The following is a 229390-nucleotide window of genomic DNA, read 5'->3' as shown; positions in this document are numbered from 1 at the left end:
CTGTCCTCTGTCCCCTGCCTCCCTCCCCCTGCTCCCTTCCCCTGCCTCCTGCCCTCTGCCCACCGCCCCCGCCCCCTGCCCTCTGCTCCCCGCCCCCTGCTCCCTTCCCCAGGCCCCTGCCCACCTCCCCCTGCTCCCTTCTCCTGCCCCTGCCCTCTGCTCACCGCCCCCCGCCCTATGCCCCCCTCCCCCTGCTCCCTTCCCCTGGCCCCTGCCCACCTCCCCCTGCTCCCTTCTCCTGCCCCTGCCCTCTGCTCACCGCCCCCCGCCCTATGCCCCCTCCCCCTGCTCCCTTCCCCTGCCCCCTGCCCCCCTCCCCCTGCTCCCTTCTCCTGCCCCTGCCCTCTGCTCCCCGCCCCCCGCCCCCTGCTCCCATCCCCGGCCCCCTGCCCTCTGCCCACCGCCCCCTGCTCTCTGCCCCCTGCTCCCTTCCCCTGCCCTCTGCCCACCGCCCCCTGCCCTCTGCTCACCGTCCCCTGCTCCCTTCTCCTGCCCACTGCCCCCCGCTCCCTTCCCCTGCTCCCTTCCCCTGCCCTCTGCCCACCTTCTCCTGCCCACCGCCCCCTGCTCCCTTCTCCTGCCCTCTGCCCACCTTCTCCTGCCCACCGCCCCCTGCTCCCTTCTCCTGCCCTCTGCCCACCTTCTCCTGCCCACCGCCCACCGCCCCTGCCCCCTTCCCCCTTCCCTCTTCCTCCTGCCCCCCACCCTCTGCCCCCTTCCCCTGCCCCCCCCCCCCCCCACCAGCCCTTCTCTGGGCCGCAGGGACCTCACCGCTAAAATGGGGTTCAACACCGGGAGCCCCGTCAGGGGCGGGGAGGGGGGGGGAGCCATCGGATTCTCTGATAATAATACTAATAATAATGATGATGGCATTTGTTAAGCGCTTACTATGTTCCGCGCACTGTCCTGAGCCCCGGGGGAGATACAAGGTGATCAGGTTGTCCCCCGTGGGGCTCCCAGTTTCCATCCCCATTTTACAGCTGATGTCACTGAGCCATAGAGAAATCAAGTGACTTACCCCAGGTCAAACAGCTGATACGAGGCGGAGCGGGATTAGAACCCACGACCTCTGACTCCCAAGCCCGGGCTCCTTCCACTGAGCCACGCTGCTTCTCTGTATCTTATATCCACCCCAGCGCTTAGAACAGTGCTTGGCACATAGTAAGCGCTTAATAAATACCATTATTATTATTATTATTACCCCAGAGCTTAGAACAGTGCTTGGCACATAGTAAGGGCTTAACAAATACCATTATTATTATTATTATTATCATTATTATTATTATTACTATTATTACCCCAGAGCTTAGAACAGTGTTTGGCACACAGGAAGCACTTAACAAATACCATTATTATCATCACAGCTCAGCACATAGTAAGCGCTTAACTAATACCATCATCATTATTATTAATATAGTGAGCGCTTAACAAACACCATCATCATCATTATTATTAACATAGTAAGCACTTAACAAATACCATCATCATCATTATTATTAACATAGTAAGCACTTAAATACCATCATTATCATTATTAGTATTAACATGGTAAGCGCTTAACAAATACCATCATCATCATTATTATTAACATAGTAAGCGCTTAACAAATACCATCATCATCATTATCATTATTAATATAGTAAGCGCTTAACAAATACCATCATCATCATTATTATTATTAACATGGTAAGCGCTTAACAAATACCATCATCATTATTATTATTAATATAGTAAGCGCTTAGATACCGTCATCATCATTATTATTATTAACATGGTAAGCGCTTAACAAATACCATCATCATCATCATTATTATTATTAACATGGTAAGCGCTTAACAAATACCATCATCATCATTATTCTTAACATAGTAAGCGCTTAACAAATACCATCGTTATTTTTATTAATAATAATCCCCCCCAGGGCTCTAGACTCTGAGCCCGTTGTGGGCAGGGATTGTCTCTCTTTGTTGCTGAACTGCACTTTCCAAGGGCTTAGTACAGTGCTCTGCACACAGTAAGCGCTCAATAAATACGATGGAGCGAATGAATGAGGGCCAAAGAGGCCGCTGCTCGCCCGCCCCCGCCTCAATGTGTGTGTGTGTGTGTGTGTGTGTGTTGTGTGTGTGTATGTGGTGTGTGTGTGTCAGGGTGTGTGTGTGTATCCCCTCCCCGGTCCCTCCCGACTCCATCAAAGGTGTCTCTGTGGTAGAAATATGAAGGCCGCTTCCTCTCCAAAAAAAACCTTGGGTTACTCAGGGCGGGAATCAATGGACCTATATTCTCTCGCCCGAGTTATAAATACCGGTCTGTTTGTTCTGGGGCAGGGACGGGTCCCTCGGTGTCCCACCGTCTTCTCCAGGGTTATTTCTCGGGGAGGAGGGAGTGGGAGAGTGTGTGTGTGTGTGTGTGTGTGTGTGTGTGTGTGTGTGTGTGTGTGTGTGTGTTGGGGGGTGGGGGATCGGTGGGTGTCCCCATCTAGTTCCAATATCAGACTCCAGAGCACTCCAACCCAATCAATCAATCAATCAATCGTATTTATTGAGCGCTTAAATGTCCTCCCTCTGCCCATCCGCCAAGCTAGCTCTCTTCCTCCCTTCAAGGCCCTACTGAGAGCTCACCTCCTCCAGGAGGCCTTCCCAGACTGAGTCCCTTACTCCCTCTCCCCCCATCCCCCTCTCCATCCCCCCATCTTACCTCCTTCCCTTCCCCACAGCACCTGCATATATGTATATATGTCTGTACATATTTATTACTCTATTTATTTTACTTGTACATATCTATTCTATTTATTTTATTTTGTTAGTATGTTTGGTTTTGTTCTCTGTCTCCCCCTTTTAGACCGTGAGCCCACTATTGGGTAGGGACTGTCTCTACATGTTGCCAACTTGTACTTCCCAAGAGTTTAGTACAGTGCTCTGCACACAGTAAGCGCTCAATAAATACGATTGATTGATTGATTGATTGCAGAGCACTGTACTAAGCGCTTGGGAAGTACAAGTTGGCAACATATAGAGATGGTCCCTACACAACAGTGGGCTCACAGTCTCCCCCACGCATTCCTCGCCCTAGAAATACACCCAGGTTGTCCATGCTCCCCGAAGGAGGACAGTCCCACTGAGTTTGGACATTGCTTATAATAATGTTGGCATTTATTAAGCGCTTACTATGTTCAATGCATTGTTCTAAGCGCTGGAGCACTGTTCTAAGAGCAGGAGCGTCTGGTCCTTTAAAAAAACAGCAACATGGAGATTCACCCAAAACAACAAACATTTCCACTGAACCTGATTAACCAGAAGAGAAATTCATTCATTCATTCAATCGTATTTATTGAGCGCTTACTGTGGGCAGAGCACTGTACTAGGCGCTTGGGAAGTACAAGTTGGCAACATATAGAGATCCCATTTCCACTGAACCTGATTAACCAGAAGAGAAATTCATTCATTCATTCATTCAATCGTATTTTTTGAGCGCTTACTGTGGGCAGAGCACTGTACTAAGCGCTTGGGAAGTACAAGTTGGCAACTATATATAGAGATCCCATTTCCACTGAACCTGGTTACCCAGAAGAGAAATCCCGCGTCTTTCCTTTTCGCTGGACGCCCCCACTCGTCTTCAGAGACTTTGTCCTGCAGTAGTTGTCTCCCCGCGGGTCCTGGGGAGAAGGGAGCGGGGGAAAAAGGGAGGGAGGAGGGACAAGGGAATCTCCCCATCCTCGCCCTCCTCTTAACGAGGGTCAGTTAATCCATTCAATCGTATTTATTGAGCGCTTACTGTGTGCAGAGCGCTGTAATAATAATAATAATAATGGCACTTGTTAAGCGCTTACTATGTGCGAAGCACTGTTCTAAGCGCGGGGGGATACAAGGTGATCAGGTTGTCCCATGTTGGGGGTCACAGTCTTAATCCCCATTTTACAGATGGGGGAACTGAGGCTCAGAGAAGTTACGTGACTTGCCCAAGGTCACACAGCAGACGTGGCGGAGTGGGATTAGAACCCGCAACCTCTGACTCCCAAAGCCACGCTGCTTCTCCTGCTGTACTAAGCGCTTATGTCCTGCCTCTGTGCCTGACAGGCTTCCCTTCCCAGGAGAACCGCTTCTAACTTTCCCTAGCTTTGCGGTAGGGTTATGGCTGGGTGGTTTCTGCTTTTTTTTTCTTTTTTTTTAATCCAAGGACACATCTCCGGGACAGGGAACTGAAGCAGAGCAGACAGATGTGAAACACTGCTGCTTTTAACAAGTTCTGGACGCTGCTTCCCTTCCATCCTTCCCAATCCCCCACCCCACCGCCCCCCCTTCTCCCTGGAGTTAGCATGGACTGGACTGACTGCACGTTGGGTTGTAATTAAGGGATCTTGGAGGCGTATTCACTTATGACGCGTTGCTTTTCTTTTGCTCTCGGTGAGAAAGTGGTTCCTTCTTCTTCCCTGGATCAGGACCTCTGCCACTCTACAAAGAGACATCCTGGAACACAGCCTCTCTCGCACCCACGCCCACAGACACACTTAAGGTGAGAGAGAAGTGCTCAGCCTCCACTTTATCTCCGGTTTCCAACTTTTGCACTGCTTGAGAGCATCTTGACTTCTGGAGCTCAGGACAAGGTAAACTTTTGGAAGCAATTTTGGTTTGTTCCCCCCGGGTATTCTTTCAACAAGCACTCGTGTAGTGCTGTCTTTAAGATTTCAGATCATGGGGATTTATTGATTTCTCTTTCAGAAGAGTGTCTTCTGAAGTTATCAGAGGTATCAAAGTGGGGATTGGGGAGAGTGTGGCTTGATTTCGCCTCTGGAATGTGACTCTTAGCAGTGGAGAAGTATTACCGCCTGCAGGGTCAATCCACACTGAGAACTGTATATTTCATTCAGTTCGCTGCCTCACTCCTGTGAATTTCCTAGATTCATGGTTGGCAAGTGTGACTTCTCCATCTGTATTCCAGTCGGAGTCTGCGGCACCTGGAGAAAGAAAAAAGGCTCAGTGCAGGTTGACTTGAGAAGGAAGGAGACTGCTTTTCCAGGTTTTCCAGGCTTTGTTTGTTTTACGGAAAAAGTGGTCCTGCAGAATGTAACCAATTTTAGTTAGATGTAATCCTCAAATGATTAACCTTTGAATAATTGTTTTCCTTTTGGCACAGGCTTCTGGCTCCCACTGGGAAATTAAAACACTGACAGTTCTAAGATATGAGATTGTAGATGGATAAATACCTAAAGTGATGTCGTATACTATCTACATGATCAAAAATATTGCTTTAAGTAAATGACAAAAAAACTCAAAACCGAACTAAAAATAGATAGAACTTTTTCTTAGTTGAATTCACTCATTGTGTGAAGAGTTAATTAGGGTTTTATGTTCAAAATAAGTTGTACTTTCCTTTATCCCTGGAAAAACATACAAAGTGGCCAGGACATGGAAGAGTTTTTAGGGTGGAAAGTGTGCCTGTTCATGTTCCAGTGTGATGTCATAAAATCAAACAGTCCGGTTTCTTGGAGGCTAACGGTTCTTGAGAAATGAAGCCTATGACTGAGTTTTAAAAGTGAAATGCAGTATTCACTTACCCCAGATAAAGACCCTGGTAATCATTTCTAATTTGATTAGGTCTAGGTAAAGTGCTCAATTTACAATATCAAGCATGTTTCAAACAGATACAAAAATAAAGAACTTTGAAGATGAGCCTACTGAATTACTCTAGAGTAGATATGACTATAGCCTCTCTTTGAATGACTCCTTGAAAAATGTATAATCCATAAGGCCATATTTTTATTTGGGGCTAAATCCTTTAATAGTCTTCTTACTAACTTCCTGGTCAAAGAATTCACTGCTACAACTTTCTCATCATGTTTGTGGGTGGGTGGGTGGGGGAAGGAGTTAACATTGCTGCCAATGAAATTAGAAACAAAACATTAAAAATGTATCTGAAAGTAATACTAAGTCTCTGTGGTACATCTCTGTTTTAAAAATGTCAGGTTTTCCTCATTACAGCATTATTTTTGAATAAAGAATGGGTTGAGAAATGTTTGGCTTAACTGTTACCAAATTGACGGTTGTTTAAGAACGTGAAAGCTTGAGTTCAGGGCCGCTTTCTTGAGTTAATAACCGAAACAAAAATCCACAAAAGGGGTAATCAAGAAGTCACTGATCTGCAATGAAAATGTGTCCTAAATTAAAGGCCGTCCTTCCTAATAAAAGCTTCAAATATCTGAAAATTTTCTAATGAGAGACAAGGATGAAGGAACTCCATGTTCCTGTGAAGTGAACCATTTATTTGCTGCGAGGCCCTGTCTTTCAGAGAAATGACTGACAGTATAATTCAGAAGTTACACTGCAGAGAAAAGAATCATTTCATTCTAACCCCAGTGGTTTAGTTTTCCTTCCCTTCCCTTGGGAGCTGGTAACACATCCAGAATTTGTATAAATGCATACCGGAGTATATAGTAGCATACTATATGGAGTAATGGCTTGGAAACTGTAGTGCAGTCTTTTAGCCCACTGGGTGTGGTGTATTTGGGACTTCCTGACAAACTATGAAGGCTTTAGATCCTCATGGAGAGTGGCAACTAGTTTTCATCGTCCAGATTATATTGGTTTCTTTCAATAGCCTTTCTCCTAAAGCAGAGCTTTTTGCCATTTTAACCTGATAGAATGCTAACCCACCGGTTGCGGATCCTAGAAAATTTGAAAAATAACGTTCCTTATTACAGTTGCTGCCGATTCATCACTAGACGTTTTGGCAAACGTAATACCTAGTCTTATAAAATAGAGGATTTGCAATTTAGAGGTGACAAAATCTTCTTTGGGATAAAGCATTCCAAATGTTTTAGGAGGATTTCAATCAATAGCATTTAAGGAGGATTGGAGGAAACAGCTGGTTAAACAAGCATTAGGTAGATGCAATGGTATAAATTAATAATGTGGTTCTTTATACGATGAATGGGAGGTTTTGTGAAAGTTAAAAGTTAAACACAGTCACTGGGTGCCACCTAGTGGATCATTCAAGTACATGTTTCACGATGTTCCAAAGAAAGTTGCAAATCCCGGGACTATAATTATTTATCTGGCTTTAGCATCCATTCATTCAGTCCTATTTACTGAGCGCTGACTGTGTGCAGAGCACTCTACTAAACGCTCGAGAAGTACAAATCGGCAACGTATAGAGACGGTCCCTACCCAACAACGGGCTCACCGTCTAGAACGAAAACCCTTCCCTAAATGAGCACCCGTTAATTCCAATTAAAATCACTTTAGTTTAATAATAATAATGATGGTATTTGTTAAGCGCTTACTATGTGCAAAGTACTGTTCTAAGCTCTGGGGGTGGGGGTGGGGGGGCATTTTTGTCACTAATGGACTGGCTTTCAGAAAGATCCCGAATCATACAGTTAAATAGCTACCCTCACACCCAATTCAAAAGTTTATTTTTAGTAACAGTGTATAACTTAGTTGAAGGATGGAGAGACTTGGATGTTATGAATCACTTCCAAAAGGTAAATAAGTGTTCTGCAAAACTGAGCATGGAACTGGGCAATTTGTAGCTCTAGACCGTAAAGCTCGTCTTCTACATTGTAAGCTCGTTGTGGGCAGGGAATGTATCTGCTTGTTGTTATATTGTGTTCACTCATTTATTCATTCATTCAATCATATTTATTGAGCACTGACCGTGTGCAGACCACTAGTCCCCCAAGTGCTTAGTACAATGCTCTGCACACAGTAAGCACTCAATAAATATGACAATGAATGGTTTTTGTTAAGCACTCACTGTGTGTCAAACACTTTCTTAGGGAGAGTTGAGCAGATGGTGTTTCAAAAGTTACTAGTGATTCTTATCAGTTTCCATCATTAGTTGTAGAGATGTGTTGGGGATAGCAAAATATTGCCATCAGAGTTTGAAATGTAAATAAAAAAGTAAGGTTATCGGTGTGCTGAACAACCCCTAAATTCATCCCCCTTACTTACAGAGCTTCCACCCAGAGTTCTTGTTTCCTTCCAGTTAATAATACAGAGCGGAAAATTCTGGACATGATTGATTGTACGGGAAACAACCATTTAAATAGAGAGATACTGATGCAATAAAAGTAATCTATCTGAAGATTGCAGGGGATGTTTTCCAAATTTTTCTCAGGAGATATATGAATGATTACTCTAAAAGACTCATCATGATATGAGTTATTGGCTATATTCATACTAAAGCAAGAGGGAAATTTTGCCTTGCATTAATTAAGAAAATTCTAAAATTTGAATCAGGCAAGGTAAAGTGTCTCAGCTGTAAAGAAATAATTGACTTATGAGATCACAGACTCCAAAGATGTAGTTTGGTTCCCTCCTGCTAACTAAAATCGAATTTATATAGGGGAGCAAACTTTAGGTTAGCAGGACTTCCCTATTGTGTGCATTTTCATTTATCCCACACAGATAACTGCCTCACTAAGACAAGGATCTCTCCTTGTAAACAATTTTGAAGACTATGCCCTTCCACATCAGTCCTTTGAGCCATGCTTTCATGGCTTGCATGCATAGACAAGATCATAGTGCCATCTTCAAAACTGAAGGACAGCACTCTCTCTCTCTCTCTCCTTCTCTCTCTCTCTCTCTCTCTCTCTCTCTCTCATCCTATATCAAGGACCGTACTAAGCATTGGGTAGATGAAAGAAAATCAGAACACAATGTTGTTAGAAAATTGATCCAAGTTGAGAGAAGTATGCTGAGAACAAGTAGAACACAAGTAAACAATTAAGAGTTTGAAATAATTAATTCACTGGATGAATATCAACTCTGCCCTTTCTTACCTAAAGACAACTATCATTGCACAAGACTTGTTATGGCACTTACATTTTTAAAAGATTCTCTAATCTACTGTTATGTAATGACATGTATACATCTATAATTCTATTTATTTATATTGCTACTATTGATGCCTGTTAACTTATTTTGATGTCTGTCTCCCCCCTTCTAGACTGTGGGCCCATTGTTGGGTAGGGATTGTCTCTCTTTATTGCTGAATTGTACTTTCCAAGCATTTAATACAGTGCTCTGCACACAGTAAGTGCTCAATAAATACAATTGAATGAATGAATGAATGAATGAATGAATGAATACAGTTTCTTCTCTCTCCACAATGTGAATTTCAAATCCTGAACTACTGTCCAGTTTCCAACAGGCTATTCAGCATGTGTGTGTATTCATTTGACACAAGATTATGGAGGTAAATGAGATCATCAGCCACCTACTATGGAAAATGGTCCATGGAAGAAATTTATTCCATTGCCACAGATGCCACCCCTACCCTAGGTACCTGGCATTCACTACATTCTATTAGTTCCAAGAAAACTGGACAAGAGATGGTGCATAGGATAATGACTCCTTCACCACTTCGGTAAAAAAAAAAGTTCAGGGTTTTTTTTCAGGTTCAGGTTACCCGTTGACTAGGGGATCATAAAAGGAGCAATTTGATTCAATGCCTAAAAGCTGATGGTAAAGAGTTTCTGGTAGATGTGGAAATGTATGGGCAACCACTGGAGAGTATTCAGGGTTGAGGAGACATGGGCATAACAGTTTTGTAGAAAACTGATACGGGCTGGAGAAGGTGGAGTTTGGAAGCAGGGAGGTCAGTGAGGAGGCTGAAGCAATATAACAAGTGCTTGGATAAGCATGGTAGCAGTTTGCATGGAGATCAATCACTGAAGATCAATCATCAGTATGTTGGTCAGAGACAGTGGGATTTTGTGATGGACTAAATGTGTGAGTTGAAGGAGAAACATAAGTCAAAGATAATGCCAAAGTTCCAAGCTTGTGTGATTAGGAGGATGGTGATGTTGTCAACAGTGATAGGAAAGTAGGGAAGAGGAGAGGGTTTGAATGGGGACTTGAGGACTTCACTTTTGGATATGGTGAGTTTGAAGTGATGGGTGGAGGCAGGAGGGAATGCAAGATTGCAGAGAAGGACAAAAGTCAGGACTGGAGATGTAGATTTGAGAGTCATCGACTTAGGGATGGCAGTAGAATCCATGGGAGTGAATGAGCTCCTCAAGGGGGTGGGTGTAAATGGAGAATAGAAAGGGCCCTAGATATGAATCTTGAGGGACTCCCCTAGTTAAGGGGTGGGGGGCAGAGGAGGAACCAGTGAAGACGGTCCCAGAAGGAGCTGTCAGAGAAGTAGGAGGAGAACCTTGAGAGGACATTTTGAAAGTGTTTCCAGGTTTGAGGTTTGATAGTGTTTCCAGGAGACAGGAGTGGTTCACAGTATCAAAGCCTACTGAGAAGTCAAGAATTAGGATGGAATAGAATCCATTAGATTTGGCAAGGAAGAGGTTATTTGTGACTTTGGAGAGAGTAATTTCAGTGGAGGGAAGGGGGCAGAAGCCTGATAATAATAATAATAATAATAACAATAATAATAATAATAATGGCATTTATTAAGTGCTTACTATGTGTAAAGCACTGTTCTAAGCACTGGGGAGGTAACAAGGTGATCAGGTTGTCCCACCGGGGGCTCACAGTCTTAATCCCCATTTTACAGATGAGGTAACTGAGGCACAGAGAAGTTAAGTGACTTGCCCAAAGTCACACAGCTGACAATTGGTGGAGCCGGGATTTGAACCCATGACCTCTGACTCCAGAGCCCTGGCTCTTTCCACTGAGTCACGCTGCTTCTCCTGATGGCAGGGGGTTGAGGAGGGAATTGGTCCAGATAATGTGGAGTGAACAACTCATTCAAAGATTTTGCATAAGAATGGGAGGAGGGAGATGGGGTGACAACTAGAGGTGCTATGAGACTGAGGGAGGGTTTTTTAGGATAAGAGTTATGAGGGCTTGTTTGAAAGCAGAGAGGAAGGAGCCACTGGAGAGAGAGTGGTTAAAGATGGTGGTCAGGAAGGGGAAAAGGATGGACATAGGTATTTTAGTAAGCTGTGTAGGAATGGGGTCAGAGGCATCAGGGGATGTGGTGGATTTCAAAAGATGGTGAGACATCTCTTGAAACAGTTGGGAAGGATGAGAGAATGCATGGGAGAATAGAGGTAAGGCTGAGGAGGTGAAGGGAAAACTTGAGGAAGATCATACCAGATGGTGTCAGTTTGGTCACTGAAGCAGTTGGCAAGGTTATCAGGCCTATGGAAATTCAGAAAATGAAGGAATCCAAGAACTTCAAAAGGGCAAAAATGTCATTATATATACTTAGTGCAGTAAAAACTAGCAGTGATACATAAGTCCACCATATGTGTTATGCGTTGTCAGTAGATTGCACACTAATTCTAGTGTACTCTAGTGTACAGAGAAGCAGCGTGGCTCAGTGGAAAAGAGCACGGGCTTTGGAGTCAGAGGTCATGGGTTCAAATCCCGGTTCTGCCAATTGTCAGCTGTGTGACTTTGGGCAAGTCACTTCACTTCTCTGGGCCTCAGTTCCCTCATCTGTAAAATGGGGATGAAGACTGTAAGCCCCCCGTGGGACAATCTGATCACCTTGTAACCTCCCCAGCACTTAGAACAGTGCTTTGCACATAGTAAGTGCTTAATAAATGCCATTATTATTATTATTATTGTTATTGTTATTACTCTCCCAAGTGCTCAGTACAATGATCTGCATAGAGAAGCAGCATGGCTAAGTGGAAAGAGTACGGGCTTGGGAGTCAGAGGTCATGGGTTCTAATCCTGGCTCCCTCACTTGTCAGCTATGTGACTTTGGGCAAGTCACTTAACTTCTCTGGCCTCAGTTACCTCATCTGTAAAACGGGGATGAAGTCCGTGAGCTCCAAGTGAGACAACCTGATCACCTTGTATCCCCCCAGCGCTTACAACAGTGCTTGGCACATAGTAAGTGCTGAACAAATGCCATCATTATTATACAGTAGCTGCTCAGTACATAATACTGATTGACCTATAGTGTCCTTTGCCAACAAAAACCTGTTTCTATTTAGTGCATATTGTCCAACGTTCCTTGCCTTCCCAAGCCTTTTTCTCTATTAACCGTGACTTGATTTTCTGCTGAAGCATAAGAAGGCATGGCAATATTGGACTAGACACTTGCTACAAACTTGAGTTAGCAGTATTTCCACTGTGTCAAGAAGGGGCATCCACAAAGAGAGCTCATTGTCTAGCTCCTATAGAGTAAGGACATCTATAAGTCCTCTGGGACACTATAGAAGTCCTAATGCAATAAGGAGCCCATACTGAAAATACCTGCCTGGACAGTCCTCATCAACCTGGATAATGCCACTGTACTTGAGGATAAAATAATGGAACTGAAAGAGATGTCATCATTCTCTCCTGCTCACCAAGAAACTTTTCTAATTCAGCAGGCTATTTAGTGCTATCAAAAGTTTTTCAAGAACCATCATCCGAGAACTGCTATCTGTTGATGACTGTGTTGTTGAGGCAAATAGAGACACATGAAGATATGATCATTAATCATTTGCAGAGTCCTCATAAACCTGAAGAAAATGAGTGTAATGTTCCATCCCAGGAAATGCTAGGCACAGCCAGAGATTTTAATCAGGAACACACTCCTCTAGGCAGTGTTCCCTTATGGGCAGGGAACTTGTCTACCAAATCCATTCAGTTGTACTTTCCCAAAAGTACACTGTGTACACAGTAAGTGCTCAATAAATACAACTGATTGGTTAATGTTGTCACTAAATTCTGCTACCTAAGTAGGCCCTCATTCAGCTGCACAAAGAGAAAATCAAGCTTCCAAGCACTGCCATGTGGAGATTGACAGGTAGAATTTGGTGACCATGGGGTATCAACCTACTTATCAAATTGAAGATCATGAAAGTTGCGGTAGTGTCCAATCCTTTAAATGACTGTGAGGAAGGCATATCCAGTTTTCTCAGCAATTTCCAGAGCATCATCTTCAAAATATATTCAACATCAAATGACAGGACAGAATGAAGAGCAGTGAGGTTCGGGAAGACATCAGCTAATCAGCATTGAGCCTGCAGAAGAACCAAACCAAATGTGCAGTAAATAAGAATGATTTATATTGTCACTTTCTTAATGGGACTTAGAGAGAGGGGGGAAGAGGAAAAAAAGAGAGAAAATAGGAGAGAAAAAGAAAAGAGGACGAGGAAGAAGAAGGGGAGGAAAGAAAAAGGGTGAAAGAAGAGAGCGAGAAAAAGTAAGAACAAATGTATTCCTGGTCCTTTTCATGAGGGAAGTGGGGAAAAACTATGTGAAGTGATTCCCTGTTCCAGACAGATTTTTCTCCTTTTTGGATGTGAAGATTGCATCCCATTAGTGCTTTCCTTCATTAAAAAGTAATAGTCTCTGGCCATTTATTTGTAAAATGGGCATTGAGTACTTGAGTGGAACTGTGCTATTTAAACCTGAGATAATTTTATTTATCCTGATTCCTTCCTTAGAAGCCCCCTAAGGTCTCAGCACCCCAGCCCCAGGAATTGTGTAGAGAAACGCATTCTAGTTACGTTCTCCTGCCATGATTCTGTGCTCCATCTCCTCCTTTGCCCCTTCCTGGCTAAACTCCTTGCTCCTTAGGCTAATGCCTGAGGAAATCTAGCATTTGAAGGTGATGAAGAAAGAGACACTCTCATGGTGAAAATCCAGTTTCTTCCCTATAGGAAATCAATCAACTATTCATATTTATTGAACACTTACTGTGTGCAGAGCACTGTACTAAGAGCTTGGGAGAGTTCACATCCGCAGCGTGGCTCAGTGGAAAGAGCATTGGCTTGGGAGTCAGAGGTCATGGGTTCTAATCCCTACTCTGCCACTTGTCTGCTGTGTGACTTTGGGCAAGTCACTTAACTTCTCTGTGCCTCAGTTATCTCCTCTGTAAAATGGGGATTAAGACTGTGAGCCCTGCCTCAGTTATCTCCTCTGTAAAATGGGGATTAAGACCGTGAGCCCTACGTGGGACAACCTTATCACCTTGTATCCCCATCAGCACTTAGAACAGCACTTTGCACATAGTAAGCTTTTAACAAATGCCATCATTATTATTATTATAATTAACAGAAAGTAAAGACATAGTCCCTATGTCTCTGAGGAGTTTACTCTATAATCTAACGGAGGAGACAAGTGAATGGAAAGTGTCCAGTATCCAACAAATAAAACATTTGAACTTAATAATGTGCACACAGTAAGGCAGCCAGTAAGTGTTAGTGTTGATAAGAGTGGAAAAAATGAAATCCTTACTATAGGGTGAAACCAGGCCTTTTTTTTAATGATTTTTTTAAGTGTTTACTATGTGCCAGACACTGTACTAAGCATTGGAATAGGTACAAGCTAATCAAGTTGGACACAGTTCCTGTCCCACGTGGGATTCATAGTCTTAATCCCCATTTTACAGATGAGGTAACTGAGGCCCAGAGAAGTTAAGTGACTTGCTCAAGGTCACACAGCAGACAAGTGGCAGAGCCTGAATTAGAACCCCAGGCCAGGGTGCTATCCACTGGGCAACACTGCTTCTTCTGTTTTGAAGCCCTTAATCCAAACTTTTCCCTCGTAGTTTTGGCAGGCTACGAAGTTAGCAGTAGCGGTGCATTCTGGCACGGAAAGCAAAATCACCTTCTCTCCTTCCCATGCACATGTGATTTCTCTCCATATAGTTCTCTCTCTCTCCCTCTACTCTCTGTGAAAAGTCTCTACAGTAAGTTGGCAGTAGAGAAGTACCGAGCCCAAGCGCTTAGTACAGTGCTCTGCACACAGTAAGCGCTCAATAAATAGGATTGAATGAATGACTCCCCACAGCACATATGCATCTATCTGTAATTTATTGTTTTATCTATTTGTATTAATGTCTGTCTCCCCCTCTAGACCGTGAGCTCGTTGTTGGGTAGGGACCGTCTCTATATGTTGCCAACTTGTACTTCCCAAGCGCTTAGTACAGTGCTCTGCACACAGTAGGTGCTCAATAAGTACGATTGAATGAATGAATGAATGAATGAATGGAAAGAGTTCAGGCCTGAGAGTCACAGGACCTGGGTTCTAATCCTGCTCCACCACTCGCCTGCTGTGACATCTTCCCCCTTCTAGACTGTGAGCCCACTGTTGGGTAGGGACCATCTCTATATGTTGCCAACTTGTACTTCCCAAGAGCTTAGTACAGTGCTCTGCACACAGTAAGCGCTCAATAAATATGATTGATTGAATGAATGAATGAATCTTGGGCAAATCACTTAACTTCTCTATGCCTCAGTTCTTACATCTGCAAAAAGGGGATCTAATACCCATTCTCTCTCCTACCTAGACTGTAAGCCCTATGTGAAACCTGATTATCTGTACCCCATCACTTAGTACAGTGCTTGGCACATAATAAGCTCTTAACAAATATCACTGTTATTATCATCAGAACTGATTTTGTTTTCAGTTGTATGATTAAAATACGTGAAAATGTGATTCTGGAGTAGTATTGGTTAAAGAATAATGAGAATTTTATAAGGGAAATATTGGAAGGGTGAATTTAGGTAGAGAATTCAACATATTTTGCTTCATTTCTAATTACTGCAGGTTCTGCCTCAAGGAATAAATAGATTTTGTTTCACTTTAAGAGTCTACTATTCTGCCACCTTCTGACAATTAGGTTTAATGCTGATTTAGCTAATTAGGAATTTTGATCTCAAGGAAATTTCTTCCCCATACTATAACAAGTGAATATGTATTTTAAGATGAAATGTATTAATAAAACAGCTAATAATCCTAAATCTATAAATCAAATATGTTCCAAAATGGAATTCACATTTTATCTTGAGCAAATTAGATTATCTTCTGAATATAAAAAAATTATCCTATTGATTACTTAATGTGTTATAGCGAATTAAGTGTTTATGGAAGCAAAACATTATTGGACATTCATAAAAAAAAGTAATGTCAACTTCAAGGAAATATTTCTTCCAATGCATGTTTGACCCACCATATTCCTTGGCTCAAATATAGACTGCAAATCGTGGCTAGCTAAATTGTGGTTATATTTTGTCAGTAAAGTTAGAATCGAGAGCTCTTTTTTCAAATTAAATTGATACTGAACCCAATTATCCGTAAGGTAGAGGCTTGAATCGTTCCTGTATTTAATCAATATTCTTATTTACTTTTGGGGTTAAGTTAATTTTTATTATGTTTAAGCTTCCATATTCATCATACTATTTCATATTCCATGGTAGCAATAGCATGTTTATCTAAGGAAGGGAATCTTATGTAATGACAGTACAGTGGTTTTTGAAAATTCAAACGCTTTTGTATAAAATTCAGGTAACAAATATTGATTTAAGCATCCTATAAAATTCTGATTAATTCCTAGCATTCCTTCATATAAACCCTTCAGCCATCTCTAGCACTTGGCATTTTAACACCCAGCCTCAGCACTTTTGTAGGTTCCTCTATTCAAGTGTTCACTCTATGATTTTTCTCGGCAACTCTGTAAATACTTTTTATGTCAATCTTTTTATGAACGGGACTTGGTTTACCACCCAACTTCTGAGGCCTAGTGGATAGAGCACAGGCCTGGGACTCTAAAGGTGGGTTCTGATCCTGGCTCTGCCATTTATCTGCTGTGTGACCTTGGACAAGTCACTTCACTTCTCTGAGCCTCAGTGACCTCATCTGCATAATGGGGATTAAGACCGTGAGCTCTAAGCGGGACAGGGAGTATGCCCAACCTGATAAACTTGTGTATACCCCAGTGCTTAGTACAGTGTCTAGCACATAGTAAAGTGCTTAACAAATACTATTTTAAAACAATACCATTAAAAACCATTAAAAACACATTTCATACCACCATTAGCAGCTGGGTTTCCCTGCTCCAATAGGGCTGCTGTAATGGTGTCCCAAAACACCTTGCAGGTTTCTTTATAATCCAATAATACTTAAATATTAATTATCAAGTACATAACTGACAATTTAGAGTTCAGTTAATGTCAGCAACAATTTTTAAACCGTAAGATTTTCTACATTATTACCAAAAGGTCCTTTACAAAGTCAAATGGAAGTGCCAGCGTTGAAAGTTCTTTAATAAAAATATCAACTATCACAAGAGGTCATAGGAAAATTGAATATGCCTTAGGGTATTTAGGAATGCAAAATTAATTTAGACAAAATAAAAAATGTTTGGGGAGTTATGATAGATTCTGTAGACCAAATTAACTCTACTTTCTAAGTCATTTCTAGATAAAGGTAGGAAAGAGTTTAAATTTATGTCTTGATGTGGCAGAAGAGAATAAACAATGAGTATCGTATATTTTTTCAGAACAGGCTGAAGACAATTTGACACCCTAGGCAATTGGAAAGGAAGCATAAAACTGGAAAGAGAAGAGGGAGAGAACTTAGCCTATTGGAAAAAACCCGGGACTGGGAGTTAGTAGTCTCATATTCTAATCCCAGCTCTGCCACCGGCCTGCTTTGTGACTTTGAGCAAGTCATTTAACCTCTCTGTGTCCCACTTTCCTCTTCTGTAAAATAGGGATCGCATATCTACTCTTCCTACCTCTTAGACTGTTGGCCCCCTGTGAGTAGGGAGTTCATCTGATCTGATTACCTTGTATCTATCCCAGCACTTAGCACAAAATATGGCACAAAATAAATGCTTCACTAATTCCATAATTATTAGACTCCCCTACCTAAGTTGAGCCCTAAGTGATTGTCTAGCTGTCTGTATGGTGAATGGGTCTACCAACTCTGTTATATCGTACTCTGGTGCTTGAAACAGTGCTTGGCACATAGTAAGCACTTAAAAATACCATTACTATTATTATTACTCTTCCAAATGCTTAGTTCAGTATTCTGCACACAGTAAATGCTCAGTTAATACCATTGATGGATTGATGGTAGAGCCACATAGAGACATTTGGTGAAGAGATTTGTGCAATCTCTGAGCAAAGTGAGGTGAGGAAGAAAAAAACAAGAACAGAAGAGACAGAGAGGAGCATAAGTAAGCCAGACAGATGTACGTACACACTCTCACATTCGCTCTCACACACCAACATATGCACACAACCCCTCTTTTGTGGTTTGGCAGTTTGAGAAACACAATGCCCCCATTCCCTGTTCAATCTCATTTGAGCATTCTGAATTAAGTCCCAAGGCTGTTGAAGTGCGTAAGAATAATTTCTTTTCAAGGAAATCCAAATAAACACTAGTTGAATGATTGCTAATGTATAAAGGACGATTAAACTGATTCTTAATGACTGGGAAGAGACATTTTTACGTGAATACTGATGAGCTGAATACAGAATGAGGCCATGTTTTGAAATTGGATATGGACCAATAATATATGTGATTCAGTATCTTGGAAAATATTTTAAAATTGACAGCCAGGAGAGGTTGAGACTGCAACAAGCAAAGAGATTAGATAAGGATAGAATCTGCTGCTAAGAACCACTATTGAAAGTATATTGCTGTATTGCTGTATTTTCACCTTTATCCTTCTTTATTCAGGTAACTTTATATCACTCATAATGCATACACATTTCTAATATACACTCACTAATAACAGACTGGATCTTGATTTTCCCTGTTTCATAGTCTGTCTAGCAAAGTCTATGCTGCTTTTCCTGATCCTCATCATTTGTGGACTAATGGAATTGTGTGACAATTCAGCAAGACTGGTATTTATTTTACAAAAGATCTTTCATTAACTGACAAAATTGGTTTTGTGTCACAACTGGGAGAGTACCATAGATTATCTAGTGGAAGTTTATTGTGATGGCATTTTTAGATTCAACACTAATGTTACTTATTTAAATTTTAGTTGTGAAAATGTGGACTGTTTGGCAACTGAATTATGATTTTGTACAACTCTAATTCTCAAAACAATGTTTCATTAACTTAATGCTTTTTGAAGACTATTTAACTATGAAGGTTCATGAGTCACATTGGTGGAACTATTTTTTCACTATACAGTGTTCTTCAAAACATTCCTATGCAAAAATTTGTGCTACATATCATGTTATGATTTGCATCAAATTAGTGGCATTTGTATAAGTTAAATATCAGCATGGCTTTAAAAACAGAAGTAACCATCCTTTTAAAATAGTAAAAGACTGATATATTGTTACTATTTTTATTCATCTTAGTGCTTTGGGATATGTTGGGCATTTTGGGATAATGCGCTTTAGTGTGTGAAACAGCAACAAAATGAAAAGATTCATTTTATTTTCGTATTTCTTTAAGTAGCTCTTGTATTCCGGGCTTCATAGGTTCTGCCATATTTTTTCAGAGTGTTCAGTAAAATGAAATCTACCCTGTTTTGTTCTGTTATTATAGGTTTGTTATGTTCATTGCCCCCTTTACAGTAGAAGAGTTTCAAACCGCACTTGAATTGCTCTTCCTTTGGGAAGAAGATTTTCCTGTCTCCATAGAGCTACAAGTTTTCCTTGTCAGGACTCAAAAAAATGCTTGGTTTTTTAAAAATTGTTACCAACAACAAGAACAGTTGTTTCATTTCACATTTCATGAGCAGCATTTTGAAAGGGGCTAATTTTATTATTTTTGGACATATTGTCTATGTACCAAGCATTCTACAGAATTGAGTGACTGGCATGTAGTTCATGCGAAATTTTGTGTTCAGCATAATGGTTTTTGAGAAAGGAAACAATACAACTTATTGAAGAGAAAAACTCATCTTTTGTTTAAGAAACTTTTTTTATATTAAACTGCCTTTTAAAACAGAAGACAAAAAAAGTTGATGATAATTGAATCATTTGTGAGAGGCTAAATTATCAACACACTCAGAATTATTATTATTCAGCTTCTCCATAACAAGTTTCCCTAGCAACATCAGCTATATAATTTGATCATTTTGTAATCCCAGTTTGGCATGTCAAGATTTGGCATATTAAATTCAAAAAAGACATTTCTTTGTCTGAGAGATAATGGAGATATTCATTTGGAGTCTTGTAGTCTTTTGCCATTTTTCAGAAAATGCTCATTTCAAAATTTAGTTTTAGTAATGACTCAATATTCTTCAATAATGATGAGTTTATTTTCTTATGTCCTTTTCTACATATATTTAATTATAATGCTATTTAGATTGTTTCATTCAAGTTGTGCCAAAAACACTTGGGCAATATTGGGGTAATAATATGATAAATGTGAAAGTGATAAAAGTTGGGGTAATTATTCAAAGATTAGCCAGAGGAGGAAGGAAAATTAAAATGATTCTTTTTCATGTGACCAACAGCACTAATATTTTTATTTGTCTGTCTATCCCTCTAGACTGTAGGCTGATCATGAGCAGGGAACATGTGTACCAACTCTTATGCTGTACTCTCCCAAGTGCTTAGTACAGTGTTCAATAAATATATTTGACTGATTGAATGATTGATTTGTAAAGCCCAATTCTCCGCTACATCCCACTCCTTCCCCATTGTTTTCCCAGGAAGAAAGGGGAGAATCACCTAATGCAAAATGCAGAATTGCAGAGAAGGAGAAGAGTTTGTAGACAAGGGGTTTGGGTTTGGGTTAGAGATTTGGGAGTCATCTGCCTAGAGATGGAAGTTGAGGGCCTAGGAGTGGATGAGCACCCCAAAAGAGTAGGTGCAAATAGAGAATAGATGGAATACTTCTAAGAGGCTAAACAGCCTCCACCTAACCCCAACTCACAAGCATGTTTTAGGAAATATGGCTAGGAAGCATGGCTTGGAAAAGGAATTGGGCACATGCATAAAACAAGAATCTGCCACTTCCCTAATTATGCATTTCCCAACAAGAGTTTAGTGTGATTGCCTTTGAAGTAGAAAAACCACATTCTTTTGCAACTAGTCATTGGACAACAGCCAAGAGTTGATCAACAGTCCAAGGTGTTAGGCTATAGGAGGGAACTGTAGCTGCGAAATTGGCTTTGAAGTCAGTGCTTACTTGGTATTGAGAGAGATATTCGACCTTTCCCAGTGCTGAGGGAAACTGACCGATACATCTGAAATCAGGGAGGTGAAGGAGGAGGGAAGGTGAGGAACAAGGATTCCTCTGTTGCAGCTCTGATGTTGCCCTGTCCACATCTCTTGAATTTGGACCAATTCTGCTGAAAAATATTGGTCTCTTCTTATAGACTGAGGGACCCCGAAACAGGTCCCAGGGCTCTCTCTTCAGGCTGTGATTCAGACCTCCAGTGAGCTCACCTGTTCTAGTACTTGCCTTAGGGCTGGCTTCAGGCATTTGGCCACACTGAGGCTGGGAAAAATTTTCTGGCCCCTGCCCTCACCTTCCTCATGATATCATGATGTTGTCCTGTGCATGAGTGCTGTGTGACATAATATCATATCCCTATATTCTTTATGATACCATCATTACTCTGTGCCTGCATGCTGTGTGACATAATTATATTGTACCCTACAATCCTTATATCATTATGTTTGCTCTGCAAGCATGCAGTGTGATATAAAAACACTGCACTGAAGCCTATTGAAGCTTTCAAGCCTAGCACATTTCTCTGGAGCATTTTTTTAAAATTGGTATTTGTTAAGCACTTATTATGTGCCAGGGACTATACCAAGCTCCGGGTAAATACATGGGACTTTCAGTCTTAATCCCCATTTTATAGATAGGTAAATGAGGCCCAGAGAAGTAAAGTGAGTTGCCCAAGGTTACACAGCAGACAAGTGACAGATCTGGGATTGGACCCTAATCCTTCTGACTCCCAGTGACTTTGAGTGTACAAATCAGATCCAGGCAAACAAGAGGCCAATAAGCAGGTAATCAATCAATCAATGGTATTTACTAAGAACTACTGAGTGCTTATCAAAGTACTAAACTCTTGAGAATACAGTAGAAGCAACACCCACAATTCCTGCCTTCAGGGAGTTTACAGTCAATCAATCAGTTGTTGTTACTGAGCACTCACTGTGTGCAGAGCAGTGTACTAAGAGCATGGGAGAGTACCATCCAATAGAGTTGGTAAGACATGATCCCTGCTCCCAAGAAGCTTACGATCTAGTGAGGGAGACAAGACATTAAAAGAAAGTACAGATAGGGGAAGCAGCCAAGGATAAGGAAATGCACATAAATGCTGTAGGGATGAGGTGGATAAGTACCTAAGTACTACCGGGGTTAGAGAAGTGGCATGGCCTAGTGGAAAGAGCACGGGCTAGGGAGTCAGAGGTTGTGGGTTCTAATCCTGGCTCCATCACGTGTCTGCTGTGTGACTTTGGGCAAGTCACTTATCTTCTCTGTGCCTCATTTAACCTCATCTGTCAAATGGTGATTAAGACTGTGAGCCTCATGGGGGACAACCTGATTACCTTTCCCCCTTCTAGACTGTGAGCTTGTTGTTGGGTAGGGACCATCTCTATATGTTGCTGATTTGTACTTACCAAGTGCTTAGTAAAGTGCTCTGCACATAGTAAGCTCTCAATAAATACAATTGGATGAATGAATGAATGAATGAAAGTGTGTACCCTCAAGTGCTTGTATCCATCCCAGCATTTAGTACAGTGCCTGGAACATAGTAAGCACTTAACAAATAACGTATATGCACAGCAGCATGGTTCAGTGGAAAGAGCACGGGCTTGGAAGTCAGAGGTTCAAATCCCAACTCTGCCAGTTGTCAGCTGTGTGACCTTGGGCAAGTCACTTCACTGTGCCTCAGTTCCCTCATCTGTAAAATGGGGATGGACTGTGAGCCCCACATGGGACAACCTGATCACCTTGTATCCTCCCCAGTGCTTAGAACAGTGCTTTGCACATAGCAAGAGCTTAACAAATACCATCATTATTATATACAGTACATATAGATGTATTTGCTTAGGAGTCAGAAGGTCATGGGTTTTAATCCCGGCTCCATCACTTGTCTGCTGTGTGACCCTGGGCAAGTCACTTCACTTCTCTCTATCTCAGTTACCTCATTTGTAAAATGGGGATTAAGACTGTGAGCCCCACATAGTACAGGGACTATGTCACACTTGATTTGCTTGTATCCACCCCAGTGCTTAGTACAGTGCCTGGCACATAGTAAGTGCTTAACAAATACTATCATTGTTATTATTATTATTATAGGTGATGTAGAAGGAAGAGGCAATAAGGAGGGGAGATGAGAGGTTAGTCAGAGAAGACTTCCTAGAGGAGATTCAATTTTGGTAGGGCTTAGAAGATGGAAAGAGTAGTGGTCTGTCAGATATGAAAGGGGAGGAAGTTCCAGACAGACGTGAGTGTGTGAACAAGGGATCCAAAGCAAGAAAGATAATAATAATAATAATGTTGGCATTTATTAAGCACTTACGATGTGCAAAGCACTGTTCTAAGTGCTGGAGAGGTTACAAGGTGATCAGGTTGTCCCACTGGGGGCTCAGAGTCTTTAATCCCCATTTTACCGATGAGGTAACTGAGGCACAGAGAAGTTAAGTGACTTGCCCAAAGTCACACAGCTGACAATTGGCAGAGCTGGGATTTGAACCCATGACCTTCGGCTCCAAAGCCCGTGCTCTTTCCACTGAGTGAGATGAGAGTGAGGCACAGGTTGGTGTTAGAGAAGTGAAGTGTATGGAATGGGTTGTAGTGGAAGAGAAACAAGGGTAGGTAATAGGGAAAACTGATGGTGAGGAGTTTCTACGTGGTACATGGATAAGACAACAACCATTGGAGGGTTTTGCAGAGTGGGGAGATGTGTGTAGAATAATTTTTTTAGAAAAATGTTCTGGGCAACAGGTTGTAATGTGGACTGGAAAGGACAGAGACTAGAGGTAGAGAGGTCATCGAGGAGGCTGATAGAGTAGCTGAGACAGGATAAGTGCTTGGACCAGAATGCAGTTTGGATTGAAAGGAAAGGGAAGATTCTGGAGATATTGTGAAGATAGAACTGACAGGATTTGGTGAGTGAATATACAAATTCAAGAAGGGAGATAAGGTATGGATAATGCCGAGGTTGTGGGCATTTGAAACCTATAGGATGGTGATGTTGTCTACAGTAATGGGAAAGTCTCAGGGAATACAGGGTTAGGGTGGAAAGAGGAGGATGTCAGTTTTGGACATGTTGAGTTTGAATAGTGGCACATGAGGGTGGAGATGTTCTAAAGTCAGGAGGAAATTCAAGATTGCAGGGAAGGAGAGAGGTTGGGGTTTGGGATGTAGATTTGGGAGTCATCTGCCTAGAGATGGAAGTGGGGGGCCTGGGAGTGGATGAGAACCCCAAAGGATTGGGTGCAAATGGAGAATAGAAGGGGACCCAGAACTGAGCTTTAAGTATCTCCCACAGATAGGGGATGGGAGGCAGAGGAGGAGCCAGCAAAAGGGACTGAGAAGGAGAGGGAAGTGAGATAGGAAGAGAATCAGGCAAACATAATGTTAAGAGAAATCAAGGTTTATTAGAGTTTCCAGGAGAAGGAGACAAAGGCTGCTGAAAGGTCAAAGGATAATTAGAATGAAGTAGAGTCTGCAAGATTTGGCAAGGAGGATGTCATTGGTAACTTTGGAGAGAACAGCTTGAGTGGAGAGGAACAGACAGAAGCCGGATCACAGTTGGTCAAGGAGGGAATTGGAGGAGAGGAAGTGGAGGCAGCAGGAGTTGACACCTTGTTTAAGGAAGTTGCACAGAAATGGTAGCAGGGTGCAGTGGGGTCAAGGTAGAGGGTTTTTTATGATACGAAATATGTGGGCATGTTTGAAGCAGAGGGGAAGGAACCATCGGAGAACAAGCTGGTAAAGATGGGCATCTGGGAGGAAAAAGGATGGCTGCAGGTATTTTAATAAGATGCAAAGGGATGGGATGGGGTCAGAGGTGCAGTGGGAGGGGATAGATTTCAAAAGGAGGCTGGACAGCTCCTCGAGAGATGGCTGGGAAGGATGAGAAAGTGGGTTGGGTGATTTAGAAGGGGCAGGGACTGTGGAGGTCAGGGGAGATTGCACTTGATGGTTGAAATTTTGTTGATCAGTAATAGGCAAGGTCGCCAGGAGTGAGAAATGGGAAAGATGTGGACATTAGAGAGAGGTGAAAGTCATAAATAGATGGCACTGGCAATGCCCGTACAACCGTAAGGGAGGAGAAGTGCTCCTGCATATCAGAGAGACAAGCAAAAATGTATTACAAATAGTGGGAAAGGATGTAACTGGAGGTAGTACAAATAAACTAGGAAGTAATTGAAGAATGAATAATTTGATATGCAAATAAGAAAAACATACACATCTGGATAAGTGCTGAGGATAGGAATAAAATGTTCAAGTGCTGAGGGTAGGTGTGTTGGGTAGCTGCAACTTGCAATGGAGTATTGTGAATTGATCAGAGAAAGCTTTCTGTACACGGTGGAATTATAGAAGGGTGTTACAGGTGGGGATAACTTTCTGGCCCCAATTTGGGAGGAAAGAAGTTCCAGCTTCTGGGGATATTGGGAGCACAGGGTCAGAGGTGGGCAAGATGAGGGTGGGCAGGGTTTTGTCAGGAGGTGGCTTGGGAGGAGAAAGTGTGTGAACAGGTGAGTAGTGAGTGAAGAGGGACGATATGTAAGATGGGGAGGGCTGGAGCAGTGCCATGAAGTCAGTTGAGAGAAGTTTTTGCCTTTACATGCAGGGAGATGGGCAGCCATTGGAGTTTTCTAAAGATTATAGGGAAGTACACCAAATCAATCAATACAATATGACTTCACTACAACAGAGTGGTAGACATATTCTCTGCTTTCAGTGAACTTATAGTCTAAAGGAATGATATTTCAACAAGCCGATCTGTTCAGTAGTGCGTGCTGTAGAGTGGAAGGAGAAGCTGGAGGGAAAGAGGTCAATGAGAAGGCTGATTCCATAGTCTAAACATGATATGACAAGACTTGAACTTGAAAGTTGGCTATTTTGGGGAGAGGCAGAGACGGGTTGGGGAAATTTTTTTAAGGAAGAATTGGTAGGATTTAGCAGATGATTGAATCAGAGTTAAATGGAGAGTAGTCAAGGGTAACACTGAGGTTACGAGCTTTGATGAGAATGGTGGTGTTCTCGACAGAGATGGGAAAGTTAGGAGGAGGAATGGATTTAGGAAGGAAAATGAGAAGCTTAGTTTCTGATATATTTGAGGTGTCAACAGGACAGGAAAGTGAGCTTCTTAGGAAACTTGGTTCCCCTACTCCTGAATTCCTGGCTGGTAAGTGGAGAGGTGGGCTTTTATCTTTTTTAAGTTTGCAACTTTTTTTATCCCACTCCGCTTATCTACAAGTGACACTTTTTTATGGTATTTGTTAAATGCTTACTATGTGCCTGGCACTGTACTAAGCACTGAGATAGATACATGGTACACAGGTAGGACAGAGTCCATCTTCCATATGGGGCTCAGTGTCTTAATCCCCATTTTACAGAAGAGGTAACTGAGGCACAGAGAAGTGAAGTGACTTGCCCAAGTTTACGCAGCAGACTTGTGGTGAAGCTGGGATAAGAACCCGGGTCCTTTCAACAGCCAGGCCCGTGCTCCATCCACTAGGCCACACTGCTTCTCTTCATACCTACCACTCGGGGTTGGGCATTGGTTAGTAATGAGATGATTCATTACCCAAGAAGACTGGCATCACTTGTGGTGCATGTGTTGGCCAGGTGACATGCCACTGGCTTACAGAGTGAGGTCCTGGATGCACCTTATTTAGGCCTCCTAGGATTGGAGTAGTGGCTGTTAGGAAGTGGTTTTGCAAGCAGACAGTTGCCGGAATCATTTCTTCTAAATGTGCCCAGAAGCAGAAGTATTACTTGCTGACACTGTTCCACCCCCACTATACTGCCCTTGCCTACAGAAGCCCTTTTCTTATGCTCCTATGTGTCCTGGGTCTAGTCTGTCGGAGAAAAACTATATGCTTTCATTGTTCTGCGTCTTGATTTTCATTTTTCATCTTTGCATTTTCACTGGTTTTCCCGGGAGAGTGAAAAATACTCCCATGAACTTAACCGAGTATCGTACTAAAAGATGGCTTACCGGTGGGTTGGTGAACAGAGATGACAGCTGCTGTTGAATTCTAAGAGATAGTCCATTCTGGGAGCATAGATTGCCCCTGTTCTCCCATCCAACTTACTGTTAATGGCTGCCTCTGGCTACAGGGGGACTGAGCAAAAGCGTATGGATGGCTGAGCAGAAACCATCAACTTGCTGGCAACAAGTCATATAAACTTTCTCCCTTAACCATTGGTGTCTGTCAGTGCTCACCCCAAATGATGAAGGGACAGAAGAGGTCGCGAAGGAGAGTGGCTTAGTGGAACGAACATGGGCTTGGGAGTCAGAGGTCATAGGTTCTAATCCTGGTTCGACCACTTGTCAGCTGTGTGACTTTGGGCAAGTCACTTAACTTCTCTGTGCCTCAGTTACTTCATCTGTAAAACAGAGATTACGATTGTGAGCCCCACATTGAGCCCGCTGTTGGGTAGGGACCATCTCTATATATTGCCAACTTGTACTTCCCAAGTGCTTAGTACAGTGCTCTGCACACAGTAAGCGCTCAATAAATACGATTGAATGAATGAATGAATTGGACAAATACATTGTATCTACCCCAGTGCTTAGAACAGTTCTTGGCACATAGTAAGTGCTTAACAAATACCATCACCATTATTATTATTATTACACTATCATCATTCCTATGCACAATCAATGAATGGTATTTATTGAATGCCTACTGTATGCAGAGCACTACTCTAAGCACTTGGGAGCATACAATACGAGCTGGTAGACACATTCCCTGCCTGCAGTATTTAAATGTGCAAGAGATTCTAAGTGTAATACATTCATAGATATGATTATCCCCATCAGGAAGGTCATCTTTGAACCACAGGACATTGCTATCTTTCCTTGTGTGGCTATTTTTTAAAGCCAACAGGGAGCAGGGCTATTTGGAATTATTTAAAGTGTTTTCAAGGATAGTTCGTTGTTTTAATCATCATTTCCTCTCTTCTTCTCATCTTTCACAACATCTTATCAATTTGCATTGCTGTCACTATGCAACAGTAAAAAGTTTAGCTTGCACACCCATTATCAGCATGTTCAAATAATGGCACAATAGGGTGTTATTTATTTTTTGTTTGTTAACTTCTTTTAAATATATTTAGCACCAGAAATACCTATTGGATGTAGTTACAGGAATATTCAGAGTTTCAGTATAATAGAAGGTAAAAGTTACAGGAAATTAGGCTTTTCCCTCTACTCTCCCTTCCCCCTTTTATTCTGATTTTGGTTCTAACCCAGTGGCTGGGAATGTGAAAGTAGTTTTAGAATAGCAACTTTTTTTAAAAGTGTAAAATGTCCTGTTACCCCTCCCTGTCGGCTGTTTTTTGTTTTTAAAGCTTGTTACTAATTCTGAAGACTCATTTCCTTTCCTGAATAAAACTAATATCAGGAGAGAACAGTCCAGCCAAAAGCTATCCCTTTCTTTCCTACCCTATTCTCTTTGTTCGCAACAGATACAATGCATCACAGAATCATAAGGCACAATTAAAATATAAACAAAAAAAACCACTGAAATTTTGATCAGCTTTGAATCTATTCAAAGGGTTAGTCAGGTGCAAGGATATGGAGGTCAAAAAAACCCAAATGCAACAAAATTGCTACTATGTCTCCACAAAGCCAGCCTGCCATCATCAACATGGACCAAGCTGAATTGCATCCCTAAGCATCCTACTTACTCTTCTCCATACGTTAGACTGAAAACCAGACTAGAATCATGTTAAACAGAATGGGGAATCTTCCCAGATTTTTTTTTTCACTCTTTTCAAATTGCCACCCTGTTTTTAGCATTACCTATTCTTCTGAACAGCTCCACATTTTATCCAACACCCTTATTTGTGTGAGTTTACAAACTGGTGTTATTTTCACATACTCCACGCAAGATTGATGTTTCAAGTAAGCCACAGAGTAACTGCGATAAGGACTTGAATATCTACAAGGAAATGGGTGTCAGACAAATTCGCATCTCTCATGAAGAAACACCATAAAAGAGATTGTTTCAACATATATATCAAAGACATTAATTCTGTAGTAATTGATTAATTATATTGAAAGTAGCCCTGAAAGAGGTAACTCTAAAACTGAGGGAAAACACATCCAATTCATATACATTCAATTCATACTGCAATCAATAGGTGCTGAGTTTGTATGGGTAATTTTGGACAATGATCACATAAGAAATCTGAACATGAATAATGCTACTGTTGATGTAGAATGCTCTTCATCAATGAAGATTTAGGGATTTCACACACTGTATTTCATTCATTCATTCAATTGTATTTATTGAGCACTTACTGTGTGCACAGCACTGTACTGTCGACAACGTATAGAGATGGTCCCTTCCCAATAACGGGCTCACGGTCTAGAAGGGGGAGACAGGCAACAAAACAAAACATGTGGACAGGTGTCAAAATTGTCAGAACAAATAGAATTGAAGCTATATGCACATCATTAACAAAATAAATACAATAGTAAATATGTACAAGTAAAATAAATAGAGTAATAAATCTGTACAAATATATATAAGTTCTGTGGGGAGGGGAAGGAGGTAGGGCAGGGGGGATGGGGAGGAGGAGAGGAAAAAGTGGGCTCAGTCTAGGAATGCTTCCGGGAGGAGGTGAGCTCTCAGTAGGGCTTTGAAGGGAGGAAGAGCTAGTTTGGCAGATGTGTGGAGGAGGGCATTCCAGGCCAGGGGAAGGACGTGGGTCGGGGGCCAACAGTAGGATGGGCCAGAACAAGGCACAGTGAGGAGGTTAGCAGCAGAGGAGCGGAGGGTGTGGGCTGGGCTGGAGAAGGAGAGAAGGAAGGTGAGGTAGGAAGAGGCGAGGTGATGGACAGCCTTGAAGCTGAGAGTGAGGAGTTTTTGCTTGATGCATAGGTTAACAGGCAGCCACTGGAGATTTCTGAGGAGGGGAGTAACATGCCCAGAACGTTTCTGTACAAAGATGATCCGGACAGCAGCGTGAAGTATAGACTGAAGTGGGGAGAGACAGGAGGATGGGAGATCAGAAGAGGAGGCTGATGCAGTAATCCAGTTGGGATAGGATGAGAGATTGAACCAGCAAGGTAGCGGTTTGGATGGAAAGGGCAGATCTTGGCGATGTTGTGCAGGTGATTTCATCTTGACTTTTCTATCTATCAATCAATCAATGATATTTATTGAGCACTTGCTGTGTGCAGAGCACTGTACTAAGCACCTGAGAGAGTATAATCGAACAGAGTTGGCAGACAAGTTCCCAACCCACATCAAGCTCACAGTCAGCCAAGAGGGAGCTTAGAGTCTAGAATATACACTCTATCAATTTATCTGTCACTGTATGATTTAGATATAACAGATATTCCCATTTCTTGGATACTAACTTTCTGCAGTCACAGAGCTAGTCATATCAGGGCAAAGGAAGTTCATATTTGGCCACACCTGTCAATCCAGTGCTCTAGATGTTCAGCTGTACTCTGTATCATAATCTCTCAAAAATGAGAGATCTTGTGTCCTTTCCCCCTCTTCGTGCCAAATCTAAGCAGGTCCTGGCAGCAGTGGAATGGGCAGGAGCTGGGGCAGAGGCAGGGGCGGGTGTGAGTAGATAAACCATTGCAGTAGGCTTGGAAGAAAAGAGGCAGGAGGGCTATTTCTCCCCACTTCTCCCCAAACTTCTCCCGATCCACCCATTCCTCAGCCCTTCTAACCCCAGATGTTAACTGTCCTATGCAGGCATTTTTTGGCAACCAACAAACATCCTGGCTGCATTAATAAAGTAGATCCTTCCTGAGAACTTCAAAATGAGACTCCATTCATAGAAAGCCTTGTACAAGAACTGGAGTGGTTTAAAAATAGCACTGGGACCAATGTGCCTATTTACAAGAAGCAGAGGGTTAGCAATGAACAATGCATCCTTAGTACATCTCAACACATAACAAAATCAAACATAGGAAAATATAAACTAGGAAGTTCAACCTACATAAAACTGTGTTTTAATTCCAGCTCCACTACTTGTTTGCTGTGTGACCTGAGTCACTAAAATTTTCTGTACCTTAATTTCCTTATCTGTAAAATGGGAATTAAATACCTGTTTTCCATCCGACTTAGACTGTGAGCCTCATGTGGACATGGACTGTGTCCATACTGATTATCTTGTATTTACCTCAATCCTAAGTGCTTAACAAATACCACAATTATTATTATTACTAGTAGTAGTAGTAGTAGTAGTAGTAGTAGTAATAGTAATAGTAGCAGTAGTGGTAGTAGTAATAATAGTAATAAAAACTAGGATTCTCTGAAGTTGTTGGACCCAATCCTATGGAAAAACATTTTTCCTTCTCCAGCCCCCTTGCTGAGAGGGCATCACACAATAAAAGAAAGAAAAGATAAAAATAATTGCAGACAATATCAAAGGGAACTGAATTTGCTGCAAGAAAAAAAGTTATCATGAACATCAGCAGCTTTTGAATGTCTATTATGTACAGGGCACTCTATTAGAAACTTGGGAGCATACAATAAAAGTAAACACGTGGTCTCTGCCCTCAAAAAATTTATGATTGAAATTTTATCTCTAGTGGAGAGATAAAAGATGCTACCTTCCAGAAACTGAAAAGCACCTTGCCCTAGCGGAAAGAGCAGGGACCTGAGAATCAGAGAACCTGGGCTCTATTCCTAGCTCCTCCACTTGCAGCTCTATGACTTTGGGCAACTTAACTTACTTAACTTCTTGTGCCTCAGCTTACTGAACAGTAAAATGGAGGGTCAATACCTGTTCTCCCTCGTACAATCAAGCTTTTGTGAGACATCCCTGATAAACTTTAATCTATCCCAGTATTTAGAATATCCAGTCATTCATTCATATTTATTGAACGCTTACTGTGTGCAGAGCACTGTACTAAGTGCTTGGGAAGTACAAGTTTGCAACTTATAGAGACGGTCCCTACCCAGCAATGGGCTCACAGTCTAGAAGGGGGAGACAGACAACAAAACAAAACATATTAACAAAATAAAATAAATAGAATAGTAAATATGTACAAGTTAAATAGAGTAATAAATCTGTGCAAACATATATACAGGTGCTTTATACATAGTAAGTGCTTAGCAAATCTACTTGGATGCCTCTCCGACACCTCAAATTAAACATGTCTAAAACTGAACTCCTCATCTTACCACCCAAACCCTATCCTCTCCCTGTCTTTTCCATCACTATAGAAAACACCACTCTCCTCCCTACCTCCCAAACCTGGCATTGTCTTCAACTCATTTCTCTCATTCCACCCACATATTCAATCTGTCACCGAATCCAGACAGTTCTACCTACATAACTTTGATCAAATCCCCCCTTTCCTCTCCATCTACACTGCTACCATGCTGATCCAAGCATTTATCTCATCCCCTTCTTGATTACTGCATCTGCCTCCTCACTGACTTTCTGGCCTCTGGTCTCTGCCTACTAATCCAAACTTCACTCTTCTGCATGAATCATTTATCCAAAAGAGTTCAGTTCATGTCTCCCCACTCCTCAAGAATCTCCAATGGTTCCCCATACCCTCAGCGTCAAACAGAGACTCCTTAATATTGGCTTTAAATCACTCAATCTACTACCTCACCTCACTAATCTCCTATTGTAGCCCAGCCTACCCATTCCACTCTAGCACCAGTTGGTTCACTGTGCCCTGCTCTTGTCTCTCTCAACACCGAGCCCATTCCCGCGTCATTCCCATAGTCTGGAACTCCCTCCTGGTCCTTATACACCAGTCCACCACTCTCTCCACCTTCAAAGCATTGCTAAGATCACATCTCCTCCCAGAGGCCTTCCCTGATTAAACCCTGCTTTCTCCAGCTCTCTCTCCCTTCTCTGTCACCTATGTACTTCAATCTGTGACCTTTGGACACTTGATATATGCCCCACCGCCAACCCCACAGCACTTATGTACATGCCTTTAAACTATACATTAGAAATTACTTATTCATTCATATTAATATCTGTCTCCCCCTCTAGACCCTAGGATCATTATGAGCAGGGAACATGTCTGATGATTCTGTTGTATTGTATTCCCACAACCACTTAGTACAGTGCTCTGTGCATAATAAGGACTCAATGAATATGATTGATTGACAGAGTAAGTTCCATAAAAAATACAGTAAACAAGAGAGAGAGCGCATCGATACATATTACAAAAACAAAAATAGCCAAAGTGCCAGATACATTTTTGTAGGATAATGGTTTCCAAAAATGAAAATTGTAGCCATAGGCTACTTATGTGCAAATTCTGCTCTAAAGCATTTGCAGGCTCCACAAATATTTGTGTATTTCTACTTTTAAAATCAACAAAAATGAAGTTAAACTGTGCCTCTAAAGGTTGCAAGATTCCTAAAGCTACTGTCATTTGCAGGGATTGCTTTCCAGTAAAGGTTTGTATTAGCTGGCCAAGTTTTCTGAAGTTAGTCATTTTTATTTAGAGAATCATGTGTCATAGGAAGGATGTGATGATAAAGCACCTGTCCCTTCTGCACACAAGCTCTTGTATGTTCTAGCTCTTTGTCTATTTCAGGTCTTCATTTGCCTAATTACTACTGTGAGGTTGGCAGAGATTTGCCCTGCAGCACACAGCTCTGCTGACTGCAGAGACCTTACCTGACACTTGAAGTTAGTGCGTCAGCATTCTAGGTAGAAGTGAATGAAAAATCAATCAGGGCAGCTGCAGTGGGTTGTGGGCCCAACTCTAACCTAGTTTGGGCTGATTTTCCACAGTTCACTGTGTACTGGATCATTCTGTAAGATGGTAAGTGGATTTGTAATCAAAGATGCAGCTCATCAACCCAGCCCTCACTGTCCTCCTTTCTATTCAAATAAAGCAAACTTAGCAACTCAGCTAACTTAGCAACTTATAGTATTGCCTCCAGTTGCAAAAGGATGGCAAATATGGTTTATTTGCTCAGGCTTAATATAAATTGCTTTATTAGACTAGGTGGTAAACCGCAAACATATTCATGGTCACACATACACACCAGATAGTGATGGCATTTGTTAGTGATGGCATTTGTTATGCGCTTACTATGTGTGAAGCACTGTTCTAAGCACTGGAGGGGATACAAGGTGATCAGGTTGTCCCAAGTGGGGCTCACAGTCTCAATCCCCATTTTACAGATGAGGTAACTGAGGCCCAGAGAAGTTAAGCGACTTGCCCAAAGCTACACAGCTGACAAATGGCGGAGCCGGATTTAGAACTCATGACCTCTGGCTTCCAAGCCCGTGCTCTTTCCACTGAGCCACGCTGCTTCTCTTATAGCATGTCAAACCTAGAGCAGATAACAAACCCAAAATACAGCAAGCATTTTTATTAGCACAGTCATACTTTACCCTGGACTTAGCCAGCTGGATGCCCTGTGCAAATCTGAATATAAACTGTGGTATTTTATGGATCCCGATTTTCACTTCTGCAAAGATAGAGTTAAACACTGTTTGTTTTCTGGCTTCTTTCACTGGATATGGGAGAGCCGAAGTTGTTAAAAGCTGCAGTCTCCAGCTCTAAAAAGACAGCTACTCTAACTTTCTGAGCAGATTGGGTTAAATTTTTTGGAGACCCATTATACGATGATAAGGCTGTAATAAGTTGTGCAGTGCAACACTATAAACGTTTCCAAATTTCATAAGCCTCTTTGTATGTGATGTTCTCACAGGGAAGAAGATTATTTTGCCTCTAAAGATGAAGAGTCTACTTTTTCTGGTGCTGATATCTATCTGCTGGGCTGAACATAGCACCGGCAATTCCTCTGAGAATCACGACCGAATCATTCACATCCAAGGTAAGTAAATAAAAGTATATGCAAGATAAACTATGCTTAAATTCCTTAGAGAGCTGTGATGTGCTTAGTATTTCTTAATTTTCAGATCTGCTGCATTGACTTTTTCCCCACACTGTTCGTATGACAGACTCCCCTCCCCCTTCTCCTCTTCAGTTACATTTCAGCAGTGTTGAGAAATTTGAACAATTAAAGTTGTACCGCCTATGCATTTTCAACTGCTCTTAGTGGACACCGACTGCAAAGCTTTAAAATATAGCCAGTACATCTTAAAAATTATTACTTAGAGTATGGAAGACCTGCTTTGAATACATTGAACTATGAGTCAGATATGATGTAAGACTTAAGAACCGTATATAAGATTTTTCTATCAGGGAACTGAGGTAATGGCTGTTTGATGGTTTGAAACAAAACATATAAACAAATTCAAAATCGAGCAAATTCAGGGTCAGAAAAAGTAGCTTACCGAAATGTGCATATGCTCTCCATCATAGTAATCACTCCAATAAACATCATAGAAACCAGCATCTTATAACTGGGTTCATTTGAATTCTAAAGCTTCCAGCTATATCAGGATTTGAAGCTGCAGTACAATGCAGCTATTTTCTCAGTCTCAGCTTCAGTAGTACATGAGGGTCATCCTGTATGAGAAAAGCTAAGACAGTTATGCAATAGGAACAGGGGGAACTAGAAGAGCTATAGCTGCTTTTTATCAAAGCCCTGACTAATTAAAACAAAAATAACTGGACTGGAAGGGTAGAAACATTTTGGATTATCTGTTATGTAAATTCAACCTGGGTACCAATTTACCTAAATATAACTGAAACAATGAGTTTTCCAACAAACACAAAACACCAAGTTGCATTGTCAAGGTCAAATCAATATCTCAGGAAAGCATTCACTTTTCAGAAATGGATGCTGTGAAGGTCAAAGGATAGGGTAACTATACCTGAGAGTATACTATTGTGGTTTCATTGTATTTTGTGACCATTTATGTGAAATTATTCAATTAGCATTTAAAATATTTAAAACATCCCCCTTTCCTCATGATACTCCAATACTATTTGTTCTGGGTAGTTTTTGTTGTTCCTCTGATGGACACTGGAAAATAAAGATGCATAAATTTAATTCCAAAAATTGCTGAATCAGCCATATCTTCAGTTAATGAGTGCAGTGTCATACCTGTTTTCCCTATGTGATCATAAAGACTAAGACAAAGGAGTTTATAATGTAATGTGGAAAATTTTACCATTGACTTTCGATTTCTGGTTCAAATCGACTGTAGTTGGTACGACCCAGAATCCCTTCCCTTAATAATAGTTTCAGTTTGGATATGATTTCTAGATGACAGGGACTCACAGTATAATGTACTGACAGCAGAACTTTCATGAAATTTCTACCATATTTGAAATTTCATTACAAATTGCAGCAGTTTGCTTCAGGTTCAGCTGCCCCAGGAAGCTCATCAGGTCAAAATTGATATACCTCAGTAGGCAAAACTCCTATTACCGTAGGCTGTGTTTTTAGGTGCCTTCTGAGCAAAAAATATTGGCAAAGTTTTTTCCCTTATTAATTACGCAATTATGAAATTCGTTACTGAAAATAAATGGTGAGGGATAAAACCAACGTTCTGATAAATAAACTTCTTATGCTTGAAGGATAGTCTGGTACAAAATAAATCTTAGAAGTCTTGTTTTGCTTTTTGGTTCTTATCTTTGTGGGTTATAAAGGACAACTAAAGTGAAGAAAGGTCACTGAAACCAGTTTCAATGAAAGACTGGCCAGCATGGAAGCTTTTTCGGAATCCAAACAAAAGAAAAAAATGTATTGTATTCCATTGCAAAAATAGTGGAACAAATAAATTATTAAAATATTTTTCAGCTAGCTCCTTTTTTGTCACAAGGCATAATTATTTGAACCAAATATCATAAAATTTTCAATATGTGTATTTCCATGAAAACTCTCTTTTTTCTCTTTTCTGCCCTTTCAGCTCATGTTTACACCACAAAATCCAAGTGGCGGGTGAAAAACTATCTTCTGGTGAATTGGGGCAATGGAGATAGCCAATCTGTATTATTTTGCCGATTTATCTGCTTCAAATTGGACTCAGATATCTTTAAATAGTTTATGTTTGCTCTCCACATTATCTAAATTTACTAGCAAATTGCTTTGTATTCCCTTTAGCTTTACCTGGGTAGGCTGATTTTAGTTACCCAGGGGTGGAGAGGAATGACAACATTCATCTTTTTTTCATTTTGCTGGTGTTTTTTTTCAGGAGTTTTTTAATGGCCACCTTAGGTCATTACTGAATGTGTCCCAGAATTCTCTATGGCAGTTTCAACAGTCTTTTTTTTTTTAATCAGGAGAAATCAATTCCTCTACTTCAGCCTAAAGGTTATATTGTTACTCAGAATTTGGGGGAGATTAACAAGACACCTTGAGGGTCTCTCTGGATCAAATTGAAGAATATTTATAAACAATTTTTAAGTTTATAGTTGAAAAGCAGTATGGCCAAGTAGAAAGAGCATAGGCCTAGGAGCCAGAGGACCATGGTTCTAATCCAGGCTCTGCCATTTCCCTTCTGTGCAACCTAGGGCAAGTCACATAAATTCTAAGTGCCTCAGTTTCCTCATCTGTAAGCTAGAGATGAAATTCCTGTTCTCTCTCCCCCTTAGACCGTGAGCCTCATGTGACACAGGGGCTATGTCCAAACTGCTAATCTTGTATCTGTCCCAGTACTTAGCACCAAGCTTAACAAATATCATGTATTATTAGTATTATAAGCACTAGAAAATACTTTACAAGGAAAGTGTCATGAAAAATGAATTCAAAATGTTTGTAGATAAATGCTCTTCATATTGGAAAAATTAAATTTTCCTCGCAACCTTACTTTTTTCAGTACTCCCTCTCCCAACCATATTCTCACCCTAGGTAAAACTGGCAGCTTTATCCTTAGGAAGATTTTCATTTTTGTGGGTAGTGGTAGATAAGTTAGCAAGAAGTTGGATGTTTTCCAATGTGTGGGTTGTTCAGTTGATGATTTATACTTTCTGCTAAATTAGTTGGATGTAAATTGACTACTAAATGCCTGAAATTCATGTAGCTCTCACTGCTCACACTGATCACTTAAGTGAGGACAAAAGATTTGGTTCTCAAATTTGGATTTGGATTATATTCGGATTTATTTATTTATTTTACTTGTACATATCTATTCTATTTATTTTATTTTGTTAATATGTTTGGTTTTGTTCTCTGTCTCCCCCTTCTAGACTTTGTGCCCACTGTTGGGTAGGGACTCTCTCTATATGTTGCCAACTTGTACTTCCCAAGCACTTAATACAGTGCTTTGCACACAGTAAGCGCTCAATAAATACGATTGATTGATTGATTCTCAATCTTATTTTTGACTATGAATTTAAATGAAATTTTACTAAATATATTGTGTCCCATATTTTCCACTTTGGAAAAGGTACAAGGTTCCTCTTAGGATAACATTTGCCTTAAGGGAATGCCCAGTTTTGTCAAGTGGATTAACAGGGGAAGCACTTGTGTTTCTCTGGTGAAGTAAATGTGGTGATTTTTCTTTAAACACCCAGATAATCTCTAGTATTCTCAAAGGATATTTTTTCATAGATCTGGGACATTTATATTCATTCATAATTACCTGACAGGGCCTTGCGAGCTTCCTTGTCTACTTGGATTCTTGTGGGAGGGGTAAATGCTTTAATGGTAAAAAAAAAATCCAAATGCAGCATTGCAAATTTCACTACTGCTCTGAAAACCCTATGAAGTAAGGTCTCCTTTCTTAGAAAAGGACAGGTTCAATGTATGTCTCTCAGTGCTTTAACAGGAAACAGCCCCTGCCCCACCATGGAACTAATAATAGTAATAATAATAGTGGTATTTGTTCAGCACTTACTATGTGTCAAGCAATGTACTAAACACTGGAGTAGATACAAAATAACCAGGGCCCACAAGGGGCTCACAGTCTAAGTAGGAGGGAGAACAGGTATTGAATCCCCATTTTGCAGAGGAGGGAACTGAGAAACAGAGAAGTTAAGTGACTTGCCCAAGGTCACCCAGCAAATAAATAGTGGAGCTGGGATTGGAATCCAGGTCCTCTGGCTCCCGGGCCCATGCTCTTTCCATTAGTCATGCTCCTGCTCTGTGACTGGGCTTAACGACTCTATTTCATCTTTGATGATTTGTTATGGAAACTTTATTCCTCCTACTGGCACTTGCTCTGTATGATCATCAGCAACCTACCTCTCAAGTTCTGGTGCTGATGGGAAAACCAATATTAGAAATGAAAAAGTTTTTCCTCTCTGCTTGTGTGGCGACGGTGAGCTCCTTGTTGTCAGGGATCGTGTCTATCATCTTTATTGTGTTGTACTTTCCCAAGTGCTTAGTAGAGTGTCCTGCACACCATAAGCACTCAATAAATACCTTTGATTGATTAATACCTACCCATTGGACTGATCCATTTTCACCCATTTTAAAAGCATAGAAAGTCACATTTCTTTCTAAAACAAGAGTCAAAGTATTTATCGACAAAATTACTTTAAAATCTTGCACTGAGACTCCTTCAGATCACCTCCTTAATCAAGGAACATTTTCTGAGTGCTACATGGCTCTTGTCACAAAGAATGTGTATGTATCCCAAAGTCCTTCCCGTATTACAGAGCAGTACAGATCCTGGGAAGAACACTGACAGCAGTCAGGGACAAAGGGAAGCATGAGTCACTCAATTTAAGGGACTTTGGGTCATATTTGCTACCAGGATCCCCTGTACTGAGAGACACGTGCTTTCAAAATGCCTCATAGAAGTGAATGGCAAACAGAGAGAGGTTGTCTTAACCAAATAGTAATGCAACCCTTTCAAAAATTACACGTGCCTATTAGAATGTTTGCTATTCCCAACTGTGTGAGTGACTTGTGTGGGAATAGGGACAATTTATTCAAAGAATCTACATGGCTCTCTGCTAAATATGAGAACCCTTTCTTTGTTTTCTCTCACCAAAACCCCCTCAACATAGATTCAGAAAAATCCTAAAGCAAATAGGTTCACATTTCTTTTGTTGGTTCAGCTATTTAACTTTAAATATGCAGAGAAGAGTTATTACTATACATAGAATATAATTTTTGGCTCTACCTTGATGTATTATATATAATAATGGGCCAAGATGTTAAATTTTTAAATTGGTAGACTGCCAAATTAATGTACAGTCATTATAAAAATTATAAGTTATGTCACTTTATCTTTTCACTTAAATTTCACTTAGAAACCTAGGGCGAGAGGCTTAAAATCCAGGAAAAACCTCATCTGAGGAAGGTATTTTGCAGGATCTTTGTATTGTGTGCGTATTGTATGTAATCTGGAATAGTTTCCCAAACCCCTGTGCCCTCAAACGAGGGCAGGGATGCATGGCATAATGGATAGAGCACAGGCCCTGGAGTCAGAAGGTCATGGGTTCTAATCCTGACTCTTCCACCTGTCTGCTGCGTGGTCTTGGGAGAGTCACTTCACTAATCTGGGCCTCAGTTACCTCATTTGTAAAATGGGGATCAAGACTGCAAGCCCCATGTGGGACAGGGACTGCATCCAACCTGATTTGCTTGTATCTACCCCAGCACTTAGGGCAGTGCCTGACACATAATTAAGCACTTAAATACCATAACAATTATTATTATTTTCTACAATTATTGTAGTAGCGATAATAGTAATCGTTGTATTTGGTAAGTGCTTTCAGTGTGCCAAACAATCATCATCAATTGTATTTATTGAGCGCTTACTATGTGCAGAGCACTGTACTAAGCGCTTGGGAAGTACAAATTGGCAACATATAGAGACAGTCCCTACCCAACAGTGGGCTCACGTGTTAAGCACTGGGGTTGATCCAGGATAATCAGATGATACACAGTCCCTGTCCCAACCCAAGGGCTACGTAAGGTGTTCTGCACATCAGGGTCTCAATAAATATTAATGTGGTCAGCGGCAATAATTAACCCTTAATCCTTTGCTAATAATAATGATCTTTTATAAGTGTCTTGGTTAATATTAAATACTATAAAATCATCATCACAATATAGCATTCATTAGTCTAAGGTAAAATACAGTTGGTGCTGGCAAGGAAAGCACGTTTGGGATGAGAAGGAAGGGAGCTGGAGAGCCTTCTCTAGACTGTAAGTTCCTCAAGGTCAGGGAACATGTCTTTACACTAATCTGTGCAGAGAAGCAGCATGGTTTAGGGGAAAGAGCACCGGCTTGGGAGTCAGGGGACCTGGGTTTTAATCCTGACTGCCACTTGTCTGCTGTAGGACCTTGGACAAGTCACAACTTCTCTGTGCCTCAGTTACCTGTAAAATGGGGATAAAAGCAGTGAGCCCCATGTGGGACATGGACTGTGTCCTTCCTGGTACATAGTACACACTTAACAAATTCCATCAAAATCAATCAATCAATTGTATTTATTGAGCGCTTACTGTGTGCAGAGCACTGTACTAAGTGCTTGGGAAGTACAAGTTGGCAACATATACAGACAGTCCCTACCCAGCATGGGCTCACAGTCTAAAAACAAACAAACAAATCAATCAATTGTATTTATTGAGCACTTGCTGTGAACAGGACACTGTACTAGTCAGCCAATAGTACTTATTGAGCACTTACTGTGTGCAAAGCACTGTACTAAGCACTTGGGAGAGTACAACAATAAACAGACACATTCCCTGCCCACAAGGAGCTTACATTTTAGAGGGGAAGAAAAACATGAAAAAGCTCTGTGGTACTGTACTCTCCCAAGTGTTTAGTACTATGCTTAGCACCCGGTAAGCAATCAATCATATCATCAGTGGTATTTACTGTCAATCATATTTATCAATAACAATAATAATATTTTTTGAACACTTACCATGTGCCAGGCACTTTACTAAGCGCTTGGGTGGATAGAAGTAAATTGCGTTGGACACATTCCCTGTCCCACATGGAGCTCACATTCTCAATCCACCTTTGACAGATGAGGTCGAGAAAAGTTAAGTGACTTGCCCAAGGTCAGCCTTCCCAGCAGAAAAGCAGTGGAGTCAGGATGAGAACCCATGAACTTCTGATTCCCAGGCCCATATTCTATCCACTATGCCACGCTGCTTCTCATTTACTGAGTGCTTACTATGTGCAGCACACTATAGTAAGCACTTGGGAAAGTAAAATATAAGCTTGGGAGGGTACAGTATAAATAGCACTCAATAAATAGCATTGATTGGAAAGGCCCAGTCCAAGAGCTACAGGGAGGAGAAGAAAAAGTCAAGGGAGAACACTAACCATAGAGATATGATTCTGCCCGCATCTCCCAACTTCTTTCCTGCTCCTTCCTGAATGCCTTGTTCTCTCTGGCCCTTCTGCCACATGATTGCTTAGAAACTCTCAGTGATTTACAGAGAAATCTCTGGTAACCAACCCCCACCTTTGTTGAGTTAAATAAACTTAGCCCAGCTGTTGAGGCGATACTATGCTGTGTGATGAAACAGCTTTTTGAAGCAGGGATTGCCAGGTGATCATTCAAACAAAAAGAGCAATAAATTAAAAAAAGAAATAGTTACAGCCAACAAGAGCATCCTTTTTACCTTACCTGGTTCCTGGAAAGCAGTGGGAATAGTACAGTCAATTTATAGTGTAGGAGACAATGTGAGCTGGATGTCAGAGTAAGACAAACAGGCTGGGGAAGGAAGGATGCCAGTGGAATTTTAAAATAGATGATACAGATTTAAAATGAATGCCATAAAGAAGATGCCCTTTATGGAAAGAGGAGTCATACTTCCGGATGATTCATTATTGAATTTTCATTCTTCACCTTTCCCGATTCCTGGAATGCAGTGGAAACTATTCATTCCTTTTAAGAGAAACCAAAGAACAAACTTAAGCATTCATGGCTAGTAGGAAACAGTTTTCATGAAAGAGTTAATAAGAGAATGAATATGTTAGTATAAGGAATATTAAAAAATTGTTATTGCTATGTTCCCCAAGAAGCAGCGTGGCTCAGTGGAAAGAGCCCGGGCTTTGGAGTCAGAGGTCATGGGTTCAAATCCTGCCTCCATCAATTGTCAGCTGTGTGACTTTGGGCAAGTCACTTAACTTCTCTGTGCCTCAGTTACCTTATCTGTAAAATGGGGATTAAGACTGTGAGCCTCCCGTGGGACAACCTGATCACCTTGTAACCTCTCCAGTGCTTAGAACAGTGCTTTGCACCTAGTAAGTGCTTAATAAATGCTAGCATTATTATTATTGTTATTATTAAATCCAAAACTCAACTTCATTAAGTGAAACAAAAGCCCATTCTCCCTCTCTCTTAGACTGTGAGTTCTGTATGGGACAGACACTGTGTCCAATCTGCTTATACTTTATCTATCCCAACACTTAGTAAGTGCTTAACAGATACCACAGTTATTAAAATTAACCTTATTATTATTTAAAATACTCCTAACAAGGTGCTCTCTGCCAACATCTGTAGCTTATCTACTTGTTTGTTGTTTGAATGCCTTGTATCAATACCTTATGCCTCCGGCTACTCAGTTTGCTAATTATACAGTGGATTACCTATTCCCCTGCCTTGAATTTTTTTACACAATACTGACAGGAAGATTAATGCATTTACTGAGTTCTGTCATAAAGCAGTGCCATTTTAAGTTACACAGCCATGCTACCCTTTAAGAGAAATCCAAATATTTTCTTGGAGAATTTTTGGAATTCAGATTGTATTACTTTGGAAACCTCTAAGTGTACAGTTGTAACACTGCTTGGCACATAGTAAGTGCTTAACAAATACCATAATTATTATTATTACTGGAGTCCTATATAATTTTGTATGACCCGACTTGGGGTCATTCTCCTGTTTAGGGAAGCCTTGGAAAGTGACTGGAAGACTACTAAAATGGAGAACTGGCAGCGTCAGGATAGAAAGCCCTTGGAGTGAGGAACTGCACGACTCCTTAGGCAGGACCAGGACGCTGAAAGATCTCCACCCTCCAGGCCCGATGCCCCATTCGAGCACATCTCAAGAGTTAGACATGAAAGGGGTCACTCTGATTGTTAGACACTATCACCCCCAGTTTATACCGGTCAACCGCCCATTAGCCCTGTCTTCAAATGACATTGCACATCATCAGAGAAGCAGTGTGGCTTAGTGGCAAGAGCAACCTGATTACCTTGTATCTACCCCAGCGCTTAGAACAGTTTGGGCACATAGTATGCTCTTAACAAATACCGTTATTATTATTATCAAGCTCACAAGGTGAGAAGAGAGAAGATAATATTGTCTTATTGTACTCTCTCAAGCACTTAGTACAGTGCTCCACACACGGTAAGCACTCAATAAATAGCGACTGAATGAAGGAATGAATCTCTCTGGACATAGCTCAAGGGACAGAGTGCAAACCTGCAGTATGGCCTAGAGGAAAGAGCACGGGCCTGGGAGTGACAGGTTGAGGGTTCTAATCCCGGCTCTGTCACATGTCTGCTGTGTGACCCTGGGCAAGTCACTTAACTTCTCTGTGCCTCAGATACCTCATCTGTGAAATGGGGATCAAGATTGTGAGCCCCAGGAGGGACAAGGACCATGTCCAACCTGATTCCTTTGTATCCACCTCAGACCTTAGAACAGTGCTTGGGACATGGTAAGCACTTAACAAATGCCACAATTATAAGCGCTTAGGACAGTGCTTTGCAAACAGTAAGCACTCGATAAATATGATTGAATTGAATATAATAATGATGGTATTTGTTAAGTGCTTACTATGTGCAAAGCACTGTTCTAAGCGCTGGGGGGATACAAGGTGATCAGGTTGTCCTGCGTGGGGCTCACAGTCTTAATCCCCATTTTACAGGTGAAGTCACTGAAACATAGAGAAGTTAAGTGGCTTGCCCAAGGTCACACAGTTGACAAGTGGCAGAGCCGGGATTCGAACCCATGATCTCTGATTCCCAAGCCCACGCTCTTTCCACTGAGCCATGAAAGAAATGAATGTAGGGCACCATCCACAGGATAACATATTCTATTATTCCACCCATAAGGATGGAGGAATTGAGATCAAAGCAAACTCTAAAATGAACTTCCCTCTGTTGGTCTTCATTTAGCTCAGGGACCATGTATCTTGCACTTCATTTCTCTGAACTAGATTTCGATTTCTTTGTCTTCAGTTTAATTGTGGCAGAGAATTTAACCTCATGGCTAAATCAATAAGAAGAATGTTATTTAGACATAGCTCTTCATATGCCGGGGCAACTGATGAAAATGTAATCTAGTGCTATGTTGAAACTTGTCTTGTCTTAAGCTCTCTCTCCCAGAACTCCTCACCTCTATCTGCAATCGTTCTGGTAGTGTATCCACAGAATTTTCTTGGTAAAAAATATGGAAGTGGCTTACCATTGTCTTCTTCCACGCAATAAACTTGAGTCTTGGCCCTCGACCCTCTCCCCCGCTGCTGCTGCCCAGCACTGGTGAGTTTTGACTTGCAGGGGTTTGCCTTCCACTCTCTAGCCACTGGCCAAGCTAGGAATGGAATGGGTAGGCCTCTGTTTGACTCTCCTACCCATAGCCGAGACTGTTAGAGTACTGGAAACTCTCCAGGTGCAATCCTGAGAGGGGATGTTGTGACTACTCTCATAAAAAGAGAAGGCCTGAACAACCTTATCTCTCAATCACCACTTGGCTGGCCTTGCTGCTGCTTCATCCTTCATTCATCAATCGTATTTATTGAGCACTTACTGTGTGCAGAGCACTGTACTAAGTGCTTGGAAAGTATAATTCAGCAATAAAGAGAGACAATCCTTGCCCACACCAGACATAGGGAAAGTGGCTTCCCCTACACCACATGAAGGAACACATTCGATGACTAAGGGAGTGAAGAGTTCATTTTTTCCTCATAAGGAAGGATAACACATCATACAGTTGGATTTTCTTCGAACTCTTTGATACACACATACTTACAGTTTCAAGCGTTAGTGCTAATGGAGATTGCAGGCTGGACCCTCAACAGCATTGTTTATCCCAAAGATTTAGCTTACCATCACTGTGAAATTATCATTTTGCTTTCCGCTTCAGCTTGCCCCAGAGGTATGGTTCTGTAATCTGCCAACAACTGGAAGACCACTTTTTCTCGTCTCCCCTGAGTTCCTACACAAGCAGGACAAAAGGGGCAAGAAAGGCCTTTGAGGCTATCAAAATGTGACACAGATAGGCGGCTCTGGCAGCTCTTAAGTAGTGTCCAATGTACAACAGTCCAATGATACCCTTTGCTTACCCACTGACATGTTTAGAGTGGATCAATCTTGGGCTTCTTGTGTACTTTCCCAAGTATTTAGTATGAGCATCACAGTCCAAAGGTGGTCAGTAAATACCATTAGTTCAAATAGATAATAATAATAATGGCATTTATTAAGCACTTATTATGTGCAAAGCACTGTTCTAAGCACTGGGGAGGTTACAAGGTGATCATGTTGTCCCACGGGGTCGGGGAGGGTGCTCACAGTCTTAATCCCCATTTTACAGATGAGGTAACTGAGGCACAGAGAAGTGAAGTGACTTGCCCAAAGTCACACAACTGACAATTGGCAGAGCCGGAATTTGAACCCATGACCTCTGACTCCAAAGCCTGGGCTCTTTCCACTGAGCCAGGCTGCTTCTCATCATCAGATCATCATCATCAGTAGATCATCTCCCAATCTCCCAATAGATCATCATCAGTGTTTGTCATCAATGGTATTTATGAGTACAGGGCACTGTATTTAGAGCTTGGGAGAGTACCAGTTGATACAGTATAACAGAGTTGAGAAATAGTGGTTTAGTGGGTAGAGCATGGGCCTGGGAGAATTAGAAGGATGTGGGTTCTAATGCCGGCTCCACCGCTAATCTTCTACATAACTTCTTTGTACCTCAGTTATCTCGTCTATAAAATGGGTTTAGGACTGTGAGCCCCATATGGGACAGGGACTGTGTCCAGTCTAATTAGCTTGTACCTCCCCCAGCACTAAATACAGCTTTTGGCTCATAATAAGTGCTTAACAAATACTATTAATAAAAAAACAAAGAGTTGGCAGATATGATCCTTGCCCACAGTGAGTTTACAATCTAGAGGGATAGACAGAAATTAATATAAATAATGTGTAATATATTATTTATAGAAACATACATAAGTGCTGTGGGGCAAATATCAAATGCCCAAAGGTCACAGATCCAAGGGGATAGACGATGCAGAAGGGAGCCCCCTTTTCCCAGACTGAGCCCCCTTTTTCCTCTCCTCCTCCCCATCCCCCCTGCCCTACCTCCTTCCTGTATATGTTGGTGCAGATTTATTACTCTGTTTTACTTGTACATATTTACTATACTATTTATTTTGTTAATGATGTGCATCTAGCTTTATTTCTATTTATTCTGATGACTTGACACCTGTCCACATGTTTTGTTTTGTTGTCTGTCTCCCCCTACTAGACTATGAGCCCGTTGTTGTGTAGGAATCATCTCTACATGTTGCCAACTTGTACTTCCCAAACGCTTAGTACAGTGCTCTGTACACAGTAAGGGCTCAATAAATACGATTGACTGAGTGAATGAATGAGAGGGAACTGGGGAAAAGAAGGCTTAATCGGAGAAGGGCTTCTTTCTGATTCAAACCTCAGCAACCTTCATCCCCAACAGAATGAATCAGAGCTGTGTATTAGATCTAGCTTTATTCTTTTATGATTGAAGATACAAGAGGCCAAGAAGTTTATGTAAAACTACATTTCTGATCCTCCAGGAAATCCTTTCAGTTTTAACAGGCTTTGAACATCACGAAACCTTGAGACTGCCCTTCAGCTGGGAACTAATGAATGCTTATATGTGGCTCAGCTTCATTTTCTAAGATGATTCAGCTGAAGATGAGCCTGTACATGCATGCAAGAGTGGCTTAAAAAAATCAATGTGAGACTGATAAGTGTCAGATAGAGGTTTGTATGCAAACAGGAATTCTTGTGGGGCTATCTGGGGTGCCCCATATAGGCCTGTCTCTGTTTAAATGCCTCCCTCTTGGACTCATGATCTTTGCAAAGCCTTTGCTCAAAGAGAGCAAATCCCTGCTTTATCAATTATCAGCTGTGTGACCTTGGGCCAGATACTTAACCTCTCTGTGCCTCAATCACCTCATCTGTAAACTGGGGATTAAGATTGTGGACCTCATGTGGAACAGGGACTGTATCAAATCTGATTACCTTGTATCTACCTCAGTGTTTAGTATAGTGCCTGGCACACAGTAAGTGCTTAACAAATACCACAACTGTTATTATTATTACTACTCAACTTCTCTTTGCCTCAGTTACCTCCTCTGCAGGACAGGGACTACATCCAGTCTGATTATCTTGTATCTACCCAGTGCTTAGTACAGTGCCTGGCACATAGTAAGTGCTTAACAAATACCATAAAAAAGGGAGAGCAACTCCACAGGCAATTGCCACGCACCAGTCTGTTGCATTCATCTCCCAAAAATTCACTGCTCTGTCACACCGTTAGAACCAGTGTTTTATTCTGTCTTAAAAGTGTTTTGTCTTCCCTCCACAGACTGTGAGCTTGTTGTGGGCAGGGATTGCCACTCTTTATTGCTTTACTGTACTTTTCCAACCACTTAGTACAGTGCCATGCACACAGTAAGTGCTTAATAAATATGATTGAATAAATACTAAATATGATTGAATGAATGCTAAGACACTCTGTAATAGCTGTATAGGCATCCTGCTGTCATCCCATTGTCCTCGCATGTCCCACCCAGGGGTTGCTGTATTACTTGAGCATAATTTTGATATCTATTACACATCAAACATCATACTGACTTGAAAGTAGAGAAGCAGCTTGGCTCAGTGGAAAGAGCACAGGCTTTTGAGTCAGAGGTCATGGGTTCAAATCCCAGCTCCGCCAATTGTCAGCTGTGTGACTTTGGGCAAGTCACTTCACTTCTCTGTGCCTCAGTTACCTCATCTGTAAAATGAGGATTAAGACTGTGAGCCCCCCGTGGGACAACCTGATCACCTTGTAACCTCCCCAGCGCTTAGAACAGTGCTTTGCACATAGTAAGTGCTTAATAAATGCCATAAAAAGTCTATAAAACTGAAAGGGCAACCAGCCTTGTATTGTCTGGAAGGCCTATGTCTTTCACAAAACTCAATCCATCCAACAATCAATTGTGTTTATTGAGCACTTACTTTATGCAGAGCACTGTACAAAGCACTTGGGAGAGTAAAATAGAACAGAGTTGTTACACACATTCCCTTTCATCAGTACTCATCAGAGAAGCAGCGTGACTCAGTGGAAAGAGCATGGGCTTTGGAATCAGAGGTCAGGGGTTCAAATCCCGGCTCAGCCAATTGTCAGCTGTGTGACTTTGGGCAAGTCACTTCACTTCTCCGGGCCTCAGTTACCTCATCTGTAAAACAGGGATTAAGACTGTGAGCCCCCGTGGGACAACCGGATCATCTTGTAACCTCCCCAGTGCTTAGAACAGTGCTTTGCACATAGTAAGCACTTAATAAATGCCATAAAAAGTCTATAAAACTGAAAGGGTAACCTGTCTGGCATTGTCTGGAAGGCCTATGTCTTTCACAAAACTCAATCAATCAATCTAACAATCAGTTGTGTTTATTGAGCACTTACTGTATGCAGAGCACTGTACAAAGCACTTGGGAGAGTAAAATATAGCAGAGTTGTTACACACATTCCCTTTCATCGGTACTCCATTCCAAGTATCACAACATCAAATGTCAGGCAAAATAATCCACACTAAAGGCCTCATGAGCATTAAGGCCGAGTTCATTGCAACACAGATTTCCTGGAGAGGACACATGAATGACATCAGGGTATATCCAAGCAGCTGATGTGCCCAAGAGCAGACTGCGAGTCAGAAGGTCATGGGTTCTAATGCCGGCTTCACCACATAATAATAATAATAATAAAAATAATAATAATAATAATAATAATAATAATAATGGCATTTATTAAATGCTTACTATGTGCAAAGCACTGTTTTAAGCACTGGGAAGGTTACATGGTGATCAGGTTGTCCCACAGGGGGCTCACAGTCTTAATCCCCATTTTACAGATTAGGTAACTGAGGCTCAGAGAAGTTAAGTGACTTGCCCAAAGTGACTTGCCCAAAGTCACACAGCTGACAATCGACAGAGCTGGGTTTTGAACCCATGACCTCTGACTCCAAAGCCCGGGCTCTTTTCCACTGAGCCACACTGCTTCTCTGTGTGACCTTGGGTAAGTCACTGACCTTCTCAGGGCCTCAGTTACCTCATCAATAAAATGGGGATTAAGAGTGTGAGTCCCAAGTGGGACAGGAATTGTGTCCAACCTGATTAACTTGTATCTCTCCCAGTGCTTAGAACAGTGCTCGACACATAGTAAGTGCTTAACAAATACCGTAATTATTATTACATCCAAGCAAAGAAAGGGGAAAAAATAATTTAAAGATATAATGAAACACAGTCTCAAACAATGCAACAATGGAGGACTATTAGACTGACAGAACAACCTGGCAGTCAGCAGGCAGAAGAGGAAAGGATTGCTCTCATCCTTCAGCAGAGATTTTGTGAATATTGCAACGCCAAGACACAGTGTCAAAAACAGACAGGTCCTGCATAGGAGAAATGCATTAACCAACCGCAGAAATATCTTTTCGCTATGGATTTGGATTGGATTGCAAGTTGTCCATTTGTCTTTGAGTCACATCCACACACGTGGATAGGATTTCCTTGACAAAAGCATCATCTTCCAAATAAAAGATAGTTATATTTTCCCCTGCTGGGAAACTTCATGATCAAATAGAAGATCCAAACCAACAGGCACTGACAATTTTCAAAAGAAATATGACGACAAGTGCCCAAACATCAGTGTGAAGATTTCATCCAGTTCCACTCTGGAAATTTTGAATTCCATAGGGTAGTACTTTGAAACATGCATTATTTGAAGTTGCTGTTATCATCTATTGTAAATGAAATTTGTCCTTTTGAAATGCTTTGGAAGAATTTGAAATATTGTCATGTACCTGGTTTTGCACAAAATTCACCATTTTAAAAAGGGAAGGAAAAACTTGTCCAGTCACTCTTGTAGTTTAAAAAGGTTCAATTTCTCTCTTTCATGCTTCAGATGTTTTTCAGCTGTCATATTGATCACACCACTTTTACCTGAAAGCTCGAATTGATCGGACATCTCTAGTTCCAAATGACGAGATACTCTATTGTCCTCACTGGCACCAATGCTTAGAAAATTATTGGGAAGGAACTATTTTTGTTTTCAAGTTTCCAACAGAAGATTTGCAAATGTGCTAAATTATTATTTTTTTCTTTCTCATGGCATATGAGGTGCACAATCAGTTCCCAAGAAAGACAAGAGCAATGTACTTCCATTTTCATGACAACTTACCTCAGAAGAATTAGAAGTTCCTTGCCTAATATACCCTCGTATTTGTTTTGAGTTAAAAACATATCATTTGTTTTGAGTTAAATACATATCATTGCCCTTTGATTCATTAACTTAATCATTGAAACTTATTACTACCTTTCAATTGGGCAGGCTCCCTCTGATAACTCTTTCTTCCACAGTAGTTGCCAAATCTCCAGCTCTTAGAACAGTGCTTTGCACATAGTAAGCGCTTAATAAATGCCATCATTATTATAAGTAGCATGTTCCCTTTGTTCATTAGGTTAATATTTAGAAAGTCTCTTTAGAATGCACAGCGCAGTCCAGGGCCACCTGATGAGCTATCTAAGGTTGGATTCAATTTATAAAGCAACATATGTATCCAAAGTCAGGTAGCACTTTACTACTGAGAAAAATATTCACTGCTAATTAGAGGCTGTGAGAAACTGTTTCCGTTCTTTTGCTCTCAAAACCTAAAAGTCAAAATACAACCACATATACATACATCTGCTTTAGAACGCAGAATATGGATAGAGCACTTTTCTAAAAAAACCACACATTTGGTGGAAGATTCTAGTTCTTCCCTCAGTGGTCTTCAAGTTTTGATTTGGTTATGTCATAGTTGAATGTTACATTTTTTATATTTATGGTATTTGATAAGCGCTTACTAATCAGGTTGGACCCAATCCATGTCCCACATGAGGCTCACATTCTAAATCCCCATTTTACAAATGGGTTTACTGAGGCACAGAGAAGTGAAGTGACTGGCCCAAGGTCACACAGCTGACAAGTGGCGGAGATGAGATTAGAACTCAGGTCCTTCAGACTTCTAGGTTAATGCTCTGTTCACTAGGCCATGCTGCTTCTCTAGGTACATATTTACTTGGCTAGGTACATAAAGAAGACTAAGGTAATCATCACACTGTGATCTACTTTACCTAGGAGGTTCATTATCATACGTAAAATGTCCCACCAACTCTTAAGCAGAGGGCATAAGAAATAACTTTTTGAATAGAGGAAAAAGGAGCAGAAGAATGAGCAGGAAGAGGAGAATGGGAAAAGAGGATGAAAAAAATGAAATTAAAGGCATCTGGAGAAAATTGATACATAACTGATGGCAGAAACTAGGTCTCTCTAGTGCTGGGCTCCTGTCTTGATACGAACCCCAACTCGAGAGAACCAGCCCACAAAAAAAGACCTAATTCCATACTGCTCAGACAGGACTAAAAAAATCACAGCACTATATCTCAAGACTTTAGAGCAACTTTAAGTAGGAACTCTGACTATATACCAACGGCGCAAAATAACGGTAACGTTTCCCTCTTAGACACACATATATGATCCTCATCACTCCCTCTCTTGCCCCTACCCCATTTTAGCAGGCCCCCTCATTCTTTCCCCATCCATTTCTCACCCTCCTCATCCTCTTCCTGCTCTTTCCCAACTGCTCCAGGACAACAAATGGGAACTTTACAGCATCTTTTGACCTTCTGCCCAGAACTTGCAGTTAACTGTCCCTGTCTACTTCTCTTAGCTATTTCCCTATTGATTTCACCAAATCTTATCTATAACTATTAGGCTATCCCTGTTACTCCATGCCTGTTCCCATACTGATTGGTTCATTAAACTATATCTGTGGTGACTGCACTATTCCCCAATACTGGTCGGTTGCCCAGGCAACAGAAATAACATGCAGCTGTAGCCAGAGGAACCTAGCTCTTTTCTACAGAAGGTGTTTAATCTTCCAGGGCTCCATCCATTAAGTAGGGATTATAATGGTTTTGTAAAGCACTTGAGAATTCAGGTAGGTCATATGTGAAAAATGAAAAACTTTCATCCTGCAATTTATACTGCCCGTGATGATAGCCAATTGACGGAGCCCCATTCTCCCCATTCTTCCACCTGGAGGGGTGGAAAACAGCCTAGCCTTGTGTTCTATCTGCCAGTTCTGCCCTGGAAGCCCACCCACACCTGCCCAATACATGCTTCAGCAGAAGAATTACCCAGGAGTGTGAGCACTCTTCGCTCATTCATTTGTTCAATCATATTTATTGAGCGCTTACTGTGTGCAGAGCACTGTGCTAAGTGCTTGGGAAGTACAAATTGGCAACATATAGAGACGGTCCCTACTTAACGACGGGCTCACAGTCTAGAAGATGGGCTCTTGCTGCACCCCTGGAAGCACAACCACCCGATCTGGATAGCCCAAAGCCCCAACAGGCTGAAGGAATCTAAAACGCAAGTTGCACCCTGTCCAAAAACTAAGAAGGTGGTGAAAAAAAATCCACAAAAGTTCTCCTAAGCTAAGGCTACTTTATGGATGAAAGAAATCACCTTCTCCCTCAACTTGCTCATTTCTAAAACCTCCTCCAATTGGAGTAAAATCTTTACTTGTTTATATTAATGTCTGTCTCCCACTGTGGACTGTAAGCTCACTGTGGGTAGGAAATGTGTCTGTTTATTGTTATGCTGTACTCTCCTGAGTGCTAATACAGTGTTTTGCACACAGTAAGTTCTCGATAAAAATGAATGAATAAATGAATGAATCCTCTCAGGGTAGCAACTGGAGAGTTTCCAGTACTCTACCAGTCTCGACTACAGGAGGGAGAGTCAGGCAGAGGTATACCCATTCCATTCCTAGCTTGGGCAGTGGCTAGTGAGTGGAAGGCAATCTGCTACAACTCAAAACTCACCTGTGCTGGGCAGCAGCGGCTTGGGAGAGAGTCGAGGGCAGAGACTCGTTTACTGCAAGGAAGGAGACAATGGTAAACCGCTCCCATATTTTTATCAAGAAAACGCTATGGATACACTACCACAATGATTGCAGATGGGAGTGGGATGCTCTGGGAGAGATGGGTCCACGGCCTCACTATGGCTCAGACACGAACCGACAGCATAAGACAACAAATGAATGAATAAATCACGAGAAAACTTTAGACTTACATGACTTTGGGTCTCTTCAGACCCAGGGACATAAGTTTTGCTTCTGTTGTCCTTTCTACAATGTTTTACACTCAGTAGAAAGGTTCAATAAATACCACTGATTGATTGCAGGGAATGTGTCTACCAATTCTGTTATGTTGTTATATTGCAGTCTCCTAAGCGCAGCTGGTAGACTGCTCCTCTCTGCACCCCGTAGTAAGCGCTCAATAAATATGACTGATTGATTGATTGATTTCAGGGAGGAGGCAGGGTAAACATGTGCCAGAAATGTTTTTCCACCATGCTTAGTCCCAGTACAAAATCCCAAGATGGATTGTGACCAAAGGGATTGTTGGGACAGGACTAAGAGAATGCACCTTTTAGTGATTCTACAAGATGCACCGGGTAAATGGTGCCTCTCTTGTTCACTGTGAAACAATGGAGAGAACCCAGGGTCTGGTGGAAAGATTATGGGTAGGAGACAAAAAAACTATGTTACTCTTCTAGATTGTAAGCTCCTTGTGGGCAGGGAACGTGTCTGCCTACTCCGTTGTGTTGTACTCTCCCAACCACTTAGTACAGTGCTCAAACACATTTGAGAACTCAAATATCATTGATTTATGGATTGTACTTATAAATATAGATATTTATTTATATTAATGTCTGTATCCCCCTCTAGACTCTAAGCTCACTGCGGGCAGGGAATGTGTCTGCTTACTGTTATATTGTACTCTCCCAATTGCTTAGTACAATGCTCTGCACATAGTAAGCACTCAATAAATACTATTGATCGATTGATTGACTGAACGATGTCTGCTAACCTTCTACCAAGTCAATTAACTACTCTGGGCCTTGATTTTCCCATTAAAAAATAGAGATGATGTTCATACTTCCACACAAGAATTGTGTATGGTCAGATAAAATAATTGATGTCAAACACTTTAGGCTTCATTGAATGTATTCAAGGTAGTATTAAAAGAATGGAGTAGGATGTGGTCACCAATTCATTCACTAGGCATAAATGGGGTACTATTTAACAATAATAATAATAATAATAAAAAGGTATGCAAGGCCTGGACGCTAGGCAGGGCAGGCTCAGAACAAATCACCAGGTGGAGGGCCGTCAGTCTGAAGAGGGTGTAGTATTCCCTTAAATCTCTCCTTCCCTCCCTTCCTCCCCAGATCAAGTCTTTGGAGCTGATGTGTGCAGGGTCACATTCATTATCTTGCCAGATTCCAAAAATGGTGGGGCCTGGGACAAGTGACCAGTCCTGCCCTTCAATGGCCCCAACTCCGTGCTTAGATTAGAGCATAGCTAGAGCTTTCCTTCACCTGAAGGGGAGAATCAGTCAAAATAGGACAAAAGCCTTGTGGGGAACATCAGTGCACAAGTTCCTCAGAATCACTCTGCCTGGAACAACATGGAAAATGTTACTAATAGCCAATGTCACTTAAAACAAGTGATTTATTTCCTCTAGCCTTAAAAAATGCAAACATTAGGAAACAGGATTGGCATTGTTTAGCACTCTTTCCCTGAAATGCACCCAAATGAGAGCACTCTTCGTCACAAAGTATTAATTTGAGAGACGGATTGTGTAAAGTTAATCTCACTGGTTTTTTACCATGTCACATGTTATAATTTGTATATAGTGTGTATTGATGTTGTTTCCATTTTTCTTTCAATGCAGCAGGAAATGGACCCCGTCTCCTGGTGGAAGCAGAACAGGCTAAAGTCCTCTCCCACAGGGGTGGGAATGTCACATTGCCATGTAAATTTTACCGTGACCCTTCAGCACTTGGCTCAGGAACCCACAAAATCCGGGTTAAGTGGACCAAGCTTACTTCAGATTACCTCAAGGAAGTGGATGTTTTTGTTTCCATGGGATACCACAAGAAGAGTTATGGCAGCTATCAGGGCAGAGTGTACCTGCAGCAAGAGAGCGACAACGATGCTTCCCTCGTAATACTAGGCCTCACACTAGAGGATTACGGGAAATATAAATGTGAGGTGATTGAAGGATTAGAAGATGACACAGCAGTTGTAGCACTGGATTTACAAGGTAGGTCACATCATTCATGTAAAAACTGGGAATGTTAGTCTTTCCCTCATAAGAATAATACTGTAGAATAATACTGTCTGTAACAGTAACCATACAAATATATGAAACCCTGAAAGTCTTGCTTAGTGTCCTGTTCTGTTCCCATTTATTTTGATAAATTCCTTGCAGTATTGGTTGCATTCCAGTTTTAAATGTGCACGCAACTGATGTCAACATAATTGAAGTTATTTGTAAGCATCAAAGAAGTCCATCGAAACAGAATTAACTGTGTTTAGAAAGTACTTCATGTTATTTTTAAATTTATATCCCATTTCAGAGTTATTAAACAATTAGATTGGGCACTCTTTAGCGGAGCTTCTTAAATAAGGCTGAAAGTATTTGGCAGGTTTATTAGAGAACATCTGCTACAAGGAATGCTTGGTAATTTTTTTCAGTGAAATTGTTGTCAAAGTTACTTTGAGTAACTTCAAGATTTTGAAAATGAGGTAACCTGAAACACTGGACTGGATTTTTTTTGCAATGAAAAGCAGGATCTTGAAGCAAATTGTACCCATTTCAGCAGTAAATTTATTTTCCTCCTCATACCCAAAAACCACCACATGTGTTTCTAGAGAAGCATTTTGCATATACCACTGCAAGTAAATGTTCATTTTGCCCATGGACAACACTGAAGATTTTGATTCCTAGTTCCCTCAAAACTCTATCATCATCAATTATATTTGTTGAGCACTTTCTGTGTTGAAGTCCTGTACATACTTGAGCATTTATTTTAAGCATTTATTCCATGATACTGGACACATATTAAAGTGTCATTGTAAGTTCCTTGAGGACAGGAGACATATTTCTTAGCTCAATTCTATTCTCCCAAGTGCTTCGTACAGTGCTCTGCACACAACAGACTAAGTTCCTTAGGGTATGGATCTGTCTGCTAGCTAATTTTCACTCTCCAAAGTTCTTTGTACAGTGCTTTGTACAAAGTAAGATTAAGTATGGATGTGCTATCACTCAACCTTACCTTTACAGGCTGCATTCTTGGTAATAATAATAATAATAATGGCATTTGTTAGGCGCTATGTGCAGAGCACTTTTCTAAGCACTGGGGGAATACAAGGTAATCAGGTTGTCCCACGTGGGCTCACAGTCTTAATCCCCATTTTACAGATGAGGTAACTGAGGCCCAGAGAAGCGAAGTGACTTGCCCAAAGTCACACAGCTGACAAGAGGCAGAGCTGGGATTTGAACCCATCACCTCTGACTCCCAAGCCCGTGCTCTTTCCACGGAGCCACGCTGCTTCTCTTCTTATCAATCAATCAATTAATCATATTTATTGAGTCCTTACTGTGTGCAGAGGCACGTACTAAGCGCTTGGAAGAGTACAATACAACAGAGTTGGTACAGTTCCTTAGCTCCTGAGTGCATGCTACCTGCATTCCACTTTTTCTGATTCTAAAAAAGGCCCCTCACAGTCAAGCTATTGTAGAAGGAAATACAAATTTAACTTAGATCAGCCATGAAAATAAGATCTGGCCTGAAAGCATCGGTGAGGCCTAGCACACCCACCTGTATATATGTATATATGCTTGTACATATTTATTATTCTATTTATTTATTTATTTATTTAACTTACTTGTACATATCTATTCTAATTATTTTATTTTGTTAGTATGTTTGGTTTTGTTCTCTGTCTCCCCCTTCTAGACTGTGAGCCCGCTGTTGGGTAGGGACTGTCTCTATATGTTGCCAACTTGTACTTCCCAAGCGCTTAGTACAGTGCTCTGCACACAGTAAGCGCTCAATAAATACGATTGATTGATTGATTGATCTAACCTCCTGCCTAAAGATCTGTGGAATTTGTACCCCTCCTAATCGATTAATGATATTTACTGACCATTTACCATGTGCAGAGCACTGTATTAAGCACTTAGGAGAGTACAATGTAATGGAATTGGTAGACTTTCTCCTTGCCCACAAAGAACTTTCAGTCTGGAGGGAGGCAGACATACAAATAAATTACAGATGAGGGATATGATGGGATATGAGGATATATACATAAGTACTGTGGGGCGAGGGTTGGGTGAATATCTAGTGCTTAGGGGGTACAGCCCCTCTCAGGATCACACCTGGAGAGTTTCCAATACTCTACAAGTCTCGGCTATGGGAGGGAGAGTGAAGCAGAGGCATACCCATTCCATTCCTAACTTGGACAGTGGCTAGCGAGTGGAAAGCAATCTACTACAAGTCAAAACTCACTGGGCAGCAGCAGCTTGGGAGAGAGTCAAGGGCAGAGATTCAAGTTTACTTTGTGGAAGAAGGCAATGGTAAATGACTTCCCTATTTTTACCAAGAAAACTCTATGGATACACTACCACAATGATTACAAAATGGAGGTGGAGCATTTCATAGGTCTGAAACAACTCGACGGCATAAGACAAAACAAGACGGGGATACAGATCCAAGTGCTTAGGAGACACAGAAGGGAGGGCAAGTATGGTATAGAGGGCTCACTCATGGAAGACCTCTTGGAGGAGTGTTGAACCAGCATTTTGAGGTTCTCACTTTGGAACTGTGTAGTATCTGGCCCAGGCTCAGAGAAAGGTTCTCTAGAGTAGTCCGAAAGAGTTAGCAGAGTTACCAGTGTCATTGCAAAGTATGCTTTGCCCAACATTCCTTCTATCAAAGTAAGTCAGGTCTGCCTTCATTCTCACCTTGCCAAGTCCTGCCCCTACCCTCTCTTAGAGCTGTTAACCCAGTTCACCTGCCCAAACTATCCAAACTCTTCCTTCTTACCTGTACTCCAGAACAGAGTAAAATGAGGTTGTATCAGAGGTCTAGATGTAGTCCACTTATTCCACATAATCACATCAGAGGCTGAGTGGAATAGAAGCAGCATGGTCTAGTGGGAAGAGCACATGCCTGGGAGTCAGAGGACCTGAGTTCTAATCCCAGATCTGCCACTTCCCTGCTGTGCCAATCAATCAATCAATCATATATATTGAGCACTTACTGTGTGCAGACTACTGTACTAAGCATTTGGTAGAGTACATTATCACAGGGTTGGTAGGCACGTTCTCTACTCACGACAAGCTTAGGGTCAACTTGGGCAAGTAACTTAACTTCTCTGTGCTTCAGTTTTCTCATCTGCAAAATGGGATATCAGTACCCTTTCTCCCTCCTTCTTAGACAGTGAGCCCCATATGGAACAAGGACTGTGCCCAACCTGATTATCTTGTATCCTAGTACAATGCTTGGCACAGAATAAATGCTTAACAAATACCACAATTAGTAGTAGAGCACAGATGTCATAATAGTGTCAAACCATTTTTAAAGTCCACAAATGAGGTATTGAGCTTTTTTTATGGTATTTGTTAAACACTTACTATGTTCCAGGTACAGTACTAAGCACTGGAGTTGATAGAAGCTGATCAGTTTGGACATAGTCCCTATCCCACATGGGGCTCACAGCCTTAATCCCCATTTTACAGATGAGGTAACTGAGGCACAAAGAAATTCAGGGACTGGCCCAAGGTCACACAGCAGACAAGTGGGCAGAGCCAGATTAGAACCAAGATCTTTCAGACTCCCAGGACTGTAATCTATCTACTAGAGAGGCAGCGTTGTTCATTGGAAAGAGCACGGGCTTGGGAGTTGGAGGTCATGGGTTCTAATCCCACTCTGCCACTTAGCTGTGTGACTTTGGACAAGTCACTTAACTTCTCTGTACCTCAGTTCCCTCATCTGTAAAATGGGGATTAAGACTGTGAGCCCCCCGTGGGACAACTTTGATTACCTTTATCCCCCCATCGCTTTGAACAGTGCTGGGCACATAGAAAGCGCTTAACAAATACCAACATTATTATTACTAGGCCACGGGGCTTCCCTACTCCCCTCCTCTACTCTTCTTCTTTATCTGGAATGAAGCAGCATGCATGTCACGCATGTACCCACTGCTGGATGGGGGGGCAGTTGCTTTCATTTACTGTGTTACAAGTTTAAAGCTATACTGTACTGTGCTGCTATTCTATGAATTCATGGCCATTACTGCTCTTCTGGAGTCAGTCCAGAAGAACCCTGGCTTGGACCTTAGCAAAAGTGGAGAGTAGTAGATACCATGACAATTTTTGCAGTCTATTTTCTCACTTTTCTTCTTGAAGAAATGATGCCTGAAATGTTTTCTGAGAAACTGTCCATGTTGGTGTCTAATTACTGACTCTTCATGCTTTAGTTCTTGGCGAGGATGGCAAATCCGGAATTATAACCATTCTACAGGGTTCTGATTGTAGTTGAAAAGTCCTCAAAAGTTGGAGTTAAAGTTCATCATTTCAAATATGGGCAGATTCTCTCTTTTTCAAAAGATCTTTGTTGCTATAGTGAAAGCCATTGTGCTATTGTGAAAGATTTCTTTTTTTGTGTGTGATTACTGTAGAGTCAGCTTCACTTTTCAGGAAGGCTACCACCATGTGTTTGAGACCATACGGCTTTTCAGAAATATATAAAAGTTCTTAATGCACCACTCACTCACCTCCTTAAACTCATTTATACCAATGAAAATGGAATTTTTATGTAGTTTCCTGATCAGTAGAAAAAGGACTCAAAGGCTATTGGCAAATAATTGCACATTAAGAAATTTTGTTTGGCATATTATTACAACCAGTTGAAAGAAACTGTTTGCACCTAATTCAGCTGTGGGGTCTTAGAAGATTTCCCTCGAATTCTGGAAGTTTTGACTTCAGTATCTTTTGTAGCATTAACTAGAGAATATTAACGAGCAGAGAATCAAAAACATTTATTTCCTGGAATGTGTCTTCAGAACAAAGTAACTTGACCACTCAAATGTGTGTTTTGTTTTAAGGGTAAAAGTTCGTCTGACTGGAAACACGCCTCTAGACTGTAAGCTTGTTGTGGGAAGGGAATTTGTCTACCAACTCTGTTATACTCTCCAAAACACTTAGTACAGTGCTCTGCACACAGTAAGTGCTCAGTAAATACAATTGATTGCTTGATGCCATCCATCTAGACTCTAAGTTCCTCGTGGGCAGGGAATATATCTGCCAACTCTGTTGTATTTGAACTTTGCAGGCATTTTGTACAATGCTCTACACACAGTAGACATTCACTACATACCATTGCTTGATAAGAGCACTAGATTGTTAGTTTTTTGAGGGCAGGGATCTTGTACTCTCTCAAGCGCTTAGTACAGTGCCCTGCGCACAGTAATCACTCATTAAACGCAATTAATTGACTTACTGATCATCCTGGCAGTTTGTATATAATCATGGCATTTGTTAAGCACTTACCATGTGCAAAGCACTGTTCTAAGCGCTGGAGAGGATACAAGATGATCAGGTTGTCCCACATGGGGGTCACATGTTGAGCTGGGCTTCCATGTTCCCCTTCCCTTCAGTGTTATCTTCATGTCTCTTGGAAAATAAGTTAATAAATAGCCTCATTATAAACTGAACAACTAAGTACTCCAGATTTTGAGAAAATGCTGACTCTAACACTGTTATATGAGATGAGGTTAATTGCTGTAGGACTCATATACTGAAAGTGGTCTGAGCTAGATAGTGATCTGTTGGATATGTAGTTCAATATTCAGGATAATGTTTCATCAAAGCCAAATGACTGAAGTATTTTTTCCCTAAACAACATCAGCTATATGTAGCCGCAAAATCTCAATAACTATCAGCAAAAAATATTTCCAACCTCCTCTACATTTGTGGCAATTTGAAAATGAAGGTTACTCAACAATCTATTTCCAGGCTGATAAAGGTGAAATCAGTCAATTTCTTATTTTGCCTCTCCTAATTAACCCAAGAAAAGATAATTGGAGAGTCTCCTTTAGGCCGATATCCATTTATAAAAGAATATTTCTATGTTTATGACAGTAAGGTGCTGAGCTTCTGTTAAAATTTAAGGTTATAGAGCAGGATTGAACCAGTCTTAATCACGAATATCAAAAAGCATGGGGCAGGGAGAGGAGCTTGGCTCCAAGCAGCTCCAAGCAGCTCCATATTCTACTATCAATCAATCAATCGTATTTATTGAGCACTTACTATGTGCAGAGCACTGTACTAAGCGCTTGGGAAGTACAAATTGGCATCACATAGAGACAGTCCCTACCCAACAGTGGGCTCACAGTCTAAAAGGGGGAGACAGAGAACAGAACCAAACATACCAACAAAATAAAATAAGTAGGATAGAAATGTACAAGTAAAATAAATAAATAAATAAATAAATAGAGTAATAAATATGTACAACCATATATACATATATACAGGTGCTGTGGGGAAGGGAAGGAGGTAAGACGGGGGGATGGAGAGGGGGACAAGGGGGAGAGGAAAGATGTCCAGGAGCTTATAAACTAGAAGAGCAGAATAGTGGCTAAAAGCTAAAGACATCCTGGATGCTGGTCAGAGTCATATGTGGTCCACAAGGCCCCATCTGGCCACTGGCCTATTAGAATTTTCCTAGAATTCCAGTGAGCCAGTCTGGCTGCCTCTGAGAGAAGGAAAGAAAGTTTATAGTCCTATACCAACAAGCCAGATCGTGCCCCTCTCTTCCTTCCCTGAGGGTCCAGCCTCCCAGATCAGCAGAGCCCCGACTCATCCCTCCCCCAGGGTTCCTGAGAGCTTCACTTTTCAGCAGAGGCTTCTCACCAATACTGGAGTCTATCTGCAGGCCTCGCACCTGTGCAGGACTATCTCCATCCATCATCAATTGTATTTATTGAGCGCTTACTGTGTGCAGAGCACTGTACTAAGTGCTTGGGAAGTACAATTTGGCAACATATAGAGACAGTCCCTACCCAATAGTGGGCTCACAGTCTAAAAGGGGGAGACAGAGAACAAAACCAAACATACGAACAAAATAAAATAAATAGAATAGATATGTACAAGTAAAATAAATAGATAAATAGAGTAATAAATATGTACAAACATATATACATATATACAGGTGCTGTGGGGAAGGGAAGGAGGTAAGATGGGGGGATGGAGAGGGGGAAGAGGGGGAGAGGAAGGAAGGGGCTCAGTCTGGGAAGGCCTCCTGGAGGAGGTGAGCTCTCATAGGTCCAAACATCTATGAGGTCAGCTCTATGACTCCCTGAGTCTTGGGGGCCAGAGTCACCCCTTCCACACTGCTCCTCCAGGATAAGTCTCCCTTTCACCAGTGGGATTCTACTCAGGCCTCCCTCAACTCTAGTTGCATCACCAAAACATTTACTGAGTACCTTTTGTACTAGGCACTAAAGAATGTAGACTGAAAGACATGCCATGAACCCTGCCTCAAGGAGATTCTCCAGGCCTCTGTAACTATCTTTCCCTTAATAGAGCTGGATAATAATAATAATAATTAATAATAATGATGGCATTTGTTAAGGACTTACTACGTGCAAAGCACTGTCCTAAGTGCTGGGAAGGATACAAGGTGATCAGGTTGTCCCATGTGGGGCTCACAGTCTTAATCCCCATTTTACAGCCGAGGTAACTGAAGCACGAAGTTAAGTGACTTGCCCAAAGTCACACAGCTGATGGGTGGCAGAGCCTGGATTAGAACTCATGACCCCTGGCTCTCAAGCCTGTGCTCTTTCCACTGAGCCACACTGATTTCATTATCCTATATCTACCCTAGTGCTTAGGAAAGTGTTTGACACATAGTAAGTGGTTAAAAAGTACCACAGTTATTGTTTTTCATTGTTGTTGTCGTTGTTGTTGTTGCAATTGGAAAGGGCATATTAAGGTTTTAGTAAAAGAAAGTGGCTTCTCTGGTGTTCCCCCAGAGTTGCACACTGAGTTGCCTTGCACATTCAAGCTAGGGCCGTAGATTACAGTGGAACACAGGAACAGCTGTGTATATGAGTGACAAACCCTTCTCCCTCCCAGCTTGTTGCCTGTCTCCCTCCTCTAGAGTCACCATCATCATAATCATCATGATCAATGGCATTTATTGAGCACTTACTGTGTGCAGAGCACTGTACTAAGTGCTTGGGAGAATTCAAGTCAGGTTGAGTCTCACCAGAGCCATTCAATAGAGAAACTGTGTAGGTCTGTGATGAGTCTTTGGCTCCACAAGTTTGGGTCAGGTTAGCTCTGGTGGCCCAGAGATGTCAGGCCCCTGCAGAGTCCTCCAGAAAGAAGAGATCTATCGCTAGCCAAAGCCAGCGAAGAGCGAATGGTGTGATCCTGGAGGTTCTGTGGATGAGGAATATTGCCAGCTTTAAAGCAAGAAACGCTTACTGCTCTGGAGTTTGACATCAGTCTACTGAAAAGAAAGCACATCTCTAAAGACCTCAGACAAAATAGTTAATTTATAACCAAACCATTTGCCAGCGAAGAAAGCCTTACACAACTATTGCAAGCAAGCACGTTTACCACTTAATCTGTTCATTTTCATAATCAGTGGACTGGGAATTTGGAGGCTGTTACTGAGCATCTTATCATTAAGGATCATTCTCTCCCTCTCTGGAACAGGTGTGGTGTTCCCTTACTTTCCACGCCTGGGTCGCTACAATCTCAATTTCCATGATGCTCGCCAAGCTTGCCTGGACCAAGATTCTGTGATTGCTTCCTTTGATCAGCTGTACGACGCGTGGCGTTCGGGACTGGACTGGTGCAATGCAGGCTGGCTCAGTGATGGATCCGTGCAGTATCCCATCACCAAGCCCAGAGAACCATGTGGTGGCAGGAATGCCGTGCCAGGGGTCCGGAACTACGGATTTTGGGATAAAGAAAAAAGCAGATATGATGTTTTCTGTTTCACCTCCAACTTCAATGGTAAGCTAGAAGTCTAGAAAAGACATTTAATTGTTCTAAACAGAATAATAATTCAAGATCATCAACCATTATTTACTTATCACATGTAATAATAATAATAATAATGATGGTATTTGTTAAGCACTTATTATATGTCATTTATGTTAAGCACTGTTCTAAGCACTGGGGTAGATACAAAGACATGGATGGGGCTCACAGTCTTAATCACTTAAAACATTATCTGAATTGGTGCTGTGATATTACCAACTGCATTGTTAAACTGTGGCCTGAAATTTTGAAATGTAGATTGCATTTAGGTGTTGAAAAGGTTTTAGAAAAGATGTGGTTTCTCCCACCCCCACCCTACCCCGCCTTACTGAATATCTGGATTACGCTGGGGCAAAAAAAGACATTTCATTATCCCAATGATTTTCAGACCTAAATTGATTTTCTAACTACATCTCTACTCCAATAGATTCAAACAACCAATTGTAAACCATCAGCCTGTGTGTATATATATTTGGTGATTGTCATTAATCCATCCATCATCCATCAATCGTATTTATTGAGCGCATACTGTGTGCAGAGCACTGTACTAAGCGCTTGGGAAGTACAAGTTGGCAACATATAGAGACAGTCCCTACCCAACAGTGGGCTCACAGTCTAAAAGGGGGAGACAGAGAACAAAACCAAACATACTAACAAAATAAAATAAATAAATTAAATAAATAAAATAAAATAAAATAAATAAAAAATAAAATAAAATAATAAAATGAATAAATAAATAAATAAAATAAAATAAATAGAATAGCTATTAATCACCTAAGAGAGTTCTATGTGAGTAAACAACTCAAGTGGGTTGACTTTGTTCCACCACATCAACACTCTCACTCACTTGTTGCCCAGCAGTTAGCCCAAAGGGGCTCGAAGATGAAAGAAAAAAGAGCCGAAAGAGTGGCAGCAAAGAAAAAGAGGAGAAAGAAATTAAATTAGAGACAGGGGCAGGGCACAAAGTGGAGATTTGGATGTTCAGATTGGGTTCGATAGATGATTGAGTTCACTCTCTTTAACTCCATTGATCCCACTTTTCCTGGTTTTATCCAGGATATTGACAGCCCATTTTAAAAGGGATGAGGAAGGGAAGGAAGGGGAAGCAATGTTGGCAGGGATTGGGGAAGCACATGACACCACCCTTCCAGATTTCATTACTTAGACTGAGTGAATTCCATGGCTGCAACCTCCTTTCTCCTTATCTGGTCCATCGTTATTATATTTTTATAGTATTTGTTAAGTGTTTCCTATGTGTCAAACACTGTTCAAAGCACTGGGATAGAGCAAGTTAATTAGGCTGGGCACAGTCCCTGTCAAACACATGGCTCACATTCTAAGAAGGAGGGAAAACAGGAGAATTGAGGCACAGAGAAGTGAAGTGGCCTGCCTAACGTCACACAATAAGCAATTGGCAGAGCTGGGATTAGAACCCAGCTCCTCTAACTTCCAGGCCTGTTCTCTTTCCACTAGTCCATGCTGCTTCTCATATTTGGCCCCTTCCAAATTTTTGTGTTATCCCCAAACCAGAATCAACAGGTCAAACATGAACTCACACCTCATTGTTCTTTAAATAGATAGAATATTAATCATAAGGTAGGAAAAACTATTCAAAAATGTGTGTTTTACCATCTCCTAAATGAAACTGAGGATTCCAGAGAATTTTTTTTATTTGTATGAATTCTAGAATTGCATGAAATTCTAGAATTGTATAATATTTTATACATGGTAATATTTTTGGTATTTCACTCACCCAACAAATACCTAGCCAATAAATATGTGACAATCTCTACCATTACTCTAATCAAAATATAATTAGCTGATTCTCAGAACTTTAGCAATGAACCTCAGCCACATTGGAAGAGAGGAAAAAGTGATTCAAGGTCTGATGCGTGACAAGTCAAGAACTCACCTTCAGGATGCTTTTTACTTAATACAAATTGTTTTATGTTTTTGCACTTTCTTACCTCGTTCATGAAATCCTATTTCTGCCTATTCTTTTAAGGTCATAATAATATCTTTTTGAAGCACATAATAAAAGAAATTAGGGCTTGAGGGCTTTTGTTTTTTTCATGAACACTCATGACTTTTCATCTATTTCACATTCAAGATTTTCCTCTTAGAAGTTATGCCACAATTTAGTCATGTTACATCTTAGAATTAAAATGATTCTTGCCCTCAGCGTGGAACCCAGCCTCGCTAATGCAAAAGAATCCTTCATTTTTGTTACTAATTAGCTTTCTGAAATGGCATCTGTCATTTCCCTTCCCACTTACAAACTGTGACAGGACAACATCCTGAGGAGGGGGCTTACATAGGCCAGGGGAAACAGAGCGAAGGAAGGAAGTTTATTTATGGGAGGCTGATTTGGACTAGGATGACCTTTAATTCACTGCACCATATTCCAGAACTGTTATGGGGGCTGCAGTTTTCTCCTCCTTCCTCAAAAAGACAGAGTCCCCCGTGGAAATTCTGCCTGGTAACTGAGCTTTTCTGGTCCTTTTTCTCCTCAGGGCGTTTTTACTACCTAATCCACCCCACCAAGCTCACCTATGATGAAGCAGTCCAGGCTTGCCTCAACGATGGATCGCAGATCGCCAAAGTAGGCCAGATATTTGCCGCGTGGAAACTGCTAGGATACGACCGCTGCGATGCCGGCTGGCTGGCTGACGGCAGCGTCCGCTATCCCATATCAAAACCCAGAAGACGCTGCAGTCCGACAGAAGCTGCAGTCCGCTTTGTGGGCTTTCCAGACAAAAAACACAAGCTGTACGGTGTCTACTGCTTCAGAGCCTACAACTGAGACTCCCCTTCCCGGCACAGCAGTTTTAAATTCATTAAGAACATGTGAAAGATTTCTTTTCAATATGAACTCATGCAAGTTACCAAAACTGTGATAATCCTTTTTTACTTATTGTAAAAAGTCATTTTCATAAAAGCCAATACATGAATTTCTTTTTGTAAGACTATCATTCAATATATATTATAAATTAATATAATTTTAAGGGAAGCTTTAGAGCCCAACTGTTTAAGCTTCGTCATCTCATCAAATATACTTTCGTGACTGGGGCATGTAATAGCTTGACAATTGCTAGGACTAAATTAAGGAATGTAAAGCTACTCAAAGCAGCAGCCTACACAAGCACAAATTTTCACATTTGTACAATTTTGAGGTGCACTACAAGAAACAAATTAGACCTGCAGATTTGAGATACAACCATCTTTTCATAACTAAACTCTCTCCAGGGAACAATATATATTTTTCTAAATGTCGGTATTTATGAGGCTCCAATAAACAGCGTTTCTTATACTGTTTAAAATCTTGCCTTCTGATAAAAATGAAATCTCATAGTGAATCCCAGGCATCACAACAAGCACACTTTGATCTTGTTACATTTGCGTGTAGAATATGGGAGAGCAGATGATTGCAAATTAAGGAGTGAACCCTGCTTTCTGCTGAATAAAATTTAAAATGCCTAAGAAGTGTCATATTACTTTTGAGTAGCTTTACTGAGTTATTTTTAAACTCTAAGGGCCATTTGCTAAGCCGCATTTAGCATCTTCTCAGGGCAGTTATATAAGTGAACTGCTGGACAGAAAAACTAAGATTTAGCAGCTTGACTTTACATTAGCTTATGAAATGTTATTGTCTTACAAGAGATCTTTAAATTAATGTTTCTTTCATAGTTACATTTCACACAAAAATATATTTGAAAACCTGGAAAAAAAAAGACTACACTTAGACTGAAAGAGAAAAGGACTACAACATCCCAGAAAGCACAAAGTGATTTCAAATTATCAATCAGTCAATCAATCAGTGGGATTTATTGAATGCTTACCATATGCAGAGCTCTGTACTAAGCACTTGGGAGAGTACAACAGAGTTGGTAGAAATGTTCCCTGCCCACAATGAGCTTACAGTTGAAAAGCCGATTTGATTAAGGAGCCCAAAAAGGAGCCTACTTATAAATCCTTAAGGAGAAAAAGAAAATGTGGTGAGTTGCTTGATCATTACTAGGCTTGGAAATACTCCAATAATTATCTAACATTAAAATCTGCAGGATTTCAATGAAGACCTTAGTTCAGAGAAGGCATTTACACTTAGCCTCGCTCTTAAAATAAAAACACTAGCTCTGTTTTCATATAGTCAATTAATAATGACTCTGGAGACTCCCCAAGGGACCAATATTTGTACTTAAATCAAATTTGATAAAATTTCACAAATTTCCATCATTAATTTGAACAAATGGTATTTAGCAGATTGATCCAAGTATGACACAGCTGGTTTGCTTTCATGAATGTTTCTGTGTAGAATTTTTTTTTCCCCATGGACATGAGTAAATAAATCTGTTTCCTGAACTGATTGTGGTTGCATTTTAAAGCTCTGTAAGAATTCTAATAAATTTATTATTGAATGTAGTGTTCGTGTGTGGAGGGTATAGAATTGCCATTGGAGTCCACAGTATTATGACTAAATTCATATATTACCTATTGTAAATAAAGTGTATCATTTCTCTCATCAGGAGCCAGGATTTCTGGATATCATCAGATGCTGTAGTCTTAAAAGATGACAATTGTATGCATGCATAATTTTAAAGACTCTAGTTTATATACAGTATATATAAATATATATATATATATATATACATATATAACAAATGTAAAAGATGTATAGATCCAAAGAGTTTGTGAGTTGTAATCCTAACCACAGTGGTTAAATTAAGAACAAAACTCATACTCAAAAGGTAAGGAGATTTAATGGGCTAGGATAAGATAAATATATTATTTTTTAAAAAGGCAGGACCTGGGGATCTTATCCTGGCCCATGCATTCTCTCCCTACAGGGAGGAAAAATCACCTGTATCATTCAATGTTTTAGCGAATAGGTTAACTCATTGGCATGAGCCAGTGAGAATTGTCAGCTATATTTTAAGCACTTTATGAAGTATGAAAGTGTGAAATAAATTACAAGTGAAATAGTCAGAGAAAGGACACATTTTCACAGCTGTTGCTAGAAAACTCCACTCCGCCTTTGTAACATTAAGACAGAGTAGCATTTCTTAACTTTTGAATAAACTTACTAGTATACAGGAATTGGTGCTGTTATAAGCCTCTGAAGAGGACTGTTTCAATTCTATACCAAGATATCACCATTTTTCATTCTGGTAAAAAGAACACCTGTACATTAGAATGCAGTACTGTGGGACCACATTTTCCCTTTCTGATCCCTCAGAGAATCAGAATTCCTGTGCCTTTGGGGTTCTGACTTCAGCAGTGAGATCTTGGGATCTCAATTTGCTTTGTTCTGGCCAAATGCCCTTTAACTTCTTTATCTGAAGTGACTCACCACCTAGAGGACTGAGAAAGAGAACATAGAAAACTCTTAGCAAAATGTTCATACAGCTTGGCCAAAAAAAAACAAAACCCTCAGAAGCGCTCCTTAGCAGGGCTCTAAGAAGAGTTGGGTGGAAAGGTGAGGGTGGGTTTGGGAAATCCTAATTTTACCATTATATCCAGAATGAAATATTGTGGTTCGTACTGGGAACAAAGTATATAAATATATATATTTTGCTCTTCTTACAATTTTGTCAACAAACTTAGTCATGTAAAAAAAAAGGGGGGGTTTGGGAGTGAAGCCACATTATGCCGACCAACACTGGTGCCATGTTTAAATGACTGCTGCATAGTTTACCACAGTAATTTTTAGTCCAAAATGGAATTTGTAAATTTAAATTTTCTCTCATAGGAAAGGGGCCGGTACCTGTTGAAGTTTTATTTTATGCCGTTTAGTAGCCTATTATGTTGGGACCTAGACCCTGGTTCAAAGGAGACTCCAATTTGGTTGCTGGCAGCCAAACTGAGTTTCTTGATTTCAGTGCTCCAGAGAAGATAGTGGTCTCATGGAGTAGATCACCACTACAGATGGGAAGAAGAAAGGGATTTGCTAATCATTTTTCAGCCTGGAACACCCAGAGAGGAATCAATGAATTGTAGACAGACAGCTTTCTGTTGGGAAGTTTACTGTATCATAGCTCACTACTGCCAGAGTAGCAATGGTGTACAACAGCCAGTCTAAATGAAATGAAAAAGACAGAAGCCACGAAAAGTATTTTAGAAGAAAATCTACATGTGAGGCAATTTAATGTGCACTATCGTAAAGATTTCTGAGCTCAAGAACCAATCTGTATAACCAAAAAACAAAAAAACCCCAAAAAATAACCTTGTTTTCATTATTCTGTAATAGACTATGAACTGGTAAACAAAGATTAAAAGTGAATGTTGTATTACTGCAGTATTCCTTTTGCTTCTTCTGAATGTCACGTCCTAGTATTTCTTTTCTTTCAAACTGGGTTACACTATTATTTGGAGGCCTGGCATACCCACCTTGGAAAATGCAGTTTCTTTGCAGAAGCTACAGAGAAAGTATCAAAAATGTATCCAACTGCAGCAACCTCTCTCTAAGTTGTACAACAGCTTGTAGTAAAAAAAGCAAAATTTACCTGCCCTGCTATGAGTCTGAACAAAACCAATATGTCTTGGACACTTGGCACTTTGTAAAGCTAAAGACCAAAGAGGATGCACGGGGATGATTTATGATTTTTGCTTAATTTTCTAGCTGTCCATCTTCATTTTTATTCAACTTTAACTGGGTGGCAGTCCCAAGGAGATGTTAAATCTAATTCCTTCTAGTCTAAGGTACTTTATGTCCTGCATTGACATTAATTATGCAGAACTTGACATTCCCCTAATGAATGAACTGAAATGTTCCATATTTTTAGGTTCTCATCATCATAATAATCATTTATCATGCAAACTACAATGTGTCAGGCATCATAGTAGGTGCTGGGGAAATTATAATGGCTTCTCATATTTTACTTCCTAAAACGTTGTGTGGAAATGGTCGAACTACTATCTAATAACAGTTGAATAAAAAGTAGTAAACAGCAACAAAGGGCATGCAGCCTGCCTGGGGTGCCCGATATATCCAATAGGAAGGTCTGATGCTCCTCCGCTCCCCCCAGATAGGTAGTGGTAAGAGAGTAAAAAAAAAATGCTAGGCTTTGCTCCCCCCTGCTCAGAATCTCTGACGTTGGGAAGGTCCCTGGCTGTGCCAGTGGCTCCTCATTATGAAATGAATTTTTCCCTATTTTCTTTTAAGCCTCAGAACACAAGTTCTGTAATTTCATGATTATATGCACATAGATTCTTGTGTACTGCAGTGTGGGACTAGGGCAGGAGCGTCAAGGGAAAGTCCATTACTATCCTTCCGCGAGTTTGAATTCCAGGCACGCCCATTGATACAGATACCATCGAACTGATCCAAAACTCATTTGGGACGCATGACTATGATTTGCTGGTAATAAGGGAAATGAAATCTTATTGATTTCATGTTTGTGTTTTGCTCAGCTGAAAAGTGTAGGGAGCTGGGGAGCATTTTTTCAAATGAGGCAAACAAGTCTTTCCAAAGCGAAATTTTCAGAAGCGACTTCCAGAGGTGCCAGTTTTTCATTTTGAGCCCAGGGAACAAAATGGGGCTGGAATTATAGAGACAACGAGGTCTGGGTGTGGGCGGGCTTCCAAGAGCAAGCAGACCAGAAATCCACCATTTGGGATCTTTTCAAGCCGGATTGGAAACTCTCAGGTCTGTCAGAGACAGAGACTTACAACTTCCCTGCCTTATAGCCTTTAATGATAAAAGCAATAAAAATAATGGCATTTGCTACGCACTTACTATGTGCCAAACATTGTACTAAGAGCTGGGATAGACACAATACAATCAGATCCACTAGGCCATCCTTCCACCACTGTGACCTAGTGGAAAGAGCTTGGGCCTGGGATGACCTGGGTGCTAATACCAGTTCTGTCACTTGCCTGCTTTGGGACCCTAAATAAGTGGCTTAACTTCTCCATGCCTGTAAAATGGGGTTAAAACACCGGTATTCCCTCTCTTTTAGACTGTGAGCCCCATGTGGGACTTGCTTATCTTGTGTCAATCCCAGTGCTTAGGATAGTGCTTGGCACATAATAATCACTTAGCAAATACCATTATCATTATTATTATTGTTATTATTCCAGGACTACCAAAGCCATGGGGCAGTTACACGAGCTTTGCTTCTCAAGCTTCCCCCTCAGTCACATCCTATATGGTCCCTTTGGGACCGGAAAGGCAAGACAGCTTCCAAAGATGCCAAACTCATTTTCAGGAGTAAAATCTAGCTTTTTTATGCACCATGATCATATGGAAAAAAAAATATTTACTCTGGAATCTGCAGAATGGCCTTCTTTCCTTTTGTTATTATTAGTCAGCGTTGAGACATTATCTAAATCACCCTCCCCTGGAATAAATTTGACTTCCTGTGCCAGTAACTTCCCAATCCTGAATTGAACTCCCATCCCCTTTGCTTCACCCAATAAGGGGAGCCCTCCATCTTACTCAACCTCATAATAATAACAATAACGGCGGTATTTGTTAAGGGCTTACTATGTGCTAAACCCTGTACTAAGCACTGAGGCAGATACATGACAATCAGACTTAACACAGTCCCTGCCCTACAAGGGACTCACAGTCTAAGAGGGAGGGAAGATAGGTATTGAGTCCCCATTTTCCAGATGAGGAAGCTGAAGAGAAGTTAAGTAACTTGCACAAGGTCACAGAGCTTCCTTCGGGCTCGACTGTGCAGGAGAGAGGCTGCCCCATCACAAGCCACTGGGGTTCCCATTGGCCCTTGCTCCAGCCTGGGTAGAACTCCTATAAGGGCTACATGAGGTCTTTATGCTTTAAAAACTTTGCCATATCAATAGTTGTGACTTCTGTGGCTGCTGCTCTGAGCCAGGAGAAGTCTCTAATCCAGCTACTCCTTTTCTATTCATTGTCAAGGCCCTTGACTTCTCTGTGCCTCCGTATCCTCATCTGTAAAATGGGGATTAAATCCCTCCCCCTTAGATGGTGAGTCCCATGTGAGACAAGGACTCTGTCTGATCTATTTTCTATCTACCACAGCACTTAGCTCAGTGCTTGTCACAGAGTAAGAATTGAACAAATACCCATAATTCTTATTACCTGATAGGCAATGGAGAATGAACCTGACAGGGTATACCCCCAGCTCTGACTCTGCCCTTCTTGTCTGTGGAGAAGGTAGAGCCACCTTCACTCCTTATACGTCCTTTGAGTTTGAACGATATCACAAAGCTACCACAAGAAGCAGCGGAGCCTAGATGATAGGACACGGGCCTGAGAGTCAAATGGATTTGGGTTCTAATCCTGACACTGCCACTTGACTACCATGTGGCCTTGGACAAGTCATTTAACTTCTCTGCGCCTCAGTTACCTCATCTGTAAAATGGGGACTAAGACTGTGGGACATGGACTCTTTCCAACCTGATTAATTTGTATCTACTGTATTAGTACAGTACTTGGCACGTGGTAAGTGCCTAACAAATACCATAACTTTTTTTTTAATTGAAAAGGCTGCTTCTTTACTGATGCCTAGGTTTAGTGTCAATATCCTTTTAGTCAATCAAACTCTGTGCAGAACACTGTACTAAGCACTTGAGAGAATACATTACTATTCCACCTATTTTGCAGTAGAAAGGAGCTGTTTCTTTTAGCCTTCACCTGCACCCCCACAGCCGCACGGGTGAAGGGAAGTCAGTGATCGTAAGCGCTTTGAGAGCAAGGTTCAATGTCTCACTTCCATTGTGCTGCCCTCAGTGCTTAGGTGTGCCACACACAGCAGGCTGTCAGAGGTTTTTGTGGATACAGAATCCCTGCCACCTGGCTGCATTCTTCAGCCTAAGGCCCCAGCTCCCTGCTAAAGTTTAATAGTATCATAGCCCATCTCAACTCCTACATCAGCCTGCTCACTCAGCTCCTTGCCTCCAGCATCTGTACTTTCCGGCCTACACTCTACTCTGCTGTCTGAGTCATTTTTCTAAACATGGTTCCACGGACATCTTTCCAGACTTCCAAATAATAATAATAATGGCATTTATTAAGCACTTACTATGTGCAAAGCACTGTTCTAAGTGCTGGGGAGGTTACAAGGTGATCAGATTGTCCCTCGGGAGACTCACAGTTGGCAGAGCTGGGGTTTGAACCCATGACCTCTGACTCCAAAGCCTGTGCTCTTTCCTCTGAGCCACGCTCCAAAACCGTGGATTGTTGATTCCCGTTGATTCTGCTCCCTGGATGGAGCAGAAATTCCTTCACTTGGCTTTAAGGCCCTCCATTAGCTTATCGGCTCTCTGTTACCCGTCAGCTCTCTTTTCCCATCAAGCTCCGGCTTGCTCACAGTTTTCATTCCTCTCACAGTAACCTACACTTGGTGCCTCGTCAATTCTCCTGCTTCCAATCCCTTACTCGTGTCCCTCCTCCAGCCTGGAACTCTCTTTCCCTTCACATCTGCCAGACCACGGCTCTCCCCATTTTCCAAACCCTCCAGGAATCTCAATCTCACTCCCGCTGTGGAATCTCCCATCAGGAATGACAGCTTTAGCCCTCAGACTGAGAATAATAACTGTGGCATTTGTTAAGTGCAATCTGCACAGAGGAAGTGATTATAGAGCTACGGGCTTGTGCGGCCACTTGCCCTCGCTCATCCCTGTTAGTCATGTTCCTGCTGGGAAATGGAGTGCAACAAGGGGTTAAGCCGGAAGGGATGCTTCACATTGTAAATTGCATGTGTGGTCTTCTCCTACATTAGCCAGCACAGGCAGAAAGGGGACTAGAAGACGGTAGGAATGCACTAGACAAGACTAGGACAAAAGAGATCTGACCAGTTCTGTTTCCCAGAGCAGTGCTCTTCACCACTCACAGAGGGGCTTACAGTGTTTTCTACTGAAAAATGTCACTCTGTCAAAATAGTGACTGATGAAAGACACAGTAACTTGTTAAATAAGTAGTGCCAGGGTGAATCAGACTCATGTAGTAGTTCCCATCTTACTGATGCACTCCTACGTTTTTCCTCTAACAACCTCCTCTGGTTCTCTCTCTTGTACATTTAACTTAAACCCTTCCCCAGGCTCCTCACTTCCACCCCCCAGCCTGCCATCCATACATCCCTCAAATCCACTTGTCCCTACAATTCCCTGTGGAAATCCAACAGTGATTGGATTGCAATGGTGTTCCACAGATATGAACTTGGCTGTATATCCCTTAAGCACTTTATTACTTATCCCAACCCTATAATGCTTTGGTAAATATTCTTATGCTCTACTATTTCCCCTACTCCTAATCTATTTTAATACCTGCCTCCCCCAGTAGACAGTAAACTCCTTGTGGGCAGATATTGTACCTACCAACTCTGTTGCACTTCCCCAAGCACTCAATACAGTGCTCTGCACACAATAAGCACTTAGTAAATACCATTGATTGATTGATTAATTGAGATACGATTTCAATCCTCTTCACATCCATGGAATTTATTCAACAATTACCAAGCGCTGAGAATTATGTTAAGGACTGGGATTAGTACAAGATAAAGTATTGATCATTCAGAGCTCTTGTAATCGAGGAGTGATTCCAATAATAATAATACTTATGGTGTTTGTTAAGGGCTTACTATGTGCCAGGCACTCTACTAAGCACTGGGCTGGATACAGGCTAATCAGGTTGGAAACAGTCCTTGTCCTATATGGGGCTCACAGTTTCAATCCCCATTTTACAGATGAGGTAACTGAGGCCCAGAGAAGAGAAGTGACTTGCCCAAGATCAAACAGAAGACAAGTAGTGGAGCCAGGATTATGACCCATTACCTTCTGATTCCCAGGCCCATGCTCAATCCACTAGACCATGCTGCTTTGCTTAGCTAGTCTAAAGGCAGTGGGAAAATTGGTAGAGAAGGTGGTGGCTATGTTCCCTAAAATTGTCCAATGTTATTCCAAAAGCAAAATTGGAGTGAAATGTTTGGAGTCAGGTTGGCAGGCAATTTTTAACTTTCAAATTAGCCTTTGTTTCATTCCTAATGAGCACCTCATTCATCCCTTTGGCTGTGCCATGAGCTGGAGAAATAGTTTAGGGTCTCAGGCTCACAATAAGCTTCTCCTTTTCTCTGGGCAAAATGCCTAAGAGCTCAATTTTGCACAGTTTTATTTTTCCCCGATTGAAGATTTATTCAAGTTCAAGTTATTTTTGTTCTCAATGCTGGAAAGCTCCCCTGGGAGATTGGGACACCACCAGATGGCTGACAAATGTTGAGAATTCCACCTAACCTGACGTTTCATTTGAAAATCATTGAGTTTCTCATCTCCATTTAGCCTCCTGAAGAATTACAAATCATGAAAGCCTTGGGGAACTGCAATGTGGAGAGTTTAGCATTTACAATGAGATAGCATAGTTGAATTGGAGTATAGTCTGCAGTGATATGCATGTGTGTGTCTGTGTTTATATATATATGAACACATTCTCATTGAGATTTGTAACTATGATAGTTCTGCACATGCTCTATCTCAGAGCACTATTCCAATAGCTTTTGATTAATTTACATTTTCTCTTTAGGAGAAATAAAAAGCATATTGGACAAAGCTGTGCCTCGTTTATACAAAATGCATGAAAGAATTGATCTCTGAGACAACAGGTCCTCCCAGAATCCTTTGTCACCACTGATGGAGACAGAATATTGGGTTGGATGGGCCACTGGTCTAACCCAGGGCTATTTTAGACTAAACCCTATTTCCCACCTTTTCTCCAAGCAAAGCTCTCAGGCTAGCCCATGGCATCTGACTTCTGTTCATTAAATCACCAGCTTGACCTTGACAGTTTGGAACCTCAGTGGCTTTAACTATCACCTTGCAAACTTTGATTGTAGTATTTTTTAATGTGATCTTTTTCCAATTTGTGCTAGTAATTAAATCACAAGTTTGATGTTGTCTTGTTTGTGTATTTGGTTCAGCCATCGCCACTGGGGCCTATCCAGTCCTAGCCATTGAATCTGGGAAAGCGTTCCTAATTCTGTATCTCACTTCAAGAGCACTAAATACAAGATGACTGAGTTTGAACTATTCTTGTGGTTAAAGAGCAAAGTGGCCCCAATTTCAATCTCTTGGGGAAAAAGTCTCTCTAAAGACAAATAGACTGTAAGCTCATTGTGGGCAGGGAACATGTCTGCCAACTCTGTTGTACTGTACTCTCCCAAATACTTAGCTCATTGCTCTGCACACAGTGAGTACTCAATAAATACCACTGATAGACTGATTGATTGCCCATATCCAACACAAACAAACAGTAGCAGTTACTGAGCACCTATAGCATACTGAGGAAGCATTTAGGAGATTACACAAAAAGCATCATATCCAGTCACTATCCTCAGGAGTTTACAATCTAATGGGAGTGATAGATATTAATCAGTTAAAACTAAAGGGAGCAAAAGGAATAGCAACACTACAACAGGTAGGACAAGGATTAAAATAGCTGAACAAATTGTTGTATAGCTAATTGTGTGTATATATATATATATATATATATACACATACATAAGTATATATATACAATCAGTTGTAATATTCATCATATTCACATAAGTGTGTGTGTGAATATGAGTGTATATACTATATATTTATATATAGATGAGATGAATGGTGAGGCTGGGTGTAAAGACTTTTGAGTTGAGGTTGCAGGGTTGTAGAGAGTTCATCAGGGAAAGCTTCTTAGAGGAGGAGGGATTTTAGGAGGGCTTGGAAGATAGGCAGAACTGTGGTCTGGTGGATTTGAAGAGCAAGGGAGTTTTAACATGGGAGAACAGTGTGAGCAAACAGCTTCTAAAAAAAATCAGTTCATGTCTCCCCACTCACTCAATTAATTAACAATAATAATAATAATGGAATTTGTTAAGCACTTACTATGTGCAAAACACTGTTCTAAGCGCTGGGGGATACAAGGTGATCAGGTTGTCCCATGTGGGGCTCACAGTCTTAATTCCTATTTTACACATGAGGTAACTGAGGCCCAGAGAAGTTAAGTGACTTGCCCAAAGTCACCCACCTGACAAATGGCAGAGCCAGGATTAGAACCCATGATCTCTGGCTCCCAAGCCCGGGCTCTTTCCTCTGAGCCACACTGCTTCTCTAGTCAATTAGTCAATCAGTGGTGGACAAGTAATGTGTCTACCAACTCTGTTAATAATAATAATAATAATGGCATTTATTAAGTGCTTACTATGTGCAAAGCACTGTTCTAAGCGCTGGGGAGGTTACAAGGTGATTAGGTTGTCCCACGGGGGGCTCACAGTCTTAATCCCCATTTTACAGATGAGGTAACTGAGGCCCAGAGAAGTTAAGTGACTTGTCCAAAGTCACACAGCTGACAATTGGCGGAGCTGGGATTTGAACCCATGACCTCTGACTCCAAAGCCCGTGCTCATTCCACTGAGCCACGCTACTTCTCCTGTTATCTTGTACTCTCCCAAGCACTTAGTACACACTCTGTACAGAGTAAGTGCTCAGAAAATACAGAGTTGAGAGCAAAGGACAGTTTGAAGGTGAGCTTGGGAGGTACCGAGAGGGCACTGGAATGGAGTGGGTCAGGAGAACTGGTAACAGACCATCTTCTTCACCAGTGACGAATCAGACCTCCTGGGAGAAGCAGGTTCATTTCAGAACTTAATCAATCAATAGTATTTATTGAGTGCTTACTGTGTGCCGAGCACTGTACTAAGCACTTGGGGGAGTCAACATGACAATATAACACATTCACTGCCCACAGTGATCTTACAGTCTAGGGGAGGAGACAGACTTTCGGAAGTAAAGGAAATTCCGCAAAGCAGTGAATTGTTGTTGGAGCTGCAAGAAAAACAAATCTATATTGCTCCATCAATCCAAATTTCTGGGTGGAGAGTTCCCAACAGAGAAATCCAATTTGCTTTATAAGACATCTGGATCAACTAGGACTATGAGGGAAGGGAAGGATGGAAAGAAAGGAAAGGGGTTGAGAGGCACGAAGATCTTTTTGCTTAAATCACTGTGGTCCTGTTTCCTTTTAATTTTCTCGTGTGACACTGCAGCTCTGTCCCAGCACATCGTTCTCAACATTATCTAAACAATGTCCACCAAGTTGGGGGCAGGCCGAGGTGGGAGCACAAGGAAAATGCCACAGTAGTCTTTCTTTGGGACCAGGTCCCAAATGCAGGGGTGGAAACAGAACCGATAAAGGGGGAGAGAGAATCTGTGTCACTGACAGACACCAGGAGCATAAAGAAATGCAGAGATTAAGCTTGGATAATAATTAATGATGATATCTAGAAGGTGCTTACTGTGTGCCATGTCCTGTGAAAAGAACAGGGTTGAACACAGCATAATTAGATCTGACACAGTCTCTGTAACCGCTGTGGGTTGGGGTGGGGGAGGTTACACAACTTAAGAACTGGTTTCTCATACTTCATCTACCAGCTGATATTGATTTTTAAGGACCAAAAGGCAGGTTATCAAGTTGCTGACTCATGTCAACAGGGCTATCAGTGAGTTTAAGTGTTTAACAATCCCCTCTTTACTCTCTTTTTCAAACAATAATTTAAAACTATCAGGTTGCTTAAATGGCTTAAAGGCATTCATGGCTGGTCATTGATTTAAAAAGTAATTACTGGATATTAATAATAATAATAATAATAATAATGGCATTTGTTAAGCTCTTACTATGTGCAAAGCACTGTTCTAAGCGCTGGGGAGGATACAAGGTGATTAAGTTGTCCCATGTGGGGCTCACAGTCTTTGTCCCCATTTTACAGATGAGGGAACTGAGGCCCAGAGAAGTGAAATGACCTGCCCAAAGTCACATAGCTGACAAGTGGCGGAGCTGGGATTTGAACCCATGACCTGTGACTCCCAAGCCCGGGCTCTTTCCACTGAGCCATGCTGCTTCTCTGTTCAGTTGTTCAGTGATTTTCTTTGCAACATCAAAGACTGTGAGCACATACTCTAGACTGTGAGCTCCTTGTGGGTAGGGAATGTCACTGTTTATTTGTTGTATTGTACTTTCCTAAGCACTTAGTACAGTGCTCTGCACACAGTAAGTGCTCAATAAATTTGATTGAATGAATGAATGAATGAGCTACAATCACATCCCCTGCCCTTTATGAAGGTTTTGAATCCTCTAGTGCAGGAAACCATAGAAAGGGCAGCTTCAGGCAGGTATGGAATGAATCCTAAAATTGTGATCGGGTTTACATTTCAACAATACAGAAGAAATAAACGTGGGAAAATTCTGCATCCGATTCCATGTAAGAGGGAGTCAAGGAGGACCAGAGACTAGTAGATAGAGAAATCTAATTCCCTTCCACTATGGGAGAAGTATAGGAGAGCTGGTGGAAGGAGGAGAAGCTCTAAAGGTGGCACTGACAATTTATTTACTTTTATTAATTTCTGTCTCCCCTTCTAGACTGTAAGCTCATTGTGGGTGGGAAATGTATCTGCTTATTGTTTTATTGTACTCTCCCAAGCGCTTAGTACAGTGGTTTGCATGGAGTAAGCTCTCAATAAATAAGATTGAATGAATTAATTGACTAAAGTTCAGCATGGATGCATTGGGGTTGTCACCATCTTACCACCTGGGACTCTGTAATTTTCTCCCTTGTTGCTGTCAGAGTTTGGCAAACTCTATAGGGTCCAGGCGGTGGTGTCGGGAGGAATAGAGAAGGGCCAGGAAGGAGGAAGAGGAAAAGCAAGATGGAAGGAGCTGGAAAGGAACCGGAGCTTTCAGTTAAATTTTGAAAAATTCAATTTGTTTTATGTTTTCCCTTTGGATTTTCCATAACAATAATAATAATTCTTATTAAGTGCTTACTATGTGCCTAGCACTGGGGTAGGTACCAGTTAATCTGGTTAGACAGAGTCCCTGTCTCACATGGGGCTTACACTCTTAATCCCCATGTTACAGATGAGGGAACTGAGGCCCAGAGAAGTTAAGTGATTTACCCAAGGTCACACAGCTGACATGTGGTGGAACCGGGATTAGAACCCAGGTCCTTCTGATTCCCAGGCCCATGCTCTATCCACTAAGCCACTAAACTGCTTCTCACAGCTGCTTCACATGTAATAATGATGTGCTAAGTGCTGGGATGAATACAAAATCAGAAGGTCTGACACAGTCCCTGCCTCTAATGGGGCTCACTGTCTAAGAGGCAAGCCTGTATTTTATCTCCATTTTACAGATGGGCCCAGAGAACTTAGTAGATAGAGCATGGCCTGGGAGCCAGAAGGACCTGGGTTCTAATCCTCCTATTCCACCACTTGCCTGCTGTGTGATCTGGGACAAGCCACTTAACTTCTCTGTGCCTCAGTTACCTCAACTGTAAAATGGGAATTAAGACTGTGAGCCCCATGTAGATTAGCTTGTCTCTACCCCAGCATTTAGAACAGTGTTTGACAGATAGAAAGCATTTAATAAGACACAATGCTAGGAAAAGTCCAGGGAAAACATGGAAGAGGCAGACCTGCAGCTAGATGGATAGAGACCATAACAGTGATAACAGAAGAATCATTTAAAAAGTTGTGGATTATGGCAGAGGACAGGACACTCTAGAGAAAGTATATCCATGGAGTCGCTATGAATTGGAAACAACTAGACAGCTCATAATAATAATAATAATAAAAGTGCTTAGCAAATAACGTTAACAAAAGTTATAATATCCTGCCCAAGATCACACAGCAGGCAAGTGGCATTCAGGTCTCCTGACTCCCAGTTCTGTGCTCCTTCTATTAGGCCGCACTGCCTCTCCCTCTTCAGTAGAAATAGAAAAATATCCCAAAAAACAACAGTACCAGAACCTGGTACAAGCTGCCCTAAGGGTATCTCTGCTCCTCGTAGGGTGTTATAATTAGACCTGTGCTACCCGCTTACTTCCCAGGAAACCTCTATAGCTGTAGATATTGGTGTTTGAAAATTACGAAAAAAAGAAAGAAAAAGTCTGCCCATCTCAGCAGCTTTTTACCTGGAACAATACAGCAAGTAACAGTCTTCCTATTACCTCTGGGGACTCACCTAATTCTTTGTTGTTCATTACATTCATAATCAGTCAGTCAGTCTTCTACCTGCTGCAATTGATCCTAGAAATCTGGATTATTTATGAATTTCCTTCATGCATGCAATTCCCCTCAGCCACTAGCGTGGGTCTTTGAGAGTTAACGGAAGGAAGTGTACCAGGAGCATCAGGTGTTCAAAGGGAGAGGACATCTCTTGGTGGGGACAATTTGCGACTCCAGTGACTAATGACATTGGAACATTTCTGAAACAGATGGCTCCCTGCAGGTGGAATTAACCACCTGGTCTTTTTTTAAGGTCCCACATCCTGATAGAATTCACTTTAATTGAAAGCTGACTCACTGACTCTGTGGATTTTTCACATCAAATAAACTAAGGCTTAAAATTCTGGGTGCCCACTGGGGATCTCTCTGGCCCTCTGGCCCATCACTATTTTACAGTACTTCCTTAATTATAGCCATGCATTGTTCTAAGCACAGGGGAAGGTACAAATTAATGAGGTTGGACACAGTTCATATCCTAAACGGGGCTCACACTCTAAGCAGGAAGGAGTAGGATTTAATCCCCATTTTATAGATGCGGTAATGTGGCACGCAGAAGTTAAGTGACTTACCCAAGGTCACACAGCAGACCAGTGGAGGAGCTGGGACTAGAACCATGTCCTTCCGACTCCCAAGCCCACATTCTATCCACTAGGCCATGCTGCTTCTCTATTTCAATCAATCAATCATATTTATTGAGCGCTTACTGTGTGCAGAGCATTGTACTAAGCGCTTGGGAAGTACAAGTTATTTCACACCTATTTGTCCAGGTGGCATGAATAGTGAAAGCCCAGAAATTTCCAGTGTGCTGGGTCATACTCCATTTTCTTCAGCTCTGTCCCCTACAGAGTCTTGTTGCAGAGATTCTTTAGTTTGGAATCCGAATTCAGAGGTGAACCGACCCCTTTAACTCTGAAAGTCTAAGTCAGCTCTCTGCACCATCTACTTCCCAGCTGCTTGAAACTTTATCCCTGTGTCCTGAATTATTTTTTTTATTAAATGGCTATTTAATAAACTTATTTGACAGATAAACCGCTCTTAAGAAGCCTCAGGCACAGGATATAAGCGTCTGGTTCTTTCCAAAAGAGCCATAACTTACAAACAACCTTTACGATGTTTAGTCTTGCGTCCTCTGGCCCATAGCCCGGAATAATGTATTTGTTGGTGAGATTGGTTTGCTTCTTTGTTTTATAGCTGCATTTGTGTCTGTATGTCGAGCTCTGAAGATTCACTGGAACAGGGGGGAATACTCACATTTCAATTATTGCCACTTTGAAATCATGGATGTGAGAGAGGCATGCCCTTTGGATCTGACCTTTGCCAGTGGACAGTAACAGTGCCTCATTCTGAACTCATTTCAGTACCATAACTAGCTCTATTCTGCATCCTTCCAGCATGTCATGCAATGTTTTGTTCAATACTTGCTGCAGGACACCCAGAATCTGGGTGAGTAAAACTAAGTTTAAAGGATTCCTGTTGCTCTGAGAGCAAAATGACAAAGTGTCTGTGCTTTCATATCCACCGGGAGCCAGTTCAAACAAAGATCATGGGAATCACAGGATTGAAATTGAAATTGAAATTAGGACTTCCCAGGCTGAGCCCCCTTTTTCCTCTCCTCCTCCCCAGCCCCCCCAACCTCCTTCCCCTCCCCACAGCACCAGTTTATATATTTGTACCGCAATAAAGAGAGAGAATCTCTGCTCACAACAGGCTCACAGTGGGTGTGTAACACATAAATGGATTCCTCCCAAGTGGGAAGTGCTAATGGGTGGGAGCTAGCCACCTCACCACGTACGAACAAACCATAAATGAATTCATCCTGGGTAGGACCTGGGTGTTTTTCCATGCATGAGTAACACATAAGTGTATTCCTCCCAATAGGGAAGCTCTAATATCATTAAATAATTATATTCCTTCTGATAGGGAGGTTCAATTTGCCACATCCAAAATAATCAAATAATTCAATCTGCTGCATCAAAAATAAACAAATAATTCAATTTGCAACACGGAATAAATTTTATATAAAACTCAGCCTTTCTATTCCTGGTTTCTCTCTCTCTCGCCATGCCGATACCCAAACGTACCTATCCCCAGGTGATGGGTGACACCCTCCTGTGCTCTTGACTTCACTCTCTAAACATTTGGGAGAGTACAGTACAACTGAGTTGGTAGACCCATTCCCTGCCCACAATGAGCTTACAGTCTAGAAGGGGAGATAAGCATTAATATAAGTGAATGATTTGCAGATACGTACATAGGTGCCTTACTATTCCATATCTCCAGTGGTTGCCTATCAACCTTCGCATGAAGCAAAAACTTCTCACTCTCGGCTTCAAGGCTGTCCATCCCCTCGCCCCCTCCTACCTCACCTTCGTTCTCTCCTTCTACAGCCCAGCCCATGCACTCCACTCCTCTGCTGCTAACCTCCTCACTGTGCCTTGTTCTCTCCTGTTCCATTGTTGATGATGTGTATATAGCTAGAATTCTATTTATCTATTTTGATGCTATTGATGCCTGACTACTTGTTTTGTCTAGTCCTTCTAGACTGTGAGCCCATTCATTCATTCAATTGTATTTATTGAGCGCTTACTGTGTGCAGAGCACTGTACTAAGCACTTGGGAAGTACAAGTTGGCAACAGATAGAGATGGTCCCTACCCAACAACAGCCTCACGGTATAGAAGGGGGAGACAGACAACAAAACAAAACATGTGGTCAGGAGTCAAGTCATCAGACTGAATAGAAGTAAAGCTAGATGCACATCATTGACAAAATAAATAGAATAGTAAATATGTACAAGTAAAATAAATAGAGTAATAAATCTGTACAAACATAAATGCAGGTGCTGTGGGAAGGGGAAGGAGGTAGGACCAGGGGATGGAAAAAGGGGGCTCAGTTTGGGAAGGCCTCCTGGAGGAGGTGAGCTCTCAGTAGGGCTTTGAAGGGAGGAAGAGAGCTAGCTTGGCGGATGTGCAGAGGGAGGGCATTCCAGGCCAGGGGGAGGACGTGGGCCGGGGGTCGACGGCGGGACAGGCGAGAATGAGGCCCAGTGAGGAGGTTAGCGGCAGAGGAGGCGGGCTGGGCTGTAGAAGGAGAGAAGGTAGGTGAGGTAGGAGGGGGCAACGTGATGGAGAGCCTTGAAGCCGTTGTTGAGCAGGGATTGTCTCTATCTGTTGCCAAACTGTACTTTCCAAGCGCTTAGTACAGGGCTCTGCACACAGTAAGTGCTCAATAAATATGATTGAATGAATGAATGAATAAATTTGATTCAAGCAGCATGGCCTAGTAGACTGGGAGTCAGGAGAGTCTCAGCTCTCCCACTGACCTGCTGTGTAACCTTGGACAAATCACTTAACCTCTCTGGGCCTCTTTTGCTTCATCTGTAAAACAGAGATAAGAGCCCTCTTAGCCTATGAACCCTATCTGGGACAGACTGAGTACAGTCTGATTATCTTGAATCCTCCCCAGTGCTTAATAAATGCCTTAATTAATTACATAGCATGGGTGAGGATGAAATCTCTAGGCAATCCGCATGGTTCCAAACAAATGGCTTTCAGTTTATCCATAAAAATTGTGATAAAAATGAAAAGTTGCCAATCTCACTTTGATTCACTAAAAACAGGAGGTGGAGGTTCTTTGCTTTTACTGATTTTTGGTGTTTTTTTGGTGCAACCTGCATTGGTCTTGCCCTTGCAGACATGGGGAGTGCTTAGAGAATGAAACGGTTTTCTCCCAGAAATCACCATCCCCAGACTCAATGGGGGAAAGGAGCAGAAGTTGGAAAGAAAGGGTAAAAAAAGACCTGAGTTTGGTAAAATTAATGTTTGGATTTGGAAATCACTGGAATGACTCCGAGAGCCAATTTCCACAGCAATTCCAAACCAAGGGTTTCTAGGAGTGAGGCAATTTACGATTTATATTCTAGATGGCAAGCAAGAACTGGTAATAATAATAATAATGGCATTTATTAAGCGCTTACTATGTGCAAAGCACTGTTCTAAGCGCTGAGGAGGTTATAAGGTGATCAGGTTGTCTCACGGGGGGCTCACAGTGTTAATTCCCATTTTCCGGATGAGGGAACTGAGGCGCAGAGAAGTGAAGTGACTTGCCCAAAGTCACACAGCTGACAATTGGCGGAGTCGGGGTTTGAACCCATGACCTCTGACTCCAAAGCCCGGGCTCTTTCCACTGAGCCACGCTGCTTCTCTGGTAGTCAGTCTTTGAATGATGCAAACCCAGAGTTTACAATCCAGCTTTCTACAGGATGAGAAATCTATGCCCAAATGTGACGAATTCCAAGAGTAAATGTGCGGATTGGAAAAGGAGATAAAAGGTCATGAGGGCAAGCGAGGCAGGAGCCAGCAACAGCTCTTTGCTGATTACATCCACAACACCCTGCTGATAAAGAATGCCTGCAGCACAAACACAGGGGAAAGAACACAAGGGAAGGAGAAAATGAACATTATACCACACGGGAGCATGTGAAGCAGTCTCTCCACAAACTGCTCTTCACTTCTCTCTAAAATATGTTCATATATTTCTCAGTTGTGTTCTTATGTTGCTGTAAGCTCCTTGTGGGCAGGGACTATTTCTACCAACTCTGCTATGCTGTAGTCTCCCACATGCTCAGTACAGGACTCTGCACCCAGTTAGCGCCCAATAAATACCACTGATTGGTGGATTGTTGGGTTGAATTCTATCAGTATTGTGCTTTTGAATATTTGGATTTTCTATCTTCCTAACTCTTGGAGGTTGAAATGATATTTTCTCGGGAGGTAGCAAGATGTTTGGCATACAGGGTGACCTTGGGCAAGTCACTCAATTTCTCTGTATTTTATTTTGTTAGTATGTTTGGTTTTGTTCTCTGTCTCCCCTTCTAGACTGTGAGCCCGCTGTTGGGTAGGGACTGTCTCTATGTGTTGCCGACTTGTACTTCCCAAGCGCTTAGTACAGTGCTCTGCACACAGTAAACACTCAATAAATACGATTGATTGATTGATTGTACCTCAGTTCCGTCATCAACAAAATGGGGATCCAACACCTACTCTCCCTCCTATTTAGACTGTGAGCCCCATGTGGGACCTGATCATCTTGTAACTACCTCATTGTTATTAATATAGTGCTTGGCACATAGTAAGCACTTAACAAATGCCACAATTATTGTATAGTTAATAATAATGATGGCATTTGTTAAGCGCTATGTGTCAAGCACTGTTCTGTAATCAGGTTGTCCCAAGTGGGGCTCACAGTCTTAATACCCATTTTAAAGATGAGGTAGCTGAGGCTTAGAGAAGTTAAGTAATTTGCCCAAAGTCACACAGCAAAGTGGAGGAGTCAGGATTAGAAACCACAACCTCTGACTCCCAAATCCATTCTCTTTCCACTAAGCCACATTGCTTCTCACAGTTGGTGCCACAGAGCTGCTAATTATGATAGATAAACAATTGTCTCTCATCAACAGTGCTACCTTTGATGGTGACCAGAGTGGCTCAGCGGAAAGAGCCCGGGCTTTGGAGTCAGAGGTCATGGGTTCAAACCCCGGCTCCGCCAATTGTCAGCTGTGAGACTTTGGGCAAGTCACTTAACTTCTCTGGGCCTCAGTTACCTCATCTGTAAAATGGGGATTAAGATTATGAGCCCCCCATGGGACAACCTGATCACTTTGTAACCTCCCCAGCGCTTAGAATAGTGCTTTGCACATGGTAAGCGCTTAATAAATGCCACCATTATTATTATTACCTATGACTGCAGGTGCAGCCACAAAGTCTGTTATTTGATCTACAGTCCCTTCCACACTGCACAGAAAGGAGGGGGCATATTGCTGCTTGTGAATCCCGCACATTTTAACAATGTGTTAACTGACAAGGTTCAAAATCATTTTAACCCCAATAAATGTTGATCAACCGATCAATCAATAATATTACCTGATCGCCTACTGTGAACAGAGCACTCTGGAGTACTCAAGTACTTGGGAGAATACAATAAGATTAGAACACACTATCACGACACTCAAGAAGTTTACATAGTTGAGGAGTAGGCCAGAAGAAGATAAAGGAGATAAATGAAGGAAAATGGGGTACAGGACTCACTGAAATTCCAGGAGTTTTTTGAAGGGAAGCAAAAATTCAAAAAGAAGTTAGAGGAAAGAGAGAAGAAAATAAAGCTATGAAAAGCCAAAGGGTATCTTTGCCTAGAGTTTGCAAAATACTTGTTGGTTACCTCATTTTCTATTAAATTAGGTATGATTCCCACCAGGTGAACACATGGCATCTCAGTTGAATTCACTTTTACTTCCTACAAGGAATGTTTAGGTCCATACGATTAAGGCAATTACTGCATTCAACCTCCAGTGGGAGAGGGAAAGGAAAATTTACAAACTCATAGCCTCCTTCAAACCTTGAATGAATAAAGGTGGAGGGCAGGGAGGAGAAAGAGTAAAATAGAAAGTTCTGAGTCTCCATTTCCCTACTTGGAGTTGTGGTGGGAGAGGTCAAGCTACTCTGGGAAGTAAAGAAAAAGAGCTTGACTGAAGAGGAACAGGATATGAAGGAGAAATTAAAAAAGAAGCTTGGCAGATAATAATAATGATAATATTGATGGTATTTGTTAAGCGCTTACTATGTGCCAAGCACTGTCCTGAGCGCTGGGGTAGATATAAGATAATCAGGTTGTCCCATGTGGGGCTTACAGTCTTAATGCCCACTTTACAGATGGAGTAACTGAGGGCAGCTGAGATGAAGCCAGTGGTGACCCATGAAGAGGAAGGGAGCTAAATGTGAAAAATAAAGAAAGACATCCTGCAGGGAAAAGATGCCAAGCAGACTTGAAGGAAATGAGGAAATTGAAGAGAAGCACTCTGAGAAATGTTAAGCTCATGAAATTCCCAGAGAGGAGAAGGGTAAAAAGTGCTTCGTCGACATGGAGCCAATGCTGTATTTTGGCCCAGATTCAACCTCAAAATGCCAAAAGAAACAGAAGTTTAGAAAATGGAGGTCAAAACATACCCTAAGGCCAAGGGGAAAGAAGAGATACAAGAATTCCTGATGCTCCGATAAGGAATCCCAGAGGCCTCCAGGCTAAAGTTAAAGAAAAAAATCGTGTGAATAAAGGAAGTCCCGAGAGGAGGGAGTGACATCTGAGCACATCTGATCGGCGAGACAAGCCAGTCAATTGTTCTAGGCAGAGCTGCAGTCCTAAAGGCCTGATGGATCAGGATAAAAAGAAGAATCCGATACATTACGAATGGTGGAGAAGTGGACAGTAACCAGAGAACCTGAAGAGGTGGAACTACTATGATTCTAGGTTTGGAACTAACTGCATCATTCCAGCATTTGTTTAAAATACCTGCACACACACAAAAAATCTAAATCTATTTCCTTGTAAGGTGAACTTTGAGTAACAATGTAGCTCTTCGGACATCTAGTGGTCATTTCCGTGAATAGCAGCTTCCCAAAAACGACAAAATAAAATTCACACCAAATAATAATTTAAAAAATGAAGCCCTGATGAGATTAACATTCCCCCAGAGTCGAACAAAGATAGACCGAGTCTTAAAGAGTTAACATCCGGAGGCATCAGCCCAGGAGTCAGGAGACCAGGGTTCTAATCCCAGCTCTGCCACTGGCCTGCTGTGTGACCTTGGGACAGTCATTTAACCACTCTGGTTCTCAGGTTCCTCATCTGTAAAAGGAGCGTAATAATACCTACCTCACAGGGATATTGTGAGGCTACCATGAGGTAATTGATGGGAAAGATATGGGAAAACAAAAGCATTATTCCCATACAAGGTAATCAGCTTTCCAAGAACCATTAGGATGGTCTCACAGTTCCTGGTTTAATTGCAAGAGCCAAAAACAGCAAGTAGATTGGTTTTGAAAAGTACATTTCGTACCCTCTGGCTGGTCTTTACTAGAAACTGATGATACTCAGTGAAGTGTTCTGGTCTTCCTGAGTAATAATAATAATAATAATGGCATTTGTTAGGCATTTACTATGTAGAAAGCACTGTTCTAAGTGCTGGGGGGATACAAGGTGATCAGGCTGTCCCGCGTGGGGCTCACGGTCATCACCCTCATTTTACAGATGAGGTAACTGAGGCTCCGAGAAGTTAAGTGACTTGCCCAAGGTCACACAGCAGACATGTGGCAGAGCCATGATTTGAACCCACGACCTCTGACTCCAAAGCTCGGGCTCTTTCCACTGAACCACGCTGCTTCTCACATCTTGAGCTGCCTTGGGAAGTCTCTTCAAGGTTCACGTTTCCCCTCTGCACTGTAAACTTGTTGTGGATAGGAAATGTGTCTACTAATTCTGCTGTATTGTACTCTCCAAGTCTAGTACTCCGCACACAGTAAGCTCTCAATAAATACGGCTGATCGATTGATTGATGTTCCCTCTAAACAGTATTTCTTGTTGCTACTGCAGAGAGGAACTTCTAGTGCAATCTCACAATGTGCTATCTATGGCAATGGCTGCCAGTTGATGGCTTCTCCTTACCTCCTTGCCAAAGGAAAATTCCATATGGTGTTTCATGCCATAGAACTTAGGCCCAGCAGGGATTCCGGATGAATGTTTGTTTTCTCAGCCCAGTCATTATGCTGAGGAGAAAATTGAGGCACAGGCATGCTAGATGACAGCACTTTACCTCAGAAGGAAGGGATAAAGAGAAAAAGTTGAAGAAAAAACTAAGTCTCCAATACCTGAAATGCCTAGGGTCTGATCAGAATTTTCCGTTTGAAAATTAATGACTCTTTCCCTTATGGTTGCTACACCTTCATTTTTCTCCTTTATTTAGTCCTTCTCTTCAACTCCTTATTACCCAGAGGCCTTATACCAGAAAATGTGCAATGGATTAGCGGGAGAAATGTAGAGGCAGGATAAGGGCTACCAATCAACCAATCAGTCAGTATTGTTCACAGAGCAACTGTTGTTAATAGTCTACATTAAGTGCTGGGAGAAAACAATATAGATAGATGTGATGGGTTTTTATTTTCATATGGTGTTTGTAAAGCGCTTACTGTGTGTCAAATACTGTTCTAAGTGCTGGGGCAGGTACAAGTTAATTAGGTTGAACATAGTCCCTGAACAGCATGAGGCTCACAATCTAAGTAGGAGGGAGATCAGGAGAACTGAGGCCCAGAGAAATAAAGTGACTTGCCCATGGTCACACAGAAAGCATTTGGCAAAGTTGGGATTAGAACCCAGGTCCTCTGACTCCCATTCCCATGCTCTTTCCACTAGGGCATGCTCTTTCCAACCACTTGACTCTCCTCTAGGAATTTAGAGTATACTGAGGAAGACATAACAGTAATAATAATAATAATGGCATTTAAGTGCTTACTATGTGCAAAGCACTGTTCTAAGCACTGGGGGGGATATAAGGTGATCAGGCTGTCCCATGTGGGGCTCCCAGTCTTAATCCCTATTTTACAGATGAGGGAACTGAGGCACAGAGAAGTCAAGTGACTTGCCCAAAGTCATATAGCTGACAAGTGACAAAGCGGGATTAGAACCCATTACCCCTGACTCTCAAGCCCGGGCTCTTGCCACTGAGCCACGCTGCACTTAAGAAATAATTTACAAGTAGGAAGAAAAGGAGGATGGAAGCTGCATGGCCTAGTAGAGCCTGGGCCTGAGAGTCAAAGGACCTGGGTTCTAATCACAGCTCCACCATTTTTCTGCTGTGTGACCTTGGGCCAATCATTTAACTGCTCTGTACCTCAGTTTTCTCTTCTGTAAAATAGGGATTAAGTCCTACTTCCTCCTACTTAGATTGCAAACCCCAGGTGGGATAATAATGTTGGTATTTGTTAAGCACTTTCTACATGCCAGGCACTGTACTAAGTGCTGACACTCTCTTAAGGTAGGGACTGTGTCCAACCTGATTATTTTGTATCTACTCCAGAGCTTAGTTCAGTGCTGGGCACATAGTAAGTGCTTAACAAGTTCCATAAAAAATGGGAATGGTGCAAAATTAAATTTCAAGGTTTCAATAGAAGAGTATGTAGTCGTTAGGTACAGAAGTTACTTATGTGAGTGTATGAGTATGCTGCGATTTAAGAAGAAAAATTAATCAGAGAAATCTGGGTAAGCTCCCAGAGCCCTTTGCTTTGGTCATTGATTGTACATGAGTGGCCAGCATTTGGGAAACACTGTCCTCACAGATATCGAGAGACACTTTTTTTGGTTTTCAGCAGTGTGGGATTTCAGCAAGCAGAAACTGTAGGATCTGGACTGAGATACAACAGCAGTGCAAAGCTGGAGCAGTCTGGTTTTCTAATTTTTTGACTGATGAAATACACTTTGGGACTGTCAAGCTGTCATACTGGTCACCCTGTCACTTACTTGTTATGTCTCACTGCTGAAGCTGCCAGGGAAAATTTAACATTTTGAGGCTTAAAATTAGAAAACAGCTGGCCTTAGTCACAGTCACAAATACTGTAGCGCACCATAAAACCCATATATCACACACGCGAATGCGTGATGGGTTAGAGCACTCCGCAGAGAAAAGAGAAAACATCATGTGGATAAATGATTAAGGTGACCCGATTCTTCTTTTTTAATGTTCTGCCCAAGGTCTCAGCATTCAATCCCCTTCAGCTAAGAAACACACTTAGGGCTGGTCTGTTCTATTGACAGGGTGAGGGAAGGAAAGCAGCTGATTTAGCGGAGAAGTGTCTTCTGCACAAAAAGGGGAGAGGGTCAAACTGGGAGACAAAGGATTGCTGGATTTCCTAGAAGCCCAATCACATCATTTCTTCCTTGATAATGAAATTCAGTCACTGGTATTCACTGAACACTTACTATGCACAGAGCATTATACTAAGAACTTGGGAGAATACAATAGGGTTTTTAGGCACACAGCTGCCCTTGAGGGGCTTACAGTCTAGTAAACAGTAAAATCACCAGGTTTAATATCCATTTGCATCCAATACTACCATCTGCTCATGAAATGCTTTCTTTTAGTGTCACCAGAGATGGGGGGACACCAACTGACCCATCTGCAATCTATCAACAGGATTTATTGAGTATCGAGGGTAGATGAAGCATTGTGTTAGGTATGTATGGCGTTATAAAGAATTACAAGGCACAGTATGTGTCTGAAAAATGTTATCTATGAGGGAGACAGGAAAAACATAACTATTCTACAAATTCAAATGATTGAAAGAAAAATAATTAGAGAAGCAGAAACAAAAAACATCCATTAGAGAAGCAGTGTGGCCTATGTGGAAAGAGCACAAGTGTCAGAGGATCTGGGCTCCAATCGGGATCCACCACTTGCTTGCTATGTGGGCTTGGCCAAGTCATGTCACTTCTCTGTGCCTCAGTTTCCTTATCTTTAAATATGGGGAGAAGATACCTGTTCTCCCTCCCCTTGTATTTGAGCCCAGTGTGGGACGGGGATTGTGACTTGGCAGCTTATATTGTATCTAACCCTGTGCTTAGTACAGTGCATGGCACATAACCAATGGTAATTACCACAGCTGTTATAATTATTAATAATTATTAATTAATATTATTTACTATTAATAATCACAACTACACCCGTATAGTTTATGAGAAGGAAACCGGGAGGAAAGGATGGTATGAGACAGAGAGGTAGAACACTCTCAGTTGAATTTGAAAATGATGCTTCTGACAGTGAGCTACATCCATGAATGAAAGTCTGGCTGATCTTCTTTGATTAACTTCTCTAGTGCCAGTGTCAGAAAACATATTGAGACGTGTAATTTTAACACCATTTTAAAATCAATTGCTTTTCATTATTTCAACTGAGGGAGAGATTGAGATTATGTTTGCGATCCAAGCAGGCCCAAAGGATATTGGCATTCATTGCACTTAGCCCAGAGCTCAATATATAGTAAGTGCTTAATAAAAGCCATCACTAATTTAAAGTTCTCTGGTGAACTGAAATAGGGAACCATGATTGAGGTGGACAGAGAAATGCTTTAATCACAATGAAGCCAAACCTCAAACAGTATAGCAGAGCAGAGTTCTTTTGGAAGACAACACTGGAAGATAGATGAACATGCTGCATGAATATTGTCAGATTATCGTTGCTGTTATAACATCTTCAGGGTTGGGAGGATTGTGGTTGCCAACCAAAAATGGAACGCTTCTCCTTTGTAAAATGAAGGGTAAACACAGCTCCTGGGATCTGCTCTAAATGAATTAATTTCTGCTTTCTTTTGGAAAAGGGAGATAGTCAAACTTAAAAACAACCTGTTCTTCCAGTGATTGCATCCAAAATCCAATGGAAGACTCTTTAAGAGAGTCTCTACTTCCAGTGGTGCTTGGGTTGTCCACTTCTGCATACTAATTCAGAAAGTAAGATTAAATATTAAAGCAAGTGAGGAAAGGATGATTTTCTTTCTCATTCTTGGGAATAGATTAAAATGTTCCACTTGCAGTTGTGAATACCGGATGAGGCTTTGCAGAGGTACTAGATTAGAATGCATCCATTTTAATGTAACATAATAAATACTGAGGGAATCATCACATTTGGCAAACTTAGAGAAACAGCGTGGCTTTCATGGGTAGAGCATGGGACTGGGATTCAGAAGTACCTCGGTTCTAGTCCTGGCTCTGGCACTTGTCTGCTGTGGGAACTTGGGCAAGTCACTTACCTTCTCTGTGCCTCAGTTACTTCATCCGTAAATTGGGAATTAGGACTGATTCTCCCGTGGGACATGGATTATGTCCGACATGATTATCTTGTAACCATCCCTGTACTTAGTACAGTGCCTGGCACATAGTAAGTGCTTAACAAACACCACTAAAAAATGACTAAGATAAAAGAGTTTTCTTTGGGTTTATGTTAATGAAAATACCAATGTCAATTTGACTGTTAACCACAGTATTTCATTACTGATTTAAACAACTGGTGTTCCATAATGCATCACACATTAAGAGAAAATGCATAGAGGATCTCCAAGTCCCTTCACTTCAAACTGTGAGTAAATGTTACCTTTCAATAATTAAGAATATAACAGTTGAAGAAATTCCATTACTTCGCCATACAATGGTGCATGCTCTCCATGCCATCTATCTTAATATTTAGTATTCTAGGTGCAGGAGTTTTGTGATGTAAATTATTATTATTATTGGTTTTGCTGTTGTTATTGGATTTTTTAAGTGCTTACTATGCATCAAAGACTGTTCTAAGCACTGGAGCAGATGCAAGTTAATCAGAATGGGCACAGTGACAAGACTGTCCTTTGTTTGCTTTTCTATCCTCCTGATACCCAACATTAAATTGGCCTTTATGGCTGCTGACCCAAATAGGACCAATGAATTCAAAAAAGTCAACAACAACTCGGAGATTTCCCTTCTGAGTCCAAACAGCTTCAGAGCCATAATCGTGTAGTTACAATCTGGATTTATTTTACCTACTTGTATTTCCATGCACTTACACTCAAGCTCACCTGGCACTTTTCAGTCCATTCACTCAGCTCCCTTTGCCAGCAATTTCAGGCCAGAGAGCTAAGAGATCTGAGCAGTAGATGGGAAGCTGAGGTGCCCATTTCTAGCACGGAAGGACATTAGCAGTAATCCAACACATCTTTGCAAAGTTTAGGAAGACCACATCCACATGGGCCAAATGAGGGCTAAGCAATTCTTCAGTGAATTCAGGCAGTGGTGGTAATCAATCAGCCTAATTGGCTCCAACTGGACTGGCCAATATTCCCAAAGAGCAGATTTTTTTAAAAAAATCTCTCCTTCACTTGTCTATCCAGATAATCCAATTGTGAGAGCAAGATCACATGAGACCACCTGACCAGTGAGGAGACATGCTTCAAGATAATTATCTAGACATTGAGACATTTTCAACTGATGCAGTTTTGGACTCAAAGCCACATGCTGCTTTCATCTGCCCACATTACATGCAGTGATACAGAACAGGAAACATTTTAAGGAATACCTCAGCTAGGTATTTGCTGCTAGGGGGTGGCTTTCTGAGTCACATATGAAAGCTGTTTATAAAATATGAACCCCAGGTGGGCAGGGACTGTGTCTAATCTGCTTAGATCGTATCTACCCCAGTGCTCAGTACATAGTAAGCACTTAATAAACACCATGTAAAAATGAGCTGGAGAGGAGTTTCAAACATTCTGGGAACTTCCATAGTATCCCCAGGGATCCTTAGAAGGCAGCACAGCCAAATGGAAATACCATGGACTGGGGCGGGGGGGGGGGGGTCAGGAAACCTAGGTTCTAGTCCCAGTTCTGCCACTGTCTTGCTGTGTGACCTTGGGAAAGTCAATTTACCTCTCAGTGCCTGTTTCTCATCTTTCCCCTGGGGATAAAATATATCCTCTCCCTCCTCTTAGTTTGAGAGTCCTATGTGTGTCTGATCTAAATTTCTGGAATCTACTCCAGTGCTTAGCAATAACAAGGCCTCTTGTAGAGTCTCTTGTTCTGAAGATTCTTGGAAAATGAGGAAACAGCTGTGGTTTCCTTTCAGTGTTGTTCGGAGGCTGGGGGCTTGACTTTCTGACCTGTGCTAGAAGCCCTTTCCATACTAAACCAAGTCTAAAACAGTTGCTTATGAAAATGCAGGCATCAGGAAAGCAGGGCTAAGGTATCTAGTTCCTCATGTATTCTGCAGAGGTAGATAACTTAATTAATCTTTAATTCTGTAGTAACACTAACATTTCAAGAGCAGACAATGATTACCAAAATGCCTAGTATTGGGTGTTCCCATGAACCATCCCATTTTAATTGGCTGGGAATTCTCCTGGGCAGTATAGATTTGTACAAGTACCCCGCAGACCTGGGAAGTTGCTGATAGGATTAGATGTGTGAGTGCCACATTCCTGTGTCCATATTTTGCTCAGAGCCAGCCAGGCAGCTTTCCCCACTTCCAGGCACCAGACTACAGTGGGTGAGTGCTTTCCTTGGGTAAGTCATGACCTCCTTTATCTGGATGTTAAACCCGAATGATGAAGTCATAGTGGAATAACATTTTTTCAACCGACCTATCTTTTCCACAAATGAAACATAATAATAATAATCACAATGGCATTTGTTAAGCACTTTCTATGTAATAATAATAATAATAATGGCATTTATTAAGCGCTTACTATGTGCAAAGCACTGTTCTAAGCACTGGGGAGGTTACAAGGTGATCAGGTTGTCCTACGGCAGGCTCACAGTCAATCTCCATTTTATAGATGAGGTAACTGAGGCACAGAGAAGTGAAGTGACTTGCCCAAAGCCACACAGCTGACAATTGGCGGAGCCGGGATTTGGACCCACGACAACTGACTCCAAAGCCCGTGCTCTTTCCTCTGAGCCACGATGTGTCAAACACTGTTCTGAGCACTGGAGTAGATACAAGCTAATCAGGTTGGACACAGTCCCTGTCCCACATGGTGCTCACAGTCTAAAGCTCCATTTTGCAGATGAGGTAACTGAGGCATAGAGAAGTGACTTGCCCAGGGTCACACAGCAGACAAGTGGCAGCACTAGGATTAGAATCCAGTTCCTTCTGACTCTCAGGCCTGTGCTGTATCCACTAGGCCCACGTTGTTTCCCTTAAACAGCTCTAATACTAAGCCTGTTGTGGACAGACTTCTCCATGACACGGACTCAGTGCTGCCTGGATGGGCTGTGATGTCACACAACTGTGTGACATCATCCAGAGGGGGATTTGACTGATGGCTCGGTATTCTCCTTTCTGCTATTTCTCCATGATGTCACAGCCAACTGGCTCTTGGGGAAGAGACCTGGGGCTCCCCAGATTAGAGTGGTCGCTGAGGGACAGAGGGGAGGCAAGACAAGCACTGTGGAACACTCAGTGATACTGCTTTGAAAGTAGATCCCCAAGTAAATCTTTCACTCTAAACCCATTGTTTACTGAATAATAGAAGCAATAGCTGTGAATTAGAAAAGAAGTCAAATAGAAATACTGATTAGTACTCCTTGGTCAGATAAGTGTGCCTATCAGCCAATCAGGTGCCAGTGGAAATTGGAAATGGGAAGAATTATCAGACAAACCAGTCCATACTTATATACAGATGGAATAAAGATGCATAATGTATTCTTTCTAGGGCAAAGGCCTGATTATCAATTAATGGTATTTACAGAGCATCACCTGGATCACTTACCTTCTTTGTGCCTCAGTTTCAGCATGGCCTAGTGGATAGAGCTTGTGCCTGGGAGTAAGAAGGACTTGGGTTTTAATCCTGGCTCTGCCACTTGTCTGCTGTACTACCTTGGGTGAGTCACGTTACTTCTCTGAGCCTCATTTACCTCATCTTATAAAATGAGGATTAAGACTGTGAGCTCCGCATGAGACAAGGACTGTGTCCAACCTGATTAGCTTTATATACCCCAGTACTTAGAACAGGTGCTTGACACATAGTAAATGCTTAACAAATACCGCCATCATCGTCATCATCATCAAATACCCGTTTTCCCTTCCACTTAAACTGTGAGCCCCATATAGGATAGATATGGTGTCTGACCTGATTCTCTTGTATTTACCCTGGTATTTGTAAATTGTTTGTAAGCCTAAACAATTATCAAAATTATCCTTACTCTTTTGTGTCCAGAGCACTGTAGTAAGAATTTGGGCAAGTAAAACAGAATAAGTAGACATGAACTCTGCCCTCAAGAAACTTACAATCTAGCATGGAAGGCAGATGGTATAATAAATTACAGGTAAGATGAACAAATAGAGTATGAAAATAACGTACCCAACTGCTATGGGATGGAGTGGGGAAGCATGTGAATATTGATATGCTATGGTGACTCAGAAGTGCTGAAATGGACATTGGGTGGGATTGGGGGAGGAGAGATAAAGGGTGGGGACAAGAGATTCTTTCCTCATCTGTATACCCAAATGTTTTTGGAGAGCCTAATAGAGAGCTATTGATCCAGCAGTCACTAAGTAAGCAGTGTACCCTAGTAGAAAGAGCACAGGGCTGGTAATCAGAGAACCTGTAGTCTAAACCCAGCTCTGCCACTTAACTGTTGCATGACACTGGGCAAGTCACTTAACTTCTCTGTCTTTCGGTTACCTCATCTGTAAAATAGGGATTCAATCCTGTTCTCCCTCCTAATTAGACTGTGAGCCCCATGAAGGATAGGGGCTGAGTCTGACCTGGTTATATTATATTTATCCCAGCACTTAGTACAATGTTTTTTGCTGTGTGCCAAACACTGTACTAAGCACTGGAATAAATACAAGTTAACCAGGTCTGGTTATAACCTGGCTATAACCCTTAACAAATACCACCAAATGATCAATAGAGGATGATGTTCTTACCCAGAAAAATCAGGGCACCTTTGGTCCTTTGGAGAAGGATGGCCAGTGGCCTAAGCTTCCACTCGAAGAATGACTGAAAGAAATGTCTCAATCAGAGGTTGGACAGGTGACCTACCTGGAGTGTGAGCCCATTCTAGACTGTGAGCCCATTGTTGGGTAGGGACCATCTCTATATTTTGCCAATTTGTACTTCTCAAGTGCTTAGTACAGTGCTCTGCACACAGTAAGCGCTCAATAAATATGAATGAATGAATGGAGTGCCTAAGCAGGGAGCTCCAATCCCCTCCTCCTTCCACTAAGCCTGCTAACCATCTGGGGGAGAAAACCAGTTAAAGGGATTGGTCCACACAATTCTAGAAGGAATAATTCTACAGGAGAGGAAGCAGCATAGCCAAGTGGCTAGAAAGCAGGCCTGGGAATCAGAAGGACCTGGGTTCTAATTCTGGCTCCACCACTTGGCTGCTGAGTGACCTTGGGCAAGTTACTTAAGTTCTCTGTGCCTCAGTTCCCTCAGTTCCCTAATCTGTAAAATGGGAATTAGGGCTGTGATCCCCATGTGGGACAGGGACTGTGTCCAACCTGATTAACTCATATCTACCCCAGCACTTATAGACAGTGCCTGGCACTTAGTAAGTGCTGAAAAAATACTATTTTAAAGAAAGGAGGGTTAGCAGAGTCCATTGTTAATGGGAAGACCACTCCAAAACATCTTTCTTCAGTTGGACTTTTCAAGGGCTGTTGGCACCAACCTGACACAGCTTCCAATTTGGACTGCGGGTAACATAGTTCCTGAAACTGCTGTTTGCAGCTCAAGGTATGGTATCTTTTCCAAGTGACTCAAACTTATACTAATAATAATAATAATAATGGCATTTATTAAGCGCTTACTATGTGCAGTGCACTGTTCTAAGCACTGGGGAGAATACAAGGTGATCAGGTTGTCCCACAGGGGGCTCACAGTCTTAATCCCCATTTTACAGATGAGGTAACTGAGGCACAAAGAAGTGAAGTGACTTGCCCAAAGTCACACAGCTGACAATTGGCGGAGCCGGGGTTTGAACCCATGACCTCTGACTCCAAAGCCCGTGCTCTTTCCACTGAGCCACGCTGCTTCTGCTGAACTAGAACTGGTTCAGCTACTTGCTGAACTAGAGGTCAGTGCCTGAGACAGAGCAGCCAAATCCTTGAGTGGGAATAGAAAATATCTGCCAATATATCTCTCCAGTAGGATACCTGGCTGAGGCCTTGGCAAAAACTTAGGATGACAATTTGGTCTTCTGGCTCAGTGTAAACAGTTTCAGCTTGTTTCCCAGTAATGTAGGAGGACCGTGAATGAACTTGGAATTTTTGAATCACAAATGGATGGTGAGCCAGGCCATAAGGTTCTCACATTTGGATTCTCCTGGGAATAAAGGGCTCCCCTGAGAGTTTGGTCATGTTTTTTGGCTCTGCTTATACTGGAAACACCTCAACAACAACCAGTCTTATGCTATTATAAGGTGCTTAGTCTTCTCAGTCCGGCGGCATCCCAAGATACACAAAGATGAGTAATCATGGGATGATTATCCAAATGACTCGTTTAAGGTCCTTAAAAAAGATTCAGTTTGGTTTTGTTTGTTTATTAAAGAAAAATGGGCTTCTTTTCAGTGAATTTTGATTCTCTTCCCTCCACCCTGCAAACTAGATAGTACCTAAGCAGAGATGATCCTTAGATGAGTTTTTCTTCTTAAAGATGAAAATGGCTGTGTTCTCAACTAGGAGGGCCAATTAAAAGCCAAAGGTCAGGCAACTCATGATGTACCTTATGACTCTTGGAGATACCATTTTCAATGCAGGTAAAGCTCATTTCCCCTTCTGCTATCTTAATTCCTCAACTCCCAGATCCCAAGGCAATCCCAGCAAGAGAAACAGGAGAACTAACTTTGAAACTAACTTTGAATGCAGCAAACTAATGCAAAAATTACTCGGCAGAAAGGCAGTTTGATGGTTCCCTATGTTAACACCCTTGTTCCCTGGATCTGCCTGGTTCTTCCTCTGAGAACAGTCACTCTCGGGAGATCAGTTACATTTCCCGCTGCCGAACCACAATAAAAGCTGAGATTGACTGTCAAGACTAAATTCAGAGTTGCTCAGCCATCAATTAGCAAAGCCAATTGATGTAATAATAATAATAGTAATAATGATGGTATTTGTTAAGTGCTTACTATGTGCAAAGCACTGTTCTGGTCTCACCTGCAACATTGCCAAGATCTGCCCTTTCCTCTCCATCCAAACCACTTCCCTGCTCGTTCAAGCTCTCATCCTATCCCGTCTGGATTATCGTATCAGCCTCCTCTCTGATCTCCCATCCTCGTGTCTCTCCCCACTTCAATCCATACTTCACGCTGCTGCCCGGATTGTCTTTGTCCAGAAACACTCTGGGCAAGTTACTCCCTTCCTCAAAAATCTCCAGTGGCTACCAATCAACCTATGCATCAGGCAAAAACTCCTCACCCTCGGCTTCAAGGCTGTCCATCACCTTGCCCCCTCCTACCTCACCTCCCTTCTCTCCTTCTCCAGCCCAGCCTGCACCTTCCGCTCCTCTGCCGCTAATCTCCTCACTGGGCCTCGATCTCGCCTGTCCCGCCGGTGACCCCCGGCCCACGTCATCCCCCTGGCCTGGAATGCCCTCCCTCCGCACATCTGATGCCAAGCTAGCTCTCTTCCTCCCTTCAAAGCCCTACTGAGAGCTCAAGTCCTCCAGGAGGCCTTCCCAGACTGAGCCCCCTCCTTCCTCTCCCCCTCCTCCCCCTCCCCATCCCCCCCGCCTTACCTCCTTCCCCTCCCCACAGCACCTGTATATATGTTTGTACGTATTTATTACTCTATTTTATTTGTACATATTTATTCTATTTATTTTATTTTTTTAATATGTTGTGTTTTGTTCTCTGTCTCCCCCTTCTAGACTGTGAGCCCACTGTTGGGTAGGGACCGTCTCTATATGTTGCCAACTTGTACTTGCCTAGCGCTTAGTACAGTGCTCTGCACACAGTAAGTGCTCAATTAATACGATTGAATGAGTGAATGAATGAACTGGATAATAATGATGGCATTTGTTAAGCGTTTACTATGTGCAAAGCACTGTTCTAAGTGCTGGAGGGGGATACAAGGTGATCACGTTGTCCCACATGGGGCTCACAGTCTTAATCCCCATTTTACAGATGAGGTACCTGAGGCACAGAGAAGTTAAGTGACTTGCCCAAGGTCACACAGCTGACAACTGGTGGAGCCGGGGTTTGAACCCATGACCTCTGACTCCCAAGCCCGTGCTCTTTCCATTGAGCCAAGCTGCTGGGGATACCGAGCTTGTGTAATGGGTCACCATCCCCTGGGGACAGGGCGTTTGTTATGGGCAGGGAACATTTCTGCTAATTCTGTTGTGTTGTACTCTCCCAAGTGCTTAAAACCGATGCTCTGCACATAGTAAGCACTCAATAAATACAATTGATAAAAAAATGAGGAAAGGACAGGTCTACCAATTCTGTTATACCGTACTCTCTCAAGTGCTTAATACAGTGCTCTACTCAGAGTAAGAGCTCAGTACCATTGATTGATGAAGGGGCATGGCCCAACACATCCTTCTCAAGGCTGTGATTCTCCAAGTCCAGCGGTCAATTCTGCTTGGGACCAGTGTAGCTTATTTAAGGGGACTTGGCTGCTTTGAGGTCACTCACTATAGCAGCTGAATCCTGTCCAGTCCGGCAATCATCAATCGTATTTATTGAGCGATTACTGTGTGCAGAGCACTGTACTAAGCGCTTGGGAAGTACAAATTGGCAACATATATGCTCACATCTTTGGTCCCAGGCTGGAGGCTGGCTGAATCAGCCCCAAGCTTCCATCACAAATAGCCGGGGGCAGACAGGCCTGACATCACATCTACTCAAAACTAAAACAGAAACTGTAGTTGGGAATTATATCATATCCTTACAATAATAATAATAATAATTGAGGCATTTGTTAATCTCTCATGTGCCAGGCACTTTAGTAAGTGCTGGAGTGGAAACAAGCAAATCAGGTTGGACACAGTTCCTGTCCCACATGTGGCTTACAGTCTCAATCCCCATTTTACAGATGAGGTATCTGAGATCTAGAGAAGTGAAGTGACTTGCCCGAGGTCACACAGCAGCCAAGAGGCAGATCCAAGATTAGAACCCATTGCCTTCTGACCCCCAGGCCTGCGCTCTAACCACTGTAAACAGGACAAAAGCATCTTTTGGAGACTTTGGAGGCAAAGAAATGAACATGACTAGAAAAGATCCACTCAACCAATGGCGTTTATTGAATGCTTACTGTAGGCAGGGCAGTGTACTGAGCACTGGGAAAGTACAGCATGGTGAGTTGCTTAGGCATAATCCCTGCCCACAGAGAGTTTACTATTATCTACCTCTGCTGCTTTTTGTGGCTGGAGATTTCCACTGCTACTACCAGCACCACAACTATAGGCTCTCACTGTGCCTCTTTCAAGACTCTCCCATCTTTATGCGCTTGCTCACACCTCTCCTCTTGCCTGGAGTTCCCTCTCTTTTTACATTCAGACCACAGTTCTCCCCATCTTCTAAGCTCTTCCCAGCACTTAGAACAGTGTTTTGCACATAGGAAGCGCTTAACAAATGCCGTCATTATTATTCTGCAACCCCACCTCCTCCAGGAGGCCTTCCTACATTCATTTTTCTTCTCCCAGGTCACATTCTCCTAGCTTTCACCTCAGCAGTTTTGCACTCCCAACCGCTATAACATGTCTAAATATTTTGACCTTCATTTTTTACTATTTATTCTCTTATTTATTTATATATCCGAATTTTAAGATCAGCATGACCTAGTGGATAGAGGACAGGCCTAGGAGTCAGAAGGACTTGGGTTCTAATTCTGGCTCTGCCACTTGTCTGCTGTATGATTTTGGGCAAGTCACTTAACATCTCTGGGCCTCACTTACCTCAACTGTACAGTGGGGATTAAGATTATGAGCCCCATGTGGGACAGGAACTGTGTCCACCTGATAAACTTGTATCTACCCCAGTGTTTAGACCAGTGCTTTGACACAACTTGGACTTCCCAAGCGCTTAGTACAGTGCTCTGCACACAGTAAGCACTCAATAAATACGATTGAATGAATGAATGAATGAATAGTAAATGTTTAACAAATACCATAAAAAATTCCATTCCCTTCATCCTATCTGCAATCATTTTCTGTGTGTCTCTCTCACTAGACCATAAAGTCCTTGAGGGTAGGGATTCAGTGTTTAGACCAGTGCTTTGACACACAGAAAATGTTTAACAAATACCATAAAAAATTCCATTCCCTTCATCCTATCTGCAATCATTTTCTGTGTGTCTCTCTCACTAGACCATAAAGTCCTTGAGGGAAGGGATTGTGTCTTATAACTATTGCCCTTTCCCAAGTGCTTAATACAGTGCTCTGCACATAGTGGAAGCCCAATCAATATGACTGATCAACAAATATGGAAGTCAGTTTAGGATTCGTTTTTAGAAGAGACTCTCAGGTGCACAGTGCATAGTGAATTAGAGCCATGCTATTTTTAAGCCAGACATCTTGAATGAATGTCCTTCACAACCCAAATCAAAAAACCCAAATCCTCTACCACCTGCTGAATAGCTTTATCATGGGTCTCGTTTCTCAGAAGCTGCATGCCCAGAATGATTCTATTGCCACTGGATGAAGGGATGTGGCGAGCGGGTGTGGGTTTGAAGCCACGAAATAACAAGACAAGTCACAGTGTAGCAAAACAAGATTCTTAGGTTTCTTTGGTGAAACAAAAGCAGATATAAAAGTTACAAAGTTTTTAGATTTTCATTCACAAAAAAAACACATTCACATTATACACTATACAAGTTATAATATAAATACAGGAAAGTATTATGTGCATTGTAATGGAAGAGAAAAAAAAAAACATGCTAGTCTGGTCAACACAGTGTTGTATTGATCTCCACACCAAACTGGGCAACTTACAAGGGGGAAACCCAAAAGCAGGGAGGAGTTCTAGGAACCAACCACCTGCTTCACGATGCTAATAGTTCCTGACTCGTTAGCCAGCTAACGATAGGGGGATTTGCTATTAGTACGTTTTTCCGTAACTTAACACATCTGGACTGCAAGGTCAGGCAGACAGGGCAACTTAGTGGGAATCCCAGCCCTGTGTTTTCCTCCTGGTTATTCCCGGAGTCTATCTGACTGGAAGTCGCTCTTGTTCGGGGCTAGCTAACTCTACTCAGCACTTCTCTCTCACTCTGCCACTAGCCTGCCCAGATGAGGTTGTGGGGACCGGCCCTGGGGAAGGAGACGGAATGGAAATACCGGCCATGAGGTCGGTCAAACGGACGGAGATGCTGGGGTCAGAGGTGCCAGGATACAGCAGGGGCCACATTCTGTGAGTCTACGAACTTCGATCTAACCTATACGGCGTGGTCCTTGCCGGAACTGGGTTGGCTCCTGGTGTTAGGGTTACCCCATGCTGCTCTGAACCCCAAAAGGATTTTACTTGGTAAAAAAAACCCCACACTTTGTGAAGACACGGCCTTAGTGTGGCAGTGGGCGGAATTTTCTCAAAGGCAATGTTTGCTGTTGTAGTGATATACTTATTGATAAGCCATAGCAGGTTTACTTTATGGAGAGACCAATTCTGTATCACCCGCTGGGGGGGGGGGGGGGGTGGGGGGGGGAGGATTTCATTTCTTACTTTGGTTCCCTTACAGTCTTGGTCTTGTTTTGACTCAAGGCAGGCCCTAATTCCATTACAGTAAGGTTCTCTTTTTTCACTTTAAATTCAGCAGGTGTTGTTTCTAAATCTTCTTCAGCAGTTTACCGTACCCAGTCCCATAAAAGGAGAAGAACTGAACAGGAAGGGAAGGAGAGAAAATCTTACACACACCCCACCTAACATGAAAAAATGCCTATTCTATTACTGAGTACCCTCTTCTTGCTTGGACTGTGAGGATGCTGTCTTCTGTAAGCTAAACAATGTTCCACACATCTCCGGGAAACCCATAATGCAACTCTAATCACCACATCAATTCATCAAGGACAAAGCACCTACATTACACTGTCCCAAAATGGACGAGCCAACCGCTAGGGCTAACACTGAAAAGTAACTATCACGTTATTATGTCAATTTTCTGGTCATGGGTAAAATAACATCCAATAAATTAAATCGGTATGGCTTACTTCATTTATTTATGTATGCTTCACCGCTGTAGCATTCATACATAAACATTCATAACTTTATAAAAGGATTAAAAAATGAGTATATATACAAAATTGTTTTCTGTATGTGAGTGTGTGTGTTTACCAAAGAAACCTCTAGGTTTCATTTGAAAATGCAGAGACCTCTAGCATACACTTGTTAGTGTGAAAGCCATTAGAAAGCAGACCTGGTTGAGCGCATTAACGTAGTAACACTTTCACCCCTAAAGACCCCTTAGTCATCCACAAGTCCTCCGCATGGTCCTTTCTGGTGTGTGATGAAGTTGCAATGAAGAGAAGAAAATTCCCACATTGCAGCCTTAGCTCAGTCATGATCCCACTTCACGGGCTATGGTAGTTTAAGCTTCCCATGGAAGAAAACTGTACCCAAGGCAGAAATTGAAACAAAGTCCTAAAAGATTGCGGGTTTAGCTGTTGTCCGGTAAGAACCATTTCCTGTTCTGTTGCCATTTACAAAGTAATTGAAACCATTTCCAGTCTAAACAAACTACATAAAAGCAGCTGGATCAATGATTAAAGACGTTTGAAGCCATATAATCATCATTAAATATGACTGAACTTCTTGTGACTTCATTTTATATACAGGATTTAAAACAACATTAAATCATCTTATTTACATTTTCATTGGTGCTATAATTGAACTGTTTAAATAGTACAGTAGGCTGGTGAAAATTACAAAATGGTTCCCACTGGCGGCATATAGGAAATGAAAAAATTGCATAGGCTGGAAATGGTTCTCATGCTTTTCTGCCCTTTGTGTTTTTCTGTTTTAATCTTTCCTGTTGAACGCCCATATCCTTATTTGAAATGTGTTGTGAGCGCTGTAGTCCAAAGTTACCGGATGGCAGTCCCAAGTTTCAAAAAAATCCGATAATACTTCTAGAAGTGTTAGGAAAGGCACAGTAAGTTAGGACTTTGGCTGAAATTTTGCAAACCCACGATCGCCATTTTAGGGTCAATCAGCGCCTTGTGTCCTGCCACCTGCTGATCCAGGGATGATAGTGTTTCGGTGAATTTATTGAATTATCCTTGGCTGATGAGGAATTTTTAAAGTGTTTCTTAGAATAAGTCCTTTGGTTTGCCGATGCTAGATGGGAGGGAGAAAAAAAGAAAGAAAACACAACAATATTACTTGCTCCGTACCTTACACTTCTGATACTGTAGCTGTAATATCGTGGGTGTCTAATGGTTGTTAGAGCATGGTTGTCCATTCTTTCTAAATGACCACTTACGGTTCAGGCAGGTAATTTTGGGAAGAGCCCATCTTCCATTTCCTAGGCACCGGATAGTTGGAAGGTGGCGCTGAATGAAACCGTCTTTGCAGTGGTATCTAATGAGAGAGTTGATTTCATAGCGGGGTTTCATCTTTCCAAAGGTCTTGGCGTTTTCTACAACAGGGGGCTGGCCACAGGCAACTATACAACAAAAACAAAGACACAAAGGGGTCATTTCCCAACAAACCCTTTACCGTCAGGGGATTCCACTGTTCTTAAGATACACAGTGCATCGATAGCAAACGTAGTTCTTGGAACTTCCCTTCCCCACAGAACCTGTATATATGTATATATGTTTGTACATATTTATTACTCTATTTATTTGTTTATGTATTTTACTTGTACATATCTATTCTATTTATTTTATTTTGTGAATATGTTTGGTTTTGTTCTCTGTCTCCCCCTTCTAGACTGTGAGCCCACTGTTGGGTAGGGACTGTCTCTATATGTTGCCAACTTGTACTTCCCAAGCGCTTAGTACAGTGCTCTGCACACAGTAAGTGCTCAATAAATACGACTGATTGATTGATTGATTGAGTCACAGAGTAAAATATCCACTTCTATAAGAGAAATAAACTCACTCTAACGACTGTGTCCGCAGCCGGGAAGGTCATCAGGACTGGCCCCTCCAATTATTGCACAGTGGTTTACATAGCTTCTTATTCCTCTTGCTTTTGATTCTTCCTTTCTAAATTCTCCTTTTGTCTACAACCTTTCTGTAATACATTTCTCTTTTCTAAATGTCTGACACCTTTAACCAAGATTGGGAGTTGTTTGTAAGACAGGAGTTGCATTTGAAATCAGTTATTTTGTACTCAATTATTTTGTACTCACTCCCAGTGCTTGGTACAGTGCTTTGCACACTGCAGAAACTCAACAAATGCCACTGCTGCTGCTGCTACTGCTACTCTTACTGCTACTATTCCAGGACTCATATCTGAAGGGCAGACAACCTGAACAGCTTAATACCAAGAAGTGGTTTATTGCCACTGCATTTATCAACACTAATATATAATAGTGATAATCCACTCATATGTAATTTAAAACCCACATAACAATGCTTGTCCTTACCTGTTCCTTTCTTGCAGGTATACGTGAGGTGATAGTTGCAAGGCACATCATTCCACTGACCATTTTCATGCCAAATTATGACCACGCAATCTTCTCCAGCAGAAAAGAAACTGTCTGGTTGGTTTGGCCTCCAGTTTTCATATTGCTGGAAGAGGGGAGAATAGTCACTTCCATGGATCCACAGAGATTAGCCTAAACAAAACGGTTGCGGTATAATCCAAGATTTCCACTCTAAGTGTTAAAGGGTAGATACTGATGGAGATTGGTAACAAAAGAGAGCTCCAATTGTGTCAAAAATATTGTGTTCCAGCAACTGCCTGGTCACCAAGTTTCCCAACGGTTCTGCATTAGTTCCATTGCCCAGGAAATTCCTTACAGATCATTATTCCAGTGGCTCATAGAAATGGTGGTTCTTATTTCTTGCGAGCAATACTAAAGCTATTTAAATACCCAGATATTTTAATACCCTATGCCTCATCATCCCTTAAGTTTCTTCTTAATTCAGGTTTAACACTGCTTGATTTGTTGTCTTTTAAAAGACTAGGCAGCATGGCCTGGGGAAAAAAGACTAGGTCTGGAAATCAGGCAACCTGGGTTACCTAGTCCAGGCTTTACCACTTGGCCGGCTGTGTGGCCTGGCATAAATCAATTAACCACTCTGGGTTTCAATTTTCTCATTTGTAAATTGGGAATAAGAAAACTGTTCTTCCAGGATTATAAATCCCAGATGGGACAGGGACTGTGTTTGATTTGATTATCTTCCATCTATTCCCAGCAATTAGCACAGTGCTTGCCACATAGTAAGCACTTTTGAAGACCATAATGATCATTTTGGGTCTAAGTGCTTTTAATCCAAATGGAAAGTGTACCTTGATCTATGCTGATAATCTGCGTTCTGAAACTCTGGGGCTAAAATCATGATTTAAAAGACTTGTCTAACTAGCGGGTAACTAATGCAAATAATGAAACACACCGTTTTCCATAAGAAGTGCCGGAGGGGATAGGCATACTTAGGTTAAAAGTGTCTTTTGGGGTGACTTTTGAGCACTACGAACTCGGTGTAATTAAAGGGTAGGCAAGAATGGGGTAGGAGGTCAGAGAACAGGAAATCAGTTCAAGAATTCTAATCCTGACTCTATTCGTGGATTAGGTGACTTTCGGGCTGTCAACTTTGATTCTAGGCCTTAGTGTCTTTGTCTGACAGTCAAACAAAATCATCAATTCCATTTTTCAGATGAGGAAGCTGGGGCCCAAAAATGAAGGTAAGCGTATATTTGCTCGAGAGTGGGATATGTCAACTCAGCCCTGGGCAGGGATAACGGAGGCAAGCAGAAAGCTGCTGGGACATAGTCATTCATCATTTGACACCTAGATACCACCCAAGGACAAGACAGATCAAGAATCTAGCCCACTGAGTATGGGGAAACACCAGGTAAAAGGATTTTAATTTCTCCACATGGTGACATACTTAATATGCATATGACTTTCCCAAAAAAATCAGTTATCCAGGTTGAAGTCTTCACATGAATAGATCTCAAATGACAGGTTATCACCCCAGGTTACATATGCTCCAATAAAGAAAATTGGTTTGTTCTTTCTGTGGTCCTACAGAAAAAGTGGCTGAACTTGTTTCCCTCATTAGACAAATGAATGGTTACAAAGATGAAAGGATACTGCATGTTATGTATTTTATCTAATTCAGCATTCAAGATGGATGCCACCCATTTTACATCTAAGACAGTCTTTAGTAATATTGGATAAATTGCTTTAAGGTGACTTTATAAAGGAAGCATTTCACAGAAGCTAATTTTCACAACCTTTCATCACCAAATGATTGTCTTCATGCACGCTGAGCTAAGTACTCTAAAAACATATGACACCATGACTACTTTTTGGGAAATAACATAATCACCATATTTGATAAGCAGGAACTAAGCACCAAGCACTGTGCTGGCACTTGGGTACATATGGGATAATCAGATCAGCTGGGATCCCAGTCCCACCAGGGGTTCCCAGTCTAAGAAAGAGGTGGAACAGATATTTTATCTCAATTTGCAGATGAGAAAATAAGTGCAGGGAGATTAATTGACTTGCCCAAGGTCACACTGCAGGCAAGTGGTGGAGCTAGGACTAGAACTCAAGTCTCCTGAATCCCGGACAACATTAATGTCAATATTAATGTGCAGTAATTATGAGCTCCGAAGAGAAAAGTGAGAAAGGGACAAACCGACATGAAAATTGGAGTAAACCCATATCAACTAATCTGAAAGCTTAATTTCTTTATGCAATCTGAAAATTTGATCCTTTCCCTCTTGTGTTCCCCAAACCACTTAATGTTTTTGTCTGTCTACTAGCTCTTACTGTCTCTCTTTTAACTAGAGCTCTGCTAACAATTAAGGCCTAACAAAACAAACCGAATACAAAGTGATTTTTCACATTTTGTTTTGTTCAGAGCTTTAAATTTTCATATGAAAAAATGAGCTTCTAGTTCACCCTTCTAACAAAAAAAAATGATGCTGGATGTGAAGGTCAGTAAAAATATTTAACTGAATCCATTCAATTAAAGCCTAGTTGTTATTTCTGTCTAACTAATAGTCACCACAGATTGATCAACCAAGATGAGCAGATGAGATGACCTTTAGCCCTCCTAGCACAGAAAAGACTGCCCTGGGGCTAATTGACTTGTTAAAGCATTTGGAAAGGGCGGTTCAAATTCATTGAGGGAGCTGGCTTCTATTCCCTTGTTCTGAGTGCCAGAGGTCATTCCTTTGCATCACAAAATCCAGTTTGCAATTGAAAATTGCCAGTGCCTCCAGAGAATCCCCAGGACTTCAGAGAGAGTAGCCAGGAAGGACTAATGTACAAGTCTTCCCCCAACAAAGCCCCCTCCCAATCCCCTTGTCCTGGGGGGATTTTGCTCTCAGTCCTATTTTCATGGAATGGCTCATTCATTCAGAACACTTAACTAGGAGATGAGTAATTCCTGCCTTTGTGAAGAGGGTTTTCAAAGGGGGCATAAATCTCCAGAGATGGGAAGGAAACCCTTCAAAGCATAGCCCTGGAAAAAAATCACACAGGAAGGAGGGGTGTTTTGTTAGTGTTTGGCCCTCAGAGGCTCCGGGTTGGGCTGGGCTGGGCTGATTTCAGTTCAGCACCACACAGCAGCAAGAAACACAGACTTCCTCTCCTGACAGACCCTATTGTCCCCTCCACCGCCCCCATTCCTTGTTGCAGCAGCAGCTGTGCTGGAACTGCCTCACCTCCCGGGTGCCTAACTGAGCTGAGCAGTCCATGAGGAAAAGAGCCAACATCTGACATTTCTGCCGTTTCCAAATTTGCTTGATTTGCTTGATACTTTGTTATCCAGTCCCTCCTTGTCAACCAGCCATAGTTCCCCACGAGCTTATATTTGATTTTTCTGTTTATATCTTTCTGAACAACTCCAGCTAAAAAGTAGATATGCATCTTTCTAAAAGCTCTGTCCCACTGCTTTCATTGATACGTTGTGAACGGAATGAACCATTAAAGCATTTTAAAGCCTAATGAAGCCATTGAAAGATAGCCAGCATTTCTCTTAATAACTTATTCCTATAATGTGGTCCCAGACCCTTACGCTACCAAACTAATTTACCAGGCATTTTTTGACTGCATAAATCTTCTATTGATCCTAACAAAAACAACTTCATTTCATGCTGACATGAGTCTAACACTAATGTGATGGGTTTTTTATGTCAATCGTCAGAATTTGTGTATTTGTACATCCAATTTGAACAGTTCATTCTGATTGCACCACTAGTCAATAGTTCATGTCTCTCCTTTACATGAAACTGCATATTCCTTTGGGGCCACAAACACACTTCTGCTGCACTTTCCAGAGGGCTCAGTACAGTGCACTGAAATTGTTAAGTGATCAGTAATACTATTTGCTACTCCGGCTGCTTTTACAGTCGTCATTCGAGGAGGTTACTCTAGAGAGGCTCAGCTCTCTGGTTGAAGCTATAATAACATTTTGCCAATGGTCCTTGGCCTCCCATAATGATTTTTAAATTGGTGCCTTGTGTTGCTCCTGGTGAAGAGACAGCTTTTATGTTGTAGAGAACTGCACTGTATAGGTGTATCTTGGGCAGATTGCTTTGCATGGGCTGCATTATTGGCCAATTCATTTAGTAGAGAAAGCCTTTTGCCTAGTCTTGTTGGTGTTCGCCCAGATCACCTGTGGGCTTTGAGGAATCTATTTTGTTGTATGTCTAGGGAGACCACTGATTCTACCCAGGCACCCCTCTACCAATTGACAGTAACGGCCAACTGTTTCATTCCACGTGTGATGCAGGTTACCCAGCATAACACGATGTCTCACACGGAATGTATTCAGAGCCCTTGTGAGATCACATCTCCTCCAGGAAGTCTTCCCCAATTAATCTCTAATCTGCCTACTTTATATCTCCTTAATGGCTAACCACCTAAGCCCTTAAATTTCCACAAGCACTTGTGGATACATTTCATATACGCTATGATCCCTTCCTATCCATAATATATTTAAGTGTTTGTCTTCCCTGCTAGACTGCCAACTCCTTGAGGGTATGGATCATAGGATAATGATGACTGCCAACTCCTTGAGGGTATGGATCATAGGATAATGACTTGGAACTCGCAAATACTCCCAAGTGCTTAAAATAGTACTTTACTTACAGTAGGCAGGTCAGTTAATGCTACCGATCAATTGTTTGGAACCTAGAGAACCTAGGAAGCCTACAGAACTTAGAATGTTTCACTGAGGATAACTCTAATCTCTAGAGCCATAAGGATTTCCTCCTTAGGCCCCGTGAATCTGGGCACCATTTTTGAGCCATGGATTTGGAAGTAGAAGCTGAGACAGAGGGAGGCTGGGCTCTTGAAATCAGCATGCGTACAAGAATCGATGCTGTATCAGGACCAGGCAGGCGACAGATCGCCTGAAAACAAGACTGTCTAGTCTAAAACTGGACAAATGGCCACACTCCATGTGCCTGACAGAGAAAGAGGAAAAACACACATCTTTGAATTTGGGGCTCCATATTCTGTTTGATCACCACACTAAAATAAGAGTACCATTTTGGGAGTCACATTTGAGTTAGAAAGAGAATCAGTCAGTCAATCTCTCCCCTCCCTTGAGTATCTTGGGTACACCATGACACCTAGTTGGAACATGGGGTAGAGCCAGGGAGCGCATAGCTACAAAGATTGGCATGTCCTAATGAAAAGAGCCTGGGCCTGCGTGTCAGAGGCTCTGCCAAATGCCTGCTGTGTGATCTTGGACAATAATAATAACAATAATACTGGTATTTGTTAAAGCACTTACTATGTACCAAGCACTGTTTTAAGCGCTGGGGTAGATTAGACAAGGTAATTAGGTTGTCCCACATGGGGCTCCCAGTCTTAATCCCTATTTTACAGATGAGGTAACTGAGGCACAGAGAAGCTAAGTGACCTGCCAAAAGTCACACAGCTGACAAGTGGCAGAGCCAGAATTAGAACCCACAACCTCTGACTCCCAAGCCCGTGCTCTCTCCACAAAGCCGCGCTGCTTCTCTGAGGAGGAGTTAAGTCATGTAACTCCTCTGTTCCTGAGTTTCCTCATCTGCGAAATAGGGATTTAATGCCTGATCTCCCTCCTACTTTGAATGTGAGCCCTAATCGGGGCAGGGACTGTGTGCAACCTGATTAATTTGCATCTTCAAAAATAAAAACCATATGAAAACTCCTGGACTTTCTGGAAGGTTGAAGCCGAAAGACTCTTCGGGAGAAACTTCTCCAGAAGCAGTGTGACCTAGTGGAAAGAGCTAGGGTCTGGGAGTTAGAAGGACCTGGGTTCTGATCTCAGCTCTGCCACTTGCCTGCTGTGTGACCTTAGACAAGTCACTTCACTTCTCTGTGCCTCCATTACCTCATCTGCAAAATGGGGATTAAGACTGTGAGCCCCACAGGGACATAGACTGTGTCCAAATGTCTTACCTTGTATCTATCCCAGCATGTAGTGCAGTGCCTGTTACATAGTATGTGCTTAACAAATACCACTAATAAAATAAATAAATCAGATGTGTCATGTTAATTGACTCATGCATATTCCAAAACATTTCAAGCTGCCTGTCATCTATCTTGGTCAATCTGACCACTGGCAAATGTTTACCCAGGCCTCAAAAAAAGACTTTACTAACTTTTTACACTAAATCAGTCAATCATATTTATTGAGCACTTACTGTGTGCAGAGCACTGTACTAAGCACTTGGGAAAGTACTGTAGTTGATAGACATGTTCCCTGCCCAGAACAAGCTTATAGTCTAGAGGGAGAAAATCTAGTGGATAGAGCATGGGCCTGGGAATCGGGTGGTCATGGGTTCTAATTCCGGCTTTGCCACTTGTCTGCTATGTGACCTTGGTCAAGTCACTTGACTTCTCTGTGCCTCAGTTCCTTCATTTGTGAAATGGGGATTAAAACTGTGAGCTCTATGTGAGACAGGGACTGTTTCCAACAAGATTATTTTGTATCTACCCCAGCATTTAGAACAGTGCCTGGCAGGTAGCGCTAAAACACCATAATTATTCCCTCTAGACTGTAAGCCTGTAGTGGGCGGGGAATTCATTCATTCATTCATCAATCGTATTTATTGAGCTCTTACTGTGTGCAGAGCACTGTACTAAGGCGCTTGGGAAGTACAAGTCGACAACATATAGAGACAGTCCCTGCCCAACAGTGGGCTCACAGTCTAGAATGTGTCTGCTTACTGTTATATTGTGCTTTCCCAAGCACTTGGAAGAGTACACTGCACACAGTAAACGCTCAGTAAACATGATTGAATGAATGAATGAAAATGTCAGTTGCATTGAACTCTGTGGGTTTCTAGCTGCTGCAGAAAACCCACATTTCCTGAATTCTGTTGCACACACACTGTTCTGACAAGTTCTGTTCTCTCTGTACCTGAACAAGATTAAACAGTGGAGCTCAAACCTGCTACATTTTCTCACTACCCAAGTGTCCTCTTAGACTTCAACATTCTCACCCTTTCCTGCCCTATGGATAGTTCTTAATTCAATCAACGTGTTCATTTAATGACCTGTACTTTGGAAGCTAATAAGTAAGCCACTAAATTCGGGCTGCCTTTGCACAATGTCAAGCTGATAGGACGATGGCCCAGCATCCCAAGCAGAGATGCCCATCAATCTCTCCTCTCTTAAACATCCACCACTGACTGTGCTCAATGGCTACAACTTTAAATTCCATTACAGTCCAGGGGCACCCTGTGTAATGAACCCGAACAAAATAAACTACTGAGGCAAACGTAACTTGATTGCTTGACCTTTCATTGTGCAAGGGCCAATAACTTCCCCCTTCTCTACAGGGTCCTTAGGAATCTATGTTTAAGAGTTAGCACTAACTCGTGGTTTCTTTTCTTGAAAAAACAGACCCAACCATAAGCACTTCTTGTCATCATCATCAATGGTATTTACAGAGTGCTTATTGTGTGCAGAGCACTGTACTAAGCACCTGGGAGAGTACAATACAACAGAATTGGTAGACCTGTTCCCTGCCAGGAGAACAGGACCATACAGCTTTTCAAACCTGTTTGGTGACTGTGAATCTCAAGACTCACTGAAAACCTACTTGTAAGACTTTGTTACCCACTGAGCCAAAGAGTAATCCTCTTGATCATATCATCTGGAAGGCCAGTGGTTTAAATAGGATAATACAACTGATTATGGCTGAAGTTCACACATCAAGAGAGGATTGGATCTGGCCCTTATCCATTTTCCCGCGCCCAACTAACTCCATCTTAAGCTGGGATTTTTGAAGGAGCTCTAGAAAAAATATTGTTTAAATCGAGGAAAAATCCCAAATCCAAGGGTAAACTCCCCTCTATATTATTTGCACACTGGTTCTGTAAGATCAGTTTGGGCAGGAAATGTGTCTACCAACTCTGTTGTTCTGTATGCTCCAAAGTAGAGTGCTCTGCACACAGTAAGTGCTCAATAAATACCATTGATTGATTGATTTTACTAGTAGCACGGCCTAGCGACAAGGGCTGGCCTAGCGACAAGGGCTGACACTTGCCTACTGTGTGACCTTGGACAAGTCATTTGCTTATTTTCCATATATGTAAAGTGGACATAAAACACCCTCCCTCTTAGTGCCTGTTATTTGTGGGACAAAGGCTGGATCTGATCTGATTATCTTGTAACCACCCCAATACTTACCACATAAGCTCCTTGTGGGCAGGGAATGTGCCTACCAACTCTGTCATACTGAGTTCTGCACCCTAAATTCCACTGATTGACAAATAAATACTATCATCATCATTTAGAGTTGCAGAGAAGCAATGTGGCTCAGTGGAAAGAGCCCGGGCTTGGGAGTCAGAGGTCGTGGGTTCTAATCCCGCCTCCGCCACTTGTCACCTGTGTGACTTTGGGCAAGTCACTTGACTTCTCTGTGCCCCAGTTACCTCATCTGTAAAATCAGGATTAAGACTGTGAGCCCCACGTGGGACAACCTGATAACCTTGTATCTACCCCAGCGCTTAAAACAGTGCTCGGCACATAGTAAACGCTTAACAAACACCATCATTATTATAAGAACTGGCCCTTCAAACTTATTAAAAATGACAGTCTTTTTCTTAGCAACCAATCTGTCGTTGCGCTCAACCTATGTATGCTTATCAAGTAGAAAAGCAGCATGGCCTTGTGGATAGAGCATGGGCCTAGAAGTCAGAAGGACCTGGATTCTAATCCCAGTTCCACCACTTGTCTGCTGTGTGACCTTGTGCAAGTCACTTCACTTCTCTGGGCCTCCGTTCCCTCATCTGTAAAATGGGGATTAAGACTGTGAGCCCCATGTGACACAGTCTCTGTGTTCAACGTGATTTGCTCCTACCCACCCCAGTGCTTAGTACAGTGCCTGGCACATAGTAAGCACTTAACAAATATCACCACCACCACCAGTGATATTCCCAACTTTATGATGGGGGAGACCTAAGTAGCAGAAGCCCAGATAATGGCTCTAGATCCCCTAGTGGGACAGTGGTGAGTTCAAGTTCTCAATTACTCAATTTCCTGACAGCACCAGTTTGACTAATTAGGCTAGCTTTAAACTGGATTTTTCAAATCACGTAAATTGGAAGTTCAGGTAATTCTTGGATGAGGGATCTGCCCTCCACCATTAACCGCTTAGTACAGTGCTCTGCACACCCAGTGCTTAGAACAGTGCCCAGCGCTTAGAAGAGTGCCCAGAGCTTAGAACAGTACTTTACACATAGTAAGTGCTTAATAAATGCCATTATTATTATTAATAATAAATACGATTGAATGAATAAAAATCTTCTTTAAAGCTCTGTCTGCACTTATAATAATAATAATGGCATTTTTAAGTGCTCACTATGTGTGAAGCATTGTTCTAAGTGCTGGGGGGGATACAAGGTGATCAGGGTGTCCCACGCGGGGCTCACAGTCTTCATCCCCATTGTACAGATGAGGGAACTGAGGCCCAGGGAAGTTAAGTGACTTGCCCAAAGTCACACAGCTGACAAGCGGTGCAGCCGGGATCAGAACCCATGACCTCTGGCTCCCAAGCCCGTGCTCTTTCCACTGAGCCACGCTGCTTCTCTTATCACTTACTCCTTAAAATGTATTAAAATTGAATGTTCTTAGGATGAGAAAGCGTAATCAGATTTCATTAAATGCATTTAATTAATTACTCATAAAAAACTGAGTTGGGTCAGAGAAGCTCGGCATAGATAATACCACCCATGAAATGCATCGAGGGGAATAGGTGTGAACCTTGAAACCTGGTTACGATGGTTTGGCACTTGACAATGTTTCAAACCAGAAATTATATTCTATTTGTTTTTTCCCCATTGGTGGTATTTTCAGTTTTGCCAATGTATACAGCTGTGAAAAAATTTCCCAATGAAACCACAATGTCCTCCAGACACAAGGGCTTGTCCGGGAAAAACAGCCAAGGAAAACTTATCCCTGAATCTCAATTGCTTAGTACTGTGCTCTGCACACAGTAAATACTCAATAAATACCACTGATTGATTACTGTGCTTCCCTGGCAGAAACAACAACTCTTGCCTTCAAGAGCTGCTTGAAAACAGAATCCTCGATAGTTGGGATTTATGCTCATTTAATGGTCCATTTTTTATTTAGGGTACTTGCTAAACGTTGAATGTGTGCCAGACACTCTACTAAGTGCTGGGGTACATACAAGATAATCAGGTTGGACACAGTCCCTGCCCCACATGGGCCTCACAGTCCTAAACTTGAGGGAGAAGGATTTGACCCCCATTTTACAGGTGAGGTAACTGAAGCCCAGGGAAGTTAAGTGATTTGTCCCAGGACACGCAGCAGACAAGTAATAATAATAATAATAATGACATTTATTAAGTGCTTGCTATGTGCAAAGCACTGATCTAAGCCCTGGGGGGGTTACAAGGTGATCAGGTTATCCTGGGGGGGCTCACAGTCTTCATGCCCATTTTCCAGATGTGGTAACTGAGGCCCAGAGAAGTGAAGTGACTTGCCCAAAGTCACACAGCTGACAATTGGCGGAGCCGGGGTTTGAACTCATGACCTCTGACTCCAAAGCCCGGGCTCTTTCCACTGAACCACGCTGCTTCTCTTGACAAGTGGCAGAGCAGGGGTTAGAACTCAGGTCCGTTGCCTTTCAGGCCTATGTTCTTTCCACTTGGGCCATATTGCTTCTCAAACTGCATTTGACCAAACAGGTTGTGATTAATAATAATAATACTAATGACGGCACTTATTAAGTGCTTGCTATGTGCAAAGCACTGTTCTAAGCACTAGGGGGGTAACAAGGTGATCCCGTTGTCCCACGGGGGGCTCGCAATCTTAATCCCCATTTTACAGATGAGGGAACTGAGGCACAAAGAAGTTAAGTGACTTGCTACAACAACAGCAACAACGACAACAACAACAACAACAATAATAATTATTATATATAATATTATAAAACAATATCATTAAATAGTAAATATTTAATTAAATATTTAATATTTAATAATAAAGTTATATATTATATATAATTATATATTGCATACATTATATATTACATATTATATAATAGATAATATACGAAATATATTGTACGATATATTATATATAATATATAATGTAATATTTAATAAACATTACTAAATGGTATATTATTATTATTATTATTATTATTATTATTATTATTATTATTGTAGAACTCTCAGGGAGATCTGGGGGCAAGAATCTATGGAAACGGAGAAGCAGCTGATGAAGATTTGGGCTGATGAAACCAACAAAGTGTCCACCAGATGGCGAGCTCTCCCTAGTGTTTAAATCAAACCACCAAAAAACAGATTATTTAAATAACAGTTCCAATAACTTTGGATTTTGCAATGCTAAGCATTCTTCTACCTTTCTTTTTGATTAGTTTTTTTTACCTCACAATTGCTTTCTTTCCTTCCCACTCATTAAATGAATGACAAGAAATCCTTTAGAGAGCAAAAACTACATAAATACTAATTTTGAGGTAGTTTTCTTTCTCTGAAGATTTGTCAGTGGTGGCCTATATTCAGAAAATGATACAGAAGTAAAACGCACAAAACCCCACATTTTGAAATGGACCAGTTCTGTGTGTAAAATCCCATTATCATTTAGTACAACACTGCTATTTGTAAGTGGCGTGCATTTGAGTCCAAAGTAAACAAAATGTAATCCTCAAAGTAGCCTCCTGGGTTCAGAACTAAGATGCAAATAATAAAAACTTTGTCTAAAGAGAACTTCTTTAGCTGGAGACTTCTTGTTACAGAAACATACCTCTATCATTAAAATACATGCTCAGAATAAGAACTCTGGGGCACATCTAGTCCATGTATAATGTAGTCAAATAAAGATCTTAAAAGAGATTGTAATGACTACTTATTGCTCAAAATCAAAATACATGGTAAATTTTAAATTCCTTCCTTCCAAAGAGCTGGGGGAGGCTAACTATACATCAGTCGTATTGTTTGCAGTCTATGATCCATTTTAGTTTGTTTCATTTAACTCCTACAGAAAACTGGCTTCCCTAAGAATTGAGACTCTTTTCAAGATCTTTTTGGGTCAATCTAAAGTTACTCCTCTTCTTCTTTTTTTTAAGGAGAGGTAAAGACTTCTTTTTTTTTCTGTTGTTCTTTAGCTTAATAGTGTGATCCACTGACCACCAACTGAAAATAAAAGAGAGGGCTTTGTTTTTAATTTGAGAAGAACATCTGTTTTTGTGGCACTATGTACAACCCACGTCAAGTCTTACGAACATGGACAATAACTGCAAGATCCTGAAGGAAGAAAAGCTAATTTGGATTCTCCCGGTAGTTGTTAAAGTGGTGATACGCCCATTATTTCCTTGGCTGGTAGCACTCCGTGTGTGACCGACAGTCTGGCCACAGACACTAAGCAGCTCTTTAGTACAATGCTAATCTTGCGCAATAGGAATTAGCTCACTGCTACACAAAATACTGTTTTCCAACAGCATTTCTGGAGGATGTGAACACTCCCCCAGTGAGCCAGAGGATTCAGGATTACCTCTAAGGAATATTGTGAGCTCGTTGTTGCATCGGGACCGTCTCTATATGTTGCTGATTTGTACTTCCCAAGCGCTTAATACAGTGCTCTGCACACAGTAAGCGCTCAATAAATATGATTGAATGACTATTAGTCTCTTTATGCTAGGCCATAGTGGGAATGGTTTCACTGGACTCTGCAAAACTGGGTGTAAGTGCACAGATTCAGAAAAGTGATTCTCAGGAGCTCAGATACAATGAAAGGGTACGCTATTTTTTCCCTTTGGACATATATGCTTTGCCACCAGAGTGTTTAATTTAAATTCGACTTTCCTGAAAATTGTGAGCCTCCACAGACCTGTATGCATTGTGTTTTAACTCTATGAGAATGGCTTTGAAAATGCCCTCATATATACCCTGTTGTACTTCTTCATTCTTGGTCTCTGCTGCCCTGAGAAGGGCTTTTCGTTTGAGGAATTTCCATACCCATCACTCCACCCCTTAAAATCCTTCAAATCAGCCTCTCAGAAGGGGCTATTGCAGTTGATTTCTAACTCAAATCCGGTACTGGTATCCAGAAACATTATCATAAAAGATCCCAAATACCAGACGTGGTTCATGCCTTGAAGGAAGGGTTATGATTTTCAACATCCCTGGCAAATCAGGTCTCGAGCATATCCTCTAGACATGTTATAGAAGCTGTAGTTTCCATGCTAGTTAAATTCAATGGATGTGTGGTAGTGCAGCAGATTTATAAGAAAAGTGGTTTGAACCACTCCAGTATACTTTGAGTCGACCCTTTATTTGGGTTTTTGAGTGGCACCAAATATGGAAAAGAGTTGGCTGCAAAGATGTTGCTATCAGATTGATATTGGGCCAAAAGAGCTCTCATGTAGTCACAGGGGATATCCCACAGACCCCCCCCCAAAAGCTAGAAATTAGGGCTGACACTCTTTGTGTTTTCCTTGGATGCACTGGTTCATCTTTGTTTTTACTGAAAGGTGATCTATCCCTGGACCAAAGGATGAAAGGTTACAGCACAGGGAGAATTCACTCCTTCCTTTCCATTACCTCCGTCTGCCTTGGGCAAGGCAACACATCAAAACAGCTCTTCCTCGCTAATTTTCTTTGACAGGCGGATCTGCTTACTTATGAAATCGAGGAAAGGGAAACCTCTGGCTTGCCATGACTTGGCTAGCCATGCAACTTGTGCAAATTAGCTGATATAAGCAAAAACAGTAAATGGGCAGAAAAGAACAGTCTCCCAATTTTCAATTGGATCAGCTCACCAGTAACAGATCGTTTTCATTAAAGAACAAACCCCTACTTTCATCCAAGAATGTTTTACTCTACAAGGGACTCGAGTCAGTTGCTCTTCCTTGATCTTCATGAGAACTAGAAGGAGCAGGCCAGTGGATAGAGCACAGGCTTGGGCATCAGAAGGACATGGGTTCTAATACTGACTCTGCCACTTGTCTGCTGTGTAACCTTGGGCAAGTCACTTCACTTCTCTGAGTCTGTTACCTCCTGTAAATTGGGGATGAAGACAATGAACCCTATGTGGGTCAAGGACTGGGTCCAACTTGATTAACTTTTATTCATTCAATCATATTTATTGAGCACTTACTGTGTGCAGGGCGCTTACTGTACTAAGTGCTTGGGAAAGTACAATACAACAGCAAACAGAAATATTCCCTGCCCTCAACAAGCTTACAATCAACATATGCACTTAGTGAAGCACATAGTAAGCCCATAACAAATATCGTAAAAAGAAAAAAAAAACTATCCAGGAACCAAAAGTTTTAAATTGGAAAGGGAGTTTCTTTCTCATTGATGTTGTGTTGCCCCTTGTTCTCATCTCTCTCACTGCTGACTTTTGTTCTCACCCTCCTTTTCACCTGGAACTCCCTTCCCCTTCACTTCTGGCAGACCACTCACTCTCTCCCCTTTTTCAAGGCCCTTCTGAAATCACATCTCCTGCATGAGGCCTTCCCTAAGTAATTTCCCATCTCACCAACCAATCCTTCCAATCCCCTGAATTCCCACTTGAGCACTTCTGCATTATCCAAGCACTTGGGTACTCATATCCTTCCACCCTGGCCATACAATTTAAATACAAATCTTTATACTCTGTTTCTTCCTCCTATCTGTGATTTATTTCAGTGTCTGTCTCCATGGTAGGTTATAGACCCCAAAAGGGTAGGGATCATGCCTACAGCATGGCTCAGTGGAAAGAGCACGGGCTTGGGTTTGAATCCTGGCTCTGCCACTTGTCAGCTGTGTGACCTTGGGCAAGCCACTTAATTTCTCTGTGCCTCTTCTGTAAAATGGGGATTAAGACTGTGAGCCCCACGTGGGACAACCTGATCACCTTGTATCCCCCCCAGTGCTTAGAACAGTGCTTTGCACATAGTAAGCGCTTAATACCATTGTTATTATTACTATCATTACTAGCTCTATTATATTCTCCTAAGAGCTCTGCACAGAATCAGTGATCAATATGTACTATTCTACCTGACTGATTTACTGCAACCTACACATCCAGCTCCTGGCTGTACAACAAGACTAGCTTTAATCTTATCAGAGCAGGTGGAAATAAAACTCTTTTCCACTACCAGTAAATGTGAGGGTGAGAATGAACACATCAAAATTGCTTTTAGTAGGGGCAGACATGATAGCAGTCCAGGAAGTGTAAGCAGGAAAGAAAGGATTGTGTCTAATAATAATAATAATAATAATAGTATTTGTTAAACTCTTGCTATGGGCCAGGCACTGTACTAAGCAGTGGGGTGGAGACAAGCTAATCAGGTTGGACACAGTGCCTGTCCCACATGGGGCTCACAGTCTTAATCCCCATTTTACAGATGAGGGAACTAAGGCCCCAAGAAGTGAAGTGACTTGCCTAAATTCAGATAGCAGACAAGCGGCAGAGCTGGGATTAGAACCCATGACCTTCTAACTCCCAGGCCCGTGCTCTATCCACTATGCTATGGTGCTTCTCCAATAGTAACTGTGGTATTTGCTATGTGCTTACTAGGTACCAAGCACTGTACTAAGCACTGGGGTAGATACGAGCAAAGTGGGTTGGATACAGTCCCTATAATAATAATAATAATAATGGCATTTATTAAGCGCTTACTATGTACAAAGCACTGTTCTCAGCGCTGGGGAGGTTACAAAGTGATCAGGTTGTCCCACGGGGGGCTCACAGTCTTAACCCCCATTTTACAGATGAGGGAACTGAGGCACAGAGAAGTTAAGTGACTTGCCCAAGGTCACACAGCTGACGGTTGGTGGAGCCGGGATTTGAACCTGTGACCGCTGACTCCAAAGCCCATGCTCTTTCCACTGAGCCACCCCTGTCCCACTTGGAGCTCACAGTCTCAATCCCCATTTTACAGAGGAGGTAACTGCGGCCCAGGGAAGTGAAGTGATTTGCCCAAGGCCACAAAGCAGACGAGTGGAAGAGCTGGAATTAGAACCCATGATCTTCTGATTCCCAGACCCATGCTCTATCCACTAAGCCAAGGTCCTGTGGTATCTACCAAATCTACTGTATTGAACTCTTCCAAAAGCTCAGTATAGTGATTAGAATCCAGGTCCCTTCATTCCCAGACCTGTGCTATTTCCACGAGGTCATGCCGCTTTCCCTTAAACTGTGAGCCCCATATCAGTCAGGGCCTGTGTCTGAACTGATTTTATTGTATCTACCCCAGCACATAGCATAGTATTTGGCACATAATGAGTGTTTCACATCATCTTCAAAACGGCTTTCCTTCGTCTAGTAAAGTTCCCTGGTTTTAGAAAACAATGTTGGCTTGAAGAAAAGTCATTTTTTCCAGGCACACTAAATCAACTGTGCTTTCTGTATAATCTTGAATCAAACAGTGCTTTCAAACAGCTCATATAGACAAAATATATATGCAATTGATGTTACAAAATAATCACTAGATTTAGAAGGAGTTACCCATGAGTTCACATTGACCCAGTCGTGGCTTTAGAACAGGATAAGAGACAAACTTTTAGCCAGTCAATCACCTAACAAAGACTTTTTTTAAAAAGCTGGTAAGAATCCCCTAAGAGGGTGGAACCTAGATAAGACCAATCTGATGGGCTGAGCCAGGGTGAATTCATTTTTAACTAGCCTGGCAGATTTCTTTGAAGAAATCACTGTGATGACATGTAAAAGCCAAGTGATTTAGTTAGAAATTTTCAAGAAAGCATTAACAGAGTTCCACATGAGAGATTAAATGGTTAAGCTAAAGAAGCTAAAGATACAGTGCATTAGAGAGTGAGAGAATAATTTCAGCAATAACTTTTCTAGTTAATTATAAATAAAAAGCGCCAGCCTGGAACCAATTTTACTCATGAGTTCTGCTCTGAGTAATTCCTGCTGTAAATCTGCAAATAAATACATAATTTTAAATTCACCTTAAAACCTGAAAATTCCATTTGCACTCATCATTTTACATTAGCAACAATGATAGACTCCTCTACCTAAATGACCTGAATAATATCAACGTAAAAGCCTCCAAATTTGACAATCATCTTGAATGTAAGGTCAAACAATCAAATTACACCTATATGGCAGAAAAATGAACTCTTTGGGAAGGAGTCAACCTATTTAGGTGATTGTGGTCTGCAATACCTTAACATGGAAATCAAAATACTTCATCAGGACACTTGTTTCAAGTGGTTTGTTTCTGGCATGCTCACTAGATTGCAAGCTCTTTGAAGGAAGGCAGTGTATCTACCAATTCATACTGTACTCTCACAGGTGCTTAGTACTATAAGCACTCAGTAAGCACACAATAAGCACTCAGAAAATACCATTCATTGATTTATACTGAGGTATGTTGGCCATAAATTTGCTTTGGATTTATAATAGGAATGGGAAAGCACTGGGAAAACTGGGGAAATACGGAGGGGAGAGTAAAAGTCCTAGAATCAGTGGTATATATTGAATGTTTATTGTGTGCAGAGCACTGTACTAAGCACTTGGGAGATTACAGTGCAACAGAGTAGGCGACACATTCCCTTCCCACAAGTAATTTATAGTCTGTGACTTATTTCCCTCAGATATTCTTGGACTGCTAGAGAATGTGCAGCTATGGTCTAAGCTCAACACAAGTTCAGGCCAACGGATGTGTCAACTGGGAAGGCAGGAAAGTCTCCCATGTAGGGAATTTGAGGGAAGTTAGGGCTTCAACGGGAAAGTCATTGAGACTGGCCCAGAAAGAAGGTTTAAAGTGATAATTGGACCCCAGAAGAAGAGAAACAAAGGCTGCTGGGACCCTAAGTGAAAATCCATCAGACTGCAAGCACCTTGAGGATGGGAACTGGTCTTTTACAGTTATTGACTTTTCGTAAACATCTAGTCCAGTGCTTGGCAAATAGTAAGCACCCTAGTAATAATAATAATAATAAATAAATAGAAAATCTGGGACCATCTGAGACCACCTGGGACAGAGTCCCCCTATTTTGAGTTGCATTCTTCAGACTAAATCTTTCTCAGTGGCAATCAATGGCAAAGGCCTAGACAAACAAATATTCCAGATAATTCAGAGCCTCAAATTATGGTTTGGCCTCAATAAGGTAGACAATTCAGACCTGAAATAGCTATACCAACAAAACCAAAGCATAATAGGCCTCAACGATCCAGATAACTTGGGAGAAAAGTCACACCTCCAACGGCCTTTCCAGCAGCAAGAAGACAAAAGTAAGGATGGAGGGAAAATTTTGATGAATAATATAATATGGAAAGAGTAGCATCAGGTTGACATAGATGGAAATGACTGGTTTCCTTATTTAGAAGAACTTGAGAAATTTTGACTATTGGCCAGGAGAGCGCAAAAAGAGGTTAAGGCATACATATTTTAAAATCTGATAATGAAGTAAATGGCCAGCAAAATCTACTCATCCCATCCACTTTTCAGAAAGTGAATGAGTAGATTTTCTCGGAAATGACTCAACAGCAGATAAAGAGAGAATGAATACCACAAATACAGTATTACTAACATAAAAGGGGTAAATTTGGATCTGAAATAGTAGGATGGGAATGCTGACAGGTCAAAGAGAACAGATCCTAATGAACTGCTAAAACAAATGAAAAGGGAATCCACCCTAATCATTAAAGTACATGTCACTTCTGACTGAAACAGTCTTTCCCATAGACAAAATACACTGCTTTCACCAGAGAGGAAAGTTCATAAACTATCTCACAAGCAGGAAATGAGGAGCAAAATGCAGAAAAAAAGCAAAGCAATTTTATTGTGGGGATAACTCACATATGGAATAAATTACCAGAAATAGAGGCTCCGGCAAAAACTCAAAGGAGTTCAAGGGATACCTATATGGTTTGAAAGGATGGGGATGAATGGTGTGATTAAAAAGCAGGAAAGTGGGATTGAGATCAGTCAAAAAAGGAGAGATGGTCTGCTGGGCAGATGGTCTGTTCCTTCCCCAGGATGGTTCAAAGAGAAAGAAAACTCCAGAATAGGCTGGTTTGTACAAAGGGTGGATTATGGAGTGATGGGGGACAGGTTTCAGCTTTAACTTTTCTGTGCCTGGTTGGTTAGCACTTGAAAGAGCACCCTCGGGGCTCTGGATTTCTCCTTAGCTGTAGGGGAGAGGAAATGAAGGGGCTCTGCACTCCCTCCTCCCTCCCTGCTGCCCCTTGAATGAGCACAGAATGGGCTGCAACAGATCATCATCATCATCATCATCAATCGTATTTATTGAGCGCTTACTATGTGCAGAGCACTGTACTAAGCGCTTGGGAAGTACAAATTGGCAACATATAGAGACAGTCCCTACCCAACAGTGGGCTCACAGATCTGGGGGGCTGCAGGGATGTACATCTCTCTCCTCCAGGACCTCCAGGCAGCTCCTACCCCCAACATCAGACAGCCCCTGGCAGCACCTTCCAACTCCTTAAGGATGGGGTTTCCCAGTGCCTACTACTTAGAGAAGCAGCGGGGTTCAGCAGAAAGAGCCAGGGCTTTGGCGTCAGAGGTCATGGCTTCAAATCCCAGCTCCGCCACTTGTCAGCTGTGTGACTTTGGGCAAATCACTTCACTTCTCCGGGCCTCAGTTCCCTCATCCGTAAAATGGGGATTAAGACTGAAAGCCCCATGTGGGACAGCCTGATCACCTTGTAACCTTCCCAGCGCTTAGAACAGTGCTTTGCACATTGTAAGCGCTTAATAAATGTCATTATTATTCTTATTATTACTAACACGATCATTTGTGAAAAATGGATTCCTCTTTGCTCCTTGCATTTATTGAATCACATTCTGCCCAGGGGAGAGCTACTTGCTCCCAGTGAGTAAGTCAAGTATGTGTAAGGAGACAGATTGAGAAAAGCCACCCACAGGGCCCTGCACCCAAGAGCTTTCATTTCTGAAGCTCCCTGCATCCTAACTCCCACCGAGGAAAGGCAAGCTTGGGGAGAAACAGTCCCAGATGAATATCTACAGAGCACTAGACAGGAAGAAACAAAACATACAAAAGCCGCAGCCTTCAAGTTTTGCGAGGGCAGGAAAGGATGCCTGTGTCTTTTATTAGCTTTTTTTTTTTTTTTTTTTACAAACTCTCACTCAGAAAAGGCCAAATTTCATATTTAAAATCCCTGCAATGGTAATTAGCAAAGACATGGCTGAAAGGCTGCACTAAACTCTTCTGTGACCAAAGCTTAGAAGCCTTTAGGCACAGCATAATGGGGAGTGGCGATAATGTTTTTGGCTCAGGGCTGAGTTTCTGGAGTTTTGTTTGCTCACACCATAACAACAGACACAACAAGTACAACCACCACACAGCTAGTTCAGCTGGTGCTAAGGGGACCCCTTAGTCTTGGGTCAAACAACACACTACATCAGATATTTTTCTTCCATCTCTATTTCATTCCCATGTTTGCAAGGGAACCGCGTTAACTTCGCTAACTGGTTCCACAGAAACCAAAATGTAATAGAATACTAATAAATATAGATAGCTAGATAGAGAAAGTGATAGATGAATTGAAATCTAGACAGACGGAAGACACGGTAAGGCTTTCTTTGCAGAAAGTTGAAGTGTTACATGAAGATAACCACCCTCAGCTCCACAAGTCCCCAGAAAAAATAAGCATATTCACCAGGTTGAGTGATTTGTTCCCAAGGATGCAGACCACCTAGGAGGCCTAATGAGAAGCAGCATAGCCAATGGGGATTAAATATCTGTTCTCCCTTATACTTCGGCTCTGAGCCCCGTGTGGGACAGGGAAGTAGACTGTGAGCCCGTTGCTGGGTAGGGATTGTCTCTATATGTTGCCAACTCGTACTTCCCAAGCGCTTAGTTCAGTACTCTGCACACAGTAAGTGCTCAATAAATACGATTGAATGAATGAATGAATGGAAGTAGTAGAAGTAGTTGTAGTAATAATATTGATTAAGCGCTTACTATGTGCAGAGCACTAGACTGTGAGCCCGTTGTTGGGTAGGGACCGTCTCTATGTTGCCGACTTGTACTTCCCAAGCACTCAGTACAGTGCTCTGCACACAGTAAGTGCTCAATAAATATGATTGAATGAATGAATTAAACACTTGGAGAAAATATACAGGTGGGAATTAAACACGGTCTGTGTTTAAACAGGAACTGTGCCCCATCTTCATGCACTGCATCTGCCCCAGCACTTAGTACAGTGTTTGGCACATAGTAAGCACTTAATAAACATCACAGTTATTATTACAAGGAGGGTTCATTCATTCATTGAATCATATTTATTGAGCGCTTACTGTGTGCACAGCACTGTTACTAAGCACTTGGAAAGTACAATTTGGCAACAGATAGAGACAGTCCCTTCCCAACAATGCTTGAGCAGGTGGGAGGAGCTAGAATGTAAGTGCCTTTTGGTTAGGGAATGTGGCTTTTCTTTGTTCTGAACATCTCAAGCACTTAGACCAGTGCATGACACCATGTTGCCAACTTTACTTCCCAAGTGCTTAGTCCAGTGCTCTGTACACAGTAAGCACTCAATAAATACGATTGAATGAATGAATGAATGAAGAGGGCACTCAATAAATACCATAAAGTAGACAGAGACTGGTGATTTATTGTCTTTCTGTCTATGCCCCATAGGGAAGCTCGATACAAAAGCACTTGCTGACTATCCACGCTTGATCCATATGCCAAGCATAAGCATTTATGGATAGAAAATTAAGAAGCCTGTGCAATTAAAGGCTAGAACACAATTACATTCTTTTTTAAATTAATCATGACATTTAAGTGCTTACTATGTGCAAAGCACTTTTCTAAGCGCTGTGTGGGGGGGATACAAGGTGATCAGGTTGTCCCATGTGGGGCTCACAGTCTTAATCCCCATTTTACAGATGAGGTAACTGAGGCCCAGAGAAGCTAAGTGCCCACACTCACACAGCTGACTAGTGGTGGAGCCGGGATTAGAACCCATGACCTCTGACTCCCAAGCCCGGGCTCTTTCCACTAAGCCACGCTGCTACTCGCTTTTGTTTCCGTGGGCTTCTCATTTCAAAGCTGCTTGATTCCACCTTAAAGCCCTGATGAAATACGGCCCAATTTCACTTTCAAATGTTTTCTAAGAAATTTTATATGGTACAGACAAGGCAATGTAGCTGTGCTCGTTAGATGCCAAGGATTAGCCATTCTGCTCTGAAAGCTTAATGGAGAAGAAAAGCAGTTTAGCCAGTCTGTACAGTTTGGGTCAGTGGGAGATCAGCAGGGTACAAATCACCTACCTTTTGAAAGAAGAGACAATATTTTTGCTTGGGTAAAATTGAACGGCACCTCCCAGCAGATGTCTGGGTAAGTAATTGCAGAAAGAGGGAGAGTGCTAATAACTTTCTCTCTCTTATACTTTTTTTGCTTTGATACTAAAAAATGAAAGGGCAACAACCATCTGAAAACCAGAGCCATAGGTGACCAAGGGTACAATTAGTGACTTTGATCGTGTCTAGGCCTTAGGTTTGTTTAGCGTACCAGGAGAAAACCAATGCACCCTAAAAAGGGTACTCTCTCTTACGGTATGCTGTAATGATTTCAGCACAGGCAGGTAGAAGCATTATCCAGGCTGCTATTTGGTCTGACATGTCCTTATCGATGCCATGAACAGATGTTTATTCAACTCTACATTCAATCATTTATTCTGACTATTTGTGAATATTTTTATGTCTATCTCCCCCATGACAACTAAAGCTCCTTGTGGGTAGGGGAAATTTCATTCCTTTGTTACATATTTTCTCAAGTGCCCTGCAACTTGTGGGCACTCAGGAAATGCCATTCTTTTCCACAACTATTATAAAAATTACTGTGGTATTTATTAAATGCTAACACTATTCTAAGCACCGGGATAGATACACAGTAATAGTAATAATGGTATTTGTTAAGCACTTACTTTGTGCTAGGCACTGTACTAAGCGCTGGGGTGGATACAAGCAAATCAGGTTTGACATGGTCCCTGTCCCACAGAGGGCTCACAGTCTCAATCCCCATTTTCCAGATGAGGTAACAGGCACAGAGAATTGAAATGACTTGCCCAAGGTCACACAGCAGACATGTGGCAGAGCCAGGATTAAAACCTACGTCCTCTCACTCCAAGGCTTCTGCGCTTTCCAGTAGGCCATGTCATGTGGTCCCTTGCAAGGCATTTTACTGTGCAGATTAGTTTAACCACGTATAAAAGAAGAATAAATAATTCTAGCCAATACCAATCTCACAGATCTCATAATTATTACTGCCTTACCAGGGTACTTCCATCAGTCCAGCGGAAATCATGCTCAAACATCTTATCATTGAGGCCAATCCACTGATAATCATGACCCACACCTACGGGACAGGAAACAGCACAGGTATTTGCATTAGCTTTCCCACATGAGGAAGACATTATTTCAAAGACCTTTTCACAGTGAATCATGTTTCAAGTTCTCAGACGGGGAAGATTTTGTGGCTCCTTTTTGCCACATAAAATCAGGAAGATTAAAATGCACTCACAGGCTAAAGTCCAATGATTCTAACTACCCTCTTATATTTCATGTTCTAAAATCATGGGCTAGTTTGCAAACTCATTGCGAAATGTTGAAATGTCTGGCAAGAGCAATTAATTAGGAGAAACTGTTTCAGAAGATTAATGCAATTAAACTAGGATTTTTTTTTTCTCCTTGGTAATGGCAGAGACATCCCAGAGACGTTTTTAGTTAAGATGTGGCAAACCTGCTGGCAGAAATTCAGGGGTGAAAAGACGTACTTGCCAACCTGGCATAATGAAGTTACAAGCCTTTTCTCAAACACAGAAATTCAACATGGGAACACCAGGCCAGCCATTACAGGAAAATTGATTGTCTGGCGCTTCCCAGTAGTTCAAACTGAACTGCTCAGTGCCTGAAGGATAACGGGGGTTGGGATCCAAGCCCCACAATCAAATCTGACATGCTGCAGACTGCAGAAGGCAAGGTTGGGAAGCACTGAACCAGTTGCCTGGGAAATGTTAAGATCAGAGGCAACAATGTGGATGAAATGATACACTGCAAATATCGTCCAAATGCAATTATGCCACTTCAGTTCCTTTTCTCTGAATTTCCAGTTAGTAACTTTGCTTTTGTTTCTTCTTCATCACTGCTAACTCTGGGACCATAAGCTGAAAATTAATTTCCCATTTACCCCTTCCATGAAATTCACTCTACTCCTATGCCTTCCCCTGCAGGTTATGCACAGAGATGAAAGTGTTTTTCCCCTCCCTTCTCCTCCCTTGGATTTAGAAAATCATAAAAGTAAAGGAGGGCAGGTTGCTGTAACAGTCTGACAGTATGTGTTGTTCTCTTTAACATGAAAAAATTAGCTCATTTTACAGGGAAGATGGGAAGGCTGTTTTAAGAGGCAGCCCTAATTTGCAGGCCCCAACCCATTTTACTGGCTCTACATCCTGAACCACAGTTTCCCTGAGACAGCCCAATTGCAACATACGGTTCACGAAGAGCTGCTCCTCGTGGGACAAGATGCTTGTTAGATGGGCACCCTGGAGGCGACACTCCCTCTCCGCTGCATCCCACGTGCGTCGGTGGGCAAAGTATTTGTAGCACTGCCCTTGAAACTTGTGCCAGCCATAATCACACGTCTCCGTGTCTGGAGAAAAAGGCAAAGAGCGTTAAAAGGCAAAGAGCGTTAAAATGCACATGGAGGACATTCAAATAGACCGCATACATAGGGACAGAAAATTCAACTGCTTTCATGCTACTTAACCTCTGAGGAAGATTCTTTAAACATTCCAGGTTAAAAGATTGGGCCCCAGAATACAACTAAAATCAAAAGCATTTCATTTGGTTTCTCAACCAGTTTTCAAAGTGGGGAATGAGGGTTTTAACGGCATTGTGAGTTAGGACTTTGCATAAAATTCCAGATGATCACAATCCAATGGGACTACAAACCGTAGGTTGGGCACTTCAGTCTAATACAGATAATAATGATGGTGCTCATTAAGCACAGATTCTGAGCAAGCATTGCATTCAGCCCTTGAGTTGATACAATATAAGCACACTGAACTTAGTCCTGTTCCACAGGGAACTCAGTCTATGAGGGAAGGGCAGCAGATATGCCCCTTTTACAGATGAAGAAACTGAGTCATAGAGACATTAAGTCACTTGTCCAAGGTCACACGGTAGCCAAGTGGCAGAGGTGGGACTAGAATCCAGCCTCCGGACTCCCATTCCATGCTCTTTCCATGAGTCAATCTGGTCTTAAACCAGGGCCCAGCTGATAATGACAGAAGTTTGTAATATCTACTGTTTTCTTGCCAATTATGAATCCAGCCACACGAGAAGTCTAAAGAAACTTAAGCTCAATGTGGGAAGGGAATGCATCTGTTTATTGTATTGTACTCTCCAAAGTGCTTAGTACAGTGCTTGGCAAACAGTAAGTGCTCAATAAATACAATTGAATGAATGATGATTAACAAGGAACAATAACTCTCATTCTTCAACACAAAGTTAGAAAGTTTACCTCCAGAAAGAATAAAACACTCCTAAAAGTATAGCATAATGCATTCTCAGAACAGTTAGTTCTATAATGTGTGTTTTTACATGCACTTTGGATAGAACGCTGGATGAGAATTTAGGGGAATATGTGCCTGTAGGGACAGAATGAGGTGAGATGTTGGAAGAAATGGTTGTGTGCGCAAGCATGGATTAAGTCAAGGGGTGAGTTCTAGAACACGACTTCTCCCTAACATGAGGTTTTTCTAGTACACCATCACCATCATCATCATCAATCGTATTTATTGAGCACTTACTGTGTGCAGAGCACTGTACTAAGCGCTTGGGAAGTACACACCACAACTCCTGTGTTACAGGGGAACTGATTGCATCATTTTCTACAATAAAACTTGTATTTAGAATAATGGAATATATGTTGTCATCCTACATGACACACAGCTCTGATAAATACACCGGAGATCAGCTATCACAACAGGGAAAATGCCTCTGATAGGGAGAATTATCCATAAAACCACAAAAACTGTAAATGATAGATCAGTTCTATTGCTAACATTGGCCTGTGGCAGGAATGGCATTTGCAAAACTTGTATAAGCCACCTTTATTATTTACTAATATTATTACAATACTCTTAAGCACTTACTATGTGCCAAGCCCTGGTTTTATCGCACATTGGGCTCACAGTCTTAGTGCAAGGAAGAACAGATATTGAATTCCCCTTTTACAGATGAAGAAACTAAAGCCTACAGAACTTGTGACTTGCCCAAGTTCATACAGCAGGTAAGTGGCAGCTCTGGGATTAGAACCTAGGATTTTGCTCTTTCCACTAGGCCAACTGCACAGAAGTGGGTAAAAAAAAATCGCATTTGTGCAAAAAAGCAAATTGAAGGGGGCAAATGCCAGCAGGGTTCCTTTTGGTACTGTCATATTCATATCCAGTGGGTTCAGATAGATCTAATGATCACATGGGGAGATTACTCAACCCAGCATCTAAGCTTACCATCTTTGAAAGGCAATTGTGAACTAAATTAATGGAGAGACAAAAATCTTGGCTTTCTTACTGCTTCCCAGAAAGAGACCAGCCTTTTATAGTCAGCCTCCACAGAAATGCTCTTGCTCACTAAAATATTCTCATTTGTCTGGAAATCACTCCCCTGAATTGATTGCAACCACCCAGAGGCTGTTGGCAGATGTTTCAAATATAAAGGAACTGTGAGACCTTCTTAAAGATAAGCCGAAGAAATATAGTTTTTATTGGCAGACTACTAGAATTTGATTTTATTCCCCATAGAGATAGACTCTGTTGGACTACTATAATTACACTTTTGAAACAAATCAAACTTTTATGAAAAACCAAACTGTTGAGAAAGTATGCTTTCTATTAGCCTTTTTTTCTAGCTTCGGTGATTTATATCATAGCCATACAACAGATGTAGTTTATCTGGAAGGCTGTTTTCAGTTTAGTCTATTAATGCCATTGTTTTAGTTCCAATGGCTGACAATGGTAGAAATTTGGACTTTTCGGCTTGTTTAGGTACCACCAAACCTTACAGGAAAGGATCGAGGAATAGCAAGAGATTTGGTCTAAATGCAGAAGATTGGACCCAGGAGAGAAGCAAACTGTTGGCCACTCTAATCAAGTAAATTCTCTGAGAGGGAAGACTATGCGAAAGATTTTAGGAAATACCAAAAAGTTTTTGCGTGCAGGGGAGAAGAAAGTCTGGGTGGAGAAGAACTGGATTTGAGTTAAGAACTCTACTGCCAAAGCTAGCCCAGTATTGTGAAATGGCTTCCTTGACCTTGAATCATGATTCACTTTGTGGAGAAAGAGGGAATGTTGCCACCATGCCCCCACCCAAATAGTCAACAATATTCACCCAGGATTATTTCTTTTTCTTATCTTTGTCCACTGACATTTCAAACGAATAGATTTTTTTTCAGATTTCATAAAGAAAACAAAGGTCAGAAATGGAAACCACACAAAAAGTAAAATCTTAAAATAATCCATTCTTATTTCAATGGACTGATCTTCCTTCAGTGGCCCTGAAAGCTGGGTGTGCTCATCCATTGGAAAGCTGCTAAAGGGACCACATTCCTAATGAAAAAGCACTTTCCCATCAGTTTTTCTTAGTGGGAGCTATCAAACCATGTCACATCTCTCGGGGTGAACTGAATGTAGTTGCCTAATTTAAAAGAAGTTGAAAGACCAAGCACCTCAATACTGTTCATTTGTTAAAAAAAATAGTTCCCTAGTGCCATTGATGAATTAACTTGGATTCCTAACCCAGCGGAATAGTCTATCCTGAGGTCTGAGGGAAAGAAACCTGCTCATTCTGTGTGCTTATAAGGGCAGAATTTGAAACCTACATTTCCCTTCTTGAACAGCAGCCACTTTGGGGTGAGTTTTTCTTAAAGTTGGTGGAAATAAGGAAATGCTTCTTTGCTCTATAAAACCCCTTTATGAGGTTTTAAAGATGTCTTGCTCCAACTAAGATTTATTACAATGCAGAGCCCCATTTCATTGATGTGCATGCGGTTTTAGCTTCTGTTCCCAGTAATAGAATCTGTAGCTATAGCCCTCTTACTCCATACTAAAATGCACCCCTAGGTTTGGACTATATGTAGGCTCAGTTGCAGCTGCAGTAAGTTGCTGACAATAGTTCCCTTGTTTTAGCTTAAAAAACAAAGGCAGAAACAACCATCAGGGGAAAAAGAAAATCTGGCTCACTGCTGAGTTGTACCACCACATTCTGGCTCCAGATAATGGAGGGATTCAGAAGTAGGGTGGCCAATCATCCAACTTTGCAATGGAAAGTCTGGTTTTCAGTTGGTATGCCCCCTGTCTGGGATCAATTCAGACCTAGAGGCTTTTTGTCCACTTTTTCTTTTTTTAAAAAAAAAATCAGCATCCAGTCTCCCTGCCCCACAGCTCTTAGTGTTGATGTTAGAGGTTTGGACACTGAGTCCAAGTTCCTACAGACTTGAGAGGGAGAGCATGGTGGAATTGAAATCACACATTCTTAATAATAATAATAATGATGTTCTTGGTGGACATCCCTAAAATGTATGCGATGCCATCACAATGTGAGGTCACTTGCCTCTCCTGGCCCAGTATTGATGAGAGTTGTCAGGGCCACTCTAATCAGAGGTCTTCAGGACTTCTAACTTTAAACTTAAATCCTTCTCTATGAAATATTTCTTGAAATGTTTCTCATCTGGGAGACTCCTACCAGACTCTGCCAATGACTGAAGAGAATCTTTGGACTAATATGTCTCTTGCCAAATTACTACCGGAGACATTACTAATTCAGGGAGCAGAGAAAATGGTCTGGAGAAAAAATGGTAGGCAGTCTTCACAGGACCAGTGGTAAGGGGGAGGGTGGGGGCACAAATAGGGGGTGAGGGGAGATACGCTGCTCTAAAACAATGTTGCTGTTAATAAGGAAAACATTTGTTCTTGAGAACCCTGGATGGAAAAGAAAATTCTCATTACATCCAACGCGCTGTTTTGGCAGTAAATTACCAGGGCACAGCTGTGTTTGGTAAACAGGCTGTGATAGCTATTCTGTGGAAATCAAACTAGATGAAAATGAGTGTGACTCTCAGATTAAAATATAAAATAATTGCACCTGACAGTTAGTTTGAGCAAACCAGTTTTATTTGGTGGCAACTGACCTTCATCCGTTTCCAAAAGCCTGTCTTGGTAAACCTGGGGATTTAGTAATGTGACAGGCCCTACCAAGACTGTTCCCACGACTTCTTATGAGAAGCAGCATGATCTAATGGAAAGAGCATGGGCCAGGGAATCAGAACTGTCATTTTCTTGCTATCAGATCTTGGGAAACTCACTTACATTATCTGTGTCTCAGTTTTCTCATTTGTAAAATGGGGATTAAATACCTGTTCTGTCTCCCTCTTAGACTGTGAGCCCCATGTGGGTCAGGGACTATATCCAATCTGCTTAAATTGTATCAGCTCCAGTAATTAGGACAGGGTTTGGCATGTAGTAAGAGCTAAAGAATGACCACAATTATTATTGTAGTTACATCAACAATACAGAGAATAACATTAAAAACAAAATCAAAGAGCAAAGAAATCCTTGCAGATGGATCCTTAAGCCTGTCAGTTCCTTGAGAGAACACATTTTTCTCCTTCTCTAATTCACTCCGTATTAAAATCCTGAATATGACGAATATCCGTACTTTTCATGAGTCAATGCAGGGTCTCACCACTTCCTCCTGCTCAAATCAATTTCAATTTTTTGCCCTAAAAAGGAAGATTATGGGTCTCTAATATTTGTATTTACTATCAATTTCCATGAAATGAGCAGATACCTGGCAATGAAAGAAACGTAAGTAATGAATCATAATCTCAGCTATTCCCATGTCCAGCAAGTGGCACTGAAGTGCACACTCTGTCGTTCTGGCTCCACTTAGACTGGAGTGAAGTCAGGATGAATGCTGTGAAATAAACACTTGTTCCAGACAAGGGTGGCTGAATCTCTAATACGTTTTTATTTTGTCTGGTGAAATGGAAATTTGGCACTAACTTTTCTCAAGTCCCAATCCACTGTGTGACTTTAAGAGGAGGGAATTTAAATTCCAAAGCTAAGTGTGTACTGTGTGTGCAATCTGTTTCTGATTGATGAATCGTCCCATTAACCACCTAAAATGCACTCTCAGGTTGGCCATAAGATGCAAACAAAAGTAAGCATGATGCTCAAGTTAGTTAGAGCTTCAAATTTCCTGAGAGAATAAGACCCTTTTTTTCTGGTGCCAAAGCGCTGTCAATCTGAGCAAATTTAGAAGGTCTTTCACAGAGTCTGAATTCCAGATTCCCAGAAAGCAAATTATGTTGACAGCTGCATTCAAGTTATTTTCCACAAGTTTAAATCTTAAAATAAAAAGGCCCTTCAGGTTTGCTTGCAAAAACTCTTGAAATCTCTATTTTCCAATTAATCAATGGTTATTTATTGAGTGCTTACTGTGTGCAGAGTACTGAACTGAGCATTTGGGAGAATATAATACAGTGGAGTTGGTATTACACGATCCCTGCCCTCAGGGAGCTTGCAGTCCAGTGGGGCCCTTCTAGGCTCAGGCTAAAAGGGAAACACAAAAACCACCAGTAGTTGGACATTCCTCTCCTGAGTGATGCTCATTTTATCTATCTGTAGGGCAGGAAATGAAAAGATATCACAATGATTTTAATTTTCTGAATATCTTGGTTATTTCAACATCACAGGCCAAATCCTAGCACAATACTATCCCCAAATCACATATTTAAAGAAAAAATCACCTTCAGAAAGATTCAGATTTGGCTAGGCCTTATTTGGTTCTAGTGGGCCATGTTTTAATTCACATGCATTTGGCTGGTCAGGTGGGGGTGGGGGCGGGCGTTTAACCCACCCCTTCAAGGGAGGAACCTATTTCTGAAACAAGCCAAGACTGACCCACAGAACAAGAACAGGTGCTGCCGCCAGAAGGCACATTCCCAAGCTGTTCGCAAAAGAATCACCTTTTTGTCCTCAGAAAAGGTCCCAAATCTCTCTACACTTCCTCTTTCTTCATCAGTGGTCCCTAAATTTGCTTTAGATTGGAATTTGTTATTTTTTCACATAGCTGCTGTTGGTCCAGTCTTTTCCACTGGGAACTGTTCTAGAAAGTGGATTCTAGTACCAGTTCTGCCTGTAGCAGGCTAACATGGGCAAAGATCGCTCATGCACTTCACAAAATGCTGCACCTTTTCCCCACCAACTCCACCATCACACTCTGAGTGTCAGCAGCAACCAGCAGCATTATAAATGTATTCCTCTGAGCAGGTGCTCCATCCTCCACTGTTCCTGACCAACAACCCCAACATCATCATCATCAGGTCATCAGTGATAACTGGACCAGGTTAGAGAAGCAGCGTGGCTTAGTGGAAAGAGCCCGGGCTTGGGAGTAAAAGGTCACGGGTTCTAATCCCAGCTCCGCCACTTCTCCCCTGTGTGACTTTGGGCAAGTCAATTCTCTGTGCCTCAGTTCCCTCATCTGTAAAATGGGGATGAAGACTGGGAGCCCCACATGGGACAACCTGATTACCTTGTATCTACACCAGCACTTAGAAAAGGGCCTGGCACATAGTAAGCGCTTAACAAATACCATCATTTTTATTATTATTATTATTCAAATTCTGAGATTCCTACAGTTTTCCGATGAGGGATCTAGCCATTTCTTCTCATGAGAAAACTGAAGGAGAACACTGCTGGGAAAGGAAGATTATATTTCAAGGACTACAATTCTACAGCAACCTATTTCATAAGGTGCTAAAAGAACTTTAAAATACAGTATGGTCTGGGCCGCATCTTACCTTGTTCACACAAAGCTCCTACGTAGCTTGGAAGGCAGAGACAAGTGAAGGTGTTTATACCATCTACACATGTAGCCCCATTCCGGCAAGGATTTGATTGGCATTCATCAAAATCTGTATCAAAACAATAATATATGTCAAAAACAGACTTTCTGAAGGGACTCAGTGTTCCTTTGAAGTTAGAATTCAAATCATTGCACATTTCCACAAAGGCCATCACTAGCCAATATCCAGAGCAACTGAGCTCAACGGATTAGCTAATGGAAAATTTTCTTGCTTAATAAAATAGTCTGTTCATTGATTTATTCACTCAACAGAGCACTGTACTAGGTGCAGCCTCCCATCTACCCCCTCTTCATTCATCTACTATGCTAATCCAAGCATTTATCATATCCAACCTTGACTACTGCTTCCGCCTCCTCGCTGACCTCTCCGCCACACGGCCTAGTGAATAGAGCACAGGCCTGGGAGTTAGAAGGACCTGGGTTCTAATCCCAGATCTGCCACTTGTCTGCTGTGCCACCTGGGGCAAATCACTTAATTCCTGTGTGCCTCAGTTACCTCATCTATAAAGTGGGGATTAAGACTGTGAGCCCCATGTGGGACAGGGACTATATCCAATCTGATTAGCTTGCAACTACCCCAGCACTTAGAACAGTGCCTGGAACATAGTAAGCACTTAACAAATATTATTATTATTACTATTATCATCCTAGCTCTCCCCAGTCCAGTCCATACTTCACTACGCTCCCCAGATCATCTTTCTAAAAAAGAAAAAGTTCAGTCCACATCTCCCCTCTCCTTAAGAACCTCCAGTGGTTGCCCATCCATCTCCACATCAAAGAAATTGCTTATCACCAACTTTAAAGCACTCAGTCATATAATCCCTTGAAACAATGGTGTTTATTGAGCGCTTACTGTGTGCAGAGCATTGTATTAAGTGCTTGGGAGAGTACAATAAAACACGGTTGGCAGACATGTTCCCTGCCCATCCAACTAGCTTAATTCACTGATCTCCTACTACAACCCACTATGCACATTTTGCTCCTCTCCTAATCACTGTACTTCGATCTCATCTATTGCATCACAAATCCCTCTGGCTTGGAACTCTTCCCCCATACATGACATCAACTCTCCCCACCTTCAGTCTTACAGGCCTCTAGACTGTTAGCGAGTTGTGAGCAGGGAACACGTCTGTCAACTCTGTTGTACTGTACTCTCCCATAAGCGTAGTACAGTGCTCTGCAACTGTACGTGCTCAGTAAATACCATTGATTGATAAGATCACATCTTCTCCAAGAGGTCTTCCCTCTTTTCCCCTACTCCCTCTAACTCCTACGTTTCCCATGAACTTACATCTGTACCCTTTAAGCACTTGATATTCACCCCGCTCTCAGCCCCACAGCACTTGTGTACCTAGCCATAGTTTTTTAATCTATATTAATGTCTGTCTCCCACTCTAGACTTTAAGCTCCTTGTGGGCATGGAGTGTGTCTACCAAATCTATTGTATTGTACTTTCCCAAGCATGTAATGCAGAGCTTTGCATACAGTAAGCACTCAATAAATACCATTGACTAATCAATTACCTTGAGTCCCTAAATGGCTCTGTATTAGTCATAGACACTGGAAATCCTGGATTCTACTGGTTGGAACAGCTAGAACCTCTTTTGGGTGGGATGGCTGGAGGAACTAGTTGGTTTGGATGGTGAAATGGGCCAGGAACCCCCCTGACCATGTAGTGTTCTACCTTTAAGAAAGAGGGAATTTCTAAGAGCTTAATGAATATTATTACTACTACATGTCTCCTGCAACTCTGCAAATGGCTAACTTAAATAAAAGCAAGGATTTTACCGAGTCGTGTCTCACCGTATTCACATTGGTCTCCACTGAACCCCGGTACACACGTACACACATAACTGGAATCTCTTTCATAGCAGGTGCCTCCATTAAGGCAAGGGTTTGTTTTGCACAGATTCAGTCCTGTGATGAGTTAAAGAAAACAAACAATCTCTGAAGTATTCAATTTTTTAGCTTGAAAAAAAGCATCTTATTTCTGACACAACACAAACTTTAGCAATGCAGACACTACACTATAACAGTGTTTATTTAATTCTCTGGAGTGTTTTTTTTCTTCCCTAAACACCACAAGGTCTGGCCTGCAGAATAGCTCTACTTACTATGAATTACAATTCATTTATTGAGATATTATTTTCATCATTATTTTAAAATAGTATTTACTATTATCCTTGGCAACTGAAATAGTCTACTGCAGATTTAGTTGGCATGGTATGGCAACTGATTTTAGTCATAAAGTTAAACAAATGTGCACAGTGAATGAAAATGTATTCTTTTGAACAGGGTTAGTTCATGTAGAATGGCTGGGTACACAGAACATGCATTCTTTTAGAAGACTGGCTTATTACCATTGTTTGAATTACTATTGCTTTTTACCACTTAATGCCCAGAAACTTTCTTCAAAAGTGTGCACTGCAGTCTCTTCTGCTACATTAATATGCGTCCCAACTGTATTCCTTTAAACAATACTTGAAGAAAAGCAACATATGGATTAAACACTACTGGGAGAGATTGAATCAAAATTCAACCTACAATAAAAACTGAAATGTTTCATCACTGTAAGACTTTTCATTTGCAGAAATATGAGATATGTATTGCCCTGGGCTCAGTCATTTGTTAAATGTAGGTCCAATTATTCAATTATTGAGGAAAACAGTAGTCCATAATGTATTTTCTAAATACCCACTGTGTGTACTATTTGAAACATACATTTCATTCTTTTATGCCAAACTATATTTCATTATACTAGTTTACATTTAACATCACAATGCTTTGTGTACTTCATTACCATAACTGCTTAAATTTCAAAATGGTGGTTCCGGGTACAAGACATAGAATATGCTTAATGTAACTAACATTGGCTATATATGATTTTAAAATATTACATGAGCAATTCTCAGTATTAAAATACTTGGATAGCTAAACATAAAAGGTAGGCATTTCCATGGAATTTATGAAGCTGTGGAAGAAAATAGAGTAAGATCAGAAAGTTACCCATTCCAGGAGGCAGATAAGCCTAAACCATACAGGAAAATAAGACAAAACTAAACTCAAACTTTCTCTGGGTTAATTAAAATTCAGTACTACCTAATCAGAGCTGCCTATGAATATGATGAATTCTTTGATCATGGGTTCTAATCCCAACTCTGCCACTTGTCTGATGGGTGACCTTGGGCAAGTCACTTCACTTTTCTTTGCCTCAGTTACCTCATGTTTAAAATGGGGATTGAGACTGTGAGCTCCATGTGGGATAGGGACTTTGGCCAACCTGATTTACTTGTATCCACCCCAGTGCTTAGAATAGTTCCTGGCACATAGTAAGTGTTTAGCAAATACCTTCCTTAAAAAATGGTTTGGGGCTTGAGTAAGAATTGGGTCTTTTCAGAATCTTATAGTTGATTTTCTAAAGTTACCTAATCTTTTCTGAGATCCTATAAATTATAGTCTTTAAAGTCCTAAAAAGTTCCTCTTAAGGCTCGGCCTCCCTCCTTTCTGATGTTCAGTTCTCTGGATTGCCAGGGAACTCTATACCACCAGTGTCATGTCAAAGGTAGAGAAGGAACAGTGGAAGTGCAAGTTGGAGCAAAATGAAGGGGAAGAGTGTCTTTAGACAGGTTCAAGTTAGAGCAATATTTGTATATCTTACAAAGAACAGACCATCTCGCATTAACAGGAACCATATCAAGCCATTTGGTAAAGATTGTTGAGCATTTTTGAAAAATAAATCACTTCCTTTTGCCAAATGTCACCTCTATTCACTCATGGCATTTTCTATGGCTCTAGCAATTCTGTCGTACATTTTTTTCACACTTTGCAATACTTCGCCTTCTCTTAAATTATATTTTCAATCCCAAAAATTTCAAGTGACAACCACTGTAACGTACACATTCCCTAATAATCATAAATTATTCCTAAATCTCTTTCTATGAGTGGTCTCCTAGGTGCCAACTTTTCATTCTGAGGGCAGAGCCAAAATGGGAGCAGAGAGTTTAGAAAAGTTGGGAACTGAGGGGAAAGGGGACTTCAAAGAGCCAGCCAGCAAGCCAACATTTTGGGTCTTTTCAGTCCTGACTGAACATTCTCGGTTCTTGTTGAACTTGAGATGAGCAAGTCTGGGGTTCCAGCTTAAAATGCTGTGGAAGCCATCCACCCCACTCCCCACAGTGGGGTGAGCACTTATGATGATCTCTGCTCTGTCTTACTGAAACATGGAAGAAATCTTTTCTCTAAGTCACGCAAAATGCAACTATTGGTTTAATAGTCAAAACGACATGGCAGAAAACTTAAAGCACTACTGTACTAGATGAAATCCATCAGATAATATCTCTAGCAGCTAGTGCAATCAAAATTTATTCATTCCAATACAGGGATTAAGGCTGAGCATTGGATTCTGTTTCTGCTTATTTGTCATACAGGGAGATTACTGTCCAATGACCACAATCTAATCCATCGCCATTATTATTTAAAGGATCATTTCCTCTAGTCTGCCTCAAAAACATTAAGTAGATCCAAAGGGGAAAAAAACCACGCACAGAACAAATGTTCAAAAAGCATCGTTTCAGGATTGAAGGGCAAGAAAACACAACTATATTTATAGTCTATTTAATACCAATGCTGATATTTGGATGTATTCACTGTTAGCTTGATGCTGTGCAATCTTTGGAGGGTGACAGTTTCCTATACTATGTAAGGACCCCAAAGTACATTTTATGAAGACTGAAGGGCTCTCTTGGAAGGCATTCCCTTCGTGGACAAGAAATTTAGGGCTCTCCCCAAAAGAACATCCAAGAATACAATAACTCTAACATAAGATCTGTCCCGTCCCGGCAGGTGGAGCACAAACCCTCATGCAAGATTTCCATCTAATGCAATACTTCTGAATAAGCTTTGCATAGCCCAAAAGAATCTGAAGATGGAAGGGCAGAAAAATATTTCACTATTTGAAGAAACGTCTGGGAACCCAGGATGCTATAAATACCCAAGGAAATTAACCTATGTTGAGTTACCACATCCATTAACAGGTGAAAGATCATCTCTGGTTTTCCAAGTCTATGTTTTTTCTTTGTGAAAAGGTGTAATCACTGAAAGAGTTTAAAACACTCATTTAAATCTTCCAAGCACATAGCCCCAGAATGAGCCAAATACAGCTTTGCGACCACCTTTGTATCCTACTGTTCAACTACAATTGGACTCTGGTTTTGATAGCTATTCCATGAAGCAATAAATGTTGCCCTTAAAAGAAACAAAGGAAATGGTGATTTCTGATAAAAATAAATGTTTCATCCTGCGAGCCATTTATAAACGTTGTGATCTTACCTGGTATATACACTGCTGTGCCTTCCACTGAATCCCCATTATTGACAATCAGGAACTCCGTTCGATTAGATGCTTCCAGAGGGGAAAGTGATGAGATTACATGATCGGTATTTAGCTGCTCCGTGTTTGGTGTTGCCTGATTGTTAAATTCATTATTGCTGGCTGCTACGGGTTTTTTGGTTGCTGTTGTAAAAGTTGTGGAATCCTTCTGAACAACCGAAGCTGTTTGTGTTTTATGATTTATATCCAGCGTGGAATAGGGCACAGTTGGGATTTCAGTTGTTGGTTGTACAGGATGAAGTAAAACACCTGCTACTATTTCATTACTGGGAGAAGCTGAAGTTAAATGTGGTCCAAAGTAAATTTTTTCCTCATCGTTTTCATCCACTATTTTTACATATTCTTCATCTTCAGTTGTGTCAGCACGCAGAGACTCAGCAGTTGTTTCTATGGAAAGTTTTGGAACAGTTGTGGTAATTGAATCTTCAAGAGTTTTCATTTCTAACTCCACGGTGGGTTCTGTGGCAGAAGATTCGGCCTCCTCTCTCCCTTCAGACACCTGTTCTACCAAGCTAGGTTTACTTTCAACTGTTGTACTTTCTGATTCAGCATTAGGGGTGCCCCAAGATGGAGACTCAGTTTGATGAAACAATTCTTCCCCTGGTGGTTTGAAAGTTACTACAGCGTCTACATGAACTTCCTTCAAAGTCTGTTCTGGTGAAAGATCTGGTGCACGTGAATCGGTGGTTGAGACAGTTATTCCAGGTTGCACTGATGCTACATTAACCAAATGGCCAGTTACTGGGGATTTGGAGGTTTGAGAGCTGACAAGATATAATTTTTCTGAGGCTGAATCAGCTAATGTGGTTTCAGTGTATACTGTGGGAGTTGATCTCTCAGTTGTATAAGGTAACTCCATTGAGCTCTGGAAAATAAGCTTGGTGGAAGAAATACTTACATCAGGTGACTGATCTATCGATTCTTCTCCTTCCCCTGAAGATAGCTCTGGTTTAAAAGAAGGATTTACAAACTTTTTGTCTTCATATTCTTCTGGAGTCCTGTCCAAGTATCCAGAGGTGGAGATTGCATCACTTTGATCAGCAATTGCTTGGCTGTCTGACAAAGTACTTGATTCAGAGATGTCATCCAGAATACTTTTTGTAGCTGTGGGTTTTCTTTCGAAGTTAGGGTCTTCAGTTTCCTGTTGGACTGAAGGAGAGGTACTTGGAAGAGCCAGTGATGCTACTGTTGGAAGTGAAACTCCTAACTTTGTTTCTGTGTGAATTTTGGAGATTTTTGTTGTGAAATGCATAATATTCCCTGAGTCATATTCTGTGTGGTCTACTCTTGTTATGCCCTGAGAAACTTCTGATTCATTACTTATTGTCAGACTGGGCATGGTCATGGGAAGATTATCACCAGATCCCTCAGCTTTCTCTTCTGCTAAAGAATTATTAAATGCTTCTTCATTGTTATCTTCAACTTTCAAGATTTCTTCATCATTCCCATCTGGTGTGGAGTGCACCTCAACATCTGTTTCTGTTTGAATTCCTAGTATGTCCTCATCAGTTGATTTAGTGGAGTCTAAATCTATGATAGTATTCTTATCAGATGTGATTTCAGGCAATATTTCAAGAACTGTACTCTCTGTAACAGGAAATATTTCATCTTTCTCCTCTTTGTCAAGATCTAAAATAATCTTGACAGGTTCTGAAGTGATAGCTGTAAAACTCTCTGAACCATCTGTGGAAGCATCTGTGGAACTGTATGTTGAATTGTCTGCGGGGCCAGCTACAGAATTGTCTGTGGAACCGACTAAGGAACTGCCCGAGGAACTGTCTGAGGAACCATCCGTGGAACCATCTGAGGAACCATCCGTGGAACCGTCCGAAGAACCATCCGAGGAACCTTCCGAGGAACCGTCCGAGGAACCATCCGAGGAACCATCCGAAGAACCGTCCGAGGAACCATCCGAGGAACCGTCCGAGGAACCATCCAAGGAACCATCCAAGGAACCGTCTGTGGGTCTATCCGTGGACGTGTCCGTGGAACTTTCATCTGTTACTGTCCTGACAAGAATGCTACTTGAGGTTGTTGCACTCTTACTTTCCTCTGAATAACTCGGCAATATGACCAAAGCAGGAAATGACCCATTGGAGACCACTGCTTCACTAGGTGAGACTTCTGAAAAATTTCCCTCATGGCTACTAGGAACATCCATTGTGGTTTCTGTCTTGGTTGTCTGAGTAGAGTGCTCTGAATCTTCAGGGTCAAACCACCCAGATGCCTCTCCAGAGCTTTCATATAAAGCACTGGACACTTTGGAGGCTGATGTGATAAATATTCTATCAGTAGAAGGGCTGAGAGTCCCACTTATAGAAGAAAAAGCTATTGTTCCTTTAGTTTCTGACTGTGAAGTATACCCCTGAGAAACACTTTCAGTGATCATTTCTGATGTGTGGGGTTTGGTTTCATCCCAAGAGACAGTTTGGCTTGTAGGAGCTGTAGGGTCTAAAGATAGAGTCACTGGCGTGGAGAGGAGTTGAGCACTAATGTCCCGAGAACCATCTACCATAGTTGATGTACTGTGCCCTAGCGTGTATGCTTCTGAGGGTTCTTCTGCTTCAGGACCTGATAATCCACTTCCTTCACTTTCTTCTATTTCATTTTGTTCAATTTTGTTCACCAGGGGCTTTGGAGCTGAACTTTGAAGTTCAGATAGTTCAGGATTCAAAGTACTTACAATATCCTTAATATTAATCAAATTAATTGTAACTGAAGCATCCAATGTAGGCTGTGAAGGGATAATTTCTTCTCCTGACCCTTGTCCTGAGAATAAGAGGTCAGCATTTAGCTCTTTAGTTGTTGGCTTAGTTCCTTGAGGTGTAACGTGGATATTTTGTGTTATGCTTTCTTCCTCTTTCGTAAACCAACCTGCTGGATTTGATCCAGCACTTTCAGATTTCATGGATTCAGTCGCTGAGAGAGGATCAAAGGAAGGGGATGGCTTGGTAGTAAATCCTGTGAAATAAGTGAAAGTTCTTTCTTTTTCTTCTAACTCTGGAGTAATTGGGCTAATAAAGGAAATATCTTCCTCTCCAAGGCTTGATTCCTTTCTACTGATGGAAGTTTCTTTGGTTGTTAGCAAAGGAGATTCTGTAGATCTTGATGTCATTTTGGCAAATGTTTCCAGTTCAAAAATGATTTCTCCTGTTGCAAAGGTGGTTTTGTCTGGTTCAGAAGGTTCCTGTTCTTGTATTTTTTCTTCTGAGGGCACTTGACTTTCACTGTCTAGTATTTCCACTTTGATTTCATTAACCACTAATTTGGTAGGCTCTGCAGTGAGAGAATAATCCATAGAATCAGTGTTGATAATCTCTTCTCCACCCTTTGCAGTTTGTCCTCTGGTTACAACAGGAAGTGTCTGGGGTGGAATTGTGGCTTTTGTATCAGTCAGAGAATCCACTTCTCCAGAACCTTGGTCAACCAATGGGGAATCAGTTTTGGTAGCTTTTTCTGTGGGGCTTACAGGTACCATCTCAAGAGTCCTGATGAAGTCAGGTGCTTCTTCTCCAGAGCCTCCCACTGTAAATGTTTCAGTAGGAAGCTTCAGAATACTGGTTACTGTACTACTCTCAGGCCCCTCGGAATCAGTTGTCAGATTTATTCTCTTGAAAGTTGGCATTGCAGCACTGTTGAAAGGAGCTGTCTGAGTTCCTCGTTCTAGAAAAGGTACATCTCCAGAACCTTCATCATTTCCTTTTTCTTCTTCTGTAATAGAGTGAGTTGTTGGTGCTGTGAGATATTTTCCAAGGTCATCACTAGATCCTTCTTCCAAAGGAAAAATGGTTTCTGTGCCACTTAATTCTGTACCATGACTTGGTTCTTCTGGCTCAACGGTACTTAAAACTTCCTTGGGTGTTTGACTTACAATTTCAGTTTTACTAAGCGAGATGCCTGAATCTGTATTCAGAATGACCGTGGTTGGTTTAGGAGATAATGTGTATTCCCCAGAGGACGACTCTGTGCTGGCAACTTTCTTTTCTTCGTGATCTGTCTTCACTTCCTTATTTCCAGTTACCACCTTGATTGGAATTGAAGTCACAGAAGCAGGTTCTGTAGCAATATCAATTTCTCCAGAACCCTGGTCCCCAGGGGAGATATCAACACTAACTGCTGCTGTAGTGGGATTTCCTTGAACCAAATCCTGAACAGTGCTGCTTCTTGTTTTGGTATATTCTTCTCTAAACAACCACAAAAGGTTCTGCTCTGTAGACGGAAAAGCAGAATTTATTTCCTCTCCTTTGGGCTGGGTGGATTCTGTTGTTGGCAGAATACTGCTGGCTATGGTGGGCTCTAGATGAATGGAATTAATTTTGTCAGTAGAATTTTCCAATTCAGTGAAAACTAACTGGTCTGACTCCTGTGTGGATACATATTCAAAAGCTGGAACAGAGGTACTTGTAATATCTCTTTTGTTGCTTTCTGCCTTTGGTTCAGTAAACGCGCTGAAAACTTGGTTACTTGAATCCATTTCACCTGCAGATTTGGAAGTTGTCACTGTCGGTTCCCCACTGGGGTACGCAGTTTCCTCTCGCAGAGGGAAGAGAGTAGCCGAAACATTAGAGATGCTTTCTGTTAGAAGGACGTTGCTGAATTCTGAGGTTAATCTTGTTGCAGATTGTGAATCTAGGGTTGCACTATCTAATAAATCATTTGACATTGTAGATGCTTGAATAATAGTTTCTTCTAGGTCCCCAGAGCCTTCTGGAATGACAACTGAAGAACTTCCCAAAAGCGCTACAGTATGTCCAGGTGTTGTCTTCTCCCAGCTCCCGACTGTGGATAATGTTTCAGGCTGACTATCATCAGTGAGAACTGAAGACCCTTCTTCCGGTAAACTGTCTCCTGTAGCATAACTTGATGCTGCACTTGGAGTTGATGTAATGGCAAGTGTCTTTTCTGCATCTTCTCCAATGCCCATTTCTGTAGTAACTGGAATGACGGTTCTCATAGATTCTTGCTCAACAGGTGCATCTCCAGAAGACTCTTCAGAAAACAAAGTCAAGGTTTTAGTGCTTTCAACTGAGATCTTACGAAACCCAGGGTCCTGTTGGGTGAATGACTCTGCCACTTCTGAAGGTCGACTCTGATATAAATTAGCAAATGCATTCAGGGGCTCTGTAGGGTAAATGTCCGGCTCTCCACTAGAAAAGGGTTCTGTTGTCTCCAAATAGATTTCAGGTTTCCATGTAGCTTCAAATGGTTCCACCAGTTCTCTGGATTCACCTGGCAGTATTATACCAGGAGCCCCAGTTTCAGCTAACACAAAAGGATTAGAGAAATTTTGAGGGGCCACACTTTCCAGGAAGGGTCTCCTTACTTCTTCTGCTTTTGTGTCTTTAGGGGCTGTGGTCAACTGTTGCTTTTCAGGGATAAATTGCAGAGTTGGAGATGTTGTCAGCAGTGTTGGAGAAGTTGTCACATCAGTAGCATTTTCACAGTCTTCATCTTCCTCGGAAAAGAAATCTTCTAAGTCAATGATTTCAGGCAATACGGGTAAAATTTCGGAAAGAAGATCATGCTCTTCATCGGGAACTTCACTGCAAGGTTCTTCTTCTTTTGATTCTGAATCTATTGGTTGACCAAATTTACTCAAATCACTCAAACGACCTGAAAAAAACAAAGAGTTTTTCACAATCCTTAAATCAAAGGTCTGGCAGTGTATCACAGCAGAAATGATAAGCATTGTTGACCAAAAAAAGAAAAATAACAACAAAAAAACCCAAAATTCAAAAAAGGTCCAAACAAAATTACGTTAAATTGGATGTAACCACCAAACTAATATTGGCTTCAACTGTTTTCCTGTAGTATGTTGAGAGGAAATAACATAAATTCAAGTATTGACTGAAGCTGCTAATAATACTTCCTGATTGGGGCACCAATGGGTCAATTTCCAATGCAAATTCACTCTTTAGAAACCAAACTGAAATCAAAGACATTGCATTACAAAAATTATAAGTGCAAGAATACAATCCTAACTTCCCAGTTCTATCTTTTTTGGAAAAGAGTGCAGTTAAAACATCAAAACAATTATTACACGATTACATTATAAAAAATCATCTCAACTTTCCTTTGAATTCAGGAGTCCCCTAGCACAGTCTAAAAGTCTTCTGGGCACATACAATTGGAAAATCTTCCTCCATAACTTTACATCTGGTTCCAAAGGAGAATAAACCCCCAACTCTAGCACTTAATATAGTAGCAACTTTGTTTCACAATCATCAATTCAACCACCATCTCATCATCTAAAACATTCCAATGCCACAACCTTTCTAAAAATCTATTCACCAGATCATATGAACTCTGTGTCTGTGAAGAGACATGGCACCTGAACATAGTATGCTACTTAAATCCTCTCCCCAGTGAAAATCTAGTTAGCCCTCCTCTCTGGAATGGATTGACCATTCTATTTTACATTTTGTTCCACTAATTTTGACTTATATAATCTATGCTTAAAACAATTTACCAATAATAAACTTTTCATACATGTTCCTTACTTCTTAAAACCTTCCAAACTTTGCCCATTATTAATAAAATGATATGATAAAACATTATGAAGAAAAATCACTGTAAAGCCTACTGACCAATCTGATAAGTATTATGCCTGCCTCTTGCCATTCCAGAAAAGTAATAGCAGCTAAGAACTTTCACAACTCTTGACTTATTCCAAAGAAACTCTCTGTTACTTAATAATACATGCATTATTTTATCTTACCTATACTTCCTACTCCTAATTTGCTGATTCAAAGATGTTTCAGTTTTCCACTAGGGCACTTCATGGCCCAGGAGTCACTGTTTGAACAAGCAATATGTTGTTAGGTGGAATACCCTCTACCTCATCAATGTATTCCATCTAATCATCTCTAGTGTGACCCTCTCTCAGCTCTCTTCCTCCAGATTCACTGATCTAATGACCTTACTCCTACTATTTAAACTTATACACACACACACACACACGCGTGTGTGTGTGTGTGTATATATATATATATATTATAAATCATTTATTCATACTAAAGGCTGCCTCCTTCTAAGAACTATAAGCTCACTGTGGGCAGGAAATGTATCTAGAAACTCTATTGTATTGGACTGTCCCAATCACTTAGTACAGTGTTCTGCACACAGTAAGTACTCAAATATCATTGATAGATTGATTGATTTTGGAAAGCCACAGTAGCCTATACCTCTGTGGGTTGATATACCGACACACCCCAACACATAAATCCACACCCATCTCAAAGCGAATAAGCTCATAATAACTAAATAATTCTTTATATTCTAAAATAATTCCCTTGATTCCCTTCCATAAAAATGTGAATATAGCTACTACTAAATATTCGATGTCAATGGATAGAGAGCAGGGTTATAGCTGACCTAGTTTCTGGACCAGTGCAATTTGGTCAATAAAGGGCATGAGGGGCCTCAAAATATTTCAATTGCCATCTTTCATTCTCCAGCACCCGAGCCTCCCTGCTCTCTAATCCTGAAATGCTCCCAAACTGGGGTAGGGGATGATTATCCAACTTCCCTGAACCTGACTTTGGACACAACCAGCCAATGCAGGGAATCCAGGCATCAGAGCAGCATTAGAACTTGTTGCCCCAGTGTCCCATCAAGAAGGCTGGACAATGGTGATGCCAGCATGAATACTGTCCACTGAGCCCTGGCATGGCGATTACTTCCTCAAATGATATAAACTACTAAATTTTGATGGGAAAATAATGGTACCAATCAAATTTTGTAGCTCCCTCTAGGCTCTGGTCACTATGGGAAGGGAACATGCCTACCAACTCAGTTATATTGTCCTCTCCCACAAACCTAATTCAGTGCTTTGTATTAATTACCATTGATTGATTGATAAATTGGTTTTTATGGTACATAAAAGGTTGCATTCAGTTAATAATGGATACAATGCTTTCTTCCAACTGCTGACTTTGTAGGAAAAATTTTCTCTACACATTATCCCATGTGCCTATTACACAGAAGTGCAATGCACAAAGAAAGTGCTCGCAAAATGTAGAATGAACAACTTCCCTACAGGACCTGATGGGTTCCGTACGAAACAAACAAACAAAAAAATCTCTAGGGCCTCCATCAATCGACTGCCTAGTCTCCCCCGTCTCCTAGCTTTGGTGCTAAGGACTGACTCGAGGCTGGTTTCTATCTTGGACACCTATCCCTGTTGGGACCTCAATGTGAAAGTGAGGAAGCCCCCCCACCAACTCTTTGCTTGCCTCTACTCTGAACACAAGTAAGGAAAAGAGAAAGACCCTAAGGGGTAGATCATGGTATTACTATTGTTCAGGGAATGTGCAGGGATCCTGAGTGCAGCAGATGGCCAAGCCATTAAGGTAGTCATAATTAGCAGCTGGTAGACAGCAGAGAATTTGGGATCAAATTCTTTATAAGGAGTGCTTCACTCAATCAATACTATCTACTGAGTGCTTACTCTGTGCTGAGCACTCTAATAAGTGCTTGGGAAAGTCCAACAGAGTAAGTAGACACAATCCCTGCCCACAAGGAGTTAACAATCTCTCCAGGGGGAAACAAACATTAAAAAAAATTTCAAGCAACTGAGTCTATATAAAGATATCTACATAAATGTGGGAGGAGGAAGGTAAGTACTACCTAAGTGCTTAGGGGATGAGGACTCGAGTGCATAGGTGACATAATGCATAGGTGATATAACAGACAGGGAAATAAGGTGGGGGAGTAATGTTTTAGAGTCAGCACAGATTATGGTTTTTGTTAAAAATACTTTTGATCAATCAATTGTATTTATTGAGTGCTTACTATGTGCACAGCACATAGTAAAATGTGCTTGGGACATACAATACAACAGAATTAGCAGACATCACTGGTCCAGAACAAGCTTATAGCCTAGAGGGGGAGACAGACATTAATATGAATAAAAGTTTTGATAAAATAAGAGCCAAACATCTATATCAAAATTAGCTAGAGTCTTTCCTAGTAGCAATATTCAAAATATTAGGCAAAAACCCCCAAATGGATTGTTTTACTACTAGTGGTGATAGTACTGAGTGGTGAATAATCATAAAAATCATTATAGAAGGTAGTTCAAAGTAGAGAGTTTAATTCTTGAGTGCCTGCCAAGCAATTCAAACTCCTGTCTATTTTTTATTTTCCTGATTTACGATTTCCTACTTGCCAGTAAAATAACATGTGGAGAAAGCAACATCTAAGCTTTGAACCGCCACACTAAATCAAGTGTGTCTGGTCTGTTATTTGAAATCAGCACTATTAGAAAATTTACTACTTCCTTTCCACAGGTCAGGACACATTTTGAGAATAATTATCTCCTTTCACTTGCTAAAGATACTTGTATTTCATGAAGGACTCAGAACCATGACCTGTGCTCACACGATGAGTGGCCTTCACTAATTCTGAATGCAGCTAATTAACCTTCATAGGTGCCAAACTGGTTCCACTCACATAAAGTGATTATACTGTAAACTTGTTCTGGGCAGGGAATGTGTCTGTTAATTCTGTTGTATTGTACTATCCCAAGCACTTAGTACTTGTGTGTGAGAATGAGTATCAGCCCTGTCAGAGAGACAGACACACACACACAGGCACACACAGGCTTTTGTAAACAGAAACACAACAGGCGTATGCACAAAACATCAAACAGAAACATGACAAGCATACACACAATAATACTAACAGTAATAATAATAATAATGGCATTTATTAAGTGCTTACTATGTGCAAAGCACTGTTCTAAGCACTGGGGAGGTTACAAGGTGAGCAGGTTGTCCCACAGGGGGCTCACAGTCTTCATCCCCATTTTACAGATGAGGGAACTGAGGCACAGAGAAGTAAAGTGACTTGCCCAAAGTCACACAGCTAATTGGTGGAGCCGGGATTTGAACCCATGACCTCTGACTCCAAAGCCCATGCTCTTTCCACTGAGCCACGCTGCTTCCCATAATGATGGTATTTGTTAAGCGCTTACTATGTGCAAAGCACTGTTCTAAGCGCTGGGGGGGATACAAGATGATTAGGTTGTCCCACGTGGGGCTCACAGTCTTAATCCCCATTTTACAGATGAGGGAACTGAGGCTCAGAGAAGTTAAGTGACTTGCCCCAGGTCACACAGCAGACATGTGGCAGAGCTGGGATTCAAACCGATGACCTCTGACTCCCAAGCCCATGCTCTTTCCAATGTTAAGCATTTGCTATATGCCAAGCACTGTAATAAGCGCTGGGGTTGATATCAAGACAGTGCTTGGCACATAGTAAGGGCTTAACAAATACCATCATTATTATTATTAGACTGAGCCCCCTCCTTCCTCTCCCCTTCCCCCCCATCCTCCCACCCTACCTTCTTCCCCTCCCCACAGCACCTGTATATATGTTTGTACAGATTTATTACTCTATTTTACTTGTACATATTTCCTATTCTATTTATTTTATTTTGTTAATATGTTGGGTTTTTCTGTCTGTCTCCCCTTTCTAGACTGCGAGCCTGCTGGGTAGGAACCATCTCTATATGTTGCCAAATTGTACTTCCCAAGCACTTAGTACAGTGCTCTGCACACAGTAAGCGCTCAATAAATATGATTGAATGAATGAATGAATAATCATGTTTGGACACGATCCCTGACCCATACAAGGTCACAGTCTAAATGGGAGGGAGGCCAGGGTGTTTAATCCCCATTTCACAGATGTGGAAACAAAGGTGCAGAGAAGTGACTTTTCCATGGCCATCCAGCATGCAAGGAGTGGAACTGGGATTAGAACCCAAGTCCTCTGACTCCCTGCCTCAGGCTCATTCCTCCAGACCTTACAGCTTCCCCAAGACAACACTGAACAAACACAGCATGCATAGCAACAAGACAACCTCAAAGATTCACATGGCAGTACTAGTACCCCTCTGTGGGAGATCTCTGGCCCTGAGAAAAAGTCCACAGGTGAGGGAAAGTCGTTACTTGGATCCAATATTTCCCACTGCTTCCCCTGCCATCACCATGCTCCCTGCTAATCAGCTTCCGCTATCACTACTCTCATAGCCACAAGCTGCTCTCATGGGTTTGCCATAAAAATGACCTCAGAAAGGGGTCAATCAATCATATTTATTGAGTGCTTACTTTTTACAAAGCACTGTACTGTTTGGGAGCAATATAACTGGGTCAGCAGTAAAGTGCGGCCAGCACACATTGACTTCACCTGATCTCTTTTTTAAAAAAAATTTTTGTTTTATGGTATTTGTTAAGCTCTTACTTTGTGCCAGGCACTGTAATAATAATAATAATAATAATAATAATGGCATTTGTTAAGTGCTTACTATGTGCAAAGCACTGTTCTAAGCACTGGGGGGATACAAGGTGATCAGGTTGTCCCACGTGGGGCTCACAGTCTTCATCTCCATCTTACAGATGAGGTAACTGAGGCACCGAGAAGTTAAGTGGCTTGCCCAAAGTCACACAGCAGAAAAGTTAGAGGAGCAGCGTGGCTCAGTGGAAAGAGCACAGGCTCTGGAGTCAGAAGTCATGGGTTGAAATCCCAGCTCCGACAACTGCCAGCTGTGTGACTTTGGGCAAGTCGTGGCTAAGTGGAAAGAGCACAGGCTTTAGAGTCAGAGGTCATGGGTTCGAATCCTGACTCCACCACATGACTGCTGTGTGACCTTGAGCTAGTCACTTAACTTCTCTGAGCCTCAGTTACCCCATCTGTAAAATGGGGATTAAGATTGTGAGCCCCACATGGGGCAACTTGATCACCTTGTATCCCCCCCAGCGCTTAGAACAGTGCTCTGCACATAGTAAGCGCTTAACAAATGCCATCATTATTATTATTACTAAAAGTGTCAGAGCCAGGATTCAAACCCTTGACCTTTGACTCCCAAGCCCGTGCTCTTTCCACTGAGCCACACTGCTTCTCTACTAAGTGCTGGGGCAGATACAAACTAATCAGGTAAAACAAGCTAATCACAGTCCTTGTCCCACATGGGACTCAAAGTCTTAATCCCCATTTTTACAGATGAGATACCTGAGGCCCAGAGAAGTTCAGAGACTTGCCCAACATAAAACAGCAGACAAGTGGCTGAGCCAGGATTAGAACCCAGGTCCTTCTAACTCCAAGGCCTATGCTCTAGGGCTCACTGCTTCTCTTTTATACTCAACTGATGGCAACTCTAGGGACAGGACTCTCTGACAACACCTCCAATCCAGCTGAAAGCAGAACCTCATCAATTCCCACCAGCCACAATAGGTGGTGAAAAGCAGGTGAAATTCCATGACCATCCCACCTATTAAAGACATAGGGTCTCTCACACTTTACCTATAACCATTCAGCTAAATGATTAGGTTCAATATTTTGAAATGAAGAAAGAGCTATCGTTTTCTAAATATAAAATATTTTAAAAAGAGAACCTCCCTCAAACATCAGACATCCTTTTATACACACTTAAATCCTACAGAAAAATTTCATATGAATGAAAACTGGACTGGATATAAAAATACAGGGGATTCACTTCTTCTTATAGACAAGCAAAGACCTGTAAGATTTAAAGGGTGTAATATCTGCTCAAAAACTGGGAAGATCCCTTAATGATGAAAAGTTAATGGGGAATGTGTTTTTGGTCACCCAATATTCAGTAATGTCAAGTTACTGCTTCTGGATATTTGCTTACATCTGTTAAAAAAGGTCAAAAATTTTCATCATAAGTCAGAAATTAAACTATTGACCATTAGAGTTTTTAAGCAGAACTTTCTTGCCAGAAAAATACCACTTTAAATGAATACATTCCTTTTTTGGTCATACAGAATCAGTACTGGATTTGAATTTCAATAAGGATGCAGCTGCATCTGATGTGTGAATAAAACCTCTCACCACACATACTTCTTAAACAAGGGTATGGTAATAAGATAAAAAATTCAAAAGAAATTTTGCAATCACACAACAAGTCTTTCAAATGGATTTTGATTCAGTTCCCTATAATACGCATAATCTTAAGTTTTAATACTTTGGAGTAGAACGATTGAAGTATAATTAACCCTTGAAGTCTGAGGGGATGACTGACTATTCCTATATCTTTTCAGAAGACAACTAACTGCCACAAGAAAGATTTAGACTAAGTGGAAGGAAGATCTACATATTGGTAGAGGGTGTAAATAGTGATTTCAGTTTCCCCACTTTAAGTTTCAGATTCTTGCTTGAGGCCACAGAGAAAATCAGTGGGGAAACTGGGACTTGAACCTGTGTTTAACTGATAGTGTTAATTTATAATAGATCCCCCTGTTCCTGCTTTTCCCCATCAGGAAGTTGAGAGCCACACATCATTTTGCATAAAGAGAATCCTCTCCTGGATAAATCCTTTGTTTTGATTGTTTTGAAATCAGACATTAGAAGGAGAGGAGCCTAGTGGATAGAGCAGAGCGCTGGTAGTCAGAAGGTAAGCGCTTAGTACAGTGCTCTGCACACAGTAAGTGCTCAATAAATACAATTGAATGAATGACCTGGGTTCTAACCCCAGCTCTACCACCTGTGTGCTGTATGACCTTTTGGCAAATTGCTTAACTTCTCTGTGCCTTAGTTACTTCATATGTAAAATGAGGATTTAGACTGTGAGTTCCATATGGGACATGGACTGTCTCCAACCTGATTAACTTGTATCTATCCCAGCATTTAGAACTGTGTATGGCACATAGTAAGTGCTGAACAAATACCACTATGATTTCAAACAATTATTGAGTAATCCCTCAACCGTCTCTTCTTCAGCCTTTGTTCTTATTCCAATAACTTTGCTTCAGAAGAACTATTTGAAAATAAACCGTTTTAATCATTTGGATGGTAAAGATTAATGAGATAATATCTCCACTCTGGAAAAGAAGATATTATCTCACTAGAAAGGCTTCTTACAAAGTGTTGACAGATTTCTTACCTCAACTGAAGTAACCAACTCATTCAGAATTTGGAAACATACTTAACCAGAAAGAAATAGAAATGTCAAAGTTTGCTCTCCTCAGACCAACCTAATGTTAACTGAGAGTCAAGAAGAGATTCTCTTACTGGTCTCCATGGCAAATTTACTGAAGAGTTTAAAAAAAAATCTATTCACAAGCAGCCTTCTCACAAGAAAGCTTTTTTTGGGGGGGAAAAAATTGATCCCTGATCAATCAATGGTATTTACTGAGTGTAATGCACTATACTAAGTTCTTGGGGAGTATAATGCAATAGAATTTTTAAGATATGTTCCCCACCCACAGGGAGCTGACACTGAAGCAAAAAACATGGAATTTTTCTCATTTGGCATCTACCAGCTAAAACTGCAAACCCTCCAAGATTGTCCTCATAGTGGGATATAGCCTGGTCCCAAAACTTTGCTCGACTGGGACTGGGACAGGTTACCCCTCCTCACCCAGGAGACCCTAAGGAATAAAAGTATCAGGAATTCTCCTACCTATATGGATGCTAAGAGCTGGGTGAGTGGGGAGATACAGGTGAAGCAGTTGTGCATTGAAACAATTCTTCACACCACTGTACGGAATGCCTTGTGCACAGATTAAGAGAAGATTTGTTCTATGGTTTGAGGATGACACTGCTGATGGTGTGACAGTTTAATGTTCCTGGGCAAGGTGGAGGAGACCGCAAAGGAGTTCTCTCTCTATATATAAATGTCCATGAAAAGAAGCTTCCTGTTCTCCCCTTCACAGGGGAGAAAATTGAGGCCAGAAAATTGAGGCCATTACTTTTAGAAAAGTACAGGATGCAAGTGTTAGTGTCCCCAAACATTTCCTATTCTGTTTTCTGGAAATGGGTGATTTTCCCTTGCTATTTTCAATCTGCTCCCTAAAACCACAGAGTAAGAGAAGTCTTCGGCTTTTCCATACTCTAGGGCACACAGACTACAATGTGGGAGAGATTAGTCAGAAAGAAGGTATTTCTGAGTCTTCCTAGCAATAGGTTATTTTCAATAAACAAACCTGGAAAAGTTCTCAAGCCCACAATTTTCTTGCCAAATGTACTACAACTGGGACTGAATGGTCTACTAAACACCACCACATTGATACTAAAAGTACTTTAACAAGGAAAGCTCCCATCATACTATTAATGCCTCTACAAAATTTTTCTGCCTCATTAGCCCCTTAATAACCTCTTTCTACTGACAGTAAGACGGGTGATTTTCATCCTCTTCCTACCTGAAGGTGAAAAGTTTTACTTTATCCCATTTCAATAAAGAAAGAAGTGACTGTTCTACCTCACCTCAAACTCTATTTTCCTTCCATGTAAAGCTAAATGAGTCTCAAACCTGAAGGGCAAAAATATTTTAAGAATCCTTCCAGGAGGAAGATTTGTACTGATGTTAGTCAAAATGTAGAACTGTCAAAAGCCACCTCCCAGAGGTTTCCAAGTACTAGAGTTTCAATTGCACCATCTGACCTAATGCCCCGTGGTGCTACGTGAGGTACAGGGAAATGTTTATGGCAGTTTAGCAGACTTCACTCAATCCAGGATGAGGCAGGGAGCTAGGCAGGAAGTGACTCCAGATGTGAAAGTCCTTCCCCGTATGTGGAGATGGATCCCAGAGGGCACGAGAGATTTCACAGTTACCTCAGGGGCATCAACCCCCAGGCTGGGTCAGTTTCCATCCTTGGGGACTTCTGCAAGGGCCAAATGACCTGCTGGTACAGACCCAACTTGAACCCCAGGATATTCTCAGCATAAAGATGCTGAAGTCTGTTATGGAAACCAGCAATGACTAAAGAAAAAAAAAATCCTGCACACTCTCCTTTCCTCTCCACCAGAATCCTTTAGCCATCCTCATTTTTATGTTTACATTTGTGATTCATTGCAGAAATATGCTAATGTACTTAGCTTCTGCCAACTACTCCTGTTCATAGAATATGAATTTTAACGCCAATTACTTTTCAACATTAGTGTTTTCACACAATTCCATTGCTACACTGCTCAGGCTGGTTTCATTTCTCTTGAAGAAAAGATGGTGCATGTCAAAACACACCACACACAAGATGAAACTGGTACCAGATCCAGACTACAGTAAGTATCTTTGAAAAAAAACAACAAACTTCATTTTCCCCCATCAAGATCCTGTAGGCAAACTATTTCTGATATAGACAGAATTTATTTTCACCATCCTCTAAGCCACTCTGAAAAATAACTGCACTGACATTTTTGATCTTGTAAAATTTTTATGGGCTGAAAAAAATTCCTTCAGATTTTCCCACTGCTAACTGTAGCTATCCTCAGGTAATAGCACCCCAATTTGCCATTACAATCCATTTGAGCACACTGGGCTCACAGTACTGAAAAATCTAAACCAATGTGCCTTGCAAGTACTATTATTATTACAATAAAAACTGCTAATTCGACTAATGCCAATGATATTCCAATTCAAATGGATACATTCTAACAACCAATTGTGTGCATAGTTGACAACAGCTAAAGAATTACGGATAATTCTTAAAGTAAAAAGAAATTTCCACGGACACTTATATTTTTCCCACGGTAAGGTATCTGCCCTGACCTTGATAGCATTCAACTATAGTCAATGCTTTTTATTCATTGCTTTCATTTTGCACCTTCCCTAGATTGATTCTAATGAAAGTATATCATATGGTTAAATAATTATTTGTCACAGAAAGCAGCAAATTCTATGTGAATAAGCAGCTCAAGATACCAGAATAAAATGGTCATTGACACAATTCTCAAAATGAACTACATTATTCTTTGAGGAGTGAAACCATTCAGGATAAGGTACAAAGTGACATGGTGTATTTAACTGGTTCTTCACTAGGGTTGATTAGATATTACCTTTCTGGGGGATAGAAAGCATGACCTAAGAAGCCTGTGATCTTTCAAATATGGGTCACAACATACATTACCCACCTGCTGTATTGGAGTGATTAAATTTACACCATACAGATGAGTGGAAATCTATTCACCCCTCAAGCCTTTTCTTTAAATCTGAGACAATATTGACCAATGGGACCCTTTTTATCTTGTCATCTGGAGGTCTCCTTCTTCAGGTAAGTAGATGTTGCTAGAAAACTTCTGTAGCTGTCACCTAAGTTTTGTAGGGCTTGAAAGATAATTTACAAGCAAACCCACTCACTAGCACAAAAATGCTGGGCACAGGCAGGGAGGGATTGCTTTTCTTCCCTTCCTAACACATTCAGATTGGCTTTTGGTCCCTTAGGAGTCCTTTCACTGCCCTCAGGGTCAGTTCCCATTCTCCCCATTACAGGTGGAGAAGGAAGGCAGAAGAAGTAAAGAATTCAACCAGACAGTAACCTGGGCCTATGGTCTATAGGAAATGAACCCTTGTCCATTCTGTCCACTTGGAGGAAAACCAGCAGTTTTGCTTTTTTAAAAAAATCACTATAGTGACTGGGCATACACATTTTTTATTCAGATTTACATTTGGCATTTTTTTAGACTAAGTGCTTATTTCTTTCTCAGTTTTTAGCTTTGGTAAAGGGAGTTTGCTTCCCTGAAGAATGAATGTGTAAACACACACACACACACACACACACACATACTTTCTCTCTGTCTCTCTTTCTCAAGCTCTGGTCATCTTGGGGCAATGGAAGCCCAGTAGTTCTCCCTTCCTTTCTTGGTCCAGGTGAAAGTTACTTTCCCAATACTGCTGAAGCTACTATGACCATGGCAGAGGTAAGGGAAAAGGGGATGGTAAAAAGATGAAGAGATTCATGTGGCGGGGGGTGGAATGCTCTCACTGGAGTCTCTTTGGGGTTGGTAGGCCCAGAGATGTTGCCCCTCTGTCTAATGTCCAAAGTCACTACCACCCATAGTTAAAAGGGAAAAAGAAGACATGATGGAGAAAACAGTTACCACCCTCAACAGCAGGAATTTTCCCATGGACAATGATTTTCCCTTCTTCGCCGGATAACAAAAGTCTTTTCTAATGTTGAAATAACCATACTCATTTTCACCTCCTGTTGATTTGATACAACCTGCACATTTCAGGTGATCTGGACTAACAGGACTTACTCAGGTATACCTCACCTACTCTAGCATTTACATTACCTAGTTGGAAGGGAAAGATCGGATCATGTCAATATTATTAACCCTCATCGTTTGATAGATAAATGAATAGAAAAACAGACTTCTAAAAAACTCATTCCAAAAATGATTGTCATGTTTGCTTAAGATAGGCGATCTAGGAAATGTACATAAAGATAAAATCCAATAAAAACCGGGAAACCATCACAAAATAGTAAAACATCTAAAATACTCAAGACAGTGTCCACCTCTTCTTCATTTTCTTATCACAACTGATATTCATCTGAAATTAGGTTATTTAGGAATTAAAAGTAATATTGAAACACCCTGACAGTATGTTTGAGTTTAGGTAGCTTCTGCATTATTTTGCTCTATGTCGAAATATAAATCGCAAACATTGCCGTGGACTAATACTGCATTACCAATTTCTGTTCTGTATACCCATCAGCTTAAAGCTGCATACATAGGTACAGTACAGTTATATCAGCTAAAAAAACGTGTTTGAACTTGCATATTTGGCGGCACTTGAATCTCAGAAGCTTCAAATCACTCAATTTTCATCATGCCATTTCTATAGCAAACCTGTAAAATCCTGAAAGAAAGAAAATCCTGAAACAATCCTCAATATCTATCTGGGAAAGCATCACAGGGCTCCAACACTTGTTTTTTTAGCTCTCCACACTGTAGATGCTGTTGTTAATAGCTACAGACTAATGAAATGTTAACACAGTCCAATGCTACACTTAAGCGTAGTAGTGCATGGAAGGACACTATGAAATTAAAACATTTTGCTCCACATGATCTGAAATGATATAAAAAAATTAATGATTTGGTTATATTAGATGATAAAGCAAGAAATAGCCACTCATAACTCAGACTATCAAATGTTTGCCATATTCTCAGAACAACGTTCCAATGTATCACAGCCTAAAATATCAAATTACTGGGAAAATATGTTTTACACACTCCAATAACCTTCAAACACTCCAATATCCTCAAATATGTCGCTTTTTCAAAAAGTAACTAATGAAAAAACGCCCATTACTTTGAATGGTAAGCAAAGACTTACCTGTCTTGTTGCGTGTGACCTCAAAAACATGTACTAAGATATCAGGGTGGGGTTTCTTCCCCGTTTGGGGTTTTGAAGTAGAAACTTCCTGATGGTCTAGAGCCTCTGTGCTTTCCTCAGTTTTACGCAGCCCTGTTGGTCGTACAACTGAAGTAGCACTTGTTGTAAAATATTCTCTATCAATTTCTATACCTTCTTCTGTGGTGGTTAATTCATCGGGAGTAGTGGGTATGCTAGGAGGAATGGATTCATCGATTATGACGATGTCACTGGTAGTTTTGTCACCAGGTTCCTCATCAACTGCCGGTAGAATTTCTTTAGTAGTAAAGTGTTTGGAGACCGATGTAGGTTGAACTGTATCTAGGGGGCCAATGGTGCTCCCTGAGACCGTGGTTTCTTTAGGTGAATACTCAAAGTGAGGTCTCTCCAACCATCCTGAGCCGGTCTCACTTTCCTGTGGAAAGGTCTCCTCCTTTGTCTTGGTGGAAGTTTCCCACTGTGGCTGAGTAATGCTGTCTGTGGTAGAAGGACTTGAAGGTGACACAGGTGGCACAGGACGGCTGCCCTCTCTTTTGAGTTCTTGTTCGGTCACTGGCCTTATATGTACTTGGGGCCTTGAGCTTGGTGTTATTTTCAGGGGTCTGCTGGGCTCAGTAACAACATCAGTTGGGGAAACCGCTTCATGAACTGTTGTTCCAGTAGTTGTTGCTTTGACTGTTGGAACCTCTTCAAAATCGGGTACCTTTCCATCAATCCCCAAGTCATCACCTGGGGTTGGGTATGCTGATCTGTCAGTGTCTTGTTTCTCTACTTTTTCGCTTGCTTGTAGTGTGGTAGATGGAAGGGTGGCCGGAGAGCTAAAAGAATGCTCCTGCTCCGCATCTTCTGTTATGGTCGTTGATGGAGCTCCTGGAGAAACAGTGGCTTCTACAGTGGTCTGTTCAGTAATCAGCTTGTCTTTTGCAGTTTCGCCTCCTAATGTAACAGAAGGCCCAATAACGTCCCATTTGAAATCAGTAATTACAGAAATAGGAATTGCTTGTGTTGCACTCCCGGGTTTCTGCGTACCACCGTCATAATGAAATGCTGATCCTTCCATGTCCGAAGTTTCTTCATAAGGATGAAGGGTAGTTACTGCTCTGGGGGCTTTCAAATCCAATTCTTGGTAAATAGTACTCCTTTCCACAGGTTCATCAATTTGCTGTTCCGTTCCTGGGAGAGGGCGAAGCTTTTCTTCAGTTGTAGAATCAGTTACAATGTACTCTTCCTTAATGGCGGCTTTCGTTGTTGGCTGAAAACTTGCTTTCCTTTTCTCCTCACTTGACCAGGGTTCTTCAGTAAACTTCACTATTGGGCTTTCAACACTATCTGGAGAGGGTGTAAATGGCCTCACAGTGTGTTCGGCTAAGCCCGTAGTCTGTTCTGCTTTTTCACTCACCCCTGAAATGGTAAGTAAAGCAATAGGCCGCTCTGTGACATTAAGGGGCTCTAAGGATTCCAAAGATTCTGAGATGGTGATGTTCCTTTCCTCCACTGACCACTTGGATACTGTGATCACTTCCAAATCTAAAGTGCTGCTCGTGGAATGAGTTGTATCGGTTTCAAAGGCAACTGCCGGAGTTGTAGATTCTTCTTTGTGACCCTTGGCTTCTGTTGACTCCATGCTTGTATTAGTTTGGTCTGTGATTTCTGAAACTGGAACATCAAAACGTTTGATCATTTCCCCAGTATACTCTGTTACATAGGCTTGCTTTGGAAAAGCATCTGTTCCAGGAAAGCCTTCTACTGTTCCAGAGAATGAATCTTGAGTGCCATCTTCCCTTTCAACAGTAGGTAGCCATGCAGTAGAAGTTGGAAGAACATGTGAGATTGTTATCTCCTCCAGGCCTGCAGTTTGATCTTCAATCTGAGATGACCCTTCTGTTTGTTGAGACAGATAAACAGAAGTTGCTGCTCCCTCAACTAGCTTCTGCGGTGAAGTTGACTCTGGGGGGGAGAAGAACAATTTCCCTTCTGTATGGTTTTCTGGTGGTGGAGCTAAGGATGTGCGTTGGAGGATAGAACCTTCTGGCCAAGCTTGTGTATCTTCAGTAAGTGGCTCTTCACTGTCAAGCGTAGTTACCGGTGAAATTTCTGTAACTTCTGAAGACCCTCTCTGAGTTACATTAATCTCTTCTGAGGTCTTTGAGACAGTAACAAATTCTGGAACTTGAGTTGGAACCAAAGTACTCTGATCTGGCCAAGCAGTGTATAGGTTTTCACTGCCATCATCTTGACCCACGGTGAATCCAAAACGGCCTGTCGGCCTCTCTTCAGAAATAACATGGGTTTTCAGTTTGCTTTCCGTTTTTGCCTCCAGAGGCATTTTAGTGGGCTTAGCACTCTGGAGCGTTTCCTCCCCTGTCAGGGTACTGGAAGTCCCGGTTGCCAAGGACTCCTTTACAGGGGTGTACACCGAGGCTCTTAGAGATGTTACCCAAGGTCCCACCTCTATTTGTTCTGTTGGCGTCACACCCTGATCAGGGATATGATGTGAGCCGACAGGTAGGCTGCCAGGTCTGTCTCTCTCTGGGACAGCTGGTGTCCAGAAAATGTCTTCCCCATCGTTGGGTCTAGCTGGGATTTCAAGTGGTCCAGCAGCAGAGGATGTGGGTTTCAATTGCCACAGTCCACCTGTACTACCAGCAACAGTAGCTGATTCTGCTGCTGTTCTGTCTGTGGCAGTCTGAGTTTGACTCAGGTGCTCCTGAGGCTCCTCATGAATCATTCCACGGGGTGAAATTGGGATGTGATGTTTACTATCCAAGATTGATTTTCTCACGGGTGGGACATTTGTTTGCGTGTCAGTGACTAAATGGGGATTAAGTGTAGCTTTGACAGGTATTATCTGTGATTCCTTTGACAACTTAGGTGATCCACTTTCCACAGGGATACTCAATTCGATGGTGGTAGTCTCTGATATGTTCTGTTTAGCTAGAAAAATAAATTTCAAAAAGTCAATTAGGTAGGCAAAGGAAAAGTTTTATGCTTGCACGACCCATGTTCTTTTTCTGAGGAGGACTTAACAAAAACCAAACACACCCAAATTCACCTAAAGGAAAATCATTGCTCAGATGAACACCTAATTTTCTTTCAGTGATCAATTTGATCTAACAAAATGATTTTGCTAGGTTTTGGGACCATTTTTCTTAATTCTTGAAAGGTACAGAGTATTTTAATAATAATGGTGGCCTGAAAATTCCTTAACAGTCATAGTCTTTGGAAACAACATAGTATTGACATGACAAAGGGCTTGTACCAAATTTGTAAAATTCTAATAGTATAATTCTACACACCTTTGCAAGAGAGACTTAGGTTCATTTTTCAGACCCTTTTTAGCTTCCCTTCGCCCCTTTAGGCTGAGAATGCTTTTCAAGTAGTTCAAAACCTCCAGGGAAAGGGAGTGCCTTCCTTGCTGAACAGAAACAAAAAGCAATGCTGAATACAGTAAGATGACTTGTAAACAGTCAGCTTAAAGGAATCTAAAGTGGAAACTGGTAACTGTTACTGAATCTCTGAGTTCTTAAAGCACTTTATGTCCTTATCAACAATAGCCAAGCTTTAAAAACTGTTCCCCAAAATACTAATGAACACTAAGGGGACACAAACCTGTCCATTTGACATATTTCCAGACAGGTCTTATTCTGTGGTGAGTGTGTAATAAGGGTAACTCTCTTGTGTGGTTTTTCCCGAGCTTACTTTAGCATTTCACTCAAATGCAAAATGGTAAATGAAATACCACATGGTATATTTTTGGCCTGTAATTACAATCGCCAAAAGGACTCTTGAATAGCAGTAGAAGTATGCTTAGATAGCATGTCATCATAGAACAATGGAATCCAATGCCTTCGAATTTCCCAGGGACCATCTAGATCGCACAAATGGATTAAGAAGATGAATGAAAATGACAATAGACACTCTCCAAGCACTCTCACTAACTGGAAAGAATATCCTTCAAGGAATTTGAAATGGTTTAAAATTTTTTGGAAATATTACGGTTACTTTATACTCTTAAACCAAGGAGGATTACCCTTTAGAGCTGGAAAATATGAAGATTTGTCAATTAACTGGCTATTATAGAGATTTTTGCTCTCCTGATTTTCCCACAGTATACAAAGTTCCAGCCCATGAAATGTGGGGAAGGGAAATCTTCTCCAGACAGGGGTCTTGGCTTCAGGATTGCCACTGAAGTCATGAACTTCAAATACTGTTACTTTCTAGTTTGGACATGAATGGGGTCATTTTACTTATTGGAAGGTTGTTTGTTGACTTAAGGTATTGTTATTGCTCTCATCTTTACTTTTTGGAAGGTTGTTCATTGGTTTAAGATATTACTCATCTTCTGAAACAACAGGCTTATCGATTTTAAAATAGATATGAACAGAGGAAGCTGTCATCCTGCATTATTTGGAGCCTGTTAAACATTCCAGCCTCAAGTGATTCCTTTGGATTTTTCAATGCAAGAAGTAAAAATCAATAACCACCGGCTGGGTTCATTAAACTTTCATACTCACTACATTCCCCATAGTGACTGAATAAGGTCTATTGTGCTTTCCAGCTCCAGGATGCTTGTCCTATGAGATCCTATAACTGTAATGAATATGATTATTATTATGAATAACTGTTATAAAATGTATTATTTATTATGAATATGATTGATTGATTATGACCATTTGCTGCCAAATCTTGGATTTTTCTGACAGTTTCTATCTGCTAGGAAATAGCAGAAAATGTACAAGTTTCTATGGTAACATCATTTAAAAACTAGCAACTCTCCTCAGTGCACATGTTAGAACTGTTTAAGTAACAGCTCTATCTAAACCAGTTGTGCCACTTTTTTTTTCCTTTTTCACTGCTACTGAGATTACTGCAGGGAATTAGAAGAATAACTTGGAGAAGTAACACGGAGGTAGGGGAAGTGCTTGGGAATTAGGCTCTTCTGAGTTCTAACCCAAATTCCTTCTGGTATGAAGAGCACAAGTTAATATGTTTCAGGGCCTTTGAAAATGAAATGCTCTGTGACTGTGCCTCAGCCCTCTCCTATTTAAACATGCTCATCAAGCTTATTTGCCTATTTAATTTTTGAAAACAAGAACATGAACAATGATTTTTCAAAGCTAACCAGAAAATATACTCTATGTATAGCTATGGTAATTGAATACCCTCCGAAGCCTCATCACAGGGAAGATGTTCAATGTTTAATGGTAACAATGTTTAAAGGGCCATAAAGGCAGCTTCAAACCCGAGTTCAGTTAGAGAAGTTTTTGCTTTGAGAAGTCAACTACCAGAATTCTTTTGTCCTGATGGTAATGAAGCCCTCAAAAGGAAGCTTGCAATTTCTCACAGGCTCCATTCCAAACTCCAAGGCCTTTCCTCAAAACAGATGTTTTCTATTACTGCACTCTCTGCATTGTTATGTCCAGTAGGCTATCTTCTTTGTGCTTCTGATGTCGGACATAAAGCAGATTTTCCTAATAAAATGTATAAATCTATTAGTGGCATGAAAGCAAATTAGCTCACCACAGCTGCCTACATCAAAGGCAAATGAGTATTTAAAAATTGATGCTTTTTATATAGTGGCAGAAGGAAAGCAGCTGGTCTTGGATACGGTCTTTCCAATCTGGGGGACATTGCCCTATTCATGTTGATTCTTTAGGCTTTCACTTTGGATCCATTTGCTCCCTTATTTCCCACTGTCACTAAGAGAGGGTATGGATAGACTGGGATCAGTCAGGTGGGGCCTGAGACAGATGAATCTGCAGGATGGTCTCCTGGGCCCAGGGTGGATCGACTTTCCTCCAGCTGGAGGATGGATGACAGCCCGAGTTTCTTTAGTTTGCTTATGACACCATCAGGGAGAGCAGTCTTTTGGAAGAAAAGATTAAAATCCCAAGTGACCTTGAGACATCAGAGAAGAGGTAAAGATCAAAGAGCAGGCAGGTCACAAAATGGCAAATGCAAGCCAAACATCTGGGAAGGAAAACAAAGTGTTCAGATAAGATGGAGGAAGAACAGAGATCTAGGATGCATGAGACAACCATAACGCTGCAATTAGCATTGCAATTCCCAAAGCAAGCAGGATATTTGGATGTGTAAATAGGAGGACAGTAGTAGAGAAAAGGAAGCTATTTCCAAGATGGAAGACCCTTACTAGAATGATGCGTCCAGTTCTGGCTCCATAGCTGAAGAGGAACAGAAGAAGCTCACAGAAAGCATCCAGAAAAGAGCTACAAAGATGGTTAAAATGCTGGGAAATTAGACCTTTGGAAACATGAAATGAATAAGGGTTATCCAACTTGTGGAAGAAAATGACTGCAGAAAGATTGATTAATAATCATCAAGGTTGGTGACTAGCATAGAACTTCACTGAGTACAGAAAAAGAAAGAGACTGCAGAATGAGGCCAGACATTATTCTCGAGAGTTATTAAACTTTGAAATATGTTTCTGAGGGAGGTTGTCGGGATCTTAAAAAATTGGATAGAATCATATCAGTCTCAAGTACCTTAAATGTAACTCCAGCTAAAGGCAGAATGAGAATTAGATGACCCATCCCCTCAAGCCCTTTCCAGCCTAAAATCACATGCTGCTAAAAGTACTTTCCTAGAGAAGAGAATCTGGCTTTAAAATGATGTGTTTTGAGCCTGCAGACTGCAAGCTGAAGAGGTATGCTCAAATTTGATACAGGCAATAAATTTATACCTGAATTTACACATCGGAGAAAAATACTTGGAACGTTTTCATTTCATAAGAGAATCACTAGTCCATTTTCAAAACCCGCTTCTTTGTTCAGAGTCACGAAAAATTTCCAGCCTCCTCTATTAGCCAATAAAATACAGGAATAGATCAAGTTCAAGTGTTCGATGCAGAGGAAGAAAATGTGAGAATGAGATAGGCACTTTATAGTCACCGAAAAAGGGATTCACAAAGTTCTTTAGTTGCGACAACATGAAGAAAGACAAGAAAGTGATATTTTTGGATTTTTTTAAAGTTCCTTTGGATAAAGCTATCCACAAAAATCTGTATCCACTTGAACTGAAGTCACTCTTGGCTTACACAGTATTTTGTCGTAGCTAAGCATTACAACTCAGAAAATATTCTCTTTTATTTTTAGCCCTTTCCACATTACAGACCAATCTTCACAGTTCACACTCAAGGCTCTAACAACTAAGTAAGCACTGGAAAATAAGACAATCACCAATTAGATCTGAAATGAATTTACAGAAAGTCTAGAAAAATAGAAAATATAGAAAGAAAGAGGGAGAAATAATTGGTATCAGAAGGAATCTTGAATTCAGGATTAGATTTTTATGTTACTCACAACCCTGCCTCAGCCTATTCTTTGCATACTTCTGAAGATCTCTGGGACTTTCAGTTCCTGGAAAGGATGTGCAGGGTGAAAAACCAGGTTTCTCGACTCCACAAAGCAGAACAAAAGTGATGTCTTCTGTTTATTTTACCTACAAGCCCCAAACTGTGAGTCCCATGGGGCCAAAGAGACAGGGTCCAACCTGATTCTTTTTAACCTAATTTTTACCTGGCACATAGTAAGCACTTAACAAATATCACAATTATCAACTCTGGGATCCAAATTACAAGTTATGTTTCATATTTCTTCATCTTATCTTGTCTCTGATATTAAAAAAAAGTTGATTTTAACATTTCAGAGCTGACAGAAATGGATTTGATTTTTGCCCCTGGTGATTTTATTTAAACTTGGTCAAGTGCCTTATTAAATCTTCTTTATAGTCTGCTGGATAACTAATCTGGATATGTCTGTCCCCTAAATCTGTTTTTCTCCTAATCATAAGGGTAATTCAAAGTAAACTTGGGGTGCTGAAATCCCTAGATAACTGATGATCTTTAGGTTTGATTTCTCTTTGTTAAGAAAGGAATGTCTCTTTTGTACAAAGTTTGTTTTTGTAGTCATCTTCCCTGTTCCTGTAGCACACATGAAAAACCACTCCTCTAATTGGTTCTTAATAACTGGCCATCTATTTTACTGTAAGGTACATACATAATGCTTAGTTTTAACTTTCAAAATAGTCAATAGGCATTGAACTTGCCTTCAAGCCAATGGGAGAGGAAACTTTTTTAAGACAAAGGAAATGTGACAGTTTCTTTCATGTGCGCATGCTACTGATATACCTCATCTGCAATTTTTCTTAGAGAGAAAACCTTATGTGTTTCCACTTCCCAATGGATTTAAGCCCTATTTGTTTGTGTTCCTTATTTCTGAAACAAAGTATGTGATGAACTAGCTGTTTGCATATTCACTGCAGAATATATTATTAGAAAGCTATAGCTAGGTAATTTAGCTATTACACTGTGTAAGGAATCAAGAAATTCAATTAATTACATGGTGACTGTGGCAAAAGAAGCATGCCCGATCAGTTTCAAGGGTATGGGAATTTAAGTTACAGATATTATTTTTATGCAAGACCTAACAAAGGAAATATATATCACTTTCACATAACATTCTGGAACTTTTTCCAAGAAAGCAATTGGGAATTTTGGCTACCAATCTATTCATTTATAAACTCTAATAGTCATTTGACAACTGCCAATATTCATTTGAGTCCTACAATGAAGCACAACTACTCACCTGAGAAGGGCCTAAATAGAAAAAGACCAGCAATTCAAACAAACAGTAAATCCAGACGAGAACATTAATAAAACGTCTAAATGAAGACCTTAATTCAATTATATTGTCTAGGTATTACCACTTATTCCAATTCCCAGCAGCAAGAAATATCATAAATTATAGAGTGGTTATTCATGTGCTGAGATCCTAGGCAGCAAAGAGCCCAGTTTAGATTTTAGCCCATAAGAGGATCTTGCCTGCCAACCATAAGGTTGTTTTACCCAAACTTCTGCCATTTTGCTCCTTTGCTTGCTTTTAGATCCAACAAAATGGTCTGTTTTACCCCACAAATGCCATCGCTAGGCAAGGAATGTGATCCATTTGGACAGATCATTGACCCTTACTGACTTGTCCCTACCACGCATTTTTAAAGCCCCCATAGAAGAGATGAAAATTCCACTTACGTTTATGGCAGTAGGCATCAAAAGTGTTATCGGGGGCAGGGAAGCCTGTCTGGTTCTCAAAGCGATACAGGGTTCTCACCCCGAGCAAACCACCTCCGCACTGCGCCCTGGCCACGGTCACCGGGTGGCGGACGCTGCCGTCAGCCAGCCAGCCGTAGTCACACTTGTCAAAGCCATTTCTCCAGGCAGCATGGAGCTCTCCCACAGTAGCCAGCCGGCCATCCCGGTTCATACACTCTTCCTCGGCTTCTTCGAAGGTCAGCTTGTTGGGACCCGTGATGTGGAATACTTCACCTAGAAGAAGAGAGAGCAGAACCAGTGCAGTGGAGCTTCAGTGAGTCAATCTACATAGCTTAACTACTGAAGAAAAATGTTGAAAAATAATGGCAAAACGTGAAATTTGCTGTGTTCATTCTGATGGCCTATTCGCAGTTAATCGACCTAGAGGGCCATTCCAACTTGGAAAAAAAATAACAGCAGCACAGAGAGGACCAGGAAAAAAAAATAATAATAATAGCACAGAGAAGACCCATGACACTCCAACTTCATATCTTCCCACCGAAGGTCCATAGTTAAGAGGGGACAATGGTTGGCAGTCACAAGCATCTAATAGCTGTCTCAAGCAAACCAGTGAGCAAATAGCTTTCCTCAGCCTCCCTTAGTAAAGCTGGGATTGGACTCAGTACAAGCTGTTATACTGGGAACTTCCAGTATAGCATCCAGTGTTGCTAGAGTCACTTTTTGAAAACTGCTCTGTATGAAACATCTACAGGGCCATGTTTCTAAGAATGAAAGAGGATGTGGATCATTTTCTTGGAGAATCATATTCTCTAAGTTTATAACAAAATAGGCCGTTAGGCAATCAAGCACTCAATCAGCCCCCTCCCACTACCTATCCCTGCTCCTCTCCCACAACAATCCAGCCCACACACTTCACTCCTCTAACACCAATCTACTAATTGTTCCTTGCTCTTACCTTCAACCTCTTGCTCAAGCTCTCCCTCTTGCCTTCAACTTCCATCCCATTCATACCCAACAGAACACTGCTCTCCCTATCTTCAAAGCCCTTCTAAAATCACATCTTCTCTAGGATGCCTTTCCTGACCAATTTTCTTCTCCCTTTAGGCACTTGAATCCTCCTCCCCTAAACACTTAGGTACTTTCCCACACGACCTTCTCCCCTCAGAGCATTTATGTACAATTCGTTAAACACAGTTGCAACCCCCTATGTGTAATTTATTTTGTTTCTGTGCCCCACAAGATTGTAAACTCTTTGAGAGCAGGGAGCATGTCTAGTAACTCTTCCAAACCCTTCCAAGTGCTTAGTACAGTGTCCTGTCCAGAGAAAGCCCTCAATAACTAGCACTTCGTATAGTGCCTGACATACAGTAAACACTTAACAGATACTTTTAAAAAACAGCTACTGCTGATTGATTAAAGCTAGGACTAATCTGAGATGTCTGCAGGGGGTACTCACAATTATGTTCCTCCATTTCCCCCAGATGTTGTCTCTACCCTCCATACCCTTCCTCTGCCATAACCCCCAGTTAGGGCAAGGAGCTTGGCCACTTCCATATGACCACTGGCCCAGCTGCAGCTTCTGACCCAGATTAATTCCATCGCCTGAGTCTGGAAAAAACCAGGATGGGGACATGGGCAAAGACAAGGTGGAAGTTCATTTCAGCCAAACAACTGGGGGCAGGGAAGGCCCTCCTAAAGCCCTTGTCTGTAGTTGAGCATTATTCGAGAGTTAATCTACTACTGTGCAAGCCCTCATTTACCCTATTTCCTTTCCATTTTGCATCACCCTTCCACTTAGATTTATGTCCTCTATTCACACCACCTTCAGTCCCCAGCAGTTGTGTACATATCTGTAATTTATATGAAGGTCGGTCTCCCTCTCTAGACTGTAGGCTCCCTGTGGGGAGGGAACATGTCTATCACCCCTGTTGCACTGTACACTTCCAAATTCTTACTGGAGGGCTCTGCACCCAGTAAGCCCTCAATAAATACAATTGATTGACTGTATAACCAAGATAAAGCAAAATAATCCCTTCAATTTGCTCTAGTGATTGTTTATTATGATAGTGTTTAATAAGCACTTACTATGTATTCAATAATCATATTGAACACAGATCCTGACCCACACAGGACTCATCATCTAAAATGGATCTTATCGTCATCTGAAAAATGGGGATTAAATATCCGTTCTCCCTCCCCTGTAGACTGGGAGCCCCACTGGGGATAGTGACTGAGTCCAACCTGGATATCTTAAATGTACTCAGTGCCTGCCACAGTGCTTGGCACATAGTACCGTCTCTATATGTTGCCAAATTGTACTTCCCAAGCACTTAGTACAGTGCTCTGCACCCAGTAAGTGCTCAATAAATAAGAATGAATGAATGAATGAATAGCAAGCAGCATGACCTAGTGGAAAGAGACCAGGCCTGGGTGTCAGACCTTGGATTCAGAGCCTAGATCTAGGTTCTAATCCCAGCTCCACCATGCATCTGCTGTGTGGCTTTGGGCAAGTCACTTAACCTTTCTGTGCCTCAGTTCCCTCATCTTCCAAATGGGGATTCAATACCTGTCCTCCCTCCTACTTAGGCTGTGAACCCCAAGTGACATCTGAATATCTTATATCTACCCCAATGCTTAGTACAGTGCTTGACACGTAGCAAGTGCTTAACAAATACCTCAATTATTATAGCAAGCATTTAATAGCACAATTATTCTCTCATCTACATATTGGTCTCAAGAAAACATACATAGTAAATGGAATTTGAGACACTGTCTCACTGTGAACAGCTCCACTTCCATCAATATTACACTTGTTTGAGTTCTGAAAAGAATGTAAGTGTGAGGCGAGGCAGCTTGCCAATTTTCTTTTTCCCCTTTCAGGTAGACCATTTAACCTTGTTATTACAGCTGGGATATCAATTTTGCTGACCTCATTCCCTCCCTCAGGTAAATTACAGGGAATTTTCAACTTTGTGGAAAGTTGCTTTACTTGGTAAATGCAGTAAGGTTACAACCAACTGAAGTGTGGCAAAAAGAATCACAGCAAATGGAGAAAAGTCCCATTTCACCAAATCACCCTGTTATTCTATATGACTGAGGAAAAACACAGTCTTCAAAATATGTTCTTCAATAACTTTGTTCAAGGGATCAAATTGGGCCAGGAAATTAACTGGCCCAAAATCAAATCAATCAATGGCATTTACTGAGTACTTTACTATGTGCAGAGCACTGTATTAAGAGCTTGGGAAAGTACAATACAGCAGTGTTGGTAGACAAACTCCCTACCCACAAGGACCTTCCAGTCCACAGGGAGAGACAGACATTAAAGTAGACTAGGGATAAGGTAAACAGTAAAGTATAAGAATATTTACATAAGTACTGTGGAGCTGAAGTGAGTATTAAAGTGCTTAAAGAGTACCCAGCCAATGTATTAGTCAATGCAGAGGGGAGGGTGGAGAAGGAAAATAAAGGGCATAGACTAGGAAGGCCTATAGGAGGGCATGTGATTTTTGGAGGGTCTTGAAAGTGGGGAGAGTGAGGGACTGACAGATATGAAGGGAAAGGGAATTCCAGGCCAGAGGGAGGATGTGTCAGCAAGGGGTCAGTGGCAGGATAGATGAGCCTGAGATACAGTCAATAGGTTAGTGCTAGAGGAATATGCTGGTTGGATTGTGGTAGGCCATCAATGGAGTTAGGTAGGATGGAGAGAGCTGATGGTAAAGAATTTCTGTTTGATGAGGAGATGGATGGACAACCAGGTTTGAGGTGTGAGGAGATACGGACTGAATGGTTTTCAGAACAATGATCCAGGCAGCAGAGATAAATATGAACCGGAGAGGGAGGAGACAGGATGCAGGGAGATCAGTGAAGAGGCTGATGCAGTATTCAAGGCAGGAAATAAGTGCTTGGATCAGCATGACAGACATTTGGATTGAGAGGAATAGGTGGATTCTAGAGATGTTGTTAGGGAAAACCAACAGGGTCTCATGCCAGATTGAATGTGTGGGTTGAATTAGAGGGGAGAGTGAAGAATAACACCAAAATTAGAACTTTGTGAGACAGGGAGGATGGTGGTACTGTCTCTACGGATAGGAAAATTAAGGGATCGACAGGATTTGGGTAGGAAGATGAGGAATTTTGTTCTGGACATGTTAAGTTTGAGGTTTAAGTGGGACACCCAAGTAGTAGAGATGTCAGAATGAAATGCAAAACCTGCAGAGGAGCAAGGCCAGGGTTGGAGCAGTAGATTTGGAAAGCATCTGCATAGAAATGGTAGTCAAACCAGTGGGAGTGAATGAATTCTCCAAGAGAGTTGATGTGGATGAAGAATAGAAGGAGACCCAGGAGTGGAAAGGTTAGACAAGAAATGTGAGGGGGATTGTTACACAAATACCATTCATAGAATGGTCCTACTAGGAAGTCGGTCCTAAAATGGGCCTTTTTGTAAAGAGTCATTAAGCACATACATTTGAATGGAAGGTAGCATTCCTAATTCCTATGTGACCTGACCAGAAGGGCCTGGAGTAGGATGAGTTGGATTATTTTACACAGTCTCCTGCTACTTTACAAAAAGAGGATTTTCTGAAAGTATGACCAAAGACAAACAAGGCACGGTCATGGGAGGGTACATCAGGATAAATGTTTCTAAAAAGGAAAGGAATAGGACTGGTTTTCTTTCCATTGCCTCCATTCAGTCTGGTTTGAGAAACTTGTAGCTGACATTTGAAAAGAATGAAAAGCAGGGCCAGAACTAGCAATTAAGATATCTTATTGTCATTTGACCAATATGGGAGGGCCAGAACTAGCAATTAAGATATCTTATTGTCATTTGACCAATATGGGAGGGTCTTTCATTCCACAAACGAATGACAAAAGAAGGTTTCATTTCAACCAAATTGAAGTACGCCATTAGTACGTGTCCAAGCCTGAATCCAAAATGCCCATCTCAGAAACACCCTTAAAAGAAAAATCTTTGTTAACCAATATAGATACTATTTAACTCACATATCGAACTGTCCCCTTCCATAACAGAAGTGGGATGAAAAGCATCAATATTAAGGATTACCCTACTAACTATATATATATTTAAAACATTACAATAAACACAATCCACATTTTAAGAAGCAAATCAAATTCCCAGACAACTGTATGACCTCATATAAATCTGAAACACATTAAAACCATTTTCTTATAATTTTCCCAACTTTGCTAAAGACAGCTGGCCTTCATTTGTGTTCTGAGCCTGGAGCAGGAAAGTCCTTTCTGAGCTAATCAACAGGGAGTAAATGGGGCTTAAACTGAGATTTGCTCCACCCAAATCAGTGCATGGTTTATGACTTTTAATTGACAGGGAATACCCTTACAGGGAAGACAGCGGGGCATGGGCTGGGAGCCAGGAGATCCGGGTTCTAATCCCAGCTTTGACATGTGACCAAGTAGGTTGAATGACAGAGATGAGTCGAGGATAATGCCAAGGTTATGGGCTTGTGAGACAGGGAGGATGATGGGGCTGTCTACTGTGATGGGAAAGTCAGAGGGAGGACAGAGTTTGGGTGGGAATATGAGGAGTTCTGTTATGAATATGAATATTGAAATGTGCATTCTGTACAAGATGATTCATTCAGACAAAATAAATAAATAAATGGGACAGTTTGGAAGAGGGAGTTCTGTATAGTTCTTCTCCCTAGCCTGACTCCCACCTACCTCTTTCCAAAATCATGGGAAGCGTCAAAAAAGCAGGTCAGCAGATTAGAGAAGATTATAATTCTCAGGTTAGAGCTTGCGTATCGGAAGCTTGTCTTGGGCAGGAAATGTATCTGTTACATTGTACTCTCCCAAGTGCTTAGCACAGTGCCCTCACACAGTTAGGTGTTCAATAAATATGACTGACTGACTACCTTTGCCCACAATCATGCTCAAAATCATGAACACAGAGGTCCGGATGTTTCCTCTGGACCATAAGCTTGTTATGGGCAGGGGACATGTCTACCAACTCTGCTATACTGTACCCTCTCAAGCGCTAGGTACAGTGCTCTGCAAACAGTAAGCATTCAATAAATATGATTGATCGATTGACTTGGGAGCCATTCCACATTTGCAACAGTTCTGATTGTGTACACATTCCTGGGTCAGAATTTCTTGCAGTGGTCAGGATCCCCCAGGACCTGATAAGGGTCCTCCTGAACCATAAAAACCCTGGGGGCAGTTGTTCCAGTTATCTCTATAAGGATGCACTTGTATTCAAACCCTCAGTATTTTGATATTCAACCTATCCCCCCACCGCACTGCACTTACATACCTAGCTTACTAAAAACCATATTAAAAGCACATCTTCTCTAAGAGCCCTTCCCTGATTACACACTCATTTCCTCCTCTCCCACTCCCTTCTTCAACACCCTTGCACTTGGATTTGCCCCCCTTTTTCACCCCACCCTCAGACCCACAACACTTATGTACAAATCCATAATTTATTTATATTAATGTCTCTCTCCCCCTATAGATGGTAAGCTCCTTGTGAGCAGGGAGCATGTCTACCGATTCTGATGTAAGCTCCTTCGTGGCAGGGAATGTGTCTATTTTATTGTTATATTGGATTCTCCCAAGCACTTAATACAGTGCTCTGTACACAGTAAGTGGCCAATAAATGCAACTGACTGAGTGACTTTCCCAAGCACGTAGTATAGTGTTCTGCACACGGTAAGCACTTAATAAATATGATTGATATCTTCTTACTCCGTTTCTTCCCCAATTTGTAATTTATTTTACATCTCCACAATTAGAGTGTGATGTCCTTGTGCCTACTAACTGTATTTCATTCTCCCAAGTGCTTAGTCCAGTGCTCTGCACAGAATAAGGACTGAATAAGTACCACTGATTGATTACACACAGTCACAGATATACTTTCATGCTCTCTCTGCCTTCATTTGCCTTTCTCTCTGTAAGCTCACTGTGGGCAGGGAATGTGTTTGTTATATTGTTATACTGTACTCTCACAACTGCTTAGTGCAGTGCTCTGCACAGTTAGCACTCAATAAATATGGTTGACTGACTTCTGTTTCACTACCTCTCTCTTGCCATCTTCTTCCAAGATTCCAGGAAGCTGATTTCCTGGAACAGTGTTTGTCAATTTTGATTTGTGCTGTCATTTAAAATGTTTAATGTTCTACAAAGCAATATGTTGCTCATGAAACTTTACCAAATAGTTCGTGATAGATTCCTAAAAACAGTTCCAGTCCTAATCCTAGAGCTTCATAATTATAGTACCAGGATGTGAGCGGTTCCCTCCAAAGGAGGATTTTCCATACACTGTCCAACTTTTTTTACTGAACAGAAAAGATCTCCTTGGTAGAGCACAATTGGTGTACCCTGAGCCATCAGAGTCAAGTAGAAACAATAATGAATCAAACACAATTTAAAAGTTGAATTACCCACAGATTCTAGCACAGAGAGACCAGAACCACCTTTCCCAGCTATCTTCTCCCAATCAATACTCAGGTTGACTACTGGCTCTCTCAACTGTCAGGATTTTCCAGTTAAGTACAGGTTAGTAGCTGAATGAAAAATAGAATATCAGACAGTTTTAAGAATTTGCTTTAGATAACCAATGTTGGCATCCTGATGGTATCACCTGATTTTAATCCCAGGTCCCTTAAATTCAATGCTTTTCATTCTACAGGAAGGCTCCTGAGCCCCAGGGGTGGTTTTACACTTCCCTGCTGATCGTTCAATATTGTGCACATTCACAAAAGGAGATGAAATGTGTATATAAAAAAAGAAGGAGGAGGGGGAGTGACGACAGACTGCAAACACTGCCACTCTACCACTTGGCAGGATTAGGGAGTCAGTCAGCTAGTCGTGTTTATTGAGTGCTTACTATGGGTAGAGCTCTGTACTAAGCACTTGGGAAAGTACAGTATAACAGTATAACAGACATATTGCCTAACCACAACAGATTCAAAAGAGTTCAAATGGCTCAAGGCACACCATCACCACTACAGAGAAGCAGCGTGGCTCAGTGGAAAGAATCCAGGTTTGGGATTCAGAGGTCATGGGTTCTAATCCCGGTTCCACCACTTGTCTGCTGTGTGACTTTAGGTAAGTCACTTCACTTTCTGTGCCTCAGTTACCTCATCTGTAAAACAGGGATTAAGACTGTGAGCCCCACATGGGGCAACCTGATGACCTTGTATCTACCCCAGGACTTAGAACAGTGTTTGGCAAATATTAATCACCTAACAAATACCATAATTATTATTATTGTTACAGATGAACTAGTAAAGCAGAATACTCATGCAAAGACTTTCCAAATACACTTAAAATAATAGAGATAATGCCTACTAGCACTACTGTACTCTCTCAAGTACTTGAGACAGTGCCCTGCACAGAGTAACTGTTTAGTGAATACTACTGATTGACTGGAAATAGATTAGCTTTTATTCTACATCCCATGTCTGCTTGTTTCAGATTTCCCCAAAGAAAATTGGTTTGCTTTTCTAGTTTCCAGTCAGATCCAAGTAAAACCAAGCCCGTCTAATCCAATGTACATTCTCCTTCAGGTCACTGAATCCATCACTATTCATACTTTGTTTGTAGCTAACATAAGTGAAATATAACCTCTGAAAGGTCTGCACTTGAGGATTATTCAAAAGCATGTCAATTAACCAGGAATCCGATGTTGAAATTCTTGAAGAGGCAAACTACAATTAACTGCTAAGCCAAAATGGTCATACTCCCAAACTCCACTTCTGATTAACTTGCATCAACCCCAGTGCCTAATACAGTGCTGGGCACATGGTAAGTGCTCAACAAATACCATTAAAAAAAATCAGCATCATAAGCAGAAGTTTGTGGAACAGGTTTCTAAATAGCAGGCAAATGTGAAAGCAAAACCAGGTTGAGTCAGGACCTTTTCAAATTTGCACCTTTTCTAATAATAGAGTTGAAACCAGATTTTGGCATTTTATGTTGTCCTATTTTTCCAAAGAAATAATGAAGAAAATTGTGATTATTTACACGTGGCAAACCCTAAACCCAATCTAGATCAACATGAGTGATACAGACTTGAATACTGACCCTGAAGGAGAGGATCATCACGAGTTTTGAAGAGGATTTTTCTAGTATAAAGTTCTATTTTTGGTTGGCCCCAATCCACAGCTACTGGCAAGAGCCAAATGCATGCAGGATGAATGTTTCTTTAGCCATGTACCCACTAATTCAACTACAGCCCCTCTTCAGAACTTCAATTTCAGCATGCCTGCCTAACTGGCAATCAGAATACTTTTTCTATATTTATGACCATCTTGCTTATGGGCATTTGGGCCTTATACTTGTCCATCATCTGTTGATTTGGTTTGGGCTTTTTTGGCATCTTTTACTTCTCTATCTTTCTATCTCCATCTCTATTACTTTCCATTTGAAAGAGAGGGGAAAACATGGGAGCAGAGTAAAACCAAAAGTGGTAAACCAAACAGAATGCAAAATTTGAAGGCAAGAATGCAGTCCAAAAAACTGACTTTTCATGGACAAAAATCAATCTTTAAGAGAATGGGAACACTACACTATTCCCATTCAATTGTTTGGATTCCTTGGAAACTCCACAGTGTTGGGAGAAACACTGCCCTTCTCACTCACTTCTTATTTATTTATGTTGAGAGATAAATGGGACAAGATATGGTTACACAGTAAAACTCATTTATGTTCCTGGTGTTGTTTTTTTTAAATGAGTATTCTTTTATACTGTGATGATGAAGTCTCTCATCATAAACAACTGACCAGCTTGTACCCAGTTACAAAGACTTTTAAAAAAAAAAAATGGTATTAAGTGCTATATATGTCAGACACTGTACAAAGCATTAGTGTCGGTACAAGTTAATCAGGTTGAACAGACTCCATGTCCCATATAATAATAATAATAATAATGACATTTATTAGGTGCTTACTATGCACAAAGCACTGTTCTAAGCGCTGGGGAGGTTACAAGTTGATCAGGTTGTCCCACGGGGGGCTCACAGTCTTCATCCCCATTTTACAGATGAGGTCACTGGGACTCACCGTCTTAATACCCATTTCACAAAAGAGCTAACTGAGGTACAGAGTAGTTAAGCGACTTCCCGAGGTCACAAAGCAGACAAGTGGTAGAGCTGGGATTAGAACCCAGGTCCTTCTGAGTCCCAGGATGGTGCTCTATCCACTAGGCCATACTGCTTTCCTTTGGGACACAGAACCAAAATTAAGGAATTGACAGCACTATTAGTGATTTGCTCAGTGTCATTTGTACTCTTTCATCTCTTCCAGTCATGTTCCCACTGGGAGGCGGAATGGAACGAGCTAAATGGTAGGCAGGAATGCACCATATTGGGAAGCACACGTTAAGGCCCATTTATGGCCAAAAAGACTGTAGCATAGTGCTGAGGCTAGGCTGCAGTACCATAGACTAGGTCTATGGAGTCAGAAGGTCATGGGTTCTTATCCCGGCTCCGCCACTTGTCTGCTGTGGACCTTGGGCACATCACTTAACTTCTCTGTGCCTCAGTTATCTCATATGTAAAATGGAGATGGAGACTGTGACTGTGTCCAACCTGATTGGCTTGTATCCAGGCCAGAACTTCATACAGTGCCTGGTCCATAGTAAGTGCTTAACAAATACCACAGATACCACATAGACCCTGTACCAATATGGCTCGTGGGGTAGGGGAGTGGCTAACCCCGGACTAAAATCCCAGAGATTCACATTTTCCCCTGGTCCATACCCCCATCAGAGGTGCAGTACATAAAATCACTTTCCATTTGTCTTGCCTTATCTTATGCTGTCGAGTCATCTCCAACTCATACTGACTCCATGGACACATCTCTCTCAGAATGCCCCACTCTCCATCCATAATCGTTCTGGTAGCGTATCCATAGAGTTTTCTTAGTAAAAATATTGCCTTCTTCTGCGCAATAAACTTGAGTTTCCACCCTCAACTCTTTTCCACGCCGCTGCTGCCCAGCACAGGTGAGTTTTGACTTGTAGCAGATTGCCTTCCACTTGCTAGCCACCGCCTAAGCTAGAAATGGAATGGATATGCCTCTGCTTGCCTCTCTGTCCTGTAGCCGAGACTAGTAACTTCTCTGTGCCTCAGGTACCTCATCTGTAAAATGGGGATTAAGACTGTGAGCCCCACATGGGACAACCTGATCACCTTGTAACCTCCCCAGCACTTAGAACAGTGCTTTGCACATAGTAAGTGCTTAATAAATGTCATTATTATTATGATTATTATTAGTAGTAGTAGTAGAGTACTGGAAACTCTCTAGGTGTGATCCTGAGAGGGATGAAGACTCACTCTCTATATAGGGACTGATAATTTTGTTGCTAATTAGTTAATAATGGTATGGATTAAGGTCTTCCAGCCACTGTGCTGTGGTACATACAAGATAATCAGGTCAAAAGGAATCCATTAGTCTAATACAATTCTGGGATGGCCACTGTTAGAAAAACCCACAGCTCTATGAGGAACACTTTAAATAACAATGAGCCTGGGCCAGTTACAGCAGCTACACTAGAGCTTTCCTGTTTAATTTATTAAACCACATATTTCTGTGGGGCAGGAGCATTCCCTTCAACCCCTATGCACCTTACAATGGTGTCAAACTATTCAGTGAAAACCAAAACAAAATGCTTTTCATGTGGTTTGTGGTTCTGGAAAAAACAAAGGAAATCCCTGTCACCCAAATTAGGTTTGTGCAGTGGAGTCTGGATCCAAGCTGAAGAAAATCCAGGGAATAAAAACTGACTTGTCTACTTGAATCTTGAATGGAGATTTAGGCAGACAGGTAACTCCCCGACCCCCAAGGATTTAAAGGGTGCATGTGGATTTAGCAAAGAAGATTACCTAAGCAATAAAATCCTCTTAGGCCCCTTGAAGATAGGAATCACAAATGTGAGGAGGGTATGGTGATTTTCTTGAGTGGCGGGACTGGAGGTGTGGGGTAACAATACCCTGGAGACACAGTTTGATCCAAACTCATTGCTGTGTCTGGAGGGGGGGAGGTAACACAGAGTACTTTTTTTTTTCTTTAATGGCATTTGTTAAGCACTTACTATGTGCCAGGCACTGAACTAAGCACTGGGGTAGCAGCTTGGCTCCGTGGAAAGAGCACAGGCTTTGGAGTCAGAGGTCATGGGTTCAAATCCCGGCTCTGCCAACTGTCAGCTGTGTGACTTCGCGCAAGTCACTCCACTTCTCTGGGCCTCAGTTACCTCATCTGGAAAATGGGGATTAAGACTGTGAGCCCCCCGCGGGTCAACCTGATCACCTTGAAACCTCCCCAGCGCTTAGAACAGTGCTTTGCACATAGTAAGCGTTTAATAAATGTCATCATTATTTAGTGAAGCAGCGTGACTTAGTGAAAAAGAGCACGGGCTTGAGAGTCAGAGGTCGCGGGTTCTAGTCCTGGCTCCACCACTTATCAGCTGTGTGACTTTGGGCAAGTCACTTAACTTCTCTGTGCCTCAGTTACCTTATCTGTAAAATGGGGATTAAGACTGTGAGCCCCTCGTGGGACAACCTGATTACCTTGTATCTACCCCAGCGCTTAGAACAGTGCTTGGCACATAGTAAGCACTTAACAAATACCATTATTATCATTATTATTATTATTATTATTACAAGCTAATCAGGTTGGGCACAGTCTCCATACCACACTGGGCTCACAGTTTTAATCTGCATTTTAAAGATGAGGTAATTGAGGCACAGAGAAGTTAAGTGATTCACCCAAGGTCATGCAACACACAAGTGGTACAGCCAGTATTAGAACACAGGGCTTTCTGATTTCCAGGCCTATGCTCTATCCACTAGGCCATGCTACTGCTCACATCAACAGCACCTTGTCTTGGGAAATACAAACCAGAAAAAGTGCGAGGAGGAATAGGAGGGGCAAACAAAAAGGTCACTGTAAGCTTGCTGTGGGCAGGGAATGTGTCTGTTTATTGTTGTACTAGGGCTTAGTAAAGTGCTCTGCACACGGTAAGTCCTCAATAAATATGATTGAATGAATGAATGAATAGTCATATTGGCAAAATCAATGTCCTGCTACAGGGCATTGAGTGACGTGAGAAGACACCTAAAATACAAGATAAATTATTCTACATGCATATCCACTTAAATAATGTTCTATCTTGGAACTATGTAGAACCTAAACATGATTTTAAGTCTAGGCTGAATCTATGTATGTATGTTTGTATATATGGGGAGTTCTCTCTTTTAGTAAAAGCAAAAACTAAGCCTTGAGTCCAGAATGGAGAAGAGGATCACATCTGCTCCAATCTGCTTAATGATAGTTCCAGATACAAACACACGGATGTATGACTGATGGTGTGTTTTTAAAAGTAGTCAACAGTTTAGCACACAATATCTCAATGTCTATTTGAGAAAATATTGCCAGAGTACAGACATATTTCAAGCAATTTAGTTGGAGAAATGGGTCTTTGAATTTATCCTTCTCCAAGATTAGCTGTGAAACTTGAAGCTATGGCTAAATTCTGGCACTGACTTATTAACCAAATTCAAAATTATTAGAGGCCTGGAATAAAAAGATCGCAGACACAGTGTCCATGATGTCATAAAATTATTTGCTTTTCATTGCCCTTTCTGTCATTAAGGTGGTTGAGTCAGCAAGGCTCAGAGTGACCTTGAAGGAATATTTAGTCTATTTCCATGTCTTTTGGCAAGATTGTCTTAAATCATTCCAGATAGATGGGAATCTTTCCCATTTTCAAGACCTCCGGAGAAGAAGATGTAATATCCTCCCTCAGTAACCCATTGAAATCTTTCACAACCTTCACTGTAAGAAAATACATTCTTACATCTATTCAAAATCCTCCAAGCTACAGTTTAAACTCAGAGCCTAAAGACACAAAAGCCTAAGCATACCATCCCTAGGCTTATCCAACCCAGCATTCCGACTCCGACAGAAGCTTGTCCCCCGTCCCCAACCACGGGGTTAGAGAGGATCTAATAACCCATTATGTACCTCTCTCATCCCTCTAAGGGAGCTACCATTTCTTTCTGATAACTGAGACCGCTGTATTATTTTTGTGGATACAGAGCACAGTCAATTATTAAGTCAACAGAATTTACTGAGCACCTACTGTGTACAGATCATTGTACTAGGAGCTTGGGAAAGAACAACAGTAGAGTTAAAAGACATGACCCCTGACCTCAAGGATCTTATCATATGCCAATCTTGTGAGACATCTTCCCCTTCCGCTTCAGTGACAATGTGAATAGGAAACAGGGAGGGCGCAGGTAACAATGTGGGGGATAAATTCCCCCCCTCTCCCCCATTCTGGGATATCAAACTTCAAATCCCAGATACCAATGAAGTTTTAAACCTAACAGGATGGAACACGCGCCAACTGTGACACAAAGATCCAAGCATTTCAAGTGAGAAAGGGTAACCTGAAATCATTGCAAAGAGGGTTGACCATTCTAGTAACGGACCGACCAGGACTGAATTCAATGGACCTTGCCCTTACTATGCATATCTGCTTAACTAAATTTGCACCATTTTATTGATCATACTTGATATCTTAACAGGGTCACAGTACTTGTTCATTTTGGCATTTCGGAAGCCTACAAAGATTTCTGAGTCTTTTCGTCTATTCTGAATCCTTCTGAAAACTGTTTCCAGAAATCAATGAATTGAAAATGTTTTCAATATTCCTTCAAACGTTTGCTGTCATAAGACATATTTGGATGAAATGAGATGGAAACTCTCTGAGAGCAGGTCAGTCAGTCAATCTTATTTACTGAATGCTTACTGTGTGCAGAGCACTGTACTAAGCACTTGAGAGAGCACAATATAGTAACGGACACATTTGGATTTGGATTTGTTCGGACACCACAAATTTGGTTTAATTTCTTTATCCCTATCAATTTTAGAAAAAGAAAATGGCTCAGTTTTAGCCTTGATGGCTGGAGTTAATTTAGTCAACATATGTGAAATTCATGGAGAAACCCACATTCTACAGTGAATGCTATTTTGTACAAAAATAATCAAAATTTTGCAATGCTAATAATCAAACAAGTACCTTTCTTAATAAATTACCAAATTAAAACTGAAAGTGAATTACATTTTTAAATTAGATTCCACTTCACACATAACTAATTTTCTTAAGACCTGCTGGTGAAACATGGCTTTTGCTCCAAGACCAATGCACCAAGGCTCTTTACTGCAGCGTGGCTTAATGGTAAGAGCAAGGTCTTGGGAGTCAGAGGATGTCGGTTCTAATCCTGCTCTGCCACTTGTCTTTTGTGTGACCTAGGGCAAGCCATTTAACTTCTCTGTGCCTCAGCTACCTCACCTGTAAAATGGTGATTAAAAATGTGAACCCCATGTGGGACAACCTCATTACTCTGTGTCTACCCCAGCACTTAGAACAATGCTTGGCACATAGTAAGCGCTCAACAAATACCATCATTATGAGAAGCAGCATGGTCTAGTGGATAGAGCACGGGCAGTTAGAAGGTCAAGAGTTCTAATCCCAGCTCCACCACTTGTCTGCTGTGTGATTTTGGGCAAGTCACTTAACTTCTCTGTGCCTCAGTTACCTCAGCTGTAAAATGGGGATGAAGACTGTGAGCTCCACATGGCACAACCTGATAACCTTGTACCCACCCCAGTGCTTAGAACAGTGCTTGGCACATAGTAAGTGCTTAACAAATACCAACATTATTATTATTATTATTACTGTACAAATTCATTCAATCATACTTATTAAGCGCTTACTGTGTGCAGAGCACTGTACTAAGCACTTGGGAAGTCCAAGTTGGCAACATATAGAGACGTTCCCTACTCAGCAGCGGGCTCACAGTCTGGAGGGGGGAGACAGACAACAAAACAAAACATATTAGCAAAGTAAAATAAATAGAATAAATATGTACAAGTAAAATAAATAGAGTAATAAATCTGTACAAACATATATACATCAAATGATATACCTCTTCATCTTTATGAATACTACCCACTAACCTTGGCATCAAAGAATATATAAATAAGAGTGAACAAATAAGATGCAAAATTTTGTTCAATACGGTTTTGCCTGAGCCTAGCATTTAATGAAATGCTTTTTTCCTTTCAGGTCAGAATTGCTGTCTTTAGACATATTCGGATTAAATGAGATGGAAACTCTCTGAGAGCAGGTCAGTCAGTCAATCTATTTATTGAGTGCTTACTGTGTGCAGAGCACTGTACTAAGCACTTGAGAGAGCACAATATAGTAACAGACACATTCCCTGTCCACAATGATCTTACAGTCTAGAGGGGGAGAGTTGTAGTGGTCACAGCAGCAGCATTTATTGAGTACCTATTTAGTCTGGAGTACGGTACTAATTGCTTTGGAAGAATCAATCAGTCAATCGTATTTACTGAGTGCTTACTATGTGCAGAGCACTGTACTAAGCGCTTGGGAAGTACAAGTTGGCAACATATAGAGATGGTCCCTACCCAACAATGGGCTCACAGTCTAGAAGAACAAAGTAATGAAGTGATATGTTCCCTCCCCACCAGAGTTTACACCCTAATGGAAGAGACAAACATAAAAATATTCACTAGAGTGACTGAGATAGATGAACTGAGCAATTATACATGAATGCCGAAGAGGGTGTAAAAAGTTCCCAAGTGCTAGAATTGGTGGAAGGGATGATACGGTTCATGACATTGGGAACTGAGCTTCCTGCCTCTTGTCTCCCACCCTTCCAGCCCTTACTTTATTCTGCTGCTGGATCATTTTTTCCCCCCCAAAAAATCATTCTGCACACATCTCTCCACTCCTCAAAAAACTTCTAATTGTTGTTCATCTATCTGCATCGAACAAGAACTCCTCGCCATTAGCTTGGCACTCAATCACCACTCCCTCCCCTCCCTAATCTTACTCATCTACCCCAACAACACAGCTGGCACACTTCTCTCCTCTAATGACAACCTACTCTCTGTACCTCCATCTTCTCTCTCTCACCATTAACTACTTGCTCAAGTCCTCCCTCTGTCACGGAACTCCCTGCCCCTTCATATCTGACAGACCAACACTCTCCCCATCTTCAAAGCCTTACTAAAAAAAAACCTCCCCCAAGAAGCCTTCCCTGATTAACCTCTCACTTCCCCACCCTATTTTACCCTTCCCTTCTGAGTCATCTATGCATTTGGGTTAATACTCCTTAAACACTTTGATATTCACCCCTCGCCACCTCAACAGCATTTATGTACATATCCCTATATTCTGCTGCTTCCCCTATCTGTAATTTAATATCTGGCTCCCAACTTTAGTGCACACTCCTTGAGGACATATTGTGTTTACCAACTCTATTACACTGCACATTGCACAGTGCTCTGCACACAGCATTCAAACACTGTTCATTGACTGGTTGATGGATTTGGGGCATTTTAATTTGGGGAGAATTTCAGTTTGTTTGATGTGGGTAGGGAAGTTGTCCAAGCTGGGGAACTGCTTCAGTGAGAGTTGGAGGCAGAAAAGTTGAGAGCAAGTTATTGTGTCATTTACCTCTGCTGTTGTTTGCCTGTATTACGCACTCAATAATAATAATAATAATAATGGTATTTGTTAAGCGCTTACTATGTGCAAAGCACTGTTCTAAGTGCTGGGGGGGATACAAGGTGATCAGGTTGTCCCACGTGGGGCAGTCTTAATCCCCATTTTACAGATGAGGTAACTGAGGCCCAGAGAAGTGAAATGACTTGCCCAAAGTCACACAGCTGACAAGTGGCGGAGCTGGGATTAGAACCCATGACCTCTGACTCCCAAGCCCGGGCTCTTTCCATTGAGACACGCTGCTTCTCTCAATCCTGTTAATCACTTCTACCAATCTTTTAATCAATCCCATTGATTTATTAAATCAATGGTCTTTATTGAGCACTCACTATGTGTAGGAAACTGTACTAAGTGGGTGTGAAAGTACAATACAGCAAAATTAGTAGATTTGATCCCTGCCCACTTTCAATCTTCTGGATTCCAGTTTCGCTTTCACACCTCGAAACATTTCCCAGAATCATTCTATCCTCCCATCAGCAATACATCCCCACTGCCTGCCATTTCTAGTACGAGAGAGAAAGAATAGTACCTAATAACTTGCAAAGGTTTCCAAGGACCAGCTAGCTAAGTGCTGACAAAACTGTAAAAACCATGAAATGTAGCTATAAACAATCTGCATTTCTCCCCAGGACTCACCGATGCTCCTTCCAGGATACTCCTTCAAGACTCCTTCAAGCAAGCTGCCTGAAGGGAATTTAATTTGAGTTTATGGCTCAATTCATCAGCACAAGACCATTTCAGTCCATCGAACCTTCTCAGGAAAAATTAAATTCCCAGTACTCCAAACATGTGGGATGTAGACCTTCGATTTTCACAACTTCAGAGAGCAGCTTGCCCTTATGGATGGCTTACCTTCTAAGTGATCCACATAGCAGTATACATCATATTTTTCAACAGGAACTCGAAATCCATAGGTTCTGACTCCTTCTTTTCCCATCATGTCACCGTAACAGCCAGCTCTGGGGGTTCTAATAGGATATCTGAAATAAGGGGATATTAGTTGGGACTTGATGTGGAGGTCATTACCCTTTAAGAGAAGTAATAAATTATATCTACTGAATTTAGACTTCTCACCTAACAGTTTGGTCAGATAGCCAGCCTGCATCACACTGCTCAAATCCATCTTCATATGCAGCTTTCAGTTGTTCCGGAGTTGCTATGACAGCACCATTGTCCAAACAAGCTTCCTGAGCCGCCTTGAAATTCAAAGTGTATCGGCTGCTTGATGCCCGATAGTGAAAAACAACACCTGCAAGATAATAGTACAATCATCTGATGATTAAGAACAAATCACAGTTCACTAACTGTAATTGCCAATTTTCTCCTTCTGCTTTAAACTGGGCATTTAGAACTGATATAATTGGTTGATGTTGTGGTTCATAATCACCATCACCATCATAACCCCTTACCGTGATTCCTGGGATCAGAGTTTCTAATCTTCCTTGATTTGGGACACCCTGAAATCTTTGATTTCACCCTTGCTGAGGGGTTCAGAGTACTGGCCTATTGAAGGTGAAATCACGAATGGCAGATTGGCACAATTCCAGGACACACTGAAAGTTTCCAACAGTCCACCAGAGGCTTTCAGGGCCAGGTTTGGAAACCATTATCTCTTTTCGCAACTACATGTCACTCTTTGATTTGTTTGCTCTTCAGGTTGAGCTTCTGGAATTTGGGATGACATAAGGAAAGACGATGACCAAACCAAAGTACATGGAAAGTAGCAAGGAAGAGGAAATGAGAAAGGGGGAGATACAGGACAATGAGAAAGAGAAGGTAGGAGGAGCATAGTGAGGCCTGAAAGGTTAGCATGATGATTAGCTCTACCCTTCTAATACCCGAGGTTGTAATCTACACCCAATTTCTCCAACAGAGTATCAGAGATTTCACCCAAACAGGTTCTAAAGCATTTCTCGGAATGACATTCAGTCAATTAGTTACCTGGTCATCAGTTAGGGGGCAGCCAGAGGATAGTGTGGTAGTGAGGATCACCTACCTCTCTCCCTTGCAAAAGAATACCCCCATTTTCATCCCCCCTTTATCTCACCCAGAGATCTTCTCCTGCCTCCAGTGCCTGAGGACTGGGTGCCCAGGGAATAAAGGACTTTCTTTCCCAAAACAGCTCCTGCTCCTCACCTTACATTTGCTCGGAGAGATGAGCCCTAGAGAATGGGGGGGTAGGGGAAGTGGCGAAGTGTGGTAACTCAAGAGTGTCTTTAACATTTGTGCCTAGACACCCACCAGTGGCACTTAAATGTAAATCAATAATATGCACATTTACACTTATTTCTTGCTCCTAGTCCCAATAATTGTAAATAACTTTTGTTGTGCCACCTCACCTGTTAGATTAAAAAGTCTTAGAGGACAGGGATTGTGTCTCTCGTTCTTTATATTCTCCCAAGCACTTAGTATGGTGCTTTGCATATAGTAGGTGCCAAGTAAAAATAACTGATGAACTGGGAGATGACTCTTGGTGTAGCGTAAATAGTTCTATGCTCAGCTCCCTGCTCTTAGGAGCTCTTTTCACAGCTGCTGGGGGTGAGCACCCAAAGGCACCTTGAAAGGAAATAAGTTGTTTGGGGAAAAAGGGCTAATTTGGCACCCAGAGGGCATCTGGTTGCTTCCACCACTCAGACATCCTGCTTTCAAAGGCTTCTGGGGAAGGAGTGTGGGCTAGAGGAAAGAGAACAGGACTGGAGTCAGGAGACTCGGGTTCTAATCCCAGCTCTGTCACTTGTCTGCTGTGTGACCTTGGGCAAGTCACTTTATCATTCTGTGCCTCAGTTACCTCATCTGTAAGTGGGGATAAAAAGATCTATCCTCCCTTCATACCGACTGTGAACTCCGTGGCACAGGGACTGTCCAGTTGATCATCTTTAATCTACCCCAATACTTAGCACATAGTAAGTGCTTAAAAAATACCACCATTATGATGATGATACATTCATTCACTCAATCGTATTTACTGAGCGCTTACTAAGTGCAGAGCACTGTACTAAGCACTTGGAAAGTACGATTTGGCAACAGATAGAGACAGTCCCTAAGCAACAGCGGGGTCACAGTCTAGAAGACAGACTCAGTCTAGAATGGACTGGGATGATGTTAATTATCCATTAACATAATGGATGTTAATTATTCATTAACATAACCTGCTAACATCCTAGGAGGATGATGTTTATGATGTTGAAGAAAGTTCCATATGCTCAACCTGAGGTCCTGACTCCAATCTTAGAAATGTTTTCAATTACTTCCCCGCTTTCTAAAGCAAACTCCTTTTTCCTGCACAGTCTCCCTTCCAAAGGCGATGTAGCTTGTTTTTGATCTTTCACAATAATTTGCCCATGGAGCACTTGATTGTGATTTTGGCAGGTGGTTGAATTGATATACACTTCCATCTCCACAATTAAGCCCCACTGATGAGTCAAAACAGAAACACACCTGGACAGACATAGGATAAGTGTGCTGACAACAGAAAACCCTCTTGAAGTCTCATTTTGTTCTATTCATGAATGCAAGGATAATTACCAACTGTCTAGGCCCCATAATGCTTTACACACTGCTGCCAAAATTTAAATCTCTCAGCATCCACAATGCACCTGGTCACCACTGAAACGTCTGTCTAAAATAGACCTAGGAAGTGAATGTCGTTGCTAATTTTCAAATAACATTTTTAATCTTCCAGAGCCTGCCTGTGGCCAATCGTAAAGCTTAAGGATTTTCATCAGTCCATATCCATAAGGATTTTCATAAATCCTTGATTTAACGTCAAATTTAAGCTTCACCTCTTCTCCTCAGAGTCTAAAACTCTGCTATACCCATTGGAGAATGGGTAGGCACTAAAGGGCCTCCAAGATGAATAGAGAAGACATCAATATGTATAAGTCTCTGCAATAGCTACAATAATTAGAAGACCCCATGGGGCTAAGGAGATTAAGGCCAGGATTTCCATTGTTTGGAAGAGAAAGAAACTACCCCATTGTTAGCACTTTAATGTTGAAAAACTTTTGTTAAGAGCTCGTTCCTTGGGTTTTTTTTAAAAAAAGAAAAGACCACAGAAGAAATATGTGAGGAGCAACTACTGTTACTGGGGAACAGGTTACAACAGCCCAGTTTTCAGTGAACTTTTGGCAAGGCAAAAATGTAATTATAGGAAGAAGCAAGTGAGTCTGCAGCAAAGTTGACATTCAGGAAACTATTTTGTTGTATTTGAAATTCAAAGGATTTCCTTTTTGGCTTCACAAGAAAGAGCTTAATCAATTTTCTCCTGTACATTTTTAAAGGTATGGATTTTATAGAGAAATTGGTAGCTTGAAGAAAATGACTCTGCGCTGTCCTGTCCTGTCTGGGTATTACAATTCTCCCAAATAACTTGCCAAAATATTATCCTTCCAAGTTCCACAGCATTAAGCTTGGACTCGATGAATACAATTATTGTATTGCTGTGCCCTTCTAATTTAATTAAGTATTCAAACTCCATGCACAGTGGGGTTGAACTAAGGAGAAATGTTTCTTTGAGAACCTTGTGAAGGAACAGCTAATGTACTAGCCCTTTCAGCCACTAGATCAGTTTTTACATTCCCCCCCTTTCCATTCTTGTGCTATTTTCATCAAGAAGCATTAAGCAAGGGCTTTCATTTTCCACTAGTCTAAAAGCTCCATCAGATGTCTGGGTAGTGGCAGTAAGAGAGGGTGGTAGCTGAATTATCGCTGACTGATCAAAAAAACCTGATTCATGCCCAAGACTTCCTAAGAACCAATTAACATTCTTGATAAATATAGTAGATTTGAGACATGAGAGTAATACCTAAAGCAAATTCTCTAATGGGGAGGTACAGTAGGAGGTTACGCAGGCAAGAGAGAAGAGACAAGAGGCAGAACAGACGAGCAGAGTTACAGTCTTATTTCAATTAATGAAAAAAGAGACAACCTAATGAAGGCCAACCTTTAACCCCAGGTTGACCGATTTGTCCTGTAGACCTAAAAGTTGGACTAGTCTGCCATAGATGGTGGCTCATTATAGGATACTGGGCAAGCTGCTGGTAGAGAGACAAAGTTAGAAACCATTACAGGGAATAGGAACAGAGGGTATAGACACTAAGCACAGAGAGTAGTCGCACAATGCAGTGATGCACATCACTCCTGGCAGTCATATCCCTAGAGGTAACACCATCATAAATTGTGGCCCCAAAAGGACAGCAACAAAAGCAAACAAAGCTACCAATCACCACCTACCTTTCCTAGTCATAAAGCATTTATCATTTTCAATTTTAAACTGAAATGCTGTCTCACAGGAAGCCAAGTGCATGTGTGCGTGTGTGTGTGTGTGTGTGTGTGTGTGTGTGTGTGTGTGTGTGTAGAATGCTGATTATGTTCATCCATTCCCACCTGCAAACATCCTGAATGAAAGACAGACTTGTAAAGAAACATTCTGAGGCTGGTTAACGTATTGACGGTTTAAGGATGACTGGATGATTGCTTGTAATATAGAGCAGACTACAATCAAGCCTTACCCTCTACCGCCAGGGATACGGTGTCTTGGGTGTCTTCGATACCATACATGACATCGCAGCGGTAAAACCCTGCGTCGCTCGCCCGCAGTTTGACCACGGTGAGGGATGCATCTCCTACATCCTCAGGATGGGTGGGCACTGAGACTCTGCCATTGTAACCCTGGCCAATCTTGATATTGCCATTCTGGGCCACCAGCACAGTCGTCTCCTTCAGATCCTTCCCAATCTTATCCTCTTCCACCTTAGACCACTTGATGCGAAGAAATTCGCTTGTATTGTTGTAGCTCGGAGGCAGAGTGGGCATGGTGGAGAAGTGGCAAGGTAGGATGACTTTTCCAGAGAGGGATCCCTTGATCGGTGGGCTCTTTTCCACTTGAACTATGGAAAGAAGAAATAATCACATTAATGACGCTGTTACAGATCAAATCAATGATGGACATGGTTTAAAGCTCACAAGATGAACCTTAAGACAACACTACCTAAATATTACCTACTGGTAACAGAGAGCACCTCAAATTCAGTGAATAGAATGCTATGCCAAGATCCATAATGGAATGATGATGGTGATGACTGCAAGATTGTAAGCTCCCTGTGGGTAGAGATCATGACTACTTAATTCTTTTGTGCTCTCCCAAGAGCTTCATACAGTCCTCTGCACACAGTAAGCACTCAATAAATACGACTGATTGATTGTTGATGGAGGCTCCCATCACAAACGATGGATGAGTCTCGGTCCTGCGACTCCATGACTGAAAAATCTGCGCAGAGGAGTTGATTCTAGTGCTTGTGGCTTGTGCAGCGCCCCTCACAATCACACTCTCTCATCCCTGCCAGTCAAGTTCTCCCTGGGGCTCAATAGAATAACTCACTTCTGTGTAACCAGGTGGTTTCTCTGTTAAAAACATTCATTTTTTGATTTGAGTACAGGAAGATCTGCATTTTTTTTAAGTGTTTCCTTCCTAGCCCTAGGGTGGAATACTTGTAAAATAGAATATTTCAGAAAGTTGGAACAAAAGAAGGTACAGCAGGCAAAAGGTCTCACTTTGGCTCAAACATGATTATAGGGCTTTTATCAAAGCTTTGCAACAATTCCAGCTGCAAATACTTTGCAAGGGAAATGCTTCCACTCAATTATAGCCTTAGGGGAAAACTGACTACCGTTCATCCAGCCTTTCAAATAATATATCTGGAGAAAAGATTTCTGTTCACTACCCTTCATTTCCCAACCTGTCTTGCCTATTGGCCAGGTCTGAATGGAGCCAGGTAATTGTGAACCAAATTTTTGAGGGAAAATTTCATTTTGGGAGCCAAATATGCATAGTGCAGACCTGAAGGAAACATTAGCAGAAGTTGCTCTGGTTAGATGCTGGGAATTTCTTTAGAGTCCAGGCAGAATGCTTGGTTGATGAACATCTCACAAACTTTCCTAATCTCCAGTTTAGGCCCCTCAGGCTGCTGCTGCTCCCATAAGACCTCAGGGAAGTCCCCTGAACCTGAGAAGACTGACAGTGTGCAGAGGCGAACGGTGCCAGGCCACTGGAAGCCTGGCAGCATGGATTAGTGGATAGAGCATGATCCTGGGAATCATAAGGACCTGGAATCTAATCCCAACTCTGCCACGTTTGCTGTGTGACCTTGGGAAGTCACTTCGCTTCTTTGCGCTTCAGTTCTCTCATCTGTAAAATGGGGATGAAGACTCTGAGCCCCATGTGGGACAGGCACTGTGTCCAATCTGATTAACTTGTATCTACTCCTGCATTTAGAACAGTGCACATAGTAGCACTTAACAAGTACTATAATTATTATTATGATGATGATTTCTAGTGTTCCCAGGGAACCGCTGTCAATCAGACTGATTTCCATGCCAAGCAGAAGAAAGGCCATAAGATTGTTATGAGCAGGGAATGTATCTGCTAATTGTGTGGTATTGTACTCTTACTCTCCCAGGCACTTAGTACAATGCTCTGCACATAGTAAATGTTCAATAAATACCATTGATTGATTGATTATGTAATACTGCAGAAAAAGGCACCAAGTCTTGATAACTGTAACCTTTCTAAGTCCTTCCTTGCTGAATTGGGGAAAAAAGTCTGCTATCAAAAATTATTTTAGCACCACCTAGTTAACAATGCTGGTTTTGTTCAGGTGATTTAGAAACATATGGATTCTATTATCGTCCTATCTTACCTTGGCAGTCTAATGAAGACTTGACCCCCTAACCCACCTAACATAGTCTCGTACCTTTGCATGGAAAACATAATTTTTATCATTCTTCTAAAAGACCGTTTTGGAGAGCTGAGGGTATAAAATGTGCCATCAACATCTCTGACCCCAATTCTAATTCAATCATTCATTCATTCAATCGTATTTATTGAGCACTTACTGTGTGCAGAGCACTGTACTAAGCGCTTGGGAAGTACAAATCGTCAACATATAGAGACGGTCCCTACCCAACAACGGGCTCACAGTCTAGCTGAATGTTGATCTGCCCCCATCAATCCTGCATGGAGCAAGTATGTGTCTCCTGGGAACTGGCCAGGGAAAATTTCATTCTCTGTAGGGACCCAAGCCCATATTACCCTTCCCAGTCATTTAGACTGTGAACCCACTGTTGGGTAGGGACTGTCTCTATATGTTGCCAACTTGTACTTCCCAAGCGCTTAGTACAGTGCTCTGCACACAGTAAGCGCTCAATAAATACGATTGATTGATTGACTGATTTCCAGGGGCCTAATCGGAGGGCTTTATCCCAGTGTGGGATATGCAGCTTCTGATCCAGTGGGCCTGCCATACAATGGCATTTACTGAGCATTTACTGTGTGCAGAGCACTATACCAAAGACTTGTGTGAGTACAGTAAAATAGGTAATCTCGATCCCGGCCGTCACGGAGCTTACAATCTAGTGGGATTCCTGCCAGAGGCCTGGCTGGCCTACTGACCCACACAGAGACAACCCTGGGAGAAAATGGCTTGTCAAGTCTCAAATTTCAGAAATCGCATGAGGAAGATGAGACAATCCAATTTTAGGGAACCATCCCAATTCTCCTTCGAACCTGGAACTGGCCCAGCCAAGGTCTGATCTCATGGGGAAGTACCAGGATGGGTCAACGGACTGGCCTGAACCCCAGGCAGACCTACACTGTCTAATGTCATCCAAACCACCATGAGGCTTGGGGCCTCTGGTCCTGTCCCCTGCCCCATAGCTTTGAACCACAGCCTGTGCAGCTGAGGTGGCCAAGGTGCATCCAACTGGAAAGCAAATCTACCCATTATCCTAATTCCTTAGCGCTGCAGGCTGTCAGACTGGGTGGGCAACGGGGCTGGTCAGTGGGGGAACTCTCCCTTCATGAGAAAAACTAAGGAAAATAGCCCCTGTGAGTTTGTGCACATGAAGATGGGAAGCCTGGGCTCATTATAGCAATTAAAAAGATGAATTCAACTAGATGCTGTCTATGAGTTAACCTGTAGTTCCTGATGGAGCGAAGAAAGACAACGGCTTCAGCTAACTAATAATAATAATAATAATGGCATTTGTTAAGTGCTTACTATGTGCAAAGCACTGTTCTAAGCGCTGGGGGGGATACAAGGTGATTAGGTTGTCCCACGTGGGGCTCACAGTCATAATCCCCCTTTTAGACTCCCCCCCCCTTTTAGACTGTGAGCCCACTGTTGTGTAGGGACTGTCTCTATATGTTGCCAATTTGTACTTCCCAAGCGCTTAGTACAGTGCTCTGCACATAGTAAGTGCTCAATAAATACGATTGATGATGATGATGATGATAATCCCCATTTTACAGATGAGGTAACTGAGGCTCAGAGAAGTTAAGTGACTTGCCCAAGGTCACACAGCAGACATGTGGCAGAGCTGGGATTCGAACCCATGACCTCTGACTCCAAAGCCCGGGCTCTTTCCACTGAGCCACGCTGCTTCTCTAAGCACTATTCTAAGTGCCGGGGGGAGTATTAGACTATGTAGTCTCTTGATTATAAGCTCATTGTGGGCAGGGAATGTGTTTGTTCTATTGAACACTCCCAAGCACTTAGAACAGTATTCTGCACACAGTAAGTGCTCAATGAATACAACAGACTGACGGAATTTGTTTTGTTTTGTTGTCTGTCTCCCCCTTCTAGACTGTGAGGCCGTTGTTGGGTAGGGACCGTCTCTATATGTTGCCGACTTGTACTTCCCAAGCGCTTACTAAAGTGCTTTGCACACAGTAAGTGCTCAATAAATACAATTGAATGAATGAATGAATGACTAACACCACCGGGGGATAGCTAGTTTCACAAGAATGTCCGAGTTTTCAATGAAGACTTCTTTTAGCAAAGAGTTGTGCAGTCTTGGGTGTCATTGTAAGCAGAGAAACGTTGTTGAAAGTATATGGCCAAGTATTCACTTGGCTGCCTGTTCAGCACCCACAAACTCTGTGTAGAAATGCCCCCAGAGAGAATTGCTCTGTGGATGATTTCAGGTGCTTGAGATGTTCCTGAGAAGGGCTGGTGAGGACATGCGGCTCCACTCCAGGAGTTAAAAGGATAGCCTTCTTTCAGCAAGGCTCTAGTCTGAATTTCAAAAGACATTTGGCTTTTAAAATCCTTCAAGTGAAGAGCCAACTCTGCCTGGGGCTCCTCCTGGCTCTATCTGAACCAAAATAGGAGATCCCCGGGGCAATGGTTGTCTGAGAAAAATCACTGATGTATTACAAACTTGGATTGTCCATTCTTGCCTGACAAAATCTGGCCTGTCCCAGAATTCTTGAAGAGTACAAGTTGCAATGATTTAAATGTGTGGAGCTGAATCTTTGGGAAATTATTCTGCATTTAAACTACCTACTCGGCATATTACAGAAAGGATTTGCTTTCACTGTTCTTATTGATTATGCCATCAGGTAAATGTAATTCAGGAGGTGTAGCATGTCCTTTGGTTCAAAGACAACACTGTCGACAAAAACAGTTGATTAGGCTATTATTCTTTAACAAGGAAGACAAGTTAGCTGTGACGCTAGTAGTGGAGTCCAGAAACTTCTGTTTGGCAGTGCATTGATTTTGTGGCTCTGTTTAGAAATCAGTCATTTTTCTGAACCCTTAAAGCACTTTAGTTGGTAGCAGTAACAACTTCAGCCCTTCCCAAGGCTACTATCATGCTACTCTGGATTGGGCCTTCATCACCATCAATGGCACTGCTTGAGCATCTAGTGAGTAGGAAGCACTGTACCAAGAATTTGCGAAAGTACAACAGATGCAAGTCACGCAGTCACCATCCTAGTGGCCTAGTGGAGAGAACACAGGACCTGGAATCTATTCCTGGCTCTGCCACATGCCAGCTCCGTGACCTTGGACAAGACACTTCACCTCTGTGCTTCAGTTTCCACATTTGTAAAATGAGGATCAAGCTCTACTCCCTCCTACTTAGACTCTGAGCCCCAAATGGGACAGGGACTATGTCCAGCCTGATTATCTTGTTACTACCCCAGTGCTTAGTAATGGTAATAATAATGATGGCATTTGTTAAGTGCTTACTACGTGCAAAGCCCTGTTCTAAGAGCTGGGGAGGATACAAGGTGATCAGATTGTCCCACGGGGGGTTCACAGTCTTCATCCCCATTTTACAGATGAGGGAACTGAGGCACCGAGAAGTTAAGTGACTTGCCCAAAGTCACACAGCTGACAATTGGCTGAGCTGGAATTTGAAGCTATGACCACTGACGCCCAAGCCCGTGCTCTATCCGTTGAGCCACGCTGCTTCTCTAGTACAGCTCTTGGGACATAATAAGTGCTTAACAAATGCCACAGTTATTGCTATTATTATTGTTATTATTATGATGGAGTCTTCCATCAGGAATCAAGAAAGAACCACTGCCCTGAGACTTCAAGATGCAGGATCTGTACAGACTATTTGGTTGGCCAGTAGATGACACAGAGTAACACGTATTCTCTCATCTCTCCCAGTCATATTCCTACTGAGGTGTGCAGTCCAAAGAGTGAATAGCAGGCAGGGGCACAGCACATTACAAAGTGCACATGATAGTTCTTTACATGCAGGATGCATTCACAGCCAATACAATTGCAGCATAGCTCAGATGCTATGCCTTAGTGCCACAAACCAATCACCCACAGTTTTTACCAGCTTTTACTCCACATCCCAGTTGGACTACTCTACTGCCCAGAAGCCCTTAGGTGGTTATTTGGTCACAAACTTTCACCACTGGCTAGCCTGAGTAGGTGGGACTACAATGCAACTGCTAATTTTATTAGTAAGCAGAGACTGGGAAGCTGAAAATGTTTATGTTGGGAGAAAGTGCTGAAAATGAATGAGCTTCTGCAGGATTTATCTGGAAAACGTTTGGTGGAGTTGACACTGAAGTCCATGTAAGGAAGAGCAGATGTATTAGATCAAAGCTTCCAGCTTTGAATAGGTCAAAGTGCTATAGTTGAATTTGCTCTCTATACCAGCAATCACATTTCACCCTCCAAGACTTAGCTTTATTATTCACATTCTATCAGGGACTGTTTGTCCTTCTTACCTTTGTGTAGTGCATTTGTGACGATCAAGGTGGAACAAATCCATAAGATGCCTTTTATATTTAATAGCATCTTGACCTCTTGACCTAGAATTAAAAAAGAAATCAGTGAAGTATGCAATTACAGGTAAATTCATAAAGAGTTCACTTTGGGAGGGATGAAAATTGCCCAGAAGTCACGCATATAGCAGGGTTGATGAGCATTGCCCTCTTTGTGAGACTGGAATTTTAGAAGGATGAAGAGATTAAGGGTTGGTAAATGAGACGCAATCACAAAACCTTAGTCCTTGGTTTGATTCTCACCTAGCTCAGTAGTCCCAAAAAGGGAAGAGGGGCAGGGGAAAAGGGAAAGGGACAGAGAAAAAGGGAGAAGGGAAAGGAAGAGGAAGAAAGCAACGTGGCTCAGTGGAAAGAGCACAGGCTTTGGAGTCAGAGGTCATGGATTCAAATCCCAGCTCCTCCGACTGTCAGCTGTGTGACTTTGGGCAAGTCACGTAACTTCTTTGTGCCTCAGTTACCTCATCTGTAAAATGGGGATTAAGACTGTGAGCCCCCAGCGGGACAATGTGATCACCTTGTAACCTCCCCAGTGCTTAGAACAGTGCTTTGCACATAGTAAGTGCTTAATAAATGCCAAAAAAAGCAGCAGAAGAGAAACAAGGAGAGGGAGGAGGAGAGAGGGAAACAGGAAGGGGAAAGAGAGTGAGCGGGAAAGTTGTGAGGGGGAGGAAGGCAGAGAGAGAGAGAAAGAGAGAGAGAGGGAACTCTTCTCAATTTGATAGTATTTGTAAAATTGATGAGCATGACCTTGAGAAGAGAGAGTTAAGAATAACTTGATTTAACTCTAAGGATACAGCTCATCAGGCTCTGATGATTTCAATACATTCTTTTTAAAAGTAGTTATGCTATATACTAAGGGCTTACTAATGCTAAGCACTAGGGTAGATACAGCCTAATCACACACAGCCCTCATCCCACAGTCTAAGAGATAGGAAGGATAGGTATTTTTATCTTCATTTTACAGATGAGGAAAACAAGGCCCAGAGAGGTTAAGTGCTCTAATCCTGGATCTGCAGTTAATCTGATATGTGAACTTGGGCAAGTCACTTAATTTCTCTTTGCCTCTGTTTCCTCTCAGCTGCCTTTGACACTGTGGACCACCCCCTTCTCCTCCACACGTTATCTGACCTTGGCTTCACAGACTCCGTCCTCTCCTGGTTCTCCTCTTATCTCTCCGGTCGTTCTTTCTCAGTCTCTTTTGCAGGCTCCTCCTCCCCCTCCCATCCTCTTACGGTGGGGGTTCCCCAAGGTTCAGTGCTTGGTCCCCTTCTGTTCTCAATATACACTCACTCCCTTGGTGACCTCATTCGCTCCCACGGCTTCAACTATCATCTCTACGCTGATGACACCCAGATCTACATCTCTGCCCCCGCTCTCTCCCCCTCCCTCCAGGCTCGCATCTCCTCCTGCCTTCAGGACATCTCCATCTGGATGTCCGCCCGCCACCTAAAGCTCAACATGTCGAAGACTGAGCTCCTTGTCTTCCCTCCCAAACCTTGTCCTCTCCCTGACTTTCCCATCTCTGTTGACGGCACTACCATCCTTCCCGTCTCACAAGCCCGCAACCTTGGTGTCATCCTCGACTCTGCTCTCTCATTCACCCCTCACATCCAAGCCGTCACCAAAACCTGCCGGTCTCAGCTCCGCAACATTGCCAAGATCCGCCCTTTCCTCTCCATCCCAACCGCTACCCTGCTCATTCAAGCTCTCATCCTATCCCGTCTGGACTACTGCACTAGCCTTCTCTCTGATCTCCCATCCTCGTGTCTCTCTCCACTTCAATCCATACTTCATGCTGCTGCCCGGATTATCTTTGTCCAGAAACGCTCTGGACATATTACTCCCCTCCTCAAAAACCTCCAATGGCTACCGATCAATCTGCGCATCAAGCAGAAACTCCTCACCCTGGGCTTCAAGGCTGTCCATCACCTCGCCCCCTCCTACCTCACCTCCCTTCTCTCCTTCTACTGCCCAGCCCGCACCCTCCGCTCCTCCACCACTAATCTCCTCACTGTACCTCCCTCTCGCCTGTCCCGCCATCGACCCCCGGCCCACGTCATCCCCCGGGCCTGGAATGCCCTCCCTCTGCCCATCCGCCAAGCTAGCTCTCTTCCTCCCTTCAAGGCCCTGCTGAGAGCTCACCTCCTCCAGGAGGCCTTCCCAGACTGAGCCCCTTCTTTCCTCTCCCCCTCGTCCCCCTCTCCATCCCCCCGTCTTGCCTCCTTCCCTTCCCCACAGCACCTGTATATATGTATATATGGTTGTACATATTTATTACTCTATTTGTTTATTTATTTATTTATTTTACTTGTACATTTCTATCCTACTTGTTTTATTTTGTTAGTATGTTTGGTTCTGTTCTCTGTCTCCCCCTTTTAGACTGTGAGCCCACTGTTGGGTAGGGACTGTCTCTATGTGATGCCGATTTGTACTTCCCAAGCGCTTAGTACAGTGCTCTGCACATAGTAAGCGCTCAATAAATACGATTGATTGATTGATTGATTTCCTCATCTGAAAATAAGGATAAAATACCTGTGGGTCTGTGTCCAATCTCATTATCTGATACAATTTTGTTGTATCTGCCCCAGTGCCTCTTGATACATAATAAGTGTTTAATAAATATCATTGTGATTATTAAATGGCTTGCCTGAAATCTCACAGCACGGTGGTTAGAGTCCATGTCTCCTAACTGCCAGCACCCTGTTCTTTACACCAGGCAATGCTGCCTGATTCTTTATTTCTTCATATCTGAAGAACTACCACTCTCCCCACCTCAAAGACGTCCTAAAATCACATATTTCTTAATAGGCCTTTTTTGACTAAGCCCTCATTTTGCTTACTCCCTCATCTTTCTGTGTCACCTATGCACTAGGATCTGTATCCTTTAAACACTTGATATTCTCCCCATCCTCCGCCCCATAGCAATTATGTACAGATCCACAATTCATTTTAATGTCCGCCACGCCCTCTTGATTGTAAGCTCCTTGCAGGCTGGGAACGTGTCTGGCAACTCAGTTGTAAGTGCTCCACACCAGTAAACTCTCAATAACTACCATTGATCGATTCTTGCCCTGCTTTATGTTGGCTTTCCACCTTCATTAGTGGACTTGTCATGGCCAAATGCTCACATCTGATCGTTTTCATAAATGCAGAAAGGTAACAAGACTGAAGCCTCTGCCATTCCATAGTCAACACCAGCTTTCCCTTCCTGTCAAAGCTTAGGGGGAAGAGGAGGAAGACCAACATTTTTTCTAAGGATTTCAAGTTTTCACTCAAATTTAGTTTGGTACATTGCACACACATATCATTATTTCAGTTTACTTAACATCCCTAAAATGAAAACTTTAATTATTGAAGCTATGCTATTTTCCCCAAGTCAGTTATAAGAATGCTGGAAACTAAATGCCCACAGAAGCTGGATCTCAGGTGACTGCAGTTCAGTCAATCAGTCAAATTTATTGAGTGCTTACTGTGTGCACGGCATTATACTAAGCGCTTGGGAGAGTACAACGGAGTTGGCAGACACATTCCCTGCCCAAGTTTCCAGTGTTATTTATCAGCTGTTACCTAGGCAGCATAAGTGAGCATTTGTGAAGCTATGTCGATAGAGTGCTGGTGTGAATTCCTGGAGTCAAACTGGTCCCTCAGACCAGCAGGAAGGCGTTCAACTTATCTTGTATCTCAAACAGACAATCGAGCAAAAGCTGCCAAAGAGTGGGAGAGTCTTAGAAACACAAGTTCAGGGATTTGGAAGCAATAGAATGAGTTACGCTGTTAAGGGGTTGGTTTTAATCTTAAAAATTAAAGCTTTTTACTAACATCTCAAAAATGTACATTTGCATTATAGTGTACGGGGATTCAATTATTGCATTGAAAAATTATCGCTCCCGTGGACTTTAATCAAGTCCACATCAGATCAACTTTCCCTTTCCAAAGATTGAGCCAAACATTCCCGGTCGGTGCAGCTTCTGCACATCATCATCATCATCATCACCACCACCACTGCTATTTAATGAACATCTGCTTGCTTAAGAGCACCCCAGTAGCATTTACAGTGAGAACTCAAATCTTATTTCCTGCTCCCCTTTGGACAAGCGCCTATGTAGCAAAGCAGTAGAACAGTGTGAATAGTTTAGGAAAAAAGAAAACGGAAGCCTCCTGGATTTATTTCTATGAAAATCTAAATAACTGTACATCATTTCAGCGTTCCAGGAAGCCAGAGCAGAGAATGTGTGTTCCTTTCTAAAGCTCTGAATCTACTGCAACCTGGGCTGTAGATCCAAAATACATGGCCCACTTGTGTGACTTAACACACAGGACCTTTGGCCAAAGAAAATATTTCAGTAGAAAACACATTTTTGTACTGGATTATCCCTGTAACATAATAATAATAAGAATAATAATGGCATTTATTAAACACTTACTACTTGCAGAGCACTGTTCTAAGCGCTAGGGAGGTTACAAGGTGATCAGGTTGTCCCACAGGGGGCTCACAGTCTTAAACCCCATTTTACAGATGAGGTAACTGAGGCACAGAGAAGTTAAGTGACTTGTCCAAAGTCACACAGCTGACAGTTGGCAGAGCTGGGATTTGAACCCATGACCTCTGACTTCAAAGCCCATGCTCTTTCCACTGAACCACGCTGCTTCTCTCTATATTCTCTCTCTATATATTCCCTATTCTCTATATTCTCTCTCTCTATAACATCCTTATATAAAGCATGGAACTTTACAGACATTACCGGCCCAATCTTCCAAGTCCACTCCTACCCCACTCTCCGGGAAACCCACCAATGGTATTTTCACCTGATTGATACACTGCACTTCAAACTTTCGAATCCCTTCCATCAAGACCAGCTCTCTCTCCCCAGTAAGATGGAGAGCACTTTGGAAGTGTGAAGGCAGAGGAAATACAGGACCAAAGGAGGCCTGGGCAGTAACTATCAATCAGATAGATTATTAGGCCAATCGGGAGCATGCAAGGATACAATCTCATGACAAAAAACAACCCAGGTTCTAATCCCAGTTCCACCACTTGCCTGCTGTGTGACCTTGGGCATGTCACTTAGCTTTTCTGTGCCTAAGGTACCTCAGCTGTAAATAAGGTCACCACCAACCACAGGCGAACATTAATGACTCGCTGCTCCACGCCCTTGTCTTTAGGCTACATCCCCCCCACATTATTCCACTTAAAAGGTTTTCACTTTTCTCCATTAATTTGACCCCTTGGATATGTCAGGAATGATTCGCTGTCTGGGATTTGGGGCCTTTAAAATGATAAAATTGCATTTCTACTCTGCTATGCCAGACAAATCCAGCTCCTTTTTTTCCTCCTCCCTCCCTCCCCATAAACCACAGGAATACAGCTGCTTCTGGAAAAAGTTCATGAGGAAGCAACCTCACAAAGATTCTTGCATCCATCAAGAAAATACAGTTAGCAGGCCACCTAGCAGTATTTATAAAACAACCCGCAGGGCTCTGAAATGAAGCCCCTGGAGAACTTTTCAGTGGTTTCAACTCCCTTCCTGCAAGGGGCCATTAAGAACATCCCCAAACTGGGAACGGATTTGCCCCCAGATTGATTTATTTCAGGGAGCCCAAATGGATGGTAAAAAGCATTTTGAAATACCCGTCCCCCCTCCAGCCCACGTGCTAACAATGGACATTGTTTTTCTAGCACCAAGGGCCGGCCCCAGAAAACATCATCTGGCTGAGTTGCTCTGAAGGATGGGGCCCCACACGGAACCAGTCAGTCTGCAGGTCCTGAGACTTGTGAGCCCAAGAGTCAGGTCAGATCAAATCAAGACATCACCTTGCCATGTTCAGGTCAGGCGCAGAAACTAAGAACTGAAGAAATGCCATATTGGGCAAACTAATTACCTCTACCCTTTCTCCCAGAGAGGCAGCAGGATGCTTGGAGAAAGGATGTGACAGTTGACCCCTTGGCATCCATTCATTTAATGATCAGGGATGTACTGTAGAACAACTCTATCACCGCCCCCAACCCTACCGCCTCCTGGAAATCACTATGGACTGCTCAGCTGTGAATTCACAAATATTCTCAGCCTGAACAACTTCCTGTGATAATGAATTCCATCTGTTACCACTGGGGTAAAGAAGTGTTTCCTTTTGCTGGCTTTTAATCGCTCACCTGCAAGCTTCACTGAAGGCCCCCTCTTCCTGTTACTGTGGTAGTTGATGAACAACAATTTTGTCTTCTGACTAGCCACACCCTATAAGATTCTATAGACTTCAGTCCTGTCCCCTCCCTCTTTGCCTACATCTTTACAGAGTGAAGAGTTCTAACACTTTCTGTCCATAGTCGAGCAGAAATTTTTCCCTCCACCGATCTTCTTGGTTGCACTTTGCTCTGCCTTCTCCGGTTCTAGTATCGACTTCCTAGAATGTGACCACTAAGGCTGCCTGCAGTATGCTAGATATGGACATACCCAAGAGCCTTCTTTGGGCTGGGGCAGCAAAGAATTGCTAAACCTAGAAACCCCTAAATTCTCAATAGGGCCCTGGGAGCTCTGGGCTACACACAAGACAGTCCAGGCATTAGCTAGTAAGCTCCTTTAGGCAGGGAATGTTTCTGGAGCTCTGTTACACTTTTCCAAGCACTGAGTGCACTGCACCTAATACGCCCTCAAACATTATTTCATCACGCTAACTGATTTACAAACTCACAATCTCATCCTGGTTGGTGTACCTTTTACACCAGCCTTTCTCTTTGTTAAGAAATTTACATAGCTTTGGCAGCTCCCTTTCAAAACCAAGAGTATAAGGTGAATTTTGCTGGGTCAGTAAGACTCACATGCACAAACACACACACTGTGGCCCCACATCTCTTAAGTCCTCCTTCTGAAACAATTATTGTTTTCTATATAACTGCTTACACATAGTAGCCAGGAAATCCGGGGACATATTTATTTGCTTACCCACTAACAGAGATCACTGGTATCCAGTCTTGAAATGCAATCTCCTCTGGCCTGCCCGGTGGTGACAACTCTTCCACAATTTTCAGAAATTCCAGACTAAAAAAATCTAAGAATAATTTATCCAGCCCGGATTCCAGGAGGAAATTGGCAGAATCCAGCGGCCCAGGCTGGAATTTCACCAGGACATTTATCTCTTTTTCCCCTTGTTCCAATTCCAGAGCAGAGAGAGTACAGGCCTTGTGCTTTCTGGTGTTCTACAGCTCCGGGCGGCAATCAGCATGTTTTCTACAACAAGGAGAACTAGTGGCCTCTAACAATACGTGTTTGTCAGTCTTGGCCATATCCTCTAGGTGGGTGGTGAAATCTGGGCTGCACACATCCATTCATTATTTTCCTTAAAGGAAGCATGCACCCACGAAGCCTCGTCAGCTCTGGAATGGCCTCCCACTTTAAGGGTATTTCTAATCAATTCACTCGAAACCTTCCCTTGCTAAACTCCGGTTTAAAAAGATGTGACTGTAGGCCTGTTCTGAAAGGCAGTGAGGTCATCTCCAACGTGTGTGAAGCATTGGAATTGGAACTCACCCCACGTTCAAGCATTAAGTCAAACAAACTTGGGAAAGAATGGATGCCATTATCCTTCAGTATTAAACCTTGTTTAATCACCTCAATAAATGGCATTTTCAGTTTTAGCATCTGCCTAGATTTATATCTAAACAAAGGCAGTTTCAGTATAACACATTTTCAGATTAACCAATGCACAGATCAGGTTCAGACAGGAAACGGCTACAATAACCTTAGCGCCGATTGTTGCAGTGATTAGAGTTATAATGCGCTTTACACACAAAATAGCCAAGTATGACTAGGTCGGTAAATTGGCAAAGGATTTCTTCCTCTTTGTGGAATAGAGAGCTCCTCTTCTGGACAATGCAGTACCCTCCACTGGGCACCCAATCTTTTTCAAGACTGTTTAGGGAGGGTAGGGAATGAAGGCAATTTTTCTTTTTTTTTAGTATTTGTTAAGAGCTTATTATGTGCCAGGCAGCGTGGCTCAGTGGAAAGAGCCCGGGCTTTGGAGTCAGAGGTCATGGGTTCAAATCCCGGCTCTGCCAGTTGTCAGCTGTGTGACTTTGGGCAAGTCACTTCACTTCTCTGTAAAATGGGGATTAAGACTGTGAGCCCCACGTGGGACAACCTGATCACCTTGTATCGCCCCAGTGCTTAGAACAGTGCTTTGCACATAGTAAGCGCTTAATAAATGCCATTATTATTATTATTATTATTATTACTAAGCCATGGGGTAGATACAAGTTAATCAGGATGGACACCATCCATGTTTCACACGGGGCTCAGTCTTCATCCCCATTTTACAGATGAGGTAACTGAGGCCCAGAGAAGTGAAGTGACTTGCTGAAGTCATACAGCAGACAAAAGGCATTCATTCATTCAATCATATTTACTGAGCACTTACTGTGTGCAGAGCACTGTACTAAGCGCTTGGAAGGTACAAGTTGGCAACATATAGAGATGGTCCCTGGATTAGAACCCAGGTACTTCTGAAACCCAGGCCCGTATGCTGATCCATTAGGCCTTTCATCCAAGCATGCAGCCTCTTCTTTCCCTGGAAAACTGGCCCTTAGCTCAGGAAGGGAACTCAAAACTCTTAATGAAACAGTCATTACAGCCACTCAACTCCTGGGGAGATGCCAAGCCCTGCTATGATGAAGAGCAATGTTCTGTCAGAGTCCCAGCTATTATTTCTAACTGTGCTTACAAGTGTCCCATTTGAGAGGTTCAATTTTTTTTAATCAATATTTTCATGATACTCTGCCAAACTTGCCAGTCAGTGGACGGTTATCAGAGGCTTCCTAATGTTGATTAGAGTCAATTTATACTTGGCCTTAAACTCTGAGATGCGATCCCCTAGAAAGTGAGTCAAAATTTTAAGTATGTTTTGGACAGAAGCCCCAGTCTCTTTTTCACAAAGATACGCAGTTATAATCCGGTCTCGACTCTGCCTTAGATCAACACTTTCACGAACCACATTTTGGGGAATGAGTTACGTCCATTTCTAAAATGCATCGTCTCCATTGCCAAAAAGGCAGTCATTTTCAGGTCCTGGTCTGCAATGCATAAAACCCTGCAGCAGGAGGAAGGGCATGGGGAAGTAAAGACCCCAAGTCAAAGAAGGGAGTTGGGGGAGACCAGAAAGCCTCCAACCTGGAGGCGGGAGGGGATTGTTGCAAAAGCTCTCAACTAGGGGGTCCGCAGGTCAAGGATTCAAGAATGCCTCGGGACAAGAGTGGTGGTATTTGGAAGAGCCCCTATAAGGTGTGTGGGAGGAGCAGAGTGATTGGGAAAGTGAGAACTATTAAGTAAAATACTCATATTGGCAAAGGCAGGGGACAAACAGATGGGATAGAGTGGTCACAAAGCCAGAACTCAGGCTACTGGCAAATTGATGGAGGATTTCCGCTAGTAAAGTCTGTTACTCATGACTGTAGGCTCACTGTGGGCAGGGAACGTGTCTACCTACTCTGTTACATTGCACTCTCCCCAGTAATTAGTAATAAAAATAATAATAATTATGGCATTTGTTAAGCACTGACTATGTGCAAAGCACTGTTCAAAGCGCTGGGGAGGTTACAAGGTAATCAGATTGTCCCACGTGGGGCTCACAGTCTTAATCCCCATTTTACAGTTGAGGTAACTGAGGCACAGAGAAGTTAAGTGACTTGCCCAAAGTCACACAGCTGACAACTGGTGGAGCCGGGATTTGAACTCATGACCTCTGACTCCAAAGCCCGGGCTCTTTCCATTGAGCCAGGGTGCTTAGCGCTCTGCACCCAATATGTGTGCAATAAATGCAACTGATGGATTGACTCATGCCCCTCCAAAAGGGACATTCGTAGTCAAGTCCTTTCTCAGCAACAATTGAAAATTAGCAGCACTCCAAGCTTTAAACGCAGCCCATCTTGGTGCTGCAGGGATGCATCGCCAAGGACTCTTTAAGTGCCACACCTGCTTTAGCTCCCTTGGCGGTGGGCCCTAAGATCTCCCATCCCTACTACCCTGTCCACCTCAAAACAAACACATACACACAGCTTCACTCCATTACACACACACACACACACACACACACACCCCTTACTTCGATACACACACACACACCCCTTCACTCCGTTGCACACACACCCCTTCACACTGTTACACACACACCTTCACTCCATCACACACACCCCTTTACTTCGATACACACATGCACACACCCCTTCACTCCGTTACACACACACTCCCCTTTATTTCCAAGCACTTAGAACAGTGCTCAAGCACTTAGAACAGTGTTTTGCACATAGTAAGCACTTAACAAATATCATCATTATTATTACTTCCTTACACACACACACACCTTTACTCCGTTATTCATTCATTCATTCAATCGTATTTATTAAGCGATTACTGTGTGCAGAGCACTTTACTAAGCGCTTGGGAAGTACAAGTTGGTGACAAATAGAGACGGTCTCTACCCAACACACACACACCCCTTCACTCCATTAATAATGATGGCATTTGTTAAGCACTTACTATGTTCTAAGCATTGTGGGGGGGGGATACAAGGTGATCAGGTTGTCCCCTGTGGATCTCACAGTCTTAATCCCCATTTTACAGATGAGGGAACTGAGGCTCAGAGAAGTGAAGTGACTTGCCCAAAGTCACACAGCTGACAATTGGCGGAGTCGGAATTTGAACCCATGACCTCTGACTCCAAAGCCCGGGCTCTTTTCACTGAGCCACGCTAATTCTCTACTCCGTTACACACACACACACACACACACACACACACACACACACACACACACACACACACCTTTTCCCCCCTCTGTACTCTGTGGGGTATTCATTCATTCATTCATTCATTCGCACATTATTGAGCGCTTACTGTGTGCAGAGCACTGTATTAAGCGCTCGGAAAGTACAATACAGCAAATGCAGAGAGACAATCCCTGCCCGCGACGGGCTCATAGTCCAGGGGCGAAGAGACAGGCATCAATCCGAGTGGGCATCCATAGAAATAAATGGAATTACAGCTACATACATATAATAATAATAACAATGGTATTTGTTAAGCACTTTGTGCTGAGCACTGTTCTAAGCGCTGGGTTAGTAATGATAATGGCATTTGTTAAGCACTTAATAATGATAATGGTATTTGTTAAGCACTTTCTTTGTGCTGAGCACTGTTCTAAGTGCTGGGGTAATAATAATAATAATGGCATTTGTTAAGCGCTTACTATGTGCCAAACACTGTTCTAAGAGCTGGGGCAGATACAAGGTGATCGGATTGTCCCACGTGGGGCTCCCAGTCTTCATTCCCATTTTACAGAGGAGGCATCTAAGGCACAGAGAAGTGAAGTGGCTTGCCCAAAGTCACCCAGCTGATAAATGGAGGAGGTGGGATTAGAACCCAGGTCCTCTGACTCCCAAGCCTGGGCTCTTTCCCCAGAGCCCCGCTGCTTCTGATAATACAGAAGTGTTGCGGGGCGAGGAAAGGGAAGCAGCGTGGCTTAATGGAAAGAGCCCGGGCTTGGGAGTCAGAGGTCATGGGTTCTAATCCCGCCTCTGCCACTTGTCAGCTGGGTGACTTGGGGCAAGTCACTCCTCTTTTCTGGGCCTCAGTTCTCCCATCTGTAAAATGGGGGATGAAGACTGTGAGATCCACAGGAGACAACCTGATCACCTTCTATCCCCCCACCCCCCCACAATGCTTAGAACATAGTAAGTGCTTAACAAACGCCATCATTATTAATGGAGTGAAGGGTGTGTGTGTGTGTGTTGGGTAGGGACCGGCTCTATTTGTCACCAACTTTTACTTCCCAAGCGCTTAGTACAGTGCTCTGCACACAGTAAGTGCTCAATAAGTACGACTGAATGGATGAATAACGGAGTGAAGGGGTGTGTGTGCAAGGAAGTAATAATAATGATGGTATTTGTTAAGCGCTTACTAGGTGCCAAGCACTTAGAACAGCGCTTGGCACATAGTAAGCGCTTAGTAAATGCCATCGTTATTATTATTAAAGGGAGCGAGCCTAGGGGGTGTGAAACCTACGCATCAGGCAAAGACTCTCACCCTCGGCATCAAGGCTGTCCATCACATCACCCCCTCCTACCTCACCTCCCTTCTGTCCTTCTCCAGCCCAGCCTGCACCCTCTGCTCCTCTGCCACCACTAACCTCCTCACCGGGCCTCGTTCTCCCCTGTCCCATTCATTCATTCATTCATTCATTCATTCAATCGTATTTATTTATTGTATTCCCAATTGTATTGGGAAGTACAAACCGGCAACATACATACCACATATAAACCACAGTTTAGTTCTCTCAGAAAGAGAAAATCGCAGGGTCAAAAGTGAAGTTCAACATCCAGATATACTAAGTACATAGTAATAATGATGATGATGATGATGATGATGATGATGATGATGATGATGGTATTTGTTAAATGCTTACTTTGTGCCAAGGACTCTTCTAAGCGCTGGGGGAGATACAAGGCAGTCAGGTTGTCCCACGTGGGGCTCACAGTCTTAATCCCCATCGACCCCCATCCCCACGATGTCCCACCATCGACCCCCGGCCCACAGGGACTGTCTCTATATGTTGCCAACTTGTACTTCCCAAGCGCTTAGTACAGTGCTCTGCATACAGTAAGCGCTCAATAAATACGATTGATTGATTGATCCTCCCCCTGGCCTGGAATGCCCTCCCTCCGCACATCTGATGCCAAGCTAGCTCTCTTCCTCCCTTCAAGGCCCTACTGAGAGCTCACCTCCTCCAGGAGGCCTTCCCACACTGAGCCCCCTCCTCCCCCTCTCCATCCCCCCCCGCCTTACCTCCTTCCCCTCCCCGCAGCACCCGTATATATGCATATGTTTGTATGAATTTATTACTCTATTTTATTTGTGCATATTTATTCCATTCATTTTATTTTGTTAATATGCTTTGTTTTGTTGTCCGTCTCCCCCTTCTAGCCTGTGAGCCCGCTGTTGGGTAGGGACCGTCTCTAGATGTTGCCGACTTGTCCTTCCCAAGCGCTTAGTACGGCGCTGTGCACACAGTAAGCGCCCTATCAATACGACTGACGGACTGACTGACTGAATGAATGAAAGTTCGGGGGAGCGGAGGCCAGGTGGGGCTGAGGCTGGGAGGGCCCCTGGGAGGAGGCGCGCCTTCGGGGGGGGGGGGGGGGGGGGGGGGAAGGGGGCCGGTCCCGTCCTGTCCTGTCCTGTCCTGTCCTGTCCTGTCCTGGGCCCCGCCACATCTCGGCCTGTTTGGGTTTGGGACGGTCCCGGCCCCCCGGCCCCCCGGCCCCCCGGCCCCCCGGAGCCCCATCCATCCATCTATCCATCCATCCATCCCTCCCTCCGTCCCCCCGTCTCCCCCTCCACCCATCCCTCCCTCCGTCCCCCCGTCTCCCCCTCCATCCATCCCTCCCTCGGGGGGCCCGTGGGTCCCGGCCGGAGGAGGTGGGGCCCCCGACGGCTATCCCCGACAAGACCATCAGGGGGCGCATCACGCCCGGGCCGCCGCACCACGGGGAGGAGGGCACCACCCTCCTCCTCCTCCTCCTCCTCCTCCTCCTGCTCCTTCTTCTTTTCCTTTTCCTCCTTTTCCTTCTCCTCCTCCTCCTTTTCCTTTTCCTCCTCCTCCTTTTCCTTTTCCTCCTCCTCCTCCTCTTCCTTCTCTTCCTCCTCCTCCTCTTCCTTCTCTTCCTCCTCCTCCTCTTCCTTCTCCACCTCCTCCTCCTTCTCTTCCTCCTACTCCTCTTCCTCCTCCTCCTCCTCCTCCTCTTCCTTCTCCTCCTCCTCTTCCTTCTCCTCCTCCTTCTTCTTTTCCTTTTCTCCTCCTACTCCTCTTCCTTCTCCTCCTCCTCCTCCCCCTCTTCCTTCTCCTCCTCCTCTCCCTCTTCCTTCTCCTTCTCCTCCTCTTCCCTCTCCTCCTTTTCCTTCTCCTTTTCCTCCTCCTCCTTCTTTTCTTCTTCCTCCTCCTCCTCCTTCTCATTCTCCTCCTCCTCCACCCCTTCCCCTCCTCCCCTCCTTCTCTTCCTCTTCCTTCTTCTTTTCCTTTTCTCCTCCTACTCCTCTTCCTTCTCCTCCTCCTCTTCCCTCTCCTCCTCCTTCTTTTCCTTTTACTCCTTCTTCTCCTTCTCCTCCTCCTCCTTCTTTTCCTTTTCTTCCTCCTCCTCCTCCTTCTCATTTTCCTCCTCCTCCACCCCTTCCCCCCCTCCTCCTCCCCCCTCCTCTTCCCCCTCCTTCTCTTCCTTCTCCTCCTCCTCTTCCTTTTCCTCCTCCTCCTCCTCTTCCTTTTCCTCCTCCTCCTCCTTTTTCTTTTCCTCCTCCTCCTTCTCTTCCTTCTCTTCCTCCTACTCTTCCTCCTTCTCTTCCTTCTCCTCTTTCTCTTTTTCCTCCTCCTCCTCCTCCTCCCCGCCCGAGGAGGCGGCCAAAGCCCGGGGCTAGGGGGGGGTCCGGGGGGGTCCCCGGGGGGGGGGGTCCCTCTGGGCGTGGGCCGTCCCGGAGCAGCGGGCGGACCCCAGACAGTTGTCGGGAGGGAGCGGGGAGGGAGCGAGGGAGAAAGAAAGGGGGAGGGCGGGGGGCGGCTGGGGGGGCCGCGACAAGCAGCGGGGCTCAGGGGAAAGAGCCCGGGCTCGGGACTCGGAGGGCTTGGGTTCTAATCCCGCCTCTGCCAATTGTCAGCTGGGTGACTTGGGGCAAGTCACTTCTTCACTCCTCTGGGCCTCAGTTCCCACATCTGGAAAACGGGGATGAAGACCGGGAGCCCCACGTGGGGCAACCTGATCACCTTCTATCCTCCCCAGCGCTTAGAACAGTGCTTGGCACAGAGTAAGCGCTTATTCCTTCATTTCATTCAATCGTAGTTATTGGGCGCTTATTGTGTGCAGAGCACTGTACTAGGCGCTTGGGAAGTCCAAGTCGGCAACATATAGAGACGGGCCCTACCCCACAACGGGCGCAGTCTAGAAGGGGGAGACAGACAACTAAACAAAACATGTAGAATAAATGCCATCATTCATTCAAACGTATTTATTAAGCGCTTACTGTGTGCAGAGTACTGTACTAAACGCTTGGGAAGTACTAGTCGGCACATCTAGAGGCGGTCCCTACCCAACAACGGGCTCACAGTCTAGAAGGGGGAGACAGGCAACGCAACAAAACATGTAGAATAAATGCCATCATTCATTCATTCATTCAATCGTACTTATTGAGCGCTTACTGTGTGCACAGCACTGGACTAAGCGCTTGGGAAGTACAAGTAGGCAACAAATAGAGACGGTCCCTACCCAACAACGGGCTCACAGTCTAGAAGGGGGAGACAGGCAACACAACACAACATGTAGAATAAATGCTATTATTATTATTACTATTATTATTATCATTATTATTATCATTATTATTATTATTATTATTATTATTATGAGTCGGGGTCCGGAGCAGCGCTGCCCAGGCCGGGATTTCCCTTTCCCCAGAAAGCCCCCGGGCCTGGGGGGACCCCCCCACTCCCCGGGTCTTCTCAAGGGACCCAGCGTGGCTTAGTGGAAGGAGGCCGAGGTCGTGGGTTCAAATCCCGCCTCCGCCACTTCTCAGCTGTGCGACTTTGGGCAAGCCACTTAACTTCTCTGTGCCTCGGTGACCTCTGTAAAATGGGGATGAAGACGGGGAGCCCCACGTGGGGCAACCTGATCACCTTGTATGTGCCCCCGCGCTTAGAACAGGGCTTGCCACTTAGTAAGCGCTTAACAAATACCAATATTATTAGTATTATTAAGGGACCCCGGCGTCCTGGGTCCTCGTAAGGGACTCCTCCCAGCGTCCAGGGTCCCCGCAAGCGCTGGGGGAAAGGTGCCCAACTGGTGCGGTTGGGGACGGGAGGGAGGAGGGCGTCCTGGAGGCGGCGGCCCTGCTTCGGGGGACCAGAGGTCCTCGCTCACTCCCCCCCCTTCCCCAAACCCCGAGAAAACAACCGGGATGGAGCGAGGGAACCATTCATTCATTCAATCCTATTCCCGTGTGCAGAGCACTGTGCCAAGCGCTTAGCACCGTACTAAGCGCTCAGGAAGGGAGGAAGCCCGAGTGCGGCTTTTCGGGAACCCCTGTGGCCTCAGCGCCCAGCCCGGGACCCCCGCCCAAGGCTTCTAATCCCGGCTCCCCCACATGTCTGCTGTGTGACCTTGGGCAAGTCACTTAACTTCTCTGAGCCTCAGTGACCCCATCTGTAAAATGGGGATTAAGACTGTGAGCCCCACGTGGGACAATGGGATCACTTTGTATCCCTCCCAGCGCTGAGAACAGTGCTTTGCACATAGTAAGCGCTTAACAAATGCCATCATTATCATTACTATTATTATTATTTGGGCAAGTCACTTAACTTCTCTGTGCCTCAGTGACCTCATCTGTAAAATGGGGATTAAGACTGTGAGCCCCACGTGGGACAATGGGATCACCTTGTATCCCCCCCAGCGCTGAGAACGGTGCTTTGCACATAGTAAGCGCTTAACAAATGCCATCATTATTATTATTATTATTTGGGCAAGTCACAACTTTTCTGAGCCTCAGTGACCTCATCTGTAAAATGGGGATCAAGACTGTGAGCCCCACGTGGGACAATGGGATCACCCTGTATCCCCCCAGCGCTGAGAACAGTGCTTTGCACATAGTAAGCGCTTAACAAATGCCATCATTATTATTATTATTATTATTTGGGCAAGTCACTTAACTTCTCTGAGCCTCAGTGACCTCATCTGTAAAATGGGGATTAAGACTGTGAGCCCCACGTGGGACAATGGGATCACCTTTTATCCCCCCCCCAGCGCTTAGGACAGTGCTTTTCAGATAGTAAGCGCTTAACAAATGCCATCATTATTATTATTATTATTCAACGGGCCGTCGAGGCAGGTACAAAATCTAGATGCGGTCCTGCTGCCCTTCCGGGCCCCGCCCCGCCGGTCTGTGGGGGGCGTCCACCCCATCGCCCACCCCATCGTCCACCCCATCGCCCCAGTCTCCATAGCTTTGTCTGGGGCCTCATCTCTCCCTCTAGCTTCTCCCCCCACCCACCCACCCACCCCCAAAAAGAAAACTCTGCACTTCCCCAAAGTTACCTACAGCCCCTTTCATTCATTCATTTCATGCAATCCTATTTATTGAGAGCTTACTCCGTGCACAGCACTGTAAGAAGCGCCTTTCCAATCGGCACTGGCCTCTTTCTCTCAGTTTAGCGGCTGCCCGGGTTATTTGCCTTGGAAGAAGCCAGCCCCAAATGGCAAGGTTTTTCTCTTTTGTTGTTGTTGTTCCTTTTTACAGCCTGGAAATACTTTCTAGGAGTCGGGGGTTTTTCATTTTCAAAAAAAATAAAAGGAGAAGAAGAAAAGGGAGCATAATTACCTGGAGAGGTGGCTTATGGCTGAGTTCGGCCAAAATTAAAAAAAGAATTCCAGTGGAGGGGTAGGGTTATTCCAGAGTGGCCCGTGGTCGCATGAAGCAGTAAATCCCTGATTAATGCTGAAAGGAGACTCGCTGGAGAGGCCGATTCCGAGGACTTTTTCCGCCCTCCCCGGCTCCGGCTGGAGAGCACCTGGTCCTCAGCTGCGGAGTCCAAACGGAGTTCTCACTCGGAGAGGCTGAGAGCCTGCAGCTTGCCTGCAAGTTCAAATGCGAGCGGTGACACTCATCGTTATTATATCATTGTACCGTCACGCTGAGGAGGAGACGGAGGGAGGAGGAGGAGGAGGAGGAGGAGAAGGAGGAGGAGGGTTCATTCATAGGCTCCCGAGGCTCCTCTCAGCAACCAGAAACCAGGAGTTCTGGAAAGCCGGCTAAGTAAGGGGCAGGAGAAGCAGCTTCCCGACTCCTGCAGCAGGGGCCGCCGGATTCCTCGGGTACAACCTCCTCCCCCTCACCCCCCACTCTCCTCCTGCCAAAAAGTACCAATTGGCTCAAGAGATGAATAACGTGTGTCCCCCCCAACAATTCTGCCCCATCTTATTTCGCCCATCGAAACCCCACCTTCTCCTCCACCTCCACTCTCACCCCACCTCCAAGTCAGCTCACCTCAAAAGGCCTCAGCCCTTCCAGCGATTTTTGGTGAAGCAACAGAAGGCTCGACATTGTCGGGTCCGTTTGGGAGCAAGCGCAATTCCACAGAGTAGGAAAGAACTTGGTTACAGCGTGTTTACACAACACCACGATCTGCCTGTCTTGTCCCATCCATCGGTGGAAGTGGCAGGCGACGGGCTCCTGCCAACCTGAAAGAAACACTGAAAAACCGATTAAGTCATTTTGGGGGAAAAAAAAGGAGAGCGTAGAAGAATTCCTTCCTTTGCCTTTCCCGATAACTGCAAATTAGGGACGTGATGGCAATCCCAACAGGCTTCACTAATGACTGGATGTATGGTGGATTGCTCAAAGCAAATCCCATGAAGGACTCCCCAAAGAGATATTGTCTTTTTCTCTCATCCTCTTACTTCTCCCTATTCGAATTTAGATGCTGCTCTGCTCACTTTGTTCCAGGCTTTTCAAAGTTTCCCGTGAAACTGTAGGCGCCTTCATATTTGTGCCGAGTGAAACTTGCTTTTTCTTCATCCTCAAAGCCGACCGTGATGCCGTTCATTGGAAGGAGAACATATTTGAAGTTTAAGCCAACTAGAAGGATGGCACCAATGAAAAAAATCCTTCTCTCTATCTTTCTGTGCTGTTTGCTGAACCATATGCAGGACTGTCATACTAGTTGAAAAAAAAATATTTCTCCCCACTTAGCCTACCTGTTTTCTGAGTCTGTTTGACTTACTTTTCCATTAGATCTCTGCTTCCTCTGCCCCCTGCAGCACCCCAACTGAGATTGTCTAGGTCACCCCACAACCTCTGGGGTCATAATTTCTCAGGGGTGCAGTCTGGGGTCAAAATAATCTTCCAGTCTCCCAGATCTGGGATTTTTCCCCTGCCCCTGAGCTCACAATCCCCAAGATAAGTACTTCTCCTTAGCCTTTGAGAGCTGGGTTGGAGCCTTTTCTGTCCCTCTGAAATTTCCTTCCCTCCTCCAGCTCTGGGTTAGGGAGTTTCTCTGCTCTCCTCCATCCTTCCTCCTTCCATCAGGAGCCCCCAGCTTCGTGACTCTCTCACACCTGGTCCCCCGCTCCTTATTTGCTGCCCAGACATGCACACTGCAGATCTGATTAAGAAGATGGATTTTAGGGAGAAAAACACTAGTAGTTCATTTTCTATTCTTGAGCCCTGGTTAGAAAACCCTATTGAACAACAGTGCCCCGGCACATTGGTGATTTTCAGGAGAAGGCTGCAGCTTTCACTCCAAATTTCTCTGTTTGTATTGGTTTAAGCCAACCCTTTAACCTTTCTGCAACTACACTTTCTTCATGGGCATTCACAACCTATTCCCCTTTGCCATTTTCTAGATGTATCCCTACAAATCCAAATGTAAATAACCTGGTAGATGGCGTGCTTCAAAAGATGCATGTTTCGTTAGTGTCCAGTTTTCTGTAACATCCATACCCTGAATGAAAATCTTGTGCGGCTGCATGTAGAACTTAGTTTTGTGTCCTTAAACAGTTCCTCAGCTACGAAATTTAATCTAGAGACAAAAGGTGAATCATCAAGAAAGTAGAACAGTAATAGCCAAGGAGCATTTAAGAGCTCCAGAGAAGGCGAACAATAGCCTAGCAATTGATGCTAAATAAAATTAATAAATAACCCTGTCGTACTCTCCAAAGCACTTAGTACAGTGCTCCACCTATAGTAAGTGTTCAATAAATACCATTGATTGATAAAATGTCACCAAGATCAGAGACCTTCTTAGGCATCATGGAGTAACAGCACTTTTTGGATTGGATAATCATCAGGTAGGGAGTGGAAAATGTTAAGTACAGGCGCTTAGTACAGTGCTCTGCACACAGTAAGCGCTCAATAAATACGATTGAATGAATGAATGAATGAATGTTAAAAAAATCACACTGCACGGCTTGAACTTTCCATTTCATTGCCACTTGACATTGTCGTTTAGAAAATTAAACAATTTTTCAAGGCTGTCAAATAACTGGCCTTCAGTGACACCAGTGAATGCCTATTTTCTTTAACTTGAAGACAGGTTTCTCCCTCAAGCTAGAGTAGGGAAAGGAGAGAGAGAAAGCTATACCAAGTTACTGGTGTATTTTTGGCAAGGTCAGTTTTGCCATTGGTGTACAGCTCTAGCATGTCTGCATAGACTGCCATTGAACAGAAACAGAAGAGCAATTTTTCCTCACCTCCACCCTCAGGTAAGGGATCTGACATGAGTTTCCACACTGGAAAATGTCTTCTGAGTTTTTTGGTTTTTGGTTTGTTTTTTTTAACAAAAGCCATATTTGTCTATTATGTCCCATTCAAGTTCTAATTGAGCTGTAACCCAAATCTCAATTCTATTGGTTCACTTTTGACTTATGTCTTATGTTGGAAAACTCCTTTATGTAAACTACAGGATCTCAGATGTGGAGAGGGAGATCAAGGAGATCATTCATAGAGCTGATCCCTGAAAGGAACCAGAAGCTACTCCCTTTCCTCTCTCTCTCACCTTGGGATTAAGCTCAGCCTGGCAGCCTGCCAACGATTTGGACAAGCTCTGGGTGTAGGAACGCAGGTGGCACCCAGATGGGTTGCATCACAGGACCAGCCTCTCTATAACTGCTATATAACATCCCAGTGACCCCTTATCGTGACTGGGTAATGCCAAAGAAGCTTTAAGGCACTTGCACATGATAGTTCCTTTGCTGGAGGAGATGGAATGGTAACCCCAGGAAAACATCTAGATAAGATAGATCAGATTTCAAGTGCTTTTTCTGACTGATCTCAGGCCCTGGAGGGAAAAGGAGTTTATTAGCCAAGTTTGCAAACTTCCTAGATGATGAAGAAGAAAAGGTTCAGAGGAGGATTTCAACCATCTGGGTGAAACGGAGATGCTGAAAAAGAGGAGGCTGACTCCAAATTTCCCGCGCCCCCAGTAGACGGATGGAGCCCGATGACTAGGGATTTCTCGGTCAATTCTCCAAATCCCTTTGGTCCACTAGTATTGATCATTCAGAAGGAAACAGGCTCTTTGCTGCCTTCCTTGTCAAACTAAGGAACTCTGCAGGGAGTTCAAAGAGAAGACAAAAGCCTCATTGCTATGAGGTCGGTAACCGGGAAGAAAGTCAGAGAAATCCCCGTTAAAAGCAACATGGGACTCCATTCTTTCTAAGAAATTCGGACCCAAATGCCTGATGGCTTAAATCATCAAAATGATGCAATCAGATAGTTCATTTAATAAAAATTTTCCCCTGCCTCAAATCCACTCTTTCATTTTTGTCTGTAGAATACAGGTTTCCCATAACTGAGCTGGAGGGGGGAGAAAATTTACGCAGACACACAAACATTTAAACCAAACTAGCCAGAGTTGAGTTAAACAATATAGAGAGGATCAGAAAAGCTGGCCAGAGGAAAGGGGATGACTTCATTTGGGGTAAGAAGGCCTCTTTGAATCTCTTCACCTTGCAGCCAAACTGTGCTAACCAATATATTCCGGTCTACTCTGACTGAACAGTGAGCAGCATAGAAACAAACCTCTTCACTCCTCCCTCCCCCACATTCCCTCTGCCATCTCTCCCCTCCCTTCAGGCTCCAAGGGCAGCAAGTAGTAAAGAAAAATCCCCACAATAAACAGAATTCAGAAAGACGCAATCACTGCTTCCCTTTCCAGACTCTCCCCCAAGACTCCCTGGCTTTTCTAGGGACACAGGTGTGCTCTTCAAGAGTCTGACAGGCTGGAGTGAGTGAGAGACTGAAATGACTAGTGTCTGAACACAAGGAAGCAGCAGAGATCTTAAAACAGAAAGGACACTGCAGAGGGAAATGAGGGAAACTCTTGCTCCTTCTGGACTTGGCTTTTGCTGCAGCTGCTAACTTAAGTAATTTAAGTAACTACCAGTTTCCTATGTATCTAAAGCACAAGGGGTAATGAAAAGTAACTGTTGTGTTGATTGCAAAAAAAAAATAATAATAATCTTGGCATATTTAGTTTAAGTCAGTCAAAGGTAGAGCGGGGAGGCACCTAAGGGGAGAATTAAAATACAAAGAAAATATAGAAACCTCCCCACGCAGTGTGGAAATATTCCAAAGAACCATGTAGTAAAGATATCAGGACATTGTAAGAGAGGATATGGCAGCTACAGCACAACAACCAGAAACCCCAGATTCTAGTCTATCTCCAAAGAGACTCAGAGCTGTGTTCCACATCAGGACTTTAGGATCCGATTTTAAGACTGCCGGCCAACTGTTAACTCCAGAATTCATACAAAATGACCTGGATTTGTATAACTGGCCAGATAGAAGCAAAATCTAAGGGAAGTGAATTTACCTCTAAGACTAAACAGACACCTTTCTCATCCCCAAGTTTCTTATTTACACCAACTGGATCAAATGCTCTTGATACTCGGAGAGAAGCGCCTGTGGGGGAAAAATAGAAAAGTAAGTCACACAATTCTAACTCGACAGAAAGGTAGCCTCAGGTGAGCTGATTTATCTCAGGGACTTCATGGCCTCTAAGGCTGAAGAACAAGAAAGACAAAGGTAGTAAACTCGTGAGGAAGAATAAAGTCGAACTTTCCTCCTGGTGATTTAATTTGCCAATATGACTACCTCTGAAGACCTTAATTCTTTGACAGCTCCTAGCCGGAATTCTTCCATTTGCTTGTTTCATATTTCAAGTACTTAGTACAGTACACTACACCCAGTGTGCACTCAATTAGACGCTACTTACTATCAATCAGTAGTATTTATTGAGCACTTGCTGGGTGCAGAGCACTGTATTAAGTGCTTGGGAGAGTACAACACAGCAGAGCTGGTAGACACGATCCCTGCCTTTCAAACACCGTAGCAACCATCACCTTGCCTCCCGCCCCTGAAGGTTCTACTCCTGGCAGGCTCCATGTGCTATGGACCGCGGCTAAAAACTGCTCCTCCAATCCCATGAGATTTTGAGCCTATTTTGTGTATCTGTGTTGTATTTTACTGTTTCATCACTCCTGAGGGTCTGTCTTCCAATTCTTTCTCCCCACTTAAACTCTTAGATTGTGAATTCCCTGAGGAAGACGGACCATGTCTAATTCCCATATGAGTATTCTCTCCCAACACTTAGTACGGTGCTTTCCGCACAGTAAATACTATTCATTCATTCATTCAATCGTATTTATTGAGCGCTTACTATTCCTACTACAGACATTAAAATAAATTTCAGAAAGGGAAGCGTATAAGGATATGTACAGATGTGCTACGTGGGTGGAATGAGTATCAAAAAGGGCACAACCCAAGGGCATAGGTGATTCAAAAGGGAGAGAGAATATGGTGGGGAGATGAGAGGTTAGCCAGGAGAGGCTTCTTGGAGAAGATAAGATTACTACTATTGATAAGGTAAAGTCTGAATGACTTTCAGCAGTGCAGACTAAGAATGACTTCTTGTAAAGTGGCTACCTCTTCTGTTTGCCTTATATTTCAATTTTCTGTCAGGAAAATGGAAAGCCCAGGTCCCAGTGTCTCCAGAAGTGTTAGAGAACCTTTCAGTTTTATTTGTGCATCCATTTCTATCTTGAACCTGCACCTCCAGTTTTTCCTCTTAACAAAAGTGGCTGAGAAACCAGGAAATGGGTGACAAATGAGATTGCACTCGAAGCATTTTACAAAGGCAGGAAAGCAGGTGTTTTCCTCCTCCGCCCCCCCCCCCCCCCCAAATACCCAAACCATCCTGAAAGGGCACTACCCCAATGAAAATTCTCTTGACTATTGGAATTCAACACTTCCTCTCAGAAAAGAAATCTAGAAATTTAAGTAGAGGTGGTCAAAACCCTTCTTACACCAATTTGTTCATAAAGGACTATAGCCAGGGGAAAGTAACTTCTCCTCGTTCAAGGTATTCAGGATTTTTTTTAAGGAAGTGGAGTCAACCAGAGGGGATGATGAACCATTCATTCATTCATTCAGTTGTATTTATTAAGCGCTCACTGTGTGCAAACCACTGTACTAAGCACTTGGGAGAGTAGAATTTAACAACAAACAGACACATTCCTGCCCGCAACAAGCTCACAGCCTGGAGGGGGACCATGATTTGAAGTTCTGACTGTCCAGAACTTATTATTATTAAGTGCCGTCGAGTCGTTTCCGATTCATAGCGACTCCATGGGTATACTTTCTCCAGAACATCCTGTCTTCTGCCATAATCTGCAGTCCATTGGTAGGCATAGCCTTTTAAATGTGGCAAGAAGGAAATGGTCCATTCATATTTTTATTTGCATACACAAAGTGCAATCTTAACTGCCTCTTTGTACTCCTTATTACCTGATTTGTGATGGGTGATTGGGAAGTAGAAATGGAACTGCTGCCATTCTGTGGGCTCTGATTGGGAGGCATGTGGGAAGAACTCATTAATTCTGACAAGGGAACAAG

At 42.1% G+C, this 229390-nt stretch overlaps 2 protein-coding genes and 2 non-coding genes across 5 annotated transcripts; 3 read left to right on the top strand and 1 right to left on the bottom strand.

Moving 5' to 3' along the window:
- The first annotated feature begins 34405 nt into the window (after positions 1 to 34405).
- On the top strand, positions 34406 to 69179 carry HAPLN1 (hyaluronan and proteoglycan link protein 1). The gene is made up of 4 exons (XM_038765727.1): positions 34406 to 34606; positions 55650 to 56021; positions 64491 to 64793; positions 67334 to 69179. Exons 1-4 carry the CDS (start codon positions 34507 to 34509, stop codon positions 67621 to 67623), a joined length of 1065 nt encoding a protein of 354 aa, XP_038621655.1. The 5' UTR covers positions 34406 to 34506; the 3' UTR covers positions 67624 to 69179.
- Positions 53585 to 53722, top strand: LOC119944933. Its single transcript, XR_005456073.1, has one exon. It is a non-coding gene; the product is annotated as a small nucleolar RNA SNORA7 (small nucleolar RNA).
- On the top strand, positions 58125 to 58262 carry LOC119944913. Its single transcript, XR_005456054.1, has one exon. It is a non-coding gene; the product is annotated as a small nucleolar RNA SNORA7 (small nucleolar RNA).
- Positions 69180 to 107303: 38124 nt separating the features above from the next.
- Positions 107304 to 222518, bottom strand: VCAN (versican). 2 transcript variants are annotated; one of them, XM_038765976.1, is made up of 15 exons: positions 222317 to 222518; positions 204869 to 204952; positions 198345 to 198722; positions 193909 to 194083; positions 193687 to 193814; positions 175224 to 175517; positions 166139 to 169111; positions 147001 to 152673; positions 143476 to 143589; positions 141608 to 141721; positions 134237 to 134395; positions 133020 to 133102; positions 109707 to 109851; positions 108594 to 108776; positions 107304 to 108448 (listed from the first exon to the last, which is right to left on the bottom strand). In XM_038765976.1, exons 2-15 carry the CDS (start codon positions 204936 to 204938, stop codon positions 108321 to 108323), a joined length of 10617 nt encoding a protein of 3538 aa, XP_038621904.1. In that variant the 5' UTR covers positions 204939 to 204952; positions 222317 to 222518; the 3' UTR covers positions 107304 to 108320. The 2 variants fall into 2 exon arrangements, with proteins under 2 accessions (XP_038621904.1, XP_038621905.1); XM_038765977.1 differs by lacking the exon at positions 147001 to 152673.
- Between the last annotated feature and the right edge of the window lie 6872 nt (positions 222519 to 229390).

This window comes from Tachyglossus aculeatus, chromosome 23, assembly GCF_015852505.1.
Source record: "Tachyglossus aculeatus isolate mTacAcu1 chromosome 23, mTacAcu1.pri, whole genome shotgun sequence".
Taxonomy (NCBI): domain Eukaryota; kingdom Metazoa; phylum Chordata; class Mammalia; order Monotremata; family Tachyglossidae; genus Tachyglossus; species Tachyglossus aculeatus.
The sequence above is the reverse complement of the archived record's forward strand: the minus strand, read 5'-3'. Positions and strand labels throughout refer to the sequence as shown.

Excerpts from the sequence above, each read along its gene's own strand:
- HAPLN1 (XM_038765727.1), top strand. The coding sequence starts at position 34,507 with ATGAAGAGTCTACTTTTTCTGGTGCTGATATCTATCTGCTGGGCTGAA. Across the intron at positions 34,607-55,649 it reads CCGAATCATTCACATCCAAG|CAGGAAATGGACCCCGTCTC; the intron begins GTAAGTAAATAA and ends CTTTCAATGCAG. Across the intron at positions 64,794-67,333 it reads TTTCACCTCCAACTTCAATG|GGCGTTTTTACTACCTAATC; the intron begins GTAAGCTAGAAG and ends TTTTCTCCTCAG.
- VCAN (XM_038765976.1), bottom strand. The coding sequence starts at position 204,938 with ATGCTATTAAATATAAAAGGCATCTTATGGATTTGTTCCACCTTGATC. Across the intron at positions 143,590-147,000 it reads CACAGCAGTGTATATACCAG|GACTGAATCTGTGCAAAACA; the intron begins GTAAGATCACAA and ends AACTCATCACAG. Across the intron at positions 108,777-109,706 it reads TACCTGCAAGAAAGGAACAG|TTGCCTGTGGCCAGCCCCCT; the intron begins GTAAGGACAAGC and ends TTTGTTGTATAG.